Below are 225904 nucleotides of genomic sequence, written 5' to 3' on the forward strand. Positions count from 1 at the left end.
AGTTTTCTTACTTGCAACGTTTTGTATTGCTGCGTTTTAGTCTGCTGTTGATTTGTGTGTTTGGGTTGTAGAAATATGTTCTCTTATTTGCGTAATTCCTGGTTTTCTGCGTTCTCTCGTGAGCTGCGCTTTTGCCTCCATCGTACATGTCTCATCTGAAAAAAAAAACTTTATTGAAACATCACGAACAACGGAAGTAAGCAAGGTGCACCCGTTGCCGGGAAAGTTCAACTAGTTTAAAATATTGTTTTGGGGGGAAAAAATAAATCTTTTGTTTGACAAAAACAGCCTCGTGGCCTTACCAGAAGAACGGAAAATAAACAAGTCCCCAACGCCGCGTGAAGCCGACGGAAGTAAAGACGAGAGAGAAAAGCATTTCCTGGACTTTTCCAACAACTGGAGGTAAGTAAAATTAGCGGAATTTAATGCTCTAAAATCTTCGACGCCTTTATTAAAATATTACCTTACTGTTAGTATCTGAGAATTTTAAAGTTTTATATCAATTTCAAAATTGATTTGCATTGGTTACTTCTAGCAATTGTAACGACGTCATTTCAGCCAGCTAACAACATTATTTTACGTTAGGGGAACTGCCCCTGTAAAAAAAAAAGAAAAAAAACGGATGAACTTTGAACATTTTGAAGTACAGTACTGTATCTTACACTGTTTTTTTTTTTTAAACTTACTCCGTTCTTATTCTCTGCATGCAACATCGTTGTTATTGTACACAACAAATGACAAGTTCGCCATCTACTGGGGAGCGTCATAATACAGCAACAAGTATGCAACATTAACAATACAGTACAGTACTATGCTTGTGTTAAATAGCACTCTGTTTTTATTTTTTTCTTATTATATCTTTGTTTCACATTTTCGTAATTATTTGTCATTTTTTTAAACGAATGACATTACGTAATGCCATTTGTAATGATTTAAATTAGCTGCCTTTTTTAATTATTAAAAAATTGCATTCAGTATTTATTTTGTGTATGCACGGCACACGTGCAGGTGTGTTAATGGAGGCACTCACAAATTGGCTAAGAAAAAGCTTGCACTTTATTCCAAACATTCTCTAACAAGATGGTCTCCAGATGCAGCGCGGGCCAGTGAATCAGTCAGGAAGCTCCAGGGCAAGCTGATGTATTAGCTGGCAAGGCTAACAAGGATATTAATAAAATACCATGCTCTTTATCTGTGCTGTCCCTACTTCACCCTTTTCATTGACTGTTTTCAGTTATATTTATACATGTGTGAAGACAAATATGTTTTTTTTATAATTATTTCCACTGATGAAACATCGCTGTGAACCAAGGTTAGCCAGTTTAAAAAAAGTGCCAATTTGCCAGGTGTATTTATTTTATTATTAGAAGTATTTTGAAGATTTATGCAGCGGTGTCCAAACTGTGGCCCTGGGGGACCATTTGCGGCCCAACAGTTATATATCAGTGACGCGCAGCATAAACTAAAAAATGACATTTGTGACAGCCTGCTAAAAAAGAAAGCCTTATAAAAAAAAAAACCTAATCAGTTCCTTTTTTATGTGTGTGGTCGTCGAATTGAAAAGATTTTGGACAAACCATCATAACATCAATACAAAACTACCAAATAGGCATGTGAGGTGGAGATATTGATTTTGTCTCACGCCAGGAGTCTGCATCATTTATACTGAACAATAACATGGAGGGGAAAAAACGGTTGGAAAAGGCTTAGTGTACCTAGACCAGCTAAGATAGCTCAACGACAGCACCAAAATATTAGGAACACTTTTTTTGTGATGAGAAGCTGTTTAAAGATACGCAAGACAAAAACAAAGATGAGAAGAAATAGAAGTAAAAACACCAAATGGATTTCTTTTTTTTTTTTTTGGCCGATTGCATCTTTAATACATCTTTAACAAGGTGAAATGTTTGGGGGTAGGGTGATCTTCTTGGTTTCTATTTGGGAGTTGACGGGTGCAAGAATGGAGCGAACACCTCTGTGCAATCATCTTGACCATTTCACACCTCGTTGATCCTTTCATCTGCTGCACACCGAAGAAGCGGGGTCTGTAAGGGGAGGGGGCGGAGGCGCTAATGGTGCACTCTAAAGAACGTTGCCCTCATCAAAGAAATGATGCACACATACGACTTCGCCACCAATGCTGGTCACGTTATCATTCAGGTTTCCCTCAGAGGACCATTGGAAAAACAATAAATGAAAAAACACTTGAAATTGCACACAATTGGCCTTGTGTCATGTAGACAATGTTGAATAATTTTCTCGGTGTAATTTGTTGTTAATCAAATTAAGTACCCGTTTTTAATTTTCATGATAGATGCTCTAAAACTATCAATTTAAAATTGGTATATAAAATTGTGATTACATTGAGATTGAATGGTACAAAAAATGTGTGATTATTTATTATTTTTTTAAAAAATAGTCCAGCCCCAATGCAAATCATTTATTTATACTAACATAGGTATAAGAATTAAAAGAAGACCAGGTGGATTATTGATGCCATTATTTGGCATTTTGGTGAGTATCGGTGATTACTTAAAAAAAAATAGTCACCAATAAAATTCCAATTATGCAGGAAATTTGACCATTTCAATATTTTTTTTGTCAAACAATAGGGAGGTATTTTCATGTAACATTTTGAAGCATGCTGATGTACCTGGAAGCTCCCTGGAATTGTTTGTTAGGATTCTACAACAAAGATTTAAACTGTCAAAAAGTTATATATACTTTTAAAAAACATATAGTCCCAAAACAGCTTTTTTTCTCCTCAGCTTTAAGCGAGTTAGCCTTAGCATCTGCAGCTAATCGACGAGGTCCCGCTCCGCCTATTAGCGGCAGAGGCGTCAATGGAGGGTGACGAATGAGCTGTCCTGCAACGTGCTCGATTGCTTGACCTTTTTCCGCACAGGCGCTGCCTGCGAAGGGCCCGACGGCGCTAAGCAGCGCGCGTAAATTAAACTTATGAAGATTGGCCACCGGCGAGGCGGGTAATTGAATTCCCGCCGAGCGGCCAACGCGAGGCCACTCTCCACGTCGGATTTCATTTGGAGGAAAAGTATGGAGCTTAGAGTGGGGACCACTCCCGCCTTCTTTCCTCTTGTCAACGCCAAGCGGGTTGTTAGTTGGCTAACGTGTTAGCGCTTAGTGCCATTCAAAGGCTTGAAATCATCATTTGAAACTATAGCTTGAAATTTAAGTTAATTCAAAACCCTCAACGCTGCTTGAATGCATGTCATGATTTGCTAAGTTTCTGTTAAAACTTTGACCTCTGTGTTAGGTTCAAGCAACCTAGAACATTTAATAAAAAAAACAAACAAACAGGAAGGAAGACAATTAGGTTTTTTGGGCACGAGGAGAGCGGGGAACATGACCTTCTCAGATCTTCTTACGGTCTGGTTACACATCCTGGAGACGTGCTATCTCCTCATAGGTTCTTCACCAACAGCTCCAACAGAAAATATCCATGTCTACCAATATACATGTTGCAAAACCATATATGGGATAACCTATATAGTTATTTGAACAATCTGCTTACTTAAACATGAATTCCTAATGCAAGTTTGGAACCCTAACTCTCCCTTAAGCCTACTTTTTTTTTTTTTGATTGGCTTTAAAATCGTTGAAGCTGTCAACAAGACTCAAAACCCTTCGTTTGAAACCATAACTTAAAATCCCAGATTTTAAGTTCGGAAGCCTAAATCAAAACGCTAACCGCTATCCCTGTCTTGAATGTTCAATGGAAAACTTGACCTAGAGTTAAAACTATTTGCGTGAAATCTTCAGTCTTGCTTGAAACCATAATTTTAAACCATAAACACTGCTTAAAATAAACTCGTTTGAAATCGTAACTTAAAACCTTAGCCTCAACCTCTGAACCCTAATATCTAACCCAGAACTATGCTTTTGAAACCTTAACACAGACTTGAAACCCTACCTCTGACTCTGTAACCTTTGTGCATCTTCTCCAACAGACTTTTTCCAAGCAGTATCAAAGTAAATAGATATAGAATATAGAAAACAGAAAATAAAGTAAACAATTTGACCAAATTGGTCGAAAGAATTTCTCAAGTGTCGTTGCGTTTTTCTCGATTTCAGCTCGTCCATTTTTTTTTTTCCCGTGGGCTGGTGCCGTTTGTCGACTGCACGAGCAGCATGTGTGAAAATAACTTTGACGACATAGAAACCGGTCGTTCGGCGTACGAGCTCCATATGTTCGCCGCCGGCTGCCCGCCCGTGTCGAAAAATAAATAAACCAAACAAACAGCAAAATCAACAGAAGTGCATTCAGTTGGTTGCGCAAAAAAAAAAGTTTGTGTGTTGTGGCGCCACGTCAAACAATGGCCGCGCTCGCGTGCCACCGTAGCCATTAAAACTTTCCAACTTTTTTCCAGTTTGCTTGGCCGTGCCATTAGCATGAAATGTTTTATTTTTAGCATCTTTTTTTTTTCGTGCGGACGCCGCCAAGTCGTTGGCCGCTTGGTTCGCTTCATTTGTCGCCATGGCGGAGCTAATTGGACCTCGGGAGGAATAACGAGGTGAACCGATGAAAGTGATAACGTGACTTTGGCTTCACGGGCCGATCACTTTTCATTTCTTTCCCTTCGTGGCGTTTTGCCTTCTTCCCGCCGCGATCTGACAAACTTTTCGCCCGTCATCGGCGACGCCAAAATTCTTTTCTTGTCGTCCGACTTTGATTTTGTGGGACAAAGACATCAGCCAGCGAGGCTAATATCATCACACTTTTTTTCCAATCAAACGTCACATTTATTCACAAATAAAATTGTTTAACGCTTATGTTTACTTCATCAGGCAACTTTATTTCTACGGGGCATTTCATACAAAAAGATGCTTCATATTTCCAAAACAACATTTAAAGGCAAAAGAATTTAAGCCGCTTCAAAAACAGGTGACGACTTTTCAAATCAAAGTAAAGGCATCAAATAAGTTTACTTAAATTACAAAAATTACGAGAACAAGATTCTAAACATGCTCTATAACAGTGGTTCACAATCATTTTTCAATGATTTAACAAGTTTTTAAAAAATTAAAGTGTATATACAATGGCGTTTTAAGCTTCCCACGCTTAAATATATGAACTTAAATGATGGAATCTTACTTTTACTGCATTGGAAATGTAATTTCTTATGAAATAAGAGTTTTTTCTGGCTGAATTTCGAACCAGGAAGTGAAACAGGTTGTTTACTGAAACCCCGCCTCTCATTACCACGCCCCCTTCATGACATCCTCATCAAGTCGATTACCACGAAATAATAAAAAAAAAAGCTAACGTTAACGTAAGTGAATGAAGAAGCCAAAAACAAGTGGTTTACTGACATCGAAATGAAATGGAGTGGCCAACAAAGCAAACGACGTGTCAAGAGAAGACACACAGGATTATCAGTACCTTTTATCAAATCGGTCCCAGGAGAAACCACTACAAATAATAACGGTACTGTCAGCGGGTGAATTATATACTTCAGCGTTGCTTGTCCGAACATGTGCTCCCCATACACACATTTTCATCACTTGGACATTTTGTGCAGTAAAACTTTGCAAATAATACATATAACATTGCTTTTTACTTGGTCGACTAAAATCTCTCCTTCCCAACCCCGGGAATGAAACCAAAAGTAAAAAATGTGAAAGTTATCTCAAGGTTGGCCCTTTAATAAACTTTGACACTGTATTTGTAATCCTATCTCGAAGCATATTCGGCAACTCCAGTATATAGATCATGTGAACATCATCCATTTTATTTCTGGCTCTTCTGCCTGAAAATTGCATCATTGATGACAATTCCCATCATTATAAAATTTCAAACTAGGGTATATGCTGTTTTGCTAAAGGCCTATAAATAAAACCTTTTAGCAAAAGGTTGCTTCATCTTCCTATTAATTCACTCTTAAATTGAAAATAAAAATGTACTGTTCCTGCTTGACCATGTTCACTTTGAACTCTGGGCTGGACTAATTGACCCAACAGAGATCAGAGCCCTGGTGTGTTTTTTTTTCAGCGTTTCCCAAATATATTTAATATTTCGGCCATTCAGTGAGTTACATTGCAGTAGGCGATTTTAACTCAGTCACTACCAGCCTATTTTATCATTATTACAGTTTTTTTTAAAGATTAATCTTGACCCGCACAAATGTGGGGGACATTTAGAGAAATATTTGATTGGATTTATGACTATTTTACTTGAACATGCACAATTTTAAGGGTGCACAGCTTTTGGGGTATTTACAGCTGTCTTGTTTCAACCTGCATGACGTCTTCATTTATATGGTAGTTTTTTTATTTTTTTTTTATTTTGTGTGCATCTTTGTGGAGGAATTCTCCATTTGAATAATTGAGTTGAAGCTCAGTCGTGTCTTCAGGATATGATGCATGTTTATGTTTATTCTCTCCACACACACACACGCACGCATTGTATATTGCATGCAGCATCTTTCAGCCTAATGGAAAATTGTTTTTTTTTTGTATGTGTAGTGGCAATCGTGCATGTCTCCGATGAAGTGCACTTTTGTGTATGTATCTCGCATCTCATCATGCTAATGCTACACACGGCATCCACGAGCTCTTTCAGGCCATCTGCTGCATTTTTTATGGCCGCATCATTTTCATGCCCATTGTTAGTGCATTTATTGTGGTTATTCTTTTGTTTTTAAAAAAAATGTTCATTTTCACACATTTGTGCTGCAGTCATTAAGTTTATGGCAACTGCAGAAATGATAATAATGATGATAAATTGGCCATAAAAGTTGTTGACATGATTTATTCCGCACTTTACAGTATCATAACATGTCTTCATAGCGTCTCTGTTTTTGACACAAAAAAAATTCTCCTGAAAGGCAAAGTTGAGTCCCGCATTACGTCCCATGTTGTGGCCGAACTGTGGAGATGAATGATGGGGAGTGTTCTGTCCCGTAGTCACCAAATGTCAGGAAACCTGCCAGATATGACCAATAGATGGTCCAAAAAAAATAAAAGCTGAAGAAAATGTTGTCTTTGTTGGACCTAAATGGTCTGGTCTATGAGTAAGCCTTTTAGGACTGACAAAATGTTTTTTTTTTAAATAGATTCCATTCATGAGGGTGAAATTAAAACAAAGTTGTTTTTTACATAGATAAAATGAAGATTATATAATAAAAATATGAAATAAAATGAATCAGTCAGAAAGCTAAATATAAAATATAAAAAGACTCTTTTTATATATTCTCCTTAGATTCATCCTATTCCTTTTGTGTCCACAGTAGTGGACATTTATTGACTTTTTTTTTCCTTATTCAAGCTACCTTTACTAAGTCCTAGCGTGCTAAGTGGGGAACACTCTCGTCTTTCCAACAATGTCTTGTGTTTAAAGTAGCGATATGTAAGATTTAGACCGTTTTTCATTAAAAATGAATAAATTAAACTCAAATAAATTAAAAAACTTGCAAATAAATGTGTTATTAACGACCAATAGTGTGTTTTAAATACACTCATTAAATTATATTACAAGGGGTTTGGCACTCCTGCGGAGGTTCCCATGTCTGTTATAGCTATGGACAGCCAGGGGAGGATTTGTATTAATGCATTTACCGTAATGCCCCTAAAGCTCCCTCGGGCACATGTGAAAAATTACACATAGTCCCTTTAAGTGAGATTCAGTTAATTTTGCTTTCTTCTTGAGTCAAACTGTACTCAACAGTGGACACAAATCACTAAACTGTGAGGATGAATGAGGATGAAACGAGAGAAAAAAAAAGTACCTAAAACAGAACCTAGTTGGACTCCTTTTCATTTTGTAAATAAATAGTCAAAAAGAAATTGCAAAACTCTAATGGACCTTTGACAATTTTATGGCTTATTTTACCCATAAAAAAATCAGTAGCTTTCATGTCTGAAATCAAGTTTGAGTTCGGTTCTCACCGTGGTGGTCTTGACTCGTCCCCCCGGTTGCGTGCAGGTCCATCCCGACCGAGTGACGAGCACCTCGCAGCCCTCGTCGGCCAAACACGGGCTCATCTCGCACCACTCTCGACTCAGCACTATGTCAGCTGACCAGATAGGAAAGAAAATGCGTTGTTGACATCATTGGCGCTTTTCTAGATGCTAACCTTAAGCTAACAAGTGCGATAGCTATATCCTTACGTAAATTAAATGCTAATATGTGCTAATCATGCCCATGGGAAGTGACATATGAAGAAAATGAGGACAAAAGTACTGGGACAGCTGCAGGAAGTGATAAATGATGAGTAAACGAAAAAGTTAAAAAAAAATGCACATAGAAGTATTAGGGCAACTGTAGATGTCAAAATAAGGATTTTGGATAAAAATACACACATACAGGAAGTAAAATGGGAGGTTTTGATAAAAGTATTTGCACATTGATGGGAAGTAAAAAGTGGACAAGGGTAAAAATGTTAAAAAAAAAAGAGTGTGGTTGTGTAACTTTTTAAGATCATTTGTGTTGTTATCCTTGAGCAGAATAAAGGTAACGTGACATAAATACCAACAAAGCGCTGTGGAAAAGGTCAAAGATGTTTTTATTTTCGAACATTTGTCATCCTGCAGCTGGCATGGGCAACACAAACGTTGTGGGATGTCACGTAATGTACACCCCTGAAGAATAAGCAGCACAGTTACATTTGTCATTTAGAATTAAAAAAAAAAAAGCTTCTTCTAGCTCAAAATGAGCACTCACTCGACTCCTGTAGGTGGCAGTAATGAGTACAATCAGGCATTTTGTCACCACTGTTGGCTCACTGCCTCTACAATATTTTGTGTTCTCTAGCTAGCTATCTACACAACATAAAGACACAACAGCCAAATTACAACTTATTCAACAACCTATTTTACAACTCATGTAATTGACTGTCTATCATGGGCATTTCTAGCTTATTAGCATCCCTAGAATTCAACAGATGATTACTTTTTTTTGTTAATGCATGTCTATTTTAACTACAAACTTACAGGATGGCTTAAGCCAGGAAATTATTTTTGTTACTGGTCTAGAGTATTGCTGAATTGAAATGTAGCATATAATTTACTTGGTTAGGTTAGCTAAGAAGTGTTTCAGGTGGTCAGACGCAGCACCACTATTCTTTATTTAATTAGAATGGAAGAAGCTAGCGATCAAGGCTAGGTGCTACATATCAAAAAGTGTTGGCCTTCTCTTTCGTAAAAGAGGGAATTCAATTGCTGTAAAATGTACAAAATGGTTACATTTATCTTGCCTGGCCAGTATTTCAGCAACTGCATACATCTGACCCTTGAATTGCCCCCCCAAAAAATAACTAATTGCCCAACAGACTAATTAGCCACTTAGCGCACATGTTAATCACAGAATGACTTTCATTGCAGCCTAACTGTTAACCAAACTACCTAATATCTTATCTTAAGTACTGAACAAACAATACCTAACTAACTGGACCTATGACAGAGCCCTGTGGGACTCCTAGAATTTTTTGTCAAAACTTCAGCTTTGACCTTTTTGCTGCGTCGCTATTGTGTGTGAAACGTAATCGGAAATGTGATGATGGGCTCACCGCGAACGCAGGCGGGCCGGCCACGGGTGGTGCCGGCCATTTGTCCCGGGACGCAAGCGCAGCGAGCCGTCTGCCGGGCGACGCTTCGTCTTGGGTGGCTGCCCTCGTGCTTGAGCGTCAGCACCTCGCAGCTGCCCATCCGCAGCTCACCTGCGAGCATGTAAACACGTACAATGATGGCATTTAAAAAAAAAAAAAAATCAAAGATCAGATTTGAAATTTTTTGATCAGTTTTTGTTTCCCTTTTTGTGGTGTCTCTGCATTCATTTAACTTGTTTTGTATTTGTTTACTGTTAAAATTGCACAAGTTTTCAGATTTTTTTTAGTTTTTTTGCATGAAACATGATTTGCATATGGAAGGTTCGCTGCGGTAACTGTCATCTTGTACAAAATAATAATAATAACCCAGACCGAACAAACTAACTAAATCATAATTCATTCATATCCCTGGACTCTCAATTTTAAATATTACGTTTTTTTTTTAAAAAGGGAAACAAAAATGTGCTTTCTTTATCCAGTTGATCAATTAATTGACAAAACAATCCACAAGTTAATCAATTACTAAAAAAAAAAATATTATTTGCAGCTATTTGAGAGAACCATGACTGTTGGTGATTAAAAAAAAACACAAAAATAAAAACAATATGTGATTTGTTACAAAATGTCACGAAGTAAAATGTTGATCAGTCAATCAATAAAATGATTCACATCTGTCACTTGTTACTAGGCAGACTTCATGGGCTCACCGTAATAAATGTATGCATCTGAAATGCTTCTTAAGAGTGGACACACACTGGACTGACATTAATGGATACACATACCAGATGTTCACTCTACTCATGTTTTACATATATGGGACACACACTGGTTACACAGTGCACAAATTTTGGACAGTTGACAGTTTGGATGTAAAATTAATAAGGCATGACACGTTACAAGACTACACACCGCTATGTTGTTCATTTGTGTGTGTGTGTGTTTCTATACATGTGTGTGTGTGTGTGTGTGTGTGTTCAAGGACTCAAAGTGGAGCTTCAAGAAAATCAAGAATAATCTTGATGTATCTCTTAAATTGCACACATTTCACTTCCTGTCTGACACTTCAACCCAATAACAACCTTCCAAAAGTTTCCATTTCCTGCCTCTCATCACACTCATAGGAAGGTGGCGCTCTATTATCTCAGTTCAATGCTTTCTTCTTCAAAATCATGAACTGAAGATTTGTTCTTAATTCTATTATGCTGTGGGTCTTCCTGACCAATTTGATTGTTATAGTAAATGTGGATTGTATCTTTTTTTTCTTCTTGGTAAAAAGAAAAGAAGAAAATTGGCCTGTTTGGCCAATTATGAATAACCAATATATCCGATAACAATTGCATTTGTACACATCTTTATGTGCATTTTAACATTTTTTTGACATTTTACTTAATTAAGCTAAACACGGTTCAAAACGACCCACAAATATTACTTCCACTGTTTCTTGGGCCTATTAAACCAGAGAAATAAACGTAACGTGGTTAAATTTGGATTTGCATGCGTTTCTGTTACATACATAAACACAAAGTCACCCCGGGACTTTATTATTGTTTCTTGCAAATAAACATAACAGGAGGATAAACTTCAAAGTTTGACAAGGAAAATGTCCAAATGTAGGTAGGTGTGAATCTGTCCAAAAATATATCAAAGTAACCACAGCTTCCTCGATTTGTCTGCTCACAAATTTTGGGTGCAAAAACGACTGCGGTACCTCGCGATTTTTTTTTTTTTTTATTCATAAGAGTAACTAAAAAGTAATTAAAATGCCAAGGTACTACAATAGACACCCGCGTCCTACTTCTAATACAGCATGTTTTAAGTCTCAGTCCGTCTTAACATTCAGGGGCGATGGGGTATACCTGTTGGCACCAATTTGCGCGTGCGCGTTAGTGAGACGCACCTTGGCTGATGCCGTTTTTGTGGAGCGCGCACAGGAACAACCAGCAGAGTCCCGCGGCGCTCACAGGCAACAGCAACCGAACGAGCTGCATGGGAGCCCGGCGTCCGCGGTCTGAAGTGGGGCTCACCGACTGGACCGAGACTGGACCGGAATGGACCGAGGCGCCTCCTGATCGAGTCCGTCGCAGGTACGCGGAGGCACCATGCCGCGCACACCTCCAAAAATCCACTTTTGAAACTTCAAATCAATATTTTTTTTTGCAGCTTAAAAATATCTGAAGAAAGTACGGCGGTCCATGTTGTAGCAAGTGCAAAGTCCGATGTTCCGCGGACCGGCCGGAGGAGGGCCAAGAAGTCTGTGCAAAGTGAGGGAGACGCCGGAGCTGCTTCGCTAAAGATCAGGCGAGAAAGGAACAAGCGCGCGTTCTCTCGCTCCTCTGTGACGTCACAGCGAATTTGAGTCTACGAGGGGTTGACCTTCAATTGATTAAGTAGGAGAGTTTTGAATCATCAAGGTAAATAATGGTGACATTAGGAACATCAAATTCAGAACACCTAATAACATCATCAAATATCTTCGCAAACTACTCATAAAAGCAATCAATAACATCGGAATTTCAATTCAAACACAAAATGGCAAAAGGCTCTTTTTTGAGTGAAGTAAATTATCTTTCCCCCACAAAATAAAGCCAGCCATCTCGCCACCAAGAAAAAAAACAACTTCTTTTAGCCCTTGTGCGGTATTTTGAAATTAGGGAGCTGAAATTTCACCCAGATGTTGACAACATGTCAAAGTTTAACATGGCACGGCCACTTAGAAATCACATTCCCTGGAGTGTTCCTTCTCCTGGTTAAAAGAAGTGAGAATAATTTGTAAGAAAATGACCCCAAAATGGTTAAAATACACAAGGGGAATAAAAAAATATTTGCCCTCAATATAATCTGCAAACTCGGACAACGTGAGCACGGTATACAACTGTTTTGTCATTGTTGCTCTATTGCAGGATTTATTTGCATTAAAGGTGCATTAGTACCACCTACTGGTATTATCCTTGCACTGAAATGAAAACTGTATTGATGTACAATGTGCGTACATCAGCATACATACGTATATGTACAATATAAGTTGTGATATTCATAATGTAACAAGATTCTTTCATTGCAACCGTGTGAAACAAACAACTTACTGGTATACACATTCAAATATGTGATGCTTTTTCACAAAACCGGGTTTATGTCTCCAAAAATGAAAATTGAGATATCGATATACCAGTTTGTATTTTTCTTTAAAATAATATATTATATAATACATGGAGACAAACTTGTTTAAAGTTTTTTTTTCAATTCATTATTCTAATGCCCCTTGCGCTCTCTCTCTCTCTCTCTCTCTCTCTCTTTCTATATATATATATATATGTGTGTGTGTGTGTGTGTGTGTGTGTGTGTGTGTGTGTGTTAATTACAGGTTATTTCTTTATTAAATTGTGAAAATATTCATTGCTGTTCCATAAAGCAATCAATTCATACAGTTCAACTCATTCATTGCCTGGGACCTTTTTTAAAAGTCCAGACATTGAATCCCAGGTACTTGAGTATCAATTTAATACTTAGGTATCTGGGATTTAATGTCCAGACTCTTCAAAATCGTGAAAAGACGTCCCTGGCATTGAATGAGTTAACAGATGAACTTGGCCAAAAATGTCTGTTTGGCCTTAACTTCAACTCCAAACCAATATGGTATTCCCGAAATACGCCAGTTTTTGTCAAAACACGTCATACACACATCACATATACATCCACATACAGCTTATAAATACAAACTGAAAACTGAATGATCATATTGTGTGTGTATATCTTTAGCATTGGCCGTTGTTGTTGTGAGGCTGTTTCCATTCTGCAATCTGCTCCAGTTGCTCTGCTTTACAGAAAGGAATAAATTATTGACAGTTTCGCTGTAGGATCCTCTCACCATGTTGTGCATGCATTATGATGAGTCACTGACATATCCTGTAGAAATGAAGCTGAAGTCCGGCATTTGGCATGCTAGTCTTATCACACAAAGGGAAGAGACCTCTTGCTCAGTCACAAAACACTGCAAGACGAACCTTTTTTTGCTGTTTGTTCGCATTGTCTTCTTCGCAATTTCACATGATGCAATAATGGTTTTCGGGATTGTGATTGACAGCCAATCAGAGTGACTGACGTGTTGCAATAGAAGTGGTTTGTTTTTCTTCCTGTCAATTGGCCGCTCGCTGCCTTTTCCATGTTCCCAGCATCCCACTTGTTGTTGTTGATGTTACGCCTTGCCTTCAGTCCCGTCCGGATTGGACCCATCGCCCAAATGAAAATGTCGGTCAAGCGGACGAGGAGATTGTGACAAAGTTGACGGCCGAAATGAAAACCTGACGCGCGGCCGAAATCGAACATCAAACGCCACTCTTATTTTGGCCTGCAAGTATCGTAGCTTAGCTTAGCTTGTTTTAGCATTGGCTTTTTTGGGGCGTCTTTTTACGTACAAATAATTGAGAGCAGCGCATTCAACATATACACAAAACACCTGTTGCAAAACCGCACCTCTGAAAAGCAGACTAGCCAATCACCAAAATTCAACTGTTGACTGGATGAGGCTAGCCTAAAAGCTACATGGTATCTTGCTTTAAGAAAGGGGAACATGAACTGCAAATTAAATTCTGAGGATTTGGACAAAGTGAAATGAAATGATTTAGTCTTCTAGTCAATTGTTACACCTTTACTTGACAGAAATACTTTACTGTTTTTAGCGCGTTAGACAAAATGCTAACGTTATGCTGCTAACATTACTTCATTAGGCAGCTCAGCTAATGAGCAAAATGTCGAGTTTGGCACCCTGAAGCCCTTTCTACTCAGCGAAATTGAAAAGGATTTCAAATAAATGAAGCTTATTGATTGGCTTGACTAGTTAGTTGGATGCTAATAGTTAGCATGTGGTCGAGCGACACAACGAAGCGAAGAACATTCAGGAGGATTCTAGAACAAAGTCACAAACAAAGACGAAGACGTCGGCGTTTTTGTGACATTTGAACGTTCCGCAACTGTTTTTGTCATGACGGGACAATTTCCCGATCTCCCTCTGGACAAGTGAGACCTTTAGAAGAACCCTAACCCTAACCCACATGGCAACTTTCAGATCGAGTTGTCCATTCATACAAGCCTGAATTCTTCGGAAAGTTTCGGCATCAATTTTTGCAATTAGCATCGTGTTCTCTGATGAGAACCAAACTTTAAATTCAGAAAGTACAAAAAGAGAAAACGTACCATAGCCTTGCTAACGTTAGCTTGTGTTTTTTGTTTGTTTGTTTTTAATTGTGACAGCTTACTTGCGTAGGAAAACCAACTATTTTTTGGAAGTCTAATTTAAGTCCATGAGAAGCTGTCAGTGAACAAATACAGCTGATGCATCTTAATTTGTCTTCTTTTTTTTTTTTTTGCGGTGAGTCTGCTATCATGTCGGTTGCTAACATTTCTTTTGCATCTCTGATGCTAACAAGTTGATGGCGCCTGGGGGAACTTCCTGTTTTTCCTCCTAAATATTGAAGTGGCTCAATATTTCATAGTGTGCCGCAACCTCCTCTTGAGAGGGGCGGGGTAAACGTCAAGCGGCGCGGCGCCGTTGATGCGTCTTGCAGACAGTGTTGCATCACCTGAAACGTTGATGAGACGCAAACCATAATGGGAGGCGGGCGCTTCCTCACCCCTTGGTCTTGATTTAATCCAAAGCTGATGTGCGTGTCAACATCATCATGTCGAGTCGAGTAAGGGGTGAGACTATATATATATATATATATATATATATATATATATATATATATATATATATATATATATATATATGTGTGTGTGTGTGTGTGTATGTGCGCGCAAATGAAGTGAACATATTTTTTGAGTCATAAAAAGTCTTCAAATGTATAAAACATTTTTTAGCATTTATGCTTACTAAAAAGTCATTTGTGAAAGCAAGCAGCATGCATACCTGACCTTTAAATGTGCACATGTGAGTACCTGCATGTTTGTGTGTTTGTAAAGTTGTATAGGTCAGAGTCTCACAACATTTACGCGCATCAACAGAAGTTACTAAATGAAAAACAAACAAACGATGTGATCTTACATAAAATGTAATGCTACCGCATATGATCCTTTCGCTGTGTGTGGAGACACAGGTGGAGTCATCCTTTGGATCTTCACCAAGCTGGTTAGCTTCATGCTAACAAAAAAAAATGTAAACCTCTACCCAGACAGACGACTGAATTACATCTTTGACGAATAATCTTTATTAGACCCCCTTTATGAGGTGAAATTTACCCCTGGAACTTCTTAAAGCCACTTCAAAGGGTACACGAAATTTTAAAAAGGTTTCAGTCTGAATCAGTAAAACTGATGATGTTCCATGATTTATCCTCTAGAGCTGCAAAATAAAATACGCTTCGAGATACCACTGCAAATGTAGTTCCAAAGTTTTAATACATCAGATATGAATGGCACACTGTTTTAAGTCAGCTCCAAACAACATATATTGGAACACAGAGGAGTAGCACATGTAGACAGACAATACAAGCACATATTTTTTATCCTCTGTGAAGAATGACCGATTATACTGTAACTGCTTTAATGAGGAGTGACTGTCTTGGTTTACTATAGCTGTATGTCTGTATTATGGTGCCCTCAAGTGGCCAAGGTGCTCTCACACTAAAAGGAAAAAGATAATGTCCAGTGCGTTGAAGCAAAAAGTGTGACAGCCATGATTTAATTTAATATTTTATTTAATTATGCCATAACGCTATGTTTTTAATAACTACTGTTATAGTGTCATATCACAGTCATCCTAGGTCTTATGCTGCATTCAGGACTGCTGGACAGTAGGACATTTCCCACTTTTGGATCAAAACGAATTTTTTTTGTATGTATTTATCAATGAACACATTCAGCAGGATGTCACATGACAGTATGATTGATGACCTAGCATTTGTAGCGTTTAGCTTTCGGTGTATCGTCCCAAGATCTCTCTTGATTTCCTACTTTTGTGTTGTCCCGAGCGCAGCATCCGCCTGTTTTCAGGTACCAGTCAGCGGGTGAACGAGGCACAGCTGGAGAAGTGGTACAATCTGATAGTGGGAGGAGTTTGTCAGCAATATGAGCTGTGTTTGCCTCCTGCTTCAGTCTCTCTTTGAAATAATACACACTAAGCATCGTTACTACCATGGCTACAAACAAAGCACTTTTAAGTGTGGCTTTAGCATTATTAGCCTCTGCCCAGAGCTCGAACTTGAGTCCCAAAGTCCAGCAGGCAGCAGGTAAACGTTTCAGACGTTCTCATTAATAAATTGAACACGTGTTAATATTTTACAAGATTTTGTTCATTTAATTAAACATTTAAGTGGACATGGAAAAGCTTTTTACGTTTTCCCGGTTTTGTAGCCTACACGTCGTGTGATGAACCCCCCTCCCCTTTTCTCCTTTCATTTCACAACATTTCAAGATGGAATTGCTTTTCATCTACTCAGCTGATGAGATATCAGCGAGGCTAGCAGCAATTACTGGATCACTTGTTCAGACCACTTTTTGAGGGTTGAGATTTAGAGTATAGATTCAAATTGAGTTAGGTTGAGGGAAGAGTTAGGCGATTCTTTCTGAAGTTAGGGTTAAGAGCTTGAAAATGCGTTATGTCAATGGATGTCCTCACAAGTATATCGGGTGTTTTATTTGTTTGTTTTTTAAAACAAATTATTGACAAGTGTGAAGTGTTAAAAATCGTTTGCTAACTGTCTCGAAGCAATGCTAATGGTGGAACAAACTTACCATTGGAAAGTAAGCATTGTCTTGTGACATTTATCTGCCGATCCATGCGTGTAGGTGCAGCTCGCAAACGTTTTCCTCAAGTCAACAAAGAAAATCAGTCCTTCCATGAACAGTTGTCATGGCGGTCCCCGCATCCCCCGGTGGAGGAGCCGCCCCGCTTCCCGCCTCATTTTGAACTGAAGCCCCCTGAAGCACCCAACAGTGTCTTGGTAGTCTGCGAGGAAAACTCGATTCGGGTGAAGGCCAATCGAGACCTTCTGGGGATCGGTCAGCTTGTCAAGACTGCGGATGTCACTCTGGGAGGATGTCCCGCCACTGAGGAAGATGCTCAGGACCAGGTCCTGATCTTCGAGTCGGAGCTACACGGTTGTGGCAGCCAGCTGCTGGTGAGTGTCCTACAGAGGTTCTAAGACTTGACACGTACCGAGGTAGCCGGAGCACAGGTCTTATGACTTCAAGTTTCTGGCTAAAAAACAATGTTTTTGGTACCAATCCCAACTTTTGAACATATTTTACTGTCCTACGATTTCAAAAGTAAATGCGTGACCATCATGCTTAAGTTTGAATAGACTGTAATGTGGCCCACGATAAAATGACACCCGTGGTCTGGAGAATGATGTGTCAAGTCACCAACAACGATGGGTCAGGTACTGAGGTGGGTACTAGACTGCTTTGAGTTTATACTGTATTCCCTGTAGTATGTCGTAGCTTAGCCCTGAAGCCCCTTGGTCGTACCATGAGTGAAGACTCGCAAAAGGTTTGGGATATTTGACTTTGTGTTGAAATTTCAGGATCAAAAACCCTAACCAAACTTAAGGTTCTACTCGTGTAAAGTTTCTCTTTAGGCTTAGGACCACAGCTGTTCGGGTTGGTTTTGAGGAGGTTATTAAAATGTAGGGGTGAGTATTTTAGCGTAGCGACCCAGGTGCTACGCTAAATTACTGCATGTTTGTTTAGTCTCCATTAAAAGGGTAATCCTTTCCCAAGGATGGATGGAAAGCAGACTGGCATGTGAGGCCAATCTCCCCGTCTCGCCAAGTAGGCTCTCAGAGCTCTCATTCTCAAAAAATGTGCCAACTTCTTCTATGAATATGCAAAACTGAACAAATAAAGTATTTTGAAAACGTCGAGGTGACCAGTCCAACGAGATCCATAAAATAGATTGGGCATCTATGTATAATGCCTCCTAGGCTAGTAAATGCAAAGATCCGACTGGCATTGTCAGCCCTGTGGAGATCCTCAGGGTAGACCTACGAGTCCCTTGAAGGACTACGTTCACAGCTGCGATAGGAACGCTTCGGAAATTCTCGGAATAATGGACACCAGATGATGCAAGCGTTCTCATTTCAGGTGTCAGAGGACACCTTCGTCTACATCTTCTTGCTGCAATATACACCTTCTCCTCTGGGGGACACGCCCATTGTAAGGACCAGAGATTTCACGGTCAGCATACAGTGTCAATATCAGAGGTGAGTCACTCAACTGAAGTACTGCCTCCATCTTTCGCCATCTATGCTTTTGATGTTTTAGGAAGCACAATGTGAGCGGTGGCTTCCTGCATCCCACCTGGAGCCCGTTTAGCGACTCCAAAGTTTCAGAGGAAAGCCTTTACTTCTCCTTTCGACTGATGACCGGTGCGTGCCTTTTGAGGCTCGACCGCAAATTGTTTGAGGTGACGCTCTCGTTTGTTCTCTCTCAAGACGACTGGCAGTTCGTTCGGCCGTCTGCTGAGTTCCTGCTGGGTGATATGATGAAATTTGAGGTTTCGGTCAAGCAGTTCCACCACACGCCTCTCAGGGTGACTGTGGATGACTGCGTTGCTACCGTGGTCAAGAACGTCGATACGGTCCCTCGTTACTCCTTCCTGGGCAACAAAGGGTGCGTTTTTTTGTTTGTTTATTTGTTTTCCACAGAGCATTTGTACTTGGTTACTTGTACCGCTGCCTGTTTGACCCTTCTTCTCATGCTTGGCTCAGGTGCCTGTTTGACAGTCAGGTGACAGGCTCCAGTTCTCGTTTCCTTCCACGCTCACAGGATGACCGGCTGCAGTTTGAGGTGGAGGCATTCAAGTTCCAGCAGGAAGACAGAGGCGTGGTGGGACTTTTGTGTCGTAGACTTTGTTCGGACTCAACCGCACATGAGCTTGCATCAAGAATACTTTCTGGTTCTTTTGCTTCAGATATACATCACCTGCAAGTTGAAAGCCACGACTGTGACAGCAGTGATAGATTCCGCCAATAAGGCCTGCTCCTTCGCCAACGGGTGCGTCCGTGCCAATTATCATCCCACCTTGAATGCATCGTGGATGGCTGGAGTTTTCTAGTGTTCTTGAACACTGAGAAAAAAAAACTGTTGTTCTCTTGTTGTTGTATATAAATAAGTTAGTGAAAATAGCACTGAAATACTCTGAAAGCCTTTGTCTGACAAAAGTGATACACGTGATTAAATTAGAGGGTCAAATGAAGAACATCCATAAAATGTCACGTAACTTCCTGTTGAAACGTGTGGTCAGTTGCTGTCTTTGTGTGTTCTGGCAGGTGGACCGAGGCAAGCGGGGTTCATCAGGCATGTTCCTGCTGTGACACGGACTGTGGGACAGGAAGATGGCGGCGAGTGATAAGAAACCAGAGTCAACTCACCGCAACGGGTTAGTATGAAGACATGTCAAAAAAAAAAAAAAAAACTAAGGCTCTGAGATATGCAAAATATCAGTCTCTGGGGGTTTGCTAAAATATGTATAAGTATTTGTTGTTTTGTTTTTTCAATCTTGAATATTACAGGTGCAAAATGGGAAGAGGAGGTTGCATTTGGCCCAATCACAGTTAAGGAGAAACCTGTGAAGTGACCTTTCACGAGATTAAAGCCCTTTCATGGCAATCACATGACCGGTTTCTATGCTTCTACACAATCCTAGAACATTTCAACAGCACTTTCCACTTTTTCAGTTTGATAACAGTACTGGATTTCGGTTTAAGCAAAATATGCCCGGATATGGTAAATATATTTTTAAATAAATATTTTAATCTGCATGATTTTTTTTTATTTTTCTTTTTATGGATTTTATGATCTCCAGATAACAAAACAAACTGATGAAACCCGTTTATGAAACTTTTACAGGTATTTTAAAGACCTTATATTGAATAAATATTTAAGTTCGTGAATAATTTCTAAATTAAATGTCTATTTTTTAATTATAATTTTAATGGCATTAGCATTTAACATATTTGACGTGTGCGGAAATGAATCTTGATACAGTAATTTCACTTTTTTCAAACTAAATTAGCCTAAAGACAAATGGATTGTGAAATTCATTCATAAATAATTAATTACAATTCAATTAAAATATTAAATGTTCGGTAAATATAGGTGCAATGATGTACATTCTGAACACGTATAGTAGCTATTAAATAACGGCGTAGAGATGCTTTCAAGTACCGTCGGATAACAAGAATTTCAGCAGAGATTATTAACGTTTGTGCTAACGAGTAGTGGTCGTAGAGGCTGTCAGATGTTTAAAAAACTTTTTTCGTAGTCACTGTATTGATTTTAATTGTTACAAAAACTCAGAAAAAATGAAATTAAAGTCTTTAAACGTTGTAATAGCACGATTCATCGGAATTTACGGCAGTACGCGAACGCAGAACTAAGCCACTCCCACTTCCGGTAAGTATCCGCTATCTCGGAGAAAAAAAAAAAAACAACCCGAGGACAAAATCCGCTATTCGGTTGCTTATCCATTTTTAGCCAACTTAGACCAATAATATTTGGGTTATTCGTCCAGTCGCGACCGGGTGAGGTGGAAGAGCCTCACGGAAACAACATGGTCCAACCGAGGTAACCTTTTCCCCGGGCCTGAAGGACGGACAGAGCCGGTCGATGGAGAGGCCGGTGAGGCTGCTGCTCTTGTCCGAGCTGCGCGTCCGTAACGTCATCCATGAAGTGAGCCTGTGCCGGTCCCTGCTCACCTGGAAGAGGCGAACCTCCAGCCCGGTGTATCACCCGTTCAGACCCAGTAAGAGTCCAAACGAGCCGAACCGAAACGTGTCATAGCGTATTTACTCGTATTCTCCCCTTTGTCCCCACAAGTACACTGCGTGGCAACCGGAACACGACGAACTAACGTCCAATAAAGCGCAATAGTATCGTGCAAATATCACGTACCAAAATATGAAATTCGGCACATATTCAACTCCTTCAGAATCCGCTTACGTAACTGAGCCACGTGCCATAAACAAGGAAAAAAGAAAGCACAAGTCCACATGATAGTATTAACTGTCGGAGTAGATTGAATAATCAGGGAAAATGTCAGTTTATTTTGTTCGTTTGTGACATAACAAAGGCGTTTTTGTCTGTTAGCACTGATATTGACTGGCTTTTATTAAGTGTCCAACGGCATTATTACCATGAACCAAAATAGGCAGGTATTGAAAACAAGATCAAACTGCTCCCTCGTTTTTCGCGGGGATAACGTTCCCCAAAATATCCACATAAACATACACCCGCGAAGTAGAGTGATCTTTATTATTTTTGTCGTTTGTTTCCATTCAGTTTAACAAAAATATGTCAAATCATTTTACTTTTGTCTGATTCATAAGGAAGAACAATGTCAAGAAATATATTGAGGTAAACCTGCAATGGATAAACTATAAATGATAATATTTGAGAGACCAAAGCAATAACTTAACTGTGATGTATACTGTATTTGATCGATTAAGAAACGTGTACTATGTTAAGTTAAAATGAATGATAACATTGTTGTTTTAATTACTCTTAGTTACTCAATTTTTCCTGTCACCGGATGGATGTATTTTTTGTGCAGACCTGTAGGCTACTCATGTTGTCCTTGTGGCTAACTAGAACCAGTTGGCAACAATTTTTATTTTATATTTTGGACTACGCTCATTAATAAACAGTTTGCAGACTTTTTATGCAGCCAGTATTACCAGTTTGGGGGGTGGGGGGGGGACTATAAAACAACAGTAAACAGAAAGTAGCCCTTGCCAACAATTTTTTTTTTGTTGACATGTCCCCTTAAGCCTTGAATATAGTTGGTTATCACCTTCAATAGGTTATTGATTATTGATAATTTTCTGCGGACCTCAGTCATGTTGCTATGACGACAGCTGAACTAGTCGAAGTTTGAGAATCTTTAATGTTTGTTCGCCTCCTGCCAGCTAAGTCCAGCTCAGCTCTCATATTACGTTACGTTCCAACACTGCACTGAATGTCAATTGAAAGACATGGAAACAGTTTTCGTGGAAAGTCTTGTTTTATTTTGCCGGTGGCTATCTTGGCCAAGTCTCTCATGGTAGAAAAAAAATCCACCTTTGTAAAATAAATGAAAAATAACATTAAAACCTCTTACACTATTTGTATTGTAGTTCATAATTATTATGTGAATGTCACTACAAGCAGCCCTTCTATTAATCATATTGTTCCGCAATCAGGAAATGAAGGAAGTTAGGAGCGCCCAGTGTTAGTCACATGAATGTTTTCCTAGGAAATAACTGCGTTTTAGGGCTGATGATTTATCCACATGTGCGTCCGGCAGGTGTGTGTCACAGTGTGCGTGTGTCGGAGATCATCAGCGTGCAAGAGGAGGAAGAGGAGGAGGCCAAAGAGGAAGGGGAAGAGAAGAGAAGCAGAGATGATGGCAGCTGGAAGAAGATCAGAGAGAGACAAGACAAAGAATGCAGGCGTTCTTTCACAGGTGAAAGATACATGTTTTTCTCACAAATAACCCTTGAAAATAGATTTAATATCATATTTTTTAACTAGTAATCACACATAAATAACCCTTGGGGGAAATTTTCAATCTACTCAAGCTTTTTGATGTTTTTGATGTGTGATATCAGAGGAAAAGCATACAAAAAAATTTAAAAAAGGCTAAAATATTGCATAGATTGTCAAAACATGAGGACTTTCATGTCTATGTCCCGTCTAAATGCTTACAAATGGGAGGTCGAGAGGTACACCCTATTGGTGTCCATATTAGCCCATGTCGGGCTCGTTTACTGCCATTCAAAATTGGAAATATTGTCAATTTGGGGCATATTGAAAATATTGAAAATGTATTTTTGTTTTGACTTCAATATTATTGCAATCGTCCAGAATGGCAGGAATAAAGATTTTTTTGGGAGAGGTCCCACATCACAGAGCCCTATAATTTAGATATGTTTATGTTAATTGTGTTAATGAAAGGTCGAACTCCTAAATGACTATAATTTGGTTAAACAAAAGAATGTGGCGGCTAACTAAGCATAGGTTGTGCTGCGTTGCAGTGTCGTATGTGGAGAGGTGTCGGCAGCACCGCTGGCGGTGCGCCGACGTCACCTTCACATGTCCTCAGGTGGCGCTGTGCTGCCGCTGGGTGAGGACCATCAGAGAGCAACTTGCAGCCATCAGTATGTACCTCAACACACACACACACACACACACACACACAAAGAGTTGTCAGGTAATGTTGTTGGCGTTGTTGCAGGCAGCAGACCCACACAGCTGCTGGTGTACATTAACCCGTACGGCGGCAAACGACAAGCCAAGCGCATCTACCAGCAGAAGGTGGCGCCGCTCTTCGCCCTCGCCGGCATCAGCACGCACGTCATTGGTACGCCAGCCAAATGCTCCAATCACAATAACAATAAAATATAACCATTACTTTTGTACGGTTGGTTATTTACACTTACTGAAGTGAGAAATCAAAAAAAATTGAGTATTGAGTGAACTTTAAAGTGAGAATTGAGGATTGAGAAATCTGACTGGGAGAACTTGAAAGTAAGAATTCAGGTGAAGTTCGAATTGTTGATTTTTCACGTTAAAGAAGAGAATTCTGATCTCTCATTTTACACTAAGAACTTTAAAGTGAGAATTCAGATTTAAAGATTTAATAACAATTCTTTGAGGAGCAAAAAAAATGAAAATTAAATTCAAAGTTTGGGAAACAATTATAGCCTCGTAAAAATATGTTAATTGGGGTAAAAATAAAAAGTGTGGCAAATATAAATTATGGCATCTGAGAATATGTGTGGGGGAAAAAAAGTACATTCATGGAAACTATAATGTTACCATAGTGACGGAGTACGCCAACCACGCCCGGGACCACCTGAGAGAGGAGGCGGAGCTGAAGAAGTACGACGGGTGAGTGAACGGGCGCCGCGCTCGACGACTCGTCGTTTGCCAACGTGTGCGCTTCCTTCGCCAGCGTGGTGTGCGTGGGCGGCGACGGCATGTTCAGCGAGATGGTGCACGGCTTGGTGTGGCGAACGCAGAAAGACGCCGGCGTGGACATCAACAGGCCCGAGCAGACGCTCGTCGCCTGCTCGCTACGCATCGGAATCATACCAGCAGGTCACCACTCTCGCCAAACTACGTAGTTAGTGGTACTTCTGTGTTAATGTTACTCAGTTTGCTTGTTGGTTAATCATAATGTATTTGTGTATAGCTTGGTAATTTTGTTGCTTGGGTTGTCCATTAGTCGCAGAGTAATTTATATGACCGTATTTTCCGCACTATAAGGTGCACCTAAAAGCCTCATTTTTTTTTTTAAAAGCTGATGGTGCGCCTTATAATCACGTGCGCCTTATATATGGATCAATATTGAGATTGGGATCCGTAGACGGGGAATGAACTGATAAAGTAAGCTTTACCTGTTTCTTTTGTGTGTTTACAGTTGAGCAAGGTTGCTCATGTTGACATTGAGTTATTATGCTATTGGGAGTTTAGAGTTATTATTTTTATTACTTTGTGTATTACTATATTGTGATTGAAAAAGTTTTGAACTATGTAATTAATTGAGGGTGCGCCTTATAATCCGGTGCGCCTTATACTGCGGAAAACACTGTACTTGTTTAGATATTTAATTGGAGTTATTTATTTTCTCTTAGTGATGTTAGTTAGTTAGTGTGCTGGTTTGTGCAAGTTAGATAGTTTTTATGCATAGTCATATAAGTTTTTTTTGTTATTGTTTATTTTTTGCAGTTAGCTAGTAAGTTTGTTGGTTACTTTGTGTGCTGGTTTGTCCAAGTTAGATGGTTTAGTTGGATAGTTTTTATACATAGTTTAATAGTTTAGATAGTTTTGAGTCAATGTGTCAAGCAGTCATACAAGTTTTTTTTTTTCTTTTAGTTTGCATGTAGATGGTTAGTTATTGTTTGTTTGTGGCACTTAGTTGGTTAGATAGTTTAGTTGGATAGTATTTATACATAATTTAGTAGTTTAGGTAATTTTGAGTCAATGTGTCAACCAGTCATACAAGGTTTTATTTGTTGATTTGCATGTTGTTGGTTATTTGTTTGTTTATGGCAGTTATTTATTAGTTAATTGTATTTTGTGTTCAGTTGTTTGTTTTTTTTCCTTGTCCTTCAGGTTCCACAGATTGTATCTGCTTCGCCACAGTGGGCACCAATGACCCCGTGACCTCCGCCCTGCACATCATCGTGGGTCAGTCAGGCAAAACGTGTTCAGCGAAAGAAACCCAAATTTGATTTGCATGGAAGTAACCACGTCATGCACACGCCAGGCGACAGTCAGCCGATGGACGTGTGCTCGGTGCACCACGACGACGCCTTCCTGCGCTACTCGGTTTCGCTCCTGGGGTACGGTTTCTACGGAGACGTGCTGACGGACAGCGAGAGGAAACGCTGGATGGGCCCCGCCAGGTACGACCTGGCCGGGCTCAAGATGTTCCTCACGCACCATCACTACGAGGGCACCGTGTCTTACCTGCCGGCCGCCGGCGACGTGGGAGCGCCCACCGACGCGTCCAGGTGTCGATCCGGGTGAGAATGTTCAAACCTGACTTATGTTGGGCTTTGACATGAAGCTACGTGAAGGTTTTAAGCAAAAATGAGGCTTTCAGCAAAATATCAAGACAAAATTATGGTTTTGTCTCGCAGGTGCTCGGTTTGTGGGGATAACAAGAGAGTTTTGTCTGAGAGGTCAAGCGTGTACCAGCCGGACCCAAATGAGGACAGTGGTAAGCTAACATACTCTTTAAAAAAAAAAAAAATCTCCTTAAAAAAAACGATTCCAGTGCACGAAAAGTGTATCATTAAAGGGTTATAATTTAAAAATAGATTTTTGGGGAAGGAAAAATCATCTATATTTATAGTAGCATTTATAGTGGTTTTATAAAGTATAAATGTTGTTCTTTAAAGTAGTTATATTTTTAATAAATATTTTTTCATCAGAAAAAATGTTTATTTAATATTTTAATATAATAAAAGCAGATGTGAATTAATATAATTTCAATATGGCAATATAATTGTAAAATGGCTTGGAAATATTTATTTAAGTGTGGGGGTGGGAATTAAGGAAAGAAAGATTTTTGTGGAGGGGGGAAAAAAAAATGTCAACCAAAATTGTAAACGCGAAACATTGGTCTAACTGTACCTGCATGCTTGCCTAGTATAAGAGGAAACAGGAGCAGAGCTACATGGTGACCCCCAAAAATGTGCACTGATCCATATTCGAATTTATTTATTTTATTTTTTAATTAAATAAATCAAAAATATGATTTTTAGAGTTCTGGTCCAATGGTAGAAATATGAAGAGAAAATTTGGACGCTGGATGATTTTTCTGGATCATTTTACACCCACGAGAGTGGGCCGTGAACAGACCCCTGAGGAACACCGCACCAAATCCTAACAGCCCTACAAACGTTTGATTCCAAGCAGAAAACGGCGGAGGCGACGAGGGTGACTGGCGGACCATCCGCGGAAAGTTTCTGGCCATCAACGCGGCCAGCATGAGCTGCGCGTGCCCCCGCAGCCCCAAAGGCCTGTCGCCCGCCGCCCACCTGGCCGACGGCACCGCCGACCTCATCCTGGTGCGCAAGTGCTCCCGCTTCAACTTCCTCCGCCACCTCCTGCGCCACACTAGCAAGGATGACCAGGTGAGCGCCGCATCCCGCCGCGGGACCCCGCCGTCCATCTTCACGTCCGTTTCGGTGCCCCCTCCCCCCTCCCGACAGTTCGACCTGTCCTTCGTGGAAGTGCATCGCGTGCGGCGCTTCCGCTTCACGCCGAGACACTGCCGCAGCGACTCGGAGCTGGAACTGGACCTGCTGGACGGGAAGCGGCAGATCTTTGGCCAGATCTGCCGAGACCACCCGGCCTGCGGCTGCGCGCCCGCCTTCAGCAGCTGGAACTGCGACGGCGAGATCCTCCCGCACACCGCCATTGACGTCAGGTGACGCGTAGCTACCGCGCAAAACCGTTTTTCCCTACTTCTAATATTTAAAAAAAAAAATTGAAACGTTGTTCTCAAAACTATCTGTGTATTCTCAGAAAAAAGATATTTTAAGTCAGCAAAAAAATCAGCAAAATACAGCAAAAAATCCCACGGAATTGAAAAAAAATATTCCCATAATTGAATTGATATTTTTTTTACTTCCCACAATTTTTAAAAATACTTTCAAAGAGAATTTTTTATTTTCTTTTACAAAACTAGTTGAGGTGATTCTCAAAATATTTTATATGTAGCTGTATATATAATATTGAGACTATACTTTTTAAGTATTTAAGATCTTTTTATTTACAGTACTTTGTTACAATATTGATAATACCCCCCCCTCCCTCACACACACACACACACACACACACACACACACACACACAAAATGGTCAGACGAATTGCCACACATTAATCCGGCATCCTTTATTTTTTTCATTATGTTTTTTATTATTGAGATTACACTAAAAAAACAACCTGAACATTCAATCCCAAAGACGTATTTATACGTTTTATAGAGTCCCGACATTTAATCCCAGGTGCTAATTTACAGATTTTTTTTTCAAATGATTAAGGCATTCCACAATATCTGACTTGATTTAAAAAAAAAAAAACAAAAACAAGAAAAGCTAAGATTTTCTTTTCTTCACTTTTGTGGGATCTGAAAATGACATTTGCCGATGGTCATTTTCCAGAGTGCATCGCCAGCTGATCCAACTGTTTGCCCGAGGCATCGAGGAGGAGGCCATGTTCGAGCAGCTGACGCCCGCCTGCTCCGTGTAGCCCGCCGCGGACCTTCGAGCCCCCCCGAACAAGCCGCGTCTTCCTTTTCTTCTTCGTTGTCTTACGTTCAGCGGGTCTGATCGCGTTTATGAGGGAAACTGAAAGTTCAGCATCAGGTGTGACTCACTCGAGTCAAGTTTTGCTAGGTCCGAATGTCACGTCAAAGTCCGAGTCCTACTGAATGTCAAGACCAACTCCGGTCCGGTCTCTGTTCGTATGTTTTGCCAGATGTGAGTTTTGAGTTGTCCTACAAGTCTTTGGGCTGAGTCGGGTCTGGATTTAGAGTAGCGTCGGATCTGACTGTTGGTTGTAATGGTTAAAAGTCCTCGTTGAGATCTGCGAAACGACGACGCCAATTCAGGCCTAGCCTCACTTTTGAATTCCACATTTTGTTAGCTATGAATTTGGAGTGGAGTTTGATGGGTTACGTCTAAATGTCAAATCCTGCTTGACTCCAGTCTGAATCTCAGTCTTGAGTCCCGTGTTTAATCCGGTCTGGTTATGGAGTTGTTAGGGATAAACTTTGAGTCTTACATTAGAAGTTCAAACCTCAAGTCTTGACTCACCCGGTGTTGAGTCCTAGGTGTGGTAGGGTCTGAATCGGAATCTTGGTCCGAGTAGAGTTAGATGGGACTCTTGATTGTAAGTCTTCGGGTATGGGTTTAAAGTGGAGTTAGGTCTTTTACGTCAAATTGTCAAGTCCTGCTTGAGTCCAGTCTGGTAGTTTCGATCTTGAGACCCGTGTGTAATTGGGTCTGACTCAGCGTTACATCTGACTGAGTGTAGTCGTTAGTCCTCGTAGAATTCTGTCTGAATTATAACTTCGGTCGAGTCTTAGTGTTGAGTCTCTTTAGATAGGTCTGATTTTAGAATAAAGTTACTGTAGAGTTGTTGATTTTGTAAAGTCTAAATCCTGCTTAAATCCAGTACAAACGAAAAGTCTTAACTCGCCTAGACTCTGTTGAGGTCCTAGTTTAATGAGGTCTGGGGTATAGTTAGTTGAATCTCAGATGAGAGGCAGAGTTCTGGAGTAGAGCCTACTCTGGACTTCCCTGGCCACCTGTAGTCTAGACTCAGTACAGACTCCCAATTATCCCATGTTTAGTCGAGTCGGAATCTGGACTGAGTATAAATGTAGTCCTCGTAGAATCCTATCTGAAGAATAAATCCTGACTGTAGGGCTGTTGATTTTGAAAAGTCAGGGTCTGAATTTGAAGTTGATTTAGGTCTGACCACCGAGTCTTAGTTAAAATTCCGGTAGAGTCAAGTCCGAATCGAGTCTAGTCTCAGTTTTCCGGTCTGACTTAGAATAAAGTGTTGCATCTCGTCGAAGTCCTGCTAGTGTTTGGTCTATATGGCAAGTCAAACTTGTGTGAATGTTGCTGTGTTTAATCAGGTCTGAATTTGGTAATAGCTTTGACTCATGTGTCTAATCCTTTAAAGGCCTGCTAGAATCTAGTGCGAATGAAATGTCCTAGTTACGTTTCGTCTCAATGTTGTCCAAGTTTAGTCTGGTCTGATTTCAGACTCTCCAAAGATTTTACTTTGAAATCGTGAAATGTTCTTATTCTATTGCGTCTGCTGTAGAGCGATCTTTGAGAGGCAGCGTATGACTCGTTCTCAAAAGATTACAACTTTTCTCATCATTTTTTTTTCTCCGTAATAAGGCTATTTTTCCAAAGTGTCAAGAAAAAAAAATGTCGTCTTGAGATGTTTATTTCTTTGAGCTGTTACACGTTAGCAACAATCGTTCCTCCATGCAGCTATTTTAAAATGATTTTGGATATTTTAAAGCTGTTTTTTAGAGCCGACTCTCCAAATGTTTTAAGTTAAAAAAAAAGTTCTTCTATTTAAACCTCCGTGGTTAAATGTCGTCTAGTCGAACAAAAATCTCCTGACATCACTCCCTGAATGTTTTCTTGGATTATGCAAATGAGGTGGTACGATCCTCGTTTTCATAGCCGCCGCAATTGTAGCGCCGACAGCTCGTCTAGTCTTGCTGACCTGAGCTGGCCTCACGATGAAGATGATGATGATGATGAGTAGCAATCGTAGCATCTCATTTAGCCTGTTAGCGTTCCATTGTTTGTGTCACAATAGCACCTCCTACTAGCGTAGCGGCTAACGCGATCATTTTGGAAATGAATAGAAAGTTTTGCGTTTTTTGCTTGAATTGTTGCCATGGCAACCTTGCTAGCGTCTGAGTCACTTGGCATGCTAGTTAGCTGTTGTTAGCATGCTAGCCACTGGTATTATATGCAAGTTTAAGACCTCTATGCACTCCTACCAGCTGTAGCCTCACATGGAAGAAATAAAATCAAGAAATGTTGACTCGTAATCTGTTTTTGTTTTTTATTCCAAAATGGATTAACCCTTGTGCAGTTCTTTGACCATTTTGGGTTCATTTTCTTTCACATTATTCTTGCAGCCAATGAATGGCACACTCCAGTAGGCTAAATTTGACGTCACCATCAGGGTGAAATTTCAGCTCCATTGTGTAGTCTTTCTATGCTTTTACATCATAGGTAAAGAGCAAAGATTTGGGTAAAATACTGCACAAGGATTACATTCCTGTTTTTACCCTCAAAACTGTAAAAACGGTGAAAAGTTGTATTACCAGCACTTCACTTTTACCACATATGATGTCACTCTTATTTAAAAAAGAAAAAAAAAATACCACAATTATACACATTTTTTTTTTCATTTTGTCAGATGAATTAAACGTAATATAAGAAATTGTTCTTTCAGGGTATGAGGTTAATTTTAGCATGGTTAATTTTTCCTGTGCGCCAGTTTCAATCCAAAGAGACCTTTTTAAAGAAAATGAAAAATAATCTTGAATTGTTTGAAAAGTTCTCCAAAGGGAAGACTAATTGTACTGTAAAAGCATTCACTTCATCCAACTTTTATCTTACATTCGTTCCAAAATAAAATGAATTAAAACAGTTCTGAGAACAATATGATTGAAATCTTTACAAATACGCTAAAAATGAAAAAGAAAAATCATGTACAGTGCATCCAGTTCTGTGCCCTTCAAAATTTCACGGCATCCAACTTTTCTTTTTATGTACTATCTTAGGCAAATTGATTCCAAATCTTTAATGAAGTAAACATACAAAAGTATTCATCTTACAAGCCGTGATGTTGCCGCATAGATAAATTTTGCAACTTCCTTGTGATATCCCTTATATGGGCTTTATGTACATCTGTCAGTGTGCAACATGGCCAAGCAAACATAATTGATCATCACTAAAATGACAAAAAAAAAGAAGTACTATTAGTCGATTATTGCGTTAATCAATTTGAGCAAACAACAGGATGTACGCTAGCCGCTAATAAGCGACGCTTCGGGAAGTCAAGCGGGCAAAATTCCACGGATCGATGGCAAGGAAAGGCGAGTGACGCGTCGGGGATCGATATCGGCACCGTACAAGAAAGGGACGCCGGCGGGACGCCGACCCCATAAGCCAACTTCCATGAGGCCTCTCCGCTTCATTAGGTCCAAACTCCAGATCAGGTGAGCTCTTGACCTTGATTTCTTTTCATTGTATTGTTGGAGAGCAAGTATATAGTCATACTTAAAAACATGTATATTTTTTAATTAATAAATAAAACGTATTTAATAGTTATATTTTTTTCATAATATGCATAATTTAAATATAGAAATATACAATATAAAAATCGTTTTTGTAAAAAAAAAAAAAAAAAATATATATATATATATATATATATATATATATATATATATATATATATATATATATATATATATATATATATATATATATATATAGTAAATGACAAGCTTTGTCTCGCGCTTTATTTTTAGAAAATATTTCCTTGAAAAATCATTTAAAATCTGAGGACAATTTTTTTAGGTGTTTTTCTAATCCATTTTTTTTTAAATCTGCAATTTTAATAAATTCTTGTAAATGTGTAAAAAAAATGTTCATGTTTTTTTTCCTGTGAAAAATGCTCTTCCTGCCAAAATAAGACTGGTCAACAACAAATGTGGGAGGATGTGAAACTTGGGACACTTTACCTGAGTCTGGGCAAATGGCAAAACTAACCAAACTCATTAAAAAAAAAAAATCCACAATTTATGCAACTCCCAAAGCAGAGTTAGAGTTTAAATACAGTAGAAGTTGCATTGCTGAACTTTGAATTATGATTAGGGTTTCAGACACAGAATTAAAATAGGGTTTTAAACCGCGGTTCGGGTTTCAATCTATGCCGGTGATTCTCAGTTATATTTTGTAAGGCAGCCCCTAGGAAAGAGGAACCCCCCCCCCCCCCCCCCCCCCCCCACTTGTCACGCCAACCAGAAATAAGATCTATAAAAATTGTATAAGCATACCTAAAATTGTATCTTTTTCACATTATAAAGGCAATATAAAACAAAAATACTTTAAACAACTGTTAACTGTTTTTTAAAGCTTTTATACAGGTTAATTCTTGGTGGTGTCAAACTTAGGGCCCGCGGTCCAGTTATGGCCCCGCTAATGGGTTTAATCCGGCCCACGAGATGATTTCATAAAGTATAAAAAAAAATTATTTTACAGTATCTCTTTATAGCTAACAATTTAAAAGCTACAACATTTTGAAATAGTTATAAGAAAATTGAATATTTTATTGAAAAAAAACTGGTGCCAAAAGGGTTAAACTAGGGTGATTTTTCTAAATTAGGGTTAGATTTGAGAGACTTTATTGTTTGGGCTTTTAAAGTAGAGCTTTAAACCAGGGTTAGGCTTTGAGATTATTATATATTTTTTAAAAATAGGGGTTTGAACTAAAGTTGTAGTTTCAAATAAGGGGTTTAATTTGGCAAAAAAAAAAAAGTTTACAGTCAACATGTCCCGTCTTCGTTCACTTGGTCACGTGAAACAATACGTCACATCTGTCGCTTCACTTGACTTCATTCACTCTGCTGGTAGTTGAGCCCGTTCCAGGTAATGACGTCATCATCCGTGCTGTTGCTGCTATGGGCGCTCCTGTCCCGCGGCACCTCGCTTCCGGTCAGGTGAGTGCTCACGTGACGAGAGAAACAAGAAGTGCAACGCAGACGTGTTGACGTGATGCTCGCCGTCCAGATATGGAGATGACGAGGTTGAAGATGATGAAAGTGAGTTGGAAAATTTCCCGACCGCAAACAGGTACCTGAAGGCACCGCGAGTTGACTCGATGATCAGGTGACGTCCGAACAACAGCGCCCTCGTGTGTACATGCAACGAGGCATGTTTGCGTTGAATGGGCATGTGATTTTCTTCTTTTTAATTCACGTGTTGTTGTTTTGTGTGTATGTGTGTTTGCTCAGGCGTCAGCTAGGCGACGTGGAGTTCTCGAATCGCTACGCCGACTTCCTTCGCTCCAAAGCCAAACTTTGGTCCGTTTGCTCCTTCCTCAAGCGCATGAAGTCTGCCAGTAACAGGTGACACGCGCATGCGCAGACGCACTCATGTGACTTTTTGCTTTTTTCTTAAAAGATGATAACTTAAAACGTGTTATGACATTGCATTTTTTCATTCAACTGTTATTTGTTCAAGTGAAAAAAAACAAGTTGAGCGGTGTCAAGCGTGAGGCGCCAAAAATAACAATGGTTGTGTGTTTGCAGTGTGTCCAGCGGAGTGGGCGGAGCTTCGGGGAAGGTGGACGTGCTGTTAAAACAGTTCATGTGTCCCGCTTGAATGACATAATTACTTATGATAATGACCATTGTGATTAAAGACTGTGACACACAAGACACACAAGACTGTGGCATCGCATTCTTACATCTCATTATGAATGACATAAAAGACGTGACAATCATTACATATTTTATGGCTTTATATGACATTATGACATCACATTACAAATGAAATTGGCATTACAACATTGCAACATAGGTACCAATGTCTGGACTCTTAGAAAAACATAGAATTACGTCTTTGTGATCGAATGAGTTCATGCTGTGACTGGAACAGAAGATTTTTTCTTTTCAAACTAAGAGCAAATGAAATGGAAAATGAAGCAACTTATTGCAAACCTTTGCTCTAGTGTACCCATTGCAAAACATCTGCCTTTATTAAGTTAACTATATTTCTATATCCACATTCCTTCATATGATAAAATCGGTTTGTCGTCTTAAAAAAAGTCATCCTAAAAATGTGATGTTCAACCAACAAAAACTAGGCTCAGCTTCCATACTAGAACTTCTTACAAATAAATCGTTTTTTTTTTTTAAATTGAGTAAAAAAAAAAAAAAAAAAAGTATCTCCATCTAGTGACTGACAGTGGAATTACACCCCAAATAAAAGCAAGATGGATCACCAAAACTGAACGTTCAATGGTGGCAGGTTTTCTGAAGGTTATATTTTTTCTGAAAAAACAAAAACCACACATTTAAATACGAAGAAAAACTACCGATTTCATCTTGAGAAAAAAAATCTCACGTTGGAAAACAATTTGGTTCATGTCTTTTTATCTTAAAAACACATGTCAAATTTACAGTCGTAAAAACAAATACGCATCCCCGCCAAAAATGACTTTTGGAAATGATCAAAGATTTCTCAGACGTATGCCTTTTGCCCCATCAAACATCAAGTTTATTTCCTAATAATCAGATTTTCACTTCTCAAAACAATAAGACATATTTAGCTATATTGCTCAAGAATCAAACAATCACATGCCGGCCAAACCGTTCGACACTTTGTCATCCGCAAGCCAATCACAAAAGTAAGTTATAAAATCTCACCTGACTGTGCAAACAAAAATGTTTATGGCGGGGAAAAGTCCGTCCAGCCCATAAAACGATGCCGATAAGCAGACGCAAGCGAGAAGAAGACGGCAACGGGCAAAATGGACGCAAGTGGCAGGAATTTTCTCTTCTTTTTTGTCGGTGTGTTTTTTGCCTTTCTGACTACCACAAAGGCCCAAGAAAGTGAGTAACCCAAAGCTTATTCGCTAAAATATCGTCCAACGGTTGGAGACTCTCATTTGTCAAAAGATTTTGTCAAATTGACTCGCAAGAGAAAAAAAGTTGCCGTTTCCCATGATCAGGCTGACTTTTTCATGACAAAAGATTGTGATTTGTTGTTGTTGTGTTTTATGCAAACGTTGACAAACAATAGCCTTTTTTAAAGCAATAATTTAATGTTTTTTTTCCAGATTTTTTTTGTTACAACCTTTATTGGCAAACGTAATGATTTTGTATAAGAGTTAGTATTTGTTAGTTTTTGGTGGCATTGAGATTTTTTTTTCAATCTATTTTCTGGTTTTAGATTCTTTGTTTTTTATTTTAATGTTTTTTGTTCTTTTTTGTTTTATTTTTCTGATATTTTCCTTTTTTGGTTTGAAATGGCTCTTCTGTGTTTACATTTTTTCAGTTTTTTTTTATATATTTTGCTTGTATTTTTAGAAGGATTACCACATTTTTTAGATTTTTTTGTGCTTTTTATATAGTTATTTTATTTTTTGTTTTTTTTAGGGTTATTTTTGTGTTTTATGCTTTTTTCTCTTGTTTTTTTTAGGGTCCCTTCTGTTTTTCTTTTTTTATGCTGTTTAAGTATTTATTTTTTGTTTTCAGATTTGTTTTCTCTTTTAAAAAATATTTTTGCTTGTTTTTGTTGTCTTTTCACATTTTTTTCTGTTTTTTTTAGCACAATTTGCTTTTTTCAGGAGGAAATCCCCCTTTTTAGATTTTTTTTGTGCTCTGTAAATATTTATTCAGATTTAAGATTTTTATCTGTTTGTTTTTAATATTTTAAGCTTGTTCTTGTTTTTTTTTATGTTCCCCCTTTGTTTTTCAGATTTTTTGGGGGTGTTTAAATATTCATTTTCTGTTTTCAGATTTGTTTTCTTTTTCAGAACTATTTTCTGCTTGTTTTTCTTGTCTTTTTTAGTGTAGCTATTTTTCCCCTCTGTTTTTGAGAAGCATTTCCCCCCTAATGGATTTCAACTTGAAAATTTAAGCCCAGTGGGCCAGTGTGATTCTAAGCGCGTCCACTTTCAGTTTGTAGCGCTCGCGAAACGGTGGAAGTGAAGGAGAACAACGCGGCGGGCGACCTGATAGAGACCATTTCGGTTTTGGACGGGGTCACGCCCTCTCTACAGAATCCCGACAAGGTTCCCTTCATTCTGGACGGGAACCAGCTGCTGGCCAGTGGGGTTCTGGACTACGAGGTGGGTGCGGCCGACCGCCAGACCGCAAACCGTCGGCGTCAGCTCAAGTTTTTGTTTGCTTGCAGACGAGCAAGACTCACGTGGTCAAGGTGACGTGCCGAGCTGACTCGGGCCTCGAGGTAAACACTTCAATGCTATGAGTTGATTTGATTGATTTATTATTTCCCTGAATGGATTCAAATTTTGAGAACAAAAGAAAAAGAAGCAGTAAAAAAAATTGTATGATATTGGAGGGGGGTTTATATGTTCAAAAGAAAGTAGGAAGAAGTATCAAACTTATTTAGTCCTACTCCTTCTGTTCTGTTTACAAGTAAATTATGAATATAGATATTATTTCATAACACTAAGACAAAACAAGTCATGGTCCTCTTATTAAGTTCCGTATAAGTTCTAAACATAATACTGGACAAGACTAGCAAATTAGCAAATGGTAATACAGTATTATTGCGAGCAATTTAATGGTATAGGTTTATGGAAGGAATTCTGTGTAAGTATATATTGCAATATAAACTCATAATCAATATAAACATTTTTCCAACGTTACTTTATGTATAGTACACACACACACACATAGGCATAGACATATATATATATATATATATATATATATATATATATATATATATATATATATATATATATATATATATATATTCACAGACTGATAAATTCAAGTGAAAAACATGGAATCATTGCTTGCATTTTCAGTTTCCCCTCATCATCGTGGTACGAGTGCTAAATGTGAACGACAACAAGCCAGTGTTTGATAAGAGCACCTACGCCATCCAAGTCGACGAGGCAAGTACTTCCAGAGGTTTGTCTGTTTGTAAACTAACGCTAACTGGTCGTGTTTGGCATCACAGTTGTTAAGTTTGGGAACGCCGCTCGACCAGTTTCCCGCCACGGATAAGGATGAGGGCACTAGGCTCTACTACACGCTGAATTCAGCATCAGTACGTTCCTCTCTTGTTCTTCGGCCAACATATCTTGGTTCTTAAAATGAGACTTGTTGTATTTTTGTTTGAATTTAGGATTACTTTAGACTGGCTTCGTCTGAAAACCCACAACTGCTCGTCAATAGGATTCTGGATTATGACAAAGTCCAAAGTGTCCAGATGGTCTTGCTCGCCCAGGTGAGGAAACTTTTTCAAAACTTTGATTTTTTTTTCTCAGGTCAGATTCCTCAAAAACAATTCTGTGCCTTATCGTTTTCATTCTTCCTGTGAGGTTTATTATAATGTGAAAGGGGTAAACAAATTTGACCACATAAGTGGTAAGCAGCTACGCTTTGTGTACCTACCTAACTTTTACCCATGACCACCACCTGAGCTAAATATTTGTTTTCCCCTGAAAAATTGCTCCAAGACGTGCAGTGGCTTGAAGCACGATTGAATGTGGTGAAAGATTTCCCGCTCATGTCCTCAGCTAGTAGACAAAACAAGTGTGTTTCATAGAGGGCGGAAAATTTTCAGCCATCCTCTACTTGACAAGTAGCGAAACTTGTGGCTAACAAACAAGCTAATCGAGAAGCAAAAGCTAATCGCCTTCTTGCTCGGTGGTGAGACAAACTGCAGGAAGAACACAGGCTCTGTCTGATAGTTTTTCCTTTTTTTTCATAAAGCTAAGCATCTCCTGTCTTCCTAATCTGATGAAATTCGTTTGTTTACTGAAGGCCGTACACAAATACAGGTGTGCACTTAGCTAGCTAGCTTAGCTAGCTAGTAGCCGGCAACACATTGCAACTGTGCCTGATAACCGGTGATTGTAAAAGGCGGTCTAGATCATAAACTTAAATTTGAGTGCATTCATGCATTCCTCACGTTTTCTCCACTGAAGTTCTCAGACAGATTTTGCTTGATTTTGCTTCTCCAAGGACACACCGTTGTCCGGTTCTGGCGGCGAGGTCTCCTTCACCGCCACTGCTACCATCCAAGTCACCGTGGTGGACGTGGACAATAGACCGCCCTGGTTCCAGCCTTGCAACAAATACGAGGTGGACGGCGCCGTCATCTGCCAGAACGCCGGCTACACGGCCCGGGTGGACCTCAACGAAATGCAGGTGACCACGTTTTTCTTTTCTCATGCCAAGCTAGCAGGCAGATCAGGTATTTTGAACATGATCTCATCTGATTTGGTTTGTAATCTTGTCCTTACACCAGGCTGAGCCCTTAACACTGAAGCCGGGTCCGCTCTACGCCATTGACGGCGACGCTGGGATCAATGTGGCCATAATCTACTCCTTCCTGAGTGGTAAGACAAATCCATTAAAAATCTCTTTTGGAACCTCCAGGGTAACTCCTGGATGTCTTTACCAGGAAACGAAGCCGGCCTTTTCACAATCAACCGCAACACCGGCAACGTTAGCATGATAAGGGCAACCGACGTTTTGGGGACCATCAGTCTCACAGTTCTGGTAAAAAGCACACACACACACACACACACACACACACAAAACTGACAATTAAACGTCGTAACAAACCAAAACGTTAGAGAAAAGTTAGCTTGGTTCCTGCTAACATGTAATGGGAAAAATCAGACGAGGATCGATGATAAGATAGCTTCAGAATAGCTACCTTTACACACTTGGGGAAACGATACATACGAAATACGTTTAAAGTGTAAAACATTACTCACAGTAGGGCTGGGCTGAAAATCAAATAAATTGTGACGAATTTGTGAAATAAAATTTGAAAAATGTCTGAAAGCTAGAAGGGTTGTTTACAAAAGGGACTAACTACTTAATTGTGGCATTTAAAGGGTTAATCCACATATTTAGCCACTTTCAGCTGTACAAAATTAACATTTTGTCAATAATTAACTATTTTCTTACGAGACATTTTTAGACACTCCTTCAGCCTAATGTCTAGGATTGACTTAAAACGCATAAAATTACGTATTTGGGATTGAATGAGTTAATTTGATAACCAAATCATTTTTCTAGTGCAAGGTATTCTTTTAAATGACTTAAACCTGTCAGTTCTGTCTAGATGTGATGAGAATTTCTGCGTTTGTTCTCTGGCAGGCTGCGCAGACAATAGGCACTTCTCAAATTGCCACCACGAGGCTCACGGTCAGCGTTCAGGTGAAGAGCCTCCATAAACCGAAGTTTCAGAAGCCTACGTACCAAGGCGCGGTCTCTTCAGTGGGCGCCATGGTGACAGACCCGACCAATAAGGACATACCGCTTCAGATCATCGCCTTGGACGAGGACTACGCCAGTGTGGAGGTATCTATCCATGCTTCGAAAATTTCAAATCCAAATCTGCTAAATTTATGTAAACTGCTGACCATCCAAAGATCTAGTTTTCAATAAGAGGTGGTAATACTGTTCTTAAGGAGGTCTGTACTTTGGATTTGATGATTTACTTTTACCTCCATTGTGACTGTCACGTTCCTGTCCCACCAGGGAATAAACCCTAATATTGTGTACCGCATCATCGGAAGCGAAGACTTCTCCATCATTAACGGCTTCTTGTTCATGACCAAGGACCTCCCGGAGGACACTTTATCCCTGCAAGTGAGTTTCACTCAACCGAAGCACCCGGCGAACCAGCTTTTGACTAAATTCCTGAACTGACCTTGCAGGTGGAGGCGGTGGACACGTCTAATGATGACAAAGTAATAGCGCCACTCTCGGTGGAGGTCAATACAGGTAAAAAGAAAATTCCCTACAATAGGAACCAATATAGGGATGGGGACACAGGTCAGGACTTGGCTCAAGTTGTCTATTAAAGGGTTTGGGACTTTTCTTGTAATTCTTCTCAACTGTGGAGCAAAATCTTTAAACGTTGGCGATCGATTAGATTCGCCTTGTACATGCATCTGACATGGGGTGTCACCATCTATCAATTTTCTAGTGAACCCTCTTTGGGGTAGTCCTGCCAAGCTGTCATTAGGCAGAAGAGGAAGTCTTAATCACCCCGGACAAATCGGAATATCTGGGGAAAATCCCTACAAATTAGAAACGGAGGTTCAGACAATCTAGAGGTGTTGCGTGTCATCACCAATTCTTGATTGTACCGTTCAAATCCTTCAAGAGGAACCGTCCATTTTCATGACATTACTTACAATCAGGGTCAGCCCTGAGCATCTTCTCGTGAGCCATGGTGATGGACAAAGTGAAAGACAAGTTCCGCGGGAGTCTCAATCTTGCAGACGACATTGCGATCTGCAGTGAGAGTAGGTCCCAGATGGAAGAGAATCTTGAGAAATTGTATGAAACAGAGAGATGAGAAATGAAGTTCAATCAGATCTGAAAGGCTGAATGGTGAGTTTACAAGGCATAGTTGCGAAGAATGTGCAGGGGTTCAAGGACTGTCCTTGGGATTGACTGTTCCGCAAAATGGGCAATGAGGGAGAGGTGAGGAAGTACAGACAGGATGGAGCAAAAGAATGGAAAAGCAACACTGTTGGGGAGGGACAAGGATGGACAGGAAAATTGGCGGTAAAGGACTCTGGTACAAAGTTACCTAAAAGTCACAACGAACACAGAAAAGAATAGCTTTAGTTTGGTAGAGAAGGTTTGATCATCAGTCAGTGGCAGGTCTTCCAGACCTGGTGGTCAAAAAGAAGATCCAACTTCAAATTGGAGACTCTTCTTTACATACCAAGACTGTCTGAATTGTGACTGGAAGGATGGTGATTGCCCTCCGCTCTCTAAGCTTCACATGTGCTCTCCTCTCAGGTCTCACCACCACTGCTTTGCCTTTGAGCACTACCGACAGTGTGACCAGCCCGCAAACTACTAATGGTGGGACTACAGATCAAACAGAGTCCACCACCATTCCCAGTACCACCAACGCTGATACCTCCACCGAGGGTAGAACCACTGAAAAACAGGAGTCCACCACCAACCTTGGTACTTCCACTGGGAGTCGAACCACAGAACCTATGGAGTCCACCACCGGCCCCGGTACTCCCACTGACAGCAGCGTCTCCACTGGGGTCACCCCCACTAGCCAAAGTATCACAAGCGCTGCCTCGGATTCGCCGGTGACGTCACAGGTCACCGACAGTCCCACCAGCTCCGCGGACCCTAACACAGGTGGTCATGGATTTTGTCTTGCTAATTGGCATCTGCTTATCCAGAGAGCTTTGCCACCTAGGTATTTAGTGGTTAATTCACCTGGTTTACGCGTTGGGGAAATTGGGTTCGGTTCTCACTCATGACGGGGTGAATGCAGGTGGGATTGACCCACGGTATAGTCCACCTCTTGCTCAAAAGATACCCATGTCCATGAACAGGACCATTATTTTTCTTAAAAAGTATAGAAAATGGATGGATGGGAGGTCTAAAAACATGAACGAAAGATCTGGTGGACTCTGACTTGACTTGGACAATTGTGACTTGGACTCAGACCTTTGTGACTCAAAACTGACTCGGACTTGGACCTTCGTGGCTCTAACTTAACTCAGAGTGGACCCTTGTGGCTCAAACTTAATTCAGACTTGGACCTTTGTGACTAACTTGACAGACTCAATAAAGATGGACTTGATGAGAGTCCTATGTGTTGCTAGGGTAGGGAGATTTTGCGGAACAAGCTTATATTCACAGGGCCGCTGGAAACCGCCAGTCACAAATAGTAAACACTACACCTCAAATTATGAAAAAGCCTCGTTAATAAGAGGTAAAACATCTGAACGTCCAACAAGAGTCCCGTTATCTCCATTCAACTATTTGATTGACTTGGACGACCGAAAACGTACACAGCCATGGCAGCCGGATATGTGAAAAATAAACCCCACTAAAGGTGGACCAAGCAGGAAAACCGGAGGCTTGGGGTTTTCCCACAGACATGATCACTCAAGAACATTAATATAAAGCCAACAATAACATTCAATGCCACGCAATCCTTAGATGGAACTTCTTTACACCAACTTGGGTCTCAACTGTTGACTTTTGTTTCTTCCAGAGAAGGTGCCTATCCCGCCAGGCAACTTTGGGTCAGGGGACATGGCAGCTCTTGGGGCGACTCTGGGCGTTCTTCTCTTCATCTGCTTGGTGATCATCGGAGTGCTGGTTTGTCGCCTACAGAGGGGAAAAGCGGACTGGAGGAAACTTCACGAAGCCAGTGTCTTCCGAAGCTCCGTGAGTATGATCTTCTGGAAGTTTCCAACAAGTTCTTTTTGGTTTTGTAGGTTTGCCACGGTGAAGGGGCACTGAGTCATGCCATCGTGTTTTAGTAAGATTTTGTTGCGGTTCAAGATGCAAAAGTACTGAAGAAAAACATGAGTATCATATATTACCCTCTTCCACGCCCAAGTCCTAGTGTTTTGTTTTTCCCAGAAGCACCTGTCCCTGATTCTTCAAACATTACCAGAAATTTGTGTTTTTTTTCTCAAGAAAACCAAGAAAGTGAGACAAACTGTGCTTTGGGAATCATGGGAGACAGGCCGGTCTTGGATGTCTCAGATACTACCTCAGAAGCCAGAAAACCTGTGGGCTCACATTTTGAGTCTATGGCAGCCTTTTTCACACAGAACCCCGGAATTTGCTGACCTGAGTGTGCTTTGGAATTCCTGTATTAGAATTGTTAGTGTCCACCTTGGCACCTAGGTTCCGGCTTTTCTTCCCACTAGCTTATTTCACTAGCTAAGATGGGAAATTTTCATTTGGTCTTTGATTCCTCCACATTTCAAGTTGGTACCATTCACAGAATCCAACAAAGATCCATAGTATTATTGTCATGTTCTTTTCATGATTTTGGAATCCCTCTTTCCAAATTGCGGGTCCCGACTTTCCTTTCTTATGTTTCTTGGAGTCACCCTTGCGGTTTAGCTATAAACCCTGTTTCGTATGCTTTGCGCAGAACAGCCAAAAAGACAGCTTTGATAGGAAACAGAAAACAGGAAAGGGGATACTGCCATCTTGTTTCCTGAGGGATTGAAATTGTGTCTCTGAAAATGATTTTGTCTCCTCAGCTGGGCCAGGGCTTGGCCGGCGAGAAGAAGGGCGTCCAGTACACTAACGAAGCTTTCCAGCACGACGAAGACGACAACGGCAGCGTGGGCCCCGGGGGTCCGTACGCGGCCTCCACGGAAGAAGGGCCGGCGGGCGACTCGGCCCTCAAGTCCGGCGTGAGGGCGCTGGGCAGTCTTCTGGATGACGACAACGTCAGCCATACCAGTTCTGACAAGGAGAAGGAGGTGAAGCCCATTCTGACCAAAGAACGGCGCTTGGAGGAAGGCTACAAGGCCGTTTGGTTCAAGGAGGACATCGACCCCAACGCCAAGGAGGAGGTGGTCATCATTCCTGACAGCAGGGAAGACGACAGCGAGGACCAAGATGATGACGAGGGTCCCGCTAAACCCTCAAAAGTGGGCTTCGCCGAGCCCGACCTGGACAGCGGACTGGGAGTGAAGATCGAGGATCCGACGGAGGACTCGGAAGGTGACGACGTTGTGGACGTCGACCTGTGAGGAGGGTGCGGCGAGAAGCGATAAAAGCTGATGATTTACAGTGTCAGATTGCAGCAAAAACTAAAAGGAGCCACGCCCGCAAGTCGAATCATGTAATCATCAGCGGACTCACTTTAACAGCTGCCATGTGGAAAGATAATGTGTTCGGTTCGGAAAGTACGGCAGGATGAGACATAAGTTTTACTTTATTTTCTGTGCGAGGATGCAAAGTTCAATATCATGGAGACAGGAAATGACGTTAGCCCTTTGTTCACGTGTTTTATAGCTCGCTAGCTAGCTTAATGTTAAATAGTCAAAGATAAAAGCACACTTGGCAAATTTTGTTTGTGTAAATAGATATCAAAAAGGTTCAGATTCAGAATGTATTCATATTTTGTTGGTGATTAAATATGAGCAGATACATGCTTAACAATTATGCAAAAAAAAAAAAACTCAAGTTGTACATTATTTACATCAATACATTTATATTGAACTGCCCAGAAACACTATAGCTTTAGCATTTAGCATACAAGTTTGTAGGAGCATATTTTTAGGCACATCCTTTTTGGCTAAATGCAAAAACTTTTTTTTTTCCCCATAATGCCACGGGGTAATGACTTGTGCATGCCCAACTAGAAAGAAAAAAGCTGTTTTGTTGTTGTTGTTTTTTTTAGTGTTTGGCTGCCATTACATATTTGGAAATCAAGTGAGTAAGCTTTGTTGTTTTTTTTTAAGCAATATTTTATCTTTTTTTTAATGTCAGTTTTATGTGATGGGCTATGCCCGTGGCATTATGGGGAAAAAAGGCTTTGTTTATAACATTAACCGTGCAAGTATGCTTGACTATATTTGTAATTATATTTTAATGTACTTGTAGGCTAAATGCTAAAAACATATTTTTTTCCCTAATGCCACAGGGAACCGTGTATGCCCAAGTACAAAAGAAACAAAACAAAACAAATAAAAAAAAAAGGCAGACAAATAGTGGGGCGGGCCCCCCTTGGGGCTTTGTTTTTGTCATGTGAAGTGTGATTGCAATGAAATTCTTATTTCAACCTATATAAACACTGTAAAAAAAAAACAATTAAATGATTAACAGTTGTTGAAAGCTGATTTATGTTGCTTTTTATTTTGTTAATGCTAGAAAGGATAGTTTTAGGTATACTTATTCAACTTTTATAGACAATAATCTTGTCAGCGTTTCAAGTGCGTGTGTGTGTGTGTATGTGGGGGGGGGGGGGGTATTTTACGTTCCAAAGTAAAAAAAAAAAAAAAAAAAAAAAGAAGCTATTATTTAGAATTTGGCTGACACTATACCAACACGTTTGAAAATTAGGTGAGTTAGCATTGTATTTTTTTGTGATGATTTAATGCCACTGGGAATTCTTGTGGCATTATGGAAAAAAAAAACTGTTTATATTAATCCTAGAGGGGGTCCACTTCCCCCACAGGACTGTCTCTTACGTCTTTTGTACATTGAAATCCCGGAAGCACACAACACCAAAACAGTAGAAGTTTTTCAAGTATTCAAAAAAAAAAAACATTGTACTTGAAAATAAAATAGAAACATAAATCTCATTTCAAAAAATATAAAAACTTTACACCACTTGTACAACCACAAACTATAAAAATATCCCAATAAGACTTTTAAACAGGCACTTGTCATAAAAGGACAGCGTCTCGCGGTGGAGACAAGCTGGAGTTAAAAAAAAAAAAAGACACCACAAGGATAAAAATTGCTAAGGCCATAGAAAAATCACATAAATATGCTTTTGTTTCCATGTTTAGTTGGCTAAAATAATTGTGAAAACTGCTGGGATTAGCTGACGTGTACATTTTGATTGATTTGGATCATTTCTACCCGCTAAACCAACTCCGAGAAATCTCAAGTATTTTTCAACAATTCATGTCGACTTTTCATTTTGCTAATCATGGTCTAATTGTGACGATTGTCAGCAAATTTTGGCACGTTTGGAAGAAAAAGAAGGATTACTACGTCTGGGGGCTGGACGCTGTCTCCTTGGCAACAACCAGGTTGCGCTGGGCTGAAATGATGTCAAAAACTTCGTCTCGATTGGACATGGCTCCAAACACCATCGGCTGAAAAAAAAAGAAAAAAAAAAGAGAAAAGCATTTTTTTAAGCTTGAGGACCCTATTTTATAATTACAACTGATAAAACTTAAGGTAATAAAAATATAGGTATGTAATTATTCATTTTCTGAACTGTTTATTGCCACTTAAATTGTATAATTTAATAGTAATTTAATCATTTAATCTCAAGGTTTCACTTAACATAGAACGTGTTCAATGTATTTGAAGATATAAAATTTACAGTATTACTTATTTAAGTATTTAAATGATTTTACAGCCAAATCAAAATGTTTAAAAAATATTTGGTTGCCATTACTTACAGTTCAAAAATAATTTATGAAATAAAAGACTGAAATAAGATTAGATAAAAATAAAAACACAATAAAATACATCAATACATTAAATACATTAAAAAATACATTAAAATAAATATGCAAATTAAATCATGACAATTATTTAAATCATTAAGTTGAAAAATGCATATTAATTTTAATCATTTATAAAATACTGTACATAAAATGTATATGGAACTTAAGTATTAATATATCATGAAACTTTAATAAAATTAAAACACAAAATAACCATATTTGTGTTATTTACACAACATAAAATAAGATTAAAATATTTAAAATGGAATAACACATAATCTAATCTAGACTTTGAATGAAATAATCATTGAAATGATAAATAAATTGCTTTAAAAAGGAACATGCATTTTTTTTTTGTGATTACAAATAAATCACAATTTTTTACACATTTTCCCATGTCTGCCATGTCTCTTACCTTTTGGGTGTGTGGCGTTGCTATGGAGATGCCCATCCCCAGGCCCGCTAACATAGACAACACTTTGTACTGTAAGGGAAGGGGGGGCAAGATTAAAATAAGATTTTAAAATAATAATCATAAAAAATAATAATGATATTGATAATACAATACTAATAATAACAATAACAATCTTTCTTTTGTGAGGTCAAGTTGGGCGAGCACCTTCTGCATGTCGGTGATGTCCAGCAGTTTGATGACTTTGTCCCTCTTGGACGAAGACGAGCGGGAACATTCGAAGCACAGGTAGCTTACCGGGGCGAGGTATCATCATTTTGGAGCAGAGAGCAAATTAAAACAAAAAAACAAAACAAAAACAAAAAAAAACACCTCAGCCCGTAACTTCTAAATAGGCTTGAGCAATTAAATTAATTTGAATTGATTGAAAATCACAATTGCCAAGGGCTCGGCGAACGACCGATCACAGCTCAGCTTGCAAATGTCACATGACCTAACTCGAAAAACAGCTGAGCCGTGATTGGTTGTTACTTGAGCCCGAGCAACTGTAATGTCAAAACAAAGAATGAAACATGTGTTTTACCAGAGTGAATAAATGGCCCAATTGCATGAAATATATTGTTTGTAAAAACATATTTTTGAGGCCACCTTACTTGTTGGTGACGTAGAGGACGCCGTTGCGGATGTAGTCAGCGGGCGTCTTCTTGTCGCGGTTGATGAGGCAGCAGCGCCAGCCGGTTTCACACACTACACACATATTTTTGTCTTACTATCTTAGTGGGGCCTTAATGCATTTCCTAACCCCCAACTTAAGCATCACAACGGATTGTCTAACCCTTAGCCCGATCGCAAGCAAAATCCAACTCAAACCTAAACTCTAAAACCAAGTCTTGACCCTCAAAAAGAGGTCTGGGCTAGTGTGTCCCACCAAAAGGACAAGAGGTCCTCACAAATGAGCGAAAACAAAAACAAACCTCCCACACACACAGCAACTAGCACCCAAGACACGAGGTTACCTGCTAGGGGGCGCTCACTCTCGGGTAGGTTGAAGACCTCGCGGAAAGTTCCTCGCTTGGTGCTGTAGTATCGGCTTCCTCCGCTTCCGTCGAAGCCGCCGGCGGGAACCTGAGTCATAACACGGATAACATCGAGCATTATGTTACACAAGATCAAGTTAATTATTTATCCATGGCTTAATACTGCCGCTCCCCCTCACACACCTAAGAAGAAAAACAAGCCAGCATTTGCTTCAGAAGATCGAGAAGAGGAACAAAACAGACAAGTAAAAAGTGGACTTTTGGGACTAACATATCAGTGGTTGCAATATGAAGAAGATGATGACTGATGGTACGGATAAACTTACTCGATTTTAATAAATTCTTCAGTGACATTTGTTAATATTAGTTGGTTTTTGCTCACGTCTTATAAACGAGCTTTGAACATTGGATTTACATTGTCGTTTTTAAGGCAAAATTTTTAGGACTCCAAACATTTCTATTGGGACTCATAGTTTTTTAGTACTGCAAGTCACCGCTTTAAAAACCCTGCGTAAAACGTTAGCGGCCTGGAAATCCGACCAGCACGGATGAATGACCGCTTTACGTAAGCAAACAAAAGCAGGTGAAAGCGGGTTGGTACTGACCCGTCTGCCAAGCGAGGGGTTGGCCCGATCCCTCAACTGGATGTCGGTGGGCAGATTGGTCCAAACGATGTGCGCCGTGTCGTAGCGCTGACGCAGTTTGGGGCAAGTCTTGAAGATGAAGTTGATGATGAAAAACTTGACGCCCACAAAAACGCCTGAGGAGGAAGTTGACGAGTCGCCATCCGGCCATGATAAAATGAATGAAAGAATTATTCATTTTGAAAGTATAAATTAATGACAGAAATGTTTATCATTTTGTACCTATGATGAATCCCAGCAGTTTGTAAGGCAGCAGGCAGGAGGCGATGAAGGACACCCACAGGGCCACGTACAGCTTCTTGGTCAACTGAGGCTCCACCCACATGAAGAGACTACTCACACACACACACAAAAACATCAGTTTGTATATTTCGTCCATCTTATTAACCCAAATTACAACCAGAAAAGCCCAGTTGATAATCTCACTTCTTTATCTTCTCCAGGATGTCGGCCATCTTGCCAAAGATATTCTGTCGAGGAGAAGAACAAAAATAAGTGGAGCTCTGGTTGCCAACCAAAACAACAGCACCTAATTTAGGTCACCTGAGCTCTCTGGGCTACATGCAGAACCAGCTGGAACTTCTCTGACACCGTCAGGTCTTCTCTGGGAGGTTCCTGTCAAAGACGGAAAAGGGGCGAAAGATTCGGACACCTGTCGATCGCTCGTGGGCGTACACGCGCACGCTCACCACAGGTTCTGAGACTTCCGGAACGATGCTCCACTGGATCCTCCAGCCCCTGAGAGAATTAAAGGAAAATCCTCATGACGGCATTGATATTTCATTACCGTTTTTCTATTGGCTGACAGGACCGGGGTGGGCGGGGCTCACCTGGCAATGAGGTAGTTCAAAGAAAGGCGCAGGACGGCCAGGAAGAGGAACATGGAAATGGTCCAGCCGCGCCATGTGGCATACATATAGATCTGATAACAACACACACGTGACAAACACATAGCATGTAGCCTCGAGCCAAGAAAATAATTTATTCATCTACCTATGTTAAGCATTTATCAGTTATCCAGAAAGATCACAATGAACATCCAACCGTTAGCATTTAGAAGCTACTCTCTTGTTAGCATCTAGGTGCTAGTCTAGTTCACAGCAAGCAGCGTTGGTAATTTACCTGTAAGTGTTGGGTACTAATTCAGACAGCATCCAGGTGGCATCTAGCCTCCAGAAGTTAGTCTCTAGTATATGGCAACTAGCATTAATTATTATCAGCAAAAGTTAGACGGTTAATATTTAGCATAATTAGCATGTGGCTTCATGAAACTAGTTTACAAAACTAGCATTACTTGTGTTCAAAAATAAGAGGTTCGAGTTAACGTTTAGCGACTAGTTAGCATGTACCCTCAAGAAACTAGCTTGCGATGCACAAAAAATTTGCATGACTCATTTAGCATGTTGGGTTTCGAAGTTAGAGGTTCTACCGTTAAGGTCCGGTTAGCGTGTTGTTTCAAGAAATTGCTTTACAATGAAGAGCAATAAGCGTTACTTATTTAGTGCTTGAAAGCGGTTCTACAGTTATATAGCGTCCAGCAGTTAGCATGTAGCTTCAAGAAACTAGTTTACAATGCATAGCAACTAGTACTCGTTATTTAGCAACTAGTGCTTGAATGTGGTTCGACAGTTAAAAGTTGAGCATCCGCTTGGCATGCGGCTTTAAGAAACTGGTTACAATGAACAGAAACAGTTGAGGTTTAGCCTTACAGTGAAGGCGATAGCAGAGGTGTAGACGGAATACCAGCTGGACAAGGCCGAAAGGTCCCTCATGAAGCTGGTGATGGGCCTCAGTCCTCTCTCTGAATAACACAAACACGGGTTGTTCTCCTTTCCAAATTGCTAATTCGTTCTAGACATTTCTATTTGTCGACTGGAATCCGAAGGCTTACTAGTATGTTTTTGTATGCCTCGGCGTGGAAGGGGGTCTTGTCAAAGGTCTTGGAAGTTCAGGCTTAAAAAACACTGTACTGACTAATAGTTCTCTCTAGAAAATGCCATTGAATTTCTTTGGATGTGAAATCAGTGGACAATATAGATGTTAGTCAATCTTGACTTGTCAAGTCGAGGGATAATGAGGAAATGTGTTGGAGGTCAGACGAGTTAAGAACCCTGACACTCAAACAAAGAAAAGAAGCTGCTGAAATGCAGTCCTTTTTTTTTAAATATGTATTTTATGATCGTCCATGATCTGCGCAAATTCTTTCCGATTTTAGGTGGTACCTGATCCATGATACTTGATGTAGGTATGCTCAATAATCACACTTTTCTCTCTCAAGATTTCCAGTTGCTCTTCAAACTATTTTTGTCTTCCATCAGAACGTTAATGAAGACATGTTGCTGTCAGCATTCCGCCGTTAGTTGTTGCGACACTGAGCAGAAAGTTTGCATAAAAAGTGAAAGTGACTCACTGAAACGCCTCATGTTTTCCGTCAGCCTGTGGAGGAGTGAGAGTGAAATTTATAACAAATATGAATATGAACTATGAATCACATTCGGGAGTGGGAATGTCGCCGGCTCACCTCCTGGCACTGAGCGGCTCGTCCGGCTGGGGCGCCTCCTCCACGGGTTGCATGTGGAAGTCGTCAAAGTCCACGCCCAAGCGATTGTAAAGCCACTGCTGGAAGCGAATGTAAACATCTTCTTTCTCGGGGGTGGGGATGTCCTGAGGGGGCGGGGCTTTCGCAGAGATCGGCGACGGTTCTTCCAGTCTGTCAAAGTGATGAGCAGACAAAAATTCAGACAACGCATAACAAGGAAGTCTGTCGTCTTTGTTTGAAGAGTCAATTTTTAGAATTCCTTGCCCCCTGGAATTTATTTGAAAATTCATCACCTGAAGTCATATTCACTTATAGCCACATGTAATTTGGTAGGCATGTCTATTGTGAACAAAAATAAATAAATAAATGAAAAAACAAAAAATTGAGCCCCTAAAGTCATGTCCAGTTGTCAAATTTGGTGGGCATGTCTTTCTTGGATACTGTAGACCAACAAAAAAAGTCTCGGGAAAGAAAAAGGATTTTTTTTTTCAATGATGTACCCCCTGTGAATTTTTTTTTCAGCCAAGTACTCCTCAACCAGTGAAAGCATTTTTGGGTTAAAAAAAAAAAAGACTTAAACATACCATCAGTGTCTGATTTATTAAACTTTATACCCTTTCAAACTTAATTTGTATTAATCCACAAAAAAATAAAAACATAAATAAATTAATAATCAACCTAGAGTACCCTCTTTTAAATCATAGAAGAAATCGGTCATCAAAAAGAAATTACTTGATAATAATATTTTTACATAAAAGAATAATCAATATAAAGTGTCAAACCTGTTCTAATATATATATATATATATATATATATATATATATATATATATATATACATATATATATACACATATATATATATATATATATATATATATATATATATATACATATATATATACGCATATATATATATATATATATATATATACACATATATATATATATATATATATATATACATATATATATACACATATATATATATATATATATATATACACATATATATATATATATATATATATATATATATATATACATATATATATATATATATATATATATATATATACATATATATATATATATACACATATACATATATATATATATATATATATATATATATATATATATATATTACACAAAAAATAGTAAACATAAAGCATCCTGTCTTGGGCTTACAGTAGAGATTTGTTCACAAAAATAAATCATTAAAGTAATTATTAATAAACATTACACAAAAAATAATCAACATAAAGAGTCAGAAATTTTCAAAAAGTCATAAATATAAAGAAATATTTGTCCACAGAAAAATATCAAACATAAAAATATAAAACATCCCGTTTTGGGATTACAGTAGAGATCTCTTTATAAAAACAAATCATTAATTATTAAGAAATATTTGTCCACCCGCCAAAATACGGGAAACAACATAAAGTGTCAGACCTGTTCTCCAAAAGAAGAATATTCACCTTAAATTGTTCTCTTTTGAGATCATAGCAGAGATATGTTCACAAAAATAAATCATTAAGTTGACAGGTGACGAGAGGTGGCACGTAACAAGTTGGCTTGAACCATTCTAGTATGGGGGAGAATCTGGCTTTTTGCAATAATGAAACTGAATAACCTATTTTCCTGAAACAATTAATGAATTCAATAATTTTTGAAAGGATTTTGCATGTTTCTTTGTTTGTTTTATTTAACATCTCCAGTTCCTCCAGGAGTTCCTTCAAATTTGATTTGCTTAGCCACACAAAATTTGGTAGGCACGTCTACAATGAAAAGACCTTCAAAAAAAAAAAAACATGGCAGAAAAGACATGAGAAGTCTGACATTTTACTTTGAGGCGGCTTTTTTTTGGTCATTTCTAGAGGTAGGAGCATAGGCAATAGGTCTGACCTCACCTGCCATTGATGATGTCATGAAGTTTTTGTTCCAGTTCCACGTTCCTGCCGCGTTCCCGTTCCAGCTCCTGTCGCAATGCTTCCACTTCGGATTCCTCCTCTCTGAGTTTCTTCAGTTCCTCCTCTGGAAGGTGGCATGATCAGAGTCACATGACAAATCGAAAACAAAACAAAGACAAAATACTCAACTCACGCAAGAAATGTTTCTCTAACAAGGTGATCTCCAGGTGCCCCTTGACCTCATTCAAATCTGATTTGGATTCATCATTAGATGTAGAAAGCGTACCTGGCGCAACCTGAATGGACAGAGAACATGTCAAGTCAAATCATAATCAATTAAAAATGACTACACTATTAGCATCACTCTACTACACAAAATATACGGTTACACACCCCCAAAATATTTTTTTTAATATAAAGAAAATGTTATGGTTTAAAAATCTCTTCAATATATTTTTTTGATTTATGCACACTTTTTCTTGGGTAACATCAAAAATAAAGTAGACGTCCATAGTCCCATTTCTGCGAGACACCGCAAAGTACACGCCCACTCCCCTTATACTGACACTTGGCGAACATTAGTGTAGCTGTGTGAGTTGTGCGTTCTATTCGGCACCTCCTCGCTGCATTCCGCGTCCGACGTGTTGGGTGATTCCGACATATCCACCATTTCATCGCGCCTGTGGCCCCAATTCCTGATCCGGTCCAAACGCCTCCGCATGGTAGAACCTTGTGGACGCCACCGCGCCCCGCTGCTCGCTCTCTACCTGGAGACCACTGACAAGGGGTTCTGCAGATAGGAAAATATATTTTCTTTTTAAAAGGGATCTATGTGATAGTTTTATCGTCAGGGTTGCTGTGAGGCGTTCCACAGAGTTCTGTACTTGATCATTTTCTATTTCTATATTGCATGCATTTTATCAGTATATTCTTGACTATAGACACGTTAGCCTCTCTTCAAAAGGTGTTTGCTGAATTACATTCTCTGCCTATCTGGAAACCAAATCAGGATGTGGTCACAACTTTGTATGCGTTCACATCATAGGTAGTACATAATGAGAAAACGGCAGCATCAGATGTAGTGTATAAAGAAATGGGGCGAAGGACACAACAGTATTTGCAGCATTCCTTTTGCACCAAAGAAATGTTCTGCCTCAATACAATACAATACAATACAACACAATACAATACAATACAATACAATACAAAACAAAACAATTACAATACAGTACCATAGCTACTGCCTCTGACGTCCCACAAAAATGTCAAGGAGGGCAAAAATATCAGGACTTTTGATTATCATATGTCAATGATTTTTTTTTGCAGTTGTTACTCATATTTTGACCCTCAGGTGCACAATAACAAACTTAACTGTTATCTCCCAGACAATCAAAACACGAGCAAAAGTGTACCTAATGTTGTGGCAGCCGAAGGTGACAGCCAGCCAATCACGTTCGAGCTCGCTAAGCTTTGACACACCTGAGCTGAAGAATGTTGCTGAAAAGTGAACAAGTTGTTATTTCAAAGCAAACTTGTTTTCAAGTTTTTCTGCGGTGCCCCGACGAGGCTCCAAGCCGATCAGAGCCCTCTCGAGTCGGCACTTCCTTTGTCGGAGGCGGTCAATCAGTGGTGCAGGATATTCTGCGACGAAGAGCAAAAACTCCCGTCCAACAAGTTTCGTTGTCAACCATCACGCCAGATAGTAGGCGTGGCTTCGAGCTACAATTGTGGGTGACGTCACGTCCTCGCGTTAACAAAAACAAAATAGATTAAATTAGATTTCTTTTTTTAAACACGTGTAGTTTGGAGTAATTTCATTGACTAGTAATTTATTCAAATTTATTTAAAATATGTATAAATTATATATTTAATATAAAATATATATTTAATATAATGTATTTGAAATATTTTTAAAGACTAAAGAAGTTTCTGTTGTTGTCCAATGGGTGGCGGTAAAGAATATCTTGTGTGATAGTCTTGCACCAATCCTGAAGAGGAAGACACAGAAGTGGCAAGTAAAGGCGGAAGTGAACTTTTCCGTTTGTGGAGTAACTTTCAGACAATTTTGCTATTTTGTGTTCACGTTGGTGCTATCTAAAGTGACTGGGTGCAAACTTTTGCAATTTTTGATTTATTTTAACCTGCCTTTGCCGGCAAGGAGGTGGAGATGGTCTCCACCATCGCGAACGCTGACGTAAAACAGGTAAAAAACAAACAAAACAACCTTGTGCGACATGCATTTTTTTAGTCGTCTTAGTAGTTATTTTTTCATTATAAATCACATTTCATACAAAGAAAAAAATGCATGCAATTCTAACAAATCGGAGTTAATTTTGGTTTGCGTGGTGCATCGGATGTCTTCCTGTTTTTTTTTTATTACACAGACACACACACACTCACAAATGACGTCTTAATATTTACAATGATAAATGTATTTTCATTTACGTTTTAATCTCATAAATTATACCTAAACATCAAAAAATTAGATTTTATAATAATACATTTAAAACCTAAACAATATAACCTTCCAATAATACCCCAACAGAGGTTTCTTTTTTTGGTCTTTTTTTCCCCGGAAACAGCGCTCACTAAAGCAAAACAAATACTGATCATAATTGATTGATAATTTTATTTCAAGTGTAGAATTTTATGATTTTTTTTCAAACTGAGAATGTGGAGGTGGCCAGCATCCTGATGTTCAAGGGAAAAATGTCAAATATGATTTATGCCATTTCACGGTGGCGAGATTCTAAAAGATGTAATACATTTTTAAGTTGTCCTTAAAAATGAATTTTACATATAGTACTTATATTCACGTTTTCAGAATTAATTGTATTTGTTTGAACAAAAATAGATGTAGAGATCATTCAGGACTTTTATAAAGCGAATAAATGATATACATTTTTTGTTTGTTTGTGCTTTCCAACTAAATAGTTCAAGAGTAGTATATCATAACCTTGTATTATTTATTTATTATCCCTTCCCCAAAGTCTTGTAATATTAATAATTTAAATGTTAGAAATATAAACACCTATAAAAATGATTAAATAAACCTCCATCTTTAAAAAAAAAAAAAGAAATCCACTTTTAATTTTCTTGTGCTTTCAAGACAAAATTACTTATTCAAATAGTTAAATGAATAAAAAATTCAAAACATTGTTTTTTTTGCAGAAAGATGCCGAGCGAGCGCTGGTGATTGCCATCTCGTGCTCGGCCGTGTTGGAGGACGATGGCGAAATGCACGTTGTGGGCGTGGCCTTCCCACTATTGCAGGTTTAAGAATAAACCTTACCGGGGTTTCAATGTTTACGGACTGCCAAACAAAAGTATTTCACAAATGTTTTGGACATATTCTTCTTTTCTTTTTTAGGCGCTGCAGAGCGTGAATCGGCATCTAGTGGCAGCGAATTCTGCCGAGTCGTTGCTTTTTGACGTGCTTCTTATCACCACCGATGAGCAGCGGCGGCGGCAGAGCGCTCGCATTGTCAGCAGCACTAAACATTTCGGTATGCCTTGGAATTGTGGTAGATATAAAAAGTCTGCGCACCTCCTTTTTAATATGGTGTCATATATATATATATTTATTTATATATATTTATTTATTTATTTTCCCTTGGCCTGGTCATGATAGGTGTCTGAATTGATGTTGCACTCACAGGTCTAGAAGTAAGCCGCTTCTGCTTTTCGGGTCAGGAAAACTTTGTGGAGAGTTTACTCGAAAATCAAGTACAGCTGTTCCTGTCCACTGAGCCTGAGGAGGTAGCATTGGCATCACAACGAGGTGCGTTTTCCTGCTGGGGGCGTCAGTTGAACTAAAAAAAAAAAAAAAAAAGGCCCTTGAAAATGTTTTTCATAAAATGCGGAATATATCAAATCAAGCAAAATGATGTGCCAAAAGAATTGATTACTGAGTTTCTTAAAATAAGTTACCCAATCACACATATGATTTCCAGGGGTTTTCAAATAGGGGAACGTGAAGGCAATTCAGGGGCTACCCAAGTTATTAACAAAGTTTCAGCAAGTATCAGCAAATCCAATTTAATACTTTTGAATGCTGTGACAAGAACACGGCGGGTGTTCTTTTCAAATTAAGAGCAAATGAGTTGGAACATGAAGTAACTGATTGCTAAACTGTGTTACAGTGATTACACGCAAAATGTTATATGCCTCTGTTTTGAGTTTTACACGGTTGCACATCATCATCACTGACGGAAGTTTCCAGGAGACAAGACAGAATAAAAAACTGATTTTAAATGTTCCATTTTCTAGACTTGATGAATAAATCATGCCTGGAAAGACACTGCCATAGTAAATTTGTAATACAACGTACTGTGTACCAGTTGTGGCTTGGCGGAGGTCTGACATGCTGGCGATTATTTGTTACGTTTTACAGGTGTCTTATCAGCGCTTTTGGGCCATCAAACTTGGCCCAGCTCATCGGAGCAACTCAGAGTTTTGTTGTGCGGTGATGACTTCATCACGACGCCAACGCAGGTACGGTTGCGCCATGTTGTCTTCTTAAACATCCGTTTATCTCAAGTAATTGATAATCCAATTTTTGCATATTTGAAATATGCATTTGAATGTATTTTAGTCTTTATCACTGGTATACATTAGGTACATTTTCATAAGTAAAAATAAAGGTAAATAATTCTGTTTTTTAACATGTACAATCATTCATTTAATCTTTTCTGAAATAAAAACCAAGCAGTGCATGTGAAATTATTCCTATTTTTAAAATTGTATTTACAATAAACCAACAGACCTATTACAGGCAAAATAAATGCAGTTGTATAGCAATATTTTCAAAACGTGGTGAGCACCCTCTAGTGGTTTGTGAAAGAATCACTCTAATCTTCATATGTGGGTTTGTTTTTTGTTTTCGTTTTTTTTTTTACATTTTTTTTTTCACATTTAATGAATCATTTAGGGATTAATTTAATAGGTTCTATTTTAATTTAATTTCCCGACACGTGGTTGTCGGGAAAAGGATGTTAAATAAATGCAACACCGTGTACTTTTCCCCCACTGTGCCACATGCTCTCCCAATAACTTTTGCGTCTTTTGGCTCCACCCACCAGCGCTTCTGGTCACAGCTGGGCGCCATGCGGGCTCGTTTTGGCCTCCTGGACAGTCCCGTCAGCGTTTTGGTGATGACGGCGCACGGCGGTCGCCAACACTTCGCAGACGCCCTAGCCACGCTTCGTTCCCACGGGCTTAACGCCGACGAGGCCCACTGCCTCGCTGGCGCCCCCCGTAGACCCATCCTAGAAGTTCTCAGGCCTCACTTCCTGCTTGGTGATGTTGCCATGCAGCTGGCATGACATTGCACTGCCTTAAAGGGACAACGCTGCTTTGCAGTGCTAGAATGTTCGCAAATGTGATGATGGCCGCTTGCCGTTTCGATGAATCTGCATGCTTTAAAAAAAAAAAAAATCATAAATTAATAAGGTCGTGTTATTGTTGCTGCGATGTAATAAAGTCCAAAGAATGTTACTTCTTGTCGTTATGTATACTTTAAACGTTTTGAAAATGTAAATTATTCCAAAAGCTTCACAAAAATGTTGGATTTTGGCTCTTATGGTTTTATGGTCACCTGAAAATTCTATTATCTTAAGAATGCCTGATTGGTATGAATAATTTAACATTTAAATTTGCTCTGATACAGTAAAGCACAACAACCAATGTTTGACTTCTTGTATATCTTAATAAAAACAACAATATAGAGAACTGTACAGCCAAAAAGATACAGACTTACATTTCGATGACTTGTTCTCCACTGGTCCCTCCTGCTGCGTGCCGTTTGTGTGATTTTGTTGCCCATCTTTTTTTTAATGATATTTATTAACACACATCAATCTGCTGTCAGAAAACAAAGCAATTGATTTTTCGTGTAACGGCTGATGCGCACGTGCTCCAATCAACACATTTACGGGGCTAAGCACAAAAATGTCCACCAGATGGCACTGTTGTTTATTTTATATAAAGTTCCAAGAAAAAAAAAGATGTTATTCAAGTAATTCTAATTGACTTCTAACTTGAAACGCTTCTCTAGCTAGAACTGTTTGTTATTTGTACGTGCGCGATGTTTTATTTTAACAAGTTTTGAAAAAAAATCTGATATATTACTTATCTATATTTATAAGTAGACTGTTCATAATGATATAGCCGTCGTGTTGATTTTGTATTTAGTGGTCCACGAATGAATTTGCGTTTGAAATAAGCTCCTTACGTTCATTGAACGCACGTGACATGAGCTGGTTAGTTTTGAGCGCACACGCGCTGGCGCATGCGCGCTCCCAACCTGCGCGCGCGTGGCATTTGGGCTGAAGGTCCGAAGTGCCGAAGGACGCAGCGGTTGCAGCGCAGCTCCTAAGCGGCTTTGTCTAATTTGGCGGCGGTGCCCCCGGTGGCCTGCAAGGCGGGCGACTCGGAGGAAAACATCCAAGCAAAGCACACCCTGCACCGGGGGTGGCTGTGGGGAGCTTTCCTTCAACTTTTTTTTTCCTCTCTTCATAATGTTGCGTTTGAACAAAAGCGATGGATCTTTCATGGCACTTTTATTTTGGCTTGTCATCAAATAAGACGGCTTAAGGGCATTTCCAGACGGCATGGGGCTCCGGCGTCACCCGCGTCGCCCTTCATGAGAGCCCGGCGGGACGCAGCGGAGGAGCCGCCGCGCCGCGGCGAAGGTGGGGAGGATGGAGATGACGGACACCGCCACCCCCGGGGGTTCACCATCCCCATCCCCTTCTGTGCGGGGTCACAACGTGGCGGCTCTGGTGCTGGGCGTGCTGCTGATCGCGGTGATCGTGGGCGGCAACGCGCTGGTGTGCGTCAGCGTGCTGACGGAGAAAGCCCTCAAGACCACCACAAACTACTTCATCGTCAGTTTGGCGGTGGCGGACCTGCTGCTGGCCGTGCTCGTGCTGCCGCTCTTCGTCTACTCTGAGGTCCAACACCACTCAAAGCAGCACTTTCTAACTCTCCTCAAAGTTTCGTTTAACTCTGCGCATCCAATTTTCCTCCTTTTTTTAACAGCGGTTCTCAAAGGGGGGATAGAGAAAACACTTCATGGGGTACTTGATGTTTTAAAAGGGTTTCAAGTATCAACAACGCTTTTTAATGCCGTGACAGGAACAATACATTTTTCTTTTCAAATGAAAAGCAAATGAATGGATCGTGAAGGAACCTAATACTATGTATAACAAGTTCATAATAGAATAGATGACGTTACATGATGAGTTTTTTTTTTTCAATTTCCCCCAAGTTAAGTTTTCTTTTTGTAATTGAGAAGTGACATCAGAGTTCTCAAATGGAAGTGCAAGTACCCCTGGGATCCCCCTGCTGATGACCGCAAGGAAAAGGCTTTGTTTTTGTCATGTGAAGTGGAATAGCAATAAAATAAGAATTTTCATCATTCTTTTTAAGTTTCGGGCACGTTGAGGCACTTGTATTTTTTCCGTTTTAGACTAAGCTGTAACCTGTATAAACGCTGTAAAAAAATACTTAATAACAGTTGTTGAAAGTTGATTCACATTGCTTTTTATCTTTTGTTAATGTTAACAAGGGTACCGATTTAGGTATAGTTATTCAATTTTTATAGATAATAATCTTATTTAAAGTCGGAGCGCGGAGTGGGGAGGGGCGTGAAAAATGTCCTCTTCCAAAGGTTGGAGGCAAAATATAATTGAGAAGCACTGATTTACACTGAAATGACTCAAATGAGGGATTTGCTAGCTTAAATCTTAAATCACATGCTTCCAAATAATTGAAAAAATGATTTTGCTCTTACTCCAGTTTGTAACGTGTGTGTACTCCAGTTCCAGGATGGCGTGTGGACGCTAAGCACCGGGGTGTGCGACGGCCTGATGAGCATGGACGTCATGTTGTGCACAGCCTCCATCTTCAACTTGTGTGCCATCAGCGTCGACAGGTACGACATTACGTCACATCAAAATCAAAGCACTGCAGGTTAGGGGATGGATAATAGACTCCGCCCCCAGGCTGTTGTGTTTTTCCTGTTAGAACAAACAAAGTGGCCAATCAAATTAGGAGTGTGTTAAAGGATCTTGAAAGGGAGCCAGTTTAGTTTAAGGAGTGTGTAAAATCGCGGATATTAAATGAATTACGTACTTCAGATAATGAAGTACTAAAGTAATCAAATTGTTCACACATTAAAATTATCAACCGATTACTTTAGAAGCTAAACTTAAGTATTTTAGAAGCTAAACAAATCCATTGCTTTATTACATAATTAATCACTTTTTACCAAAAGTAATTGGTAAGTACCTAATTGATTACTTTAGTAACTAGAGTTGAATATCTAGTAGAAATATATCTTTGGGATTCAATGAGTGAAGTGTGAATGAAAAATACATTTCGAGTTAATTATATAGTAATTTAGAAGCTAAACTTTAATTTTCCAGGAGCTAAGGTAATCCATTACCTTATTACCTAATCACTTAGTACAGATCACCAAAAGTAGTTGATTACTTTAGTACCTAGGGATGAATACCAGGAAACGTAGAACTATGTATACGTTTTTGGGATTGAATGAGTGAAGTGTGAATGAAAAATAACTACTTAGACTCATAACTGAACTGAAATATTTTTGTAGCTAAGGTAATCCATTACTTTATTATCTAGTCAATTACTTAGTACTTACCATCAAAAGTAATTAATTAGTACTTATGACCAAAAATAATTGATTTCTGAAGTATCTATGGTTGAATATTTGGAAAAGTAGAACTACGTCTTTGGGTTTGAATGATTAAAGTGTGAATGAAAAACAAATTTTGTTTACTATAGAGTACTTTAGTAGCCAAACTAGTTGTTTTAGAAGCTAATCAACTACTTTATTACCTACGCTAATCAATTACTTAAGTAGGTATCATCAAAAGTAAATTAGTACTTATGCGCAAAAGTAATTGATTACTTTAGTAATATGTGAATATGTGGAATCTTGGAAATTTGTCTGGAATTGAATGAAAAATAAATCTCCCATTAATTCAACTGATTAAACTATTGTAATCCATGACTTTACTACCTAAACATTTTAGAGCCGGAAGTGTCGAGACAGGTTCAGTATCCTTTTCTTGAAGTTTTGCGGACGATCATAACGCCTTCCCGTGCGGGCGCAGGTTCATCGCGGTGCTGATCCCGCTCAACTACAACCGCAAGCACGTGGACCTGCGGCAGGCCGCGCTGCTGTCGGCCACGTGGGTGCTGGCCCTGGCCGTGGCCTCTCCGGTCATGCTGGGCGTCAACCAAGTGGCGGGCCGCCGCCCCGGCCAGTGCAAGCTGGAGAACGCCGACTACGTGCTCTACTCGTCCGTCTGCTCCTTCTTCATCCCGTGTCCCGTCATGCTGCTGCTCTACTGCGGCATGTTCCGCGGCCTGCGCCGCTGGGAGGAGGCGCGCAAGGCCAAACTGAGGAGCAGCATCCTTGCCTGCCGCAAACTGTGCCAGGCCAACGCCGACGCCGCCTCGCTGCCGCCCCTGGCCAGGCTGCCGCCGCTTTTGCCGCCCGTCATCGAGCGGGAACCGGCAGAGCGGACGGACCTTCCCCCGCCGCCGTCGGAGCGCGCGCCCAAGGTCAGCTTCGCCGAGGTCAAGTTGGAGCCGCGGGCTCGGCGAAGGAGCACGGCCAAGATCAACACTCGCGAAAGGAAGGCCATGAAGGTGCTGCCCGTGGTCGTAGGTAAGTCAAATAGTGGGGCGGGGGGGAGACGACTCTGAGAAACGGCTTTGTTTTTTTAAATTTCAGGCACTTTGAGTATTTTTTGATACTTTTAGACCAGTGTTTCTTAACCTGGGTTTGATGGAACCCTAGGGGTTCGGCGAGTCGGTCTCAGGGCTTCGGTGGAGCCTCCGGCGCAGAGGTCCACCATTCATTTCGTGCACCACTAAAAAAACATCATATTTTATTTTTTACTGAAGAAGGGTTTGGTGAATGAGCATATGAAACTGGGGGGTTTTAAGAACCACTGTATTAGACTAACCTGTAACCTGTATACACGCTGTAAAAAGTAGGTCACATTTGTTTATTCAGATTGTTTTTTTTTGTTAACGCAGTGTTTTCAAAAAGTGGGACGGATGACCCCAAGGAAAAGGCTTTGTTTTTGTCATGTGAAGTGTAATTACAATAAAATGAGAATTTTTTTTCACATTTCAGGCACTTTGATGCACTTTGATTATTTTTTTCTGTTTTGGACTAAGATGTAATCCGTATTAATGCTGTAAAAAATAATCCACAATTGTTGAAAATTCATTTATATTGCTTTTTTCTTTTGTTAAAAATGATACAGGCTTAAGTATACTCAAACAATTTTTATAGATAATCTAATTTATAGTCTGTGAAAGCAGGAGATACTTTTTGTTAGGTATCTTTTTTTTGGACTGCTTTTATAAGCACCACAGCACCTCTCCGGTGTCGTTTGCTCGTATTAACGTCGTCGCGTGTTCACCTGCCCGGACGAATCAGCAGGAAAAGTTCCACCTATTAATAGCGGCTAGCGTGGAGCTAATGCATAGAAGTGCTTCCCTGTAGCACACGGCAGCTAATCCCGCGGCGTCTTAAACCTGAAAGCCAATTACCTCATAAAAGCTGCTCAGATGCAAGGGCCGGTGTGAAATATTCATAAACACAAAACGGGGTTATGAAGTCACATGGCCAATATTACGCCTTTGAATGTCGCTTGTAAAAGATGGGCATTTCCTGCCTGTAGTGTTGTGCATTAGTGATATACTAATGATTTTTTCCTGGGCCAATATTGATTAATAATTTGATTGATAATTATCTGCCCCTCATGAGGTACTTAAAAAAATGTTTGGAGCTGATATTTATTTATATTTTTATTTTTATATTTATTTATATTTATATATTCAGTTTTATTTGAGTGGTTCTCAACCTTTTTTCAGAGATCTACCCCCCGTGAAATATCTTTTCAGTCCCTGAAACCCATTTGCCAGTGCAAAGCATTTTTGGGTAAAAAATAAATAAATAAATAAATCAAACATGCCATCAGTGCCATTAATTAAAAATTAGACGCTTTCAAACTTCGTTTGTATTGATCCACAAAAAAATTAGTTATTTTGATCGGTTTTAGACCAAGCTGTAAACCATATAAACGCTGTAAAAAATAATTTGCCGTTGTTGAAAGTTGATTTATATTGCTTTTTTCACTTTTTGATTAAATAGGATTCAGGTTTAAATACACAATTTTTATAGATAATAATATTTTTGTGGCCAGCGCATCGAGTGGGAGGTGGCACGAAAAGTTTGGCTTGGCAAAATATAACTGAGAAGAACCGCACTATATTATTGTTTATATTATTATATTATTGTTTTTAAACCGTGAGCACCATCTAGTGGAGTAAAACAAGAACTCATGAAGCTTCATAAGGGACTCATGAAGCAATGACTAGAAACTGACCTTATTATTTTTTTTTTTTAAATCTCAGGTGTGTTCTTGCTGTGCTGGACGCCGTTCTTCGTGCTGCACATTGTGCGCGCTCGCTGCCAGACGTGCGAAATCCCGCCCACCGTCATGAGCGTGGTCACATGGCTGGGTTACGTAAACAGCGCACTCAATCCCGTCATCTACACCATCTTCAACGCCGAATTCCGAAGAGTTTTCAAAAACTTCCTGCGCCGATGCTGCTCTTTCCGCCGCCGCGAAGCCTGAACGGGATTGCTTTTACTTTGTAAATTTTCAAGCAGGAGTGGAAGAAACAATGCAGATGACAGCAACTTGTTTGAGTTTTTTTTTAAGTTGAGTTTATCTTTTCACAATAAAAGCATTTGACGCAAATTCACCCGTTTTCTTTCAAGCGAAGTTTCAACGACAGCAAAATATTTATCAATAGAGAATGTCATTAAAAGTTTCACATTTTATGTGGGTTAAACACATATATTTAACTAAATATAAAAACAATAATTTAACCATTAAAAAGTGAATTTTGGCATTGAGCTATTTAGTAATAATTTATTTTGTAAGTGATTAATATGGAATGGCCTGTTAACTCAATTGAATATATTTTATATGTCAAATTATTTGGATATTTCAAAATATTGATTTAATAGTCTATTTGGTTTAATAGTGTATTTTTTTAGATGGGGAAAATTTGAAAATGGAATGAAAACATTTATAAAACTAAAAAACTGTATGTATATATTATATTCATTTCATGATATACATTTATTGTCATTTTAAAATATTTAATGCAATTAAAATATTTTTATTTATTTAATAACAGTATTCATCTAACTACATTTCTGACAATGTTTATTTAACTAGACTTTTCAAGAACTAAAACATTCTGTTTTTTTTGTCACCTAAAGGAAATGATCAAGATAAAACATTAAAAATATTTGACATATGAAATAATTTAACTGTCAACTAATTTCAAATATGATTTAATTACCATAAATACTAACCCAATAATTATTTATTTAATGATACTTTCTGAATCTACAAATAGATATTCCACTGAATAATAGGTGAAATAATTTCTGAATACATGAACAATATAATAAACAAAGTATCGTATTCATAAATTCACTTATGTCTCAATCGGCTTCCTATCTTTTTAATGTTGTTACCAAACAAGAACAATAATTTAAAAAAACAAAAACAAAAAACGCTTCAGACACTGTGAAAATAAGTACAAAGGATTTTGACAGCCCGTAAAATCACTTTGGCAAGAGGTAGAATACAAAAAATATTTAATAACCTTAACTTGTATGTTCATCTAGAAAATACAGAGCAAATCACGAGCGCCAACCCGTCCATAAAGCTCATCAAGTGTCATTGTTTTTTTTTCATTTAGCATCCCGACTATTCCTTTTTGTCTCGGTACAGTAAGCGAAGCTTCAAGTGGGCGGGTCCAGCCACACCCTTTCACTTAACTTTGTCCATGCCGATGGACGCCATTGGCTCGTCCTCTGGGATGATCCCACCCCCTCCTGATTGGCAGCAGGTGCTCTGATGATCTCTCCAGTCCTGCAAATGTAAAAAGCGGGCAATGTCGTTCCATTTTCAGGTGACCCGAGATTTACTTGCTTGATTTCATTAATGAAAGCTGGGCAGGCTAGTGCTTCAACTCTTGAAGTATTTTACCAATTATCTAAAAGATTAATCAGCTAAAAAATGGTTTTGCCTGATTAATCAATAAATGTGCACGTCAGGCTCAAGTATTTTTGTCCACTGTGTCTTCTTTCTGACATTCGACATAGTAACTATGACTTTAAGAGTGTGTGGCTTTAGGAGGCGGGGTTTGGCCTAGTGAGTGACAGGGGTGTCAGGAAGTAACTACTTCTGGCTGTTGTTAGCTCAGGAGCGCAGAAGGATATTAACTCATTCAATCCTAAACACATATTTTTCCATTTTTTTTTGAGAGTCAAGACTTATTTTTTCTTTTACAGTTTGTAAAAGAAAAAAATACAAAAATACAAAAAGTGACTCCTGTCTGTTCCTGAACGATAACGAAAGGTACGAAGCCGATGACATGCAAGGAACCCCCAGAGAAGCAGTTCCTCACCTTCCTCTGACAGAAAGTGGAGCAGTAGTTGACTTTATGACAGCCTGTGCATTCGCTTAGAGCCACGCGGCCGCAGTTCTCGCACATCTGCTGAATAGACAAGACAAAAACCTTAGTACCCCATGCCCCTTGGTCTCATCAGACCACAACCATTTAGTGATTAGATACTGAAAGTACTAGAGTAATTATTCACTTCAGGTACTAAATCAACTCATCTAATGAATCATGTTGGGTACTGATATTAATTAATCAAATACTTAAACCCTAAAGTAATCAATTACTTAAGGTAATAAGTACAAAAGTAATACTAGTAAGTACTAAAATAATTAATTTAGGTGTTAAAATAACTAAAGTACATCAATTGATTACTTTAGGTACTGAAGTAATTATTATTATTTAATGATTTAATTATTATTATTATTTTAAGTACCAAAGCAACGGATTTAGGTACTTTAGTTACTTTTTTAGGTTAAAAATCATTTTAATGTATAAAGTATTTGATTATTTTAGTACTTCACAACCTAAAGTAACTGATGTGTTTTTAAAAGGTGTGAATAAATACCAAGTAGTAAACGGTCCAGATGCCCCCCCCCCCCGAAAAAAAAAATGTCTTTGGGATTGAATGAAAACTTAAGCTAATTTAAGGAAACTTGTCCATGTGTAGTTATTAGCAAAAAACATACATTGATGATGACCTCAGCGATGTCAGTGGCCCGTTTGGCGTGTGAGTCATCCGGCGTCTGGAATGTTATCTGGTTCTGGAAGGACTGACTGACAGCACACTGAAGACACACACACACACACACACACACACACGTTCAGGTCTGTGCCCTTTTAATGGGTACACACATACCAATAATCAGGCTGAATTTGAGGATTTGTTTTAATTTTTTAACCCTTGTGATCAAAACATTGAAGACTCGAATGTGGGAGGTCTTTAAAGTTTTTTAAAAGATAAACTTATGCTGTGGATTATCCTGTTGTGTGTGTAGCAACTCATCTTCTGGTGTGGAGTATGGTGAGTGATTATCCTATGGTGTGGGGTATTGTTAAGAACCATACTCATGTAGCATGAGTTATGTTAAGAGTGGAAGGTATAAGAAGTTTTTATCCGGTGGTTTGAGGTGCATCGAGAATGATGAATCCATACTGTGAGGTGTGTTGAGGATGATTATCATGTGGTATGGGCTGCAATAAGAGTAATTATCCCATAGTGTGGAATGTTTATGAAGTGATTATCCGGTGGTGTGAGGTGAATTGAAAGTAATTAATCTGTGAGGTGCATTGTGTTGCAATTGAGAATCTTGTGTTGTGGGTGTGTTTAGTGATGTTCCTGCAGAGTTGGGTTTGTTGAAAATATTTTATCTGTGGTGTTTGGTATGTCTAGTGATTAATCTGTGGTGTAATGTGTTTTACAAGTGATTAAGGTGATGGGGGATATTTTACGAGTGAGAATCTAGTGATGTGGGCTCTGTCTAGTTATGATCCTGCAGGGTTGGGTGTGTGCAAAATGATTATCTTGTGGTGTTCGGTGCATTGAGTGAATAATCTGTGGTGTGTTGCAAGTGTGGACTCTTGTGCTGTGGGGTGTGTTTAGCGATGATCATACATCGTTGGGTGTGTTGAGAATGATTATCTTGTGTTACGTTTAAAGTGATTATCCTGAGGTGTGACGTGTGTTACAAGTGATTATCCTGTGGTGTTCAGTATGTTTAAAGTGATTATCCTGAGGTGTGACGTGTGTTACAAGTGATTATCCTGTGGTGTTCATTATGTTTAAAGTGATTATCCTGAGGTGTGATGTGTGTTACACGTGATTATCCTGTGGTGTTCAGTATGTTTAAAGTGGTTATCCTGAGGTGTGATGTGTGTTACACATGATTATCCTGTGGTGTTCAGAATGTTTAAAGTGATTATCCTGAGGTGTGACGTGTGTTACAAGTGATTATCCTGTGATGTTTGGTGTGTCTATACCCCATGGGTCCCCTCACCTCCTTGTGTCCTTTATTGTCCCTCTTGGCCTGTTCTATCAAGGCTTTGAGCTGCTGCACGTTGCTCATGAGCGTGTTGGCCATCTCCTCCAGGCCCTGCCAGATGTTCTTGGGGCCGCTGCTCAAAAGAGGCGGCCCCATGGCCAACGTGGCCCCCGCTACGGGTCCCACCTCCAAGGTGCCCACCAGAGAGGCTGCAGGGGACGCCACCGCCATTTTGGCCTGGGGAGACAGCGCCAACGCCGGTAAAGCTGTCAACACTGAAAGAACACGAGAGAAGCCGTCAAGATTTTTCTACTCGTGGCCAACAACGAGGCACTCTGAATCAGCCAAGATATTAGGTAGCTTCCGTCTACATGCTGGGTTTTATATCAGACTTTAGTTATTCCTTTTTTTAAAGGTGGGTCGTCCCCTTTACCACGTTCCACACCGAGACGGTGTCTCGTTATTCACACGACGTACGGTGAGGTGAGACGTGTCCGTGACCGCCATCTCCCGAGATTTAATTAGTCCGCTGCCCAGCGTCCTGATCGGATGATGTAGAGGCCCCTTGGTAGATCATTACGGAGAACAGCTAGCCATGTTTTTCACTTATCGAGGTCAAGGTCATTGGGGCGGAAGGCAAAGTAGGACTTCCCAACATTCCTGACCTCCGCAACTATTGTGTCCAGTTCCACCAGGGAAAGATGGAGGATTTTAAGATGCGCGGTCAGCACCCGGACGCAGTGTCCTCTCCGGTTTACAGGCTGATAAGGATGTCAAAATGTGGATGTGTATCACTCACTGTGCAATGGAGTGAATGATATCATTTGTTATTTCAGTAAAATTTTCCAACTGAATTTTAATTGTATGTATTGTATGTCTTGTATGGCACGTGAATTGTCGAGAAATCCAATTAGATCGGGAGTGAATTTTACTGTGATGAATTACATTCGACCAGTGATGTGGAATTAGAGTTGGTCGTATTTTAACGGAGTTTAATTGGAATGAATGAATTACTTCATAATTTGAATGAATGATTTTAATTAGTAACTCTAAGTGAAAATGTAAATCATACTGTAATTAGGAGTTAAAAATACCATAGTTAGGGGAATTATAGCATAATGGATTGTACTGGTAGTAAATCATATTGGGGGGCACCCGTCAATTATTGTGCACTGTAAAAATAAAATATTAATATTAATTTAAAAATATCAAAGTAAATCATCAGGCAATAATGAGGCTTCAATTACATATACAAAAATTTAGTTTGTGCTACACCAACAGATCATTATATAAATTGATCGGAGCCTGAATTATGGATTTGACGCATTACTTCAATATTTTTAAGTTAAACTCATCTTTTTTCAGTGTATTAGGTGAATTGTATTCTAAGTAAATCATATCATAAAGTGAATTATCTTGTTTTGAATCATAATTGTAGGGAATCCTGTTATATAAGTAAATCATAACAAAATTCGAGTGAATCAAACGCGTGCCGTGGTAATATGATTACCTGCTGTATCCGCGTACACTTCGCTCGGCGCCGAGGCATCCGAGATAATGGCGGCGGCGGCGGCGGCCGTGTCGCTGCCGGGCGAGCGCTCGAAGGTCAGCGTGCCCGACGGGGTGATCTGAGCCATGGGGGACACCGTGACTGCGGGAAGGGAAGCCCAAAAATCATCCCGCCATATTTGTAAGACCTGACTTGATGGTGAGAACTCAACCAATCACAGAGCAGGGCCGGCCCACGTGACTCACATGTGGTTCCGGGGCTCAGCGTGATGTTTTTGCTGGCGGGGACTTCCTTTTTAACGGGGACGGCCGGCGGATCCGTCTCCTTCCGTCTTCTCTTGTACGGGACGAAGAGGCGCACTGGACCGTTCTGTAGACAACGAGATGTTCTTGATTCTGATGATTGGTTATGTTGAGAATTTTTTAAAGAAGAAAAATAAGAATGAGATGTTCAGTACCATTGTGATGTTCTCGGTTTCCAGGGAGTCTCCATCCTGAGAACGCAAGCAATATGTGATTATAAATCTCAGCCTGTAAGGAGTCAGTTGTATCATATAAAATCATAATTGGGCTCAATTGTGAGGTAGCTGAATGAATTGCGTCGTCCTGAATTGTAACAAGAATCGTATCGAGATTAAAGTGAATCATATCGGAAATGGAGTGAGTTCTAACCACGATGCCTCATATAGCATATTTGTATGATTATATCACACTTGTATTGACTCATGATAAATTGTGAGTAGAATAGAATAAATAGAATAGAATATCTTTACTGTATTTGTACAGAAGGTCTGCAATGAAATTGAGAGTGCTGTTCCGATTGGTACATTTTAACCCTCCTGTTATGTTGTGGGTCAAATTGAGCCATTTGAAAGCTAAAATCAATGTTAAATATAGTAATCGTTAAAAATGGCATTTGTGTGCACTTTTTGATTTTTTTTTTTTTTTTTTGCAAATTTTTAGATAAATAAGCAAAACCTGGGTCAAAATGACCAAAGAATTGTATTGCTGTATCTGAGAAGAAAAAAAAAGAATCACTAGATTTATTAGTAAGCAACATTTGTATTATCCCACACCCGGGTCAAATTGACCAGGATTTTATTACTAATCCAGGGAAACACACATCACACACAGGTATAAATTAAGTATTGCCTTTGCTACTTTGTGTATTTGACACTGAAAAAAACACTAGCCTCCAGGTCTTATTGACCCAGATAAATTATTGCTATTTTTGAGAAATAAACATAAATCACTGGTTAATACAAAAGATTGGATTTTGATTATACACATTTAGGACACATTTGGCTGATGAGATGTGCCAAGTGGGTCAAAGTGAAAATAGGACATGATTGCTGTTCCTTACAAAATAAAGGTAACAGGTGTGTCAAATAAATATGAACAACTGTAGTAAATCAGATCGTATTTACCGTGGATCATATCGCATTGAGAACTGTGTGGATTTGTAAAAAGTCCTCGAGTAACTTGAGTGTGTTGGTAAAAAAAAAAAAAAAATGCCCAAGGCATTATCTTGAGTACCCTTTTATTTTGTGAACACTTGTCAGGAAGGTGTCAAGCTAACCGCAGCAACAAGTCGAAATAAAGCTTATATTTCCCAAATAACACATTGACTTCAATGCCTTGGTTTTATTTTGAAGATTACGACAGCGTGTCGTGGCTCAGCGCCTCTGTCAACAACACTGTTGTCTTGAAAATACATCCTATTGCTAATTATTCTAATTAAAAAGTCCTAAAAAAAGACTTAACTACGCTAACATTGTATTATACGGTGTCCATTGCCAGTGATTAGCAGCGGTTGAAACGTTAGCGGCTAGCAGCACTATGTAGTCTGAAAAATTAAAATGGTAATTATGAAACGGACATGTTTTTTTTAGTCTTCTGTACGCCTAATTGTTCTTTAACCAAGCAAAAGAATATCTATTTTTCATTTCTATCTAAATACCCGATCATTCTGTCGAATTTTCAGTGGGATATCCGAATGACAAAATATTTGATAGCTGCAGCCCTAGTGCAGCTATGCCGACTGTTCCGGCGAAACAACATCGACTCACCAGGACCATGTCGTCACAGCAGGCTGCGCACGTGCACGAGGCGGCGTGAGGGTTCAAGATGCGGTCCTGGACGCAGATGCATCACATCCAAGGATTAGACAGGACCACGTAGTGTTCTTAGTGGAAAAGGACGAAACGTGGCCGTGTTGAGACCTGTATGAGGCAGAGCAGAGTTCTCCCCCCGTATCGGATGCTCCTCTTCCAGTCTTTGCTGCTTGCGCGACCGGCCAGACCTTCGAACTCGGTGGGCGTCAACCAACGCTGATTGTGTTTGATGCAGCGCCCTTTACCACCTCAACATCCAAAAGATAGTGGGAATATTACGCAAAATTCAAAACAAACATGAGTTGACTCTCCAACACAATATTGCAGATCTAAAACAATAAACGACAACCAAATTTTATACAGTGGACCCCCGGGTCACAGCGTCCCTGTCTTACATTTTTTTTCATGTTGCAATGTGGAATACTGATTTTTTTAGTCCCCTCTTTACAGTATTTTCCCCGCTTTGTGACAAAAACAACTGTCATTACCCTAGGGAGTTTGCTGTTTGTGTTGTTTTGCCTCCATCTGCAGGCGTTTTTGGGTAATTCCACAAATTTTCTGTTGCCGTCAATCTGCTTCCATGCAACTCGTCACTACAATGCTGGTCTGCTATTGGTCGGCGTCTCCTCACGGAGATGCTGGTCTGCTATTGGTCGGCCTCGCTCGTTTCAAAATGGCGGAACGGTAAAGCTTTGTTCTATTGCGAGTGGTTACAAAAGCGTATTTATAGTGCATTGTACTGCTTAATTCAAAATTGAATGGGTTAGCCATGGGTCCTAAGATTGCTAGTGGTATTAAAGAGAGAATTAAGAAGATGATTTATATGGAAGCTGGAGATAATCAAGAAATACAAAGCTAGCCGAGCCTAGGCTACTTTTACTAAGGGAATATGGGCATAACAAGCGCCACTCAAGGGTAAATAAATCTTTTTCTATATTTTTATTGATGTTTTCTGATTTTATACATGTATATTATATATATACAGTACATAGCACTTACTATACTATTTTGGTACCAATTTTTAATATGTATGTACGCTTTTGATGTTTTTACCTGGGCCTCTAAACGCATTAGCTATTTAACATATGAATTCACCTTACGAGCCGAACCGCGGAACGAATTAATCTCGTAGTTTTGTTTTAATAAACAAAACATTTCAAATAATAATTATTATTCATTTGAATTGTGTCCCACAACATGCATGCAACCCCGTTCTAAACTTTTTGATACACGATACACTGGATGTGAAATCATCAGAAAAAGAATACAGCAAAGCTATGTCCTGTTGGCCTTACTAGTCCTAGTTGACCTTACTTGAATGTCTCACTCTACATCATGCAACCCTGTTACACATATAATCATTTTTTCCCCCTTTTTCTTTCTTAATTACTTAAGTAGGTCTGTCTTCTTGGTCAGCAATAATAGCTAACTAAACGGATAGATTCTGATGAGCGAAAGCTAGCATTAGCATAGATTTGCTACTTTGTTAATTGATTAGAGTAAATGTATTTACATATTTATTAAACCATATGATAAAAGTTGTACTATTGATCTGTAAACTCAACTAATCAAGCCTGTGATAGTAGATTTCCAATTATTGACGGATATGTAGCAGAAAATTAGAAAAGTGAAGGTTTACTTTTCAAGAATTAAGAAGCCAAAATGTCCTCCAATTCTGAGATAACCCTTGTGTTTCATACCCAAAAAGTGTGTATTGTTTTGTTAACTCCTCTCAAAATCGTGGCGACAGGACTCGCGCAACACAGCGGCCGGTGCGCTCACCTGAGCCGAGGCGATTCTTGTAGAGAACGCCGCTGCTGTTTCGGCATCGCACCGGCAGCTCGTTGTTGTACACCGATGGATCCCAGTTGTACTTGGAGGCGGGCTCTTTGCCCTGGGGAGGAGTCAGCGGGGCAGGTGCAGTCACCAGGCCTGAGTGTTCAAACGACAAAGCTCGTCACACTGGTTTGAACCAACCCGTTAATGCATACATTAATGCGTACATAAACAAACACACAAACACACATGCATGATGAAAGACACGCAAAGATCCAAACACATACAAACACATAGAGTCAAACAAAGTACACGCACATCTTAAGACACATACAAATATCAAAGACATACATGCATCCAAAGACACAAAGACATACACAAATGACAAAAACACCGAGAACAACGCACACATAAAGATACACATTCATATGCACACACCCATCAATGTACGGCCACACACACACACACATGATCAAGGACACAAACGCACACACATCCAAACACACAAATACACAGACAATGATGCACACAATAAAAGACACAAAAGCAGATGCAAAAATATACAAAGGACTCACACATTCCTCCAAACGACAAAGAAACACAGACAACAATGCACCCATAAAGATACGCACACACTCATTAATGCAGACACACACACATCGAAAGAACACACAAAGACACAAACACAGAACAATGCACACACACACACACAAAAAAATCTGAGGCAAAAATATAAAAAAGACACACGCATAGAAAAATGTGCACATTCCCCCGCAATGTGTCCTCGTACCCGTTGAGAGGGCGGCCGTGGCCTTGAGTCTTTCCTGCTGTGCAACTGTGGAGTCGGTGTGGACCACGATGAGCGTGGTCTTCTGGGTGCTGAGACCCTGGGTCAGCTCCAGGGGGCTCCTTCCGCTCTATCACACGCGCCCATGTATCATTTTGGATCTAGATGATGTACTCAGGTGGACTGTGTGTGTTTTGCTGTACCAACACATGTTCCGGAAGGTTTTCCACCGCATCCACCGGCGTGGCGAAAACGTTGTCGTCGGTAGCCTGAACGTCCTCCACTGCCACCGTGGACACCTCTGCAGCAGGACATATCAAAAAAAAAAAGCTGCCATTATTCATACAATCTTGCCCTGACAACACAACAGCTTGCGTTTTGAGGGATGTACATCACATGAAAATGTTGATTTCATCAAGTCCATAGTCACCAGACTACTAAAAAAAATTAATAAAACGCCAATACATCAATGCTTGTTTTCATCGGAGTAACTCAATTATAAATTATAGTCCAAATTGAATTAATTTATTCAGTGTGGGCACATTTGAGTCAAGCTATTTTGCAGCCAAGGAATGAATCTGGATTTAATCACATTCACTATTGATGCCAATGTGTTCTTGATCTCTTGAAATGATGAAATTTAAAATGTTTTGTAAGCGGGCAAAGTTCAGTTCATAAAATAACTATTGCGCAAACACAACACAGTGGTGCTTGTTTGCGGTAAATCTTAATTGAATCACATTTTATGGCAATTAAACTGTTACCATGAAAAGTCCAGAACAGCGATTTCCTTCTCTGTATTTATGTAACAGTTCTGCAAAGTTAAAAAAAAAACAAAAGACAGAATGTTGGAACAGAGTTCAGTTTGACAAATTTTGGGCTATGGAGAGAAGTGTGTACAGACAGGGAAGCTCCTGCGGAAGCTTGTTAGAACTAACGCATTTACTTATGTCCTCTCGATATCACCAAATATGAATTAAGAATACGTCATTTCAATTAATGAAATCTAACAAAGTTACAGCAAAATTAAAATGACCAAATAAACAACAGTTCCGTGAGATAATTTTTGGAGAGCATGGAGAATACGATAGCAGCATTTGCTTGCGGTAAACCGTGATTTAACACGTTAATTAATAAAGCCGATGAACTGCAGATATAACGAAATATAAAAATAATCAAGTTTTTGTCATTATTGGACGACTTTCGGAAGACACCCTTAATGCAAAGGTAAAACACTAAACGAGTAAACAGAGATCTGTCAAAGTCAAAGTCAAGTTTATTGGGCAACACTTGAAAATAAAGTTTTAGTTTTACTATTTTTGTTCTGACCTCTAGATCTCACGAAACAAAAAAATGTGTGAACATATAAGTCTTAAAAACTATTAAACGATGTTTAATTTGATACATATTTTAATTAAGTAAAACAAACGAAAATTGCCTTATTGTGTTTTTTTTGTTTGTTTGCGCCGCGCAGTGGTTGATTCATTTATTTTAATGTAGCGTAAAGATGGAGGAAATCGGTCAATATTTGATTTTTAGCGCCACTCGGCGGCATGGGGTTGCGGCCTGCTGCTGGCGGCTAGCTCGGAGCTGGTCGCCTTGCCTGCGAAAGCCGACTCGGCGTCGTCGGGGTTCGGCATCGCTTCGGCTCCCATGTCGATGTTTCCCGGCGCCGCCATTACCGCCATCGTGGAGACTTCGGCCTCCGACTCGGTATCCGAGCCCGCCCGCCGACCGGGTTCGTCCAGCCCGAGCGCTTTCGTCGCCGACTCCGCTTCGTCCATTTCTCCGACGAAAGACACGACGAAAGCCGAATGGAACCGAGGAGCTACGGGGAACGCCGAGGAGGCACTCGGTAACCAAACCCACGCGGAATTGTTTACCTCAGATTATTAGACAGAAAAAACAAACCACCAAACAAAAAAACGACGACTGTATATGCGTCGAACAATGAAAATGTCGCCAGAGTGAGAGAAAACGCCTCCTCCTCGCGGTTTGTTTCTCCACTAGTCCTCACAACAATGAGCTGCCGGAAAAAGCCGAGCGGAACCGAAGAGTACATCGTTTCTTGAATACAGTCATCTTACGCTCAGCGATAACGCTTGAAAAATATAAGAATTAAACTGGCGCAATTACCCAAAAAAACGTTTTCTTCAAATGTATTGTACTACACATAAGGCCAATTATGGCTGTACAATAAATGCTGTTTTACTTTAAAATTATGAACATGATAGATGACTCCCATTGGCTTAACGTATTCACATTTTTTATATAAAGAACCATTGTAATTTACAATAGTTACACTGGGAAATTACACGTTTAGATGTGATTATTATTATTATTCAAAAGCATTTATTTGGATTAAAAAAAAAAGTCAAATTTTAAGTCAACACAAAAGTGAAATGGATTCCAAGACCATCTGGCAAGGAATAAACGTTGATTATAAACAATTCAAGAAAAATAAATATGTAACAATTATTAGCCTTCTTCGAGTTGCAGGAACATTTACATTTGAATACCGGTAAGTCACTGTATATTTTACAAAACTATTTTTGACTGTAATATCAATAAGATATCTTTATCTGTACAAATACACTGAAATTGAACAAAAAAATAATCTACATTTCCTTCAAAGACGAAGTCCATAAATCTCCATAGACAGAAGTCTTGTGGTTTCAAGCTCTGGCTTGTGGGCTCTTTGCCGCCTTCTGATCGTTTCCAGGTGATGTTTTTATTTTCTTTCTTTCCAGACTCTCTTTCCCATCAGTTTTGAGGTCAGTGGCGTGATGGGGGGGGGATCAGCGGTGTTGCATCCTGGTGACAGCGTAGTAGAGTAGGAAAAAGAAGACCACCAGGCCGACGGACATGTAGCACATGATGCGGCGGTTGTCGCGTCCCAAGTGCATCATGTTGGAGAAGCGCTTGACGCTGCCGCTCAGCAGGCCCGTGGCGCTCATGAAGTCAGAGCCCTGTCATGTGCGTTAAAATACGGGCGGCGTGTTGCTACTTTCATCCACGTGGCAAAATTTTATCCAGTTTGTCCAAGACCAGTGGTTCTCTTAGGGTAGTCCTTCGCAATTAGTGGGGTGCGCCCCAATCCAATGGCACCAGGTTTCAAACTTTTTGCAATCACTGTCAACCTTTTCTAAATCAAATTCATTCATGTGATTCAGGTTAAAATATTTAAGAAATTGGCGTTAATGTCACGCATACATTTATTTATTTTCTAGCATTAAATGGTTTAGTTTTTTAGTTGTGTTTCTAGTTTGAATGAGGATTGTCATTTTTTTTTTTTTTAATTTCGGGCACCTTGATGCACTTTAAGATATTTTTTCAGATTCAGAATAAGCTGTAACCTTTTTAAACCCTGTAAGTGTCGTTAGCATTTGCTGAAAGTTTAATTAAATGTTTTTTTAAAAAGATACAATTTGAGGTAGATTTATAGAATTTTCCTAGATAGTGCAAAATACATGGGGGGGTACATGAAATTTTAACAAAGTTTCTGCAGGTGTCTGCCAATCCAATTCAATACTTTTGAATGCTTTGACAGGACCAAAACACTTTTCTTTTGAAATTAAGAGCAAATTAATTGGAACATGAAGCAAACTTGCATTAATGTCACTCCTTTGTAAAATGCTGTATGCCTTTTTTTGTTAAGTTGCATAAAGATGTGTATTGTCATTATTGGCAAAATTTTCCAGCAGATTGTTGCACAATTTATCTAATCCATTTTCTACAGCCAATTATCCTCACTAGGGTCGCGGGCTTGCTGGTGCCTATCGCAGCTGTCTATTGCCAGTAGGCAGGGGACACCCAAAATTGGTTGCTAGCTTATCGCAGGGCAGAGAGGGACGAATAACTATTCACGCCTAAGGACAATTTAGAATGTTCAATACACCAGCCATGAATGTTTTTGGAGTGTGGGAGGAAGCCAGAGTGCCAACGTGGGCTCGGGGAGAACAAGCAACTCCACACGAAATACCCTGAATTGTGAGGCGGGTGTGCTAACCACTCTTCCACCGAGCAAGTTTTCTATTTTCACACCAAAGTTTGAGAACCACTGTTCTAAACAATTGCAATCCGTTTAAACTCACCATTCCATCCAAATAGTCATTCTGGTCCTCGGCCTCTCTGTCAATGTCGTACGCCAGCTGTCAGAGAAGGTTCCGCACACTTAACGTCAGATTGTATCATGATCGGAATGACTGGTTTATTCTCAAGGGTTGCACAATTAATCCAATTTTAATCATGATTACAATTTTGGCAGCAACGATTGCATGAACCTCATCATTTACATTTAAAATGTCATCTGTGTTGCTTCTTGTCAAGCATTTGCAATTATAAGTCAGCCCCACCACCAGGGGGCGACGCATGGTTAAAGCTTGATTAGAGGCCTGTTAAATGTATTTAGCTATTTTCAGCAATAAAACTTAAAATGATTAATCACTCATTCAATTTTGTTCTCTAAAATTCACTTTAATAGCAATTTTCCTTCACATTTGACCTCTTTCTATTAACTAAAAATGACATTATGTCATTGATTGTCAAATGCCCGAAATGTCCACATTTCTTCCTTGTGCTGTTTGAAAAATGTAACTCAGGGATGTCCAAACTTTTTCACTTGGGGTCACACGCAGAAAACTGAAAGCCGTAATTTACTAATCACACTAAAACCAAGCAGGCTACTAAATAGTTATTTTCTGGTTTGCTGCAAAATAGTTTTCACACTACATCAACACCTGTAAAAATGTAAAATTGTCTAACATTTATAAAAGCTTCTTAGCTCATAAACTAAAACATTATTTCACTTTAACTTGCTTTGTTGTCCACGTCCAAAGTCACTTTTAGTTTATGCGGCGGGGCTGCTGAAAAAATGAAAGACAATCGGAAATGATGGTGCAAATGGCCCCCGGGCCGCAGTTTGGACACCTCTGGTGTAACTTAAACTATTTTCTCAAATTTGCTTCCTTTGCAGTGGTTTTAAAGCTCTAATATAGTTTCCTATTTTATACTTTTGTCAATTTGACGATGTTCTGATTTAAAACATAACCGGAGTTTCTCCTCAAGGTCTCAGAAACTCTTATTCAATCAATTCAATACTTACTCATGTAATTATGTGCTCATCTTATTTCATCTGCCTATTTTGACTAGAATTGTATTAAGCTACCAACCGTACATTGTTTAAAAATAATACACGCGATTTACTTACGGATTTGAGTCGGGAAACTTTGGAGGCCAAGTTGTCAGCCAAACGCTTGTTCTCGGCGTCCAGCATGTCCTCCACAGAGTCATGGCCTGGCAAATCAAAGCATCTTATATGACGCTGCATTTCGTTGTGACACAAAAATGATGAAAAATGACCACGTTGGCTGTCACACAAGTCAATTAAATTTAAATGACAATTCTATTGTGAAAAAGCGAGGCGAACATTATGTCGGCTAGACGACCAACTCGAAAACTGGGCTTCTTGTGTCAGTTTCGAGTCTAACTTTACAGCTAACGACGTGACAACTGCGTTTTCCCCTTTTTAATGGAAATAGTAGCAAAAAATAAAAAAAAATAAACTTGAATATACGGTTACGTGGAAGTAACGCCTCTCTTTGGACGTGTCAAAACAAATACTGTACCTCTGTTCCAGTCCGCCGCCATGTTAGAAAGTGACGTCATGGACAAATGCAGGGTCGGACTCTAATGTGATTGGACAAGGGTTGAGTGATGTCACTAGCTCAAACAGGAAGTGCCAATTTTACAAATATATTTAATACCTTACCCAACTGTCTTCCCCTGACAGACTCTTGTGCTTGTTTTGTTCATGATTAAATTTATTAATAGTTTTGGGATAGAATTTGTGTTAATATATTTGTTTAAAAATTCCGTAACATGGGATCACCACTTGAGGGTAGTAGAACCCGTCTGATGGACGTTATTTGTTAACGCTGGAATTAACAGATTTTTGTAAAATAAAGTTTTACGTGCATCACATTATTTAATTGTATACAGTACAGTAATTGGTTATCTGTTAAAGAAATTGTAATAAGTAGTTATTTTTTAGTTTTTACTTAGCTTGCGAATGGACAGACCCACTTGGTAATTTTTAAATCAAACGAGTTCTGTGAGTAAAAAACCGAGCCCCTTTTTTAAACTGGGTATCATGTCTGAAAATCAATTAATATCAATTGCGCCCATAATTTAATAAAAATTGTTACACTTGATACAATACCAGTGCTATATCTAAATTAGGTTTAATGAAAACTCAAGAATATTTGCGTGAAACTGAAAAAACTATTTATTTAAAAAGGAACATCCAGTGAATACAAAAATGTATGCAGAAAAATGCACTGTAAATATTCCATTTGATTTCCAATTTTTTAATAACTGAAAAATGAGTATGATTTCCACCTTATCTGTTCATTTCATATTCCATATATAAAAACGGAACCATGAACGTTAGTAAATATGATATGCCCAATTTCAGATGCAATTTTTTAATTAAAGAATGTATTTGAACACTTTCCTTTTTTTGATCGCAAAAGCCATGAGCTAAAATCCATCTTGGTATTAAAAACCATGACCTAAAACCCATTTTTGTCTTTTTTTTTTTTTTTTTTTTTTTTTTTTTTTTACAAAAACACATGAAACAATTAAGACACAACCCCAACCTGGCTGTCTACAAACACAAGTCACAGATCCATCACATTAAAATCTAAGTTATTATTAATTTACAAATCACCTTCCACTAAAGGACACCTGCAAGAGTTCACATCTAGAAACACACAGAATGTCACTTCCAGGTTCTCCACCAATCAGGAGACTGTTTTCTTTTTGCTTCAAAGCGAGGTTTCCAGGCTGTGTAGGGGGCTTCCGGGACAGGGCGGCAACCCCCCGGAATTACTAGACATCAACCCTGCGGCCCTGACCTGAGGGCTCTGTTGGTCCTTGAGGAACGGGGCTGCCAGTAGGGGGCGCTCACGCTCCGGGGGGGCGGCAGCGGTGGGGACCGGGGTGTTGTTAGGGACCACCACGGAGTTACGCTTGGTGGGCGCGTCATCCTCGCCCTCCAGCTCGTCGATGAGCGGGATCTGCGGCTCCGAATCGTCGATGCGGAACTCGGGGTGGCTCATGAAGTTGTGGATGGAGCTGCGCGACTCGGGGGTCTCTAGGTTCTCGTATGGCGACACGCTGTCGCGGAAGGCGTTTACCACGCGGATCTGGGAAGCGGGAGACGAGAAACACCAGGGCAACGTTAACCTTCACACTTAGACTCAATGCAGAGGCATCGTTCCATATGGATAAGAGTGGTACCCTAAAGGGGAAGTCAACCCTGAAAGTTTCTTTCGAATAACATATCACATGCAGCCTAACTATATTAATTAGGCAGCTAAATCTTTTTTTTTAATCCATTCCAGATATATATATATATATATATATATATATATATATATATATATATATATATATATATATATATATATATATATATATATATTAGTGTGTGTGTGTGTGTGTGTGTGTGTATGCATATGTAGTATATGATGCATTTTTACAAAATCAGACTTATATTTCCAAAAATGAAAATATTCTAATTCTACACTTAATCCCTCGATATACAATACATGGAGGTAGCTCAAAAATGGATGAAGTTACAGCAATTTGAGGGTTGCCAACTTGAAATCCCAAGTTTTGAGCAAAGGTTACATAGTTTTGGCACATTCATCTCTTAATAGTGTGCATCTTCTACTAATCCCTTATTTTTAGACACTTTGATTACTTTTGGCTTTGAAGGGAGTATGCGCATGCAACCGTGGGAGGTTTAGGGGCATTACGGTAAAAACAGCGAAACACGAAACACAACATGGCAACGTCTGGAGGAGTGAAACCCCCCCCCCCCCCCCCCCCATGTAATATAATGTTCATTGAGAACACATTTATTTGCAAGATTTTTTAAATTTATAATGACTTAATTCAATCAATTTTAATGAAAATTGTCTAAATCTTAGACAGTGTCACTTAAGGCTTTAGGGAGTTTGTTTGAATAAAAATCCCAAAATGGACATTTCTGTCAAAATTTTTTATTTTTGTAAGTAACTTAAAACTAAACTCTGCGACACAAGCCTGGTTTTGTGAAAACCACATTTACACAAATAGGGGTTTGACTGAATGAAGTTGTCTTAAGATTGTTTTAATGTATGCTGATGTTATAAGTCACACGAGTTATGCTAATTTTCACACTGGACTCTTGATTGTTGAGTTTGTTGTGCTTTTTTCCTTTTGTTTTAAGAAAAGATTGAAAGAGACTTTGGCACATGTGCTACTAGGCAGGATGTTTTTAAAGGGACAGTGTGTAAGACTTAGACCGTTTTTCATTAAAAAAAGAATACATTAAATGATTGTAAATTTAAAAAACTTGCAAATGAATGTTCCTAATGACCAATAGTATGTTTTAAATATAATCGGAGAGGTCTAATTATCATGAAATGGTATTACATGGGAGGTGGCACTTCTCCGGAGGCGGCCATGTTTGTTACAGCTACAGACAATGGTAAGTGCAGCACCTCCTGCTGTCCGTCATGAAAAATGGTCTAAATCTTACACACTATCCCTTTAAGGAAGGAAGCGGGACGGAAGACAACCTGCGTCTGTATGCGTTGCAGGCCCCGGCACCAGAGCACCTGGCCCCTCCTTAGCTCCATCTCAGCGTGGTCGATCTCGTCGGGGTCCTTCATCTCTTCCAGCTCCTCTTCAGGGATCTCCTCCTGCTTGGTGCCGTGACCCGCCGTCTTCAGGAACTTCAGCCAGCGGGTGGGCACGCTGGACACCAGCTGGATGAGTAAAGGTCGTTAGCGAGCCACGGAGGCCATCCGGGCGCCGTTCTTATCCGTCCTACCTGTCCCCACAGGAGGCTGCCGAAGCCCAGGAAGACGCACCAGAGCCACTGCTCCACGGTCAAGCTCACGCAGCTGAAAGGCTTGCCGCCAAATTGCACGATCAGCACCTGACCAGACAAAAAAAAAATAAAAAAATCACATTTTAGGTAATTATTTGTCTTCTGATTTCAGTCGGCCCATTACCTGAACGAGGAAGGTGCCGAAGACGATGGAACAGAAGATGGGGTTGTTGAGGACGCCGTCGAAGACGTTCCTCTCGCCATGGATCTTGCGTGCGTTCAGCTCGTTGAAGATCTGCATCAGCACGAAGGTGTTGAACACCATGGTGTAGTGCTCGGACGGCGGCGCGTGCAGTGGCGCGTTGCGACCGCAGTCCATGTCAAGTAGCAGCTCCCCTAAACAAAAACACAAATTACAGAACACTTTTTAACTTTTATTTGTACTTTTGTACTTTTAATTGACTGGTTTTGGTTTGTAAGAGGTGGGGCGCAGGGACGGACCGACGAAAAGAAGCGTGAAGATGACGGTGAGCTGGTAGATGGCGTGGCCCAGGATGTTCTTCATCATAGTGCGCGAGATGAGCGGCTTGCTGCGTCCGTAGGGGCTGCGCAGCAGCAGCGCCTCAGTGGGTGGTTCGGTGGCCAGCGCCAGTGAGGCGAACGTGTCCATGATGAGGTTGACCCACAACATCTGCACTGCTTTTAGGGGCGAGTCCTGTCAGGGGGCAATGTAAGGCGATGAGATGGGATGAGATTAATTGAGATTATATGAGTTGAGATGAGACAGGATGAGATGAGAAATATTAGCATGGGATGGGATGAGATGAGTTGAGTTCAGATGAGATGAGATGAGATGAGCTCAATTATAGGATGGGATGGGGTGGGATAGAATTGGATGAAATGAGAAGGGATGGGATAGGACGAGATGAGAAGAGATATGGGATGAGATCAGTTTAGATAAAGTGCAATGGGATGGGATGGCATGGGATGGAATCAGATGAAATGAGATAAGATGTGATGAGACGATGGAATGAGATGATATGAAATGATATGAGATGAGATGAGAGAGGAGATGAGAAGGGACAGGATAGGATGAGATGAAATGAGATAAAATAGATGGGACAAGAAGAAATGAAATAAGATTGATGGATGAGATGGGATGAAATAGAATGGAATGGCATGGGGTGGGATGACATGAAAAGGGATAGAATGGAATGAGATGAGTTGAGTTGAGATTTATCGAAATGCGATTTGATGGGATGAGAGAATGGGATGAGATGAGAAGAAATGGGATATGGTGGGATGAGATGAGATGGAATGGGATGAGATAGGATGGGATGAATTTACATAAAAAGGGATGAGATGAGAAGGTACAGGATGAGATGAGAAGGTATGAGATAAGAAGGCATGGGATGAGATAGGATGGGATGTGATGGAGTGAGATGAAAAGAGATGGCACGAGATAAGATGAGATCAGGTGAGAACATGAGCGAGGGAGGTGGTTGGCCCACCTGCGTGATGCAGGCACCGGTGAAGGCCACGATGACGGCCACCACGTTGACGGTGAGCTGGAACTGCAGGAACTTGGAAATGCTGTCGTAGACGTTGCGCCCCCACATGACCGCCTTAACGATGCTGCTGAAGTTGTCGTCCGTCAAGATGATGTCCGACGCCTCCTTGGCCACGTCCGTCCCGGCGATGCCCTGTCACGCAACCAACATTTGGAGTCCGTTACATTTCAGTTGAGTGGATTACGTTTTATTTATATTTCTTTCATTTCACTTCAACTTTTGTTTTGTTATATTTTAGTTTGTTCAGTTGATTTTTATCTCCCTTTGTGTTGTTCGATTTGTATTTTATTTCAGTTTTGTGCATTCTTTTTACCATATTTTATCTTGCGTTTTAGTTCTTCATTGTATTTATTTATTTTTTTTTTTTTACATTGAATTTTACTGTCTTATTGTTTGGTTTATATTTCTGTATTCATTTCTATTGTTACCATGGCGAAGCCGACGTCAGCCTTCTTAAGAGCGGGCCCGTCGTTGGTGCCGTCTCCGGTTACCGCGACGACCTGCCTCTGCTCCAGCACCGAACTGTCAATGATGCCTGAAAGAGGAAGACAAAGTCGACTTGGAGACTTTCAGAAAGAGTCATAGCATGTCAGTGATGATAATGACGACTTTTTTTCCGCACCTTTGACGAGGGTGTGCTTGTCAGTGGGCGAAGAGCGGGCGAGGACTCGGAGTTTGGGCCAGATCTTGTCAATTCGCTCCTGCTCAATCTGTGATAACAACAGCAGGAGTCAGCTGCTTTCCCGTTGTGATGGACGGCGGTGAGGCGGACCTCGCCCATCTGGTTGCGTATGCGTCTATTGAAATCTTTGCCCTCCAGACACAGGAAGTCGTCCCCGGGCTGCAGGATGCCGCACTTGCTGGCGATGGCGCGCGCCGTGTTGATGTTGTCTCCCGTCACCATACGCACAGTGATGCCCGCTCGCTGGCACTTCCTGATGGCGTCCGGCACCTGATGACATCACAGAAAATTCAGACATTCAGGCAGAGATTTTATCAGCGCTTTTATGGATTCATAGAGCTTTATTTATTCTATTATATATGGGGATCCCCTTGAAAACGAGAGGGGGTTTATCCTCTCAAAGGTTCTATTCTTAAATTAAATTAAATTAAATTAAATTATTGTCATTGCACAAAGTACCGAGCAACAAAAATTGACCAGAGTGAAAATTCTGCCGCTTATCCTCACAAGGGTCGCAGGCTTGCTGGTGCCTATCCCAACTGGCTTCGATCAGTAGGCGGGGGACACCCTGAACTGGTTGTCGGCCAATCGCAGAGCAGAGACAAACAACCTTTTACACAACCAATCACACCTAGAGACAATTTAGTATGTCCAATTCCCCTGCCATTCTTCTTCATTCTTCTGCCATTCCTTCTTCACCGTTCTTCACAGTGTGGGAGGACGCCGGCGTGCCCGGAGGGAGCCCGCACAGGCTCGGGGAGAACATGCAAACTCCACACAGGAGGGCTATGGTAAACCTCTAAAACCAGGAAATTTCTGCCGCAAGTACCTCAGGTCTGACAGGGTCCTCTATGCCGACCACGGCAATGCACGTGAGTCCAGTGAGGATGTCTGCTTCATCGTCCCAGTCAGGCTGGTCGGCGACGGTGAAGTCCCGGTAAGCGAGGCATATGGTCCTCAGGCCCTCGGAAGCCATGGGCTCGATTACCGTCTTCATCAGTTTCTCCCGGTCGCGAGGCTTGAAGGCTTTGGCCACGCCGTTCTCCGTCAGGATCTTGCAGCACCTGCGAGGAGGGAACAGGCGGGTAACAGAGATGTCGGCAGTGACGCCGCGGTGAGAATAAGTCACACAAGTTACTGTGGCGGAAATACAATTGCGTCAAGTCATGACTTGGACTCAATTAGTCAGCCAGGCTTGCTCAGTCACCATAACATTTTCAAATCGGGGGTCGGTGAGGGACCTACTTCTTGAGCAGGATCTCGGAGGCTCCCTTGCTAAACATGCGATAGCTGCCATCGGGATTTTTAAGCACGGTGCTCATGGACTTCCTGACCGAGTTGAAGGTGTACACTTTGAAGAGCTTCTCCTCGGGGAACTCGTTGCGAATGCTCTGGTAGTCCCGTCGCAGGTCTAAGCTCAGTCCCAGTAAGGCACATTCCGTCTTGTTGCCCACCTGGCGAGGAAGACCACCCTCCTTGTCGGGAGGCTGGAGAAAGGAACCAGATAGAATCAGGAAAAATTTGGAGACCAAGTTTGTCCAGTTTTTGTCACTTCATCCTAAACATGACATCTTGGCGTACTATCAAAGCGTGACATCAAATGATCATAGCGTAACCCGGGTCTGTGCATTAAATCAAATTAATTCTAAAAATAAAAGATTTAAAAATGAGCTAAATGGTAAAATTGACATTTTGCAAAAGTGGCAGAATGCTACATGGGTGTTTTACAAGACATGATTTTTATAGGTGCTATTAAAAGGAATATTTCACTTATTTTAGCCATTTATACATACTGTACTTAATACAGTTTGTTTTAAATTACCAGTCTTTTAATAGCGGCCATTTTTAGATACTCATTTAGCCTAAAACCTCAGCATATACAGTAGGTAAATTTATTGAATTTCTGGACTCTTAAAAAGTGCAAAATGACATATTTGGTATTGAATTAGTTAATGAGATAATTCAATTATTTTTCACGTCCAATGCATACTTTTAAAAACAGATTTTGATTTGACAGCGACAGAAAATGACGTCACATATGCTATACGAAATCACGGTTCAGTTTATGGTCACAAAAACGTGAGCCATGATTGGTTGTTGCACGAGCCCTGAGCCCCTGAGATGTCATTTGTGATATTCATTTTCATTAAGTAGAATGTTTTTGAAGGTAATAAATATACATGATTTTTCATGTACAATTAATACCTTTAAAACCACAATTTGGTTATCAAAGTAATTGTAAACAAAATAAAAACTTTATCCTGCTGAAAATGGCAAGATAAGTCAACTTCAAGCAAGTCATGCACAAGTTTTGAATAGCAATTCTTTGCACAGTCTATGAATGTTAAGTTATAAAATCACTATTCATTAGTTTTACTTAAATACTTTCCAGGTTTCTTTTATGTAAACTAAAACTGTAGATTAATTGATTTTGGGTTTATTTCTTTTAGAAAGACTGAAGAAAATTGAGATTTTACTTTTGGGCCATTTTGCCTAGCCTTGGCGTAGCCTCAACTTAGAACACAAAATCTCTGGGCTGATCTGAGATCAGCGTCTCTCTGAAGTCTGTTGGCATCCATCCAACATAACTTAGCTCAAGATCCTGAATGGAAAGCCTATTTTTAACATCTCACCATAATCTTTGTGGTGTAGGCGCAGTTGACCCCAATCCCAAGAACCAGCAGGTCCAGGATCTTGGCAGGAACTAGGTTGGGCTCCGGCACCTTCTTGTGGTAGCAGCCAGCCACATAAGCCTGGACCACTGTCATGCGGTTCATGGTCAACGTGCCTGTTTTGTCGGAGCAGATAGCGGTTGCATTGCCCATGGTCTCGCAGGCGTCCAGGTGGCGCACCAGATTGTTGTCCTTCATCATTTTCTAAAGAGAAAAAAAAGGGGGGCCACAAACATTTCCCTGAGGAACTCCACTGATTGTTTTCATGGCAAAACATTGCATTGGAATTAAAACTCTCTTGATGTGTTAGAATTTATGTGGCCAAATTTTGTGAAGACTTTTTTGTCCAGGTGACGAACCTTGACAGAGTAGGCCAGGGAGATGGTAACAGCCAGAGGGAGACCTTCAGGTACAGCTACCACCAGCACGGTCACACCGATGATGAAGAACTTGACTAAGAACTTCATGTAGATGGGCACGCACTCTGCAGTCCAGGGAATGCCCTGAATGCAGAAGGTGTCCACCAGGAAGCGTACGATGAGGATGATGACGGTCAGCGTTGACATGAAGAGGCCTGGCATTGGAAAGGGTTTTACACCATCACAAAATGAGGCTTTCTGGGGCTACTCGTGATTTACCCGCAGATATCATTTTGCTGAGTGAAATTTGCTATATAGGGTTGAATTTTAAAAACCACATCATCCTTCTCACTATGTATGTAATATCAACAGCGACCAGAGGCGGCGCCAAAAAAACAAAGATCAAGCACAAACGTATGAACTGTTAAACTAAATCATCTACAAAACATTATTTCGGGTGCAGCCCACGCGGCCCGGTACCAGTTGATCCACGGACCGGTACCGGTCCGCGGACCGGGGATTGGGGACCACTGATTTAGAGCAGTGGTTCTCAAAGTGGATCACCGGGTGTCCGTGAAATAATTTGGGTGTTTTGGAACTGATTTCGTTTATTTTTTAACAGTTACAGATTTGTGCCTTGTTTGGCTTAGTTTGTTTTTTAGCGCCTCCTCTGGCCGCTGTTGATAGTGCATATTGAGTGGGGAAAGACGGGCTTCAATTCTGGCCCACGAGTGTCTGTGAGTTGTGTTTTTTTTCAGAATGTTTTGAGACTTTTCTCTGAGTCTACTCATGGTGTAACTCTCTGCTAAATATTGAGCTGTAAAGTGAAACTGGGAATTTTCAAAATATTTCTGGATGAGATCCAGAGAGTATGCCTGGAAATTACTCTAAATTAGTAATTTCGACGCTAAATGGCAGACTTCCTGTCTAATTTAGGACATGTTTTTTGAGACCTTTCTGTGGGTTTATATCTGTATCTATTATTGAGCTGCAAAGTGAAACTGGAATCGGGGGCTGAATTTTCAAAACATTTAAGGAGAATGCTACTGAATTTGTCTGACGGATGCCTAGAAATGCGCATAAATCTTCCAAGTAAAACTGAATTCAGGCACCAGATTTTCAAATATTCCTCGATGGAGCTACTGGGTTTCTCTTTGACGGATGCCTGAAAATGATCCTTAATCACCAATTTCAAAGCAAAACGTCAGACTTCCTGAGTCGTATGGTTTCTTGCACATTTTTACTTGACTACAACTTTCCTACTTTACTTTACTCAGGATCTACTACCAAATATTGCGCTCTAGTGAAACTAGATTCATGGGCCGAAATTTTCAAATATTTCTAGGTGGCGCTGGCTGTACGGCTTCCTAAAATTTTTTCGTAAATCCAATTAGGAAAGACAAAACAACCAAGAAGTTCTGCTGAATCAATACAGTTATCCCTGTAAATTGCCTTTAAATGGCAGTTTGAAAAAATTGGTATTTTTTTTTTCCAATCTGTACCTGCTTTGCCGATCTGCACGGCCAACTTGGTCAGCTTCCCTTGAAGGACAGACTTCTCCTTTTTCCTCAGGTTGCTTTTCTTCTTCTCCGGTTCTGTCTCCTCATTGAGCGGTTCCATCTCCACGGCTGCGCCATCTTTGCTCTTCCCTGCCAAGAAAACACCACATTGCATCCGAATGACATTTATTATAAGTATTAATATTTCAGAGTGAACTGACAGATGTTTCGAAATTTCTGATTACTTTGAGACATAAGAGAAACGTCCATCTCATTGAGTTTTTGTATTGAATGCAATCAGATGTGTTCCTAATAAAGTGGTCCATGCCGAAGCTGTTTGAGCGCAGGCTAACCAGGTGTGACAGGAAAAGCCGGTGTGTAAATGTGAGTGTGTCTTGATCCCAATAGGTTATTAGTGGACATGAAGAAGAAGAAGCAGCGACAGGTTGGTCGGCAGTAAAGAAAGAATCTGGTGAGCTTAAGCAAGCTAATCTTCTTGCTCCTAATCACCATCAACAGAGTCAGGAGCACCTGCTGCTGGGGGAGGGGTGGGGGTGTATTGGTAGCTGGGGGTCAACTGGTGCCATTTGGTTGACAAGTACCAAAAAACCTGGTCAAGGATCTCATGTGTGATTGATGATCAATTGAAATTATTTACTTGATTTGTTGATTGTTCGTATTGACTGACAGATGTTTAGGGGACATATGCAGCAATGAATGGATAAATAAATGACTCACCTTTTTTGCCTTTTTCATCCTTTTTACCTGAGTGGAAGAATAGCCAGTTAGTAATCTTGATAACGATCTCCAATTATATTGCTTCATATTTTTTTTATTAACTCTTTCAATGCCAAGCGTCATCGGAAAAGGTCAAACATCTTTCAAGGCCAACAGAATATTTTGTGCTATGTAAATGTAAACAAGGGTGGTATCATATGAAAGATTGATTTCCATTCCTTTATTTAAATTACAAGTATGTAATTAATGTGTCGTATGTATGAAAACACTGCCACCTGATGGTGACAGTTTTCATTACAGTGCTCAAATGTCTTAATGTTAATTAATTCAATTTTCACATTTGTTTTTCGATTGAATGTCTGGAGTCTTTAAAAAAAGACTAAAAATAAGTCCGTGGCATTGAATGGGTTCAGTATCTGGAATTAAATTTGTGGACTCTTTAAAAAAAATGTGAAAATATGTCCATGACGTTGAATGAGTTAAAATAAGCACTAGTCAAGGGTGTCAGCTACCCTTTCATAAAAAAAAAACAAAAATACATTTGACGTGCATTCACGTAAATGGCACACGGCGTAAGTATTTTAAAAGATGAGAATTCTCGTTCATGGCGCTGAAAGAGTTAAGGAACTCCTCAAACATACTTTTCTTATCCTTTTTTCCTCTCTTCTTGCGCTCCTCCTTCCTCTTCTTCTTCTTATCCTTTTCGGCCTTGTCGTCGTCACCGTCGCCCCCTTCTTCGCTGGCGCCCAGCAGCGCAAAGATGATACCCGTCTGAGAGTTTACGCCCACCGCCGTCACCAACATCTTGCCAGAACCCTCCATCACATGAGTGCCTGGCCAAGTATGAAAAAGGACCATTTGAAGCTCAAAATGATTTATTGTGTGGTGAATGAATAAAATAAGAAAGAGTGAGCACCTGAGAGCAACATGGGATCTTTGTCCACGCTCTTTTTGACGTGGTCCGACTCGCCCGTCAGAGAGCTCTCGTCGATTTTTAAGTCGTTACCTTGGATGAGGATGCCGTCAGCAGGGAGGAGATCGCCTGTAGAAGCGGGAGGCAACGGAGAAACATTTGGATAAGAACTATCATGAGAATTCTGTCAGAACGTACGACAGGTGGTTCACTGGTATGGTAGTCAATCAGGTAAGTTGGTAGGTGGGTGTAGAATGATTGGTTAGGTTGGATGGTCGGTCAGTTTGACATGGTGCCGGGTGTCTGAAATTATTTTCCAGAATCTACAGGTTGCTCCATTTTTTCTTTTAAGACGTTGTGGCTGATGCTAATTCTTGATGTTTGGTAAAACCAAATTTTATAATCATGCTCGTGGTCAGGTTAATCAATCATTTATTATGATAACCTGAAGAACTTATTTCAAGTTTCCTTTGAAGAAGGATGTTATTTTTTTATAGATGAAAATATGGTTAGACTCAAATGAGTCAAATGCCAAAGACTCCGAGTCAAATCTGAGACAACAACAAGTTGGATTGGTTCTCATTCAGTCAGTCTTTATCACTGCTAGGTAGTTCTGAGATGCCGATTGGTTACTTAGTAGTTAGCTGTAAAGCTAGTTGGGTAGTCAGTCAGACACAAGTCCATTAGTCAGTTTTATATCAATTAATTGGTTAGTTAGTTAGGCGAATGAGTTAGCTGTAAACGTCGTCAAAGCAAATGAAATATGTACTGACCGTATTTGACGTGGGCGATGTCGCCCACGACGATGTCGGACACTTTGACGTGCGCCAGCTGGCCGGCGCGCAGCACGCTAAATTTTTGCTCCTGTTCGATGCGACTCTGGAGCCCCCGAAATTGTTTCTCTTTGCTCCAGTCGTTAAAGGCCGTCACCAGCACCACGCACACTACCGACAGCAGGATGGCCGCACCCTCGATCCAGCCCGTCTCCGCCTCGCCCTCGTCGCCAACGCTGCCCGCCGCTTTCCCGCAACCTACAAGCAGACAGACACACGTTTATCCATTATGTTGGCAAAAAAGAGATGTGATTAGTGGTTGCCATCTTTAACATAAATGGCGCAACTTGATCACACTAGTGTAGTGGTTCTCAATCTTTTCCATGTCTGGTTGGATAAATGTTGCACCTACCTATGTAGTGGCATTCAAGGTATAATTTATTCAACAAGTTCAGAAGATCGTTCCTGTGACACAGTCTGTTTTATTTCTGGCTTGTCTACTAGAAAGTGTCACAGAAATCTGTATGACACATAAGAAGATCTACAAAGGAGAAGTCACTCAAGTTTGCAAGAATTTGATTAATGTTCCAATTGATTTGCTCTTAATTTCAAATTAAAAATATACTGCTCTTGTCACAGATGTAATGTTCATCAAATTAGATTTGCTGCTACTTCAAGAAACCCAGTTAAAATCTCACATACTCCCAGAAGTGCCTTCATTTGAGAACAGGCAAAGAAAAGTATCGACATTTTACTGTTGCGTTATGTGTGTTGTCTACCTGTGACGCATTCATGGGTGTATGGGAAACGGCACCTTTTCACAACAATGGAAGCAAATGAGAGTGAACTCACTGTCCCTGTCGGCGTGCGGTGGTCGGTAGAAAGAAAGGCCAAGTGAAATGATGGCGGCCACTTCCAGGATGATGAGCGTCACATCCTGCAGCGCCTCCCACACTAACTGCACAAAGGTTTTTGGCTTCTTGGGGGGGATCACGTTGGGGCCAAACACTTGCCGCCGGCACTCCAGGTCTTCCCACGAACCGTCCAGACCTCATAACACACACATGTCCAATGTTACAACACCTTTCCCAAAGAAAACCACACCCACCCAGAACTGGACCTCCTGGCTATGTGACCTGTATCTTTACTTATTTGCATTAGTTGGGTTTGCCTAAATGCACATGAATTAGTTAGTTAGTTAGTTAGTTAGTTAGTTAGTTAGTTAGTTAGTTAGTTAGTTAGTTAGTTAGTTAGTTAGTTAGTTAGTTAATTAAATCTAATCATGTTAGAATCCACCAGTACATGTACTTATGTGCATGTGTGCTACTCTGTGAAAGTAGTTTAGGTTAGCCTGGCTGCACAAGAGTTAGTTAGTTAGTTAGTTAGTTAGTTAGTTAGTTAGTTAGTTAGTTAGTTAAATCTAATAATGTTTGAACACACCTGTATCTGTACTTATTTGCATGTGTTGCTACTCTGTGAAAGTAGTTTGGGTTAGCCTAGCTGCACAAGAGTTTGCCAGTTAGTTAGTTAGTTAGTTAGTTAGTTAGTTAGTTAGTTAGTTGGTTAGTTAGTTAGTTAGTTAACTTCTTTTATTAGCCAAATCTGATCATGTTAGAAAGCACCTGTATCTGTACTTACAGTATTTGCATGTGTTGCTTCTCTGTGAAAGTAGTTTGGGTTAGCCGAGCTGCACAAGAATTAGTTAGTTAGTTAGTTAGTTAGTTAGTTAGTTAGTTAGTTAGTTAGTTAGTTAGTTAGTAGCCATAGTTTTTCAATTACGAGTTCTTTGTTCATAAAAATGCTTCTGTGCAATAGATCTAAACCCACTAGAAAGCTAGCATATTTCCCTTTGAACTGGTGTCTCTTTGTAAGAGGCAATTGTGGGATAAGTAATAGAGCTAAATATGAGAGTTGTGCCTGTGAAAAAAGAGCCACATAATGCCAAACACTACGATGTATTTTTTCTATTCCTCCCATATTATTGACTGGTTCACAGTTGGTGTCAAACTCACAGCTACACACACATGCACACAACACACAAAGAAGGAAGTGAAGCGTTTGGTTGGATGGATTTTTCAAGCTGTTTCTGACATTTCAGTGTGACCGGAGGTGTTCACTGAGTGTGTTTTGAGATTCTCACACATGAATTAATGATGGCGACCAAGAGGCAAATGTCACAAGACACGATCATGTAGAGGAAGAGACAGTACTTCATATGTTCTTTACATGTACACTGGCAAAGACTCTATTGCACTCAATTAAATATCAGATGTTTAATTGCTTAAGACGCTTCTAGGTCCCTATAATTTTTTTTTTTTTTTTTGGGGGGGGGGGATTTTAGAATCATTTAATACATACTGTCAAATGTAATACATAATATAATGTAATAAATAATAGTGCAAATAAATGTATGATTGTGAATAGTTATCGTATCGTTATTAATTCAATTCAATTTAATTTGTGAATTGGATTGACTCATCCTGTTATATTTATCTAACAAGAGGCATCAATATTTTTTTGTTTTGGAGTTGAACTGAATTCCATTTAGTTTTTCTAGGTTTTATTTAAATTCGTTTGTTTACACAATGTTTTATTACACTTGTTTTTAACTATGATATCAATAGTCGTAAACACAGAAGAAAAAAAAACACTTTTTATTCAATCAGAAAAAAAAAACACGTCACCTCTGTCTGATGGGATAATACTCAGTTGCATCACGTAAAGCAGTGGTTCTCTAACGTGTTCCAGTGAAATATTTTTTCTCCCTCCTTTTCTAACCTCTGAAACAGGGTTTGGGTTAGCATTTAGCAAAGCATTTTTCAACGAAAAAAAGAAGACTTAAAATTCATACCTGTCTAGTTTATTAAACTGGAACTACATTTGTAATGGTTTCTCTTGTCGTATTTTATTCAATTACTGCACAAAATATTGTGTTACATCAGCTTCTTTCATTTCTGTTTGATATTGCTAGAATTTTATGTCACATTTATCAACCCTTATGCAGTATTTTGACCATTTTTGGTAATTTTTTCCACATCATTCTCATGGTATTTTAGGCAAGGGAGGGCGCACTCCTGGTAGTGTGATAACTAAGTTGTTGTGCCATGTTGAAGTTTGACATGTTGTCAGCATCTGGGTGAAATTTCAGCTCCCTGCTGTTTTCTTTTAATATTCTCTCTGTGAAATGCCTGACGTGAAGATCAAAAGATTGGACAAAATAACGCACAAGAACTAAATCGCCACTAAATGTTGCAGTTAATTTGCTCTTAATTTGAAAATAAAAGTGACCTGTTCCTGTCACAACATTATGAGATTTCAAATCTCACGCAGTTATTGAAATGCCTTCAGATACCCCGAAAGGTACTCGTACCCCCTTTGAGAACCGCAAAGTATTAATGATAGTTTGCGCATAGTTTGCGCACTGACCTTCGAGGGCGGAGGTTCTGAGTTTGGCGCAGAGTCCGTCCACATCCTGGTAGCTGTTCCGGATCCTTTCGCGGGCATCATCACCCCGCAGCTCCATGAGCGAGCGCAGCTCCTGGAGCGAGCAGCTGAACTCGGACTCCATGTAGGCGGAGCCGCGGCGGACACGTTTGCCGCCCCGGAAAGAAGAGCTGTTGGCCATGTCGCCTCGGGGCCCCGACCGACGGCCTTTTCAGGGGTCAAACTCAGAGGTCACACTCAGTGTGTGGTGGGGCACCCACGTGGACTTTTTGACTGGGGACACACAGGGAGTTCTCATAATACATTTTGATGTGAGCAAAAAATGATTTGTGAGCCACATTTGACACTAATACCCAAAGTTAGCAAATGCAATTTTTACACTTTTCTGCCTACTGAAATTGTTTGTGTGAGTCACAATTGACACTTTCCCCCAGGGTCAGCATCTTTTCACACTTGCATGATATAATAATACCAACAAAATGACACATATGAAGCATGTATGTGACTATTCCCTGCATTCAGTTTCTTTGAGAGTTAATATCAAAAACTGACATGTTGGTGACAATTACCTATGCTTTGACTCTTTTTCTTACATATGTATGGTGGTTCACTCTTTTAATGCAAGCCAGTTAAAAAAAATACTGCCGGCCAATTTCGACCATTCTGAATGATCTTAGGTTTTTTTTATCCCATTTAACAACAAACAAACAAACAAAACATAGTTTAAGTCAATTGACATCGATGGCGCTCTTTGGTCAGTTTTGCCATCTTTTAACGTTAACGGCACTCAAAGTGTTAATAATGAAACACATGGCTTGCATCTGTAACTATTTACTGTGGTTTAAATCTTATAAATTGTACTTATACAACTTGTACATTATTATAATTTAATGATAGTTAATAATGTCCATAAAATGTCCATAAAACAAATTTGCCACTATTTTTCCCAGATGTATGAGTGTAAGTGTCCGAAAAAAAAAGAACAATACCAGTGAGCCACTGATGACACTATTAAGCGTGCTTAAGCTATTTTTCACACTTTTAGGCAGTTAATAATTCCACAAAACATGAAATATGTCTCACACTTCTTCCCCTGGTTGGCACTTTTTACACTTGCATCTGTGTTGGGTTGCTGTCTGTGACCTACGGCGTAATCTGTGTCAATCAGTCAGCCTTAATCTGAGCCGGGGAGGAACGTATGGACGGAAAGAAAAAGGAGGGAAGGTGGAAGTCACGGCACACTGAGATGTGGTGACAAGCCATCACTTATTTAGCATCCACATTAGCATTGTTGCTACGAGCAGATGGAAAGATCATTTTTTTTATCCATATATACAAATATATATTAGTTATATTTCAACTTTTTCATCAATTTTATCCATCATTTAGTTTTCTCATTTCTTTCATTTCCTTTGGTAATTTTCTGAGTTTTAATGAGTAGATTTCACCCACGATATAACAGAGTTGCAATGAAAGCTTTACTGTGGGCTGTAAAGGTAAGCTAGTCAGTCAATGTTAATCTAAGTGTCACAATGTGCAGTACGTGACATGATAAAAAAAGAAAAAAAAACTTCCCTGAAATACCACTGACAAAGGAGCTTCTTCACAAAGACACACACCAATTTTGATCAACTAATAACTAACATTCCATAGCACCGAAGGTAGTTGTACTCACACAAACCTCCCCCATGGCCTCGGGTGAGCAGCAGGAATTAGCGACGTTCCGATTACACTGAGCAGCGTCGCACACACGCATCCCGCAACTGCCCATAACCCAGCCGTCGCTCCTCAGCTACACAAACATACACGCAGAGGAGTGTCCAAAGTGGTCCTGTTGATGGCGGGAAAGTCAATATGACCTTCAGCGAGCTCCCTGCGGGCCGCTCTCCATGTCAGGACAAAAACAGGAGCTATAGGAGGCTCAATGATTATCTGACGAAAGCCTTGCTTAATCTAATTAGACAATCTGTGGCCTCAGTCAACACTGAAGCTCAGGCGCCGCCCAACCACCGTCAGGAGAAAGGCACACACACGTACACACATCAGGGATAGAAGGACCAGGTGGACCTGGTCTACAGGGATCAAAACTACAGGGACACCAAGGTGCTGGCATCCAAGCATTGGAGAGTAAGGAATCTGGTCTGAAAGAATCAAAAGCTACATGTACTAAGATTGTAGGGAGTTTGTTGACAAGGACAAGTGTTTTGGAGACTTGGTCTTTAGAATCCTGGTCTAAAGATATTTAGGATGTAGGTCTACAATCATTAGAACAAAATGGTCAAATCCACGGAGTCCTGGTCTGCAGCTAATGGCGTTAAAGGAGTTCAACTTTGAGGTCGGGGCACTTGGGATCACGAATTCAGGAACACCATGGTCTCTGCGGAGACAAGGAATCTCTGCAGGGACCGTGATACCTATGTTCTGGCCTAAAGATACTGAGGATCAAGGAAATGCATCCAAAAGATCAAGTTACACGGCATTTGTTGACCAGGAGAACCAGGAGGGTTCTCGGCTCCTAGTACTGGCGACAAAGTACTCATGTTTGCAAGGATCACAGTACAGTACAAAGGCTCCATGGGGTTTTTTTGCCAAGAAAAAGTGCTACTTTCAGGGTTACAGAATTCTGAACTACAGGTAAAGGGCTAAAAAGATTAGCTTAGCAGGTTCTCGGTCTGTAAGCATTGGGTATAAAGGAGTCGTGTTATGATGGATCAAGAGCTATATGTATCAAGGATACACAGAATTGGCCGAAAAGAACAAGTGCGACATCCTGGTCTTCGAGCAACAGGGACCATGGATAAGAAGATCCAACGCCTGCAGGCAATTGGGTGTACAGGTATTGAGATAAAAGGATCAGATCTCAAAGGGTCCTGGTGCACGCTTGCTGGAAGTAAGTAATCACTTCTCTGAAGAGTGAGCCTAGATGGAATAGAGTTTCTGGAACCATGGATGACAAAACTCTGGTCTACAGATGATTGAGTGTAGTGTCAGGTATTGGGATAAAAGGATCAGGATAGAGGGTCATAATCTAAAGGGACAGGAGATCAAGGAATCACATCCGTATGGATCATACTGTAGCTTCCTCTACCGGGGTTACAGGAGTTTGCCAAAAAAATAACCATGGGTCAATCATCAATCATCAATCACCAAAAATATTGGGATAAAGAGACCAAGGATTCAAAGATGTAATTGACAGGTACTGAGGATCGCAAAATCATTAATACAAGTATCAAGGTCGATGTGTACTAAGACTACATAGAGTTTGTTGACATGTATTAGAGCGACGCGGATCAGGACTACAAGGTCCAGGTCGGCAGGCAAACTGAAGGGATCAGGTCATTGGGTACTGGTCTGGAATCTCATAGACAAGGATCATGGGAATGTGTAAGGGTCACATTGATCACAACTACTGGGATCAAGTTCGAAATGAACCGAGTCTGCAGACACACACACATACACATACACACGCATATTGTCACTGTGTGTGTGTGTGTATGTCTTTAGGATTGAATGACTTCATTATGAAATATAAAAACCGAAATATACATATAATACCATTCATTAATTCACATTCAACGTTAAGATGATCGAATAAGTAGCATACATGATTTTACTGGATTTCCGGTTGTAGTTTCACAACGTTGCAAAAGAACTACCGAAAAACCGCTATCAACTACATTCCCCAGATTTCCTATCGCGTAACGTCACCGATTTCTAACCAATGACTGAGCGCGAGAGTAACGTGACCCAGCGGCGCAGCACATTTGAATTGTTGTGTGTTGAATCTCGAGTAGAAAAGAACGTTTGTCATCGTTGTCGTCGAAACTAAATAACAAGGTTTGCTTTTCTTGATTCTTCTTAAACGACTAAAATCGCGTCAGTTTGGTCTCTGGAGTTAACAGAAAGATTGCGCTAACATGCTAACGTGATAGCAGGGCTTGCTGAGTTTAGCTTTCGGCTGTAACGATTCGTGTTTTGCGTCAAAGTGAGTTAAGTGTCGAGTTTCTGACATCCTGACAAGTTTTAGATCAAAGTTTATTAATATTATTGTTATTGTACCTGCAGGGTGAGAGAAGAAGCAGCAGCAAGATGGAGTGTCGGCCAGGCAGCGGTTAGTTATTCAACTAAAATGTTATTATTATAGCAGGAATGATGACATTATTTGTGTTTCGCCACAGATGTCAAGATGAGTTTTCTGCTGGACGAAAAGTTCGACTTTGATGTTTCTTTGTCACCTGACAGGTACTGTAGTAATTTTCATTATGCATTTGTTGGCTTTCTGAAAAATGAAATACACACGGGTTGATCATTAATGAGCAGAGGTGGAAAAGGTTGTACGACTACTGTTACTTTTGTTTAGTAGGACTCAAGACTACTTTTCAATCAATCCGTCCATCACTATGATGAGTACAAATTTTCCAGAAGTCATTTTTTTACGTAAATAAATGTAACGTAAGTAACTAGTTTTTCCATTCGCAGCTCCAAGTGCGATGAAGATGAGGACGAAGTCTTTGTGGATCCATCCCACCTTGAGACCAAACGTCCGCTGAATAATGTGGAATCCCGTCTGAACGAAAAGACTGGAACCGCAAAAACGAGCTGGAGTCCGCTTTCGGGGGACCAGCTGAACGCTATTTGCCAGGAAGCGAACCGGTTGGCCAAACGGCTTCAGAACGACCGGGATAAGGTTGCCGCCCCAGAAGATGAGGAGCACTTTATCCAGGATGGTGCCGCCAAACTGGCCGTGCTGTCGGCGTCCCCCAGAATTTGTAGCCCAGTTAAACGTGAGACCTTCCTGGTTCAGGACAGCCCCTTGAAGGACCTCCCCTTAGCTATACGACAACGCATGCAGCGTGGAAATGCAGCCAACGTGGGAGCCTGCGCCGCCTCGGGTGGGCTCAGTACCAGGGCGCCGCTCCGGGGAAAAGCCGGGTTGTGTGTCCTGCCAAGCAAACCGACAGTCCCCAGGATTTCCTCTTCATCTAGCAAGGGCCCCGCTGCCCAGAAAGCCCGAGTACAACCACCCAGAAAAGTCGGTTCTTTGACTTTTTCCGTCTCAGCTCTCAGAATATGTCATTGACAGCTTTTTCCCCCTAAACAGGTGGCGTCAGATTGCAAATCCAGTTCGAGTTCTGATCTGACAAGCCGGGCCAAGTCCTGCGAAGATATCATGTCTGATTCTGCTAGCGTGGCGTCCGATGTCAGCGACTCTTCCCTCAACTCCAGCACGGCGGGGAAGAAGCGCGCCGTAGCTCCTCCATGCAAGGTATTGAACTGTAACCATTGGTCGATGGCAGGAATGGGACAAGATCTCGTATGACGAGAAAACACCATGAGGGTTCTTGCCACTACAAAGCACGATTTAGTTTTTTGCGGGCAGCACACAAGTGCACCGATATACACAGGAAACACACATTTGTGAGAAGGCCAGCCAACGCTTCAAAATAAATCTTGCCATATAAACATCTTAGCTTGCTTTTATTTTGAAGTTCTTCCCAGAAAGTTGAGTCAAAACAAAGATGACAACTTCTTCTAGTCTTTACTGAAAAGCCACCAGGAGTGAGTTGTGTGCAATTCTCAATTAAAAAAAAAAAAAAAAAAAATCTTAAGTTGTGATCAATGAAACACAAAGGAAAATGTGCTGCATAAACATAGCGAAATTCGTGGCAGGGCCAGCCAAAGTTTAGAAAAAAAATCTCACTATAAAAAACAGTGTATGGACACTAATGTCTCGGAATGCTTTTATTTTGAATTTCTTCCTGGAAACATAAAAAAAAAAGTGACAACTCACGGCTGGGTCAAATTTGTCTTATGTGAGTCTGACCTCACTTAGTCTCATAAAAATGATTTTTTTAAAAATCATAAGATTTGGTCATTAATCAAATGGAAAGGTGTTGTTTGGACTTTTGTGTTTAGAACGTTTTTCACCAAACAAATGTTTTTTATTTGTGTTTGTAAACTGCAGCAGAAAAATGAGTGTGGAAGAAAAGTGACTCCTGTTTTAAGTTTACATTTGCACGCTTAACTGTTAATTTTCTTGCAGCCTGCTCAATAAAAAGAAAACTTTCCATCTCTTCTTGTCTCCTCAAGAGACATCGTGGAATTTGTCCCTTCCCTAGTTGAAAGTGTTTTTCGAAGTCACCTGAAGTTATTCTCATTTTTGTGTCTCATGTGAAGGCGGTGAGGAGGCAGTCCGGCGTTAAGGGGACGCCGCTTCCGAGCAGAAAGCCCACGGAAAGACTGAACACATCCTCGTCGTCGTCCTCCGTGTCCAGCTTCAATTCCAGCCTGTCCCTGTCCCCAACTGCAGGTGTGCTCACTGCTAACACTTAGGGCTGCAAAATTAATCGAATTTTAATTGCAATCACGATATTGGCTGCCGCGATTAATTAAGATGATCCTCTGCGATATTAACATTTAAAAGGTCGAGCACTTTTTTTGATTACAAGAGAATCAAGCACTTCGTCATCCTACCACAGGGGGGCAATGTTTCCCGTATGACAAGATCCGATAGGCAAAAAATCGGAATAAATCTGATTTGAAATGACAGCAAATGACATTTTGACTGCTAATTGATTAAAATGTACTTCAAACTAAATAATTTGCTTGGTTCTAAGTACAGAGGCTTATTTTTTTCACTGGTTTACACTGTGTGCCAAATTTTTCCCACGTCTTGGGGTGTGAATTTGGTTTAAATATTATTTACGTTATTTCTTTATTTTATTATTATTATTTGTAAGTATCAAGCCTTGGAAACTTGTTTGTATACTGTTTGTTTAAAAAAAAAGGGGGCAATGAATAGACATGTTTGACCAAACACAATGAATAATTGTAATTTCTATATTGACCAAAATAATCGTGATTATTATTTTGGCGGTAATTGTGCAGCCCTACTAACACTGACACTCAGATGCATAAACATTAGCTTTGGCTCAAAACAATAGTTTGGATAGATGGCTTTAATTGTGGCCAGAAGGTGCATAATGCTAATCTTCTGGAAAACAACAGCTAGCAGCTAGCTAACAAAAAAGGCCTGATTGAGAGGCTAACAACTATAAGTCAGCCATCTTGGTAACGCTGTCCTATTTTCAGGAAAGCCGAACTCCTCACAGAACCGTGGTGTGAGCTCATCCACCGGTCCCATCACCCCTGGCAACGTTAGCCGGCCAGCTAATCCAAACAAACGCCGCTCCGCCGTGGGGGGCGTCCCAACAGCGGCGCAGTCGTCTTTATTGTCCTCCGCTGGCGGCCGCCGCTGCAACAGCAGTAGCAGCGGGCTGCCCAGCCAAACCAGAAAGTTGTCAGAGACCGCGTCGCCACGCCAGACCACGCCTGCGAAAAGAACCTCGGACAGGACTCCGGCCGCCACTGCGTCTGCTTGGAATCAAAGTGGACCAAAAGCAAAAAGCAAACCTGCGGCGCTAAGCCAGACGCCCACCCCCGGCGGAGGAACAAGACGAGGTCAGGAAATACATCAAGGAACATAGAGATGTTTCTCCGTTTTTACTCATTCTTTGACTATTGTCTTGTTTTGGAAGGTTTTTCGTCTCCTGATGTTTCCAAGGTTGTCAAACCAAAGAGACTTGCGTCCGTGTCCAGTATGGATAGGTGAGCTTATAACTAAACCTAGAAATTTACCTTTAATAAAAAATAAAATTCCACCCGTTTTTTTGTCCAAGACAACAGACATATTTATCTTCCAGTGCTGTCAGTATGTCTTAAAATGTTAAGTGAAAACTTAAAACAATGATTTTTTTTTTAATAGTTGGAATTTTATTTTTCCCCAAATTTATGGATAAGTGACGGTGATCTGACTTCTGACAATGTGTAGTCGCTTACTGATGACATCATCGCACATCTGCCACTTCCTTGGTAGCCTGTATCAAAAGCCTTTGAGTGGCCTGCTTACGCCCTCTGCTGGAGTGAGCAAGCCTCAGCAGTTGCGTTCCCAGCGAACCTCCGGTCTCCCCACGCCACTCAGACGGCACGCATCGGCAATCCCCACGCCGACGCCCGGCAGAACCCCCAGACCCCCCAGAACGCAGGCCGCCTCGGACTCGGAATGCCCCCCCAGGACTTGCCTCAGGTGAAATTTTCGACAGCCAATAGCAACATCACAAAAAACTGCTAAATTGTTTTCTCTATATGTTAGTCCCGCCCCTACTGACTCAAATAGTGCGGAGCCAGTGGCTGTGCAGCCCTTCTGTCTCGAGGAGGAGGAGCCACCCGCTGAGCCCAGCCAATTAGAGAGGCAGGAGAGCGAGGAAACCTCGAGTAACAGCCAATCAGAACCCAGCAAAGAAATCCTCCAGCCAGAGAGCACCAAAAAAGAGGTCAGCCTCAAGCCACCCTGGACCACCTGATATGCTTTATGACTGTGAATCCTTTTTTCAGGTTCTACTGCTGGACCTTCCTGTTCCGACACCTCCTGCTCAGGAGAAACTGCTCATCGACCTGAGCAACACCCCAGACTTGAGCCGCAACGCCAGCAAGAACTGCGCCGCCGTACAGGTACGAAAGACTCCCTGTTTAGGTCGCAGTTCAACGTTCAGAAATGTGCCTCTATTAGCCACACGGGTGCTAACTCGTGCTAACTTTTTAAAGCATATTAATGTGAGTTATTGTATTTCAGCTGATTGATTTAAGTTCGCCGCTCATCAAGTGGAGTCCGGAAGACAAGAAGGAGAACAGCGCCCCCCTCATCAACCTATCCTTCTGAAACACACGCACAAACACTTAACCACGTGTATGTGTGTGTAAGACGCCCCGAAAATAATGAATCCTTCCTGTTTTTCTTCCTGTCTGTGATTTTATTTGTGTCTTCTCTTGGGAATTCTTATTGAAATAAATTTTTATCTGTATTCTCCTTTCACTTAAGTTGGTACATATCTTTTCATACGCTTGAACATTATACTGGGTGGAAAATCTAGATTTGAACATTCACCTGACTGCATGCTGAGCACGCAGGTATTCCGACTTAATCCATTTTGCCCAAAAACGTGGTGGAATAGTTTATGCCTTCAACATTGAGGGAACACAGTAAATCAGATAAAGCTTTTTTTTTTTTTTTGTATAATTTTATCTTCAAACATTCAAACTGGTTCTTTTTCTTTGTTTTAAAAAAACAATTTTTAACTGCAAGTTTTTAACTAAAAAAAAACATAAATATAGTAATTCCAAAAAACTAAATAAAGGTCGTTTTTGAGTGTGTATAAGAATACATGTGCAAGTGTGTGTGTGTGTGTGTGTGTGTATATATATATATATATATATATATATGCGCATGTGAGAGAGGGGTGTATTTCATATTTTTTATTTTTTATTTGATCAAGTAACTCACTAAATACATTTTCAAGTACTGATTTTGTTTCAAACGATTGATACAAAAGGTAAACAAACTAAACAAAATATAAAACTTAGCACACTTTAAAATATCAAATAGAATTTAATTTGATTGGTTTGACGATGTTAAATAAAAAAAACAGCATTCATTTGGTGAAGATATTGCGTTGTGCTTTACAGTAACCCCTTTCAAGAATTTACCTTTCAGCCCCGCCCCACCAACACACACCCCTTCAACAACTAATAAAACCAATCGCAGTCACAAATGCAGGACTTTCCAACAGTTTATTCAAGTGGCAGAACAATACATACATGTTCTATACATTTGACGCTAAAATGCTCTAATACAATGAACAATGTTTTGCTTTTTTAAGCGAGTCATTCAGCTCCCCCTGCAGGCCACTCAGAGGTCTCGCAGCTCCTTGTGAATCTCCCACAACGCTCCGCCGCTGACCTGCAGCTGAGCCACCTCGTCGTCAGATAAGGTCACGTGGACAACACCGGCCACGCCGCTGCCGTTTAACACACACGGCAGACTCAGGTACACTTCCTCCGTGATCCCGTGCATACCCTAACAAATAAACATTTATTTCATCCCTTTTGTTTATAACTAACACAATGTGGAAAAGCGCTGTGAAAAAAAACTTCTTTGAATGCATCTGGAAGGTTTTCACAATGCTTCACATTTTGAATTCTGATGGTGGGGAAGGAATGAATATGCTGACCTGCACCATGGTGGACACGGGATGAATCCTGTTCAAGTTCCTGATGATGCTCTCTGTCAGGTCGGCCACGCTCAGCCCGATGGCCCAGTTGGTGTAACCCTTCAGTTTGATCACCTCGTAGGCGCTGACGGGTAGAAAATGGACTTTTTCCGTGGCTTGTGTATGAAGTGGTTCGTCTCTGGGGTTTTATTTGTTTCCTGATTCTCAAAATCATCTTAAATGATCGCGAAAAGTGAAAATCCACGACACGCGTTGAAACGCAGTAGAAATAAAAATACGATAAATAATGGGAAACGACATTGTAAACAAACTCCAACCACCCCTCAAAAAGTAGAATTTTGAAGTTTTTTTTCAGAATAATTAGCGTTCTAAAAGTATAAAAACAAAAAATAAATTAGCTTTCATTTCAATAAACATTGTGCTGCTCATCACTGCCAGAATAATGCGTGAATACAAAAAAAACATAAGATGGACACAATTGCTTAGAAATTAGCAACATTTTCTTGCAGAGGATAAAGAATATATATGCCTGCATGCATTGTTATATTTATTGCCTGTCTACATGTTGTGCTACTCAGTTTGTGTTGAAAAATATTCGCTTAAAAGTAGTGATGGGAAAATGAAGCTGCATGAAGCCCGTTTTATTGTTTTACTCCTCTAGATGGCGCCCATGGCTTAAAAATTAACACTAGTGCATTGGAACCGTAGTAAATTTCCCTGCTTCTTCGGACCAAGAGAGCAATTGAGCAAAAAATATGACAAGTGTGTCATGATGCTTCATTTCAAATAATATGTCAAAAAATGTGTTAGCCTGTCCATTGCATCTTGCATCGCTCATTAGCTTCAAGCTAAGCGGACTTGCAAGGAGTGGTTTTCAAGAAAAAAAAAAACTTTGATTGTCCTCACCTGTCCACCACCATTTTATGCATCTCCTTCCAGTTCTCCGGGTCGGCGTCGTGGCCAGCGTCTGGGTTGAGCGCCCGTAGGCCAACGCCGGCCACGTTGGCGCCGCTCCACACGGGCACCGAGGTGTCGCCATGCTCGCCGAGGATCCAGCCGTGGAAGCTGCTCGGGTGCACGCCCAAATGCTCCGCCATCAGGAAGCGGAAACGTGCCGAGTCCAGGTTGGTGCCGCTGCCCAGTACCCGCTCCCTCGGGAGACCGCTCAGCTTCCACGTCACATGTGTCAGCACGTCCACTAGATGGCAGCGGTTAGCGATTGAAATCACGGTTATTCGTGACGATTATCCATCATGTTTACTCAAACATATCTATTTATTAATAATTCAGAGGATCAGCTTCATTAATCGTGGCAGCCAATATCGTGATTAAAATTCAAGTATATTTGTCTTTCTCAGTCACTTTTCATAGTATGTTATTGTATTTTTGGGGGGTAATTTGTGTATCAAATCATATATATCATATTAGTGATATCAATACAAGACAAATGGGACGTGAGTGCTGCATACAAAAAAGTGTAAAAAAAACACACACACACACACACACACACACACACACACACACATATATATATATATATATATATATATATACATATATACATATACACACCCACACACATATATATATATATATATATATATATATATATATATATATATATATATATATATATATATATATATATATATATATACATATATACATATACACACACACATATATATATATATATATATATATATATATATATATATATATATACATATATACATATACACACACACATATATATATATATATATATATATATATATATATATATATATATATATATATATACATATATACATATACACACACACACACACATATATATATATATATATATATATATATATATATATATATATAAAGAACAACATAGAATACAATGCACGTACTGCAAACACAAAAAGAGGAAGTACATATGTAAAAGTGCATTTGTTTTTACCCGGGTTGGACACGACCAGGATGATGCAATCAGGGCTGTGCGTAACGATCTGCGGGACGATGCGCTTGAAAATGTCGACGTTTCTCTGAACCAGGTTGAGCCGGCTCTCGCCCTCCTGCTGCCGCACGCCCGCCGTTAGCACCACCACGCGCGAGTTGGCCGTCACAGAGTAGTCTGAAACACAATTATGTTTGATACCGTTTTCATTTTTGGTTTTTCATATTTCTTACTCAGACATACCGAGTTGTTTTTGTGCTTATTCTGCCACTGTAAAGCAATTTGTAACATTCTTTTGTTATATTCAGTCTTCAGTGTTTTTTATTTTAAGAACAATTCGTGAGCGCAATGCAACCCTTACCTTTATCAGCCACAATTTTGGATGTTTTGAGGAACAGACTTCCGTGCTGAAGGTCCATCATCTCGCCCTTCAACTTGTCCTCCATAACATCCACCAGTGCCAGTTCGTCCGCCAGCTCCTGCGCGGGTGCTCAGGGTTGGCAGAGGGCCAGTGACATCCCATAATAGCCCATTCTCACTCACCCGGAGGAGTATGCTGATGGCGCAGGCCATGCCCACTTGGCCCACTCCCACCACTGTCACTTTGTTGCGGGAGGGCGCGGGTGCGCCGCCGCACGTCGGGATGATGAGCTGCTGCAACGTGGATGACATTTCAACACTGGGGGGGGGGGGGTCAAAAACAGATGTCAATTTTTTCCAAGCCAAGAAGGGAGCTATACTCGTTTAGAAACAGACTTAGTTTCAAAAAAGAAGACAAAAAATGAAATGGCTTTGCGTTTGCACCGTCTCTTGTAATTGCACATCTACGCCACCAGGTAGTGCTGTGGCGTTCTCATTGTCAAACTGCTTGGATTCCAAACTTTTAATTGCTGAACATTTTTTTTCTAAAATCACTTCGTGATTTAGAGAAAAAAATCCTGCACAATGTTTTATACCCATTATTACCCTTTATACCTATAAAGCATAATAATGATTTTCTCCCACAAAAGTAAGAGACTTCACAATATTTTTGATACACTGACACTGGAAACAGAGCAATGTTAAAAAAAAAAAAGAGAAAATTACTCCCACACAATGACATAATGTTATTTGCTCAAATCCAATCAAGAATATTTACAGTTTTGCACTGAATGCTCACAGCATTACATTATCAAAATGTTCAAATATGTCATATTTATTCAGTGCAGTGGCGGAGTGTCCATGCAGCTGAAGCTAAATGGATTAGCTCGCATGTTAACGACCATTTGAAGGGATAACGGCTGGTTCATTAAGTCACCCTTGAACTTCTCAGAGATTTAAGAAGGGCTTTCCATCAAAAACAACTTTATTCAAACGTGAATAAGGCCCGATTCGAAATATCATCAGCAATGACTGAAATATGTCTTTCAGTACATTTTTTCTACCAAGTGAGGGACATGTTCACAGCTCACCTGGGTGACAGCAGTCGGCGGCTGAAGGAGAAATCTTTTTGATGTTCCTCGGAATTCTTCTTGCCTCCGCTTGGTCGCTCTGTTAGTTTGTTTATCGGCTCCGCTTGTTGCCTTCAACAGCCTGTCTGAATTAATTCTTTGTAAGCCTCTCTGACTCCCTCCAAGGTCCCTTTGGCTCAATTAAACGAGCTCATCTGAGGCCTGATGGGTAGAAACAAAAAAACCAAAGACAATTCACACAAAGCTTGGGATGCTGGGGATGGAGTCCAACCTTACTGATGAACTTCACTTATATCAGTAAAGCATTTTTTTCCCCTTTTTTCTGTCCGAGCGCTATGCTTTGGCGAACCTTCAAACAGGATTGCATGGACACTGGAAGTAACTGAGACATACATACAGGTGGAAATCCTGACATTTTCGCAGACCTACACGCAAGTTTAAAGAAAAACTTATTGAATATATCCCCAAAGATGGTCAAATTCAGTTCATGTGTAAGTTCTGATGCGTTTTAGCTCCATTTTGAACATTTCCCAAGCCCAATATCCCACAGTTCTTGTTACGCTTCCACAGGGTTTATAAGGTCATCCATACATCACCCATCCCAAGGTGACCATTTTGGAATTCAAAACGATATGAAAAGTAGAGTTATGGCCAAGTGCTGAACATTGCTGTGATGCTTCATTGAAATCCCTTCAGCAATTAATTATAAGTACAGACTATTAAGATTCATTGATATATGATGGCTTAAGGGACTTATAAGCTAAATTACAAACTGTATATTTAACAGTCATAATAGTTTGGAAACTTTTTTTCCGTACTGTTTTTAATTTTCCACACTTTTTAATACCTGTAAATTCATCAAATTTACTTACCGTATTTTTCCATACTTGCACAGGAATACTGACAAAAGCAGTTCCAAAGTGTATTAAATCAGACAGATTTCAACCGTTTTTCATTAAAAAGGAATATATGAAATGATTGTTAATTATAAAAAAAACTTGTAAATCAGAAGTCGTTATCATTCAATGATATTAAATGGGGACCATGTTTGTTATTGCTACGGACAATGGTAAATGCAGCACCCCCTGCTGTCCGTAATGAAAAATGGTCTTACACAATCTTACACACTATCCCTTTAAGCCTGTTTTACCCTCAATGGAATAATGATTTGTCTGTATTTAGGGGGTACTTGGCTGAAAAATATCTTCAAAGCACATAATTGAAAAAAGTTTGAGTGCAACTGAAGAGCAGTAAAACAAATCTCACTCACCTTCAAAATTTGAAGTTCACCAGAACCACGTCAACACATATGCTGCATAAAGTATGGTTCTAAAGTATTTCAAATGTACTATATTTTTTCCTGACAGCCGCCTCTGAAGTCAATAAATTAGGACTCTTTGGTGATGCACATTCAATTTATGTCCAGTGGGTTTGTCAGATGTTGTCTGGATGGGAGGAAAATTTGTGGGTAGATTAAGTGCATCAAAAAGAGAATATGGCCTAGAGAGACAAAATGATCACTTTTACTGAAGTAAAAAAAAAAAAAAAAAAGACAACAGAAGAGAGCATGCTACGGATGGTGTTTATTTTGATACATTGCCTACTTGATCATAAATACGATTAAAAATCCATACCCACATAACTCCATTAATAATTGTGTCCATTGTGGGGAAGCTGCCTGGAGGTTAATTACTCATCAAGATGGTCAAAAGTCCAATTAATAAGATACGGAGTCACTCATCTGCGTCTTCCATATTGCTTTGTCAGCGTTTCCTTCATGGGTGCGAGAAAAACATAAGTCGTAATGCACCACTTTTAGAAAAATATCAAAACGGGGTTATTCCCATGTCCTGGCTGGAGCGTCGGAACGGGCCTATTTGTTCAGGTTGAAATCGCCGCTGGGTGGTGATGATGGATTGAAAAGTGTGACATCCCGGTGGCATAAGCTGGCAGTGAGGTAACGAGCTATGTGGGAGGAAGTCAAAGATCGCAAAGCTAATGTCAAACAGAGCAAATTAATTCAAGCACAAAAGAGCACTAAAATCCAAACATGTAAACTCAAAGGGGGGGACACGCCGGCCGAGCTGTGAAATGAAACCTCCATTGAATGTTTATAAATAAGAATCGCGAGAAATGCACCACGCCGTTTAAGTGGCAGTCGGCGCCCGATTTTTGCCATTGCGTGACCGGAACGGGCCGCGACAAGAGAATGATCCCAGTTGACTTCATTGGTCCGATAGTTAGGATTTCTTTAACTGCAAGTAATATTTGCTCATCGATCTAAACCTGCTGTATATAGTGGCAGGCATAACTATGAAATGTTCTTCCAGTAGATGGCAGAAGCTCAAATTGAGAAGTTTCCATCAGTTGTCATTTATGACAGAATACAGTGGAACCTCGGTTTTTGTATGCCCTCATTTCAGTGTGCTGTGGGGCGTTGAATTGTTTTTTTTGGGTTTTTTTTTAGAAATCAACACACCTTCAGCTTTCACATTACACAAAAGTTCTCTACACAGTTTTTCTTCGCAATAAGCTTCCTTGTATGCTCATGATATCTTGTTTTTGGACAATTTTGACACGTTGACATCTCGCCATATTGGCCTGCCCCGAAAATTGGTGGATTTATTAAAATGAAACTTGGCAACCAAATGGACGCAATGCTTCCCTGAGTAGACGACAAAATGGAAGAACTGAGAACTTTAAGAAATTAAGTTATACCAGCCGACTCTACGTTTCTTGGGGACCAGATTTCTCTTCTGAACACATTTACATGTTTTCGTTTCATAAAACTCATGTCATGTTGCTTTTTTAAGTGCTTTTATAAGTAAATAAGTGGCCAATTAAAAAGTGCAGTGAAACTGTTAATTCACTGGTGTGCTTTCATTTTGAAGGCCTGAGATTTGATGAGATGTTGGGAGGAGGCGGGATCATAACCAAACATTTTTCTGTCAAAGACATTTTAACCAATTCAACAGAAACTGCTTAAGGCGGGCAATATAACAAACTTAAAAAAAAAACAATAGCAGATTATGAGCAACAATAGTGGTAGTCTCTCCCTGTTCGCTGAAGTCCATACGCCATTTTACTGTATTTTCAATAAAGGACAACCTGAGGTTAAGTGCTCATTTAAGCACTTCTACAGTATATCCGTTTACTTTGCCCACTTATTTGTAAAACTAAAATTACTCTTAAATATATTTGGCAATGCGCAGAACATCTTAATTGGGTTAAAATGAAATTCTATTGGAATCGCCGCTTTGGTTTTCATATCATTGCGTTCTGGAAAAGATTGATCACAAAAACCGAAGTTCCACTATTACGTTTGTGTAAAATAATAATAATTCCTATGTAATCAATCGACTGAAGTCAAGTTATCGATATTTTTTGTGACAATATTTTCCTATAAACGTGTGTCGTGGCCGAATAACTACTGGTAAATGCTAGGATGGCAAAACTAAAAAAAATTGCAACATGAGAAAATTTTATGGGGGCTTCTATGTCTTTTTTTTTTTTAATTTTATTTAACCGCAGTTTTACTGGCAATTTGCAATCCTAGGAAACACGTCTTAATGTCCTAGCAATCTCTACACCTAGGGCGGCCGTTGTGTGTGGAGCACCTCACTGTCTGTAATGGTGGGGTGTCACTCGCGCGCGGTCACAAAACTACAAAGACGGCCAATAAAAAAAAAAACTAGGACCATGCAGGGAGGGCGTTAACTGGCTCACTCCACTCAATTCTACTTACACATAAAAACGATTCACAGGTTGAAAAAAAAAAAAGAAAAAGCAAATCAAAAGGACATTAAAATTAGTCTCTGGTGGCGCCACCTGCCTGCTACGCCGCACATGACAGGTAAAATGCTGGAGCCTGTCAAAGTGGATTGAAGACAGTTGTCTTTCAAAAGGTTTGAAGTTTGTGAAAAGCGGTTTGAAGCCATATTTGTCAGGTGTGGTTTACAAAAGAAGCCGCTTTTCCCCCCATTGTGATTCAAAGCGGGGCGTTCACTAGTCAATCTTTTTTCTTGTTGTTCAAGAATCGATTATCCTTTGATGTATTGCATTAACTGACCAATTTGGAGTCCTTTTTGTTGAAAGACATTTGAATTCACTTTTGCCAAACATGGTTCCAAACCAGTTTTGTCAGCAACCTTTGTTTAAAAAAAAAAAAAAAAGTTTGGGCGGTTTAAAGCCAGTTGTGTTTAACGGGGTTTGAGTCCACTCCTGCTGTGTGTGTCGCTTGAACCCACTTTTGTTCAGTGCGGGTCAAACGCAGTTTTGGTGAGTGTGGTTTGAACCCGCTTAAGTGCGGTTTGAAGCCAGTTTGTGTCAAAAGTGGTTTGAACCTAGTTGAACCAAGCGGCAGGAGAGGTGGGAGCGGCTGAGGCGAGAGAGACGATACACCTTTCACTTGTCATCGAGGCCCAGGTAGGCGGTGAGGTTCTGGGCGACATTTTGTAGCTGGACCACCGCGACACCCAGGATGCCCTGGAGGTCCTCCGCATATATGCTGACCACGTACAGCAAGCCGCACACCAGCACCACGAGAAGGGTGAGGTTGAGCAAGATGGAGAGGACGCTGCGTCGCCCCGGGGCTTTGCTGATGGCGGGGGAGAGGGGGGCTGCGCCGACTCCCCGGGAGTAGGACTCCGAGTAGGAGCGGTTTTCGGTGTGGATGCTGTGGCGGACGCGGGACTCGTCCAGCCAGTAGTCGCTGGGCTTGAGCGGTCGGCCCGCCGCTCCTCGAATGGGACGCCTGCAGGTGGCGCTGCGGGCCACACAAGTGTAAATCAGCATCAAAATAACACTTGAAGTAGTCACTTCCTGTCGAGTGACAGAATTGTCCAAATATGAATAGTCACTCAAAAAAAACTAAAGGAAAACAATAGCATTAGTGAGTTTAGTATGAGTACCCTCCTTTCACTGAACACTTAAATGAAAACAAAAAAAGATCTTATTTTAATTTAATCTTTTTTGCATAGTATAGTATGACAGCATCACTGCCCTACCAAAGTTAAGTATTACCCATTCTAACCATATTTGACATTTAATCAAAATTAGACACCCAAAAAAAAAAAATGTTCCGTTGCGATTGCTGCAGCACACGTGAAACAATAAACATCACGTGGTCACTTCCTGTACGCCTACCTGATGCCCAGTGGTGTGCTGATTTCATTGGCCAGGATATCTTCCACCACGCTCTCGCTGATCTTGACGGGAGTGGCCTCAGTGACAATCACCTCCTCCACCACCTGCCGGTGGGGATTTAAAATTGTTCATTGTCACCACCAACAAAACGTCTACACGCTGAATTCAATCTGCTGCGCTTTGTCGTATTCACCTTGGTTTGCCGTCTGCTGCTGGTGCGCACGGTGACCGGAGTCTTCCCTCTGCTGCGCACGGGCTTCTCCACTACTGGTACCGGCTCTTGTTCAGTGCTGGTAATTTCCTCTGAAACCCACACATCATTTTAAATGACTCAAGTCTAATATACCTCTGGCAAAATAAAATATGCCTGTGAGCATGGTTCGTTTGTGTTGCCATTCCTAACTGTTTAAGTAGTAGTTTTGTGAACGGTGACGGCTACAGCTGCAACTATTGATGGACTACTAAGCGATTACCAATTTAATCAAATAAATTAAATAAATGATCCTTTGCTTCGTATATCTGTTTTCAGCCAGCTAGAAGTTCCAAATAAACAGTTTGAAACAAGCACCTTTTTCATTTCGGTCTGGAATATTAGCAATAAAATAGGGCTTTGTAGCACTTCATTTTCTTCGAACTTTTGAAATGAAACAGTTCTATTAAAAATATACATATATTATTACAAGTAATTCTGCAAGGCTGTGCTTGACTTGAGCTGTCTGCATCGTGCTGTTATTGTGGAGTTTCCATCTATCCAATATTAATATTCACCATCCTCCTTGTCGCTGTACTGGTCGGCGTTGGTGTTGCCGTTCTGGTTGGCGTCAGCTTTAGGGAGGACGGTAACATCGGCGGGGACCTCAGCTTCAGCCGCCGGCTCTTCCAAAAGTTTCTGCAGTTTCTTCTCGTACAACTTGCGCGAGGAGGCTGCCAACGCACAAATCACAGAGGCTCGTTATTGAAATAAAAACATCTTGAAGGGGAAGTCAACCCCTAATTTTCTTAACCATATTTTGGTCTATTCTGTCCCACTAGTCTTAATATGGCATTCTGGTTAATGTTGCTTTAGTAGAATATGTATTAAACAGTAAAATCCAAGTTTTTTCAAAATTAATTTCAGGGAGTGGTCATTTTGTCACTTGCTGTTGACTGAAAATTACACCACAAATGTTCAGAGCTCAGGTAACAACCAATCACGGCTCACCTATTTTCTGAGTTTCCTTAAGTAAGGTCAGAAGTGTTTGGTTGTTACCTAAACCCTAAGTAACTGTGATGTCAATTTTGCTCGCCAACAAATGGTAAAATGGCCAATCCCCGCAAAGGATAAAAATTTATATTTCACAAACAAACACAACAAACGATTAAACTGCGTTTAAACTAGACGAGTTGCATAGACCGTCTATGCGCAAAACAAAATTTGAGGGGGTTAACTTCCCCTTTAAAAAGGGCTCTACCAGTTGCACCTAACTTTTTCCTTAGAAGTGTCGCAAGATTCAAGAGTTTTAGTGTCATATGTATAGTATTATTATACCACACAATAAAATTCTTATTCTGTGCACTTCCCAAGCAGGAGACTACATTGCATAATCGAGCAAGTAAATAAATCGCAATTAAAAAATAGCAATAAATAGCAAAAAAAAAAAAAACCAACAACAAACACAAACAGTGGTGCTACTAATATAATGCAAAATATTATTTATGCAAGCAGTAAGAGGCAGATTAGTGCATGAGGGATTTGTTAATTGAACTAACACTTTCCATCACATCACAAAAACAATTAATCTGAAGTTCCATATTTGAAAGATTCTGTAAGGAACATAACAACAAGGCTGTGCGTGAGAGATTTTAAAAAATATCCTCCTGAAGCCCAACCTATGAAATAATGCCAACTGTCACAGACATTTTTTTTGGTCTATATTTTTTTATTCATCTGAGCTAGCACCTTGCCTGGCCTTTTCTTTTCCAATGATGTCTCATGTCTTTGTTGGGATGCAATTAAAAAAAAAAAACAGGGGACATGCATGAATATGGTGGCTCTCAGGAGGATATATGTGCTCTTAACCCATTTCAACCCTTTTATAAGGCTCTATAAATGATATTCCAATCATGAAGTACTGAAATACTACAATGTGTACTGTAGGTGAAATGTGTGCAATGTCACATGTTTAGAGAATATTGTCACATGACCAGAGGTGTTTACTTTGTGGTTGCACTTCGAGAGAAAGATGTCAGCCTCAAAGCTTCCAAACAAAAAGTGACTAAATTATGTTAAAATAAATATAGAACAAAGATTTTTCATACACACGATCTTTATGATGATATTTGCACTTACGCTTACTCAAATTGGCACAATTATTAATTACATTTTATGACCGGTCATAAAACACACCTTTTCATCAACTGTTTCACTTAAAAAAAAAGTTCTTGATTATTTCCAAGGGTTACAAATGGCATATGATTTGGATGTTTACATGTCCAGGAAAATTTGGGGTTAAATGGGTTAAGGCGCTTTGTTACAGCTAAAGCAGTCACAAACAGAGCCGTACAAAGAAAGATGTTTATATTGATGATTTCTATCACGTTTAAATTCTAAACCTACGGGTGGCAAAGCCATTCAGTCACAAACGTACATAGTTCTATGTAATAGTATTAATTTCGGTTTTGTTTTTATGAGATTTTGGTTTCTGGCGGTTGCCAAATGAAAGCAACTTACCCACAACGGGTCCCACGTCCACTCCATACTTGGTGAGATGCAGTCTCAGGTCTTCATCGGTGAGTTCCGTCACCTCCACCTCTATGCGAGGCTTGTCGGTCTTTTTGGTAGCTTTCTGCACAACACATTGAAAACGAGCGAGCGGTTAAATCTATGCACAGTGATTTGAATGAAAATCAAGTTTCGAATACTTACTCTCCCGGATCGGCTTTTGTTGGAGACCACGGGTGTGGGCAGCTCATCGTCGCTGGAGAATGTGTCGACAGGCGGACTCCTCTTGCTGTTTTGCGCCGTCAAATTTTTCAAATAGAGCTGCACGTACACTTCTTTTTTGTGTTCGCCGCTCGGCAGCGCCACGTTGTTCGCCGCCAGCTCGTTCTTCAACTTATCTTTCGTGAGAACCGACGGGTCTTCTAGAAATTCTGCCATGTTTCCTTTCGAGTTCGGAGCGTGTTAAGGAAGTAATTGCGGATAACGGAACAGTAGCGAAGGGAGTAACGTGACAGACCGCGTTGTTGTCAAACAGGATTGACTGGCGCCTAGCCGCTTACGCTAGCAGCACACAAGCTAACTTCGCCGAATAAACCCGCGCGTTTACCTTATAGCCGGCCCAACTCAATATTGTCGGGTGGTTCAGAATTTTCCAAAGCGTTTCCGAGCGTTTTTTCCCGTCGAAAATTATCCGTAAAGATTAAAATTACAACTGAACAGATGTCAGCAGTTAGCTTTCAACCGGCCCACCCGCCTCTTGTCGATCCGCGGTCGGAGCGCGACCGGGGAGCGAACTGCTGCGCCATTGGCCGAACGGTGCTAGTAAGCGCGACGGTGATTGGCTCGCTATGAATGGACCGGTCGAGGCTTTTGCCGACACAAAGAAAGAAGAAAAAAAGTGCAAAATGCAGACTGGACTTTTGGAGACGAAATAAACGCACACGCACACCGGTGCAACTTATAGAATTAATGAAAACGCACGAGGAGTTCGGGTTAACCGACGAATGTGTATCGAAATATCCCACAAAGGCCAATTTAATCACAAACGACGCATTCGTGACTTCGAACAAGAACTTAAATGGCGGTTTCCGCCTCTGGCTTCTCGGCCAGTCCTTATTTTTTCGCACCCACAAGTTTGCCCACTTCGAAGAATGTTATTTATTCAGACGGTTCAAAACGTGAAGTACAACAAAACGAGAGTACAACCAAACCAATAAAAGACAAATAATTGTTACTATTTATTTTTTTGTGTGGAGTTAATACGTTTAGCTGTAGTTTTGTCTTTTCACCAGTAGAGAGCAGTGCGAGTCACATTATTAAAATGGCTGCCTTCTCTGGCCTGATCCCAACCTGCAGTTTCCATGGTCACATTCTGAGGAATCTTCTCAAAATAGTTTTCTTTACCTAATGAATTTCAGGTCTTGTCAATACATATTAATAGACTGCCTGACCCTAGTAAAACGAAGATTTAATCTAGTTTTATGAAAAAGGAGATGCGCAATGCCTGTTTCACATGGCTTTTTTGTTAAATAAAAACAACGAAAAAACATCTGTAATTTATGTACCTTATGTTAAGTATTTATATGATGATTTTTTTTGGTACTGTTTTTCTGTTTTAAACCTGCCTGTGCAAATGTGGTGGAAGCACAGTTTGCAGGAATCTTGATTGCTCTCCTAAACCAGAAGATTAATATTTGAAAATTTTTTAATTTTAATTTTTTAGACCACTTTAAGGAGAAATTAGATGACCTGCTAATTTTGTAACCGCACTCATGCGTCATCACTCAAAACATTCTCATTTCAAATCATCTTCCCCACTGAAATAAACAGAAATGCTATTCAAGCCTCCCTGTAATGGAGGTGTCGGAATAGCGCCCAAACTTGTGACCTCCTTGAAAGGACTGTATTTGATTGATTCAGAGGATCCTCAATCTTATCAGGTTGTCCGGCCAGAACATAAAGATGATGCACACTCTCATGCCACTCTTTATTTGTATATAATGTTCTATTTATTTATCTGGGTTGGTGTGTGTGAGGGTGTGTAGGTGTTTTCTATGTGTGATTGTTGTAATGTGATTGATTGATTGTTTGTGATTGTATGTGTGTGTTGTCTATGTGTGATTGATTGTTTGTGTTGTATGTGTGTGTTTGTGGTCTCTGCAAAGGAGAGCAGAGAACATTCACTAAACAATGATAACTAACATAACTAAAATTGTACAATATGTTACATCATATTCTCACATTACTCTATATTAGCATAGAATAACATAAACAATACAGGCAAACATACCGTACAATGATAGGAAGAATGAATTCAACCCAATCGTTCCAAATGTGCGTTAGGTAGGAAAGGGTTAATGGAGCCGAATTGATTTGAGTGGGCGGTGACGTCACTCACTTACGGAATAAGAATCACGTCGGTACACACGGCAAACATTCGAAAAATACGCACATTTGTGGATGTAACTTTGACATGAATACTAAAAGTGAAGTATGAAAAGTACGGTATATTTGCCTTTAGCAATTATACCAAACTTAAATGCAATAACAACTTAGACGTTAATGGACAAAGTGAAGCACTGCAAACGTAAACATGTATCCAAAACCACGAACAGACAACATATTCACACTGTACTTACATTCTCATGGACGCACAGAATAATGATGAAAGGAATGTGATAATCCACCGAATAATTGAAAGCAGAAAATGACTGTCCGTTACAACGATACCTGCCGACTGACCGTTGAAAGAGCAAAACAACCTATGATAATGTAAACGGAGTCCTGATTGGTAGTGGAGGAATGAAAAACAACTTGTGATTGGTTGCTAGGCGGTTGCTACGAAGATCACATGACCACAGGAGAAACATGTCCAGGCGTGAATAGTAATAACAGAACAATATAAACACGAAATCGTTAAGTATAATCAGAAACTTCTTAACAGCCGCCCCAACTTTGCACAGCAAAGTTAAAGAACATCAGTCTGGAATGTCTTGGGGAAGTGCAGGGAGGAGAATGAGTTTCGAAACAGGTCTGGTGTAGGATTTGTCCTTGACCTGTATTTCAGCAGTGCGGATCTTACCGTCTGCACCAGGAAAAACAGCTGTGACCTTACCAACTGGCCACAGGGCACGTGGAAGCTGCTGGTCAATCACTAGCACAATGGCATCAACAGAGATGTCCTCACGGTCCTGTTGCCACTTGGAGCGGCTCTGGAGAGATGGTAAGTAGTTCCTGATGAAATGGGTCCAAAACTGGTCCGCAAGGACCTGACAGTGTCGCCATCTGCGACGACTGAGAAGCTCGGTCTCAGAATACACTACTTGTGGAGTGCACGGATCCAGCCGCCCCATCAGCAGCATGTTGGGAGTGATTGGATCTGGGTCTGCTACATCGGAGGAGGTGTATCCCAGGGGTTTGGAATTTACGATGCTTTCCACTTCGATTAGGGTGGTTCTTAGGACCTCCTCAGTGACGGTTCGAGATCCTAGAATGGCACGTAATGCAGATTTGATGGAGCGAATTTCCCGCTCCCAGGAGCCTCCGAAATGAGGGGCACTTGGCGGGTTGAAGTGGAAGTGAATCTGTTGGCTGGCGAGTTGTGACTGAAGGTCAGGAGCGAGGGCATTGAAAGCCTCTTGGAGTTCTGAGTTGCCACCTTTGAAATTTGTGCCTTGATCAGAAAGCAACTCGTGGGGCTTTCCCCGTCTGGAGATGAAGCGTCGCAGACTCATGAGGAAGGAATCGGTGTCCATGCTGGCCAGCAGATCCAAGTACACTGCATGTGTAGTGAGGCACTTGAATATTATAGCCCATCGTTTCTCATTGCGCCTCCCTATCTTTATAATAAAAGGTCCAAAACAGTCCATTCCGGTTGAGTGGAAAGCTGGTCGATGGAGCCTCAAACTGGAAGGTGGGAGGTCGGCCATTTTGGGAATAATCGGTTGACTGCGCCACTTGCGGCACTCTGAGCAATGGTGTTGATGCTTGCGGACTGCCTCTCTGCCCCGTAGGATCCAGAACCTTCGACGCAGTTCAGCAAAAACTCTCTCCGGACCTGGATGGGCAAGTTTATTGTCGTAGTCTGCAATGATCAACTTTGTGATAGGATGATGTGAGTCTAGGACGACAGGATGCAACGTGTCTGGGTTGATGGACTCACAACGTCGGAGTCGGCCCCCAACCCGGATCAGCTGAGTTTCTGAGTCATATTCCGGCGACAGAGTAAGTAATCTGCTGCTGGACTGGATGATCTTTTGAGAGGAAAGGAGAGCAAATTCCTCTGGAAAACAGTCCATTTGAACTTGTCGAAGGAGGGAGAGTTCAGCTTGTCGGAAAGATTCAGCTGATGGTTGTGGGTCTGTGGCCGCCCCGTAACTTGCTCTAACTGTAGCTTCCAAAAGATCTCTGAAACAAGTGAACCGACTGACATCAGGCACAAGTGGAGTAAGGGTAGTGTTGATGAGGCCACAGAATTTGGCTTTGCGCAGCTCAACTTTATCTTCAAGATCAACAGTATCTGGGCTGGAAGGCCAAGTAGATTCAGCATTGAGGAGAAAGGCGGGTCCGGAGCTCCAGCGTTTGTTGGTTCGAATCTGTGACAGGGTCATTCCACGAGTGATATCGTCAGCAGGATTCTCGCTAGAGGGGACATAGCGCCATGAATTGCTCTCAGTTAACTCCTGAATGTCTGCGACTCTGGTACCGACAAACACCTTGTAGCGGCATGAAGGAGATTGTAGCCAAGACAACACAGTGGTAGAGTCGGTCCAGTAGGTGATCTTGTCAATGGAAATAGTGAGCTCGCGTTTCAAGACTCTGCCAAGCTGAGCTCCAATGTGGGCAGCGCATAGTTCTAGTCGTGGGATGGAAAGTTGGCGAGCTGGAGCAACACGAGAACGGGCCGCTAAGAAGGCCACCTGAATTTCACTATTGTTGCTGACAGTGCGCAGGTAGGCTACTGACCCATAGGCCTGCTCTGAAGCATCCGAGAAAACGTGAATGCTCTGAGATGCCGCTAAGAGATCGGTACCTGAGTGAACATAACAGCGCTTGAAAGTAATATGAGGAAGTGATGGAAGTTCACTCACCCAATCATGCCAAAGCTGGAGGAGATCCTCCGGCAGATGAGGATCGTCCCAGTCCCTTTTCTTCACCCAGAGCCTTTGCACCAAGATCTTAGCTCGTGTGGTGTACGGAATGAGTAACCCCAGGGGGTCATACTGTCGAGCTAGGACTCGGTAGATGTTGCGCATTGTAGGCTCTGGTTGCTCAGTGTGGCGGACACGATAGGTGAGGGTGTCAGATTTGCAGTGCCAGTGCAGCCCTAGAGTGCGTTCTGGGGGATCAGCGCCATCTATCGAAAGCCATAGTTCTTGGCTTTCTGACGTGATCTCGGGTGGCATGTGACTGATGACTTCAGACACGTTGGTGGCCCACTGACGCAATTCGAAGCCTCCCAACTGGAGCAAGCTCTGGAGCTTGGTGACCAGCTGTTTTGCTTCTGATATGGATTGGAAGCTTTGAAGGAGATTGTCGACATAAAAGCAGTTCTCAACTGACTGCCGAGTGTCTTCTTCTGGACTACTGTGATCAGTAACATGCCTTTGCAGGGCAAAAGTTGCGCAGCAAGGACTGCATGTAGTCCCAAAAGGAAGAACTTGCCACTGATAAATGTCAGGCTTTGCATTGCGGTTCAGGTCCCTCCAAAGAAAGCGGAGATAAGGCTGGTCTTCAAGAAGGAGGCGGACCTGATGAAACATGCCCTTAATGTCGCTGCTCACTGCAATGGGATATTGCCGAAAACGGAGCAGGACACCAAGGAGACTGGAACTCAGAGTTGGTCCAGGAAGCAAATGCTCATTCAGACTATTATTCTGAAACGTGAAAGAGCAGTTGAAAACAATACGGTCTTTGCCGTTGTGATGGACCATGTGATGTGGGATGTACCAAGAATTGGTACTTTTCTCTTCAGAAGATCCGAGCTTTCGGATATAGCCTGAGTCCTCAAGCTTCTTGATCTCTTGGCAGTAAGAAGTGGCCTTCGCTGCATCTCTGGAAAGGCGGCTCTCAGTTCCGCGCAGGAGGCTCATGACAGCTTCCTTGGGGCAATTGAGTGGAGGAAGACCGTCCTTCCACAGCAGAGGGGTGGCATATCTTTGGACGTTCTCGATTTCAACTCTGACTGTCTTCTCCTCCAGAAGTTTGATTGCTGCATTGTCCTGCTTGGACCTGGTGACAAGCTTCTCACTCCTATAGGGAAGAATGTCCACCTGCCACAATCGGGACACATGACTGAGAATGTCAGCAGAAGAGGTCGAAGTGTTGATGAGAAGACACTGAGGTGTTGATGGCTGATGCATCAAGACTTTGGCAGGACCCTGTAGCGTCCATCCTAGGCGTGTCTTTAATGCCACGGGGCCCCCTGGTGGGCCCAAATGTACAGGTTCCACTGGAGTGATGAGATGAGGATAGTCAGAGCCAATAAGGAGAAGTGGCTGAGCTTGACTGACTGAATGGAGGGGGAGGCCTCTAAGATGGCGATAGGTCTTCTGCAATGCCTCGACAGGATGAGAATGTTTGGAGAGGCCTAGCTCTGTCGCAGAGAATGCATTGTGAATGTGAAACCGTTTCTGAGGATAAGCGGTTGACGATATGGAGAATGACACTGACCTCCCTGGTACAGTCTTTAAGTCTCTGCGGATTGTTCTAAGAGCCAAGTCCTCAGTTGGTCCCTGAAGGTTTAGCGCCTGAGCAGCACTGTGAAGAAGGATTGTGCGCTCAGAGCCATCATCTAGAATGGCATACGTCTCGAGTTTGTGCTGACCCTTGTGGAGAAGAACTTTGACCATTTTCAGTAGAACACAGCTACTTCTGAGGTCTGGGTCAAGATAGTAGGTAGCTGGTTGGACAGAATCTGGGTCTGGTGGCTTGGATTTGGTGGTAGTGGCAACGTTGACGTCATGGAGTACGTCAAGGTGTATCTGATTGCACTGTTGACATTTAGCTTTGAGGTAGCATTGAGCAGCTAAATGGTTTCTGCCACACCTCCAGCAGCGCTTACCAGTTCTGATCCAGGATGCTTTCTGATCTGTTGTGAACTCTTTGAATTCTGTGCACTGATTGAAGTAATGCTGCTCATTATCACAGAAAGGGCAATATTTCTTTGGTTTCTCTTGTTTGTTGTTCCTCGTTGAACGGACTTGTGAAAAGGACTCAAGTGGCTTAGGAGCTGGATCTGAGCCGAGGAGAACTGTGGTAGTACGTCCACTGAGGTTCTGCTGCTTGGCTTTAGGAACTTTCCGACGCTCGTCTCTTGAGGGCCTAGAATGTAGAGAAGTGAAGTCTTCATCCTGAACACGGACTTCGTATTCAAGCCAATCCGAGAAGTGCACCAGAGTTGGAATCGGGGTGCGGATGGGATCAATGAACCGCCTGAACTGCGCTCTGAGCTCATGAGGCAGCTTAGTAAGAAGACGTGAAGTATGAGAACCGCATTCCAACTCAGTCCTGCCCTCTCTGCCTAGTTGCTGGAGCATGCCGACCAGTGATCTGACTTTGAGACCAAAAAGACGAAATCCTCGGCTGTCTCCGCTACGAATTAGAGGCTCCGCCAGGACGTCATTGATCCGCTGCAGCGCTAGCTTATGTGGCTGCCCATACATTTCAGTAAGTGCGGCCATCGTTTTCAAAAAGGGAGTTGAACAATTGCAGTAAGAATCAGCAATGAGAAGAGCGTCTTCATGTTTGAGGTGATCAACCAGTATTTGGTACTTGAATCGCTCTGTAGCATCGCTGGGAAGGATATTGTCCAGTGCAATCTTTAGACGGGCAAACTGGCGCGGATCATCATCTGTGAAGCAAGGTATTTGCGGTTTGGGTCCTCTATAGGTGGACTCTACAGAGGACAGCTGTTGAGAAGCAGTGTATGGCTCCACATAATATGGAGTGGATTGCAGCCCCGTCCCATAAGAATGCTGGTTTGGCACCGGAGGCGGCGGCAGGAGTTCCTCCGGTGGAGGAGGAGGAGGTAGTTCCATTGGCGGAGGCATTGGCCATACCTCAGGCCATGGTGGGAGTTCATCCACTGGTGCGTGAGGTTTATGGTTGGGAGTGGATGTTCTCGCCGGAGGACAAGGGAATGCAAATGAGGCAGCACGGTCCTCAACCTGAGCTGAATGCATTGAGGTAGGTCGTTGTGACGGAGTCGTGGACCTCAGCGAGAGAGAGTGGAAGAGATTCTGCATGTCACGTCGGAGCTGGTTGTTCTCTTCCCTCATCTCCTGTAGAGCTGACATCACGGCTTCGGAGCTGAAGTTCTGAGGAGCAGGTGTAACTGAAGGTGGATCGCTGATTGGAGCAGGTGGTTGATGAGCTGCTCCCACGGTGGAGTGGTCATGAGGAGTGTGAGAAGGAAGATGACGCGGCGGGAGAGTCACCAGGAAGTCATCAAAGTGGCGAGGCCGTTGTACTTCACGGCGAGGACGAGCAGCAGCCATTGTTGAACTGATAAAACTAAGGATCCGGCTCGAAGGACCATGTAATGGAGGTGTCGGAATAGCGCCCAAACTTGTGACCTCCTTGAAAGGACTGTATTTGATTGATTCAGAGGATCCTCAATCTTATCAGGTTGTCCGGCCAGAACATAAAGATGATGCACACTCTCATGCCACTCTTTATTTGTATATAATGTTCTATTTATTTATCTGGGTTGGTGTGTGTGAGGGTGTGTAGGTGTTTTCTATGTGTGATTGTTGTAATGTGATTGATTGATTGTTTGTGATTGTATGTGTGTGTTGTCTATGTGTGATTGATTGTTTGTGTTGTATGTGTGTGTTTGTGGTCTCTGCAAAGGAGAGCAGAGAACATTCACTAAACAATGATAACTAACATAACTAAAATTGTACAATATGTTACATCATATTCTCACATTACTCTATATTAGCATAGAATAACATAAACAATACAGGCAAACATACCGTACAATGATAGGAAGAATGAATTCAACCCAATCGTTCCAAATGTGCGTTAGGTAGGAAAGGGTTAATGGAGCCGAATTGATTTGAGTGGGCGGTGACGTCACTCACTTACGGAATAAGAATCACGTCGGTACACACGGCAAACATTCGAAAAATACGCACATTTGTGGATGTAACTTTGACATGAATACTAAAAGTGAAGTATGAAAAGTACGGTATATTTGCCTTTAGCAATTATACCAAACTTAAATGCAATAACAACTTAGACGTTAATGGACAAAGTGAAGCACTGCAAACGTAAACATGTATCCAAAACCACGAACAGACAACATATTCACACTGTACTTACATTCTCATGGACGCACAGAATAATGATGAAAGGAATGTGATAATCCACCGAATAATTGAAAGCAGAAAATGACTGTCCGTTACAACGATACCTGCCGACTGACCGTTGAAAGAGCAAAACAACCTATGATAATGTAAACGGAGTCCTGATTGGTAGTGGAGGAATGAAAAACAACTTGTGATTGGTTGCTAGGCGGTTGCTACGAAGATCACATGACCACAGGAGAAACATGTCCAGGCGTGAATAGTAATAACAGAACAATATAAACACGAAATCGTTAAGTATAATCAGAAACTTCTTAACACTCCCCTAAAAAAAACAAAACAAAAAAAACAACAGTACTGTAGACACCATATTGTACTCACAGGCATATATTTTTTATCCTCCACAAAGAATGACTAATATTACTGGCAGACTGAGAATCTGAGAGAAGAGCTAACTCTCTGGTACAAGTATAGTAACTCCATCTCCGTTGCAGGGTTTTTAGCTGCAGGCAATAACAAACCAAGCAATAACCGTGAAACTCCAGATATGGAAATATCCTATTTTAATGCCTCCAAGGGCATGTTTTTCGAGCTTTTTACGTTATTTTAAAGATCTTTAAACACATTTAAACGTGTTCAAACATTTCCTCAATACTCATACAAAAGCAAACATCTTCTTAATTATCTTATAAACTCCAAATATACATTTGTAATGATGCTAAAAATGTACATTATAAAATAACCCCACAGGCTTCGCTTTGTTGAAGTGTAAAACGCAGGACTGCAAAGGCTACAACAGGTTAATTTTCAGAACTGGTTGACCTTGAAATGCTCCAGGCCTTCCTGCGACCAACAGTGGAATTAATCACCCCAAACAAAAAGCAGATCAAAATGTGTGTGTGTGTGTGTGTGTGTGTGTGTGTGTGTGTGTGTGTGTGGGGGGGGGGGGGGGTGCTAACTAGTGGACATTGAATTTGAATCCTACCATAAAGGGGGGTTAATAGTGCGTCTGTCTGCGGTTTTATACTGCCCTCTGGTGGCCAAGTGACACTTAATCTCGTCATTACTGAATTATTATATTATTGACTGCTATTTTGCTCATTGAACAACACATGCGGGACAGAACGGCTTAATGGCATTTCCATTCATTCATGTTCTGAAAGCAGTGCAGTGAACAAAAACTACCAAATAAGGAGAATACATTGGATACGCTTCAATGGAACAAATGTTTGAATTGGTGTCGCGCTTCAGTGCTTCTGGCGGTGTTTACGGCAGCAGAGAAGGCCTCATTGGCCTAACCGCAGACAAAACCCAGCAGCCCTTGTGACGGACATACGTGTGGTGTGGTTGTGGCTGTGGGGACAGCGGTTTGAGGCGGTATTGTGGCTCCCCACTTGTCCTTCACGCAGCGGCCCCCCCCAACTCTCCGGGATGCTTCTGCACCACACCCCCACACAGCGAAGCTCAAAACCACACTTAATACAGCACTTGAAGCATAGTTCAGCTTTTCCACCGCTGACCTGCCAGTGTAGCGAGAGGCTGCAAATGTGGAGCCCTTGAGAAACACCTCTTAAGCTTTCTTTGTGTGTAATTTATACAGAAAATAAGCCGCGGGCCAAGAATCATAGCGAGCGCCTCTTTAAGCATAACAGTCGTGGCCTCTGAAAAAAAAATGATCAAAGTTGGCTCCAGAATGGTCAACAGTCACATTTTCAGAATGAGTTCACTTTATTAAAGCAAATGGGCCCCGGCGGTGGGTCTGATATGATGTTTCGTGACAGATAACTGCAAAATAAACCAGGGGAACAAATTAAACGCCTGCTCGGAACCAGACAAACACGACCGCGTGGTTGGTAGTGAGAAGGTTACATTGATCGCTTTCATTAAAAAAAAAAAAAAGTGTAACAGCAACGCCCCGATGAAGCAATGAAGTCAGACTCTTCAATTTAGTTGATCTTGGAGAGTTTCAATAAACCACAGCAGCCAGCCATTACTATTTCTCACCCATTCCCACTCAGGTTAGAACATTTCCTCGTATGATCATGACCTTGTCAGCCCATGCATGCATCCATTGATCCAAACCAAAAGAAAAAAAAAAAAAATCTGGAATAATAGTAATAATAATAAGAACCCGTCATGCAAGGCATCAACATGCAGGTTATACGAGAGATCAAAGTAGTGACGTTTGGCTTCTTCTAGAAGTAACCGGACTTAAATTATATAACAAGTCAATAAATGTGAGAATGCTTTGCCATTCTGCTCGGGTTCAAATCTTCTGGTTCAATCCACACTTTCACGTGATGCATTATTATTAATAATCCATCTATACAGTGCTAGTTTTCACAATAAAAACAAGATTATTTTTTTTTTTGATGGAGGTCTGGAACCGATTAATGGCATTTCCATTCATTTCAAAGCGGAACGAAGATTTGAGAGTGTTTAAGTTTTAAGTATAGTTCTGGAACAAACAAAAGCCATGGCGTAGACATATAGTGGAACCTTAACGTTTGCGCTTTTAGGACGATTCTGGAAAAAAAATAAAATGTGACTGTCTTGACATATTGGAATTTGCATCTTTTTTCAGTGCAATAATGAAAGCAAAACATATACACATAAAATAATCATAATTTTGACATTTATTGTGGAAATCACAACACTGTGGTGCAAAATTGGGCAAGTATTGACATTGAATTTTCTTAAATTTTTTTGTTTGTCCCTGTGCCAAATTGCTAATGCAGCCATAGTATTGTTTTATGTTAATGTTTAATTTACCTCTGACCTCAAGATTTTCATCGTGGCTCTCAACAGTTGCAATCTTCATCCCTGTGATAAATTCCTAATGTAGCCATAGGTTTATTTTATGTCCAGGTATAATTGTGACAAAAATTTGATTTTCACCGCTGCTGGCTTACCACCCAAATGCAGTTCTCGGCAGACCTGTGGAAAGTCTAGTATACACCTAAGCACTTTTTTGGGGCCTTTCATGACTGTATTTCACATTAGTAATTAGCATGATTAGCGAAGCCTTATTTGCCTTTGACGAAAACGGTACTTGTTAGTAGGGTAGTTTATTTCTCATTACTAAGAAGAAGATCCATATCATGCAGCTTTTTGCTGCCGTTGTGCATCAATTTACATATGGCAACATATATGCAGTCTGTGCTGCTTCCGAGCTTGAAATTAATTTTTTAGGCTCATGTATTTAGACAGCAGTTCTCAAATGAGTACGCGAGATTTTTACAGGGTTTCTGCGGACATCAGCAAACCTATTTACTGCTTTTAAATGTGTTAAGAACAGTACTGGTTTCTTTTCAAATTAAGAGCAAATTAAGTGGAGCATAAAACATCTTATTACTAAATTGTGTTGAACATACACTGTTCTTTTGTCAGGTTTTGTATGCATACCCATTGTCATTAGTGAAAGAATTTTCCAGCAGACGCAATCCATAACTCTGTCTTAAAACCAAATGTACACTTTTCACACTAATGTGTCACGAAAAAACACTTAATCATTCTGCTACATTTAATTGCCAAACTAATTAAGACAAGTCCTGATTCATTTCCTGTGGAGAGAGTTGGCGGGCAGCTTTCAGCTAGGTGTGCGTGTGTGTCCTGGCCTTGAAACAGCCATTTTGCACCAGTCGTACAAAATATTTTCATGTGTTGACAATCCAAATTTGAGCTGAAAGGACGCACGGCGAGTTGTAGACACGTCCGTCAGAAGAAAAATGAGACTCCTTCCTTGGCCCTCGCCGATGCCCATTTGGACGGTGGCCCGCTTGTATCGTAAGCGCTCCTCCGTGTGTTTGCAAAACCATTACAATTTGGACCCTTCACGTTTTATTTGGCCTTTGAATACAGACGCACACTTTCTAATGTCCTCGCTGAACTTGGGGCAAACAGTACGGCGTGTCAGCTTTCATGTAGCCAATGAGAATTTGTATTAGTACTGCACAAAAGGCGCTGAAGGGATGGCGTGTTGGATCATCACAGGGGAAAACTTAATGTCGGTCATCCATCTTGTTGAAACGTCATTTATTGAGACGAAGGCAAAGTTGACCTTAATAGCAACTGAAAGGGCCTCTTCTGAAGCTTGCATTCAGCATTTAAAGCTAACGCTGGAGCAAAGTACGAGGAAGTCATGAGTAAGTCTCAGTTTCAAGCCATTTTGGTGAAAATCGCACAAGTCAAGTGCACACTCAATTTGTTTGTTTACCGTATTTTCCGCGCTATAAGGTGCACTGCATTATAAGGCACATAGAATAGAAGCTGAGGCTGGGGTTGTGTTATGCATCCACTGGATGGAGCTGCGCTAAAGGGAATGTCAAAAGAACAATCAGATAAGTCAGGCAAACTTTTCAATCAGAAATTAATAATAAAGATGATTTGTGGAATACGATCTGAAGAATGGGGAAAAACATATCTTGTGATTACAATAAAAGACTGTTTGGATCAATGCCAAGATGAATCAAGAGTTTAAAGGATATAATTATGATTCAATTAAATATTAAACATATTTTAAATCAAATAGCAACCAAAAACCTTAAAATATATTCTTTTGTTGATTTTCAAACAGTTTCTGGATTATAAAATCAATTTTCTTTGACAAGAGTTTTTTTATGCCTCGTAACCACCCAAGTCAGGTTAAAATCCAGATATCCAATCAGCCTTGGGCTGAGTCAGGGCGGGTGTGGGAGAGAGAGGAGAAGCGGCAGTAAAACAGGCTAAAATTCAGCTGAAGAAGAGTCTACCCAAACCAAATTCAGATGAATTTACAATGATTGAATACTAATTAGGCAGCAAAACCCGCCTAAGAGTGAGTCACTTGCAATCTTAGTTATATTAAAATAAAGTAATCAGTAAAGTAACAAATTTCCTTTAAAAATCCGGTAATGGTCTGGTGAAAAAAATAACAATAAACCCCAATAATTTACAGAACATATCAGAGAATATTTACAAAACGTAAAGGCTGTGCTTGGCTAAGGGCAAGGCGCCACAGTCATTCTTGTGAAAATTGCTAAACAGGAAGTGCCTCACGCATCAACATCTGGTTTGCATTTCACAATAAAACCTATCTGTACACAAAATAAGTGGCTTTGTGACCATAGAAGCACAAAATACACAATATGCGTACAATTATTGTAAATCAAATCTGTTGGCGTGGCCAGCAAATTTATAAGGGTGGCAATGGACACCCCTGGCCACCCCTGTTGGCGCCACTGGCAGAGGGCGACCTCACACAGGCCCATGCCAGCGTCTTGAGTTCACAGGAAAGAAACATTTCCGTGCTTGGCTTGGCCGCCGCTTTCGACAAGCAGACCTGCCTCTGCTTAGCATTTCTGTCCGCGTGGTTGAACGTCGGTAGCCGATCGGGACGACGGCGGCGGCCAAAAACCTCACATAAGGCCCCTGTCATGTGCTGGCGTGACACCGCCGCGGCCCTCCACTGTTTCCTTTCTTTGGCGCTTGCTTGCTTTCTGAGCTCATAGCGAGCCAGTCGGCATCCGCTAGTTTTGACTTTGTGCGGACGCAATCGGCGGGATGGAGACAATCCTGAGAGAGACGAAGCCGCAACAAGACGCAGAGCATTCTCACAGATCGGTGCATTCCACTTTTAAGTGGTCCGTTTTCAAACAAGCTACCGGAACATTCGGCGCACCTGCACAATGTAAGGGGATCGGTCCAATGCATTAAAAATTCTGCGGCTTGGGATTTGAGTGCTGCACGGTGGCAGGAAATTGAATTCAACATTCGTCAAAAATTCTTTAAAAAATATTCATATACTGTAGTTATCTATTGCCACGATAAGACTTTGTTGATATTGAGGAAGTGATCATGAGAAAATCTAGAACGGCAGAGAAGTGTGTTGGAATAGTACACGACATGTATGAGAGTAGAACACAAGAGAGGTGTGCTGCAGGGGTGACAGAGAAGATTAAGGTGGAAGTGGAAGTCCATCAGGGATCAACTTTAAGCCCCTTCAGCTTTGCAATAGTCCAGAAGAGAATTAGGGCCAGCGAAAAAACAGGTTGGCGATTCTTACTTTTATCTCAGAATTGAGGATACTGCAAATTCTGACTGCACCATTAGAATTCAGATATTAAAGGTAGAATTCAGATTTTATTCTCAAAATTCTCACCCTAATAAAATAAAGTCAGAATTATGAATTTGTAGTGTGACAGATCTGCATTTAATGCATGGAACCAAGTCAACCAATTTGTGCCGCTACGTTTTTCTGTGTCTGTTTAGCAAATGTTGCACTTATTAATTTTAGTTTCTGTTTCCTACTTATATTTTTCAATCTGTAGCCCTCAATTGAGAAGCTTAAGCCATCCCCGCTGCATAATTTGCATGCGCACAGGTGTAGCCAACGTTCAGCTATGTCTCGGCGCGACTTAAGTAAAGTTGGCAAGATATTGGCAGATTCGGACTTTCGCGATCAATACCTCTCAGACAAAACGTCGTCGGAACACCAAAGTCGCCTTTATACCTCCTTCATAACACGGACTACCAGCTACAATGTCAAAAAAAGACATTTGTAAAATATTTAAACCGTTTCTTTCGGTGAAAAGACGCAATTGATCTCTATGAGCAGCAGAGGCTGGGTGAGCGCGCAAGGGACCGTCTGCAAAATACTAGATGAGGAGGGGGAAAAAACAATAACGCCACATTTTGTGATTATGAATTCAACGAACACATCAAAGACATTAACATAATCATATTGAGACAGTGCTTTTGGATAAAAAAAAGCGTTTGTTTAATTTTGGACAATGTTTGTACTTAAAAATCATTAATAAACTGAATATCCATCTATAGCTCCAATATTGTTTAATATAAGGAGTCCAAAATCACTGGGCACATTCATGACATTTTCATGATCACACTACAACACTCGTTTTTTAAATAAATTATTTTGATAAATTTGGGGGATTTATTTTAAATGCTTGTTAATCATTTATACCCTCAAATGAATCAGTGGCTCCCCTTTTTGAGTTGGGGTAAACACTCCTAAATCACTACACCATCAATGAAGTACTCCCAATTATCCAACAACTGCTGGTTTTCTAATAAATTCCTTTGCCTAATTTTAAGAATTTTTTTAAATGCATATTGACCATAATTTGCCAATATATTGATCAATAGCTCTGCTGTTGGTTGAGTTAGAGACTCCAAAATTACCACACAAATCAGTGACATCCCTCCCCTTATGCTACATCCTCTGGTTTTCAAATAAATCCCTCTGCCCAATTTTAAGGATTTTATTTATGATTATTGATCAATATTTAACCATATATTGATCAATAGTTCTGCTGTTGGTTGTGTTAGGGACTCCAAAATCACCACACACATCAGTGGCATCCCTCCCCTTAGGCTACATTTACTGATTTTGAAATAAAGCCCTCTTCCTATTTTTAAGAATTTTTTTAAATTTATTGATCAATATGTATCAATATATTGATCAATAGCTCTGCTGTTGGTTGGGTTAGGGACTCCAAAATGACCACACACATCAGTGGCATCCCTACCCTTAGGCTACATTCTCTGGTTTTTAAATAAATCTCTTTGCCTAATATTAAGGAATATTTTATCATTATTGATCAATATTTACCCATAAATTGATCAATAACTCGGCTGTTGATATATTTAGGGACTCCAAAATCACCAAACACATCAGTGACATCCCTTCCCTTATGCTACATCCTCTGGATTTCAAATAAATCCCTTTGCTTGATTTTAAGGAATATTTTATCATTATTGATCAATATTTAACCATATATTGATCAATAGCTCTGCTGTTGGTTGGGTTAGGGATTCCAAAATCACCACACACATCAGTGACATCTTTCTTCTTACGCTACATTGCCTGGTTTTCAAATAAGTCCCTCTGCCTAATTTTAAGGATTTTTTTATGATTACTGATCAATATATACACATATATTGATCAATAGCTCTGAGTTTGGTAGGGTTAAAGACTCCAAAGTCACCCCAAACATCAGTGACATCCCTCCCCTTATGCTACATCCTCTGGTTTTCAAATAAATCCCTCTGCCTAATTTTAAGGATTTTATTTATGATTATTGATCAATATTTAACCATATATTGATCAATAGCTCTGCTGTTGGTTTTGTTAGGGACTCCAAAATCACCACACACATCAGTGGCATCCCTCCCCTTAGGCTACATTTACTGATTTTGAAATAAAGCCCTCTTCCTATTTTTAAGAATTTTTTTTAATTTATTGATCAATATGTATCAATATATTGATCAATAGCTCTGCTGTTGGTTGTGTTAGGGACTCCAAAATGACCGCACACATCAGTGACACCCCTCCCCCTATGCTACATTCGCTGGTTTTCTAAAAAATCCCTCTGCCAAATTTTAAGGATTTTATTTATGATTATTGATCAATATTTAACCATATATTGATCAATAGCTCTGCTGTTGGTTGGGTTAGGGACTCCAAAATCACCACACACATCAGTGGCATCCTTACCCTTAGGCTACATTCTCTGGTTTTCAAATAATTCCCTTTGCCTAATTTTAAGGAATATTTTGTCATTATTGATCAATATTTACCCATATATTGATCAATAGCTCGGCTGTTAATTGAGTTAGGGACTCCAAAATCACCACACACATCAGTGACACCCCTCCCCCTATGCTACATTCGCTGGTTTTCTAATAAATCCCTCTGCCAAATTTTAAGGATTTTTTTATGATTACTGATCAATATTTACCAATATATTGATCAATAGCTCTGAGTTTGGTTGCGTTAAAGACTCCAAAATCACCCCAAACATCAGTGACATCCCTCCCCTTATGCTACATCCTCTGGTTTTCAAATAAATCCCTCTGCCTAATTTTAAGGATTTTATTTATGATTATTGATCAATATTTAACCATATATTGATCAATAGCTCTGCTGTTGGTTGGGTTAGGGACTCCAAAATCACCACACACATCAGTGGCATCCTTACCCTTAGGCTACATTCTCTGGTTTTCAAATAATTCCCTTTGCCTAATTTTAAGGAATATTTTGTCATTATTGATCAATATTTACCCATATATTGATCAATAGCTCGGCTGTTAATTGGGTTAGGGACTCCAAAATCACCACACACATCAGTGACACCCCTCCCCCTATGCTACATCAATATATGGGTAATTATTGATCAGTAATCATAAAAAAAATCCTTAAAATTAGGCAGAGGGATATATTTGAAAACCAGAGAATGTAGCATAAGGAGAGGGATGTCATTGATGTGTGGGGTGACTTTGGAGTCCCTAACCCAACCAACAGCAGAGCTATTGATCAATATATGGGTAAATATTGACCAATAATGATAAAATATTCCTTAAAATTAGGCAGAGGGTCTATTTTCAAAACCAGGAAATGTAGCCTAATGGGAGGGATGCCACTGATGTGTGTGGTGATTTTGTAGTCCCTAGCCCAACCAACAGCAGAGCTATTGATCAATATATGGTTAATTATTGATCAATAATCATAAAAAAATCCTTAAAATTAGGCAGAGGGATTTATTTGAAAACAAGAGGATGTAGCATAAGGGGAGGGATGTCACTGATGTGTGGGGTGATTTTGGAGTCTTTAACGCAACCAAACTCAGAGCTATTGATCAATATATTGGTAAATATTGATCAGTAATCATAAAAAAATCCTTAAAATTTGGCAGAGGGATTTATTAGAAAACCAGAGGATGTAGCCTAAGGGGAGGGATGTCACTGATGTTTGGGGTGATTTTGGAGTCTTTAACGCAACCAAACTCAGAGCTATTGATCAATATATTGGTAAATATTGATCAGTAATCATAAAAAAATCCTTAAAATTAGGCAGAGGGATATATTTGAAAACCAGAGGATGTAGCATAAGGAGAGGGATGTCATCGATGTGTGTGGTGATTTTGGAATCCCTAACCCAACCAAACTCAGAGCTATTGATCAATATATGTGTAAATATTGATCAATAGTCATAAAAAAAATCCTTAAAATTAGGCAGAGGGTATTATTTGAAATCCAGAGAATGTAGCCTAAGGGGAGGTAAGCCACTGTTGTGTGCCGTGATTTTGGAGTCTCTAACCCAACCAACAGCAGAGCTATTGATCAATGTATTGATAAATATTGATCAATAAACAAAAAAAATCCTTAAAATTAGGCAGAGGGATTTATTTGAAAACCAGAGGATGTAGCATAAGGGTAGGGATGTCCCTAATGTGTTTGGTGAGTTTGGAGTCCCTAACCCAATCAACAGCAGAGCTATTGATCAATATATGGGTAAATATTGATCAATAATCATAAAACAATCCTTAAAATTAGGCAGAGGGATTTATTTGAAAACCAGAGGATGTAGCATCAGGGTAGGGATGAACCTAATGTGTTTGGTGAGTTTGGAGTCCCTAACCCAATCAACAGCAGAGCTATTGATCAATATATGGGTAAATATTGATCAATAATCATAAAAAAATCCTTAAAATTAGGCAGAGGGATTTATTTGAAAACCAGAGGTTGTAGCATAAGGGTAGGGATGTCACTAATGTGTTTGGTGAGTTTGGAGTCCCTAACCCAATCAACAGCAGAGCTATTGATCAATATATGGGTAATTATTGATCAATAACTATAAAAAAATTCCTTAAAATTAGGCAGAGGGCTTTATTTGAAAACCAGAGGATGTAGCCTAAGGGTAAGGATGCCACTGATGTGTGTGGTGATTTTGGAGTCCCTAACCCAACCAACAGCAGAGCTATTGATCAATATATGGGTCATTATTGATCAATAATCATTAAAAAATCCTTAAAATTAGGCAGAGGGATTTATTTGAAAACCAGAGGTTGTAGCATAAGGGTAGGAATGTCACTAATGTGTTTGGTGAGTTTGGAGTCCCTAACCCAATCAACAGCAGAGCTATTGATCAATATATGGGTAATTTTTGATCAATAACTATAAAAAAATTCCTTAAAATTAGGCAGAGGGCTTTATTTGAAAACCAGAGGATGTAGCCTAAGGGTAAGGATGCCACTGATGTGTGTGGTGATTTTGGAGTCCCTAACCCAACCAACAGCAGAGCTATTGATCAATATATGGGTAATTATTGATCAATAATCATAAAAAACATCCTTAAAATTAGGCAGAGGGATTTTTTTGAAAACCAGAGGATGTAGAATAAGGGGAGGGGTGTCACTGATGTGTGGGGTGACTTTGGAGTCTTTAACCCAACCAAACTCAGAGCTATTGATCAACATATTGGTAAATATTGATCAGTAATCATAAAAAAATCCTTAAAATTTTGCAGAGGGATTTATTTGAAAACCAAAGAATGTAGCATAAGGCGTGGGGTGTCACTGTTGTCTGTGGTGATTTTGGAGTCCCTAACTCAACCAACAGCAGAGCTATTGATCAATATATTGGTAAATTATGGTCAATATGCATTTAAAAAATCCTTAAAATTAGGCAAAGGAATTTATTAGAAAACCAGCAGTTGTTGCATAATTGGGAGTACTTCATTGATGGTTGTAGTGATTTAGGAGGGTTTACCCCAACTCAAAAAGGGGAGCCACTGATTCTTTTTGAGGGTATAAATGATTAACAAGCATTTAAAATAAAGCCCCAAAATTTATCAAAATAATTCATTTAAAAAACGAGTGTTGTAGTGCGATCATGAAAATGTCATGAATGCCCAGTGATTTTGGACTCCTTATATTAAACAATATTGGAGCTATAGATGAATATACAGTTTATTAATGATTTTTAAGTACACAAATTATCCAAAATTAAACAAACGCTTTTTTTATTCAAAAGCACTGTCCCAATATGATTATGTTAATGTCTTTGATTTGTTCGTTGAATTCATAATCACAAATTGTGGCGTTATTGTTTTTTTCCCCCCTCCTCATCTAGTATTTTGCAGACGGTCCCTTGCGCGCTCGCCCAGCCTCTGCTGCTCATAGAGCTCAATTGCGTCTTTTCACCGAAAGAAACGGTTTAAATATTTTACAAATGTCTTTTTTTGACATTGTAGCTGGTAGTCTGTGTTACGAAGGAGGCATAAAGGCGACTTTGGTGTTTCGACGACGTTTTATCTGAGAGGTATTGATCGCGAAAGTCCGAATCTGCCAATATCTTGCCAACTTTACTTAAGTCTCGGCGCGGTCTTTAAGTTATTTGACGTATTTGTGAGCTTTCAGCTCCTCGTCTCCTGCAGCCGGCGCACATTCCGACCGAGCGAAAAGCCCTTGCTCAGCTGATGTTATCGTACGCCCAACACTTCATTACTTTCTTCGCCTGGCACGGGCAACTTGGCCAAGACGACGTGGGAAACGCACTTGTCGAGTCTTTGAGAGGAGGCAGTTTCGGGTATGGGTGTTCTCGTAGTTTTGGCTAGATGGGTGTGAAGACCTGGGATGCAGCGCGGCGATAGACAAATGTGCCAAAGTCAGCTGGTTTTGGCCGCCCGCTCGCCCCCTGGCGTATCCAGCTGAGCTACAATAATTTGACACCTCTTAAGCAGCTGGACCCTTTTGGCGCGACAAGCAGCACTTTGTTTTCGATTCCCGCCGCGTTCCGCACGCAATAAAAAAATGACCGTCAGCAACATCGCACACGGTGTTTTCATCCACTTTGGCCCCCCTCCCCAAGCCGTTCAATCTCCGCTCGGCCTCCCTATGTGGGATTTAACATACACTTTGTGGTAACCTTGCTAAGTTATCCTCCCTTTTTTTTTTCCTCCCCACGCTGTGAATAAAGGCTTGTTTCTGTACGCTGCGCTTGTTAAGACTTCAAGGACAGCTCCCTCCATCTGGCATTAAGTATCGCCGGTGCCAGTGTCGGGTTAACCGACACTCCTGCACTTAAACTAATGGCAGCGAGCAGTCATCTCCCATGAGGCGCTCACCTTGGAAAAAAAGAAAAAGCCCCCCCCACCACCACCACCCTCTCTCTCTCTCGCCCCTCCATCCCTACTGAATGAGAGCGCAGGCATGAAAAGCGGGATTGTTTCAGCATCGGGGCATACATGACTGCAAATGAAAACATGTAACACGCATGTCCTGGCTCGGATTTGCCTCCAAGTTCAATGGCACTTTGAGTAACAGGAAGAGGAGGGAGGGGGGAGGTGGAGTCAGCAGAACGTCATTAGCACGCAAACATGCGAGCCAGCTCGCTTGATTTTTCCGGCAGATAGTCGGGACCCCCGAGCGCTTGTGAGAGCCAGACTTGCGAGGAACAGATGTGGGCACGGGAAAGATGGCCAGATGAAAACCAGAACGCGCTGCGGGAAAACATCTTTATGGGTTTTCTGCTGTATCGCACAAGGAATAGATATGGCTGGATTTACAGTTCCGATTTCATGCCTAGATCGGGTTTTTGGACAATGTGCAGTGCTGCCTTGACTAAAGAGTTGAATTCGTTCAGGCTCGTAACTCAGTATACGATGGTTATGCTCTAGACCACCCCGGCAATGAGTAAAACGCACACCAGGGCACTTGTATTTTAAGTTTGTTTTTAATCAAACAAACACATTTGAAATTGTCTAATAGATTGGGAAAAGAGCAATCTTTTTACCGTAGATTAATTCTTTCCTTTCCAAAGTGACAAACTCAATTTCTCGCTTTACCCACACGGAAAGATAGACATTACCCCCCCCCCCCCCAAAAAAAAAAAAAAATCAAGTTTCGATGTGAAAAGCAGGATGACAACAGATGACAATCATTTTCAACAAAGACTAGTCAGTGCTAAAATTCAGTACTTCCTGCTTCGTTCTTCTTCGATCTTTGATGACATTAAATAAATGTGTCATCGTTTAGTGGTCAACTATGGAATTGCACACAATGATCCCCTACATTTATCCTCTCTAAACATTTGTACACCCCCAAAAAAATGGCAGGACCCCTTAGAAGTGCCACCCCTAGGGATTGGTGTAAATTCAGACACAGCGTCAGTCTGTGCTGATTGCTGAAATATGGTATTTTCTGTTGATTTCTTCTTCTTCATTTAACTTCTGTAGATTAGTGTCACCGTCAAGTGGTCAACAGTGGAATTACGAATGTATAAACGAGTGTTAAATCAAATTAGAGGTCTTAACTAATAGAAAAATATTCAAAATAGCAGGACCACAACCTTGGATTCCAAGATGGCAGGGGCTTTATATTATTTGTATTTTATCTTCCGTTTGGTTATGATTTGTAATGTTTTTATACAATACAGGTCTATGAATAAAGTTAGGGGGGTTTGAAAGATTTGTAGCGTTGTTATTCAATTCACTGGGGAATATTGGTAATGTAAATGAGGTTACCAGCTTTGCTCGTGGACTGAATTCAACTCGTAATTGTGGGTACCGCATTTATCCGTGTGTTTGAAAGTTCCCCTTTCTCCCGCCTCAATTTGATCCATCTCACTGTTTCTCTTTACGGGAATCCTCAGCCTCTCCCGCCACATCTCTTGGCCGTCCTTCACAGATTGAGCACGCGGAAAGTTGTGAACATAAACACGGAGCTAGCACAGGTGAACGTGGGCAGAGCAGAGCCCCCCCAGACCGCCACCCGTCCCCCTGTGAAGACCCCCTCCCCATTACCTTCTCAATGGAAAGCCAAACATCTTTTTCAGAATGAAGAGGTTTGTTGCTAAATATAGGCCGGCCCTGTGGGAGGCGGCGGGTCCGAGAGCCATTTTCAACAAAGATGAGCCCTCGGGTCGCAGTCCAGAGCCCGGAGAATGGCGGGTGGCGGTGGTCCGGCGGTGGGCCGCCTTTCTCTTATGCACCGGCTCTTGTGTAAACACTGCAATCCTGCGGTCTGCTCCGGCGTGGCAACCTGCGAAAGGAGCCACTGTATGTTCGCACACAGCCGCGGTGTGTTGTCTCCGCAGACCCACTCAGTCCACCGACCAGCCCCCCCCCCCATCACCACCACTGAGGCCTGGTTTGGGCCGGCGACAGACCTCAGTGTGTGATCTCGTAACCCTGCTGGGAACTCCTGCTGGGGGCGATGTTGGACTTCATGCCCATGTGACCACAGATTTTTCTCATTAAATGTGTAACAGGACCTCAATTTACAAATGTCCCATCTTCTTACTTTTTCAGCATTTTTTTTTCTTCAATTTTTTTTTTCTGATTTCGTAAGCCAAATTTAGGGGGACATGAAACAAAAAATAGTCACTGTGATGCCCTTACTAGGCAAGGAGAGCCATATGGAGTCGGGGGCAGGGGCAGTGTCTTAGGGGTATTGGAATCAAACAAGATAGGTGAGTCTTTGACAAATTCAAATCTAGATCAGCAAAGAGCTGCCCATGTGGCCTATGTGTGACACCCCCCCCCAAAAAAAAGGGATTTTTTTTTGAGGCGGAACATCTTTACATGGAGTCCACTATTCACAGAATTTAAGAATTTTGCGTCTTGTCCTCATATAATTGCGCAAAAATTGGAGCATATTTAGCGTATCAAAATTTCAAACAGGGTGTTAAAAAATGTAATTGTACAAAAGCACTTTATAAATGGGGTAAAAATTGAAGAATTTACATGGTGATGACGTTCTTTTTTTGTTGTTGTTTAAGGCGTACCAGGTTCTAAGGTGCACTATCAGCTTTTGAGAAGATTGGAGGCTTTTAGGTGCACCTTATTGTGCAGAAAATATAATATTTAGTTTTGGACGGGAACATCTCAATTAGGCTTGACAATATTGGAAAATCTTACCATATGGATGTCGATTATTGCGATGCGGTGATAAGCTGGGCACTGTATGAAAACGGATGAATGGCTGCATAGCATTCCAACAACTTCAGTCTGCTTCTATTGCCTCTCTTATACTGAAATTGCCTAAACAGATGAGGTCATGCAAAAAAAAAAGAAAAGGTGGCGCCGTGACTTTTGCCAAGGTTCCTGTTTTGTGTAAGAGAATTGTGACAACAGAGCGCCGGCTTTTAACGAGCTGCCTCGTCACTTTTTTTTTTTTTTTTCTCCCGCAGACGCTGTTACCACCTCGGCCGCGGCGGTCGTGTTACGCCTTGACGTCTCTGCGCAGTTTACACGGAATGACAAGGCGTGACTGCGCCGCAATATTCCTGGCCGCTTGAAAGGGGCGCTTTATGGCCTGTGGAAATGATTCATCAGGCGCAAGAAAGTATGCATTTATCACATTGGGCCGCGTTAAGAAGAAACGGCCAAAAATATCAGGTTGGGCCAGGAAATAACTGAAAGCTGGATGTTTTATCAGCCAGCCAACCTTTTTTTAGGATAATATACCATTAATCATCAGGATCACATCCAATAAAATTCCAGATTCATCAAGGCTGAGGAAAAGTGACAGTGTCCACCGAGGAGAATGAAGGCCAGCGGGTTCCCTCTTCCACTGAGCTCATCTGTTCTCGGCTTAGCGTGGAGAGCCTCAACATTTGAGCGGCTACCTGCGCGGACCACACCAGTGGCCAAAAGCGAGGCTGCGGCTTTCCGCCGAAGGATTTACGGTAACTCTCAGACAAGCGTTCACAGCTTGGATGCTTGGCACGGCTCCGATATTGTCGCTGGCCGAGCATCAAACTGACTCAACCTGAGCCCCGAAGAGAACCGACAGCAAACGCCTCGTGTGCTTCGCTCGTCAATGGGCAACCTTCAGCGGCGCAAGGGGAAGTAAACAAGTGGCCTACAAATTCTGCGTTACTCTACTTAACTCCTTCGCTACCGGCCCAGTTCAAATGCATCTTTGACGTATATGGCCGCCGGTGGCACTGCCATCGATGGCGTTATATGTCAAAGACGTAATTTTACTGGACTCCAGCTATAGAAGTCAAATCATAACTTTTTACGATTAAAAATGGTAAAAGAGAGCACTGAGCTTACAAGCACAAAGACATGTATCAGATACAGATATCAAATGTTTATGGGGGGGCCAATTTTCACGAGGAGGTGGATTGTGACATAATTGAGTGCGCGCGTCACGTGAGAAGCTCTGACTTGCACTTGACATGTCCAAAATTCCGTCGGCGTGTTGTTCAACTTTTCCACCAATTCAAAGTATAGAGGCAGTGGCATAGCTAGAATTTTTTTTTCTGTGGAGGTGGTCAAGATGACCTCATTAAGATGGCGCCAAGTGTGGCCGTGCATATTTTATGACATCGAATAATTTAATTGATTTTATTACCTACATTTAATTTGTGCCGGGTATCAAATGGGGTAAGATATAAAAAAAAAAAAAAAAAATCTTCAGCAATGGGGGTGGTCAAAAAGATCACTCAAGACTGACTTGGGCACAATATAGCACCACGCCTGTAGAGAAGCCTGAAAGATCGACCTGCTGGATTTGATGACTAAATTATTTTTCATGTAAATTTACACCCTTTATGCCACTTGCTGTCGACTGAAAATGACATCACATGTGCTCACATGACTAAACCCAAGAAATGGGTACGTGAGCCTTTTTTTTTTTTTTAAATGGAGAGGGTGAAAAATTGGAATGTGAAATTGAAATTTAAAGCTATTAAATAAATGTGAAAAATAATGTGGTTGTTAAATCAATTGTAGACAAAACATTAACTTTTTACAGATGAAATTAACTAAAAAAGATCACTATGCTATTAAATACATTTCAGAGTTTTTGTTTTAAATCTGACTGAAAGGACTGAAATTAGTACTTGTAGATTTACCAGAAGCTTTTTTTTTTAATCTCCACTTTTGCCACCTTTGGCTATGAATGTCAACTTGAATTTTCTGCTCGATATTTGATGGATGTGATTTGCCCCTCAGGGCAAACGTATGCTATGCCGACAAATTTCACACAGGTGCGTGTGTGGGACGGGCGGGAGACACTGAAGTCAAGCACCGTATAAAGTGCACTAACTCACTTATTTTCAGGTTCACGTCCTTCACAATTATTTTCGCGCCTAACTGGATTTGGAGTCTCTTGGAGAGCGCTTGTATTTTTGATAATGCGTTCCCTGAGAATTCCTGAGCGGGGTTAGATGATCTAACCATATGGTAGAAAAATGCCTTAATGTGTCTCACATGCTCTGAGAAGCATAACGGATCATTTCACTAATATTTTCTGCGTTTAAGAAGGATTAGCGTTGAAACTGGGGATGTTTGTCCGGAGATGGTAATGAATTAGCAAACAATGGCCTTGAAAAATAATCCCTTCCATTTCTCTTAAGGCAATGAATTACTCGCGACCACACAAGGAAAACAAAAAAAAAAATGGCCGGTTTATTTTCTTGTGGTGAGCCGGTTTCAACACGGTGAGTATTCAGGCACGCCAGCGACCTTCAAAGGGTGCTCAATCAAGGTGATGGGCACTGATGGGAACGTCCGGTGTGTTTTATGAGACAGACATATGGATAAGATGTCACCTAAAATAGTTCAAATTTGGAAGGAAAAAATTCAGATTGAGTCTCATTTTTAAATTGTGTCAGTGATCCTTTATCGAATTGTTATTAGTTGAATAAAAGTGGTATATGGAAACGAAAAACAAGATGTCAAGAATTTGGTAAGTTGATGTGAAATATAGGCTTCAGAATACTGGAAAGTATGAGTGGAGAACAATCAATATCGTTAAATAAAAAGCCCAGTGACCCCTGTTAAAGAATAATATTTACCTCAAACGGTATTAGCACTTCAAAAGGTTCTAATGTAATGACCATTGTTGCTTTATATTCACACTTGCACAAAAAAGCATTGTGAGCTCATCGATAGGACGAGATCAAAACACCTGGCTCCACTTTTCTTGGCCATCAGATGAAAACGAGTGATGTCAAAGAAAGTGGCGCTGTTTGGGCGGCATCACATTTGTCAGGGTTGCGAAAGAGAGGACAAAAAAATTGCAAATCTTGCAGTAGCATCAATAAAATGTACTTACCCTTCTTAGAATCGCATTTGAAACCTAAGTGGGTGTCAAAGTGGGCCTGAAATGCTTCACAGATGTCTCCCAGTCATCTGGCAAAGAAAAACAGCACAAATACATCATCATGGAGTACAACTAGTAGCTGCAGTTTAGACTAGCCAATTCAACTCGGACAAACATTCTTGACTATGTTTAAATATATATTCCACTCCAAGCTAGCCTTGTTGGCTTAGCTGACTCACCTTATTTTAGTCTACCCATTTTAGCTTTAATTAGCTCTCTTATGGAGGCATTGCACCCTAATTTGGACTAGCCTTCATATCATAACTGTTAAGAGGGATATAGTTTGGCTTATCCTTAATATAATTGTTTAGAGTGAGCACCAACTTCTATGTTACGCCACATCAAAATCTGTTTTGTGCTATTTTTACAGATATTTTCCCACAAACCTCTTGTAGCTAGCCAGCTTGCAACAGAGCTAGCTAATTATTTAAATAGATAGACAGATAGATAGATAGATAGATAGATAGATAGATAGATAGATAGATAGATAGATAGATAGATAGATAGATAGATAGATAATCTTGTGAGGAAAATTAGCATAACAGACCCAGTTATTAGCAAAGCGTTAGCCTAGCCCACTAAACTGGGACTATTTTAGCTGCGTTAACTTAATTTAGCCTAGTAGAGTAGATACGCCAGCTTTCCTTTAACAAATGATCTGTTTTTAGCTCTGTTAGCTTGGCTCATTTGTTTTAGTTTATTTCAGTGGTTCTGAAACTTAGTTTTTGTAGAACCCTCCTGATGGAGATGAAATTATTTGTGATGAGCGTCGTCATATTGAAGCCATTTTAAGTCGGAGCATTTATTTGCACAATTATCCCGGCCTTCTTTCTTAGTTCATTTTAGAATTCCCAAACTGAGATTGTTAGACACAATTTAAAGATAAAGAAGATATGGAGATAATTATGGTAAGAAATATCGGCATTAACTGTGAGTCCACACTGCGGTTAGGCAGCTTTCCTGGCTAAGACTCTAGGGCCAACCTCAGAATTAATAGAACAAATGTTACATTTATAAACACAAACCAAACTGTGCTAAATGGGGGGAAGAAAGCAAAAAATAAATAAACCACAGAGAGGTGAACCATAACAAATAAAACACACAGTAAATAAAACCATATTTTCTTGTACAAGATGGATAATTAGAAATATAGACGTGTGAGGAAAACAGACGTGTGAACTTATTTTTGGGTCATTTTTTTGTAGGCCCTGGCAGAGACAGAGCGATTACAGAAAATGCTTGTATTTTTGTTTGCATGCTTGTGTAACGCTGGCTCAGAGTGTGTGTGTATGTGTGTGTATGTGTGTGTGTATGTAAGTGGCGTGTGTGTGGGCTGATCTTGGCCACGGCCCGCCGCCGTCTGTAAAGAAACAGCTGGAGGCAAAGCCAACAGCGGTCCGGCTCGGGGAGCCTCGGGGCCCTGCCAGGCGGCGACAGATTCCAGAAGTTTCCACGGTGCTGTGTCGCCATGCCAACGGACTCTTGGCATGCTGCCGCCGTCCCGATCCTCGCACCTGGCCCACCAAGAGTCCAGAATCACCTCTGCTGTCACAGTGTGATGAACAGGTCATTTACAACCCAAGTGTTTGTGTGTTTTTAAGAGTTATGGGTGCAGGTAAAGAAAACAGTGTGGCAGCGCAGTAGACCTCCTGTGTGCGCCGCCCCAATCAAACTGAGGAGCCGTGGAAAAGCCACATGCACGCGCCGCTGCTCGGTACCTGGGCCTCGAGTGGTGACCTAATCCACCTCCTCACACTAGGTTGCGGTTATCAAATCATCAATACGATACAATAAAAGTTTATGCAACAGCGCTACCTACATCTTCTGGAGCGGTGTGCAGTATTCAGCTAATTACAGGGCAAAAATATCATGTATTGAAGTAAATTATAGTCAATAAAGATGCTGCTTTCATACGTACCTTTGAATATGAATTAAAACTTTCTGTGACCAATCTTATAACCTAAATGAGATTAAAAGCACACACACAAATAGGTGACCTATGTAAATCAGTTAAAATGCGAATTAGGATTTAGGTTACTTCTATGGCATCAGTTTTCAAATTTGGGTAAAAGTACCCGTTGGGGTAATGTGAAGGTCCTTCAGGATGTCAATGAGATCTTAACAGAGTTTCTGCAGGTATCAGTGAATCAAATATAATGCTTTTTAATGCTATGATGGGAACAGTACGCCCTTCTTTTCAAATTAAGAGCAAATTAACTAGAACAAGAAGCAACATTGCTAAATTGTGCTGTAGTGACTCTTTTGCAGAGCATTTTAGTCTTTATTCTGTTCATTTCTATACAAAATGAACAAAATGTAACAATAGTAGTTCAAAGGTTTCGTGAATCAGACATGGATGGCACATCACTTTTATTTTTTTCCCCACATAAAAATGTTTTGCACCGCTGAGGGGGTAGGTACTTGGCTGATAGATATTTCACGGAGTACAAAACTGAAAAAAGTTGAGAGCCACTGCCTTAAAACAAAACCTTACTTCAAGTATAGAGTCTGACAATTTTTGTGCACTCTGCAGAACTTACTCAATTTTATTTTGTCAAGTGGCTGCATGAAATGATATCATATGAATCCAGTTCATTTGAAGTAGATTATATGTCAACAGGTTCTTAAAAAAGTATCTCATTTCAGATGATGTTATTTTGCGCAACCACTTGATGAAATACAATTGAGTGAATTCACCGTTTTTTTTCAGTGTACTCAGAAGGAACCTCCAACATGGAAATAAAGATTTGTTGTCACATCTTTGATGATGCCACTCCAAGGCAATGGAAATCATCTGACGCCGAGGCCTGTCGTAATTCATTTGACACGTTTATCATCCGTGGCGACGTTTTCCGTACGTGACGCGCCGCGCCAAATAATATGGGTGAGTCTCTCTCACTGGGGAAAAAAAAAAAAAAAAAAAAATTCCCCTTGTTGAATTCCGACATTCAATTTTTGTAGGTGGAGAAGAGCAGACAGTCTGCGGTGGTGAAACGTCGCCCTTGGTGCGGCTCCACTTTTGCATTCAGATGCTTTTTTTTTTTTTGAACCCACAAAGCATATAAACTCAAGTTGTTGAGTTAATAACACGCACAAGTGATTTAAGCGCACTTAATTTAATATTTTTACACAGCCTTTTATTAAATGATACCTGATACTCGTGTGCTACATTTTTGTTCGTACCGCAGTTTTTTTTTTCCCCCAATGATGTGTCACAAACCTGACGAGGAGGATTGCGGTGAAGCTTCACTTGTCTTGTTAGCTTGGCCTTGCTTACTGCGCTTAGCACAGTAAATTTAGATGAGCCGAGCTCAGCAGTCGGCAATGTTACAGACTCAAAGAGCCAATTGGACCACGCGTCACCCACAAAAAATATGAGGGAGCCACAAAACCATTTAGACATCTAAAGTGAAGATAACACTGCTTGTAATTCCTTTTTCTTTTAACATTTAATTACGTATAGGAATTAATGAACTATTTCGGAGAACGCAAAATTGTATATCTGCATGAAACAAAAAATATTCAACTTCTAAATCTGTTAGATTGGTTAGTCTCTTTGAGGACAGTATTGTTCATTTTTATAAGGTCGGACGGAAAACCAATTAAAATGGTTTTCACCAGGTTAAAATGCACCATGTTTTTTTTTTTTAATCAAATTTATGGCCTGCTATGGTTTTCTCACGCCTAATAGTCTTATGACCTAAATGCATCCTATCAAACTTAATTTAGCCTCAGTGCTTAGCTAAACCCAGCCTATTTACTTAGCCTAGCACTTTTAGCTTGGTTTAGTTCTATTTGCCTTTTTTACCTAACTTAGCATAACTTACTAGTTTTTTTTTTGGAAAGGTCCGCTTGCTTTTGATTTTATAATTGGATACTAACTCTAAGGTTTCAGATAGTATCGCCTCCCAGAATGCCGTTGGGTCGGTATAAAAGTGGTCAATGTCTATTCCAGTGCAGTACTCCTCAAATTTATAAAACTAACAGCAAACGATTAAAACATTTATTTTAACTGGTTAATGTGATCTATGTTTTGATAATATTCATTTCATGCAGAACATAGCATTATATGTTTTGTTTTACTCAGAAACCTTCATGTTCCAGGTCTTATCCATGGTTTACAAACCTCCGTAAATGTTCACAAAGTCAGAAAATAACCTACAGTATTTCAAAAATTTCAACACAAGTATTTACATATATAAGTATTCTTCTCTGTTGCTGTAGAACAATCAAAATTAGGCCATGACATGACCACTCGTATAGCCTTGTGTTTACATTTTTTTTCTTTGTTGCTGATTTCTTGTCAAATAAATTTAGCTTAGCTTATCTTAGCTGCTTAGCATTGCTAAGAACTCCCAACTTGGCCAATCTTAGTTAACTGAGCCAAGTCTGCTTAGGTTAGGGTTAGCCTAGCGCTTTTAGCTAGGTTTAGTCCAATTTGCTTACGTTTTTTAAAATGATTTTTTTTAACATACTTAGCATAGTGAACATAACCTACTTGCTTGCATTCAATTTTGTTATGGTTACTAGTGGTCACTGTTTTTTCTTGGTAGCTGTTTTTTTTTTTTTTTTTTTTTTAAACAGGTGGCTTAACACTTGTCAACTAAATGTAGTTTAGCAAACGTAGTTTTACCTAGCTTTGCTAAAAACCACTTGGCCAGGATTACTGTCCGCTTTGCTTACACTAGCACTTTTAGCTTGGTGCCTTTTCATTTCTTTTTACTTAATTTAACAGGGTAGTTATAGACTTTGCCATTTGATATAATATTAAAAGTTCTGAGACACCTCATCCCATGGAGTGTGCCTGAGATGTCGCGTTAGCTGTATTAGCTTAGCCGAATTACGTAGCCCAGACAAATTCTGCATTTGTACAAATATGGCCTCCTCACAAAAGGCCATTGGCTGGTCATGACGTAATGACGAGCCAGTCCAACTCAATTACTCTGCAAAAAAGAGCTGATATTGAAAGAGGGGAAAATAAGAGGTGATGATGGTCATAAAAATTCACATTTTGCCCCGGTGTATTTTGGCCGCGTATGTTATTGAAAGAAGTCAAACTTTATTACCTTTGGAGGGAAAAGTTGTAATTTTTTGAAGTGGTGCATGTATTTCTTTCTGGACACAGTCACCACCCGTCATATCTGCTTACGTGCAAACACCGACGGTGCGGATGTAACAAAGTACAAGCACTTGGTTTTTGGACTTACGTACATTTTTTTTTTTTTTTATGTATCAACACATTACTTTAGTAGAGTGGTAACTTGATTTACAAGTGCACCATTTCTATATTAAAGCACCGTGAGAATTGTACTCACGTATTATATGCTCCGTTGTTCGTTGGTACCCACACTTAAAGGTGAAATTATTAACTGCATTTTAATTTGATGAATGAAAAATTTCTTGTGTTCAAATGTCAACATTTGAGCCTGGTGTTAGACAGAGCACACTCGCATGATTACACCTGATCTCACGAAACCTCTTCCCATCTCGGGAACACCAAAAACACTACATTTGGGAAGAAATGTTTGGTTTTATTTGCTGTAGTTTCCTTATTCCACCTAAACTCACTCCCGGGAACATTGTGATTTGTGGGGCGCAGCAAAAATTATGTTATTCTATAAATGTGTGATGTTAGACATTACATATCATTTTGAAATGAAAATACACCTTTTTAGAACCCCTAAGTTTTGTACTAGTAAAGGTATATGCAGTATAATAAATCTTCAAAATTTCATGCATACGTGTGTGTACTGTAATACGCCCCTAATATTTTTCGGGCAAAAAATTGCGGATTTTAACACTAAGAGTTTGCTTGGAGTTCGAAGACATTGCCTGGTTGATTTTTCTGTTTTGAGTCGCGAGTCAAAAGAAGCAAGTCCAGAAAAAGTGAAGGATGCAAGGGCTCCATAGATTTTTTTTTTTTTTTTTTTGCAATGTGATTTTTAACAATTACTAAAAACAGTCAAGTAATTGCAAAGCTTTTATATCATACAGATTTTGCTTTTAGGATTTGACAGGACTTTGTGGTGGTTAGAGATGTAGTAACCCACCAGTAAATACATGCATCTGCACTAAATAGAAGCTAGATTACCATTTTTAAAGCGGAAGAACCACTTTTTTTCCCCAGTAAAAAAAACAACAAAAACACTGTTTGAAAATAAATTGTTACTAGTTTGTTGTACATTATTAATTTACATTCTTGCATTTTGAGAAAAGCACTACAATACTTGCAACTTGTTTCTTAGTTGCAAATGGAATTTTTGGTTTATGCCATGGGCCGCTTAAAAGTACTCATCGGTCCACAAATGGCCCCCGAGCCATATTTTGGACAATAGTGACTTACACCCATGAAACTTGGCATACACATCAGATTTGGAAAAAAAAGAAAGGAAAGGAGCGCTGTAGAAGTTAATTCCGTATCTTTTAATGAATGACTCAGTAACGGCCCGACAAATTTAACAGTCCTTGTTTGACATTTCAACGAGATCCTCAGAAATTCGAAGGTCAATTGGAGCCATATGCTGAACCGAACAGGAATTTACTTTCAAACTTGGCCTCTTATAAAGGTCATATTTTACTGCCCTCCTTGTATAGATTTAAGCAGATAAATTTCAAACTGGGTGTATTGTCTGAAGATGTAGACGATAAAAAAACTGTTTGAAACTTTTGACGACAGTTCTCGCCATGCCAATGCATCGTTTGGCCCCCCAAAATGTCACTGTACTTGCTGGACTAACTACGCATGAAATCTCATAAAATTTCGCAGTATCTTTTACTGCGGCAAGAACTGTGAGTGCTTTTGCCACCTCTGGGGAGAACACAGACACCAAATTGTTTGTGCGAGAATGTGAAACGCTTAAAAGAACACACGGATCCTTTTTATTGGAATCTTTCCTCCCTGCTAACTCATCAGGTGTTTGCCTCCGTCTGCCAGGAAGGAAGTCCTTCTGCATGTCGACCAGAACACCTCAGGCATGCTCGCCCACACGCACACACACAAACAATAACTTTATTTATAGAGAAAGACGCCGCTCCGAGGACTCCGATTTGTCATTGGATACGCACAGCGGTAGGGTTAGTCCAATAAATCCATTGACGTGTTTTATGGTCATCTGCTGCGATGCATGTATCAACTCCAAATGGGTGTGCTTGGTGTAATGTGGGAAATTCATTGAGTGTCTGCGGCTCGGTTCGTTGCCGTTTGTCATTTTTGCACGTTGGCAATGGTCAGCTCAGCTGCTATTGTTGACTTTTCCATCCGAACGATTTGGCCGGCCGGGTCGCTTCTGCTCCAGCCAAGGAGAGGAAGAAGCAACACGGATACCTTATTAGCCCCCGGAGGGGAAATTATTTCCGCACATGGGCCACAAATGTGCATACACAATCAGCATCTGTCAGGGTCGCGGTGGGACTCGTTTTCGGTCCTGGAGTTTGAGGGCTAAAGTGGTTCACTTTAGATCACGGCATTTTAATGAAGATGTACAATTTTACCCTTACTCGGTAGACCCCTCAAAAATAGCTTAGTAATTCCTCCAAAGATATTCATATTGTATTTGAACAGAAGTCAAATTTATAATTGAATGTCCTTATTAGATCACGGTTGGGAGCAAGTATGGGATTAAGTAACAATTAGTGCTCTTATTTCGAAAACTACTGCATCAAGAAAAATAGATATATGGTCATTAAAAATATACAAATCAATCTAGCGAGCTAGTTAGCTGGCTAACTGACAAACACTTGCTAGTTACTTGCTACCTAATCTATCTATCTATCTATCTATCTATCTATCTATCTATCTATCTATCTATCTATCTATCTATCTATCTATCTATCTATCTATCTATCTATCTATCGTTAGCTAAGCTTAGCTAACAAGCTATTAAGCAATCGGTCTAGCCTGTTGATGATCAATAGATGGATAGAAGGCTACCGTCCACCCCAATCTTAAAAATTCCTTCTTATCACCTTTCACAAAGTAGAAGTTTATCAAATTAGCTTGAAAATATCAGCAATATATAATAGCTTCCTTGAGTGATCTTACTGTGTTTACTAAATTAGTCAAAGAATTTTAAAGTAACTCCCACATTCCTCGATGTTTCTGTAAGCGGCCTTTCAATAAAAAAGTTTGGACAACCATGCTATATACAGTATAATGCACTGGCCTTGTGCACTGGTTACGTGTTTGTACGACACGCAGATAGTCTAAATTTCCTCATTTTAAAACGGTTCCTTGAGTCAGAAGAAGGCAGCTCAGCCCAGCGGGAATCTGCCAGGACATACAGATTACTCACTTCAGGCTTGATGTCTCTCCATTCACATTCATAGCTCTATCTGTTCAATACAGTACTTACATAAAGCCCCACGTGTCTAATTTTTAAAAATGAGTGATATATTTAAACTAAGAAAAAAAAAAAGGCTTATTTTTGGCCCATGATTCGGGAACCCCCTCCTGCTCTTACAACCCCAAAAGTGCGGGGAACACTGCCAGCGACCAGCAAAATGAACACATCACACCTACGCAGCCACTTCACTCCCACCATTAACACTGAACTTGAAAGCAGCTCTGCAACCACCGCACAACAAACCCCCTCCCCCAAAAACCCATGCCCCCCCCTCTCCCCGTAATCCATCTGAACCACAAGGCTCCCCTCTCCTTGGGGACAGTGTAACATAAACATAGTCAGCATGCCTCAGTGTTTCCAGAAGCCACCCACCCACAGCAGTGAGCTTGAGCCCATCTGACAGAAAAGAGATCTGCTGTCTGAATTACAGACGCTTTATTTACAACTCACAAAAAAAAACCTTCAAAAGGGTAATCCTTTATATCTTGTTGTTTTCTTTTGCTCAAGTAGCAGCAAGGAAGAACTGGTAAAGTAAGAAGTCTTAAAGTGAATCAGGTAGGTGGAAAAACTACAACACAGATGAAAGACAACACTATAAACTTTTACCTCTCCCACACATTTAAATGTATTAAAGAATCTCATTAGTTCTTGCATTTATTTAACAAGGGGCACAGGCTTGCTGGTGCCTATCCCAGCTGACTGGGACACCCTGAGCTGGTTGCCAGCCAGTTGCAGGGCACACAGAGACAAAAAAACAATCACACCTAAGGACAATTTAGAACGTCCAGCACTATTTTAAATAAGAGCAAAGTTTATGTAAGTTTCACTTGCAGTTGATTATTATTGCAATTTTCACAGCAATACTTTGGTACAAGTGGCAAAAATATCATAAGAATAAAATATATATATATATATTTTAAAACCAAATTGTTCAACTAAAGAACATATTGACAAATAGCCACCAGCTTAATGCTAACTTATTATATAAGCCAGTGATGTGCAAACGGAAATTGGCATTGATGTTTTCACAGAGCAATATCACGTTCAACAAATATTACTTGTATACTTTAACACTGCAATATGGGGTCCAGTACACTCGTTTCCTTAGTGGATATTTAAACTCCAAAAGAAAAAATTAAATCATCATAAGATTTCAACCATTTTTCATTCTGGACAGCAGGGGGTGCTGCATTTACTATTGTCCGTAGCGATAACAAACATGGCAGCCTCCGGAGGAGTGCCACCCCCCCATGTAATTTTCATTTCATGATAACGCAACCTACGATTATATTTAAAACATATTGTTGGGTGTTAAGAAGACATTTATTTGCAAGTTTTTGACATTTCATTTAATTTATTCCTTTTTAAACAAACAACGTACACACTGTCCCTTTAAGAAACTTTTTTTTTTTTTGCTTCTTCGTCATCTTGTTAATTAAATTAGAGCTCAGTGCTGCCCCAGGTTTTGTGGCACAATGTCGTATTGCACTAAATGCGCGTAACGCTAAATTACAACTTTTCTGTGTATCGCGAGAGCTCAAACGATTGCTTAAAATTCCACTCAAGTGGAGTAGGGAGTATTTATACTCAGTTACTTCCCTGGCCTGGCTATCAAAGGCTGTCCTGTAAGCAGCACGTGCGGCACAAAACAAACAGCGGCCTCCCCGGGCCGCCTTTCACAAGGGGATGCGAATCGGGAGCCGCACGTTGGCCGTCGCGAGCTAAACGGGCTTTGCGCCGCGCGACTGTTGGAAAACCGCAGGCGGACAGAAAACAAGCCGCCTGGCCCCGGCCCCATGTTTGACTTACACTCAGTGTTGATTTATCTCCTGCCCGGAGTATGTAATCCAATGTCTAATGGACTCACTGTTCATTAGTGAATTAACACGTTTGAACATTTACATCATGGAGGCCCGGGCATGTGTTTTCAATTGGTGAAAGCCAAGCTTATTTTAGAGTTGCGCTCATAGGGTGGGGATATTTTGCGCTGACAAATAGGATAGTGTTACGCCAGCAGGTTTGGGCTAGCCGAGGTCAACGGCGGAACGCGGCCGAGTGACGAGCCCGGGCCGACGTCGAAACGGATTATCGCCGTCGTCGGCGCATCCCCTTCCTGGAAATCGGCGCTCGTATTGAAAGCAGCGCCGCCGTGCCCTTCTCGTGCAGCCCGATCAATTTTGAGGCAACTCAACGGGGCACTTTAGATAAACACAACCAGACCGTACCAATAAACACATGTAAGGCATTAGAAATGTCTTGATTTACAATTGCACGCAGGCTGCTAAAACTTGGCAGGCGCTCTTTATGTTTATTATGATGGGGGTTGACGTTTCAAAAAAGGGTGTTTTTAAAACGTGTTTGTTTAGGCAGGTATTTTAGTAAGGCGACATGTTTTTTGTTTTGTTACTTCATTTGTAAAGTTGACTTTTTAAATATTTTGAATTGTCTGATGTGATTAACCTGGTTTGACTTTGGTTTGCGTCATTATTTTTTTAGTGTTTTTTTTTTTTTGTACACTATACATGATCGTGTTTTATATCTATGTGAAGCATTCTGTAAAGAGGGCTATAAAAATATACTTAAAACTGCACATTTTACATACTTCCAGGACTTACAAACACTTGTTTGGTTATGTAGATGTTTAAATACTTGTTTACTTCCTTTTGTATTTAGTTGTTTCCATTCTTGTATCTTCAAAGATGCACCCCTTGTGATTTTTTTTAAAGACAAGCACATCTTAATCAGCGCAAACCATTTTTGATTGGAGGGAGTCTTAAAACATAGTCCTGCGCATTCATTCAAAGCATTCATTCATCAGAAGCTAGATCATCAAACTGTTTTATTTCTGGCTTGTCTTCTGTAAAATTGTCTCACTAGTGCATCCCTACAAACAACATTTTTGCAAAGGAGTCACTCCAACAAAAATTAGCAATGGGTACTTCATGTTCTAATTAATTTGCTTGTAATTTGAAAAGAAAACTGTACCATTCCTATAAGGGTAATAAAAAGCATTGGATTAGCTTCTTCTAGACCAGTCCATAAGCAAAGTGGGTTGGAGGCCATATGTGGCCCGTTCAGCTTTTTAATCCGACCCGCCGAATTTGAAGAAATTATCAATCAGGAGGAGAGTGATAATGGTAAACTCCTGATGGATAGCGGAACTATCAATGCTTTAAAACAGTAACTGAGCGCGATTAAAATATATATATATATATATATATATATATATATATACATATATATATATATATATATATATATATATATATATATATATATATATATATATATATATATTTTGTTAATTTCATTTGCATTTATGAGAAGACTCATTTCAATTGATGATTAAAGATATGGGTCTTGAATAACAATGTTGTCATGCTTTCGTTAATTTTCGATTTAAATTAAAGCACATGATTTTTAGATATGCTGCATATTTTTTTTCTCTTATGAGGTGGGTTATCAAAACACTCCATCCATCTGCTCCTGGTACGACACTTTTGTCAAATTGTTGAACCCTTTTTGGCCCTCGGTTCAAAAAGTTAGCTCTGAGGGTGGCTCAAATATTTACAAGGCTTTTAAACATATTTTGAAGACAATACAAACACATTTGAATAGCGACAGCCAAACCAACGGACGATATCTAATTCAAAAGCATAATTAAAAAAAAAAAAGATATGTAAATCTTTTTTTACAAAACCTGAAAACCAAGTCTAAACCCAAAACTCAATGACTTCAAAATCTGCACTATAGCAGGAGTTCATACTTTTTGTCACTTAAACTGACTGGCTCGCGCTAGGCGGGTGGCCCATGGTAAATACGTCCAAAAATTCAGGTGCCTTGCCCACCCTGCAGAGTGTCCCGGGGACGACGACAGCGAGGACGAGGCCGCTCAACATGGGTTCTGACTGTACTCCATTGAAAACAAGCAATGGATAAATAAACAGAGGAGCTAAGTTGACTGTGCTGTAATTGGCCAGGAAACCAGCAGAGACAAGCTCATTTAAAGTAAATGGATCAGCTTGGAGCGCTGAAGTGCACTTGGCACGCTGCGCAGTGCATTTAGAAGACTTTGGAAAGTCCAACTGACATTTTTTTTTTTCTTCTCGCTAGTGTTTAGATAGTCATTGAAAGGTCTCACCAGGTATATGGCATGGAAACGCAACGCTACGCATGTCACGCCACACAAATATATAGAGCGCAGTTAAATATAGAACGTGTTTATGGCTGACGTCATTAAGACGACTCGGGAGAAAACAAAGGAAATTATGATCGCGATATCCGTGATACAAGTCGTCACATTTGCAAAATGTGCTCATTTTCACGATTTAGCAACCAGAGATATTTCATTTTTCAATTTTCAGTGTAGCTAATTCGCATTATTTCTCTTCAGAATTCACATGCAATATCCAGGATTACTTGACATATTTTTCCATTGACATTCATGCAGACACACTCTCTCGTTCGCCCTCGCACACACACGCACACAGTGGTTAGTCTGGCCAACCTTGTTGACCCACTGGCTTAGCTGTGGTTACACGCTGGACGCAAAGCACTCATTAATGATTTGAGCCCGCTCTTAACTCGTGTAAACAAACAGAGCGAGGCAGCCGCCATTACCGTAACGACGCACGCGTGTGGCCTCCTCAATCAGCCCTCCATTTGTTCATTTTTTTACAGTTAAAAAATAAATAAATACATTTATCTGCACTGAGAGCGTGTGAAAAACCTCAGGCAGCTGTCAAGCGTGTAAAGCATGAGGCTCAAACACGTTTTTAATACACTTCTGCTTTTCCTCAGAGGGCCATTAGGACTGCGAAAGTCATACAAATGTAAGATCACCTCATTTTATTAGATATATGTCATTTTAAAACAAACGGAAGCCGCAGATCGACTTACTTTTCCTGGTAGCTTGGCGGGATGTCATCTTCATTTGCATATGTACTGTAGATCCATGAATGCAAAGGGTCAGATCCACAAATCCAAATGAGAGATTCATGCAAAGGCATGAAGTCGTGTCTCGCGAGGTCATACTTCTGCAAACGAGAGTTGCATTCAAAATCCCTTGCACTCCAAGTTTCCAATTCATAAACTCAACACAATTTGGAGTCGTACTCAGACAAAAACAATTCAAACTCAACACAATTTAGAGTCATACTCATACTTCTTCCATACTTGAGCACACACGATGTCAATTTCAGTCAAAAGCAAGTGGAAAATATATTTTTCTAAGGTATGAATTGTACAGGAAAAACAACTGTGTTAATTGTGAAAAACAACTTAGATGTCAATTTGACTATGGACAAAACTTTTTTACTGCTTTAAAATGGCTAAATAAATTTCCTTTAAACAAAACAAAGAGGTAGGGATAAACAGCTCGCCTAAACTCATAACTGGGGCAAGAAAAATGGGCTAGGCTTATGTAAGTTATGCAAATTTTTCTCAAGGGATATATACATTATCCTATCTATCTATCTATCTATCTATCTATCTATCTATCTATCTATCTATCTATCTATCTATCTATCTATCTAGCTAGCTAGCTAGCTAGCTAGCTAGCTATCTAGCTATCTGCTATCTAGCAAGTAAGCTAGCTAGCTAACGTTAGCTATCCATGCTTGTACCTTAGCTATCATGAAGCTAATAAGATAGTTAATAAGCTAGCTGATAAACTAGCGAGGTAGCTAAAAGAAGTCATATCAAAACAAATATCTGTAAAAAGAGCACCGAATGGAATTTGACGCGGCGTGACGTAGAAGACGGTGCTCACGCGGCCTTGTGGCATGTTTGAAACAATCCGCGCTGACAACCACTTTTATTCTTCTTCATCATCTTTTTGAGCGGACCAAGCGAGTCACAGCGGGCAGGAAAAAAAAGTGTTCCACACTGCATGCCACGGCATCACCGCAAGCCACAATGGCATAAAACACCACAGTGGGGTTTTACGTCTGGTGTAAAATGCCATCGCAAAGCCAGAGCCTCAGCAGTACCCCGTGCACCCCCAGCCACACCGCCTCCAGACAGAGCTGTCTTTGCAGTGGGACGAGAAGCTCGGCCGTGAGCGTGTGTGTGTGTGTAGTTTGGCAGGCCGGCTGAGGTTTATGCTAATGTTTTGGGTGATGGGTCGCGGGCAGGCGGGTGCGGGCAGACCATGGTGGTGGCTGTGCGGCTGCGTGGGGTTTTTTAGCAGACACCGAGCTGCCTTTGAGGGCAAGCATAACAAATTGACTCATTTATTAATTTATTCCCAGTTACTTTGGTCCAATTTTTAAATATGAGTTGAAGATTCACATTTATTTGTTCATTTTGCACATGTAGAAGCTGCACTGTCGATTTTGACCAGACCTTGGAGTGAGACATTGGTCGGTTGGGGGGAGAGGATAACTTAAAAGAAATTTTATATATATATATATATATATATATATATATATATATATATATATATATATATATATATATATATATATATATATATATATATATATATATATATATATAGTTACAAATAAACATCTGCCCAAAGAAAAAGAATTATATAGGCTAGGCTAATATTATATATTTTGGGATTACAGTAGAGATCTCTTCACAAAAACTAAGTAAGTAAGTACAAAAACAAGAAATGTAATTTTGGCCAACCTCCGGCTCATCCCAGTCATCTTTGAACAAATCAAACATAGTTCGTGATCTCCATGAGTCAAATGACGCTATTTCGGCAACCACGCCCCTCCATGTGGAGTCCACGCAGAACACATTTTCCGCAACAACTTTGTTCCGGGATTTCTTGATGACAGGAAAACATGGCGGACGAACTATTGCTTATAGAAGCTCGCCGTTACAAACACCTTTATGATTCTCTGAAAAGAAATACCGTGATCCAAATACCGTAAACAATCCCTGGCGAACACATGTCAGGAAAGGATAAGAGTCTGTTTAGATCATTTGAATCGACTAGGATTCTCTACCTCTATTATACAATAGTGTTGCTTGTATGCTGTAGAGTTCATTTACTGCCCCCTATAGTATGGGAGAATATCGTCTGACTGTGGGAGAAAGCCGCTATGAAGTGGTACAAAACGTTTGCCAGTGCATCAAGTATAAAACCAGCTTGACTTCTGCTGCAGGCTTGTTTTCGCTATAGTGAATTTCAGTACAACACAAATACAGAAAAAAAGTATAATTTAACAGGGGGATTTTTCCTTGCATGAGGAAGTAAGAAAGAGGGAAAGGCTTCAATGCATGGATTCTTTTTTTCACACTGGGGGGCATTTTTGCACATGGAGGTTTTGTTGTAGAGGAGTTTTACTGTAAGCACAGCTTGCAAATATTGTACTTGATCACTTCTCACCACTGTGTGACTAATAATGGTCCCCATTTGTATTTGAAGTATGCTCAAAACGTTAATTACATGAAGGTTAAAAAAAAAAAATCTTTCTTGTGCTTTAGGTTTCACCTAAAAAGAAGCAGAACAGGATTGAAAGCACTCTCCTGTTGAGAGGCGAGCGCAGCTCTGCCAAGCTGGAATCATTTCATCTTAGAAACATATTTCACAGGCAAAATGTGCATTGGCAGATATTTCCTGTCTGAAAAATAATGATTTAATGTACCTGCACTCTAGACTGAGTCTGGACAACACGCTTTTGTCCCACTTCGGACCTCCCCGACTCTCTGTCTCCAGGAGCCTGACATTTATGGTTAACATTAAAAAAAAAAAAAAAAAAAAAAAAGCTTAGTTGTAAATAAGGAAGTGGGCCCAGAAGCCGCTTTGAGGAGGAGGATGATCATATATCACGCAGCGGAGCAGCGAGACAGACAAATCTTGGAGGTGCTCTCGGATTAAATAAATGCCGAAAAATGTTTGGCTAACCCTGAACATGAGTTAGGTAATGTACAGGATGTACGCATTTTCAACCGTGGATGCACACTTTCCAGCATGCGCGTACGTAACTAAGAAGAAATGTAGGGAAACGTAACCTGAGCGTCACGTCTAATGCTGTACACGTACAAAGAAAACATTAAATATTGCATTAATCATCACCGTGCTGACAAATAAAATCTAATATGTATATGTATATATATATATATATATATATATATATATATATATATATATATATATATATACAAAAATTATTAATGCTTTTGCATGACACCAGAAGGCCAACTTCAAAACAAACCTTGGTTTACCAAATAATGTAGACACACATCCCTTGGTACCCTTTTATTTTGAAGGTGTTCCTGGAAGCGTGTCCTGCAAAAGCTTGAATGGTTTTTCTTATTCTCTTTAGAAGCTAGGTAAATATAAACGTAAAGAACACTTTACACATAATAGCGAGCATGCAAGTGTACACTGCAACTGAGATGTTTTGACACGGTCATAATATCTATCAGAACTAATCTGTTGCCTCTCACATCCACTCGATCTTTCTAAAAGTTCTTCCGCTCCACCTACGCTTGTCCATCCATGACCTTTCCACTCTGTCCCTACGTGACCTTTTTTTGCGTTTCGTCCAAAGCTTAAAAAAAAACACAACCGTATTGCACTGCTATGATGACAGAAATCACATTCTGTGGTGGGCGGGGTTTGAATGGCGGAATTTGGGATGAACGATTCCCATCGAAGAGCCGTTCATAAGACTTGGTTTGTCAATGAACGTCACGTCATTATTTTCAGCATTGTCTCACTGAGACAATGAATAAAAGTCTTCTCAAGTTACCTTTCCAAACTTCCGAAGTCCTTGGTGTATTTTGGTGACATTCAAAAAGATGCTTGATGGGCATGATCATGAGAAGAAGCATGAAGTAGGTGGCGGTCACCATGACGCACCAAACAAAACAAAACATCACTTGGCACGCAGCGTGAAAGTCAACCGGGAAAGCGCCCCAGAAAACTTTTCCGCCCATTAGGCGGTCCAAAGCTCATCGGGGCAGGAAGTGAACAGGAGGGCTGAGCTTATAAAAGGTCACTGTAATATTTTTTTCTTCTTACATTGGAGTCCTCGTCTCGACTCTCCCGATGGTGCTTTCCACAAAATTGGGAGACGTGATGCTGGTTGACGCCCAGTGCGAGCATCACGCTTACTGATGTCAACATCACAATTTTGCACTTAAGGGAGTGCCCGCAATCATAAATCAATATTCACGTCATCATTGGCATGGTACTTTTCTTTGGAAGAACCAAACGGGAATTTCAGGCATTTTGCAGTCTGATAAACCGTAGCAGGAAGCCGTTAGAAAAAATTCCCGATGACATATGAATACCCTGAACCTGCATTGCAAAATTTCTCTGGGTTTTTATTTGGTTTTGATTTCTTCTCCCATTCTGGGTTGTTTGGTCTTGTCTTCAGGTTTGTTTTCCTGGTCAGTGTCATGTTAGCGTGATTCCGTCCACCTGTGAACCAGCTTCCCTTGTGTTGGCCAATCAGCTCCCTGTTCCAACTGTGTCTTGCTCAGGTGTTCCTTACTGTCTCATCAGTTTTGAGTGTATTTAGTTTTCTGTTTCTTTTCAGTTTTTGTCAGATCATTGTCATGTTTACCTGCCTGTCTGTCTTTGTAGTTCTTCCTGTTCTGTTTTTCCCGCATTCTGGTTTCCTTTTTGTTTGATTAAAAGATGCCTTTCTGTACTTACTCCCTGCTTCTGAGCTTCTCCAGTCCTGATGAGCGCAAAGTCCACCATAGAGTGATTTTGTTTTTGGCATTAGGGTTGCTTTCAGCTCAAATCCTGGCCTTTCTTGTCAAACTTTTTTTGCAGAGCCGGAATACCAAATACCTCAGTAGCCGCCGTAACCTTGTGGCAGTGAGCCGCTTTGCTCAGGTAAGGGTTGGTGGGGGGGCGGGGGTTCCACTGAATGGTGCGTACTGAGAGGCTGTGGGTTGGGTTTCTTTGAGGTTATGGTCATTCTCCCCTGGGCAAGTGGTTTTGGCCTCGTTGTGTACTTTGGACTAAGCCCGCCCCTCCCCCCTGCCTTGAACAGTAACATATGACCACCTTGGTGGTCGAACACCTGTCACTCCAAACCTCCTTTTTGATCTGACACTTTATTGCAGTTACAAGCTCTACATTTTTTACCCCCCACACCAAAAAAAAAAATCCATCTTTGTCAGAATTGCACATGAGGTACATTAGTCAAAATATCTGCAGAAAAAAAAATCCTACCTCCCTGGTCCTATCTCGTACCTGGAATTCGATTTCGAAGTAACCAATCAAGCAAACCGAGAAAAGATGAAACAAAGAAACAGGAATTGTACTGAAACAAAACAAAGGTGAACTTAGGCCGAGTGTGATCAACTTTTCCAACATTTCATGGGCATTTGTTTTTGGTCTACACATAACCTTTGACCCATCCAAGCCGCTCGTGATGAGATTCTTCGTCCAGAAGCCATTTATCAAAAAAGAGGCGTTCTTAAGACTAGCTCAAGCTTAAGACTTCTTCTATGCTCCAAAAGAGGACACTTTAGGTTGGTTATTTTTTGTGTATCGATACAGATGTTTGAATTATTCTAAATTTGAATAAATCAGACACTGATAGCATGTTTTAAGTCTTTTTTTTTTTTAACCCAAAAAAATGCCTTGCACTGGATAAGGGGTTAAATCACTGAAAAAATATTGAGAATCACTGATTTAGACATATAGAAATCTCTCTTCATAGACTCGGTACTCATTGTTCACCGTGAAAAGTTGTTCAAAAGACTCGCATCGTTTGTGAACGTCACATCATTAGCAACCGACCAAAATCCACCCGAGGTTAGCAACAAAACAAAAGAAAGGGCAAAAAAAAAAAAAACACTTTTGATCTAATTTTTCAACATTTCCAGACATTTATTTTTGGACTACAAAATAACACTATGGGAGTATTTATGGTGAGAAATCAACGTTGGACCACGGTTAAAAGCTCGAAAAAGTTGACATTTAATGTTATGGCCCATTTAGAAATGAATGTTTTACTCATAAAATAAACACTGGGATTAGTGATATATTGCAATTTGTAACATACTTTGTAATATAAGCCAAGGATGGCCAAAACATCTTTTCCAACATTTTCCAGACAACCATGTCTTTTGACTCATTACAGCTAAAAAGAGGACATCGTGGACTTTCCAATGATGTCTCATATGTTTGAGTACAATGCAACTACCTTTGCTGTCTTGCTGAGACAAAGTGGACACAAATGTATAGGCTGTGTCTCAGGTTGGATATAGCTGAACTCGGTGCCCCCGGTTACAATTCGATCCATAACCAGTAAAAAAAGAACTTGAGAAATATGACCGGTTGGCTGGTTTGGAATGTTTTTGCGGACGCCACCTTCTTGTCAGTTCAGGTGAGTCCCAAACTGGAGCTTGGGGCGCGGGGGTGTTCGGTTTTTGGGAACGGGGAGGGTGTTAAGGACCGAACTCTGCGGGTAGGAGCCGAGGTGGTGCCTTCATCTTCAAACCCGAAGAGGAGTTAGGAGCCCCCCCCCACCCCACCTCTCTCTCAGACACACAAGCTGACTCAGAGTGAAAAAGGCTCTCAGAAGCTGCTGTGCGGACCACCACAGAAGATGCTCCAGTCTTCGTGAGACCACCTCAAGTTGGAGTGTAACTTGTGGCCTGAGACCTAGCGTTGCTTGCTGCTACTGTTTCTACCGCGTCTGCTGCCGAGTGACTATCTTTATCCTGCTTTTTTATTTTTTTTTAATTGGGACATCGGGGAGAAATAAATAGCCCCGCGCATACTGTTGGGAGGCAAATGAATGGAAAAGACTTTCGGGGGATTTCCCTAGGCTGCCTTCACACCAATGGATATGCACAGAACTTGTAACCTGGCTGCTTCGAATCAGCCCGAATAATTTCACGTCATTTTAATAAGGAGATCATCTCAAGAAGTTGCCAGTCGGATATTTCGGGGGGTTCTTGCTGTCAAAAAGTACCACGTGAGTACCACTCAGTTTGTTTGTTTTTTTTCATCTTTTTGAGTTGTGTAGATGGTCAAAAGATGATTTGTTTTTGGTGTGTTTCGCAGTGCTTCAGGTGGAAGGATGTGCTCCATTGTGATACTTCATCAGTGGAGTCTGGCTGTGTTCTTGCTGTGTTCTCCAGTGACGCCTTACGGAAGGCCAGGCGAAGCACTTAGTGGCAGAATGTGAGTTCTTTTGAGTTTCAAATCACTTCACAAGTCGGCTTGCGCCGGTCGTTTGAGTAGCCCGATCAGCTTCACATAAAAGGCGGCTTTCCGTAGCTGTGTTTCGGTCGATGTGTCAAATGGGAATTTGATCGACTTTGGGTTGATTGTGAAAGATTCTCGAGTACAGAAACATTCCCAGACTGTTTTGTGGTCATGTACTCAAGAACAAAGTCGCTTTTGCTGCCCTCTACTGCATCAAACTGAATTGAACCGCCAATGCTCACATGTCATTGCGGTGGCGGCAAGCAAGCAACCAAATACTTCAGTTACTGTGCTTAAACAGATGTCAAGGGATCTGGATTTCACTCGAACATTTATTTTTCTGATGACTTTTTGACTTTTACTCCTGACACATGAAAACTGAACTGTGTGCTTTGTACCCCTGATTTTCCTAAAGCTCTGTGAATAAGCACAAAACAGTCAACGTGGTTCAAACGTATTTGAATGGGCTACAGTTGTGCTCATATCATTAAGTTATGTAAACGCGTGAGCACAAATGTACTTAGCAATTTGCTCTTAGAGAAAAAATGTCACTTGTCACACTACGCTAGTATGACTTTTATGCTAGCAATCAATATGCTTCAATGTTTCGCGTTGTGAACTCGAATGTGAGAAAATGCTAATTCATAATATAATCGCGCTCATACTTTAACATGTTATGAGCTCGTTGGAACGTCTTGATAAAGGCATTCAAATGTCACAGCTCAGTCAAAATATTTACACGCCTACATAAATGACCACAATTCTTTGTCATTCAGTCATTCCACGCATTTTTTTTTCTAGCTTCATGAGTATGAAACAGCCGAGTTACTGTAAAAATCTTTGATAGGTTTACAGTTGAGTTTATTTACCATTTGGCACATTTACCACTTTTTTGGCACAACTGTACATATCAATTTGTCCTGAAATGCTGTCGATGTGATGTTGGCTAGCATTAGCATGAGTTTTATACTAGCAAAACATGTTTCAAAACTTTTCTAATGTAGTGGATTCAACAAAAATGCTAACTCATAAGGTTGTGCTCATAAGTTTGCATGCTAATGAGCACAACTAAAGTCGTTCAAATGACAAAACCCAGTCACACGCTTCTGTAAATGATCACATGATCCGTCATCATTTATTCATTCTATTCCCTCAAATCCTTATATAATAACGTGTGTGCTTTGTACTTCTAATTTTAACTTTGTACTGTGAATGAGTTCAAAATGTGTACATTTATGAGCACAACTGTACTTATGAAGGTGCTCTTACAGAGAAGAAAAACAAATCTTACCACTTTCATTTGGGCTAGTTTTAACATGATGCTTCAAAATTTTGCTAACAGTGAAAATAGCAACTATTTTTTTTTTTTTACTTATAATATTGTAGTTTTCATGTTTAAAAGTACTAATGTATTTCCCTGGAACATCTTTATCAAGTCGTAGGAACGACACAGCCCAGTTAAAAATGTTTGCTCCACGTTGCACGTTCCACACCTCCGCAAGTGGCCGCATGATTCGTCATCTTTCACTCATTCCATACTCCCAAATCACTGTTTAATGATTTGTAGTCAACCTCGGCATATTTTCCACCTTATATGGAGGAACATGAATCAGGGAACATGACACCAAAGTATGATGCAATCAAGCAAAATACAGTCGTCCACTTGCTTTAAGAGAATTGATGAGAATTTATTTCATCTGAAAACACATTTTTATTTATTTATTTTGCAGATATCATTAGTTACCTAGTTTGAATCAATTCATGTTCCATAATGTTACCTAAAAATGTACCTACTGTGAAATATTTTGAGCACCCCCTAACTAGCTCAAAGCATTTTTGTATGAGAAAAAAAAAACGTTTAATTCAAGAACTTGTAAAGATAACTGCTGCAACATAATTTGTTTTTTTTTTCTGTCTCCTCTGTGAAAAAAACTGGATCACTTATGGCTATGTTCATCTAAATAAAAATGAAAAATGAAAAAAAAAATAGACATGATAGTCATTCAGGAGATGATAAATGGTCATTTGCATGAAGTATATTAGTATTTTTTGTTATTCTTGTTACGGTTTCTACCTTAACGAGGCCTGTCACTAGAATTGCCATATCGACCTTTTGTTCTCCGATGAAAAACTAGACATGATGTTATTTGAGGACTTGTTAAATGTTCACGACGTGTGTTTGTGTGCACACATCATTTACGTTCACTCGCATTTACACTGCTTCTTCTCTCTTCTGTCTCTCAACTTGTTCGCCGCTGTGAGAGTTGGAGCTCACAAGCACGCACGCACGCTATTGGTGGAACAGCTTTTGAAAAACAGATCATTTCTACTCTTCCAATTCCTTTGCATACCTCATCCATTCGCAGACACATGCAATTCTCTCTTTATTTTTGTTTAAAAGAACCGCCGCAATCATAGTCAAGTAGCACTAACGCTAACCATTGTTTGGCTAACAGCTATGTTCTATGGTGCTTCTTTTTTTTTACGCAATGTTGTTGCTGATTTATGCACTGCGAGTTTCGCAAATATTCGCTACACACGCCAGGAATTTGTACCCGCCAGGCAACCGGCATGAGATGCCCGTTACAAGAGCCAGAATCGATTAGCATAACCAGAGTAGTCTGTACCTCTCCAATGCAGGATCTCATCGACGGATAACAGCTCGCTTAAAATTGCCGTACTTTATGTTAATACCAGTGTTTCTCAATTAGTTTTTGCAAAGCCCCCCCTCCTGAAGAAAGATAAAACATTTCGCCTCCCTCTGACTATAAAGGCGATCATTATGTATGAAAATTGTACGAATATACCTAATATCGTGTCCTTTTTAACATGATCAAAATAAAAAAGACATTTAAATCAGCTGTCAGCTCAATTACTTTTTACAGGGTTTGTACAGGTTACGGCGTACTCTAAATCTGAAAAAAATAGCTTAAAGTGCATCAATGTTCCTGAAATAAAAAAATTATACATATATATATATATAAAACCATTTGATTCTGAACAAAATTAAATGAAGATATAGTAAATGTAAATTGATCTGGAACATGAACAGCAATTATTCAAATTTTTAACAGGAGAAAGAAGATATAAAATGTGGGGATTGTGTTCGAAATAACATTAAGCATTAATTTCCATCATCCATATTCTAGAACTGTTTATCAATCACACCTAAGGACAATTTAGCATGTCCAATTCACCTGCCATGTTTTTGGCATGTTTTTGTGGGGGGAAGTGGGAGTGCCTGGAGAGAACCCACGCGGGCTCAGGGAGAACATGCAAACTCCAGGAGCCAAGTGGGTTTGAATTCAGGTCCCTTTAGCTGTGAGGCGGACTTGCTATTCACCGCACCACCAAAACATAATCATTAATTTGATATAGAAAAAAAATGGACAGTGATTGAAAAGGTTTAGAACTCCCGCACGACCTTGACATTGTGAGTACCACTACATCACCTGGTGGAGAAAATGTGCAATTACACTACTCAGTGCAAAAGGAAAGCCAGTTTCTCAATTGCATCAGGTGGTACGTCCCACAATTTGAGAAGGACTGGTTTCTACAAAACAGCCAGTTTATGTGAATGGTGTCCAATTGATGTCCCGAGTGCCGTTTGCATTGCAAACATGTGGCTGGAAGGCCCTAATGTTCCCCAGGCCTTAATTTGGACACCCCTGGTATAAGCCTGAACAAGTCTGAAAAATATTCTCTGACGTTTCGTCGTTCATTTGGATGTTAACCCCACGCGGCCCTCTGTCGGCAGGCGGCGTTCGGTAAGCCACGCCCAGCTGATGCACGACAAAGGCCGCAGCATGCAGGAACTGAAGCGTCGCCTGTGGCTGCAGGAGCTCCTGGAGGAGGTGCACACGGCCGACGAGCATGCGCCGCCCACGCCCGGCAGGACTTCGCTCAACTTCAGCGGCAACGACCTCCACCAGAAGCCCCCGGAGGCCACCAAGAACCTTCCGCACCGCTTCGGGCCGGAGCGCGAGGGCCCCGTGCTACCGCAGGAGACCAACAAGGCGCTGGCCTACAAGGACCAGCCGCTCAAGGTGGCCACCAAGAGGAAAAAAAAGGCTCGGCTGGGCCGCCGCAGGGACGGCGACAAGAAGCGGCGGAGGACCCGCTCGGCCCGAACTCGAGACTAACGGCCTCTGGCCGCACGAACCGGGGTACACGTATAGCTGCAATCGGGCCCAATTTCAGCATTTTCCCCAATGCCGTAAATCACGCAAAAGGCCCGATTATCAGGAGCGTGAACGATGGTCCTGAGTACTTTCATCTCATGTTCCTTCCGAAGGATATCTCCCCCTGTGCAGGAAACAGATGGGTGGACAATCGTAAATATTAAACCTGTTCAATATTTACCATCCCGATGCATTTTCACCACGTGTTACTGTGTTCATCATGAATCGGAATGTTGGGTGAAAATTTCAGACGATTTCGATGTTTAACGCGGGATACACACATACTGATAGTCAGGCCCGATTTGAAAACCTGCCCTCCTTTCTAATCAATTACACCAGAAGCCTGATTATCAAACGTTTTTGATTATCCTGAGAAATGATTCTGTGATGTGGGGGGAGCGGAGTGTTATTTCTTTCCTCCTTGATCTGCTTTGAAAATGGTCAGTCGATCGTGAATGTTAAACCTCTTCAACGATTATGATGGCAAAAAAAATGTGTCTCTTTCATTTTGTGTATTCAATTATGTTTTAAGCGGGATAAGCGCTTATCGATAATTAAGAATTTTTAACATGTATTATCGGATGCATGTAGAAGACTATTGGTTGTGAATGCTGCGGTGTGTTAAGAGAATGGTAAATCTTAAACCTGTTTAATATTCACGATCTGTGCCATTTTCTCATTTTGTGTGTTCAGAATGAATTATAAGGTGGGGCAAAATTTTGAGGTCTCGTGAGATGCACGCACATCTTGATTATCGGACCCGCTTTGAAAATCTTTCCTCCTTTTCAGTTACACCGAAAACCAGATGTCTAAATACGGTGTTTTGATCAATTAATCCCACACACGTACATTTTGATCTGCTTGAATAGGGCATTTGTTTTACCTGTTCCTCATTTCGGACGATTGCGTGATCGTGACGTTAAAAACCACCTTAAGATTGGGCCCCGAAACGGGTATGTGTGTACGTCAGCCGACGACCTGGACGCAGGCTCCAACTGCAAGACACAAAGCAGGCAAATTGGGCTAATTTTTGGACTGTTTTTTGTATTGGAGTGTTTTATGGCACACTCATACCCAGCAACACCTCGCAGTTCCATATTTATTTTGGAGCAGCTTCACAAACTGTTGACAGAATCCATTCGCTCCAACTGCGCTGCCATAATTTATTTCATCTTGAAAGTGTATATTTATTTGGTGAATGTATTGTGGTGCTGCTGACTGAATCCCATAATGCACTTTAGTTCTATCATGTACATGTTCTTTTGTGGTAGATGATGTCTCGATGGTCCTGCTTTCTTTCGCTCTTTTTTTTTTTTTTTTTCAGCCAGCCAAATATTTCTTGCGGATGTAATTTATTGGACGCCTCGTCCAACCCACTCTCATGGCGCTATAGTTTATTTTTATAGAACAAGTCTGCCACAGTCGTTTAATGTTCTTGACTTGCACTGAGAGCTTAATGTACATGTGTCCAGTTATTCATCAAGCATTAAATACGTACTCCTAAGAATTCTCTTGTGTTTTTCTTCTTAAGGTAATAGAAAGGTTGATTTGTATTTTCTTCAATGCTGCATTTTTTTACTCCAAGCAAACGTTTGACTCCACCCATGTGGAATCTCAACCTTTTAGCTCCATTTTTTTCTTAGTTGAACTAGTTCTTTCTTTGCTTTAGCTATGCGCCATTATGTGACGTCACGTGTAGTTTTGTAAACTCTTTTTGGAACATCAAAAATTAGAATCATTGACTGTCCCAAGCAAAAAATTCTCTCCTCGACCATCTTGGGAGTGCGCTCTCTGCTGGGTTTAAGTGGTACTGCAACCATCCCAATCATTTCAATGTGTAAGACATTTTTGACCACAACTTTTGAACCCAATGGCCTGCAACACTAAAAACCAACTTTGACCCTTCCATTTTCAGGACCCCTTGGCAGGCTGGACGTGAAGGCACGAAGGAATTAAAAAAAAATAAAAAAAAAATAGGCACTGAGACTCTGAGTGGAGTCAAACTTTAGCTCCACCCCACACGCACGCAATTCAAAAGTGCTGTTTGATTGTCAATACACATAACGAATAAAAAGAGCTAGTCTAAGCGTTCTACAGTAGGTCATTTTTTTGTGCATTTTACATTTCTCTACAACTAGATACCATCACATCATTCCACACAAGTTTTGTAATAAGTTGGCATTTTTTAATTGGTGGTAGTTTTAATTTAGTTTTTATTTTTGCTTGTGTGTTTTTTTGTTATTCAGTTAGCTTTTGTTAGTATTTAGGGCAATTTTTATTTCATTTTATTCTTTCAAAAATGGTTTGTTTTAGTTTGTTTTATTAGTTTTAGTTTTCTGAAATATATGATGTATTTGTTGAGTGCAAGATAATAATAATAATAATAATAATAATAATAATAATAATAATAATAATAATAATAATAATAATAGAGTGTATTGATTGAACTTAAATGTACTATATACATCTTGAATGTTTATCAATTACCTTTTAATAGAGATTAAACAAAAACGTAGTGGTTACTTTTGGTGACAAGGTAAAAATAACATTTCAAATTCCAATATAATAAACGTCACCTAATATTGCACAATAAGGCAAACGTCAATTTTCAACTAACTAACAAAACTTTCTTTCTTATAATTGATTTAAATTTCAAACAAATCTCATGTATAGTATTAACTGACATTGAAATTTTCAATTGTGGTTTTAGACAATTTTCGTTAAGCAGAATAACCGTGGTTCACACGTGTGAGTGTGATTTTTCCAAATCATTGATCAACGTAACGTTGGCTCTGTCTCCTTGATGATGCAATGTTGCTAGGAGAACCCTAACCTAACCCTGCAGTAGCACATGTGAATTGGAGCAAAAAAAAAAAAAAAAGTGACTGTATTTTTCGATTTACATTCAACTACATTACTGCACGTTTTATGAAATACAAAATAATTTTATGCATGTCTTATTAAAAAAAAAAAGTGTTTTCTGGCGAGTCTGGGACATATTTGTCACATTTCAATTCACCTGAATGTCAAAAGACGATTGACTATGTATTTAGAGTTGTTTAAAAAGTCGGTTCGATAGAAACAAAAGAACAAAACCCCGTTTTGACGTTTTAGCCCCTGAAGCTTTTCCACAGCGTTCCAAGTAAAAGGCGAGCCTCGCACTCACTCATTCAGTGAGGCCCATTAGATGACGCGCGATCATAAAAGGCTGATAAAGGACAAAAAAATCAATCAAACGCCAGCATGAAGGGAAAAAAAATAAAAATGACAATCAATGAACGCTTCGGGAGGAAGTGTGTATGCGTGCGTGTGTGTTTAGTCTCAGCTGAGCATAAACACTGCCACCCTACCGAATCATCATTCACAGGCCTGTGCAAAAAAAACGCTTAATAAATCCAAAATTCTAATATTTTATCAATTCAATTGTATTCTTGTGTTGACAGCTGTTTTTTGTCTTTAATTTTTGGTGTTTGTATAGGCCACACCCCCTGCAGTTCATGTATGAGAATGTTAGATCTTTTTTTTTCTTTGTCCAATCAGATGTCAGCCACGACCTGCAGCACAAACTATACCGTATGAACAATTGCGTAGTTTCTTCATCCAATTTCAAATGTATTCTCACAGGGCCACAGTGCTGCTTATTCAGCAATTTTCCGCTCTCCCATTAGCCTGAGCACAACCTGTTCCAGCCAACTTTAGCAAATTAAAAATATAGCATTTCCGTTTGGTGTTAGTTTTCCGGAATTGTTATAGATTTTACTTGGAGGTAGCATACTCAAGACTTTATATTTTGTCTATGATTGATTTGATAAACTGATTCTATTTTTAGAATCAACACCTTTAAAAAAAATTCCACATGAAAATGACATCACATCTGCCCAAGGTCCTAAATCCAAACCCAACGATCCAATGATCTGATAGTTGGCGGGAGGTTGGCAGCTGCAAAAGTAGATCTCGGGACCTGTCCTTGATTGTATTGCTTTATAGTTGACTACAGATGAATTGAGTTGAGACTAGACTAAAGTGTACAACAAGGAGGAGTCTGTGGTTGTCCTGCCACCAGTTGCTCTTGAGCCGTTCCTCTTTAAAGTCGCTCATCCAGAATGAATGGGAGCGAGCCAAGTGATGTTTGCTCTTCCGCGTTTTGAGCAATCGCACCCAGAGAAGAGAGCCCGCCACCTTGCCAGGGCAATGGGATGCGTTGCAATACTTTGGCCTTATCATTATCAAGTACCGCTTCAAATTAAGGGATGATCATCATCATAATGGTGGAAAGGTAAGTGTCTCGTGTCTCGAGATGGACAAACGACGATCACAGGCGTCGAACTCCAGGCCTCAAGGACCGGTATTCTGTATGTTTTGGAACCTTCTTTTTCGATTTGGATCATTCTCAAGATCCTTGCGGAGCTTGCTAATAAGCTAATCAGGTGTGTTTGAGAGACAAAACCAAAAAAAAAAAAAAAAGCAGGATACCTGCCCTTAAGGACTGGAGTTTGACACCTATGACTGAGATCATGGTATTTTTACATTTTTTAAATATGGATATGTGCATAAATTACATTTGGTAGATTGGTAATTTAATTTCATGTAAAATATGAGTTTAATGCTACTGACATTTCTAACCAGGAAGTAAAACATCTTGTTGGTGGGCGTGTTTCTCACCGTGTGGCCACCACTCTCACTTTAAGATGTCATTCAATGCTGCCAGCCTCGAAGCATCCATCTTGACCGCTTATGAGTGTTGCAGAGTGAATGAAGGATCGAAAAACAGGCGTTTTACTGATATTAAAAAGCAAAACACTGTCTGTAGATCGCACTCAGTCACACGCATTCCTCCTATCAAGTCGGTCCCCAAGGGAATCCAGTATTCATAATAAAGGTTCCACCCCTGGGTGACTCATTGGATGTCAGACTTCATGCTCCCAAACACACATTTTTGACATTTCAGCATTCTCTACAGTAAAACAATGAAACATTGCTGTTTAATTCACAGACTCAGTGCAAAATCTCTCCTAAACCAAACCAAACGATGCGGATAAGGTCGGCCCGTATTTACTCTTTCACTGGCGGTACTAGTGCAGTGTACTTTCTTCTGTCGTCATAAGTTTTTCTCAAGTCATGTTATCTGGTCGGGCGGTTCGGTAAGAGCGTGCGGAATAAGCAAGGAATGCTTAGAAATGCATTTGTGAAGGAAAATAACATTTTGGAGGTATTTAGGGTGAGGAATCCAAATTCTAGCATGGTTAAAAGCTTCAAAAAGTTGACTTTTCATGATGGGGTTTAAGTAAGCAGAAGTATAGTCTTGTTTGGGTTTCCTTCTTTCAGCCAGAGGTTCAACTGGAGTCATTTCCATGTATTTAGGGAAAAGGCTATTTTTAGTAAAGCACCCCCAAAGTGCTTAAAAACATCACAAAATGTCCATATGTCTCCCTTTGAAACAGGTGAAGTGGAGCGAGAGGTAAACATGGCGGTTCCCAACACATACGGTCTGGTGTTTGCCTGCACGTGCGGTGTGATCCTAGGCATCGGCCTGGGCGCAAACCTGCTGGTCTTCTCGTTGTTCGCCAAGTACAACACGCTGCGCAAGAACCGTCTGGACATCCTGCTCCTCAGCATGTCGCTGGCCGACTTCCTCACGCTGCTGCTCATCCCTTTCACCCTGCACTCGGCGGTCAGCCACTCCTGGCCCATGGGCCACATTTCCTGCAAGGTCTACCAGTTCCTGTTGGCTTTCAGCCTGGCGGCCAGCACCTATTCGCTGTGCGCCGTTTCGGTCGCTCGCGCCATGATCATCACCAACCCGTACCGACCTCCGGCCATGGACCTCGTTGTCCTCATGTTCGTGATGGTCTGGGCCCTGAGCTTCGTCATCAGCGTACCTCTAAGAATGTTCGCCACCAAGGAAAGTCTGAGCCCCAGCCTGGTCAGCTTCTCCTTCTGCCTGCCCACAATCCAAGAGCATCACTACCAGGTGGTCCTCAGCCAGTTTGTGCTCTTCTACTTCATCCCCATGCTGGTGATCGCCTTCAACTATGTCCGCCTGGCTCTGTTTCTCCACAAGAGTCCGGTCATGTCCACGTCCAGCGCCAGGAACACTCGGCGGGCCTCCGTAATGGTCTTCTTGGCCGCCGCCACCTTCTCGGTGTGCTGGCTGCCGGGCTACGTCCTGGAGCTGTGCGTCTACCTGGGGCTCTACCGTCACGGGCAGGCCTGGGAGCTCTTCTACTTTATCTGCACGGTGCTGCAGTACTTGCACCCGTGTGTCAACCCCGTGCTCTACGTGCTGCTGTCCAAGCGATACCGCCACAGGAGGGCGGCCTGGCTCTTCGGATGTCATCGCAACAGAGTGCAGCCGCAGGTCAACAGCGTGTCTGCTGACAGTTTTTAGACAGCACCTCGAGACGGCACTTATTTGGCATTCCTTTAGCTGTGGACATTTGTTGAAAATTTGAAGCTTTGATTCATCCTTGTGCAGTGATCTGACCATTTTGGGTCATGTCCTTGCACATCATTCTCGCAGTATTTTCGCAAAGGGATGGCACACTCCTATTGGTGTGATAATTAAGTGGTTGTGCCATGTTGGACTTTGACAATATCTGGGTGAAATTTCAGCCCCCTATTGTCTTTTTTCAATTCTTTGCCTTTGATTTGAAATATCTTTGATGTAAAGATCAAAAGATTGGACAAAATATCACGCAAGGGTTGAGGTGGCAAAAACAAAATGCTGTGCCAGACTTTGGAATTTGTAGTGGCATGGTTCACTCCAGAAGGTAAATTGTGTAGCATCATCTGTTTTGTCACGAATGGCAATGCTTATCCATATGAAACTTATGAAAACAATGGCATACAACATTTTTTGAAAGGAGTCACTATAACACAATTTATGAACTTAAAAGTTTATACATGTAAAAGTTTCTAAATATTCCATTTAATTTTCTCTTAGTTTGAAAATTGTATTGTTCCAGTACTGACATTCATTTTAGGATTTTTTTAAGAGTCCAGACATTCAATCCGAGTCATATGTTTTTTGTTTTTTTTTCTAAACTTTCAGGTGTTTTACTAAAGTACCAACAAAGAATTATTTCGTTATTCAAACACTAAATTTAGTTACTTGAGTACGTAAGGTAATCAATTATTTTCACGTGTAAAGTGATTGATTGCTTTAATAAACACAGTTGCCACACTGGCTTCACAGTTTTGAAGCAATGAGTTCCAGTCTGGCTTTTCTTAGTAGAGTTTGTAATGTGTGTATTCTCGCATTCCCAAAACATGCGCCTGGTGAAGAAACCAAACTGCGTGTGTATAGTTTTCAATAGGGTATAAAAGTCCACACACCCCTGTTTAACTCCAAAAATATATATTTGCGCTATAAAAGCAAGACACCAAGATGACATTTGAAAGGCTTGTTGTGTATATATAAAAAAAACTTTCTGCAATTTGTGGCAGACAACAACAGAACTTATTCATGACATTTTTTAACAAGATATTGTAAATACTAATTGCCCCGCATGGGGCTTGGAGTACGTTTGAAGAGTAATTCAGTGCCAGCTTCTCCACACCACTGCGGTTAAATGTCAGGCCCACTTGTTTTTCCACTATGAAAGGATATTTAGGATTTTCCTCAAGTCAAATTTAGCAAGAATAGAATCAGGGATGCGGACCACCATCCACTACTTATGTAGAAGTTTACAATAATGTGTTTTTTGACAAAGCAAAAAATAGAAGGTAAATATATATCCCCAAATGTTAAGTGTAAAAGTAAAAAAGTCTTTTGAGAATAAAATAAATTAGAGGTACTAATGCGTTCCACCTATTAGAGTAATGGAGTATTTGTACTTCCCAGGAATTAAGGAGAGCAATACCAAGCCAGGCTAAGATGTGTCACGCCGGTAACGACAGACAAGCTGATCCCCGCCATTAAATGCCCCCAGTGACTTTTGACCTTCTCTATAGCTACACAGAAGCGGGCCACCTCAATGCAACAGAAAAAAATCATGTATTTATGATTATTACAGTTTCCCGTTTTAACCCCGTGCAATCACATTCAACAAGAAATAAATGAATCAAACAGACATGCAATTTACCTCCCCCTCATCAGACCTATTTTCAGAACAATGATGGCGGAGCTTCAGCCAAAATGTAACTTAATTACACTGCCGCACCCCCGCCAGAGACGCTCACAATGCGCTGAGTGCACAAAGATGACAGATCGAAACGTATCAAAAGCCGCCTGCCGCCGCATTTCCTCACGCTCCCGTCATTTGTCAGAAGTGAGAGCGTATGATAGAATGGCCGTTTGTCACACCACACGATGAACTCCGCTATTATTATGCTCGTTTATAATGATCTACTGTATTCCCTTCGATGAATAGAACAGAAACAGCACATAAACTTCTCTAAATGGTTTGCATTTGGAGCAAATCTAAATTGAATTTATAATAGAATTTTCAAGTAATGAACATCCCTTATTGAAAATGGTATTTGCCTTTATTGATAATTTAAACTCCGTGGATCAAGTGGCACCGGTCCGCGTATGCCGCACCCAAAATAATGTTTTGGAACAGTTGTGTTTTAACAGTTCATTCATTTGGGCTTTGTTTGGCCTAATCTTTGTTTTTTGGCGCCGCCTCTGGTCACTGTTGGTATTACATTTTGTAGTGAGAAGTATGGTGTGGTTTTGAGTGCTGTCAGTCAGTGGCGCACACGTTGTTTTGTCTCTGTGAAATCTGGCCCACAACCTTCTGTAAGTCGTACTTTCTTTGTAAGAATGTTGATGTATGATAATATGGCCAAAATTAGTTTGTTTGTTGATCCGACAACTTCTATGTGTGTTTGGGAGCACACAGAAGGACAATCAAGTAGTCAATAATAATTCACTCGGCTGGGGTAGACCCTGCGACCCTCGTGAGGATACGCGGTCAAGATGATGGGTGAATGGTCATGTTTTCTGGCCAGCCTGCATTGAACGAGGTCACGAAGGGGGCGGGGCAGCCACACAGTAAGAGATGTGACTTCAGTAAACAAGAAGTTTCACCAATTAAATCACCAATGTAATTCAAACCAAATGTAATTCATATGCATATGGTTAAAACTATGGAAAGTGGAAAAAATACCATGAGCTAAGTCCTTTAACGCCAATGAGGAGTATAACTGTATAAAAAAAAAATCATGTAGCCGCCATAATAAACAGTGTTTCACTGTGTGTTTTTCAAATTAGATGACCCTAAATGAATAACTCATACCAGTGAATTTTAGCGTTAAAAAGCTAAGCTAACAGCTAGTTATAGGCGCAGCTTGGCTGTGACTTTGCGTATTTCAACCTTCCTACACGTCAAACTCAGCCATGTAGCTCAACATGAGCTAAATGTCTGAAGCAAATAAGTAATTGCCGGTGTTAACTGGCAAGAAATTGAAAGTCAACGCTGTCAAATATAACCGAGGCAGACATGCATGCGTGCCAGCAAGCTTGAACCGCCAACCCTGCCGCCCCCCCCACACCCCCCGCCCACAATGAACAAGCGCCATTCATTAGCAAATTTGTGTTCAAAGCCCCACGCACAATATAAAGTGAAGTTTGGGGATCCCTGCGAGACCGCATTCTTGACACACGTACTCCTGGGGCGAGTGGGAAAAAATATTTGCGGCTACACGCGCCGCCACCGCCATGAGCTAATCATTCCGCGGGCCGTGTCGCCAAGTGTGGCCACTTTATTTATAGAACTCCCTCAAAGTCGCTGCCTTCGAACAGGATTGGGTTACAGCACGGTGGAAAGCTGAAAATACAACGTCCAGCGACACATAGCGCCTCGCCGCCAAATCCCTCCTTTGGAAATCGTCTATACTGGATGGCTCCAATATGAACTGCGGTGTCATCGAGCCCAATTAAAGTCAGATTACATGTTACAGGCTGAATTTGTAACATTTCACACAAGATTTTCACCTATGACTTCAGCTGAGCGAGCCATAAGTTTATTAACAAAAAAATTGTCTGACGAGTCCTGACTAGAAATAGGTACCGAATCGACCGTTGAACTTGAGCTAGCTATGTCATCTTGTCTTGGATAGCGTTCAAAATTTCTGCCTTTTATCAGACCGTAAAGCCTTCAAGTTGACCGATCAATTCGAAACTGTGGCTACGAGCACTATGGATTAGAATAGAAATGTGGCATTTGACCTACAGTATACATTATGTTTGATAATTAAAGGGGAAATCAACCCAAAAACCTTCTTTACCATAAAATGCAATATGTACATAACATCTTGCTCCTTTTAATCCTCTTCAGGGGGTGGCCATGTTGCCGCTTGTTGACCAAAAATCACATCACATTTGCTCAGGCCACAAAGGCCATGTGGGCACTATTTTCTACGCAACACCGTGTCAAAAATTTTGGTATTTTTACAGATATTTCTTCAAATCATTCCTTCTTATAGCTAGCCAGCTAGCTATAGAGCTAACTAAATTACAAGCTATCTAAACAGACAGACATACAGATAGATAGATAGATAGATAGATAGATAGATAGATAGATAGATAGATAGATAGATAGATAGATAGATAGATAGATAGATAGATAGATAGATAGATAGATAGATAGATAGATAGATAGATAGATAGATAGATAGATAGATAGATAGATAGATAGATAGATAGATAGATAGATAGATAGATAGGGTAATTCATCCCATGAGTTAAATTAGCATAGCAGGTTTTCATAAGCATATCGTGACGAGTTTAGACTATCTTCTTTTAGCTTGGTAGCGTTGTAGCATTATAGTTACATTGATGATAAATTTATTTTTCATGTATAATTAATATCTTAAAAATACCAAAAAAATCCACTTGCCGTCAGATGAAAATTATATCACAGTTGCTCAGGGTTCAGGTAGTGACCAATTATCTAAATTTGGTCACGTGACATTCATAAGATGAGGTGTGATTGGTCATTACCTGAACCCTGAAGAATTATGATGTCATTTTCAGTCGACCTCAAGAGGCAAAATTGCCCAGGTGGATTTTGCTGCTTAATTCATACTCAAACACAAATACACATAAAACTGCGTCTAAACTAGTGACAGAACATCTTATTGTAAAATCTAAATTTGTGGTTGACTTTCCATTTAATTGTTTATTAGCCATAGAGCATAAAAAAGCTTTTATTTTTATGTTTGTCCACCATTTTGTGGAAATCAATTACAGGAAAAAAATGCTATGTTCACATTTAGCTAGTAGCATTTTTTTATTATTATTATTATTAACCACCCTTACAAGTTAAATCACAGGAATAATAATTATAGGTGAAGTGACAGATCATGACTTGAAAAATGTATAAGTCATGGTACCACTGTAACTCTAGCTGTAAAAGTAAAATGTCAAAGAAACTGCATGTTACGAGGCAAAAAGTTACCATCTCCAAATACAACCTCTTTGCCTGTCTGTACCCGCACCACCCAGCATATCAAGCATGATATCATCTTCTAAAAGCGGCAGAGGCTTAATCAAAACCTGAAAGGCTAATCCCAGAGGCCAGGCGTGTGACAAGGATACGTCCAGGTCATTCCAAGGAAGCTCTCGGATGGCACGCCTCTCGCCTCATTTTTCAGCAGGAGCCTCATTAGCGGAATGAAAAAGAATTCAAATTAAACACCAGCACCAATTTGTGATGACAGCATGCTAAAATTGGCGAGGAAAAGCGGCTGGGTGATAGGCCCGTTTCCTCGGACCAAAACACAAATATTGGTTATGTGCGCAAATCCTTTCTTTCTTAAGCAGATGATTCGCCAATGTGTCTGCAGTACAGCGCCAACTAGTGCCAAGGAGGTCTTACTCAATGTCAGATTTTCTTTGCCATAAATATCACGGCCGGTATCAGTAACCTCCACAACAACTTGATACATAAAAACTGGTATTGGTACTTGCCCATTGCTGTAAATAAGTATTTCTTTTGAAATGATTTTGAAAGTCACTGCGGTCAGTGCACAAATAGCAGCAGCAGAAACTGTGAAACGCCGCACATACGCTGACCGTGTGCTTCGGCGCTCAGCCGAGGCTGCGGGGTTGCCGCTGCGGTTACCTAACGTCTCAGACGGGAACCTCATCCTTGCGCTATTTTTAGGCAAAAAACAAACCTTGAAGACATCTTAAATTTAATATGGCCTTGAAGGGAGATGAGGGAGCCATTTTTGTTTTCATTTGGCTTGTTTGTTGAGTGTGACTGTTAATGAAGGAACCATGTGACCAAGTTATACTGCAATTTAAAGGAAAACGAAACTAAGCTATTTTCAGCAATGGAAAGTTAATATTTTGTCGTAGTTAAATAGATAACTAGATACATACTAGATATTAGATATAATTAATACTGTAAAAATATATTATTTTTACTAAACTTTCACTAAATTTTTAGTGCTTTAAAATAGTAACTGTTAGCAATTGAAATTAAATTTATTGTGTTCATTTAATTTTCAGTTATTAGAAGAGTCTTTCCAATATGGTCCAATGGACCGGCCCTTTTTGTCAAATTTTATAAGACTTTATGGCCCTTGAATCAGAAGGTTTGTCCACACTTTGACCTTAATGTTTGTCAGGTTATGTTATCAAATGCTGTTTGTTTATATTTTTTTATAAAATACTTTAAAATGTGTCCTGCTTCTTTGTATAGCTTTATTTGAAAAAAAAAAAAAAAAAAACGAAAATAGGGACAAATTCCGATGCAAATAGAATGTAAAACTGACTTTTTGATGTTTCATATATTAGACTGAAACGACACAATGCCTGTTCAATATTATATAATGTAAATGTTCACAGGTTAGCTCATTTGATCTCATTTTAATTAAATCATCTTCTTGAGCATTCCTGTGAAGCAGACGTTTAAAAAGTACTCAAAATCTGCACTTAATCAATGCCAGGGACGTAATTTCACGTTTTTTTTTTTTTAAGCGTCCGGGCATTAAATCCCAGATAGTTCCGTCTTAAATTGACACTTAAATAAATTAAAGACATTAATTTCCAAATACTTAAGTATTAAATCGATACTTTAGTATCTGGGATTGAATGTCTGGACTCTTACAAAAAAATGTGAAAATACGTCCCTGGCATTGAATGAGTTATTTAAACAAAATAAATAAGAGTACTAGCACTTTCCTAGAAAGACTGATAAAAATCATGCAAACTAGTGTTGCACTAGCAGAATGACTGTGTCTCATTAGTAAAGTTTATATACATGCTATCAAAACAACGTTGGTATAATACTATGACATGTTCCTAGCGGTAGGGGGAAGAAAATGCTCGTTAGCATATTGATGCTACTAGTAGGGTCCAACAGGCTACAAGTGCAGACAAATGCCTATTAGTTGGACCAAGAAGTGTTACAAGTGCAGCTCAGTGATTTAAAATTGAGGTTAAGGCGCATACTACTAGGTCAATCTTACATATAGTTACTAATGAAAATAAACATTCCCCTAAGACAGTCATTCTACATTGGCCACAATTGTTTTACTAGGGTGTACAAAGAACATACATCTTCAGGTCATAGTAGCCAAATATGGTACTGAAAAACCTTACTGTAAGCATTGTAACCAAGTATTTGTACTTGGATACTTAATGGGCATCAGTGCTCGGCGATATGTGTTCCATCAGGAGTGGGGGTGGGTGATGCTGACAGGGGGTGTCCTCTCTTGAGCGGCGCACACATCATATACATCGCCCTCCCCGGCATGCGTGTGTCTCCTGGGTAACACGGCATGACATGTACAAGCCCGCCTGTGTACATTTCTCACACGCAACCAAGCTTCTGGGAAATGCGCACCTGCAGCAAAGCTCTAACATCAAGATGTATTAGTTTGTACTAGAACTAACACAAATAATAAAAAAAAGAAACACACACACAATAAAAAATAAGAAAAAAAATCACTCTATGTGGAGGATAAAGAAGATGTGTTTTATTCACTCTAAAACCCAAACAAACCAAAAAAAAACTCGCACAAAATATCAAAAGGAATCAGACTCCAAATGCAAGCTTGAGAAAGGGCAGAAAGAAGCAAGAGTTAAACAAATTTATGTTCCCCTCTGTACATTAGAATAACTCAAAAATCCTTAAGAATGAAATAAAATTAATGCATGCAATTTTGAAGACAAAAGATGAAGTACAGGAATTCATTATTAACAAATTAAAAAGAAACATATGTTGTATACATATACACGTCCTATAAAATTAATTGTCCAGAGCTTTATGGCTGTCAAATAAATTGTTTTAAATGGTTTTAAATCAATGCTCATTTTATATACTCATCTAATTCATTCCATAATTTTACAATTTTGTTTTATTGTGTCCACATACTGTGTTCAAATACCTGTTGCCCAAATGCTAACTGAATTAGCCCGCCGATGGCATTCGCGTTGTTTGTTAGCATTAAGCTAAACTGAGTTATGTAAAGCAAAGCATTTTTGGACCAATTTTGTGAAGTCGGATCATTTCCCACAGGAATCACAGCTGTGGCGTTGTTTGATTTTGATTCTTGTGAAAAAAAAAAAGTAAGCATAACTAAACATCGGAATGAACGTGTGACTAAGGTGCTCCGATAAACCAGCCCCCCCCATCCCGCCCCCGCACTGGATTATAAGTCACGTGTCCATGCCGCAGCTTGTTTGTTATTGTTTGTTTCCTTGGAGACGCTCAACGTGAGCCAGATGCTCCGTTTGCTCAACTGCATCCTCTGACTGGCACATTCGCGTCCTCACGCCTGCACATGACTCCATTTTGTTCTGTCACCTAAAAGCGCCTCGTTGTTGTTGTTACCACACACACACACAAATGACATTGAACTATTAAAATGGCCGATGACGCGCAAACAGTTGAGATGGGCGTAAAGACTTTAAGCAACACCGATTGATTGACAGCCCTATGCTTTTATTATTGTCCAGAGCCAAAAAATTAAAGACAGTACACAATGTTAGCGATGATCTGCATGCCGCTTCGCCTACAGTGAATGTTGCTGTGGTAACACAAGGGGTTAACACAGGTTGTCTTTTTGTTCATTTCATGCAAGACAGAGCAGACGCATGGCAAGATGGACAAAAATCTTGGATGAACCCCATGCTGCTTCACCTGGTATGCCACTGTGTATGTTTCTTCATTCCTTCTCTGAAAGAGGAGAAATTTACAGAGCACACACATGGCATGTAGCGTAGAAAGTGGAGACTAATCTTGGACGATGATTGACAGCTGACGGAGATCCGAAACCATATAAAAGCAATAAAGGTGGAATTGCTGAGCTCTGAATAGAAAAAAAAAAAATTAGCACACATAGCTGGGCTATATGAAGGCACTTTAGGGGGTATGTGAGATTTTAACAAGGTTTCTGCAAATCTAATTGAAAGCTGTGACAGCAACTTCTTTATGATTTGCATTATAGGCCTGATGGGGGTTTATGATATTTCAACAGGGTTTCTATATATATCGCCAGTTCTAATTTAAAGCTTTTTAATCCCGACAGAAACTGTTTTCTTTTCAAATTAAGAGCAAATGAATTGAAACATAAAACAAATTACTTCCAAATTGTGTTCGTGACTCCTTTGCAAAACTTTGTGAAGCGATGCGCTGAGCCATTAGTGACGCAGTTTATCGGTAGATAAGACAGAAATAAAATAGACGATGTTATTCAAAATATCTCCTTGAATTTCTCATTAAAATAGTTACAAAATGAACTAAATCAGCCTCTGACCTCTGATCCCACCCCTGCTCAAAAATAAAAAATGTTTTACGCTGCTCAGGGGGTACTAGGCTGAAAAATATTTTTGACATGAGGTGCACCGTTGAAAAAAGGTGAACTGCAGATGCATTTGATCGGTTTCATAACACTGCGCAATGTGAGGTCCTTTTCGTGAGCCGAAACGCCGAGACACTTGTCTTCATGGGGTACCCCCCTCTCCACCGCCTGAACTCCCACACCCCATGTTCCAGGTTGTACAAACGAGCCCTTTGAGCACTACCAACGCTGAATGTTATTTTGGCCCTGGGCTTCCTGAAGAAGACGAAGTTGCCTCGGCGTCTCGAGTATCAGTCAAGCCAGCATTTTCCATTGGCGAGGGCCCGCCGGCGGGTCGGGGGTCACGTCTCGCAGTGTTTTAGCTTATTTTGGCCACATTAAATATAAGCTCATCATAGCAGTGGTGGTCCTGTTTCTTCAAGTGTGAGTGAGGGGACACCGTCGGGTTCCCCTTGCGACAGGAATAGCGCCATGATTTCATGAATGAGGGACTCGCAATCGGGAGGGAGCGCATTTGTCACGGGGGGGGGTGGTGGTCGAGACAAACACCGACAAGAATAAGGCTGTCAATTCTACGAAGGGTCGGTCGAACGAGCGTCCAAAGCGGGAGCTTCCGTGTTGGGTGAAGGGAAGTTTTGGAGGGAGTATCAGCCAGTGTCATTTGGTCATCCAACTTAGGATGAGGGGGGGGTGCAGTTTAAAATGGTGTGAATATGATAGCCACCTCTGCCCGTTGGTGAGATCGGTCTGACACAGTCAGGGTCTTATCCGACAAAAAGACCGTGTAAATCAATCGTAGCGGTAGCGGCAGCAAGCTCTTTTCTGGGAAGGGGAAGTTTCTCGAGGATTCTAGGACTTGACGTGGATGTAGCAACCTGCATGAGATTGGACGCTTGAGAGGTGAGTGGCGACCCTCAGGAGGGGTAAAAAAATGACCGTGGTGTCCCAGGAGAACCGCGACGAGACGGTGGCGGTCACCCCCTTGTTGCCAGATGAGCCGGAGGAGGAGGAGTGTAGCGAAAGGGTGGTGATCAACATCTCGGGCCTGCGCTTTGAGACCCAACTGAAGACCCTCTCGCGCTTTCCCAGTACGCTCCTGGGGGATCCCCGCAAAAGGATTCGCTTCTTCGACCCGCTGAGGAACGAGTACTTCTTCGACAGGAACAGGCCCAGCTTTGACGCTATCTTGTACTACTACCAGTCGGGGGGGAGGCTGCGCAGACCTGTGAGTGTCCCCGTGGATATTTTCCTAGAGGAGATCAAGTTCTACGAGTTTGACGAAGAGACCATTGAGCTTTTTCGAGACGACGAGGGTCTGACGAGGGAGGAGGAACGACCTCTGCCTAACAATGAGTTCCAGAGACAACTCTGGCTCCTGTTTGAGTATCCAGAAAGCTCTGGACCAGCTCGGATCATCGCTATTGTCTCTGTGATGGTTATCCTGATATCCATCATCATTTTCTGTTTGGAGACATTGCCGGAGTTCCGAGAGGTCCCCGTGTCGGCGCAGGAGCTCCACGTGAACGGCAGCGGCCACGGAAAGGTGCGCAGTCCCTTCACAGACCCCTTCTTCATGGTGGAAACGCTCTGCATCGTGTGGTTCTCCTTTGAGTTCACCATGAGGTTCCTGTCTTGCCCCAGCAAGCCGGCGTTCTTCAAAAACATTATGAACATCATAGACGTGGTGGCCATCGCGCCGTATTTCATCACCCTGGGATTGGACTTGGCCGAGCACCAGGGCAGCAGCCAGCAAGCCGCCTCGCTCGCCATCTTGAGGGTCATCCGTCTGGTCCGTGTCTTTAGGATTTTCAAACTCTCCAGACACTCCAAGGGCCTTCAGATCCTCGGGCAGACCCTTCATGCCAGCCTCAGGGAGCTGGGCCTCTTGATTTTCTTCCTCATCATCGGCGTGGTCCTCTTCTCCAGTTCGGTTTATTTTGCAGAAGCAGAGGACCCGGAGTCTGGATTTTCCAGCATCCCCGATGCCTTCTGGTGGGCGGTGGTGACTATGACGACAGTGGGCTATGGAGATATGTGCCCCAGCACTATCGGGGGCAAGTTTGTAGGATCCTTGTGCGCCATCGCCGGAGTGCTCACCATCGCTTTACCGGTTCCCGTCATCGTATCCAACTTCAACTACTTCTACCACCGAGAGAACGACGAGGAGGACCGCTTGCAGTACGTGCACGTGACCTGCGGACAGCCGCAGACGTTATCGGGGGACTTCAACTCCAGCAAAAGCGAGCAGTCCCTCTCCAAGACCGAGTCCTACCGGGAAGATGACCTGGAGAGCCTGACTCAGATCGAGATCTACACCGGGAAGCTGACCGACGTATGAGAGGAACTTGTGGTCTCGCGTTGCGGTGAGTCCAGTCGTGTTTTCTTGTGATCGTAGGCCTTTTCTGTTGACTGAAACACATCATAAGCAATATAAGTTATATATGCGCTTCGCAAAGGCGGGAATAAGCGCTCAGGAAAGGGGAGATTATACCAGGCAAATAATGGTAATAGTAATCACGGTAATGGTAATGGTAATCATGTCGACTATTTATTTGACTGTAATTTAATCACACTTGAAACATGAGACATTAAGTTGACATCTGCGGGATGGAAGTATTCCATCCACAGCACATTTACGATGCTAGGTTTAGAAGTCATCTCCATGAAACGGGGAGATCGAGGAACAATGTCTCATACGCCTAAAATATTTCTTTCTCGTCTGGCAACAACATTCTGGCAACATAAGATTCACCTATTTACGTTTTCAGACACTTTGTGTCTTAACTGTTTTTTTTGTTCGCATTTAATCACATGTTAAGCAGTGTTTGTTTTTGTAATGTGAAAGATTACATAAAAAGATTGTATTTGACCAAAAAAAAAAAAAAAGTGTGAACTAGCCAGAGCTGATATTCATTTCTGGTCGAAAGGAAAATATTGGTGTCAAAATCAGATAACAAAACTTCCAACTCTTAACATTGTTTTTGATGTTACCGTCATCCAATGCAGCTGATTGAAAAGATCAGGATTGTTATCAGGCTTCCACTCAGCTTGCTCATGACCTGATGAATTGAGCCAGGTGTGCTGGAAAACAGAAACCTCAAAAATACGCAGGATACCGGCCCTCGACGACCGGGTTTGGACAGTTATGCTTTAGAAAGTTTAGGCAGTTGGGCCAGTAGCATGAATGAAAAATTAAACAAACACATAAACAAGTATCTTTTTGACTCAACTGACCCATTAAAAGGCTCAATTACCTTCTGATTAAGTAGCAGCTCTCGTAAAGAGAAAATGAAGCTTCCTGAAGCACCTGTGTTGTTTTTATTTTACTCTTCTAGAACACAAGTGTCGAACTCCAGTCCTCAAGAGCCGGTATCCTTAGTTTAGCATGTTTTTGAAACCTCTCTCTCAAAAAACACCTGATTCAAATGATTAGGATCATTTTCAAGCTCCAGTAGAAATGGCTAATAAGCTAATCATTTGAATCAGCTGTGTTGGGGAGAGAGAACCGGAAAACATGCAGGATGGCGGCCTGAGAGGACTGGAGTTTGATATATGTTCTAGAACAGGGGTCCTCAAACCTTTTGGAGTCAGGGACCCCTTTGAGGAGAGAAATTTTTCCAAGGGCCCCTTTGCAAATATTTATGGAAACAAAACCAAAAAAAAAAAAAATTATTTAAGCAATTCGACAAGTATATTTGTTACTTTTCTGCCATACTGAAGTTTACACAATAAAAATTGCAAACAGGGGCAATTTTCCCCAAACAGGTTGCTGCAAATTACTTAGTCCAAGACATCATTACAAAATAAAATGCCACTTTAACTTTGCTGGCTTCATTGCCTCGTTAGCAAGCAATTGTGGACACAAAATAGCATGTTAAGTCTTTTTTTTTTTTTTTTAAATACAGTAAACTGCTAGAATTGATTGCATCTCTGTTGATTTGAACATATTTTATATATATATATATATATATATATATATATATATATATATATATATATATATATATATATATATATATATATATATATATATATATATTTTTTTTTTTTTTTTTTTTTTTTTTTTTTGCTATTTCTTGGGTCATGTGTTTTGTGTCCAATTTTTGTCTGTCTCGTTAAGTTATGGTGTCCACCGGTGCTTGTCTGCCCTGTCCCTTATGTCCCTCAGTCATTTGTGTCTTGCTCAGGTGTTGTTTGTTGTCTTGCCAGTTAGTGTGTATGTAATTCCCTGCTTTTTTTTTCAGTCGCGCTTTTAGTTAATTACCTCTTGTTGCTATTGGTGTTTATTGGTATTTATTTGCTGTCTCGAGTGATCTCCAGGTTTGGTTCTAGCCAGATAGCAATACTGTATTTGGTTATTTTGAATGTTGTTTTGGGGACTTTTAGTGCCTTTTCTTAATCTTTGTGCACACGCTGCAAACTATACACATTGCATATTTTTTCCTAATTTTGTAAATGCTTTTAAAGCTGTAATCCAGTAATTAAAGTTATTAATTTATTCCTTCAACCACTCGAATTGTTCAGTGAAATCGGTTCTATCCATACATGTAGGTTAAATTTATTAACACCCCAACAATAATGAAAAATGATATGGTCTGTCTTTGTAGTTTGCCACGTGATGATGACACTTTAAGACATAGCCATTAACTCTCTACCGCTAGGTACTCTCTTGATGTGAAACAGACGTCAACAAAGAATTTTCTGTTTGCTGACAGTTTGACCACCGCTCAACGGAATGTTCCAAAAATTGCAGGAAAATCAATGTAATAAAACCTATTAAAATGCATCTCAAAATTTTTAATTATGATGTTTTTTATGGTCCAAAAATTGGACAATTATCATTTTTGGACACAAAATCTTGCACGTCCAGCTGCAATCACGTAGAAATGTCAGAATCGTTGCATTTTGAATTTTAACATGTTTTAATCATCTCCTGCAAATTACAGCTCCCTATTTTTTTTTACCGCAGTGATTCTTTTATGATATGATAAAAAAAAAATCCAAGGAATTTCCTTAATTTGTAACATAAAGCCACAAGGCTTAAGTTACATGTATTCCCTGTTTCTCGGGTTTTTTCGGATCCACATCCATGCCGAACGGTGACGTGTATCTGCTAATTATGTATTGTGAAGTGCTTTGCATCTTTGCACATCTTTGTATCTCTGAGAAGTGACGTAAGTGTATACGCAAACGTGGGCACACGTATTTAAAGACGATGTTTGTTGTGATTTTGATTCGATAAGAACGTTTATTTGTTTGCACTAGGATGATTTGCCAGCTTGGTATAACTGTTATGCATTATATTAGTGTGTTTAGAGTGTCACCTTGTGGATATCCGCAGGAATCACTTTTTGGCTTTCAAAACGGTAATGGTAATTATGTACGTTTTTTGCAGAACACGTATGATTTTGTAAATTTTACATGGTCCACCATGTCATTACCACATGCAAATGTTACCCCCGAATGTCTATAGTTTTGGATTTCTTCAACGGTGGCTTTAATAGTGACTGATTGTAAAAGAAATATAGTTTCGTTTATTCATTTTCTTCATGTGTAGCTGGTTGTCCCAAGCCTAACGTGTCCACTCTGTCATAGTTTCAAATATTATATATATATTTCCCAATAAGAACACAGTTTGGTAACAAATCATCCACTTTATCAGTAAGCTCACATATGTTGTTTTTTGTATGCATGTTTACTGACCACCTCGATTATTTTGTGTTTTCTTCCAGGGGTCTGAACACACGGAAGCATGTTGTGTCATCACTGGCAATACGAACAAAAACTTTTCCTTGTGCTGCTCACAAGAAGAACAATTGGGAAAATTTGACGAAATGGGCTCTGCGAAAGTTTTGGGGGTGAAAGATTGTTGTAAATATTTTGTACTTTTTGGCGCAGCTTGTTTGACGAACAGAAACTTTCAGAGGACGCTGTGGAGAATTGCCATTGTAAATCTCATAATATATAGTATTTATTTTTCTAACCTGTATGTGAACTTAATTTAATCTTTTTTTTAATAAACCAATAAATGCTCAGTTTTCCGAGAAATAGTGTGTGTTTCGTCAAATGCTATCAATTTTTTCTTAACAGTCTATTTGTTCTCTTTCAGAGCCTTTTATGGGTGGTTAATGTATCTGTCCAATCGCGTTTTAGCACCTACGTGTTGCCATGGAAAGATTCTGAACAAGTCAATATATTTATATAGCCCTGAATCATCAAAGTCTCACAAGGCTTCATAATCAGAATTGCTGAGCCAAGTGACATTTACCAGAATTGCAAATTTTTGTCATCAATATATTTTGAAATCATGGCGATGTTGTGAATAGCAACAGGTTGAAAAGAGATTACTGTAATTGGGCATGCCGCCATCTAGTGGATTAGCGTTTAATTGCAGCGTTTGGAGCTCCAAGGACACAACTGCACTTTGCCTCTACACCCAATTTGCGATATGAGCAATTGACTTTAAAATGACTTTGGCGGAAACATTATGTCCCGGCACATTTCACAAAGATTTTTTTTTCATTTTATGATGAGTCAGCAAGGACACACGCACATGCACACACACACGCACACACACATTATTAACAAATACAATAAAATGAATGATTCTTCAAGCACATTATATACTGTGGAAAAAAAAATCACAACAAAAACGAAACAAATAACAGTGTTGTATGCCAAAATTTCACTTCAATTTGAAAGGAAACGTATCATGAATACAATGCTAGTCACATTGTGCAAAACAGTTCTCTTCTAATGCAACCTATTTTTCAATTATGTTCCTTCTATGAAATTTCCCCCTAACATGAGAATATCTGATTTTGAAAGAAAAAATAAAATAAAACAATAAAAAGTACTGTTCCATCCTGTTTGATGAGATAAACTTAGGAACTACATTTGTAGTGATATCGCCATTTGTATTCGGAAACTTCAGAAAATAGATCATGTAACACCTGTGTTATTTTTGGCACAAATGACAATGCGCACAAAACTTGACAGAACAAAAGCATACAATCTTTTGCAAAAGACTCATTATAATCCAAATCAGCAATAGCTTGTTTCATCTTCCAATAAATTTACTCTTAATTTGAAAACCAAACTGTACTATTCTATATATATATATATATATATATATATATATATATATATATATATATACAACCCCCCATTTGACGACGACTAACATATTCTATTTTGATAATGACTCTTCTGACAATGAATTTTACTCCTTTTTTTTTAATTGGCATCCTGTATGATCGAAAAGATGCAAAGTATCATTTGATTTAGTGTTCAAGCGAATCCTGTTCTTAAACAGAGATCCAATTTGTTTTCTGTTTTCCCCTTTGCGCTGTTTTGCCCCTGCTGGCTCTGCTGGTGCATGCATCCACCACGCAACTTGTGTTCCTGCTGCTTTCAAGAGTCGCTCTGCATTGCGTCGAAAGCTCCAACTCCTCCTCTCTCTCTCTCTCTCTCTCTCTCTCTCTCTCTCTCTCTCTCCCTCTCTCTCTCTCTCTCTCTCCATTGCTCTCTCTTTATCACTTGCTCTTACTGCTACTGCCTCTCTCCTCCCTCCTCCATCCATCCGTGCCTCCACTTGCGTGTAGAAACGTTGCAGAGGAAACATTCCCTCCATCAGCTGTGCATTTCTTCTTCTTCTTTCCACCTTTTCAACGTTGGCCGCCCCCCTAGATCCCCCCCCCCCCCCCCCCCGCCCCCTCAAAAAAAAAAATGGGAGCTTCTCGCGCGCAGGCTCTCCCAATGCTTTCTGCTGATGTCTGGATAATGTCAAGGGCTGCCGTATGGCTCCTTTAATGTAGCAGCCCCCCTCCCTCCCCCCCCTCCCCTTTTGGAATTGCAGCGTAAAAAAAGCACACGCAAAAAGCCACATCTCCTCCCGCAGTGCACTGTGAGGGATCTCCAGCTTCCTCCTCCTCCTCCTCCTCCTCTTGCATCCCGGCAGCCATGTGATTATTTTGCTTTTTTTTTTTTTTTTATTGTTGTTGTTTTTCCTAAAACTGGACCGGAGCTGACATGTGAAACACTTCACATGGGCGCTTTGACCAGAGCGCAAGAAGCCTCGGAGACCCCCTCATTCGCCAACGTCACCCCGAGGTAAGACACGTAAAAGTAGCGTCCGGTTCTCTTGCATGTTTGGGACTGTAAAAGCTGCCACGCCTGTGCGCCTTTTATAAAAATGAAAAAAAAAAAGCTCCGTTATGAAATGTTATGCGTCAAAAACTGCGGGTAGCGTATGCCCTTTGAGCTCCGAACCGGTGCCATGCCTCCAAACTGCAGTGACGAAGCAACCGCGGTGACGGGAATACTTTTTGAAAAGCCGAGTGTGCTAGTGTGTGTAAGCCCTCACTAATTGAGCCTGGAAGTAAATATATAAATAAGTAAAGTGGAGAAAATGCTGAGCAGGCAGATATCTTTCTGTGTTCGCTGTTTGATCCCATTATTCCCCCCACCCCCTCACCACCACCACCTCCCTCCTCCTCCTGCTCCTTCTGCTTCCCTCTCTCTCCCTTGCTCTCCCTCTCTCAGCGGTGTTGGAGAGCAGCAATGGTCAAGTCAGCGAGAACCGCAGTGGAGCCGCACTGAGGCAAATCCAGCCAAGCAGCCCCTCGTGTCCCGGGGGTGGGTGGCCGTTCCAAGCACTTTAAGGGGCGCGGGAAACCAACAAGGTCCCAATCGGTCCCCGACCCGCACACCTGCGCTCTCAGACTGACAGCATCCCAAGTCGTACCTCCAAACACTCGCCCACAATGACGGTGGTCTCAGGGGATAACGTTGACGAGACCTCGGCCGTGCCGGGTCACCCCCAGGACGCCTACCCGCCTCCCGACCACAACGACCACGAGTGCTGCGAGAGGGTGGTCATCAACATAGCCGGTCTCAGGTTTGAGACACAGCTCAAGACCCTCTCCCAGTTCCCGGAAACGCTGCTGGGCAACCCCAAGAAGCGCATGCGCTACTTTGACCCCCTACGAAACGAGTACTTCTTCGACAGGAACCGGCCCAGCTTTGACGCCATCCTGTACTACTACCAGTCCGGAGGTCGTCTGAGAAGGCCCGTCAACGTCCCCCTGGACATGTTCTCGGAGGAGATCAAGTTCTACGAGCTGGGGGTGGATGCCATGGAGAGGTTCAGAGAAGACGAGGGTTTCATCAGGGAAGAGGAGCGACCCCTGCCCGAGAAGGAGCTCCAGCGTCAGATCTGGCTTCTTTTCGAGCACCCGGAGAGCTCAGGCACGGCCAGGGGCATCGCCATCGTGTCCGTCATGGTCATCCTCATTTCCATCGTCATATTTTGTTTGGAGACTTTACCCCAGCTCAAGGAGGAGCCCATGGGCCACCTGGAGACCGTCGGCAACGTCACCACCTACTACAAGCCGAACATCCTCACGGACCCCTTCTTCGTCATCGAGACGCTCTGCATCATCTGGTTCTCCTTCGAGTTGATAGTCCGCTTTCTGGCGTGCCCCAGCAAGCCGGCCTTCTTCAAGAACATGATGAACACCATTGACATTGTGGCCATCATCCCCTACTTCATCACGCTGGGCACCGAGCTGGCCGAAGACCCCGACACCGAGGGCGTGGGGGAACAGGCCACGTCTCTGGCAATACTCAGGGTGATCCGTTTGGTCAGAGTCTTTCGGATCTTCAAACTTTCCCGACACTCCAAAGGACTGCAGATTTTAGGCCAGACCCTCAAGGCCAGCATGCGGGAGCTGGGACTGCTCATCTTCTTCCTGTTCATCGGCGTCATCTTGTTCTCCAGCGCCGTCTTCTTCGCCGAGGCGGAGGAGCAGGGCTCTTATTTCAGGAGTATCCCCGACGCCTTCTGGTGGGCGGTGGTCTCCATGACCACCGTGGGGTACGGCGACATGGTCCCAGTCACCATCGGGGGCAAGATTGTGGGGTCTCTGTGCGCCATCGCCGGCGTGTTGACCATCGCGTTGCCCGTGCCCGTCATAGTGTCCAACTTCAATTACTTCTACCACAGGGAAACGGAGGGCGAGGAGCAAGCTCAGCTGCTCAACGTCAGCAATCCCAACATCCCGTCCGACACCAACTCCAGCCGCCGCAGCTCCTCCGTCGTCAGCAAGTCAGAGTATATGGAGATCGACGGCGACCTGAACAACAGCATCGACAACTTCCGGGAGGCCAACCTCAGAACTGGCAACTGCACTATAGCCAACCAGAACTGTGTGAACAAGAACAAGCTTCTCACAGATGTTTAGAAACCAGAACGGAGCCGGAGCGGGCTAACCGGTTAGCTTGGCTACAAAACCCCTTAGACAAGAAGCTAACACCGTTAGAGTAGAAAACACTTAGATAGGCTAATCAATTCTTCTAATCCTGCAAGTATGTACCCCCGTCCAAACTAAAGAAGTATTGATAACCCCCCCATATACACAACTAGGTGTTAGGATGCAGAGCACACTCTTGTCTTATCAGGCAATATAATGCATGGAATACCGAGAACCAATGCAGCGGAAAAGTCATCGCAAACTGGAAAAGAAGCTACACGACAAGTTGGATCATCCCTCCGGTTCTTACCCCTCCCCCTCCCCCCCCTTTGGAGGATCTAACCATTCTACAAAAAGCACCTTACAGGAGGAGGACCGACCTAGACGTAAACATGTCCGCCCGCTTTCCGGGATTTTTGCGGTGGGACGGCGGCCGGCAGGGCCACCTGCGGTGCGGTGCGGTGCGGCGCCACGAGCTTCACGCATGATGACTGACTTTCCATTTTGACGCATGCAACCAGACCTATACAAACTTACCGTCACAGAGAGGATTGGTCCTCCCCCCCCTTACCATCTTTTTGCACCAAATGCACCGGATGAGGGTTTTCGTTGAAGTGTTTGGAAACGACGGATCAGGGATGGGGACACTTCGGAAATGAGATCATAGCATGAGAAAACGTAACCTGCATTATTCGGTACTTTTGTATCCTGGCATATTTAATGCATGACGTGAGTAAGCAGCTTGTCGCAACTCAGGCACTCTGAGGTGTCCTTTTTCGGTCAGGGAGGCGAAAGGAAACCCCAAAATGCATCGCATTCCGAATATATCCCGAGCCACAATTTAGCCACACGAAGACAACCAAGTAACCACGAACCGAACGGCATTTAATCATCAAGTAAGTTACAATAGTGCAGTGCATGAGCCTTGGTTCCAATAGGAATTTTGCTTCCATTTCCACATCCGGCTTGCTTTTGGACACCAGATTGGGGACATATGGAACCATTGGAAGTCTTGGGACATGAGTTGCTAGTGCCTTTAATTCCGCTCGCCGCCAGGACCGGTGGAAGTGCCTCTCGGCGGTCACGGGACTTGGGAGGTTGAGCGGCGCTGCTTGAGATCTTAGTCGTGACGAAGAAGAACCCTGAGCCGGACGAAACAAAGCCACATGGCGGCTCTCGCGCACAATTTCGGCTTCATGACCATTAACAAAGCGGCCGCGTAATGTACTTTCCATGTTTACCAATCCAAATCAAAAGGGAATATTTACAGGTTTTGGCCATCATTTATTCATGCCGGCCGGGCTTTTCTTCTTTGCTTGCTTGGTTGCTTGGTTTTGTGCTCCGCGCATCCAAACAGGGTCTCTACCTCAGTCGGGTCGCTCCTAGCGAACTTGCTGCATAGGCGCATGCAAGCTTCCATGCAGGGCTACCTTCCTTCTTCCCCGGATTTCTTCCTCCCGTTTTTATACCCCTCCTAAAGTTACTCTTTCCTTTCTGATCATTCCTTACTTTTTCTTTCCTTCCATACTTTTTCCTTCTACTCCTTGCTTCGGTTTCTTCTTCCTTTCTCCCTTGATTGCTTTCTTCCTTCCTTCTCTCCTTCCATCCATTTGTTCCTTCCATCCGTACTAGTTTCCTTCCTTCCTTGCTTCTTTTCTTCCCGCCGAGCCTTTCTTGATTACTTCCTTTCATTCTTCCTTCTCGCTTTCCTACCTTCAATAGTTCTTTTCCTTTCATTGTCCTTTCCTTCCATTTTGTTCTCTTTTACCTTTCTTCCATGCTGTATTCCTTCCCTTCTTCCTTTTTCCATACTTAATTCCGTCCTTTTTTCCAGCTTCCTTCCGAGCTTCCTTGTTTCCCTCAATTTTTCCTTCTTTTCTTCCGTTGTTATTCTTTGCTTCCATGTTTTGGGTTCTCCTACCTTCATTCCTTCGGTTGTCATTTCCTTATCTTTTCTCTACCTACCTACCTTCCTTCCTTCCTTCCTTTCCTTAATTCCAACCTTCCTTCCGTTCTTCCTTCATTGTTTCCTTCATTTTTTCCTTCTTTTCCTTTCATTATTCTTCTTTCTTTCCATCCTTTGTTCTGTCCTACCTTCATTCCTTCCAGTGTCCTTTCCTTCATCACCTTTTCTCTACCAAGCTTCCTTCATTCCGAATTTTTTCATTCCTTGCAATGTTTACCTTCCATCCTTTGTTTTTCCCTACCTTCCATCGCTCCTTCTTTGGGACATACTTCATTCCTTCCTTCAATACGTCCTTCATTATTTCAATAACCTTACTTTTTTCATTCCTTGCATTCTTTCCTTCCAGCCTTTGTTCTTCTCTTCCTTCCTTCCTTCCTTCCTTCCTTCCTTCCTTCCTTCCTTCCTTCCTTCCTTCCTTCCTTCCTTCCTTCCTTCCTTCCTTCCGCCATACTCCTTCCTTCCTTCCTTCCTTCCTTCCTTCCTTCCTTCCTCCCTTGCCTCCTTCCTTCCTTCCTTCCTTCCTTCCTTCCTTCCTTCCTTCCTTCCTTCCTTCCTTCCTTCCTTCCTTCCTTCCTTCAGCCATACTGCTCCTAATTGCAGTGGTGCAATATTGAATGTGAGCGTCCCAAAGTATCATCGCCTTCACATCAGCACTTAAGGGAAAAAAAAAAAGAAAAAGAAAAGGCACGGTCTCGTCATCACGCTTCATCTCTTTCCTTGTTTTTTTTTTTCAGTGACGCTACGCACAATCAGAATGCTGATTTGGAGAGAAATTGTTCTGACTCTCCATCCTGAGGGACTCTTTTGGACGTTGGTTCCTCGAATGCATGCAAGCTCCATCTAGGCATGCGCGCGCGTGTGTGTGTATGCGTGTTGGTGTGTATGTGTGTGTGCGTTTGTGTCTCACACACGCACACAAAGACATGATGGCTCAACATCATTCATTGCATCTCTCGGGCATTAAAGTACACACAGCAGTGCTCTCTTTGCACATTTTTTTGCCATTTGAAAATATTTAATTTCTATTATTTATCTATTTATTTTATATTTTAATGTATTCTACTACCCGGTATTTTACTTCTTACTTACAAGCCTTTTTTAATTTCTTTATGTATTTTTTTACCTTTCAACAATAGTTTTCAAACATTGTAGAAAAGACTGACTGCAAGTATGGAACTTTGTGACATCAACTCATCAAATCAGAAAAATAAAATTGTCATCTATTTTATATTATTTTCAATTAGTATCATTTATTTTACAGTATATATGTGTGTGTGTGTGTGTGTGCGAGTGCCTGTGTGGAGTACTGCAGTGTTGTTTGAAAGTCACCGTCTTACTGCAGTGTCTGCCCTTCATGGTGCTCAGGCAGTATCACATTTTGTTGTTTCTCCTCCGCTTCATACATTGTTGTCAGCTGGTTGGTTCGATTTTGATTGGGGGGGGGGATAGTTTTCAACTGGGGTGGGGGGGGGGGGCGTCCTGGTAAATTGACTAACTTTGTACTGTATTGCTGACTCAGACACGGTCAACCTTGCACAAGTGACAACATAGCGACGATGTGATGCCATTCCAACGCTGCTATGCGTCCAACTCCCCTCAACAAAACATGCACTTGGAACAGCAATACATTATGTCGGACGTTTTACTTGAGCGTTTGTGCATGTGATTGTGTGTGAGTGTGTGTGCGTGTGTGTCTGTGTAAAGATAGGTAAAAACGAGTCTATTTTTGAACACCGCCAACAAGAGAGCTGGTAAAAAGCGCACATTTGCGGCTCAACAATTGCCATTGTCAAATTTCCCAGTAGAATTGAGCCATTGAGAGCTAGAGTGGGCTAACTCCAATTGCAAATTACAAAAATAATTATTATTATTATTGTTATTATTAGAAGCAGGATTTATAATTATAATTATGTATTTATTTATTTAAATACGGAATGCAACATTGGACTGCCCCCACAGGTCAAAAGTCTTCATTTTTAAGTGGATGGGCGAGTGTCAGTTTCAAATTGGTTACCCGGAAAAAAAAAAAAAAGAAACAAACAAAGTGGCAGCTCTTGGTAATTGGTCACACCTTTTGTCTTTGATTGGTTGTTTGTTCTAAGAATGTGATGCTTTTTTTCCCAAAACAACAATTTATTTTAACAGGGTGTCAATGGTTTTCAATGGCAGGAGCAGTATGTATAGTTCTTCTTTTCAAGTGAAGAGCAAACTAATTAGAACATGAAGCAACATTGCCTAATTGCTTTAAAGTGACTCCTTTACAAAACTTTGTATTTTGATATGTTCTATATGTTCATTAATCATTACTTGATGCACTTTTCAAACAGTTGAGCCAAAAATAAAACAGATGATCTATGTCCTGGCTTTTGTAACTGAAACACATCTAGAGATAGTGCTACAAATGTAGTTCTAAAGTTTAATAAATCTGTTTTAAGTCTTTTTTTTTCCCCAAAAAAATGTTTTGCACTGGTTGGAAGATACTTGATTGTAAAAATATTTCACAAGGGGGTATATTATTTAAAAAGGTTAAGAACCACTGGGCTACTTTATACAGATTCATTGAATGAATTTGACAACAACAACAAAAAAAATACATCTGCAAATTCAGGAAGGCGGAGTTGGCTCACTTTCATTCTTGGTGGTTTGGTGAAGGCACTTACGGATGACCATTACCTGCTGAACAAGTCCTGTTTTTCAAATAATTCCCTTGCTATCGACAGAAGAATAAAATCACCCATGAAAAGATCATAAACACGTATGTATTGCAGTCACATATGACAACAGGGCCAGTATGCCGTCTGCTTTTATTGATTTTTCCGTTGTGGCACATGTATGAGTGAGACATTACTACTGAAAAAAAGAGATTTTGTTTTTCTGCTTTTTTTGTCGTTTTTGTTGTTATTTTCCGCAAATTCCACCGCAAAAAAAAAAAAAAAAACGCTCTAATGAATTGTATTGCATGGTGCAACGACGACTGCATGAGCTTTGCCTTTCGACTATGAGACATGCTGTATTTTCTTTCCTCCACACGTTCCTCTTCTGATCATTTTGGAAAACGAAACCCTTGCCTCCATATGCGCCCACCTTGCCGGAGTTGCACGGACGCCGCCGGGGTTTCTGGCGTGGCATCCGTTCAGGGTTTTGCTGGCAAAAAGAGGCGAGCGAGGACATTCAAGGGCTTTAAGTAGTTCCTCACACTGAACTCTTTCCAATGAAAAAACACACACACACATACGCACACACACAAACGCCGCCGCTGAGTCCTTTGGCGTTGGACTGATGTGACAGATGGCGGCATGCAGGCCACTTTGGAGCAAAAAAAAAAAAAAAAAAAGGACTTTGGAAGTTTTTTTTTTCGCGCCCCAAGCAAAGCAAACTGATTGTATCCACGCATCATTGTCATGTTGTGTTAATTGAGATTATGCGAATGTGTGTGAAGACAGGCATGGTCTATGATCTATGCAAGGGTATTCATTCCTTTTAGTTTTTTAGTTTTATTATGTCACTTTTGATTTCATCTTCTATTTACTCTAATAAATTTTTAAGGATCCGCTGGTGTTTTGTTGTTTTCAAGTCGAGAAATGGGAATAATCTTATATACTGTATATATATATATATATATATATATATATATATATATATATATATATATATATATATATATATATATATATATATATATATATATATATATATATATATATATATATATATATATATATATATATATGTATATATATATATATATATATATATATATATATATATATATATATATATATATATATATATATATATATATATATATATATATATATATATATATAGCCTTCTTTGTGTTTCTTGATAATCTCCAGCTTCGTTTCAATACTAATCATCTTCATACTTGTACCTTTAACATCTCTAGCAATCATGGGAAACATGGCTATCAAATTAAAGTTGGAATTAAGCACTAAAATGCACAATAAATACGATAGTGTAATCACTCATACGAGATCAAGACTTTAGCATGTCGGCATCTTAGTGACACAGAGTCGCCGACCAATAGCAGGCCAGCAATAAGAGCAATCAACTAAAAATGCCTGAAGAGGGAGGCAAAACAACATAAACACAGCCAACCCCACAGGTCATAACAGTTCTTGATGTCGTAGAGCGGGAAAAATGCTGTAAAGAGGGGACGGAAAAACTTACTATTCCACTTCGTAATGTGAAAAAAACGTAAGTCAGGGACGCCGTAACCCAGGGTTCCACTATATGTATGTATAAGGTTAAGGTAATGATTAATCATGGGTCAACTGTTTTCTGGGTTTGGTCTTGTGAAATTCAAAAGCTGAGCTGTGAATTGTTGTTACCATAGCATCAAGCACATATAATATGATTTTCAGCTAACAGCAAGTGGTAGTACACTTATTAAATGATTTTCAGAAGTACAAACGTTCTCATTTGTCGATAATTGTTTTATTTTGATGACTTAATCATTTTCAATGTATAATTAATACCTTTAAAAACACGTTTTGCGACTTGCTGTCAACTGAAAATGATAGCTCAGATTTTGAACATCACATTAGCAAACCTAAAAAGAAGAAGCCATGATGTCACATGTGATGTCAATTTCAGCTTGCAGCAAGCGATAAAACTTTTTTAAAAGCATTAATCATGCGCAAAAAATTAATTTAGTTTAGTTAGGTCAAACTTATTTTTGTTTACATTTTTACTGCTAAAAATGTAAATAAGATTAGCATCTCTTTAAAACAATGGCAATAGACCAATCAAAGGCAAGTATTTCAGGGTCATGACCTCTAGCATAACAAGTGTTGCTTTACTTGCGCTCATGGTGATTATTTATAGACAACCCTGAGAATAGTTGGCCTAATTTTTGCTCAGAATGATGTACAATTATTAAAAGGAGGACAAAATTAGCTCTATACTGAGAGCCGTTAATTAGAGATTCTCCAGCTACCAAAACAAAAACTGGGTAAAAAAGTACTGATTGTTTTCCAATCTTTTAAGGTAAATACAAAATACATGCACTGTTTGATTCTTTTAAAATGCTTATTTCAGGAAAATTAAATGTTTAATCAATATAAACGGTAGAGGTTTGACATTATTGTTCCATACCTTGAAATCTACCCAAGAGTTTTGATTCATTTTCTGTCTTCATGTGCAGTATTTTGCAAATTTTCTCTAAAAATCTGTGATATATTTGATATTCACAAAGCATTTTAACATTGGAGTTGGTGAGCTCGAATGCAGCAGCAGCTAAATGTTTCTCGCTACTTGGCAGCCAACATGCTAAGCTAGATGTGAGAATCCATTACGATGGTTGTGTCTCGTTAGCTCCACTGCCGTTATCTTGCTTCATCTTTGACGCCCCCATCAGCGTTTTGTCCTCTCAGCAACATTTCAAACAATCAATACGCTTGTCATGTAAGACAAATGTACTCGTATCGATCATCTCCACGCAACTTACTGACTAACTAACAGCTGTCTCCATGAAATATTCAGCTTGATTTCTGTCACTTGTTTAGCCAAGCTAGCACACAAGATGTTGCCGCTCCTTATTTGTGGACTAAAGTCATCATATTCTGTACTTAAGTATAAGTACAGATACTCATGTAAAAGAAAAAAAAATACTCTGGCATATGACAGACAGCTACATGGCATTTTTGCTAGTAGCATGTTGACACCTAACATAAAACATCCATCCATTTTTCTTTAGCCGATTATGCTCACCAAGGTGATTTCTTGTAACTTAAAAAAAGAGAAAAACTGTAATAAAAAAAAAATAGGGTAACAGGAAGGAAAAAGACATTACAAGCACTTTTCTAGGGTTGTTTTTGGGAGCCTGGACAGATAATTAGCATCTAATAGCGAGGCACCACTGTTTAGTAGAAGTAAAACGTGATTTAAAAAAATGAATAATTCAGCCACTTAAAAAGAAATCACCTTGAAGACTGTAACTAGATTCTACCACTGGAAGCGTTTGAGGAGACGCGGTGCCGACCATGCAGGCAGAATATGTGGGCACACACACACACACACACTTGAGGTGGCAAAATGATTCACTCCTACTTGTGGCAATGCTGTGAGAACATTGGGCTGCAGATGGTGAGTGTCTCTCTCGTTTCCTTTCTGTACGGTGACCTCAACGCAACGTGAGAGCCTCGTCCTCTGCAAATGCACCACTGCTCACTCTGCACACACGCAGACAGGCAGACAGACATCTACACATGTAGCACCCCCTCCCTGAGTCACACAGAAAATATTTTGCACCCCGACTGTCTAACGAGAGTACACAATGTAACCAAAATGTTAGAACGTATGACACATTGCAGCTCTGGTACCTTTGCCAAATGACATTCATGCTGTACGCATATTTTAAATCCATACAGTGTATTGTTTTTCAATATTGGGGGTTTCGTTATAACATTACTTTTTTTTGCTCAATGCATTGAGATTGGGTGTTAATTATATGCAAAAATGTGCTTTTTGCAGGCACGACTGCACAAAGGTGTCTCAAGATACATGTTTAGTCATTTCATAGACATGCTCTTATCTCAAATCATTGTAAATAATAGGAACGGGTGAGCACCGATACCTCATGTGTACGATTGGTACACAGGCAAAATATTTTAAGTGTGACTCTGGGGGGGGTGCTAAAGATCGAAACGTCTGTCTGCTCCCCTGCCGATAACTTTATCCGGTATCGGTGCTGATAACAACCATATTTCAAGGTATCAGTACTCGTGACGAATGTCAATAACGCAAAAACTAAAAGTGAGAAAGTACAAATGAACAATTATAAAGGTGTTTTTAAAAAGACCTGTCTAAAATTATGTCCCATTGTTTTTTTGTTTTGGGGGAAATATTTTGCATCAAAAGTACTATTAGAATCAGTACAAATAGTGACAACTTAAGAACTTAATATTTGAACTGGTCTGAGAAAAAAATAGTCTTGAGCATCCCATATATGTACCATATATACCGTATATTTTATATCAATGTATGTATATATGGTATTGAACAAAGTATTAAGAAGTTGTAGACATTTCTTCTAATATCGTATTGCAAACAATAATAATAAAATCTATGCATTGTATATGACTGCCAATGCTTCTTGCAGCCTCTCCATGTTAACAACACACACAAAAAATTTTTTTTGCGGGCACTATTAAGTGTCCTGTGCTGGAAAATTAAAAAAAAGACCCTGGCGCCGAAATTCCCTGACCCTCTCGCCTCTTTGTTGGAGCCCCCTATTCGCTGAGCTACTTCCTGTTTGCATTACCTCCATCAGGGTGGGCTGCTGACACGCTTGTTTAATTATTAAAGCAACAGCCATCATTTCCTTTCAGTGATGGCGAGCTGAGAGGCCATGGCCGCAGTCTTGCGAGATTACTCACAATCAAGATGCTTTAGAGAGGCTTTAGAGTTTTTACAAAATACCCTGCGAATTCCTTGCTGTACTGTGTAGTACTGTAATGTGCCACAACATATTGAGCTCCACTGGAAGAGAGAGAAGCTTTAAATTAGTCCAAAAAATGACTATAGTAGTTCAACATATCCAACTTAAGAAATGTGTGATGGTTTGGGGCTGCTTTGCTCCACAGGACCTGGACGACTTACTATGATTATTAGAAGCATGAAGTGCAAACAACACTGCAAAAACAGTGCAAAAAAAAAAAAAAGTAATATTTTTTTTAAGTATTCTATACATATTGGCTCAGTGTCTATACTGAAGTGAATAAAGTGCCCAATGAGCAGCGTTCCTCCTGTATGTCCTTGCGGCATCTCAGTTTACATGCAAGGTCTGGAGAAGCGGTGCGGTGTCAGCGCGATGCCAAAATGTAACAAATATCATGAAAGCAGACGCGGTCACCTTGCTGCAGACAAAGATCCCCATCAGTAAAAAAAATTTGGCATATTAAGTTTTAACATCGCCTCGGTTGTATGTATATATTCTTATGTTATATTAGATGTGGTCAGGCATCGGCACACACATTTTTAGGAAATGGTGATCAAAAAGGGGGAGTATTGCCAGAATTATTCATACAACTAATAAAAAATTAAATATGTACTTTATGGCTATAGCTAATATAATCTGTGAATTATTTTGATACTCAAATGATGAATTGGACAAAACCACATTTTAATCTACACCCCATTATTCAAAATGTATTAAAATTATCATATTGTAATTTATTATTAATATTAATATTTTAATATTGAAGATTTAATATTGTATTTATATAGCTATATAATTTTTCACACATACATAAATATATCATTTTGAATTAACAACATAATAAACACCAATTAATAGATTCAGCCTGTAAAAAGTCGGAAAATGATACAAGAAAAACATTGGTCATTGTCTTGCAAAGCAAAAGCACGTTTTTGATTCTATTTTGATTCAACAAAAGGAAAAATCAAGTTCAACAGAAGAAAATCAACAGAAATGTAAGAATGTGGAAAAGCAGAAATGTTTTAATTCAAATGCCGAAATTATGAATTGTCACATTTGATTTCATGATTAACTAAATGGGAGGGGGGGGGACAAAATAAATGGATGGATTTCATGTTTTTTTTCAAACGGGCTTTTTTTCTGATGTGAAGACTATGGCCACTAGAGGGCAGTAGAGCATATTCAACGGTATATTTTTAATACTTTTCTCATAAAACGTATTTAGGGTTCGTGTGTATTTTCCTGTGGATTGTCGCTAGTCGAGAGAATTAACAAATCATGTTGTTGTTTTTTTAAACACACTTTATTTCAGACATGTACTAACAACAACAACAAAACGACAGTAACAGCAACTGCAGTTAAAGACTTTTACAGTATATCAATAACATTGTAACATTTGGCTCACTATCCAACGTAAAAAAATAAAATAAAAGTCACAACAACATTATCTTTCACGTAGAAAATTCCAGTGAGAATTTCAGAATCCTGTTTCGGTCAGTCAAGTGGTTCCAATTGGAATTGGTCCACAAATAAGAGTCCTCTCATTCCTCCTCATTAGTTAAAACTGTATGACGTGTAGGATCAGTCACAACTCTGGAGCGCTAATAACAAAATATTTCCAGAAACATATTTTTGAGTCGTTATACCATGTTGTTGCTTTCACCAATTTTATCCACCAGCTGAAAAAGAAGAAGGATAAAGTCAATAAAGGCTATAAAAGTGTTTCTCAACTTTTTTCATGACTGTACCCTTGTGAAATATTTTTTCAGTCAATTATGACCGCAAACCTGTTTTAGTGCTGTGTCATTGGTGTTTGAATTTGGAACTACGTCTATAGTTCTCTAGGCGTAATGTATTCAGCAACTCCAGATGATAGATCATTTTTTGCAAATGAGTCACTAAAACACGATTCAGCAGTATGTTCAAGTTCCAGTTAATTTGCTATTATTTTGAAAAATATATATATAACATTCCTGTTACGCCGTTCATAAGAACTACATTAAATTTGCTGGTTGTTTTCTTCGCTTTGCGGTGAAAAACCCTGGCTTGTGGAGAAACCAACCCATGTTCTACTGTTGATTACTAAAGAATGTAAAAAGCTTGGTACAAACTTTTGAGTTGGATCAATGGTACTTACTGTTCTGATTCCTGGTAAACTAAGCAACGAGCCAAGCACGGGAATTCGCCTGATGAAACCCACAGCCACTGGGAAGAATCCCCTGCCGGTGCAAGAGAAGTACAATTTAAGAAGACTGGATCCAGTTCCAGATGAAATCTAACCTGTAAGTAAAATGGACCTAAATAAAAGGAAAAAGCCGTAGATCTCGAGGAGTACGCCGATGATGGGCCAGCCAATCAGAACGACAAACATGCCTCCTAAGAAGAAGCCGGTGGCTTTGGCTTTGTGACGCTGGAAGAAGAATCGAAACGTCCGCTCCAGACCGATGACGAAAGACAAACCCGAGACGAACAGAATCTGGAAGGTGAAAGTCGAAGATGAGGTAACAGTGGTATGATGCTCACGCTTGAGCCTAACTCACATTTCCAATGGCCAGCAGAGCTTTGTCAAAAAAGAGCATTATCCCAAAGATGAGGAAAAACACACCAAACCCCGTCAGACCCATTCCAATTTCTGCAGGGGGGGGGGGGGGGGGGGGGGGGGTGAAGGCACATAACACATGAACGAAAGTTACAATGTTTAGTTCTTATGTCAGTATTGCAGTGACCATCACATGAAAGTGACAAGCATCTTGAAGCAAGCAAGTTAAAAAATAACAACTATTAGAAGTGTGTTTTCATAAGTTTAAGTAGTTTAAGTATGATACAGAAGGAAAACTATACTTAAAAAGTGTACGTCTCGACATCACGGATTTTCACCTATAGCGAGTGCATTAGGAACGCATTTCCGCGATCGGGGGGGGGGGGGGGGGGGGGATAACAATAAAGGAAAAGTCGCAAGAAACGTAAAACAAAACCAGACAAAAACTACTAAAATATATTGTACAAGAATAAATGGTATGTGTTCTTGTACATTTCTCATATACACGTTTAATTAACTATTTTTAAACACGGGTCGTGACATCGTTACTTCCGCCTTTTGGTAACGTCATGAGACCCTCAGCCAATAGTATTAGAGCAGGCTACCGCCATACAAATAGATCAACCGGCGTTTACTGACAATATACAAACACAAAGAAGCGCGAAGTGTAAATGTCTTACTTTGCGAATCCGTGAGTGATATCATGTTGGCCGCGGCAGTTTTATGTATCTCTGGTGACCAAGTTTCGGGCGAATTCAAGCCCGCGGCAATTTGATGATGACGGGGATTAATCTGTTGATTCCTCACGGCACTGACTGGAGTGACGCTAGCGATTTAGTTAGCTAGTTGCCTCCAGTTACGCCACGTCCCTTGGACAAAGATCGTCTAATCGTGGACATTTTGGCGCCGCCCCACTTTGGTGTCAACTCTTTCAACTTTTAATATTGTGTTGATCTGCTTTAATTTCATTTTTTTTCTTGCACACAGTGTCGAGGCATTACGAAATATTAAATTATTTTTAATGTCAAAAACATATTCGTGGCGTGCTTTGTCGAGAAATCTTTGAGAGAATCTTATTTCAATGCAAATCCGCAATTGAGCTGACGCCATAATTTTAAAATATTTTAAGATTAATTACACCAAGATTTAGACTTAGTATTGCCCTTTGAACTGGATGTGTTTGAAATAATGAGGAAACAACGTCAAACGACGTATCGGTGTGCGCCGCTTTAATGAATGTGAACTACAACTCCCATGACCCTTTGCGAACCCGGAAAGGCGGATGTCGACGTGTGTAAAAGAATTCGCTTAGAAGCGAATTTGGATTTCGGCATGCTCTCGTTAATAGTTTCCTAGAACTTGCATTCCACACGCACACGCGGGTACCTGTTGTGAGCGGACATGGGTACCGCATTTGCAATTATTCTGGTTTTTGTCGGATGTTGTAGCAATGTGGTGTCTCTGGAGCTTCTTGCAAGGTTTGTGTTGCACACACATACAGCACACACTTGATTGGACTTGCTGAAATTAGGACCATGCAATGCAGCACTTAAGAGAATCTTTCAAATTGTGTATATCGTGGCTACTACGTTTACGATTTCATTACGTTACATGACCGAGGTTCAGTTTATTGCCCCCCAAACGTTTTAGTTTTAATACACTGGCATTGTATTCCCCTAAGTAAAACGCAAACTAAAAGAAAATGGTGGTGTTGTTTTTTTTCTGTAATCTGAGGACATTACAGTGCTTAATGACAAAGCATCTATCTGAAAGTGGGTCATGACTCATAATCTAATCTGTGTCAATTAATTATTGATGCATGACGTAAAATATTATAGAAAGATGCTTTCTGCATTATTTTGTGGAGGCTGGAATCAATTGGTATTTTTGTTTCAATGTGGGGCAAAATTTTTGATTATGATCATTTCTACTTCAAATTATTTTGGGAGGACAATGTTGGCCAATGCTTACTTTCCTATCATTCCTCAGAGAATTTCCAGGATGTGGCAACATCGTTACTTTTGCACAGTTTTTGTTCATCGCGTTAGAGGGATTTATCTTCGAGACGCGTTTGGGCAACAAGAAACCCGCCATCCCCATCAGGTGAGCAATTTAAAACTGTCATAATCAGGTATTCAAATCTGTCTGACATTTTTTTATCATTTTCTTTTTTATCTCCTTGCCAGCAACTATTTCATCATGGTGGCCATGTTCTTTGCGGTCAGTGTGATCAACAACTACGCACTCAACTTTAACATCGCCATGCCACTACACATGATTTTCCGATCGGTAAGAAGTGAGCAAAGATTAGATGTTGAGCTTTAACTTTTTTTGCCCCTCTTGACACACAACACATTTAGATTTATTACATCTAAGGCTTGGAAAAATTCGAATGAATTTTTGGGGCGGTACAAAAAAGAATTTTTTCTGCAAAATCCACCCACTTATCAATCTCAGATGCGGCCATTTTGCCACTTGCTGTCAACTGAAAATGACATCACAGTTGCTCAACGCTAAAAAAAGTCAACCAATCACAGCTCACCAGTTTTCTGACTTTTGTCATGTGACCTTCGCTAGCTGAGATGCGATTGGTCTTTATCCGAGCACCCTACAAACAGAATATGAATCAGAATACTCAGTTTAGATTTGGGATATTTTTTCGTCCTTTTGGAAAACGCACTGAATCGTAAAATTGTCAATTCAACCAATGAAACAAGTCGATGCTCCCCTCGATGTGTGATTATGCTGTGATGCCTTGTGTTTGCAGGGCTCGCTCATCGCTAACATGATCCTGGGGATTGTCATCCTGAAAAAAAGGTCGGCGCCCCTCACGTTATCTCCCTCCTGCCAACTTTCTGGTTCTGTCCTTCGTCTTTCCGCAGGTATCCGCCCAGCAAATATTTGTCTATCGCTTTAGTCTCCGCCGGCATCTTCATCTGCACCATCATGTCGGCAAAACAAGTGGTGAGTCAGGCGTGTGCGGTCACGTGATCTTCATGATCCTCATGGAAAGCCTTTCTATGCTCACTGCCTTTTTGCCATGCCTTTTCGAAGAACGTGGCCAACGAGGGCTCGGAGGAGCAAGGATTTTACGCCTTCATGCGCTGGCTTGTAGGTGAGCTCGCCTTGGGTTTTTTTTTTTTATCTTTAACATGTATAGATTGATAGTCGAACGCAGGAAATAAAAGGTCAATAAGTATTGTGTAATAATGTCTAATATATATATATATATATATATATATATATATATATATATAAAGTGAATCCCGAAAGCTCATGTTTTCTTTCTTTCCTAAGAATGCCTGGTGAATATTAAATATTAACAATAAATATTTGCATGCAATATGTGAGTGCAATTGTTATTCTCAGTGTGTTCTTTTGTTGTTCTTCACAGCATTGCTAGCTCTGGGGGATGTTAAGATTGGTTGTAATAAAGTCTAAATGAAACATCACATCTGCAATATAATGAGAAAAGGCTTGTTATATTTGGGAATTTGCAGCATGAGATTAAAAATGTGTATTTTTTTCTCAAAAGATTAATATCAAGATTATATATCTGAATATTGTCCTGGTAAAAGTTGTTGTCTCAATACTGTTTTACTTTGTACGCCTGACAAACGTGATTGGCCCTTGTCCATCTAGGAATCGGCATGTTGACATTTGCTTTGCTCATGTCGGCACGGATGGGAATTTTCCAGGAGATGCTCTACAAGAAGTACGGAAAACACCCAAAAGAGGCTCTTTTCTATAACGTGAGTACTCATTTTGTCTAAATTGCGAGTTTATCTGTGTGTGTTTTATGTCCAATGACATCATACTTCAGGTTCTTCTTATTATTTGCCCTGTATTTATGTATTTATTTTGTCTTTTGTAGCACTTTCTGCCCCTGCCAGGCTTCCTGCTCTTCTCCACGGATATTTACAACCACAGCGTCCTCTTCAGTCAGAGTAGTGAGTAGCAGCCACAAAACAAGATCATTTTCAGGCCAACCTTCTTTTTTTTTTTTAATCATTTACCCCCACTTCCGCTAAGTCTGATTCCAAGTATAATATCTAAAATAAATAGTGGCAATGAAGAAAAACATTAATCATGCAAAAGAAAAAAAATCCACAAATACACACTTGCTAAGAGTCACATAACAAAATTTAGCAACGAGTTGCTTCTTGTTCTGGTAAATTTGATTTTTTTTTTTTTTTGTTGTTTTTTTTTTTACTGCTCCTATCATTATGTAGAGCTATAAAGAGTGCTTATAAAAACAACATTTTAATTTTTTTTCCTTCCTTTTTGACAGTGTATTCCTTGGAAACATCTCTGAGGAAAAAGAATGTTCTCTCAAAAAAGACGTAAACATAAAAGGATCAAACTGTATTGAATATGATCAACTTTTTTTATTTTATCAAATAAAAGCTTTGAAATTCAGTGCTAACGGGTAATGCAAAACATAATAGCTGGTTTTGCTAATTCATCCAAAAAGTTGCACCAACTTTAAAAAATGCATTCAAATGCTACTTTAAATTAATATGTTTATTATACATAAGCCATGCAGGTGTCTTGTTCAGAAAATTTACTTTCGGCATTTATTTGAACTTTCAAATGGGTCAGTTTGACCCACAAAATAAAAAAAGAGTTAAAGACTGCTATAGAAACACAAAATGCAGTAAAGCATACAAGCAGCATAAAGCAAACCGCAATGACTCAAATTTGCCTGCAAAAAAAGTTTATGACCACTGAATATTTTAGCAAGCTACTGTTGTTGACACAGTAAACAAATATATTTCCTTCGCAGCTCCAGTGCTCGTTCCACTTATCCAAATGAAGGTTCCAATCATGTGGCTCTACCTGCTCGTCAACATCATCACGCAGTATCCTTTTTCGCCGTCCCTGCGTAGACCGAATCCCATTTCGCACCGTTGGCTGCCTTTAACCGCCGGCCCTCAGGTACGTGTGCATCCGCGGAGTCTTCATCCTGACCACCGAGTGCGCCTCGCTCACCGTCACCCTGGTGGTGACTCTGCGGAAGTTCCTCAGCCTCATCTTCTCCATCTTGTGCTTCCAAAACCCTTTCACGCCGTGGCACTGGGCGGGCACCGCCGTGGTCTTTGGGGGCACGCTGCTCTACACTGAGGTGTGGAGCAGCCTCACGGCGACCAGGAAGAAGGCCGAGTGACGCAAGTTTTATATTAGGCGCTTTTCAGCCTTTTTAAACCAGCGATGAGAAGAAAACGATAGCAAATAGTTTGTTGCTTTGCTTAAGTCCTTCTTTGTCAGGTACCTGTGTTTTACTTGCGTATTTATTTTTAGGAGTACAGTTCAATTTTATTCCCTACATTTTAAAACAGATGTTTGTACGTTTTGTCCTTGAATCAAATTAAGTTGAGCTCAAGAAGGTTGCATTACATTTGTTTTTTGATAGAGAAAATGGATGTCTGTCTTGTTGTCGTAAGCACTGAATTGTTTTTGTTTCATTTTAAGCGTTTTGCAAAAGCTTACAGCACCTGGTATTCCAAGATGGTCTCCCATGCAAGTACTAACCAGGACAGATCTTTCTTAACTTCCGAGATCGGGCGTTCTCAGGGTAATGAGGCCGTAAGCGACTGCTCTGTGTAGAATTTCCTGTTTTAATATCCACGCAAACAAGAGAGCGGGCGAAAAGGGGGAAACGAACCAAGAGTGCGGGTGAAAATGGGGCTCGTACCACTTTGCAGAAGTCGTCTCTGGTCCTTTTTGGAAAATGTATTTTGCGAGTGGTGGAAAAGCTTACAGCACCTGGTATTCCCAGGCGGTCTCCCATCCAAGTACTAACCAGGCCCGACCCTGCTTAGCTTCCGAGATCGGACGAGATCGGGCGTTCTCAGGGTAGTATGGCCGTAAGCGAGTGCTTCGTGCAGAATTTCCTGCTTTAAGAGTCATGCAAATAAGAGAGCGAGTGAAAAGGGGGCTCGAACCACTTTGCAACAGTTGTCTCTGGTCGTTTTTGGAAAATGTGTTCTGCGGGTGGTGAAAAAGCTTGCAGCACCTGGTATTCCCAGGCGGTCTCCCATCCAAGTACTAACCAGGCCCGACCCTGCTTAGCTTCCGAGATCGGACGAGATCGGGCGATCTCAGGGTAGTATGGCCGTAAGCGAGTGTACCGTGTAGAATTTCCTGCTTTAACAGTCATACAAATAAGAGAGCGGTTGAAAAGGGGGTTCGTATGACTGCAACCGTTGTCCTTGGTCCTTCTTTGGAAAGTGTGTTCTGCGGGTGGTGAAAAAGCTTACAGCACCTGGTATTCCCAGGCGGTCTCCCATCCAAGTACTAACCAGGCCCGACCCTGCTTAGCTTCCGAGATCGGACGAGATCGGGCGTTCTCAGGGTAGTATGGCCGTAAGCGACAACAAAATGTAGAATTTTCTTTTTTAACAGTCAGGCAAACAAGAGCGCGGGTGAAAATGGGGCTCGTACTACTTGGCAACAGTTGTCTCTGGTCCTTTTTGGAAAGTGTGTTCTGCGAGTGGTAAAAAAGCTTACAGCACCTGGTATTCCCAGGCGTCCGTTCAGGCCCTTATTCTTTTCTTCGGACCCTGCAACGCCAACTTTCTGAAATATGATTGGATCAAATATTATTATCCAACATTTTAAATGGGCAAAAAGCTAGTATAATACCTCAACCTAAAAAAAACTAAAAAAAAAAGGCGGCTATAACAAGTCATACAGGGAACAGACCTGGGCTTATAATTTATTTAGAAATATTTTTGAAGAATAGTGTGTTTGCAGAGCAGGCCTTGCTAAAGCTTAGGGCCCAACAACCGCTCGCTTAAAATTTTTAAGCAATAAGTGTAAATTCCTTGGAACACGATGTTCTCTTTACAGCAAGTATTTTTATTTGTTGCTTTCATTGGTCAAAAACGCAAGTTACTCGATATTTCCAGCTGCTGATTGGTTCTCTGCATTTCCGGTCGTCGACGTAACGCTCTTCCTTTACAGTGGGTGGAATGGGGCGGGAGGATAAAGCAACAATAAAAAGGCTCAATGTTAAGTCACCAGACGTTTCAACCAATGGGATCAAACGTTACTGTTCTTCGGTGCTCGAGGGCGGAGTGCTGTTTGCTCTTTGGGATTTTGAGACTGAACCACTTCTGCGATTGTTATTCATTTTGTGGATTAAACCTCTGGTTGAACACAAGTGGATGCTTTATGGGTGGAAACAGCCCGAGTCATCACCGTGGCGACGGGGGAGGTGGAGGCGTCACATTGGTGGAGGGCATTCGAGTGAGTGGAAAAGTTTTTTTTTTTATTGCTCAATTAATCTCTATCGTAATTGTATCCGCAGCTTCAGTTTAATACTTGCTATGGGTTTACTTATGCATTTGTATTCGTAAATGTAATAAACAATTTACATTAAATTACCTTTTGTTCAGTGCATTAACCCCGGATTCCCACTGAGGTGCATGGTTCAAGCTAAATATAGGGCAAATTTGTCACATACTGCAGAGGGAATGCGTATAACGATTGCATCAATCTCGAACAAATATGACTTTAACTAAATTACTTTTCCCTCCTAAAATAATCATTTCGCGTGGTTCTAAATCAGCAATGTAAATTGGTGAAGTGCTTAAAAAAAATACAGTAACTCAAAACAAGTCTTAGATTTATATTATACAAAAATCATTATATTTTATACTTTGTACAGTACTGCTTACAAAAAAATTGACAATAGTCTCCGTTTGACGCTTTATGAGTTTTGTATTGTGGTTTTGTCTTTCATAAAGACTCAAAATAATAAAACCAGTAAAAAGAACGCAAGAAAAAAAATATTTCTCTTGGTAAAACTTAAAAAACATAAAATTCTGCAGCGCCTATTGTGTGTCGTTACTCCAACTTGTCGCAACTCTTATGACGTCATCCCTCTGTCCCAACAGTGGCCTGTAGGTGAAGTCAAGGTGTATCAGGTTGCGATAACATTCCTCAGAGAAGAGAAAAAATGTGCATGCCCTCTTCACATTGCTTTACAAAAAAGTCCAAATTGTTTATTGTGATATACAGTAAGTAAAGTAGCCACTGAAGCCCAAAATTTCGACGCTTCAACAATACTAAACTCACTGGCGGTTTTGGATAGTTTTACCTGTGGCGGCAAGGGCCTGGCAGAAGTTCCATTTGGGATGAATACTGTGACAGTATAAATAAGTATAATACTTGTAAATGTATTTCTCTCATACATCCAACTTTTTTTTTAAATACAGAAGACAATGAAATCTAATGATTAGAATTAAGGGGGAAATGGTTCTGAATGGGAATGAATTCCAAACGCAAATTTTCTATACACATGTGGAGACTATGAAAAGAACATGTATGATCAAATTAAAAAACCAAAAAACAGAATACAAAAAAAAATAGCATCGATAGCTTCATTACAAACTGTCTAAGGCTAAGCTATTGAACAATATGGTCATAAAAACCAAGATTGTGACATCATGTTGCCCTCAGCTGTCAGACAGAGTCATCAAACGAATGAGACAGAAGCCGGTCTGTCCTCCATCTCACACCGACTCCACCACCCCCAAGCCCACTCCTGTCCCGACCCCGTCGGCGGACCACCTACTGCCTCTTCTTACGCCTCCTCCTGACATCATCCCAGTCCCACCTCAGGAAGTACCTCCTGCACCAGACCACCCCCCTGGAGAACTCAACCCTTCCTCTCGTGTGACCTTTCACTCCCCTCTTCCACCAACTCCACCTGAGCCTGGTACACTGCCTCCTCCACCTGTAGATCCAGTACCTCCAGCTCATCTTGCTCCGCCTCCACCTGTGGACTTAGCACCTGTACCTCTAGCTGTGCCTAATACACCTCCTTCACCTGTAGCATCCATTCCTCCAACTCCAACTAAGCCTTCTACAGTTCCTCCTCCTCCAACTGTAGAGCCAGTACCTCCAGCTCGGCTTGCCCCGCCTCCACCTGTGGACTTTACACCTGCTGCTCTAGCTGTGCCTGAAACACCTCCTCCTCCACCTCCAGCTGAGTCCACCCCACACGTGGAGTCGGTTCTTCTCCCTCCTGTGCACCCACCGCCTTCACCGTGTTGTCCCAGTGCAGATCTAGCTGTTGCAGTGCCAACAGAACCCAATGACAGGTTCCCTCCATCCGAGGAGCAGGCCGCTGCCGCGCCGCCGACGTTCCCCGAGGGTGAAGAGGAAGTGGGGGCCTTTCTCTCGGGGGCACCCCCTGCAGCAGGTTAGCGTTCGATGTGTTGAAATTCACAGAAGAGATTGTACTTATTCTTATATTTATATTTCCTCGAATTAGCCTCTCTGATTGCCACAGCAAATTTTGAGGAGGAACTGAGGCAGAAAATGAAGGAGGGGTTGGAGAGAAGGCTTCAGGAGGAGATGGCTCGCAGGAGGGAGGAACTACAGCTGCAGTAAGAACACAAAAGTAACATAACACTGCTCATGCAGCATGTTTTCAGCTGCAAATTGCAGGCAAAATTTTGAAATGTGAGACACCTACTTTACGATTATTGAAAAGTAGTGAATACGTCTTCTAAAAAGAGGCTTCAAGATGCTTGCTGCCATTTCCAGTTGACTCAAGTTAAAACAGAGAAAAACACATGTTTGAAACACAACTTCCCTGAGCTTAAATGCTAATAAACAATAGAATGCCATAGATGAGGTGTTAGAGGGGGACTTTTTTTCTCTTTAGTCTTATTGCATTTGAGTTGTCATCCCCTCAGGCTAGCCTGTGGTCAACTGCTAACCAGCAGCTATGGAATGGCTCATTTCATTTGTATATTTTTAAACATATATTTTAGCCCTGCAATATCACAGCACTCACAGGCACATATTCTTTGTCCTCTTTGCAAAAATACTTATTTTACTTTAGCTTACTGAATCGCAGTAGTTGTGAAAGTCTTCTTTGTTTGTGTCTCCTTGGTTGTGATATACTGCCCCCAGGTGTCCGAATGTGCACAAACTATTATTGACTTTGTGTTTAATTATATTCTTTACTGTACATTGCTGTTTTCCAAATTTTGTGGCCTGGGGCAGAGATAGATTAATGGCATTTTCATACATTTTACATGCATTTCCATACATCTCTACCACGTTGATGTCATGAATTCCATAGCAAAACCTTTAGCAAAAGACCTCCATATTATTCCAAAGGAACGAAGAGATGAAGAAGGAAAGTTGATTCAGTTTCTTCCTCATGACATTTAGTGTGATTGCAGTGAAGGAGAAGGCTTTAAACATTTAGACGCAAAAACCAAACACTTTTGACCGCAAGTGTTTATACCTGCGTCCCAGGCTGGAGGCCGTGCAGGCGCAGACGCGCGCTGCCGCCAAATCGTGGGCCGAGGCTGAGGTGGCGGAGAGGGTGAAGGCGGCGCTGGAAGCGGACAAAGCAGCAAACGAGGCCGGCCTCAGCCAAGCCATCGCCGAGGAACGGCGCCGCACGGAAGACGACAGGCTGGTCATTCAGCTTTACGTAAGCCACACAGCGTCAAAAGTGACTTCTGCGTTGAAGATGTTGTACCTGCAATCCAAAAAAAAAGTCAGGGTGCTCGATCACCAGCCACACTTGGCAACGATCCTCATGGAACGTACCAAAAATTTCGAAGCAAAGACAACTTTTGGATTGAATGTAAAACATCTTCAACCAGCCAATGTGAGTTCTGTTGCCCCCATTTAGCCTTTGACCTGAGTGACTGAGAATCTCCAAACAAATTGACATCCTTATCTTGTCTTATTTGTCCATTTTCTCTCTCTCCCTTCCCTCACGTCTCAGAGGATGGAGATGAAGGTAGGATGAAAGAAAAATGATAAATACTTTTCATGATGCACAAGATATTGTATTTAATCATATAAAAATGTGTCGCTTTAGTGGTGATTGTGCATCATTAAAGTTGTTTACATGGTTTAAATTCACCGTGGAGTAGCATCAAACACTTCCCTGTCCATCCCTGCTAAAAAGCGTAGTGACAAATTTACTCATCAATGGCAGGCAAAGCGATTTAATTGGCTGCTCTAAACGAAAAGAAAAATGTTATGTTATGCTTTTTTTTTTTCACAATCAAACAATAACCTCCTGATGTCTTAATAACACAGTGGTACATTGACTTTGGAGTTGAAACTTTTCTGTGAGTGAACTGAAAACTTAAAAATCCACTAAATAGTAAAAATATTTTGAAAAATTGTAAAAGAAATCCGCCCCGGATTTCAAGTTTATCACAAGTCAGTGGTTCTCAACCTTTTTTCAATGATGTGTCCCCTTGTAAAATATGATTTAACATATTAAACTTTGGAACCATATTTGTAGTGGTATATCAGGGTGCATTCTCACCAACAACTCCAGAGGATATATTGTGTTACATCATCTTATATTTCTAGCTCATCTGCCGGAATTGACAGATGCACCCATATAAAGGTTTACAAAGCTAAAGGCATACAATGTTTTGCAAAGAAGACACTATAATAACAGCATTTTGTTTGTTAATGTTCCAATTGTTTTACTCTTAATTCGAAAAGAAAAATGTTCAATTAAGAATTATGTTAAATTTGTTGATACCTGAAGAAACTGAGTTTTACGTACCCCCAATTGAGAATCTCACCACCAAATGATGGCCTGTAACTCATGAAATTATGAACGACATACAAGTCAACGTGCCACTATTCTTTGTTGATGAATTTCACTCTTGATGGGAATTAAAAAATGTTTGTCTTTATTATGTCCTAATAAATTGTCATAGTAATCAAGTTGCACCGATGCAGGCTCACCAGCTGGAGGAGAAGGCGAAAGCCTTGAAGAGACGAGAAATTCACTACAAGGAACACATCTCCAAACTTGAAGCAAAAGTAAGCACACTTGGAGGCATGCTTGTGTGTTTGGAACTGCACTGTCTATGTCCGGCCGTTAGGTGGCGCCATACTTCATAGATTACATTTAAATGCTCAGAGCACCCAGCCGACACAAATTTCCCTGTATGAAATACTGTACATGAAAGATCCATAAATAAATATAAGCGCCCTCTCCCGGCACCAAACAAAGAATTATGTTTTTGTTTTGCTTTTTTTGTAATTGTTTTGGACATTGTCTATTGTGACGTTAATAGTGTTTTTGGTGCTTTTCCAGTGCTCCGACTTCTACAAAGCGACTGCTGAGAGTTTCCAAAAAGGCAAAGAGGACACACAAAGGCGTTTTGCGTAAGAATACATTAGAAAACATACAACTGCAAAGATGTCCCAACAAGACAATGAAATGGTGATAACGTTAATGGTATTTCCCAAAGTGTCATACAGGCGCTTACCAATATTAGCGCAAGTATTCTTAAATAAGAGCACGATTACACAAGTTTCTGCATGCATCAACAAATCTAATTTAATGCCAAGAAGCAGTACTTTTTTTTTCAAATAAAGAGCAAATTAAGTGGAACATAAAGAAGACTCTTATTGCTAAATTGTTATCATGACTCCTTTTCAAAACACGTATGCCTTTATTTTGTTAAGATTTATATGGATTAACAATGTCTTCACTGACACAATTTCCCAGCAGATGAGCCACAAATAAAACAACGTTACATGATCTATCTTCTGGAGTTGCTGAATAAAATACACGTTGACATACCACTACATATTTAGTTCCAAAGTATATTAAATTAGGCATGGATGGCTTAAAAAAAAAAAAAAAAAATATATATATATATATATATATATATATATATATATATATATATATATATATATATATATATATATATATAGATATAGATATATAGATATAGATAGATATTAATATATAGATTTTTTTTTTAAGCCATCCATGCCTAATTTAATATTTTTTTTTTTTTTTTTTTTAATTTTCCCCCCCCAGGCGCGTCACCATCCAGCCGGTGTGTGGCGATTTGCAGAGTCAAGTTCTGAAATGTTACCAGGAGCAACCAGGAAAGAGTCTTTCTTGCTCCAGGATTGCCTCAGCGTACATGCAGTGTGTCCAGCAGGCACGCAAAGTAGGAAGAACAAATGAACGTTTGCTCTCTTGAGTAACACACTACACTAACACTTTACTTTTTTCTTCCTCCTACAGAATCAACCAAGCACTGCAGGTTAATCATTGCAGTTATTACTCGGGACTTGTGGACCACTGACGAGGGCAACATGTTGCACTTCTCATTTTTTTTCCACCACACGGACTGCAAGGTCGTTTGGACTTTTTACACACACTTTATTCTCTGCTTCTAGGTATCATTCTCAAACCAACAGTGCCCGTCACTGGTTATCACATTTAAAATCTTTAAAGAGAGTATTTATGGTTGAATTCAAGTGTGGAATATTCCGGTATTGCATGTTATGTAGCGTGCCTTGAAAATGTGACTGATCACTTAATAAAATATTGCACAGGCCAAATATTGCTTTTGGTATCTGTGATGGTTATTTATCTATACCCCGAAGTACTGTAGTCACTGGACGGTTTTCCCTCATCTGTTTGGGATTAAAAACCTGTTGGTCACCTGTTCAATAGAAAAGTAGTGCTTTGGCACCAGATTACTGTATTTTGTGACGTTAACAAATGATGAAAACTAATACCGGTGAATTCCATCGCAGCTTAAATCAGATCTAAGGTAAGCCTTATATACAGCTAAATTCAATTTAAAATTGTAGTCACCGTAAATAAATTTAAACCGTAAATAAAGAATTTATTTAAGGTATGTTGTGTCGGGAAAGCGCAGTGGTTTCGGAATAGACCCTTGCGGGACTCCAAAAATAGCCAAAAAACTTTACAGCTTAAGTGGAGTGCACATTTACCAGTAAGACTAATGAGCCTTACTCAAAACTGAAAAAGGGGACAATTTTGTCACAAAAGCTATTTTTAAATCACAAAAGACACTTTATGTCCAAGAGCGCCAGGAAATCTTCCACACAGTAATTAGCAGTACAACTAACAAAGTAGACTAAAAACTGCACTTTTTGCAGGAATCAATTTTAAAGTTACTAAAATAAAACAAGCATCTGAAATGCAATAAAATAAGACTAATTTGAGATGTGAGTGCTCTAGTGTAGTCGTGACCTCACTTCACAATAATCAGCAGTTTGGCAGAAAAAATAAATGTCGTCAAGCTGTTTATTGCCACTCCTAGTTTACTGTCAAAACAAACAAATCGCGCCTTATTTTAAATAACCACAAAATGTTCCCCATTGAATTTGTCTTAGCCTAATGTTAACAAGATAACAATTTTATTTCATGGTATTAACCTTTCAACCAGCAGATAATTTAACACAAACAGTGGAGCACATGTATAAAGGAAGTTTAACATTACTCATTAACATTAAAATTGTGGAACGCGCTAACTGTTTCTGCCTAAAGCATAAACAATGCATCAGTATGCTGTGAAGCTAAGTAATAAAGGGATTCAAATACAAAAAAAGATTTTGTATCTTGTCTTTAGAGGTTTATAATACAGTACAAATTAAATGATGTGTACTTTTTTTAGGGTTAAGCCAACCTTCCACTGGATTTGTAATGAGCGTAACGAGTTACATTTAAAATGGCGAATCCATATTTCCAATTATGTTGGTGAGAGTTACATAAAAGTAATGCAATGCCTTACATTTTTAATCCAGTAATATTTTAACTAACTAATTACTTTGAAATGACAGGAATCAGTAATAAATAATGCATTCCAGTTTTGAAGTAACGTGACCAACACTGACTTAGTTACTTTTTCTGCCTGCGGAAACGTTTGGCGATCTGAACTAGCCAACAAAAGAATGCCTCTGATTTTATGACTTCTTCACCCTTTCTGCAGCCGCACAAATTGGGAAATTCCCCCGGGAAGGGAAAAGGAAAGTGGAAATCGGATCTGTGTGTTGACGGCAGGTGAGAGGTGGCGACTCACGGCGAAGGCATCTCAACCGGCATTCTTTGGCGTTCTTTCGCAATGATTGTAAAACGGAGTAGTGGAAGGAGTACGGGCCTGGCGCCCGGGGCCAGCGTCTATCCCGCACGTCCAACCTCTTGACGCCTCACTCACGCTCGCGCATTTCCCGCTTGTTCGTTCCCGTACGCTGAGTCAGACGACCGCAACGTGACTTGCTCCTCTCCGCCTTTGATTTGAGGACGCCGCAGGAAGTGGCTATGAGAGTGAGTCACTGCACGCCTCATCCTCATCCTGGACCAGCAGTGGCAAAACTGTACTTAAGTAGACGCACATGATATGATCATTTTTAAACTAGACTAGTAAAAAAACAACACGTGTTTAAACGCAGTTGTGTTTGAGCAATATATGATTTTGAGTATTGCTATATTGTCTGTAGATGTGTTGCATTGCTTAAAATAGCTGTTTTTAAATGGGGGTACAAATACCTCCAGGGTTACTCAAAGTTACTCAAGGGTTACATTACATTTTAACTGAGTTTCTTTGGGAATCAGTAATTCTAATTCAATGCTTTTTAATCTTGACGGGAATGGTACTTGTTTCTTTTCAAACTAAGAGCAAATTAATTGAACCATGAAGTATCTTAATGCTAAATTGTGTCAAAGTGACCATTTTGCATCATGATGTTGAGTTTAATTTGTTCAGTTTTATACAGATGTGCATTGTCACGAAAATAAAAACAGAAGATGTCACGCCATTTTCTGGAGTTGCTGAATAAAATAAACCTAGAGAAATTGTTACAGATGTAGTTAGTTGAGGTAATATTTGTGTTATATTAGTATTATATTTTACACATTATCCCTTTGAATCAGACCTGGAAGGCAGAGCACTCTATTTTGTTGTTGTTGATGTTGTTTTTTTGTTTGTTTTTTTAAGGGGTACTTAGATGAAAAAATATTTCGCACCGATTACAAAATTGGAAAAGATTGAGAACCACAGACGTCGTTAAACAGTTATAGTTACGCAATATAGATGCCATTTAGAATTAGCATTAAGCTAGCTGATCGAAAGTCTGAGATATGTGGTTCTTTTCAATACACAAATATATGTATGGTTTTTTTTTCTTTCAAAAGTACAAATAACTGTTTTGAAATGTAGGGGGTAAAAGAAAGATGTTGTCAAAAAGTAAAAGTACAGATAGTTCTTGATAAACCTGCTTAAATACAGTAATGAAGCTACTTGTTTATTTTGGCACCACAACATAGATGCCATTTAGCATTAGCATTAAGCTAATTGACTAAGCTAAGTGTATTTTTCTTAATACACAACTTTGTACATCTCTGTTTCCTTTCAAAAGTACAAATATCTGTTTTCAAATGTAGGGAGTAAAACTAAAATAAAAACGGATGAGAACCACTTGCTTAAGCAATTTTAGCACCGCAAAAAAATGTCATTTAACGATGGTAATGAACTAATGTACAATACTGACAGGCTAAGCTATGTGGTTGTTTAGAAGACGCAACTGTGTAAATCTTGATATTTCTTTTCAAAAGTACAAATATCTTGTTTCAAATGCAGGGAGTAAAAGTAAAATGGAGAAAATTGAGAACAACAGGCTTAAAAGTTTATACTCCTGCAACATAGATCCTCTTTAAAATTAGCCATCAGCTAATGGCATGAAAGGCAAAGCTTACGATAACTGTAAAAATCTTCAGGTTTCCCTTCAAAAGTACAATTATTTGTTTTCAGATTCAGGGAGCAAAACTAAATGTTGTCAGAAAGTAACATTCAAGTACAGATACTTGATAAACCTGCTTATTTGAAGCCAGCAAGTATATGAAGGCCGACTTGTTTATTTCTTCAATCGGAGTGTGATGGAAGAAAATGCTTTGTCATTCTCACTGTGTGTATGCGTCTCTGTTTGCACGTTCTCATCTGTGTGTGTGTGTGTGTGTGTGTGCGTGTATTTGTGAGAAAGTGAGAGAGAGAGAGAGAGAGAGAGAGAGAGAGAGCGTGTTGATTCACTGCCTCAGTAAGAGTGGTAAAGCAGAGGAGGAAGAGCTCAGTGAAAATCAGGAAAAAGGAAGGTAACAGTAGGAGACGGTCACAGGCCGATGGATGGCCGCCGTGTTCCACGGAAGGAAGCATCTCTTGAACAGTGAGTACTTTTGTTTCTTCATAATGCTTTCATTTCAGAAGTGACTCTTGATGAGAGTGGCAGTCCACCAAAATCGAGCCGGCATTCCACAGGGCATACTGCTAGGACCCTTTTAGAACTGCTAACCCTATTTGATTCTTACAAATAAAATGGTATCTACTCAGTGTCAAAAGTCAAGTAGACAAGTAGAACATTATTGGAAAAAACAAAGTATCTTAAATCATACTTATAAATGAATGAAAATGGAATGGATTTGTTGCAGCATCCGCCATATACATATATATAAATTAGGGTTTGTGGTTTTCAAATGAGGCAACATGAATTTTGAAAATATATTCAAAGAATAATATCCATACAACAATTATTTAAAAAATAATTAATAAAATACATAAATATGTCAGGAAAATATACTTTATGTTCATAGAAAGAAATGTTATATTCAGTTTGGAATTTCATTTTCCTAAAATCCCAACCTCCTCCATATCAGAATGGTTTGACCCAAACGTTGCCGCCAAGCATCAGTTGTCAATCACTTGAAAAGTTTTTTAAATGAAGTACAGTACTATGTTTATCTTGACGATTAGATTTTCACTATGATCGCAATAACCAGGATGGTTATGTTTAT

The 225904-nt window shown here is 40.4% G+C and overlaps 22 protein-coding genes, 1 long non-coding RNA gene and 3 other non-coding genes across 36 annotated transcripts; 13 read left to right on the forward strand and 13 right to left on the reverse strand.

Annotated features, from left to right (window-relative positions):
- Positions 1-6800: 6800 nt before the first annotated feature.
- LOC148422615 (chemokine-like protein TAFA-5) lies at positions 6801-11846 on the reverse strand. The gene is made up of 4 exons (XM_088416897.1): positions 11461-11846; positions 9525-9674; positions 7906-8033; positions 6801-6943 (listed from the first exon to the last, which is right to left on the reverse strand). Exons 1-4 carry the CDS (start codon positions 11549-11551, stop codon positions 6935-6937), a joined length of 378 nt encoding a protein of 125 aa, XP_088273023.1. The 5' UTR covers positions 11552-11846; the 3' UTR covers positions 6801-6934.
- Positions 11847-16406: 4560 nt separating this feature from the next.
- On the forward strand, positions 16407-20146 carry LOC148422616 (zona pellucida sperm-binding protein 3-like). Its single transcript, XM_088416896.1, has 9 exons — positions 16407-16786; positions 17346-17677; positions 18642-18760; positions 18822-18925; positions 18992-19169; positions 19268-19385; positions 19471-19553; positions 19829-19938; positions 20072-20146. Exons 1-9 carry the CDS (start codon positions 16693-16695, stop codon positions 20134-20136), a joined length of 1203 nt encoding a protein of 400 aa, XP_088273022.1. The 5' UTR covers positions 16407-16692; the 3' UTR covers positions 20137-20146.
- An 801-nt stretch (positions 20147-20947) lies between these two features.
- On the forward strand, positions 20948-30643 carry LOC148422617 (ceramide kinase-like). 2 transcript variants are annotated; one of them, XM_088417843.1, is made up of 12 exons: positions 20948-21303; positions 22843-23001; positions 23573-23695; positions 23773-23898; positions 24362-24428; positions 24493-24638; positions 25656-25730; positions 25810-26068; positions 26186-26265; positions 26964-27184; positions 27263-27480; positions 28218-30643. In XM_088417843.1, exons 1-12 carry the CDS (start codon positions 21168-21170, stop codon positions 28303-28305), a joined length of 1698 nt encoding a protein of 565 aa, XP_088273969.1. In that variant the 5' UTR covers positions 20948-21167; the 3' UTR covers positions 28306-30643. The 2 variants fall into 2 exon arrangements, with proteins under 2 accessions (XP_088273969.1, XP_088273970.1); XM_088417844.1 differs by having other exon boundaries at positions 26967-27184.
- Positions 30644-33244: 2601 nt separating this feature from the next.
- On the forward strand, positions 33245-34028 carry LOC148422618 (uncharacterized). 2 transcript variants are annotated; one of them, XM_088418066.1, is made up of 4 exons: positions 33245-33325; positions 33396-33494; positions 33620-33733; positions 33917-34028. In XM_088418066.1, the coding sequence occupies exons 1-4, from the start codon at positions 33258-33260 to the stop codon at positions 33987-33989; spliced, it is 354 nt and encodes a 117-aa protein (XP_088274192.1). In that variant the 5' UTR covers positions 33245-33257; the 3' UTR covers positions 33990-34028. The 2 variants fall into 2 exon arrangements, 1 of the variants encoding a protein (XP_088274192.1); XR_015865973.1 differs by lacking the exon at positions 33245-33325 and having other exon boundaries at positions 33332-33427.
- Positions 34029-35139: 1111 nt separating this feature from the next.
- Positions 35140-44961, forward strand: cdhr5b (cadherin-related family member 5b). Its single transcript, XM_088417909.1, has 15 exons — positions 35140-35221; positions 36293-36462; positions 36528-36581; positions 37171-37260; positions 37326-37415; positions 37494-37595; positions 38336-38521; positions 38622-38712; positions 38778-38875; positions 39485-39688; positions 39869-39979; positions 40048-40114; positions 41147-41506; positions 42375-42550; positions 43384-44961. The coding sequence occupies exons 1-15, from the start codon at positions 35140-35142 to the stop codon at positions 43879-43881; spliced, it is 2379 nt and encodes a 792-aa protein (XP_088274035.1). The 3' UTR covers positions 43882-44961.
- LOC148422620 (GRAM domain-containing protein 4-like) lies at positions 44049-54547 on the reverse strand. Of its 2 annotated transcripts, none has more exons than XM_088417908.1 (18): positions 54344-54547; positions 53481-53654; positions 53058-53160; positions 52865-52988; positions 50935-51123; positions 50824-50849; positions 50123-50214; positions 49244-49335; positions 49103-49151; positions 48957-49028; positions 48840-48883; positions 48636-48745; positions 48375-48529; positions 47749-47857; positions 47386-47479; positions 46940-47024; positions 46736-46804; positions 44049-45960 (listed from the first exon to the last, which is right to left on the reverse strand). In XM_088417908.1, exons 2-18 carry the CDS (start codon positions 53583-53585, stop codon positions 45853-45855), a joined length of 1626 nt encoding a protein of 541 aa, XP_088274034.1. In that variant the 5' UTR covers positions 53586-53654; positions 54344-54547; the 3' UTR covers positions 44049-45852. The 2 variants fall into 2 exon arrangements, with proteins under 2 accessions (XP_088274034.1, XP_088274033.1); XM_088417907.1 differs by having other exon boundaries at positions 54277-54547.
- A 320-nt stretch (positions 54548-54867) lies between these two features.
- LOC148422621 (cytosolic 5'-nucleotidase 1A) lies at positions 54868-58609 on the forward strand. The gene is made up of 6 exons (XM_088417950.1): positions 54868-55067; positions 56036-56137; positions 56235-56370; positions 56523-56645; positions 57258-57358; positions 57946-58609. Exons 1-6 carry the CDS (start codon positions 55032-55034, stop codon positions 58186-58188), a joined length of 741 nt encoding a protein of 246 aa, XP_088274076.1. The 5' UTR covers positions 54868-55031; the 3' UTR covers positions 58189-58609.
- Positions 58610-59190: 581 nt separating this feature from the next.
- LOC148422622 (dopamine receptor D4-like) lies at positions 59191-64680 on the forward strand. The gene is made up of 4 exons (XM_088417949.1): positions 59191-59817; positions 60688-60800; positions 62008-62567; positions 64331-64680. The coding sequence occupies exons 1-4, from the start codon at positions 59566-59568 to the stop codon at positions 64552-64554; spliced, it is 1149 nt and encodes a 382-aa protein (XP_088274075.1). The 5' UTR covers positions 59191-59565; the 3' UTR covers positions 64555-64680.
- Positions 64681-65441: 761 nt separating this feature from the next.
- deaf1 (DEAF1 transcription factor) lies at positions 65442-76545 on the reverse strand. 3 transcript variants are annotated; one of them, XM_088417152.1, is made up of 13 exons: positions 76175-76545; positions 74775-74872; positions 74575-74701; positions 73791-73940; positions 72117-72256; positions 71964-72029; positions 70353-70388; positions 70141-70264; positions 69896-70036; positions 68401-68660; positions 67093-67191; positions 66410-66496; positions 65442-65871 (listed from the first exon to the last, which is right to left on the reverse strand). In XM_088417152.1, the coding sequence occupies exons 1-13, from the start codon at positions 76353-76355 to the stop codon at positions 65770-65772; spliced, it is 1611 nt and encodes a 536-aa protein (XP_088273278.1). In that variant the 5' UTR covers positions 76356-76545; the 3' UTR covers positions 65442-65769. The 3 variants fall into 3 exon arrangements, with proteins under 3 accessions (XP_088273278.1, XP_088273277.1, XP_088273279.1); XM_088417151.1 differs by having other exon boundaries at positions 66410-66499; XM_088417153.1 differs by lacking the exons at positions 74575-74701; positions 74775-74872; positions 76175-76545 and adding an exon at positions 74034-74238 and having other exon boundaries at positions 66410-66499.
- A 275-nt stretch (positions 76546-76820) lies between these two features.
- On the reverse strand, positions 76821-80255 carry bet1l (Bet1 golgi vesicular membrane trafficking protein like). Its single transcript, XM_088416219.1, has 4 exons — positions 80199-80255; positions 79781-79866; positions 78666-78722; positions 76821-77540 (listed from the first exon to the last, which is right to left on the reverse strand). The coding sequence occupies exons 1-4, from the start codon at positions 80236-80238 to the stop codon at positions 77370-77372; spliced, it is 354 nt and encodes a 117-aa protein (XP_088272345.1). The 5' UTR covers positions 80239-80255; the 3' UTR covers positions 76821-77369.
- Positions 80256-80839: 584 nt separating this feature from the next.
- LOC148422625 (plasma membrane calcium-transporting ATPase 1-like) lies at positions 80840-98027 on the reverse strand. Its single transcript, XM_088417214.1, has 21 exons — positions 97782-98027; positions 96089-96379; positions 93515-93712; positions 92663-92920; positions 91893-92018; positions 91618-91809; positions 90977-91003; positions 90242-90388; positions 88740-88954; positions 88342-88584; positions 86954-87195; positions 86538-86772; positions 85799-85978; positions 85649-85736; positions 85455-85561; positions 84967-85158; positions 83957-84170; positions 83640-83851; positions 83456-83563; positions 83202-83390; positions 80840-81779 (listed from the first exon to the last, which is right to left on the reverse strand). The coding sequence occupies exons 2-21, from the start codon at positions 96285-96287 to the stop codon at positions 81399-81401; spliced, it is 3753 nt and encodes a 1250-aa protein (XP_088273340.1). The 5' UTR covers positions 96288-96379; positions 97782-98027; the 3' UTR covers positions 80840-81398.
- A 1842-nt stretch (positions 98028-99869) lies between these two features.
- Positions 99870-104983, forward strand: gtse1 (G-2 and S-phase expressed 1). The gene is made up of 12 exons (XM_088417310.1): positions 99870-99943; positions 100172-100217; positions 100285-100348; positions 100586-101138; positions 101208-101372; positions 102284-102416; positions 103199-103567; positions 103645-103714; positions 103983-104192; positions 104259-104439; positions 104501-104617; positions 104739-104983. The coding sequence occupies exons 2-12, from the start codon at positions 100196-100198 to the stop codon at positions 104823-104825; spliced, it is 1971 nt and encodes a 656-aa protein (XP_088273436.1). The 5' UTR covers positions 99870-99943; positions 100172-100195; the 3' UTR covers positions 104826-104983.
- A 731-nt stretch (positions 104984-105714) lies between these two features.
- Positions 105715-110993, reverse strand: ldhbb (lactate dehydrogenase Bb). The gene is made up of 8 exons (XM_088416382.1): positions 110846-110993; positions 109576-109776; positions 108668-108803; positions 108486-108603; positions 108128-108301; positions 107080-107371; positions 106174-106297; positions 105715-106019 (listed from the first exon to the last, which is right to left on the reverse strand). Exons 3-8 carry the CDS (start codon positions 108794-108796, stop codon positions 105852-105854), a joined length of 1005 nt encoding a protein of 334 aa, XP_088272508.1. The 5' UTR covers positions 108797-108803; positions 109576-109776; positions 110846-110993; the 3' UTR covers positions 105715-105851.
- Positions 110994-111143: 150 nt separating this feature from the next.
- On the reverse strand, positions 111144-118261 carry tmpob (thymopoietin b). Its single transcript, XM_088416381.1, has 6 exons — positions 117626-118261; positions 117431-117545; positions 115489-115644; positions 114914-115023; positions 114721-114824; positions 111144-114340 (listed from the first exon to the last, which is right to left on the reverse strand). The coding sequence occupies exons 1-6, from the start codon at positions 117857-117859 to the stop codon at positions 113980-113982; spliced, it is 1080 nt and encodes a 359-aa protein (XP_088272507.1). The 5' UTR covers positions 117860-118261; the 3' UTR covers positions 111144-113979.
- A 2138-nt stretch (positions 118262-120399) lies between these two features.
- LOC148422629 (uncharacterized) lies at positions 120400-125094 on the reverse strand. The gene has a single exon (XM_088416519.1). It carries the CDS (start codon positions 125083-125085, stop codon positions 120400-120402), a length of 4686 nt encoding a protein of 1561 aa, XP_088272645.1. The 5' UTR covers positions 125086-125094.
- Positions 125095-130115: 5021 nt separating this feature from the next.
- On the reverse strand, positions 130116-159993 carry LOC148422630 (uncharacterized). 3 transcript variants are annotated; one of them, XR_015865819.1, is made up of 6 exons: positions 159741-159993; positions 158870-159006; positions 145581-147170; positions 141314-141551; positions 130949-131044; positions 130116-130850 (listed from the first exon to the last, which is right to left on the reverse strand). It is a non-coding gene; the product is annotated as an uncharacterized LOC148422630 (long non-coding RNA). The 3 variants fall into 3 exon arrangements; XR_015865817.1 differs by having other exon boundaries at positions 159698-159993; XR_015865818.1 differs by having other exon boundaries at positions 145581-147173; positions 159698-159993.
- Positions 159994-165628: 5635 nt separating this feature from the next.
- On the forward strand, positions 165629-170268 carry LOC148422631 (parathyroid hormone-related protein-like). The gene is made up of 3 exons (XM_088417483.1): positions 165629-165879; positions 165969-166088; positions 169870-170268. Exons 2-3 carry the CDS (start codon positions 165985-165987, stop codon positions 170252-170254), a joined length of 489 nt encoding a protein of 162 aa, XP_088273609.1. The 5' UTR covers positions 165629-165879; positions 165969-165984; the 3' UTR covers positions 170255-170268.
- Positions 170269-175757: 5489 nt separating this feature from the next.
- On the forward strand, positions 175758-176681 carry LOC148422632 (galanin receptor 2b). Its single transcript, XM_088418311.1, has one exon. It carries the CDS (start codon positions 175758-175760, stop codon positions 176679-176681), a length of 924 nt encoding a protein of 307 aa, XP_088274437.1.
- A 10305-nt stretch (positions 176682-186986) lies between these two features.
- Positions 186987-192027, forward strand: LOC148422633 (shaker-related potassium channel tsha2-like). Of its 2 annotated transcripts, none has more exons than XM_088416901.1 (2): positions 186987-188418; positions 191788-192027. In XM_088416901.1, exon 1 carries the CDS (start codon positions 186987-186989, stop codon positions 188391-188393), a length of 1407 nt encoding a protein of 468 aa, XP_088273027.1. In that variant the 3' UTR covers positions 188394-188418; positions 191788-192027. The 2 variants fall into 2 exon arrangements, 1 of the variants encoding a protein (XP_088273027.1); XR_015865883.1 differs by lacking the exon at positions 186987-188418 and adding an exon at positions 191303-191421.
- A 1877-nt stretch (positions 192028-193904) lies between these two features.
- Positions 193905-198853, forward strand: LOC148422634 (potassium voltage-gated channel subfamily A member 1-like). The gene is made up of 2 exons (XM_088417576.1): positions 193905-194167; positions 194600-198853. Exon 2 carries the CDS (start codon positions 194821-194823, stop codon positions 196297-196299), a length of 1479 nt encoding a protein of 492 aa, XP_088273702.1. The 5' UTR covers positions 193905-194167; positions 194600-194820; the 3' UTR covers positions 196300-198853.
- Positions 198854-207023: 8170 nt separating this feature from the next.
- Positions 207024-209156, reverse strand: golt1bb (golgi transport 1Bb). The gene is made up of 5 exons (XM_088417313.1): positions 208956-209156; positions 208277-208368; positions 208034-208212; positions 207874-207955; positions 207024-207415 (listed from the first exon to the last, which is right to left on the reverse strand). Exons 1-5 carry the CDS (start codon positions 208978-208980, stop codon positions 207377-207379), a joined length of 417 nt encoding a protein of 138 aa, XP_088273439.1. The 5' UTR covers positions 208981-209156; the 3' UTR covers positions 207024-207376.
- Positions 209157-209544: 388 nt separating this feature from the next.
- On the forward strand, positions 209545-213694 carry slc35b4 (solute carrier family 35 member B4). Its single transcript, XM_088417842.1, has 10 exons — positions 209545-209753; positions 210265-210378; positions 210462-210564; positions 211043-211092; positions 211158-211239; positions 211330-211390; positions 211918-212027; positions 212150-212225; positions 213062-213137; positions 213214-213694. The coding sequence occupies exons 1-10, from the start codon at positions 209677-209679 to the stop codon at positions 213440-213442; spliced, it is 978 nt and encodes a 325-aa protein (XP_088273968.1). The 5' UTR covers positions 209545-209676; the 3' UTR covers positions 213443-213694.
- Positions 213695-214029: 335 nt separating this feature from the next.
- Positions 214030-214148, reverse strand: LOC148422637 (5S ribosomal RNA). Its single transcript, XR_015866016.1, has one exon. It is a non-coding gene; the product is annotated as a 5S ribosomal RNA (ribosomal RNA).
- A 131-nt stretch (positions 214149-214279) lies between these two features.
- On the reverse strand, positions 214280-214398 carry LOC148422638 (5S ribosomal RNA). Its single transcript, XR_015866018.1, has one exon. It is a non-coding gene; the product is annotated as a 5S ribosomal RNA (ribosomal RNA).
- Positions 214399-214528: 130 nt separating this feature from the next.
- On the reverse strand, positions 214529-214647 carry LOC148422639 (5S ribosomal RNA). The gene has a single exon (XR_015866026.1). It is a non-coding gene; the product is annotated as a 5S ribosomal RNA (ribosomal RNA).
- A 602-nt stretch (positions 214648-215249) lies between these two features.
- chchd3b (coiled-coil-helix-coiled-coil-helix domain containing 3b) lies at positions 215250-221689 on the forward strand. Of its 3 annotated transcripts, XM_088417838.1 has the most exons (9): positions 215253-215526; positions 216742-217486; positions 217559-217673; positions 218557-218737; positions 219038-219052; positions 220021-220104; positions 220382-220452; positions 221120-221255; positions 221333-221689. In XM_088417838.1, exons 1-9 carry the CDS (start codon positions 215287-215289, stop codon positions 221354-221356), a joined length of 1611 nt encoding a protein of 536 aa, XP_088273964.1. In that variant the 5' UTR covers positions 215253-215286; the 3' UTR covers positions 221357-221689. The 3 variants fall into 3 exon arrangements, with proteins under 3 accessions (XP_088273966.1, XP_088273964.1, XP_088273965.1); XM_088417839.1 differs by lacking the exon at positions 219038-219052 and having other exon boundaries at positions 215256-215526; XM_088417840.1 differs by lacking the exons at positions 220382-220452; positions 221120-221255; positions 221333-221689 and having other exon boundaries at positions 215250-215526; positions 219999-220104.
- The last annotated feature ends 4215 nt before the right edge of the window (positions 221690-225904 follow it).

The sequence above is a fragment of the Hippichthys cyanospilos genome, chromosome 6, assembly GCF_059441005.1.
Source record: "Hippichthys cyanospilos isolate Australia breed blue-spotted pipefish chromosome 6, RoL_Hcya_1.0, whole genome shotgun sequence".
Lineage (NCBI taxonomy): Eukaryota > Metazoa > Chordata > Actinopteri > Syngnathiformes > Syngnathidae > Hippichthys > Hippichthys cyanospilos.

What these genes read in the sequence shown, in the direction of transcription:
- LOC148422615 (XM_088416897.1), bottom strand. Translation starts at nt 11,551, where the DNA reads ATGCAGCTCGTTCGGTTGCTGTTGCCTGTGAGCGCCGCGGGACTCTGC. An exon ending in CAAAAACGGCATCAGCCAAG is followed by an intron (nt 9,675 to 11,460) that starts GTGCGTCTCACT and finishes ACATGCTCGCAG; the next exon opens with GTGAGCTGCGGATGGGCAGC. An exon ending in CCGGCCCGCCTGCGTTCGCG is followed by an intron (nt 8,034 to 9,524) that starts GTGAGCCCATCA and finishes CTATCTGGTCAG; the next exon opens with CTGACATAGTGCTGAGTCGA.
- LOC148422616 (XM_088416896.1), top strand. Translation starts at nt 16,693, where the DNA reads ATGGCTACAAACAAAGCACTTTTAAGTGTGGCTTTAGCATTATTAGCC. An exon ending in ATACAGTGTCAATATCAGAG is followed by an intron (nt 18,761 to 18,821) that starts GTGAGTCACTCA and finishes TTGATGTTTTAG; the next exon opens with GAAGCACAATGTGAGCGGTG. An exon ending in GAGTCAACTCACCGCAACGG is followed by an intron (nt 19,939 to 20,071) that starts GTTAGTATGAAG and finishes TGAATATTACAG; the next exon opens with GTGCAAAATGGGAAGAGGAG.
- LOC148422617 (XM_088417843.1), top strand. Translation starts at nt 21,168, where the DNA reads ATGGAGAGGCCGGTGAGGCTGCTGCTCTTGTCCGAGCTGCGCGTCCGT. An exon ending in CATCAGCACGCACGTCATTG is followed by an intron (nt 23,899 to 24,361) that starts GTACGCCAGCCA and finishes ATGTTACCATAG; the next exon opens with TGACGGAGTACGCCAACCAC. An exon ending in CACACCGCCATTGACGTCAG is followed by an intron (nt 27,481 to 28,217) that starts GTGACGCGTAGC and finishes GTCATTTTCCAG; the next exon opens with AGTGCATCGCCAGCTGATCC.
- LOC148422618 (XM_088418066.1), top strand. Translation starts at nt 33,258, where the DNA reads ATGACGTCATCATCCGTGCTGTTGCTGCTATGGGCGCTCCTGTCCCGC. An exon ending in CGAGTTGACTCGATGATCAG is followed by an intron (nt 33,495 to 33,619) that starts GTGACGTCCGAA and finishes GTGTTTGCTCAG; the next exon opens with GCGTCAGCTAGGCGACGTGG. An exon ending in ATGAAGTCTGCCAGTAACAG is followed by an intron (nt 33,734 to 33,916) that starts GTGACACGCGCA and finishes GTGTGTTTGCAG; the next exon opens with TGTGTCCAGCGGAGTGGGCG.
- cdhr5b (XM_088417909.1), top strand. Translation starts at nt 35,140, where the DNA reads ATGGACGCAAGTGGCAGGAATTTTCTCTTCTTTTTTGTCGGTGTGTTT. An exon ending in TACCACAAAGGCCCAAGAAA is followed by an intron (nt 35,222 to 36,292) that starts GTGAGTAACCCA and finishes GTCCACTTTCAG; the next exon opens with TTTGTAGCGCTCGCGAAACG. An exon ending in TGGACCTCAACGAAATGCAG is followed by an intron (nt 38,522 to 38,621) that starts GTGACCACGTTT and finishes TCCTTACACCAG; the next exon opens with GCTGAGCCCTTAACACTGAA.
- LOC148422620 (XM_088417908.1), bottom strand. Translation starts at nt 53,585, where the DNA reads ATGCGGAGGCGTTTGGACCGGATCAGGAATTGGGGCCACAGGCGCGAT. An exon ending in ACTGCTGGGATTCATCATAG is followed by an intron (nt 48,530 to 48,635) that starts GTACAAAATGAT and finishes CTTCCTCCTCAG; the next exon opens with GCGTTTTTGTGGGCGTCAAG. An exon ending in GTCCTCTACGTCACCAACAA is followed by an intron (nt 47,025 to 47,385) that starts GTAAGGTGGCCT and finishes CGCCCCGGTAAG; the next exon opens with CTACCTGTGCTTCGAATGTT.
- LOC148422621 (XM_088417950.1), top strand. Translation starts at nt 55,032, where the DNA reads ATGGTCTCCACCATCGCGAACGCTGACGTAAAACAG. An exon ending in CGAACGCTGACGTAAAACAG is followed by an intron (nt 55,068 to 56,035) that starts GTAAAAAACAAA and finishes TTTTTTTTGCAG; the next exon opens with AAAGATGCCGAGCGAGCGCT. An exon ending in AGCATTGGCATCACAACGAG is followed by an intron (nt 56,646 to 57,257) that starts GTGCGTTTTCCT and finishes TACGTTTTACAG; the next exon opens with GTGTCTTATCAGCGCTTTTG.
- LOC148422622 (XM_088417949.1), top strand. Translation starts at nt 59,566, where the DNA reads ATGGAGATGACGGACACCGCCACCCCCGGGGGTTCACCATCCCCATCC. An exon ending in CGCTCTTCGTCTACTCTGAG is followed by an intron (nt 59,818 to 60,687) that starts GTCCAACACCAC and finishes TGTGTACTCCAG; the next exon opens with TTCCAGGATGGCGTGTGGAC. An exon ending in TGTGCCATCAGCGTCGACAG is followed by an intron (nt 60,801 to 62,007) that starts GTACGACATTAC and finishes GTGCGGGCGCAG; the next exon opens with GTTCATCGCGGTGCTGATCC.
- deaf1 (XM_088417151.1), bottom strand. Translation starts at nt 76,355, where the DNA reads ATGGACGAAGCGGAGTCGGCGACGAAAGCGCTCGGGCTGGACGAACCC. An exon ending in CGCCGAGTCGGCTTTCGCAG is followed by an intron (nt 74,873 to 76,174) that starts GCAAGGCGACCA and finishes GTCCTGCTGCAG; the next exon opens with AGGTGTCCACGGTGGCAGTG. An exon ending in CCACTTTCTGTCAGAGGAAG is followed by an intron (nt 65,872 to 66,409) that starts GTGAGGAACTGC and finishes TTACATTTGCAG; the next exon opens with GACTGGAGAGATCATCAGAG.
- bet1l (XM_088416219.1), bottom strand. Translation starts at nt 80,238, where the DNA reads ATGACGTCACTTTCTAACATGGCGGCGGACTGGAACAGAG. An exon ending in GGCGGCGGACTGGAACAGAG is followed by an intron (nt 79,867 to 80,198) that starts GTACAGTATTTG and finishes TTGATTTGCCAG; the next exon opens with GCCATGACTCTGTGGAGGAC. An exon ending in ATGACTATTTGGATGGAATG is followed by an intron (nt 77,541 to 78,665) that starts GTGAGTTTAAAC and finishes CGCACATGACAG; the next exon opens with GGCTCTGACTTCATGAGCGC.
- LOC148422625 (XM_088417214.1), bottom strand. Translation starts at nt 96,287, where the DNA reads ATGGCCAACAGCTCTTCTTTCCGGGGCGGCAAACGTGTCCGCCGCGGC. An exon ending in CAGAACCTCCGCCCTCGAAG is followed by an intron (nt 93,713 to 96,088) that starts GTCAGTGCGCAA and finishes GTGTGTTATGAG; the next exon opens with GTCTGGACGGTTCGTGGGAA. An exon ending in CGTGCAGATCGGCAAAGCAG is followed by an intron (nt 88,955 to 90,241) that starts GTACAGATTGGA and finishes TTCCAATGCCAG; the next exon opens with GCCTCTTCATGTCAACGCTG.
- gtse1 (XM_088417310.1), top strand. Translation starts at nt 100,196, where the DNA reads ATGGAGTGTCGGCCAGGCAGCG. An exon ending in GGAGTGTCGGCCAGGCAGCG is followed by an intron (nt 100,218 to 100,284) that starts GTTAGTTATTCA and finishes GTTTCGCCACAG; the next exon opens with ATGTCAAGATGAGTTTTCTG. An exon ending in CCGTAGCTCCTCCATGCAAG is followed by an intron (nt 101,373 to 102,283) that starts GTATTGAACTGT and finishes TCTCATGTGAAG; the next exon opens with GCGGTGAGGAGGCAGTCCGG.
- ldhbb (XM_088416382.1), bottom strand. Translation starts at nt 108,796, where the DNA reads ATGTCATCCACGTTGCAGCAGCTCATCATCCCGACGTGCGGCGGCGCA. An exon ending in CCATCAGCATACTCCTCCGG is followed by an intron (nt 108,604 to 108,667) that starts GTGAGTGAGAAT and finishes GCACCCGCGCAG; the next exon opens with GAGCTGGCGGACGAACTGGC. An exon ending in CCTGGTCGTGTCCAACCCGG is followed by an intron (nt 107,372 to 108,127) that starts GTAAAAACAAAT and finishes GCTGCCATCTAG; the next exon opens with TGGACGTGCTGACACATGTG.
- tmpob (XM_088416381.1), bottom strand. Translation starts at nt 117,859, where the DNA reads ATGGCAGAATTTCTAGAAGACCCGTCGGTTCTCACGAAAGATAAGTTG. An exon ending in GTACAGCGACAAGGAGGATG is followed by an intron (nt 115,024 to 115,488) that starts GTGAATATTAAT and finishes TGTGGGTTTCAG; the next exon opens with AGGAAATTACCAGCACTGAA. An exon ending in AGCACACCACTGGGCATCAG is followed by an intron (nt 114,341 to 114,720) that starts GTAGGCGTACAG and finishes TGTGGCCCGCAG; the next exon opens with CGCCACCTGCAGGCGTCCCA.
- LOC148422629 (XM_088416519.1), bottom strand. Translation starts at nt 125,085, where the DNA reads ATGTATGGGCAGCCACATAAGCTAGCGCTGCAGCGGATCAATGACGTC.
- LOC148422631 (XM_088417483.1), top strand. Translation starts at nt 165,985, where the DNA reads ATGTGCTCCATTGTGATACTTCATCAGTGGAGTCTGGCTGTGTTCTTG. An exon ending in GAAGCACTTAGTGGCAGAAT is followed by an intron (nt 166,089 to 169,869) that starts GTGAGTTCTTTT and finishes CTCTGTCGGCAG; the next exon opens with GCGGCGTTCGGTAAGCCACG.
- LOC148422632 (XM_088418311.1), top strand. Translation starts at nt 175,758, where the DNA reads ATGGCGGTTCCCAACACATACGGTCTGGTGTTTGCCTGCACGTGCGGT.
- LOC148422633 (XM_088416901.1), top strand. Translation starts at nt 186,987, where the DNA reads ATGACCGTGGTGTCCCAGGAGAACCGCGACGAGACGGTGGCGGTCACC.
- LOC148422634 (XM_088417576.1), top strand. Translation starts at nt 194,821, where the DNA reads ATGACGGTGGTCTCAGGGGATAACGTTGACGAGACCTCGGCCGTGCCG.
- golt1bb (XM_088417313.1), bottom strand. Translation starts at nt 208,980, where the DNA reads ATGATATCACTCACGGATTCGCAAA. An exon ending in ATCACTCACGGATTCGCAAA is followed by an intron (nt 208,369 to 208,955) that starts GTAAGACATTTA and finishes CCCCCCCTGCAG; the next exon opens with AAATTGGAATGGGTCTGACG. An exon ending in CTCTGCTGGCCATTGGAAAT is followed by an intron (nt 208,213 to 208,276) that starts GTGAGTTAGGCT and finishes TTCACCTTCCAG; the next exon opens with ATTCTGTTCGTCTCGGGTTT.
- slc35b4 (XM_088417842.1), top strand. Translation starts at nt 209,677, where the DNA reads ATGGGTACCGCATTTGCAATTATTCTGGTTTTTGTCGGATGTTGTAGC. An exon ending in TCATGTCGGCAAAACAAGTG is followed by an intron (nt 211,240 to 211,329) that starts GTGAGTCAGGCG and finishes GCCTTTTCGAAG; the next exon opens with AACGTGGCCAACGAGGGCTC. An exon ending in CGTCCTCTTCAGTCAGAGTA is followed by an intron (nt 212,226 to 213,061) that starts GTGAGTAGCAGC and finishes TTTCCTTCGCAG; the next exon opens with CTCCAGTGCTCGTTCCACTT.
- chchd3b (XM_088417838.1), top strand. Translation starts at nt 215,287, where the DNA reads ATGTTAAGTCACCAGACGTTTCAACCAATGGGATCAAACGTTACTGTT. An exon ending in AGGGAGGAACTACAGCTGCA is followed by an intron (nt 217,674 to 218,556) that starts GTAAGAACACAA and finishes CCTGCGTCCCAG; the next exon opens with GCTGGAGGCCGTGCAGGCGC. An exon ending in TCTCCAAACTTGAAGCAAAA is followed by an intron (nt 220,105 to 220,381) that starts GTAAGCACACTT and finishes GTGCTTTTCCAG; the next exon opens with TGCTCCGACTTCTACAAAGC.